The 272,072-nt window shown below is 48.2% G+C and overlaps 27 protein-coding genes and 1 pseudogene across 33 annotated transcripts; 16 read left to right on the top strand and 12 right to left on the bottom strand.

Moving 5' to 3' along the window:
• The first annotated feature begins 8,246 nt into the window (after positions 1 to 8,246).
• On the top strand, positions 8,247 to 11,470 carry LOC131269006 (uncharacterized). Its single transcript, XM_058271315.1, has 4 exons — positions 8,247 to 8,258; positions 8,792 to 9,155; positions 9,259 to 9,699; positions 11,409 to 11,470. The coding sequence occupies exons 1-4, from the start codon at positions 8,247 to 8,249 to the stop codon at positions 11,468 to 11,470; spliced, it is 879 nt and encodes a 292-aa protein (XP_058127298.1).
• Positions 11,471 to 12,420: 950 nt separating this feature from the next.
• Positions 12,421 to 20,218, bottom strand: LOC131269005 (uncharacterized). Its single transcript, XM_058271314.1, has 5 exons — positions 20,209 to 20,218; positions 19,990 to 20,144; positions 14,776 to 15,026; positions 12,628 to 12,862; positions 12,421 to 12,555 (listed from the first exon to the last, which is right to left on the bottom strand). Exons 1-5 carry the CDS (start codon positions 20,216 to 20,218, stop codon positions 12,421 to 12,423), a joined length of 786 nt encoding a protein of 261 aa, XP_058127297.1.
• Positions 20,219 to 20,393: 175 nt separating this feature from the next.
• On the top strand, positions 20,394 to 21,559 carry LOC131269155 (peptidoglycan recognition protein-like). Its single transcript, XM_058271483.1, has 3 exons — positions 20,394 to 20,511; positions 20,574 to 20,814; positions 20,885 to 21,559. Exons 1-3 carry the CDS (start codon positions 20,445 to 20,447, stop codon positions 21,183 to 21,185), a joined length of 609 nt encoding a protein of 202 aa, XP_058127466.1. The 5' UTR covers positions 20,394 to 20,444; the 3' UTR covers positions 21,186 to 21,559.
• Positions 21,560 to 23,151: 1,592 nt separating this feature from the next.
• Positions 23,152 to 33,905, top strand: LOC131269262 (transcription factor mef2A-like). The gene is made up of 7 exons (XM_058271610.1): positions 23,152 to 24,523; positions 25,396 to 25,666; positions 25,772 to 25,867; positions 32,819 to 32,990; positions 33,060 to 33,227; positions 33,294 to 33,642; positions 33,718 to 33,905. Exons 1-7 carry the CDS (start codon positions 23,152 to 23,154, stop codon positions 33,903 to 33,905), a joined length of 2,616 nt encoding a protein of 871 aa, XP_058127593.1.
• Positions 33,906 to 35,062: 1,157 nt separating this feature from the next.
• On the top strand, positions 35,063 to 39,584 carry LOC131269004 (nose resistant to fluoxetine protein 6-like). Its single transcript, XM_058271313.1, has 6 exons — positions 35,063 to 35,083; positions 35,843 to 35,981; positions 36,404 to 36,770; positions 37,391 to 37,679; positions 38,297 to 39,404; positions 39,487 to 39,584. Exons 1-6 carry the CDS (start codon positions 35,063 to 35,065, stop codon positions 39,582 to 39,584), a joined length of 2,022 nt encoding a protein of 673 aa, XP_058127296.1.
• Positions 39,585 to 42,626: 3,042 nt separating this feature from the next.
• LOC131269003 (histone-lysine N-methyltransferase 2D-like) lies at positions 42,627 to 69,162 on the bottom strand. Its single transcript, XM_058271312.1, has 8 exons — positions 69,051 to 69,162; positions 68,719 to 69,015; positions 54,457 to 54,832; positions 48,767 to 49,590; positions 48,485 to 48,690; positions 47,038 to 47,500; positions 43,590 to 45,827; positions 42,627 to 43,517 (listed from the first exon to the last, which is right to left on the bottom strand). Exons 2-8 carry the CDS (start codon positions 68,984 to 68,986, stop codon positions 43,513 to 43,515), a joined length of 4,380 nt encoding a protein of 1,459 aa, XP_058127295.1. The 5' UTR covers positions 68,987 to 69,015; positions 69,051 to 69,162; the 3' UTR covers positions 42,627 to 43,512.
• A 6,542-nt stretch (positions 69,163 to 75,704) lies between these two features.
• LOC131269580 (uncharacterized) lies at positions 75,705 to 123,013 on the top strand. Its single transcript, XM_058272026.1, has 8 exons — positions 75,705 to 75,954; positions 113,406 to 114,649; positions 115,402 to 116,230; positions 116,328 to 117,045; positions 117,740 to 118,439; positions 118,622 to 119,253; positions 119,373 to 120,075; positions 121,614 to 123,013. Exons 1-8 carry the CDS (start codon positions 75,847 to 75,849, stop codon positions 122,200 to 122,202), a joined length of 5,523 nt encoding a protein of 1,840 aa, XP_058128009.1. The 5' UTR covers positions 75,705 to 75,846; the 3' UTR covers positions 122,203 to 123,013.
• Positions 123,014 to 123,956: 943 nt separating this feature from the next.
• Positions 123,957 to 126,461, top strand: LOC131269002 (large ribosomal subunit protein uL30-like; annotated as a pseudogene).
• Positions 126,462 to 126,536: 75 nt separating this feature from the next.
• LOC131269590 (RNA-binding protein NOB1-like) lies at positions 126,537 to 128,263 on the bottom strand. Its single transcript, XM_058272040.1, has 2 exons — positions 128,121 to 128,263; positions 126,537 to 128,050 (listed from the first exon to the last, which is right to left on the bottom strand). Exons 1-2 carry the CDS (start codon positions 128,208 to 128,210, stop codon positions 126,854 to 126,856), a joined length of 1,287 nt encoding a protein of 428 aa, XP_058128023.1. The 5' UTR covers positions 128,211 to 128,263; the 3' UTR covers positions 126,537 to 126,853.
• A 174-nt stretch (positions 128,264 to 128,437) lies between these two features.
• LOC131269598 (MICOS complex subunit Mic10-like) lies at positions 128,438 to 129,047 on the top strand. The gene is made up of 2 exons (XM_058272050.1): positions 128,438 to 128,645; positions 128,793 to 129,047. Exons 1-2 carry the CDS (start codon positions 128,570 to 128,572, stop codon positions 128,927 to 128,929), a joined length of 213 nt encoding a protein of 70 aa, XP_058128033.1. The 5' UTR covers positions 128,438 to 128,569; the 3' UTR covers positions 128,930 to 129,047.
• Positions 129,048 to 129,275: 228 nt separating this feature from the next.
• Positions 129,276 to 133,871, bottom strand: LOC131269585 (dnaJ homolog subfamily C member 16). The gene is made up of 6 exons (XM_058272032.1): positions 133,486 to 133,871; positions 131,963 to 133,328; positions 131,648 to 131,879; positions 131,386 to 131,560; positions 131,056 to 131,260; positions 129,276 to 130,974 (listed from the first exon to the last, which is right to left on the bottom strand). The coding sequence occupies exons 1-6, from the start codon at positions 133,731 to 133,733 to the stop codon at positions 130,741 to 130,743; spliced, it is 2,460 nt and encodes an 819-aa protein (XP_058128015.1). The 5' UTR covers positions 133,734 to 133,871; the 3' UTR covers positions 129,276 to 130,740.
• Positions 133,872 to 134,365: 494 nt separating this feature from the next.
• LOC131269596 (dehydrodolichyl diphosphate synthase complex subunit nus1) lies at positions 134,366 to 135,451 on the top strand. Of its 2 annotated transcripts, XM_058272046.1 has the most exons (3): positions 134,366 to 134,433; positions 134,499 to 134,854; positions 134,926 to 135,451. In XM_058272046.1, coding segments are annotated over exons 1-3 (843 nt in total). In that variant the 5' UTR covers positions 134,366 to 134,431; the 3' UTR covers positions 135,411 to 135,451. The 2 variants fall into 2 exon arrangements, with proteins under 2 accessions (XP_058128029.1, XP_058128030.1); XM_058272047.1 differs by having other exon boundaries at positions 134,370 to 134,854.
• Positions 135,452 to 135,863: 412 nt separating this feature from the next.
• On the top strand, positions 135,864 to 136,719 carry LOC131269001 (carbonic anhydrase 6-like). Its single transcript, XM_058271311.1, has 2 exons — positions 135,864 to 136,013; positions 136,081 to 136,719. Exons 1-2 carry the CDS (start codon positions 135,864 to 135,866, stop codon positions 136,717 to 136,719), a joined length of 789 nt encoding a protein of 262 aa, XP_058127294.1.
• A 3,207-nt stretch (positions 136,720 to 139,926) lies between these two features.
• On the bottom strand, positions 139,927 to 143,298 carry LOC131269586 (IWS1-like protein). 3 transcript variants are annotated; one of them, XM_058272034.1, is made up of 7 exons: positions 143,220 to 143,298; positions 142,905 to 142,977; positions 141,647 to 142,809; positions 141,029 to 141,389; positions 140,681 to 140,970; positions 140,466 to 140,580; positions 139,927 to 140,387 (listed from the first exon to the last, which is right to left on the bottom strand). In XM_058272034.1, exons 2-7 carry the CDS (start codon positions 142,968 to 142,970, stop codon positions 140,265 to 140,267), a joined length of 2,118 nt encoding a protein of 705 aa, XP_058128017.1. In that variant the 5' UTR covers positions 142,971 to 142,977; positions 143,220 to 143,298; the 3' UTR covers positions 139,927 to 140,264. The 3 variants fall into 3 exon arrangements, with proteins under 3 accessions (XP_058128017.1, XP_058128018.1, XP_058128016.1); XM_058272035.1 differs by having other exon boundaries at positions 142,905 to 142,974; positions 143,220 to 143,277; XM_058272033.1 differs by having other exon boundaries at positions 143,141 to 143,254.
• A 1,311-nt stretch (positions 143,299 to 144,609) lies between these two features.
• LOC131269595 (RNA-binding protein squid) lies at positions 144,610 to 157,211 on the top strand. 2 transcript variants are annotated; one of them, XM_058272044.1, is made up of 7 exons: positions 144,610 to 145,013; positions 148,564 to 148,604; positions 149,079 to 149,353; positions 149,613 to 149,886; positions 150,085 to 150,159; positions 155,575 to 155,652; positions 156,309 to 157,211. In XM_058272044.1, exons 1-7 carry the CDS (start codon positions 144,844 to 144,846, stop codon positions 156,386 to 156,388), a joined length of 993 nt encoding a protein of 330 aa, XP_058128027.1. In that variant the 5' UTR covers positions 144,610 to 144,843; the 3' UTR covers positions 156,389 to 157,211. The 2 variants fall into 2 exon arrangements, with proteins under 2 accessions (XP_058128027.1, XP_058128028.1); XM_058272045.1 differs by lacking the exon at positions 155,575 to 155,652.
• Positions 157,212 to 159,175: 1,964 nt separating this feature from the next.
• LOC131269589 (ubiquitin carboxyl-terminal hydrolase MINDY-3 homolog) lies at positions 159,176 to 163,372 on the top strand. Its single transcript, XM_058272039.1, has 5 exons — positions 159,176 to 159,939; positions 160,157 to 160,290; positions 160,390 to 161,053; positions 161,655 to 161,952; positions 162,031 to 163,372. Exons 1-5 carry the CDS (start codon positions 159,705 to 159,707, stop codon positions 162,335 to 162,337), a joined length of 1,638 nt encoding a protein of 545 aa, XP_058128022.1. The 5' UTR covers positions 159,176 to 159,704; the 3' UTR covers positions 162,338 to 163,372.
• Positions 163,373 to 165,011: 1,639 nt separating this feature from the next.
• On the bottom strand, positions 165,012 to 169,620 carry LOC131269581 (uncharacterized). Its single transcript, XM_058272027.1, has 6 exons — positions 169,324 to 169,620; positions 169,112 to 169,263; positions 167,480 to 168,527; positions 167,253 to 167,404; positions 166,967 to 167,183; positions 165,012 to 166,886 (listed from the first exon to the last, which is right to left on the bottom strand). The coding sequence occupies exons 1-6, from the start codon at positions 169,618 to 169,620 to the stop codon at positions 165,012 to 165,014; spliced, it is 3,741 nt and encodes a 1,246-aa protein (XP_058128010.1).
• Positions 169,621 to 172,078: 2,458 nt separating this feature from the next.
• LOC131269591 (nuclear transcription factor Y subunit gamma-like) lies at positions 172,079 to 176,835 on the bottom strand. Its single transcript, XM_058272041.1, has 3 exons — positions 174,847 to 176,835; positions 174,640 to 174,777; positions 172,079 to 173,103 (listed from the first exon to the last, which is right to left on the bottom strand). Exons 1-3 carry the CDS (start codon positions 175,714 to 175,716, stop codon positions 172,840 to 172,842), a joined length of 1,272 nt encoding a protein of 423 aa, XP_058128024.1. The 5' UTR covers positions 175,717 to 176,835; the 3' UTR covers positions 172,079 to 172,839.
• Positions 176,836 to 179,189: 2,354 nt separating this feature from the next.
• On the bottom strand, positions 179,190 to 201,776 carry LOC131268999 (uncharacterized). The gene is made up of 28 exons (XM_058271308.1): positions 201,020 to 201,776; positions 200,066 to 200,708; positions 199,931 to 199,998; positions 199,070 to 199,859; positions 198,710 to 199,024; positions 198,308 to 198,408; positions 198,018 to 198,239; positions 197,727 to 197,928; positions 197,171 to 197,640; positions 195,082 to 195,235; positions 194,884 to 195,007; positions 193,589 to 194,804; positions 193,308 to 193,510; positions 192,706 to 193,230; positions 192,299 to 192,648; positions 192,236 to 192,240; positions 191,596 to 191,823; positions 189,859 to 189,974; positions 189,411 to 189,644; positions 187,682 to 188,479; positions 185,976 to 186,340; positions 185,452 to 185,795; positions 184,904 to 185,363; positions 184,273 to 184,685; positions 184,040 to 184,116; positions 182,589 to 182,689; positions 182,273 to 182,507; positions 179,190 to 181,265 (listed from the first exon to the last, which is right to left on the bottom strand). The coding sequence occupies exons 1-28, from the start codon at positions 201,774 to 201,776 to the stop codon at positions 181,074 to 181,076; spliced, it is 9,708 nt and encodes a 3,235-aa protein (XP_058127291.1). The 3' UTR covers positions 179,190 to 181,073.
• Positions 201,777 to 204,606: 2,830 nt separating this feature from the next.
• Positions 204,607 to 206,166, bottom strand: LOC131269593 (probable cytosolic iron-sulfur protein assembly protein Ciao1). Its single transcript, XM_058272043.1, has 2 exons — positions 205,845 to 206,166; positions 204,607 to 205,767 (listed from the first exon to the last, which is right to left on the bottom strand). Exons 1-2 carry the CDS (start codon positions 206,116 to 206,118, stop codon positions 205,016 to 205,018), a joined length of 1,026 nt encoding a protein of 341 aa, XP_058128026.1. The 5' UTR covers positions 206,119 to 206,166; the 3' UTR covers positions 204,607 to 205,015.
• A 965-nt stretch (positions 206,167 to 207,131) lies between these two features.
• LOC131268998 (adenosine receptor A2b) lies at positions 207,132 to 208,471 on the bottom strand. The gene is made up of 3 exons (XM_058271307.1): positions 208,027 to 208,471; positions 207,743 to 207,951; positions 207,132 to 207,665 (listed from the first exon to the last, which is right to left on the bottom strand). Exons 1-3 carry the CDS (start codon positions 208,469 to 208,471, stop codon positions 207,132 to 207,134), a joined length of 1,188 nt encoding a protein of 395 aa, XP_058127290.1.
• Positions 208,472 to 212,364: 3,893 nt separating this feature from the next.
• LOC131268995 (uncharacterized) lies at positions 212,365 to 214,960 on the top strand. The gene is made up of 2 exons (XM_058271305.1): positions 212,365 to 212,422; positions 212,556 to 214,960. The coding sequence occupies exons 1-2, from the start codon at positions 212,365 to 212,367 to the stop codon at positions 214,958 to 214,960; spliced, it is 2,463 nt and encodes an 820-aa protein (XP_058127288.1).
• A 3,519-nt stretch (positions 214,961 to 218,479) lies between these two features.
• Positions 218,480 to 221,086, top strand: LOC131269588 (uncharacterized protein F54F2.9). The gene is made up of 3 exons (XM_058272038.1): positions 218,480 to 219,097; positions 219,155 to 219,381; positions 219,459 to 221,086. The coding sequence occupies exons 1-3, from the start codon at positions 218,615 to 218,617 to the stop codon at positions 220,405 to 220,407; spliced, it is 1,659 nt and encodes a 552-aa protein (XP_058128021.1). The 5' UTR covers positions 218,480 to 218,614; the 3' UTR covers positions 220,408 to 221,086.
• Positions 221,087 to 225,693: 4,607 nt separating this feature from the next.
• Positions 225,694 to 231,455, top strand: LOC131268994 (uncharacterized). Its single transcript, XM_058271304.1, has 5 exons — positions 225,694 to 227,447; positions 227,532 to 228,546; positions 230,831 to 231,064; positions 231,144 to 231,209; positions 231,282 to 231,455. The coding sequence occupies exons 1-5, from the start codon at positions 225,694 to 225,696 to the stop codon at positions 231,453 to 231,455; spliced, it is 3,243 nt and encodes a 1,080-aa protein (XP_058127287.1).
• A 3,884-nt stretch (positions 231,456 to 235,339) lies between these two features.
• LOC131269583 (uncharacterized) lies at positions 235,340 to 254,300 on the top strand. Of its 3 annotated transcripts, none has more exons than XM_058272031.1 (9): positions 235,340 to 235,819; positions 237,164 to 238,495; positions 244,677 to 245,097; positions 247,663 to 247,775; positions 248,702 to 248,850; positions 248,919 to 249,198; positions 249,264 to 249,613; positions 249,690 to 249,846; positions 252,554 to 254,300. In XM_058272031.1, exons 3-9 carry the CDS (start codon positions 245,028 to 245,030, stop codon positions 254,210 to 254,212), a joined length of 2,778 nt encoding a protein of 925 aa, XP_058128014.1. In that variant the 5' UTR covers positions 235,340 to 235,819; positions 237,164 to 238,495; positions 244,677 to 245,027; the 3' UTR covers positions 254,213 to 254,300. The 3 variants fall into 3 exon arrangements, with proteins under 3 accessions (XP_058128014.1, XP_058128013.1, XP_058128012.1); XM_058272030.1 differs by lacking the exon at positions 244,677 to 245,097 and having other exon boundaries at positions 235,341 to 235,819; positions 237,164 to 237,276; positions 237,741 to 238,495; XM_058272029.1 differs by lacking the exon at positions 244,677 to 245,097 and having other exon boundaries at positions 235,341 to 235,819.
• A 2,185-nt stretch (positions 254,301 to 256,485) lies between these two features.
• On the bottom strand, positions 256,486 to 257,848 carry LOC131269597 (uncharacterized). The gene is made up of 4 exons (XM_058272049.1): positions 257,296 to 257,848; positions 257,070 to 257,220; positions 256,855 to 256,971; positions 256,486 to 256,613 (listed from the first exon to the last, which is right to left on the bottom strand). Exons 1-4 carry the CDS (start codon positions 257,834 to 257,836, stop codon positions 256,496 to 256,498), a joined length of 927 nt encoding a protein of 308 aa, XP_058128032.1. The 5' UTR covers positions 257,837 to 257,848; the 3' UTR covers positions 256,486 to 256,495.
• Positions 256,558 to 259,949, top strand: LOC131269592 (uncharacterized). Its single transcript, XM_058272042.1, has 3 exons — positions 256,558 to 256,659; positions 258,029 to 258,172; positions 258,254 to 259,949. Exons 2-3 carry the CDS (start codon positions 258,064 to 258,066, stop codon positions 259,297 to 259,299), a joined length of 1,155 nt encoding a protein of 384 aa, XP_058128025.1. The 5' UTR covers positions 256,558 to 256,659; positions 258,029 to 258,063; the 3' UTR covers positions 259,300 to 259,949.
• Positions 259,950 to 265,239: 5,290 nt separating this feature from the next.
• LOC131268993 (uncharacterized) lies at positions 265,240 to 266,401 on the bottom strand. Its single transcript, XM_058271303.1, has 2 exons — positions 266,275 to 266,401; positions 265,240 to 266,021 (listed from the first exon to the last, which is right to left on the bottom strand). The coding sequence occupies exons 1-2, from the start codon at positions 266,306 to 266,308 to the stop codon at positions 265,240 to 265,242; spliced, it is 816 nt and encodes a 271-aa protein (XP_058127286.1). The 5' UTR covers positions 266,309 to 266,401.
• Positions 266,402 to 272,072: the final 5,671 nt, after the last annotated feature.

Here is a 272,072-nt window from a genome sequence, read left to right as displayed (position 1 = left end):
TATTTTTAACACCCAAAATTTAGTGCATTAACATATATTTTGTTTTCATAAATTATTATTCTAAAATTTAAACCTTACATGAATTTAATTTGTTCGGTAACCGGTGGCAGATTATCATTTTCACATTTTTCTATTCTACATTTACTTTTATTCGGAAGTAATTCCAAAAACTCATCACGCATTTGATAAAACTAGCTTTTTTTTTGGGAAAAATAATAAAAATAATTGAAATAATAAAAAAATTGAAAAATATAATCAAAAAGTTCGTAGCAACCAATGTTTTTTGGCAAAATAGTATAAATGATTCAATTATGGACAAAAAGTGCGTTGAGCGTGGAAAGCTCGAGGCCCCAAACAGCTGCTTAGTTTGCCTCTGTCGGTAACGCCTTGCCTTTGGTGTATGGCGAATCAAAACTCATTTTTCATGTTTTAAGTAAAAAAAGAATTACTAGATGAATTATCATGTTGGTTGTACTATCTGATTTATATTTTTGAAGCAAGTTTCATTCTGTTGAAATGTTTCCAGATGCATTTGTTTCCCTGTAGATACTTTTACTTTCATTTTAGAAGCGTCATCTCCTCGTCATCTACTTATTCATTTGCAAGACTATAATTTTTATCTAGTTATTACTTAGTTTGAGTTTCGTTTCCACATAGATCTACTTCCATGTGCTTGCGAAATGTATTGCTCCATTTTAACTCGGGACTTTGATGTGCTCAACTATAAAGCAGAAGAAGTAGTACTCTACGAATCCCTTTTCTAAGCCTTTGCCCTGTTTAACAACGGCGTTAGCCTGAAATGAGATAACAAACAAATAAACGTTTTCTTGTGTCGTTTCATCGACATCGATGCGGCTGAAGGGAACCTCAATCAAGCTTACACGAACCCGTAAATGTCACAGTGTAATTGGGAACCGATCATCCTGCGTTATCCAAGCAATCATCGACATGGCAAATCATCCTCCTAAACTACAACCCCAACCGCTGGTTACGTGGAGAGAAACTTTTGGCATGCCATGGTTTCCAACCTTCAGTCGCCGGCGGTTTTCTATTCCGTACCGGTCCGACGAAATTCGCAATCTTGAGCGGGGGGAATATGTTGCGACAGCCAGCTCGACTAAATGTGTAGAAACCCCAGCCATATGCAACCAAACCAAAGGCCTCTCACACGCGTGCTGTGTTTGATAAAAATTGATAAACATTTAATAATCAAAATCGTTTGAATTTCGTGGGGGTTAACTGTTTCGGATCTCGGAAGCAGAAAAGGAAGAAGCACCGACACACTGCCGAAGGGGTTCGAGTTTTTGTAGGCAAGCAGGAAGCAACCGGATGGAAACCGTATGGATTTCATAGACCGGAAACCAAACGACCGGCGGGGTGTTTGAAGCGCGCGCGCGCGGCAAAGCTATTTGAGCGCGAAATAGTTTCTCCCGCGGGGCAAACCCCCTTCGGAGTTGGCCGTTTATGTTTGCTAGAGATCGGCTCCGTGCGGTGGAGCCAGAGATATTATTTGGAAAGCCGCGATGCGATGATAAAATCGAAGATGTCGTCGACGTTTGAAGAGGTTCCCTGAAATCGAGCGCAAAAGCGAAAGTGTCGTTAACGATGGATGAGGGTGTTTTGCGCCCGCAAGCCGCGCATGATGAGGTCGATGTATGTCAATTTCAACCGCGACGGGCACAAGGGCAGCCAGCCGTCGGGGTCGGGTCGGATACTCGCTTCGTTCCTTGCGCTTGTCCGGCCCGGTGTGTGCTCTTCTGCTACGTAATGGAGTTTTTTTTTGGGTCCAGAGGTGCAGGGTCATCGCCGGCGATGGAGCTGGCGTGTGACCTTTCGCAGCCGTCTTCGAAGACTGTCAGCTTTTCATCATCGTCATCAGCAGCATCATCTTCCTCGTCATCAGCGTGGTGCCGGATCGTAAACGATGGCGCACGGATGGTTATAACCTATAGGAGAGAACGATTTTCCACGGTACCATGCCCCCCCTGGTGCCGGTTAGATAATGGCTGGGTGTCGTTCAAACAGGGCCCCCGGGAAGGGGTCTGGAATGCGTCTCATCAGGAGGAAAAGAACAACAGGCACTCACTTTGATGAGGCACATTACGGTGCACTCGAGGCTGGTTTAAGGTGTCCGGCGTACAAGTTTTACAGCGTGAAGAGTTTCCACGCTTCGAGCACGTGTGTGTGTGTGTTTGTGTGTGGTGTGGGGTCCCATGATGGCAATTCTCTCGCCCCGGCTCGGCAGGACTTGGCCGAATCGCATTACTCCGCTTGGCAAAACCCTGAACTCGAACTCAATGCTATAACATAGGTGCGAACATCGCAGAGAGTCGAGTCCCCGCCCCACGAGTATCATTGATAAACATCGCGTCCTCAGTTTTGTGCAAGCCTTTGAGCGCCCGTGAGGGACTTTTCCATGGAAGCAATTAACCAGCGATTGCATAAGTCCTCCAGAGGAAGAGAGGTCCAAATATGTCTGCCACTCCAGCCGGCCAAAGAAGAGACGATGTAGACACCAACATCCAACTCCGGTGGACCTCCGAGGGCGGCTTAACCATCACGGGAACCACACACACACACACACCTCTGCCGATGCTGTCGGTATCCAAGTGATTTCTTTTCATTTTCTTTTCAACGATCATGACGCTCCGGCGAAGTATGTTCTTCAAGTGGGTGAGCGCACTTGGACTCAGGCATTTCTCCAATTTCTCGTCCATTGCCAGCTATCGTCGCATGCTGCATAAGCATCGGTTAGCTAAGTTTACACCACGCGCAACGTTTGTCTTCCTTCTTTTCTTCTGGCTATATGATGCTATCATGCCGTTTATGATACCCAAGTGGCAGAGATTTTCAACTCTTACGCCTATGCGATGCCAGATTAGTGAAATATATTGCCAGATTTACACAGGCAATCATTTTTAATGCATTTTGGATCAAAAATTGAGATACTAAAATAAATGTGCGGTTTATTACAAATCGTTTTATATTAAGCATTGAATGTTTGAATGAATATTATTGTTTTACAATTTTTGCTTTTAAAAGAAGTGGTTTAGCTAGTACCAACATAAATTTACAATTTACAATAAACAATTTACAATAAAAGTTCGGATTCAAAACCGTTTTATACTTTTATGTCCAAGCCATTTTAACTTTCATTCATCGTCAACTTTCATTCGTATTCATTTCAGTAGACTGACAGTTGCTGAATTCAGTATATGCAGATACGATTCACCAAAAATTAACGTTAACTGTCAACCGACATTGTTAGGTGGATAAACAAACTATGCAGAAATAAGCTAAATTAATTTATCTGTACAACTAATAATGATATACATTTGAGTTGAGTTGAGTTTCATGTGAGTGAACGCAAATCGTTTGTGTTAAGTTGGGTTTCACATGAGTGAAATGAGCGTTTGACAGTTGGTGTTAAGTGCAATTTGCAATCGTTACTTAGTGTTTTAATATTTGCACATGTACAGGGTAGTTCCTTTGTAAATTTAATATAACATTATAGATTCTTACGCCGATTCTCCGATTTCCTTCCTTATGCAGTCATTGAACGACATATCTACCAATCAAACTATCGTGTTGTGGTCAGGCGTAAAGTAGCCTTAAAGTTTGGAGCCACTCTCCCGTTCCGGTAGGACACACAGGTTGAGAAACACTGCGTCGAGGAATTTTGTCGTGTTTGGTTTTCCTCTTCATTTCTCTTCTGCACCAGAAACACATCTTCGTAAGCAGATTACGGGCCCCATGGAGTCGTAAACGAAACCTGCCTCCAATCCTCGATATCGCAGTGGTTATGACGTTAACCAGGTCGGCGTTACATGCGTTACATCGGCATGCAATTGGGCACCCTCGATTTCTAACCAAGGTTGTTACGGCAGAACGCACACGTCAGTGGCATCCGACAAACCTGTTCGTCCTTGCCACATTGATAGCTCCAAAATTGAGGTTGCAAGCCGCAGCTGGCTAAGTTGACTTTCCAACCGGCGGAATGGATAGCTCTTGACATTTTGGCCCCCCTCGAAACTCCACAAAGTGTGAAGCGAAGTCCTGAAGAGGCTGTGGGTCTATTGGTTTATGCTCAATCATCAGTTTGGCTGCAGCCGATGCCTGGCCGGCTTGCCTTACGATGACACAAGGTAATCGAGGGGGAGTACCTACTCCCAGCCTTTTTCGGCGAGGCGATTATCTATTGCACGGGTCCAGGTAATTTATCCAGGCGATACCAACCTTTGATATCTTTATTACCGGTCGCCTATAAAATCAATCAAGCAGCCGTGCGGTTACGAGATGCGGCGACAGATTGTGGGTGAAAAATTCCTCCACCGGGAAATCAGGAAGCCGGACAGCGAACAACAGCCGGACAAACTTTCGATAAAAATAAAATTCGATAAAAGCCCCGATAGCGAGAGAAGTATGACGAAAAACGCAGCGATGAAAGTGAAAATGTAAACGAAACACACGAAATCGAAGGAGGAGGAAGAAAAAACCGAAGAAATAAACAAACAGCGCCGACGCCAAATGACGATGATGGTGAATTTGTTTGACATTTAAGCTATTGGCGAAAAAATGGGTAGAAATTCAAATCAAATACAACGCAGAAACACCAGAAAACAAAACGACAGGAAAAAAACCTGTATCGTTTGGGTCAGACACAGACGCACCCACGAGGTGAAATGAGTGAAGCCAGGAGTTTTCTAATAAGAGAAACAAAGCTTAGGCACGCTCGTTGTCACCTACATTCCAGACCGATCTACCGCAGCGCAATTGAAGCGGCCGGCCAAGTACGGTGGAAAACTGATCGATAGTGTCGGCGCCCGGGAAGCGTACCACTTCCGGGGAGCAGATCAAGGCGGTGTCCATAGAGACACCGGACACCTAATGCTAATGGCATCACTATCGAAAAATTCGAATAAAGAAATGGAAAGTGTTACGGTTACTACTCTTCATCCCCTACGATATGTCTCGCGACTGAGAAAGATATAGAGAGGGAGGGAGAGAGAGAGAGAGAGAGAGAGAAAACGATACGATGTCAGACAAACAAACAGTCAGAGACTCTCGGCGGACGCAGGAGGAAGAGTCGGCTACGAAAGGGGTTATCAAAGGCATAGGAAACAATCGATGAAGGCATCACAAAATCCGACCCATCCGGGACGGAGCAGGTCCTCTCGGGACCGCACTGAATCCGTTATCCAACCGGAGCTCGTTATGTCTGAGGGGATCTTGCCTTTGGGGACGCGAGGGGCCACGGGAACGGGTTTCGCAAGGAAAAGGGACGGTGCGGAAGGAGTGGAAAATTTAAACCTGACATTCGAGAAGAGTCCAACCCGGCCCTCGGCTCGGGAGGGACCGCTAGGGTTGTAAAAGTTGTGTTTAGGAAGCGGAGTGGACAAACAGACAGAATAGGATGTACCAGTTTCCCGCACGTACACATGAATGAAGGAAACATACACAGGGAAGTGTTGAAATAAAAAAAGTAACAACAATAACATCAAACTACGAGATACACAACGAGTAGGAAGGGAAAGAAGAAAGTGCGAAGCGTAAACCAATCAATTACAACGGAGTGTGCGCGCAGCATCTCACGCAGGAACAAGAAGCAGACAACGGGTGGCGAAAACACTACCGAGATCGAAGATAGAAGAAGAAGAAGAAGAAGATCTATAGGAAAATCAGGACACAAACACGGGGCACACGCAACATGCGGGGCGAAGAAAAGTGAAAAGAAAACAAACTGAAACAGATGATGATAAAGAAAATGCAAATTTGTCAAACAATTCAAAACGGTCGTCGCACGTCGAAAGCAGACCTGTTTAACTATCCGACGTGAGGATGCGATTTACCACGAGGGGGGAGGGTTGCTGGGGAATATTTGGATGCTTCAGTATGGATGCTGTGTCGCGTCAGTGTGTGTGTGTGTGTATTTGTGTGGCTAATGGTTGCTGGTGATGGACGTAATGGCTCGGCCGTCCGTCGGAGGCGTCGGTTAGAAGCGAAAATGTCACCATCCGGCAAATGTTGGCCGCCTAGGAGGGGACGGATGGAGAGGGTTGGGACCCGGTCGCAAGGGAAATGAAGCGAAAGTGGCCGGTTCAGTCGACAGATCGGCCGAAAGGATGGTCCAATGAGCAGGTAAGGTATTAAACCTTGCGTCGGCATCATCATTATGCTGATAATTTGATCAACGCTTCGGGAGCTTTAAAATCCCAATCGTGAAGCGGGCGAAAAAGGCATGATGGGATGAGAATGCGGGGGGGAGGGAGGGGGATATCGCCAACACGGCTATTAGTACGGCGCTCCACAGGAGCATTTGATTACATTAGGTCTCTTGAAAACCCTGACGAAGTAAGTATACTTCTTGTATACTGCATGTATTGTATAAGCCTTGTATACTTCTGTAAAATGCTCCACAATAAACTAAATGTCTTCCAACTTACCCAATGTTTATCAATGTGCTCCTACCACATCTGACGTCTGAAGTCTAATTGACAGCCGGAATGGAACCAGGCACTTTAGATCGAATCTGCAAATTCATTGGTGGATAACCATAAAAAGAATAAATGAAACGATCCGTCGCACTTCTCCTCGTTGCTTGCCGATACTATCTCCGCTCCGAGGCCTCACTGTGTCTGTATTTCCAACAAAACATTGCGTTCCAGGCAATCGGTCATTCGCTTTAATCCTGAACCCCGCACTCCTGAACAGGTGCAAACCACAACCAAATCAATCTAGGCACAAATACTTTGTTCTTGTTTCACTCAGAAGTTGGACATCGGTTCCTGGTCTGCCAAGGGTTTTCGGCTCCAAATAAAGAAGCGGCCTCGGTTAGTATCGACCCCGCATTGACCCTAGCTTAAAGAATCATTTTACTATCCTGCCATCAGACATTGATAAGGGAGGTGTGCTGGAACTGAAATATAAATTAGGAGATCCCTCTGGAGCGATGCTTGATGAACATCCTTCTCCCACTGATGTATCTAAAAATAGAATGCTCTGATCGTTGTTGGATCGCAAACAAACGGTTCACGCATCGGATTCGTCGATGCTAGAACGCGGCAAATGCACCTGAGTAGACAAAGCGTGACGCGGTGCGCTCGTTTGAGTTCAGTTCATTTATCTTACGAAAATTCCTGGTTGGGTTGCTTAGGAGCACACGTACGGGGATGCTGTAGACCGGCCCGATCCGATCTCGATCTCCATTCGAAACCTCCAAAAGCTCGATCAGTTCGGACACCCGAACGGCCAGTGCGACGTTGGGGATAGGCCGCCGGGTGCATGGCACGCGACGCGGGGCCAACAATGGACCAAACGAGAGGACCCACAAATGTTGATTCACCTGATGGGCAGACCAGGAAGGCGGCCCGGAGGGGGGCCGGAGTGAGGGTTCATCTTTTTTTTGTGTTGTTTGTCTCACAGCACACACATTCGTATCGCATCTTCATATCGCGTGGACGCAGGTCCCGAAACTCTCACTCTCTTTAGCTGCGTCCGCCCATCTCCGTCGCTCCGTCCTTCGCGGCGTAAGCCATTCGGCCAACACCTACTTCCATCCACTTTCCCCGAACTGGCTGATGGCTGTGGATGACGCTTCCCGCTCTGTCCTACGCTTTCGCCGAGGCCTCCGAAACTTTCTCACCCTTTCCAGCCTCACCAGCTGTCAACATGGGAGTTGGGTAGAGCAAGAAAGAAAGACCCGAAATCCCGCCGAAGCCGCGACGGCACGGTCATCTCCCGGGGCCCGGTTTCGCGGTCATCTCCACACCATCCCAGCCACCGAGGCATCCAGGTTCGAACGTCACCACCATCACCACCACCACCACCCTTGGCGTGGTGCGTGGAATATGGCCAATCAGGCGGGCGCTCGGGCCGCGTGGGCCAGGGAGACCCAGAGACCTTTTGTCTGCTCGTGGGACCGCCGGGCAGCGGTAGCCGGCGGAGCGGTTGCGACGGGGTCGAGGAAGCGAAGCCTCCTCCGCCGGCGCGCCGGTGGTGGGGGAAGATGACTATATTTAAGCCGGCTTCGCACAATGTCCAATCATCACAGACAATCGAGCAGCAGCCGGCTCACACAGCAGCAAACAGCCGAAGCCAGTCCGAGCGTCCGTAGCGTCCTCCAGGCAATCCTTGTTGCCGCGTGTGCAATCCTGATCCGTTGTGGAGTGTTAACACTGTGTGCCCGTGCCGACTGCAGTCGTCGACCATCTTCAACCTCACCAGCAGCGCCGTTTCGTCCAGCAACCATGAAAGTTCTAGTGGTAAGTGTTGTGTGCGGTGCGTTCTATCCAATAAGCCGTGCTCTACAATTGTGCGACACACACGCAGACAAAACCAGTGTCCGGACGCGGTTTCGGCAGGTGCAATGTGACTGATCGTGAACGTGCATTGACGCTAGTGAACCGTCTGTTTGGTCGAAGTTTTAAGTGGTGAGGAAGAGTACAGTACAGCCAGATCGGGTCATTAGATCGTCATTGAAAGATTCATTCAGAGCGCGAGCTCGCTCTGATCCTCGACGGAGGGGTTCACTTCTTCAATCAATTCCAACTCGGCTGCCAGAAGTACGGCACAACTACGCTCGGAGCACTCGGAGTATACAGCCGCAGAATCTCTCGCAATGCGTGTGCAATAGTGGCCTAGTGTTCCTTGAGTTATGGCCATTAGGTCCCGCTGTCCCACCGCTCTTGCTATACTAGAACTAAAGCGTACTAAGGACAGGCTCAGAATCGCAGGTCGTTATCGTAATGGTTCGTTTTGTTTCTCTCCCTCCCATATTTTCCCCGGCCTAAAGGTATTTGCGGCATGCGTGGCTATCGTCGCGGCCCGTCCGGAGCCGCCAGTAGGAGGCTATAGCCATGGTCATCACGGTGGCCACCACGGTGGTGGTGGACACGGTGGCCACAGTGGCTACAACTATGCCCAGCCCCAGCAAACCTACGTCGCCCCGGTGGGCGCTGTGTCGCAGTTCTCGGGCACGGCTTCGTCGGCCACGGCCTCGGCTGGAGCTAGCGCTTTCGATACCCTGAGCTTCGGTGGTGGTGGTGCCGCCGCCGGTTCCAACGCCTTCGCCGGATCGAACGCCTTTGGTGGATCGAACGCCTTCTCCGGTGCCCAGTCCTTCAGCAGCGGCCAGGCTCAGTCCGTCGGCTTCGTCGGTGGTAAGTACGGGCCGAATGATGGTGGATTTGGGATGGCCAAATTCGATCCAGAGATACTGACAGCCGTTCTCTCTCCCTCTCATTCTCCCTCCCGCTCCAGCTCCCCAGCAGCAGATTGTCCAGAAGCACATCTACGTGCACGTGCCGCCACCAGAGCCGGAGCAGTCGTTCCAGCAGCAGATCGTCGCCCCGGGCCTGCGCCAGAAGCACTACAAGATCATCTTCATCAAGACGCCGTCGGTGCAGCCGTCCGCCGCCCAGCTCGCCCTGCAGCAGTCGCAGACCGAGGAGAAGACGATCGTCTACGTGCTGGTGAAGAAACCGGAGGCGCTCGGCGACATCAGCCTGCCCGCCCCGTCCGTCAGCAAGCCAAGCAAGCCGGAGGTCTACTTCATCAAGTACAAGACCAACTCCGAGCAGGTCCCGCTGGCCGTCGGCAGCAGCTCCGGTGCGGTCGCCCAGGCTGACGCCGGACTCGGACTGCTCTCCTCCAGTGGTACCGCATCGGCCACCGCCGGAGCCCACGCCTCGTCCGCTTCACGTAAGTACCTACCTGCTGCTGGAACGCCTCCCCGACTAGAACCTGAGAGAGTTCACTGAACTACCAACACTGTGAACACGGAGTTGGAAAATTCCTGCTTCCCACCCTTCTAGCGCACGCCGAGGTTCAGAGGACAGAAGAGAAACGTGTAAAAGTTTCGAAAACATTCTTCCACCCGTTGTACCGTTGTAGTCAAGGGTCGTAAAACTGTCCAGACTTTGGATGCACCTCCCGGCGTTCGGGCTGGAGTTCGCTACTCTGGAGCTATGAGATGAGGGTTTTTACACCATCTGGCCGGTCGTCAAAAGAACATGTTATAATTTTATAACCCTTAACGGGGCAAACTCTCCACACACTCAGTCCCACCCGGTCGATCTGAGCTGAGGTCTAACGGCATGCACCTTATAACCTACGGTGCATGATGCAGCCGTTTTTCCGTTCCCAAAAACCGGTTGCCATGCTGACCCCTCGGAGTCGCACGGAGGCATTCTTTCCACCATTCTCTTTCAAACAGCATCCCCTCGTGGAGTTGCTTCGCTAGATGAACACTACTATGAGGCAAGTCTGAGACCTAAGTCGACACTTCTAGCGGCAGATATTTCCCAGATCTCCTGGATTCGTCGAGCCTTCGTTGCTTCTGCGTCTACCGACGTCGGATTATTGCCCCATTATCCCTCGCCCTTTCCTCCCCTCTCCACCCTCATACTCACTGACCCACACTTTCTCTCCCCCTTACCGAACGCGACGTGGTTCGAGGGATAGGAGCGTCGGCTTAGGAGATTTCGTTAAAAAATTCGAAAACAAAGGAAATCCCAAAATCCCGCCGACTACGACACGGAAACTGCCGAAATGACAATGAATATTCGAGCACGCGGTGAAAAACTTTCACTAAATGCATAACTTATGCGGTGACGTTATTACGGCAGGTTTTGTTCCCCGCCCCCCCCCCCCATCGGGAGGATCCCCGAATCCTTATGCCGGGCGGAGTCTGTTTGTTTCCTTTGAATGATTTCTTGATTTCTCCGAAAAGATCAATAGCGTCGTACCACTTTCCCTCTCTGTTTCGTTTTTCCTCCCTTCCTCCCTCCTTCCCACCCTTTCGTACCCGCCCTTCGTACGATGATCGATCACGGGCACCGGGTGGAATGCCTTTTCGAGCTTGCCGTGGGAATGCAGGAGAGTTTGGAGAGAGGGGAGAAGCCACCCTAAGGGAAGGAAGCGAGCGCTTGCACTTTCGTTCAACGCTGGAAGGGTTCTGCCGCTCCCTCCTTTCAAGACGGTCAAAACATCTTGCCGCTTGACTCTGCTATCTCCTCCCTCTGTTTCCCTGTTTTCGTAAAACGATGGCATTTCCAAACCGCTCCGGTGTGTTTTATTAAACTCACTCATTAGCTGCCCGCTTTCCTGTCATGGCAGGCAGAGAGCGCTTATACCGTTTAGCGTTTCGATGAATTATTAATGAACTCACCAATGGTCGGTTTTTGCTTTGACACTCGATTGCTTTCGGGGTTTTGGTTTGAATTCGGATGAACATTTGCATCGCCCTACGAACAGCCTCCGGTGAACTCCAAACCTCCAAACTCGTTTGGTGACAGGAACCGGCTGATATGACAGCCAAGGGAGGTTGTTGCAGCTTGCTTGAACCACAATCACTTACACACTGCAGTGGTTGATTTAATTTTGTGAATTTTCTTCCATTTCTTCTTCAGACCTCCCGGCTCAGGCGTACGGCGCCCCTGGTGGACACCATCACGGACACGGATACGCCTAAAAAGGCACACCATGATGACCGACCCGAGCGGTCGGGCCCGATGATAAAGGGCTCGCCCCCGCAGGCAGCAGAATCCCCTCCCCCTGAAATCCCCCCGAATTCCCAGGCGTTTGCTTTAACGCAAAGCGAACGCACTTTAATGTTTAGCTAGCACAATTTTTGCGACGATGAAGCTGATGAAGCAGAAAATTATCAAGAAAACCGCAGAAAAAAAAATAACAAAAAGTACGGAAAAAATAGTATAACGGTGACAAATTTTAGTAACTTAAGAAGTACAACGCAACAGACGTAAACCACACACAAACACAAACAAGCGAATGCAAAGGCGGCGCTCGGCTACCCCGGAGGTCACGACAATGGAAGGCACTAACGCGCCAACCCGAGTCGTATAAACCGTCCCTCCAGTGGTAGCCAAAGCAGTAGTAGCCATTAGAAATCTCGGTTAAATTATTTCTTTCCCCTTTTCTTTCTCGTGCTTGAGCTGTTCGGGGGTGTGCAGTAGTTGGTTCCTTCCCCTGCGAACGCGGAACAAAACATACACTGCCAATTTTAGCAAGGAATTTTCTTTCACTCGACCCCGGCCCAAAACCCGGGCAGCTCGACACGATCGCTTCTCTGTTTCTGTAACTGTACTATTTTGTTTGTTTACTTTTTCCATCTTTTCCTCACTTTTGTTTTGTAATATTTAAGGAGTATCAAATAAAAGTCACGCTCGTTTCCGAGCGATAAAGAGAGACGAAATGCGGTTACGATTTGCTGTTCCGGGACTTCATCTGAACATCCGAAAAGCAGGTGATAATAGGAGCTCATCCTCCGGTTAGTCCGCCTCTGGCAGCGGACTCTCCTCCTCCTCCTCCTCCTCGTCGTTGTCGTCCTCGTCCTGCGCTGGTTCCTCGGGTAGGCTGTATAGCCGCAAGAGCTTGTGGTAAAGGTACTCGCTGAGAATGTACCTATAGCGGTACGCCGTAGCTGTTGCTGGGGCTTTGACTCGGTAGCGGCGGTGCACCGTACTCGGTCGGGGGCGTTGGGACGCCACTCTCCGGATATGGTCCACCGCCATTACTCCCCTGCTCGCCGGACGCGCGCTAGGCAAGTGAAAGACAGAATAGCCCAGATAGAGATGCGGGAGAGGTCGCCCGAAGTTGCTGTTTGCTCACCTGTGTTTTGTAGCGGATGAAGTAGACCTCCGGCTTCGAGGGTGGCGTCGGTGCCGCCGTCGGTATGACGATCTCTTCCGGCTCGTCCTGCTTCTTCACCAGCACGTACACGAGCGTCTTCTCCTCGTTCTGCTGGACCGGCGGCAGGACGGGCGGGGCGGCCGTGGCCGGCGACGGTGCCTTGATGAAGACGATCTTGTAGTGCTTCTGGGGCGGTGGCACCACGATCGGTTTCCTGCAACCAATCGCCAAGGCGAGGAGTAGTTGCACGAAAGTAGGACAGGTACGGCACACGCGCAGGGTGGGAGCGATGGAGGGGGGGGGGGGGAGGAAAGAAAGTGAAGAAAGTCCGGGGTAAAATAACAGGAAATAAGCGACCAACGGAAGGGAGGGGAGGGGGGGGGGGAGTGGAGGGTTGAGTGGGTAGGAGGGAAAAGTGAAAACGCAAACGAAAAATCGAAAGATGAATTATGACGCCCCTTTGGGACGGCTGAATGCCAAAACCGCGATTTCGCGCGGAAACATGGGACAATATTGAGCGACAGCTTTGGTTCACCCGGTCCCCACACCTGGTTTTTATGGCACAATAGTGGTTCCGCCTGCCCTGCACCACGCCCTGCTCCTCCGGCCGCCGCCGCTCGAGCACGCTCAAAGAGGAAAGCGCCCCCGAGAGCGCAACACACCACACGGAACCGGTTCACAAAAACCCATCCAACCGACCCATCTCCATGAAGCGACAGGCCGTTGCGGCTGGGATGCGCCGAGTGCCTGCGGCCATCGAACCCATTACGCAACGTGCCAATGCCATCTCGGGGCCGGGCCATGTCGATTAGCGAAGCGGTGCCGGTGGAGGACCGGCGATGGAGGAGCAGGAGCAGGAGTAGGAGGAGCACGAACAACGAAATTAATTCGAGTGTCCGGTGTCATCAGTTGCTTTGGGATGCCGGCGTATACCGGACCAGTTCAGCCCTTACGCGCCCAAAGCGACACAAGGATGGAAAGCGATATCGATCGGTGGCGATGGTGGTGTTGGTGGTTACGACACAACCATCGGTGCGCGGGCCGTGTGAATTTGACATTTCGGCTCAGCTCGGCCACTGAGCCGATTCCTGCAACAGCCTGCAAGAGGTCACAATGGGTCGGAGGTCGAAGTGGCGTCACTTATCAACAACCAACTGCAGAGGTCCTGGGAGTTCCCCTGGTTGCGGTTTCGCTATACCATTGCATGCGATAACTCTCTCGACTTGATCCTCGGTTATTGCATATGCCAAGCGGTGAATAACCTACGATCTTCTTATTTCGTACGACTTGTAAACTAATGATGTAAGCAAGAGTGGGAGGGTAGAATCTTACTATTCTATTGATTGACTTAAATCCTCATCGGTAGTTTTTGTAACTCAATTCTTAGCAGAGATTCGAATCCCGATAGAGTTAACGAGTAACTAAGAAAGTCGTCACACCGACTCTAAGCTCTAATAAAGGATATCAATCCGAAGTAGGAACTCGAATCCCAGGAGTGAGTAAAAGAGTTACTAGTCGCCACAGAGATTTGAGTCCTTACAAGAAATCAAATCCCAATTAGGGATTCAAACCCCAATCGAGGATTCGTCTTTCAATAAGGGATTAGAATCTGAAACAGGGACTCTTATCCCATAAAACTGTTTTAATCATCTGGTTGGGATTCCAATCCCTATTCGGGATTCGATTTCTCGTTACAGATTCAAATCTCTGTGGCGACTAGTAGCTCTTGGGATTTGAATTTCTACTTGGGAGGTCTCCTAGGAACATCTAAAAAGAGTTATTATTCTCATCACTATTGTAAACGTACCACCATAAACATCTCCAACCGGAAGACTTCTCGCAAGGAATTGTTGATGCTGTCTATCTTCGACAGTTCTCAAAATGGAGACAATCTGAAAAGTGTTACGACCACCTACCGACTCCTTTTAGACGCTTCCATAGGTCTCCTCAGAGGATTAAGTAATAATAGGCATCCTACTATATCCCTACTCATAGTGAGCGTCACACTTGGAATTGTTTATACTGCCTATCCTCCTCATCAGACCTCCTAACTGGGGTAAACTGAAACGAGCATCTACCGACTTCTTTTCGAACTCTCAATTGGGGTTTCCAGGGTTCAGATCCTACCTGGTCGTTTGGTACTCCGGCTCCGGTGGTGGCACATGCACGTACACGTGCTTGTGTATGACCGGGGCTTGCGTCGGTGGCCCATACTCGGACGTGGCCGACCCGTAGCTGTTGACTGAGATCGAGGGTGACGGTGGCGGTGGTCCGTAGCTGTAACCGAGACTCCCGGACGGTCCTCCACTAGAACTGCTAGGTCCGATCGACCCGGAAGAAGGTCCTATAACTGGAGGCTCTGGACGACCCGCAACCAGCTGATCACAGGGAAAAAACGAAAAAGTGAGAGAGAGAGGGAGAGAGAGAGAGAGAGAGAGAGAGAGAGAGAGAGAGAGAGAGAGAGAGAGAGAAAGAGTCACTTCAGAGGCATTACAGGCGGTGGTTTGGTCTAGCAAATTTCTGAGGAGCTTAAACTTCCTGGTTCACTTCCCACCCGAGATTTGTTTCATTGCTTGATTGATAGCTGATCTTCGAATTACTAGAAACTGTTTCTATATTGCTTATGGACACTTGAGAGAACACATGGCATAATGTCATCAGAAGAGGGTGCCTTCTTGGGGAAAGAATAGGTCAAGCACCTATTGATTGCTGATTGTTGTCAGTTTTTCGTTTTGGTTGGTTCTCCTCGCAGACAGTTTGATTGAATCAACCGCAAGAACTCACCGCTGCTAGCGCCGAACACACAAGAATCACTCGTCGATGGTGTGACATGATGGCGATGGCCCAGTTACCGGGTCAAAATACACACACGCACATGTACACTGGCACACAGCTAGAAGTCGTTGCTGGGTTTTTGGATATAAGGTGCACAAACATTGACCTCAGAATTCGGCCCGCGTCCGTTCTAGGTGTATCTAACAGCTATGACTACTATATAGAGACGTTCAGGCCGTGCTGGTACAGCGGGATTACTCTGGCTTTGTTTGCCTCTACCCTCCGATGCGCCCTGTCAGAACGCTAACAATCCACTAAGCTGCGCTGGCACGTAATAGTTGCATTTTATAGCGGCCGAATGCAGCCAAAGGCCTAAAACAAACATCATCGCCCGAATATCTGAAGGTGCACCGATTTTGCAAACCATCGGAGCAGATCGGGGCACTCCATCACCGAGTGCCAGGCATTACCTCCTCCCTCAAACCCGCCGTCGAGGTATCAAAGCGAGTGCGCCAAAGATTTCAAACCGCCAATTTTCCCCAATGGTGCCCACCCGACCCACCCCCTTCACGCCTATGCGGCGAGAAAAGCGTCGGCACACGGGATCGGCGTGCGACATCGGGAAAAATGGTGCATACATGAGACCGATTTGCAAACGTCCATGCAGACGAGCAGCCAGCGCAGCGAAAGGGAGGTGTTCGGTTTCGGATCGGGTGTAAATTCGATCAACGGCGGGGTGGGAGGGCTGCAGGATGAGCCGGTGTTTGCATTAGGCATCACCGCATCCCATATACCCGCTACCCCTTGCACAAAAAAAAAAACCGACGTTACTTGGCACGTTACTTCGCGCGTTCGCCTTTTGTTTTCATCATTCAACCGATTACTTTATTTTTATTTCTTTCGTTTTCTTTTTTTCTGTGGAGCTCGGTTTCCAGGTTTTAGACTCTTTTCCAGTGCACCCTGAGAGAGGGAGAGAGTGCCATCGCACTGCATCGCAGCATCGTGCGGCGAATGCAGTTTTGCAATCGAACCGACTACAGTCGAACCCCTCCAAGCGAGCCACTTTTCTCACCTGTTAGTGAGAAGATTTTATTCGTAGCAATTGTCTTGTTAGTATCTGCCGAGCCAGTTTCATATGCTACTACAATATCGATTTTAACGAGGGACTTTTAGTTAACGGTAGTTTGGAAAATAGGGGTAGATTTTCAATTCCTACTCTTCTATTTTATTTCCAGTATCAAAAAATACAAACTCATAATCAAGTGAGATGAAATCGGATATTTATAAAGGGCACGCAGAAGCGTTTTCCTACAATCATAGGGTATGAAAGCCAAAATTAATATTGACAGATTGAGCAGCGGAATCACACGACTTTATTAACTATTACGCTTCGTTTTCCCGTTTCTTCGCTGGCAAAGAAGTCAAAAACATCAACAAAGATGCTCAACGTCCAACTACACCAAAAGCAATAAGTTATATTTAATCCTTCGCTCTCTGTAAAACGTCCAAAAGTTTTCTAGCAACTATTTTGCTTTTATCTAAAGTTATAACGAATGTGAAACTAGAGTTAGTTGACCAAAAAGTTATAATTTAAAGACAATAATTGTGTCACTGCTATTTGCAAAACAGATTCTTTCGTTCTGTTCCGTCCCGTTTCACTTTCGTCAGAATTAAATAACATTCATATTTAGGTTTTTTTAAATATAAAATCTAATTCATTCCAAACAGACTTTGTGTAACCCTTTTTTTAATGTTCAGGGGATTATTTGAACATGGTTAACATCCTTTTCGTTTGTCGTTGGTGGTGGACAAAGTTAATTTCTAAATTTTCCTCTAAATATATTCATTAAAATAAACCAGTAAGAGCTTTCGACCTATGAAAAATTCATAAATTGATTGAATAAAACAGAATTTTATTCACTTTCAATCTAGTGAAGATCGCAAAGCCAACCGAGCAAAGGTTCTACGTTATGCAGGTTCGACTGTACTGGCGGTAACGAATCGGAGACTTGGCGCACGAACCTCCGCAATGAGGTGCTACTGCCAAGATAGTCGATTAGGTGTCTGGGCCCTACTATCACCTACACCCACCCGCCTTCCACACCCCTTAGCACAGGCGAAGGAGGGGGGGACATCAGAAACAATGGACTGTGCGAAGGGGGGCGGTGTTTTGTCCGAGGCGCTGCTCTGTATGCTAATGACTGTTTTGACGCCAACCACCAACATGCACTTTGGTTGGACTTTGCGAACGAACCGAACTGTCGCGGGCGAAGGCATCTCATCACTGTTCTTGCGAACGAAATGTTTCCGCAAGTTTGCACGGGAAAGTGAATCCAACAACTGCCCTTGCGAGAGGGTCCACTGTGCGATGGAAAGTCAATCATTAGCATTAACCGAGGTCGGGGTGGATAAGAGTCGGGAGATCGGGAGGAAGCCGCCAATGTTTCGGCTACTGCCTACCGGTATCCATTACTACCCTATTAAACACCGATGACGACAATGCGATGGACGACAAACCCGGGGGAGAAGGAGGCGTTGAATCAACGAGTTGGAACGTTAAACGAATAAACCAAACGCGAACAGCTCCCAGAATTCACCCACACCTCGCATGCCGAGTTAGGCAAGAAGTTTGCAGAGCAACATGCAGCAGATGCACTGGATCACCTCCATCGCCATTTGCACGCAAGTTCGTGAGTCCCGGCGGGCGGCTTCACTAGCGCAACCATTGTCGCATGAGAACGCAGCTGAAAAATAGCGGTATCAGCACCAGAAACCACCACCTCGCAGCCCAGGCTAATCGGTTTCATCTCCAACCCCTTACTAGACAACCTTTCCAAGCGGGTTGTGGCTTGGGATGCTCCAAGCGATACGTTTGATCTCTGCATCCCACGAGATCTGGTAGAGCATTCCCAGATTGCGGCGAGCTGCAAGATCGAATCAATTTGTTCTCCCATCACCCACTGCACGGTACGCTTCACAGGATCGGAAAAAGTGCATGCATTGCATTGCTGAAGAGTACTCCCCGGGGGCCTCCATCGTGCTGGTACGAATTATGCAACTGCCACACATCTGTCGGTGTACGCGGAAGGCATTAATCTGTATGCAGGGAGGGCAGCCATTTGTGTTGGCTGAGGTGTTAACGACCAACTAATAACTTCATCCACAGAAATGCTTTGCTCAAGAATTTGAAGTAGACAATACACTGTATTCAATCTATGTAGAGTTGTTCCTACGTTGCTACAATTTGTATGATTCAATTATTTAAACCAAGGAGAACATTAAGAGTATAGAGATGTTTGTCATTGGACAATTTTAATATATCTGTTCTTTGTTTATCTTCAATGCTGAATTCATTAACTATTAAAAACGAAAAACTAAAAACAAACAAAGTGAAAGCATTGATTTATCTTGATGACATTTTCTTACATTACTAAGTGAGCCTATAGCGACTGACTGCAGTATTCTCTCCGAGAACGTTTAACGTATACGGTTTTAATACTATTAAATATTACTTAATATACGAAAATTTGATTGATTACATTAACGTGAATTATAGACATCAATGTAAAGATTTTATCAAAGGCGAGAAATATTCTCAGACTAGTTTAAGGATAATGAACATGTATCATCAAAAGAAATACCCAGCACATTTTCAAATATCGTAAGTTTGCATTAAAAAAATTATTTTAACTGTTTTCGTTTGTCAAACATTTCAGATTATCAATCTAAAATCGTGTTAAAAAATATTCAATAAAAAAGTACCTTAAATTACTTGTCAATCAGGTTCATCGAAAATGTTATGCGTGGAAAATTATTCTCTGGCAAACTTTTTGTTGGTTTTTCAACAAAACAAAACATTTCAATGAAATAACAAAAAGGAAAATGGAAGTTTAATTCAGATTTAATTCCTTATTAAAAGTGTGTGGTTTAATGATATTTGAACTTTTATAAATTTTGAAACGAAATATAGAATGGTGAATGTATTGCATGTGCTTGGAGCCTTCAACTTATAGCTGCTTGGGGCCTCTAGAACGCTCAGTCCGCATCTACTACTACACAGGTTTCAACAACAGGAAGCAAGTTTTATAATATCGTAATAATATCGATTGGAACGGAGTTTTATACATCAATTACTTTAGTGAAGAGTAGAAATAAGTAGTAAAACAAAAATCTTATGTTGCGTGATAAATAATACTCGTTTTGTTAGCGTTCCTGTGTTCCGGCTGTTAGATGAGACGTAAATAAACCGAAACGAGCAAATATGTATAAACAAGTGATTATTAACACATTTCGAGCAAAAAAGCGAATATTAAAACCAGCAAATTAAGTTCTTCTACTGCTTCTTCTTCCTAGCATAACGAGAATTAGAGCAAGAAAATATTTCAATAAACAATAAGTAACAACATTACTATCAACATCTGTACCTAGTAGCGAACAAAAATGCAAAAAACAGATAGCACTTTTGCACAGCTTCTTAAAAAGAGATCTTCTTAGTCGCGAGGTTTTTAGTTAAAACGCCATTAGACAGAGTCTGCATTACGTCAAGCTTGACTCATCGTTTCGTACATCGTCCATGAACGGTCGATTAGCTTTCTGCTCCGACGACAGGGGATTCCACCAAACGGCGCCTGTCTGTGTTTTGGTTCTTTTTCTTCCGCCACTTCTTGACTTTGGCCGCGAACTGGTTCCGATGACCCCGAGCGGGGGAACCCAGACGAGTGCTAAAACAAACGCAAAGAATACCAGTTTAACAGCGTGCACAATCGTTCTACCAATCTGACTTACACACACACATACTTGTGGGATGCAAACAGAAAAATCCCCTACGTTCTGTGATCTTGCCTCGATGCGTGATGACAATTACAGATTCCGCCTGCAGTGCGGTCGATTCTGCTGGTTGTGTTGGTGTTTGTGGCTCAGGTTTGGCATTCTGTCTGCTGAAACGCAGTCTGACACGAGCCGCACTCCTGATAAGACCGATCGCTAGACGGGATTGAGGTTCAGTTTCGGTTCCGAAGGAGATGGTGACTTTTGGTGATGTAACGTCCGTCGTCTTGCTGTGTGGCGTTCTCGTTTCGCTTCAGCACGGTAAGCATTGCCTAGGATCGCTAAGGGTGCGAATCGTGACTGGTTTGTTGTTGCCGTCGCAGGAGTCGTGGTGGCGCAGGATGCGGCTCCGGAGTCGGCCTGCATGGCGGGTGTGGTGAAGCGGTCGGCGTGGGGGGCCGCCAAGTCCACGAACGTCACCTACCAGCTGAAACCGGTCCCGACTGTCATCGTCCACCATACGACCGGTGACCGGTGTATGTCGGCTCCGGGCTGCCGGGAGTTGGTGCGCAACATACAGACCTACCATCAGACGCAGAACGGCTGGAGCGATATTGGTTACAAGTGAGACGCCACCATTCGGCTTCTAGCCCCCGCTGAAACTGATGTTGATCCGGTTGATTTTCGCTTGCAGCTTCCTGATCGGGAGTAGCTTCGTGTACGAAGGCATCGGATGGCATCGAGCAGGGGCGCACCTTCGAGGGCGCAACGACAAATCCATCGGCGTTGCATTCATCGGCAACTACGATCTGGAGCGGCCGACCGCACGCCAGCTGCAGCTGCTGAACACTCTGCTCCAGTGCGGGGTGGAGCTTGGCGAGCTGTCCGACGAGTACCGGCTGTACGGGGCGATGCAACTGCAGAGTACCAACAGCCCCGGCAAGTTCCTGCACGCCAAGCTGCAGGAGCACGACCATTGGCGGGAGGATATCTAACACCAATCCTCAGCGATCCATTCGATTGGAAATCACTAGAAGTAAATGATGAGCCAGATGTAATCTTCACCTTGCGTCGTAGTTTAAGACAAACCTTGGCCTAGAACACCACACCAACAAACGCTGACAGCACCGAAAAGGAATCCGAACTCGTGTCTGCTGCTTCGATTGATTTTTGCAACTGAACACCTAGGGGCAGATTGGGTAAGCATTCTCCCCCAGCAAAATCAAGTTTGTAAGACTTCCGAGAAGCAACGATAGGAGGTACCAGAGCGCCGGCAGGAGGAGAGCTTAGAACATGTTGTGTGTGTGTGTATATTATATACGTGTGTGTGTTTGAGTAAAAATAAAATATAGGAAAAATGGAAAACCCTTTCCACCTGCAAGGTTTTGCTTTAGTTTTATGTTCTGTTCTTTCTGCTGGATGCCATTCGCCCACCTTTACACCCACCGCTCTCCTCTCCCCTCTGTGCCTCCTAGAAAGGAACAGGAGGAGGGAGAGGGGGGGGAAGCGTGCAACAAAACGATAGCGATTTTCCACCATCCGAAATAAACAAAAACGACCAGCAAAGAAGCGAACAAAACGCTAAACGATGGGGAAAAACTACCAGTCGACTACTGGTCGAAGAAAACTGTTACTTCAGTCCCTGTCAGGGCCGTGTAGGGTCGGTGGAGGTGGAGGTGGCTCAGCGATTGGGGGAAGGAATGGCAGAAGATTGGGGTCATGTCCTGAGGGTCGCGCGAAGCCCCCGGGGTAAGGGTTCGGGTTTCCCTGTTCGTTCGCTCGTGCGCGACCGATGATCAGTTCGAAGGCGCGTATACCGAGGCGCACACCGTCACGGTTCACCGAGTCGCACCGGGGGCATGATGTATATATCGGTTCGGTGACGGGTCCACGGGGTCCTCGCTGGTTTCTCGCTCGGTCAGGACGAAAACCGAACGGAAAGGATTGGAACGAGACGGCTAACGAGCCACGTTGCTGCTGCTGCTGGTGTCTGAGTACTGGAGACGTACCACTGGTGCCACGGCGCGGGCCGGAAAAGGATAGGAACACACATCCTGAGCTGCCCACAGCCTCAGCAAGTGGCGTGCGCTTGCGTTTCCCACAGTATCCTTCGAGTCCACGAAGGGGACGGACGCGCCAACGGTTGGTCGCAGCTTCAAGCACACTGTAGGTCTCTGATCGCAGATTTCGACAGGCAGGCACAGCAGGCGTACTCAAAGCCGTCGTTCGCCAACTCCAGCGAGTCCTGCGAGAATCGATTTTCTAAGTACATGCCGGACGACTCCGGTGGCAGCAATCAGTGTCGTGTGGAGCGCACTCTTGGCATCTCTGTGGTTCGGTGATAGTTCAGGTTCCAATATCAACGATATTACGCCACCGTTTGGACGCGTACATGGACCAACAATTATGCTGTCGACTATCCCGGCGATGAGCTGTGGCGACAAGCTAGTGCATGATTCCAGCCTAAAGAACGGCGCATCCTCCAACTGGACCTGCTGAATCCCAAATGGACTCACTCTCCGAGAGCGGAGCCATCTTGAAAGCCATCCGAGGGTTGGAGCACAACGCGGCAGAACAATAGGGCAAAAATCAGCGACAAGAAAAAGAGAGAAAGCGAACAAAACAGAACGAAGGCGAAAGAAAGAGCGGGTGAGCAATAATGGGAAGAGAAACAGGTGCGAGTGAGAAGGAGTGAGTGAAAACTCTGCTGACGTGCACAGGTGCCAGCAAAATAGTGGTCAGCAGCAGGACTGCAGAAGCATACTAGAATCGGCTACTGCCAGGAAGTAAGGACATACCAGAGTTCTAAGCAGTCGTCAGGAGTAATTTCATTCGTGTGCAATCATAAGCCTTGCTGCAAACGGTGCAGTTCGTGCTAAGTTCTCGTTAGTTAACTGCGTCATAGGCGTCAGAGGACCTCTCCCAGTGGTAGTTTGGGCGAACATTGGATTGGAGGGCACGATGCAGCGCTCCAGTCCACTGTACGGTGGACCTTCGGTGACCGCGCCACCGTTGTTGGCTCCTCTTAGCAATGCCGAGCAGCAGCAGCAGCAGCAGCATCAGCACTACGAGACAATGACACACCAGCAGAATCAGCTCGGCAGTCCTCCGCATGGCCGAGGTACACTAAAGCGGAAGCTGCCAATCGTGGAGCTGGACAGTGCGCGCTACTCGGCCCCCTATTCACCCGTCACGGATGCCACCGGTGGCGGTAGTGGTAATGGTGGGCCACTTCTGAAGACCAAACCACGCAAGGAGTCCGCCTCGACGTCGGGCGGATGCAGCAGCGGCGTGGAGCTTCACGAGTTCCCGGCGTTCGGGCAAGCCTTTCAGGGTGTTTCGGGCATTGGCCAGTTTTACGTGATCGGCCCGAACGACACGAACAACAACGCGGCGAACGCCCTGACGCTCGCCGGCGACGGTCAGCAGCATCTGCACGCGCACGGCCAGGACCATCCGGACCATCACCATCAGCTAGCGACGTACATCTACGACGTCCCGACGGTCACCGAGCAGCATGTGGACGATGCGACGCAGGTGATACCGATTACCGAGCACCATCTCGTCTCAACCGTGCCGGTCTCGGACGTGGTGCATCACACCAACGGTATCGTGCTGACCGACATCAGCTCCTCAACCTGGACCAGCACGGCCGAGCTGCTCGATCTCGACCGCAAATCGACTGCACCGACCCTACCGACCAACGTCCACCAGCATCGCTACTCCATCATCAGTACCGAGCACCAGCACCATCACCATCATCAGCAGCAGCAGCAGCAGCAGCATTCACAACATCAACAGAGCCACCATCAAAACCATCAGTCACATCACCAACACCAGCACCACGGTCATCAGCATCATCAGCAGCAGCAGTGTCTCGTTACCACGCATCACCAACAGCACCACCAGCACCATCATCACCAACAACAACATCACCATACGAGCCATCAATCGTCCGTGCAGCAACTCCACATGCACCATCAACCGACTCCACAACAGCAGCAGCAACAGCAGTCGCCATCTTGTCCGTCTTCGCCACGGCTACCGGCCACACCGACAACCGTCTCCTCCCCGTCGCACAATGTCCCCACGTCACAACACCACAGCAACAATCAACCACCGGTGGGTCACCAGTACGTACCGCAGCAGTACGCTGCCGGCGACGCTGGCAGTCCCTACGGTAGCACCGGCAACAATCAGAGCAACACACCGGGCGGTGCCAGCTGGCCGAACCCGACGGCACAAACCGACGCAACCACGGAGGTCGCCAGCAGCCCTCGGATGGAGCCGGCCTCAGGAGGAGCACCAGTCACCAATGGTAAGGTCACTCTCGGCTAGCCCGGAGATAGGCGAGACAGTCAACCTCTTGGGGTATCTAAGGTTTTGCTACCGATGCGTTCTGACAGTTGCCAGGACCATCTGATGCGTGTGGGGCATGTTACAGTATTTGCATCTGCTCGAACTGCGTCGGATAGGTCCGAGTTCCAAGTGGTTGGGAATGTGAAACTAACACAAAAACAGTTATTCGTCAGACCCTCTCGTCGTCAGAGCCTATGGATGACGAGCGGTTCTAGCAAATCGGGGGAAAGGCACATCACGGCCTGTCACTGTCACCGAGCTGCTGACACCCGCCAGATCTAAGCAAATCGTACAAGTACGAGTTCCCAGACCAGCTGGCGCAAGGTACAGATATATTCTGGGCTCGCACAGACCCCCCCCCCTGAGATCGAAACACCGGAAGTTGTTGCAATTGATGAAAATTGAGTGCAAACATGGTCACGGATACGAGGGTTTCGTTCGCTGTCGTCTCTCGAGGATCTGACCCACGTCCCCTCCGCCCGGTTCCGGTGTTTACCCCGCAGCCCGTGATGAAATACACGATCCGTTCCGGGCATTTATACGCTGTTCACGCTCCGTTGCCGCCCTCCCCCCCACGGAGTCAGTGGTGTGTGAAAATATACCATTTAACTGGGCACATGTTCGATGCGGAATTAGGAACCCTTCATTCTCGCATGCACAGGGGAAATGGTACGCAACAGCGTTACCGGAACCGTGTCAAGTACCGGAAGCACGGCATTTTTTTTTTTCTTCTACCCATCCGTATCTTTCCTCGCGCAGGCTAATCGTTTGTCCTTGGTATTATTTCTTTCTGTTTTTATTGTATTTGCCACCGCCCTCCGCCCAACCCCGCGATCCGCGATGAAGCGTCCCAAACGCCGGACACGCCCGAGGACTGCAAGAACCTGTCGTGGCTGCTGAACTTCAAGCTGGACGACATACCGAACCTTTCGCCGCGCTCGAACAGAAAGCAGCGCTCGAAATCGAATGCTGCCGGAGGCGGCCAGAGCCAGAGTGCGGCTGATGGGTCCACTGGCGGCAACGGGAGCCTCGGGAGCGACCACGGCGCCGTCGCCATCGAGGAAGGTGATCTGAACGTCGGCGAGAATGTGACCATTGAGAGCAGTACCGGCAAATCGTACGTATGCCAACCTTATGCCCCCAATCCGCCAGGAAACCAACCGAGCCATTTGCTCCAACTCGCGCTTTCTTGTTCAATCTCTTCCGAATCCCGCACACCCAGACCCAAGAAACCGCCCTTCACCTACACCGAACTGATTGAGTACGCGCTGGAAGAGCAGGGGGACCTCACCGTAGCCGCCATCTACCAGTGGATTTCGTAAGTATTCCGCGGCCGTTGTTAGTAGTAGTCGGACGACACTTCCGGAACATGCAGGTATCTTCCATTCGGATAAACACCTTCGCCAGACTGTGAGACTTACCCACCCCAAACCCCATGCAAACAATCAACAAGCGTTTCGGGGCAAACAATCGTGCCAATCAGTTCTAGTCCTGGGCTGCAGGACTCCAGGGCAGGTTCTCCCACGGGCGTTTTCAGGGGGCGCATCCGGACAAGCCCCGGGACCCTCCAGGAGTCCGGAGCTCTTCAAACAACAAACACCGAGCGCTAATCGCTTCCCGACAACGCCTTGCCAGCGGCGGACCGCAAAGCGGCACAATATTTACAAACAATAAACAGTGTGCGTTCCGGCAGGCAGGTTGTGGGGATGGCCTCTCGCTGGCGAAACGGCGGCATTGCACGAGCTGCAAGTCAGGGTTTCCACTTCAGTTGAACGCAACTCGTGCTCACACGCTGAAGTCTGTGGGCAATTATACATCCGCCCATTTTTGCGACACATATTGTCTTAGTGCCTAGTTCCCGAGTTTCTAGTTCTGAGGCTTGTTGTGGTCTTCAGAGCCACCGCGACGGTCCGCGTATCGAAAGGAGGAACGAAATTCTCGGGCGAACCTGCTATCGAAAACAAAATGGCAGCCTTGGAAGGTGCTGCCGAACCTGCAGGTAGTGAGTAGTTGTGTGAGTGTTTGGGTACAGTTTTATCACCGTATCGTCCAACCGAAAGGAGGAACACCTAACGGTACACAACAGTGTTTGCCATTGGACCACTCGCACGATTGGTCAATCGCTCCGTACCGCTCACTCTCTCTCCCCTCAGTTGTGGTCAGTCGAAATGGACATTTTGCTATCCACAAAAACAGGAAGGTGCTTGACCGCAGACCGCAGAACGGACCACCTCCCTCTCGATAACAGAGTTCCAGTGCGCAGGTCCTTAGTATGCGGTACTCTCATCCCATCTGCTCGGCTGCCAGAGCGGGAAGGCCCGATTGGGGTGACCAGACCCCTTTCCTCCACCTCCACCCCCGAAAGAGTGCCACGGCGCATGAAAACCATTTTGTAGCCTTTGCGTAGGATGGAACAGGGGTTGCCTGCTCTAACCGCAATCCTATGCGGGTTCTTGCAATCCACCCCCGAGCCTGGGAGTTGGAGGCCATTTTCAATTTTCCACACGGACTGTCACCGATGTAATTGGCTAATGCGCATCCAACAATCGATGGATGGAAAGGACGCGTTTCAAGTAAAGTAAAGAGGTTATGTTAGAAGCTGCATGAGTTCCGAAATTCGGAAGAGAAAAGATATTTCTCTCTCGTCTAAATGCAGAATTGTTCAATTATACTCAAATATTACAATGCAATCAATTCATCAGTAAGGATTTTCAGGTTCTAAATAAAACAAAAACCTCTAATCCTCTAATGCCACAGATCTAGGTGACGAAAACAGGTTGCACACTCAGGCTTTAAACAAAAATTAGCTTATTTTTGAATATGTAACCCCACCTTTGGATAACACAAAACCAGTTTTGCAAATATATTAACTACATTTCTACCTTTTAAAGATTTATTCCTGGCAGTAGATTTAAAATTGCCACAAAATCCTTGAAACGCGATAAGGCTTTCAAATTATTAGGTAGTGAGGAATCATTAATTTATCGCAGTGCTTCACAGAAAAATCAACCAAAATTTCACAGATTGACTTAATACTCTCTCCTCTATTACGAAGAAATGACAAAAGGACATTTAAATTCTAGATTGTTGTACAAACGAAGATTTTCAGTAGCACTCTTTTCCGTGCGTAATGTTGTTGTTGTTGAATTTACCCAAAATCTTTGATTTAAAGAAAATCATCATTGCTATCGGAGCTATTTTCACATTCTTTTTGTCACTTTCATCGACATATCAGTTCTCTTAAGTTAACTTTCAAGAAAAGTATCGAGTTCAATTTCATCTAGCTTTTGATTGGATTTATTACCAACTGTGTGAAAATCTATTTTGAAATTGTTTTGTAAATTTCGCTGAGCTTTCAACTTGTTTAGTAAATATTGCAACTTCTTAAGTTGCTAAATAAAAAATAGACGCATGCGATCTTTCATTGCAATAAAATGAAATATTACACTTCTGCTGAAACTGACATGTTTCGAAACAATCAATAGAGACGGAAAAGGACTCGAAAAACAGGCGCTCACACATGAACCGAAACCGGATGACCCACTCTTACGAGGAAACCGAATCTTCCGGACCCGATAAGACTCTATTCTCGAGCTTGGTCAAAGATACGGCGAAGAAGCGCTTCCGTATGCGGTTGAAAAACAAACAGTAGCATTCCAGGCCAATTGTAGCAATCCACACAAACCGTTTTTACGATTTTCCCCGCAAAGTAAATTACAACAAACACACACACACACACATCCCTGATGTGACAAACAAGTGGTGTGTGCGTGCCGAGCAGTCCTACTACGTGGTTGCGTCAAACTAATCTTCATATTATGACAGTTTTATATACTGTCTACCGCTGCCCCGACCCCCTTCTCCCCAAGGGGCTTGGAAATTGATTTGGAAAATAGCATTGCGTCGGTGGATTCGGGCGGTCGGCGCGGGGTGGAACGCACGCGAAAATGGCAGATATTAATGGCGCCCTCCCCCCCCCCCTTTCCTCGAGGCACCCTTGCCCAGTGTGTGTGTGTGTGTAGTATGTTCACTGCCGTGGACGCGGCATGTGACAACATTGTAGACAGGGAGAGGATTTATGCAGCCAGTACGACAAGCAGTAGGGTGGATGGAGTGGTGTGGGAGGGTGGGGCACTTTAGGCGAATGAGGGAGTGGCCCCCGTTTGCCCGTCAGGCACGAGACAACGCGAGCGTGGCGTAGTAGCCCACCGTTTTTTCCCATTTCCCGGTGGTTGAGTTTTCTTTCTTCCCCCTCCCCTTGTTCGTCATTGAGCCGAATGGGCGGGTGGGTAAGAGTGGGAGGAGGCATCCCGGCACCTGGGTACGCAGGACGCAATTCTACTCTACGCTGGGCGCAACTGTCACGGCATTAAACATATACAACTAGAGACCACTGTTTACGACATCGGCGTGAAGTTGCACTTTGGTTCATGTGTAATTTCCATGCCAAGCCCCGGGGAGGGGGGGATGGTGTGCGGCCGGGGGTCGTGATAACACATCGCGTCGACTTAACAATGGCCGCGCTGTCGTCCAAGATGGCGGAACCCCAAAGTCGGCCGTAAAGTTTTCGCGGTTTTAGATGGTTGGAGGAAGAGGAACACAAGGACGCCGATCATGATGTGCATGACAATGATGATGGCAATATGCTTGTGTGCGTGTATGTGTCCCCGGGTGAATGATTAAACGATAAGACAGCTATAAACTGCTATATAGATATCAGAACCTAAGTGAATCCCCTACAATCAGGTTGCTTCTTCGATAATGATAACTTGATTTCCTCTTGGAAAAAGCCTTCCACCTCACGGGAAACTCCAACCATTCGTTGGAAGCATTAGGGAAATGGCAGTGTGCTACACCTCAACCTCCCTACTCACTCGCCGGGCATCCCCTTCGGATATCGCAAATGTCGCACCGAGGTCTGGTCCGGGGACTGGTTCCTCCAAAAAGCTCGGGTGAAGGTGCATGTGCACGGGTCGACGAACATCGATCGATCATAAATCGAACCGAACCTTGCCCGTCTTGCACCTGTGCGCTAGTCGGTGAAAACACCCGGAAGGTACATTTACCTCGTCGACCCCTACCCCCCTACTTCCGGTTGTGCCTCAGAGAAAGACAAAAACGAAAGGCACCCTCGAAGAAATGGAATGACAATCATCAGAACAGAGTGTTTGTGTGTAGCAGAAAACAGAGGGCAGGTGCAGGTGGTACTGGTGCGCCACCCTGCTCAGGTCATCAGGTTCGGTGCGCGTGCAGTATCGGTTTTATTGAATGGTCCCCCAATTTAACGGATGAGTGGACATGAGTGTGAGAGCTACTGCCAAGGGTCCTCCGATGCCAGCTGCTTGTGCATGGTGCAAGTTGGCAGGGTCCGCCGATGTGCCTACCATTGGAGGTCAACGTGTAATCGATGCGTTCCGGATGATTGACTTCACAGGACCCGCGACGCAACACGCGGAAGTACTTGGTACCAACATTGTATAGCCCGGTGGACTACCGCAGGAATGGAAGACGTCCAGGCACATCTAGCGAAACTTTCCGGCATCGACAACATCGCCTGAAACCCATTCGGTGGGCAATCTTTCGGCGAATAGCCTCCCATCAGCAATGCAGCAGCAACTGCATCACATTGTCCGTCAGGCGAAATACACCACTTTCCCTGTGGTGTTCCCCGAGGTGTAGCCAGGTGTAACGCTGTCGGTGAGGGGCACACATCCACCCGAAAAAAAAAACACCCGGAACAACCTGTGAAACGTCAATCGGGTATTTGATTTATACCGTTGGCGTACCATAGCGTACCCAAACAGCCCCCTTCCCGTGAGTTCGCGTACAGCTCGAGCTATGAGCTTCATATAAAGAGACCTCTATCCTCTCTACAGCCTTGCCATAAGGTAGCACGAAATTGTTCCACTCCTACCGGAAGGGACTGAGCAGTAGCTACATTGCCACCAGAAAATAGTACACCATATGGAGGCGCCGTCATCGTCGTCGTCGTCGTCGTCCGTGTCCGTGTGGATGAGGTCTTATGTAACGGTCCGGTTCGGGTAGCAGGAGCTGAGGAGTTCCGGGTTTGCTGTTCGGGGCACCCGGTAGTGCATGATTTATCCAATGATTTATGACAGCCGCTTTCCGAGGGGTGCCGAGGTGACGTCTTGGCTGGGCGGGCGGACGGATGGGGGGGCAAGATTTATAGACCTACCCTGCACTATCTGCAGGATGACCGTGCCGTGTAATCCCGGGTCGTTGCCAATCGTGGGGAGTGGAACGTTTGGCAAATCCTGGACTGATTCGTGGATGATGGATGGGTGGCTTGGATCGAGGACTACACGACCATCGGGTGGTTATAACTATCAGGCATCGGGAAATTCCTCAGTCAGGGATGATCTATGGATGAACGGGAGCTCCTGGGTAGTGTCCCAACAGGGGAGTGATAAATCCAAGGCGCAACTCTATATAATAGCTTTTCCTTTGAAAGCTCTCCGGACTAAGAAATGATTTGAAGATTTGCCAACTTTGATGGGTGTTTTCGACAAACTCAGCCAAACACATACACACACACACACACACCTTAATATGCACCAAGTGGTGCGGCAGAGAAAAATCGATGTCAACTGCTACGTTCTACGTCGGAGACCTTGAGCGGTTTATTATAGGCCGCTCGTCACCAACTCTTCTTCTGCAGTTGAAATGTAAATTGAATAACAACACCTTGCTGATGGCTTTACTTAAAAGAGATCCGTCAATTAGCTAACAATTCGGTGTGCAATAAGTATGGCGTTCTTTACTGATTCTCTGGTATGAATCCAAATGGTTTCGTGACAGTTCATATCGTCCGAAACTACGATCAACCCGCTCAAAAATCAATCGATGTGTTATAAAGAGATGTGCTAATAAACCGTTCTAGTGTGGCTGGCACTGGTAAGAACTGGGCGAACGACGACATTCTCCGGCGTGAAAACCCCGGGTTGTAGAGTTTGTTCGCCAACCGAGTCGAAAGTAAACGCACTCCGCATCGCCAGCGCCAGGCGGTTTGGTGGTTGAGGCAAAAAACAGGCTGGCTGGAGAAGGAGGGAAACAGGCACGAGCTGGTATCCAAAACTCTCCCCTCCATTATGTATGCTTCTAATGCCACCATTTTCCACCGGGTTTTTCTCCACTGCGCCATTCCACCGTTTCTCCCTGATTCCCGAGCGCAGTGACATTCGCCAGCCCCCGGGGGGGGGTGGAGAGAGAAACGGTGCGAGTGGTGGGGGGGAGTGGAGGGTTCGGAGCGGAGAAAATTGGGCCGACGAACCCCCACCCTTCCCCGTGAATCGAAAAAAAAGCAAGTGATTGAGGTGAAGGAAACGAACGGCAAAGGCACAGAAGCTAAACTTGAGCAAAGAACTTGGACCCTCGGGTGTTGGTTCCATTCCTTCTTAGTAAAAAGAAAAAAGCATACTAGTAGCACGAGCGAAGATGGTGCACCCGTTCTCTCCGCTGGCGCTATGTGTGTGTGTGTATGTGTGTGGGTGTGTCTGTTTTCTTTTTCTTTTCCTACAACCGGAACCATCCGGACGGTGGAAATCGCGGCGCAAATGTCAAACGCCCGCAGCCCACGGACAATGACAAGGCGCGGTGCACAGGAAAAGCAAAGAAAAAGGAGGGAGGGAGAGGGGGGGTAAGGGCAGCGATAGAAGCAAAACAAAGAAAAAACGCGGACGCGGTAAAAAAAACAACCCACGAAACCCCGTTAAAAAGTTGGAAAAGCGCCCGAAAAGTTACAACTTTAACCAGTCGGCCATTATTGGACCCGTACACGGCGGAGAGGAAAGGCAACCACGGGCTGGGGGTTTGTGACAGGAGGAAAGTTAGGCGGTTTGGGAGGCGGATGGGAAGGCAAGGAAGTTGTCGAGGGAAATATTCGCTGGAGCCAATGGAGGGAAGCCACTAGCGCTTACCGTCTCCTTGTTGGAAGTATTCCTTTGGTGTCAAAGCAGTCTATACCAGATGAGCATACCTAAACGCAGGATATGACCGTGTAAATAGACAAAGAGAGAAACTTATCTTTTAAAATTCTTGTTTTGATTTGAACCCTTAACAAGGATTGGAATCGCAAAAGGTTGGATGAGTAAGTAAAGGAGTTACTAGTCATTACAGAGATCTGAATTCCTGATTGGGATGAAAATGAAAGCGTCAAACGTCAAGAGTAGCAGATACTACTAAAAAAATGGACGAATATATCGCTACAATGTTGCACCTTCCTAACAGTAGTCAATCCTATCCGATACAGGGATCACTTTCCGTACTACAAATCTCACGACGACCGTTGGAAAAACTCCGTTCGGCACAACCTGTCGATCAACCCGCACTTCCGCAAGGGTCGCAAGTCGTCGCACGGTTCCGGGCACCTCTGGACAATCTCGAGCCGCAACTCGGAGGACAACTTCCTCGCTTGGGAGCACGTAAGTAATGACCTCCTGACTCGCGATTCATGTCTCGACTGACTGATATCGGTGTTCGTCCCTGTGCAGAAAAAGCAACGCTTCGAGTGGTTCTTCAAGATGGAGGCGAACGCGCGCGTCCGAGAGCTGGGTACGACCGACTCGATGACGGACGACGAGGTGGCTGCTGCCACGGCTAGCCTGGCACAGTACGCCCCGAAGTCCCCTACGGCAGGACCCGGTAGTCCGGTGTGTCAGGTAGGAGCGGGTTCGACCGGGCGAGTGCCGGCTGCAGATACTCACCTTTCTCTACCGCCATTGCAGACCCTTGAAGCCATAAATCCCGCTGCTTCCGAACCAAATCATCACCTTCCAGTGCAGACCACGCTACAACAGCAGCAGCAACAGCAGCAGCACCACCACCATCATCAGCACCACCATCAGCAACAGCAGCACGCACATCAACAGGGCCCGCAGCAGATCGCGACCACGTATCAGCATACGCAGACACTGTACGCCGACATCATCACCAGCGCGCAGTTCGAGGTAACTGCGACGTCGGAAGAAATCAAACACGCTGAAGAGGACACACTCAACGGGTTCCGGCGAGGGACGGAGATACAGATCGTGCGCCCCACGCAAACCATACAGACGTACGAAATGTTGGATACAGGTAGGTACCCGAGAACCCTCCCCCGAAAGTAGCCCCAGAGCTGCACTCTAACAGTCGATTTCACCAAACCCGCAGAGTATAGCATTGCCGACTACCTGAACCCGGTGCCGAAGGAGGAAATCGTGCAGGAGTGCGGCCTGCGCTCGGTGGCGCTCGATCCGGCCGAGCTTGGCATCAACATTCCGTCGGCCACCGGCCAGGACGAGGACATCCTGTTCGACGACTTCAATCTGAACTACTTCGGCAATAACATCATGACCTGACGTCGTGCTGTCCCCTTGCATCAGCAGGAGGCGGAGGAGCAGGACCAACACCAGCCGTCCGAACCGACTATCCTGACCGTCACGCCAGTGCTCGAACCGTCAACGTCCTGTCTGTCGCTGCCGATCGACGGCACCGTCCACCAGATCGTCGCAATGATCCCAGCCACGGTGACCGGACCTGGGACTCCGTCGATCGTGCACCTGCACCAAGGCAGCGGTATCCACTAGCCTCTGGCGTTTTAGTCCTAGAATCGACATTAGGCGCCCTTACGTAGGCAGGCGTTAACTTCAACTTATCATTTCAAGACTTTCCCAAAACCCAAAACAACCACGACGCTTCAGCTACTACTACTCCAACAGTGCGCTGGATGTGTGTATCCAGGGGTTCTCTTGTTTTGCTTTCGTTTCTTTATCCACCGAGGTCGAGCCTCAGAACCGTGAGTGTGTACATTTGTGAGCATTGCACGCTGGTGCTGCAAACGGTTGTTAAATACCTACATGTACTAGTCGATAATCAAAGATGGCGCCCCAGTTGCAGCGCGCCGCAATAGGACTAACTGTCGGTGACGGTAGAATAGTCCGTCTCATTTATGCGATGCTAGTCAAAACATCCCTTACCAAGTCCAAAGCAGACGGCCGACGAACTAGTCCAGCTAATATTGTATAAGAACTTACCGACTACAGCCTCCGACACAGGTCGCTCAGTGCACTCAGCAAATCCAACCAGCATCTCTACGATTTAAGCCCATTCGTGCCATTTTGCAACTCCGTGACGGTGAACCAATTCCAAGAGTCAAGAACTCCAGTCGTGTTTGTGTGGACGTGTGTGTGCGTGTGTGTGTGTGTGTGTGTGCGTGTATGCCACCGGTACACGGAAGTAGAGCAGGTCCGGCGGTCACCGTAGTACCGAGGCTGGTTCCCCCTAAAATGTTATCGGTTTGTACTCCGGGCACCTTACCGCGATGCAAAATCACCTACAGTACCACAAATCTCTAGCGAAGTAAGGATTTTCTTCTGTTCCCATCTATCTAGTCATCAGTTTGTGTTTATAAATCGATAAACCACCCTATCAAACAAACTAAATAATGTGTATCATCGTAGTTTGATTGTTGTTTTCTTTTACGAAACGTCCTCAAATAATAATGAAATCTAAGGCAATGACGTACGGCAGTCTCTGGGTAAAGATGTTCCTGCTTCAATAATGATCTGATGACACTCCCTCAACACAAGCAGATAAACATAACCGTAAGATCCAAAGACTTCGTTTAACGCTTGGAATTGTTTGGTATTTACTGGACTACTTTCACATAGTATAAGAGCATATAGGTCCTGTATAGGTCCAACTGACTTCCTAAATGATTTTCACTACAAACCATCCCAACAACAAAGGCGGAGTTTAGCTACGACTGTGGAGCAGAATCATAGTGCACAATGGAAGATAGAAGCGGGTCAATGAAATCCATGACGCCAGCCTTAGAGCTACAGCTGCCAGGCTAAATGCTATAAACGCGTGAACGGCATCGGTATCGGGCGCATGCAAACCCGGCAATATATTGGAATACTACACAATCGAGATAAAGCGGCGATTGCGAGATGGCTGTTGGGTTTACCGGCTGGGAAAAGCAGCTATTCGACTTCGAAGGCCGTTATCTGCGCTACACTTGACCATTGAGGCTCGAGACATCGAGTTGGCGTACCGGGGCGGGAGTTTCAGAATGAGAACGAACCTCAAGCACCGCACAAGTATATAAAACTCCCGTCGCTTCACTCGAACCAGATCAGTAGGTGCTTAGGTAGTGATACCGGGTGGGTGCTTCTGGTATTTTTCGAGCAAGACGCAAACCGAACGCACCATGCGTCACCAAAGGCTGCCCCGGTTGGTGGCGCTGTTCGCTGCGATCGCAGTCGTTTCATCGCTGGACCTCCCCCCTCCACAGTTAGCCACATTCGCCGGAATTCCGGCGGAAATTCTTCAATCAGCCAACACGAGTCTTTTGAGCGACGGGACGCACTGTGAGCACCAGTTCCGGGCGCTAGTGATGGGACTAAAAGCGAAAGAGTTTTGGTCAATCGAATGTAAGTAGGGGTTCGTTCGGTTCAGTAGACCTTCAGTGTGTGTGTGTGTTAAAAGACTTTGCATACCGATGGTGTTCGAGAGCTTTCGCTTCAAGATCGGATTTCCTCCAAGTGAGCAAGTGAGCCCAGGTGAACCAGAAGGCTGCGCCTAAATCCAAAGTAAACTGCCAAGAAGTTGACGAGTGTCGTCGGCATGCTGAAGTTGGGACCATTTAGTGCACAAGTGCCTGCTTCAAGTGGTTCAAGCACGTTAATCCAAAGCAAGTGTCGCTATTTTTACAACCGCACATATAGGCCACTAGAGACTTAGAGCGGATTTCAGCCCACTTGAGTGAAATACCATCGCACTTATCGTACACCTTGTCGACACTACCGTTCAGCGACATCTCTCACCATCATTATCTCTTCCGTTTTGTTCCCAGTGGTCGACTCGTGGGGCAAATGGCCAGCGGGTATCTTCGCCGGCAACCTGTACGAGCTGGGACACTACGACCAGTGTGTCGACCTGTGGCACAATGCCGGCGGCCTTGCCGGCGCGATCCAGGGGCGCTACTGCTTTCTCACCGTGCCACTGAAGGGCCTGCTGCCCGCGTCGGTCCACCAGCCACGTATCATGCCCGGCACGTCCGGAGACCTCTGGGCTGCCCGGCTCGGTGCGTGCATACCGGCTGCCTGCACCGCTGACCACTTCCTGCAGCTACTCAACCGAACCGTCCCGAACCTGCCTGACGTCCGGCTGAGTTGCAATCAAATACCCGAACCGCTAGGTGGCTCCCAGGCCGCAGCTATGTAAGACATCCTCACTTCAGCTGTGCGACTAACATTTAGATCCGTAGATACGAATCTCCTTAACCTTTTGTGATTTATGAACCTCCATCAACAATAATGACTCATAAATCATCGATAATTTTATGACACACTGACCAGTCATGAATCTCCAATGAACCATGATTCACGAATGATTCTTGAATCGCCCAAAATTAATGTACATAAATGATCTTCAGTAAATTTAGCACCTATCGATTTGACTAATTATCTAGATAACCTGAGCTTAATGAAGCAACGTTTTTTGTACGCAAATAGTCTTAAGATTCCTGAGAAAATGTTTCCGAATTCATTAGTATTTCGACAAGAGACACATAAATAAGATAATCTTTCACACGTCGGAGCATCATGATTCGTTACAGATTCACGAATCGTCGGTGATTCATGAATCTTGAAAGATTCAAGATTTGCTTGTGATTCGCAAATCGCGGATGACAAATTCGTGATTTGCCAAAGGATTCCAAAACTCATTCAATCTGAATGAATCTTCCATAAACGATTCCTATAGATGAATCTGATCGATGGATCCATAAGGAACATCTCTAAGTCCTCACACCACCATGGGTGTTTTTTTTTCTTTGCAGTGCGTTCTTCGCCACGATACTCCTGCTGGCGCTTGCCAGCACGCTGTACGACGTAGTGGCCCGCTGCCGGCGGCGTAAGGCCCATCCGAATCTGGTCATGTTTTCGCTCGTCACCAACGGCCGGAAGCTGCTGGCGACCGTCGACCGCAGCCGGCCGGACGCCGGGAAGTCCAGCACGATCGATTGCATCAACGGAATACGCGTGATTTCGATGGTTTGGGTCGTGTTCAGCCACAACTACACCCGTATCGGGATGGTGCCGCTCATCAACTCGAAAGTCATCGGAACGGTAAGTTTCCCAGAATCGTCCATTCAAACACAACGCAACAAACATACTCTCAACAAAGGTTTGTGACTGCCAAGATTTGTTGACTTTTGCTACATTATCTGAAACAGTCTAACGTCACAAATACCTCGAGAGAAGCTACACAATTCAAACAAAACTTAGTGTTACAGCGCTTTGCAAATCATAAAACGTATCAAATCGTTGAACATATGTAAAATGTTTAAACAGTCTGTTTGTGGTACAATAATAATACCAACATTTTTGATAAACAGCTTAGGACGACCTCGTCTTACAACAAAGTATAAGCAAAGGATGAGCCATTCATTCAAAGATCACTCGAATCCAACACTTTACTTTGGTTTTAAAGATACCTAAATATGTTTAAAAAAAAAGATGTAAAACTTATGTCAATATCCTAATAGTGTTTAGGTACATTTGGGAGGCCGTCCGATAATGTTATACTCGATGAAAGAATTGGAAAAGTTCACTTCAATTGAAAGATACACACGATTGCATTGGTGTGATGTAGACAGTAGTACTAACATAATGTGAATGTAGTTTGATTACTTCAATACTATGCTTCATGGTTGTTGACGCGTGTTGTTCATTCCTCATTGCAGTGGCTGAAGTCGTACCACAGCGTGCTGGTCGTCGCCTCGACGGTGTCGGTGGATTCGTTCTTCGTCATCAGCGGGGTGCTCACCTGCTGGAGCTTGCTGAACGCGCTGGACAAGAGTGGCAGGCTCAACCTGCCGCTGATGTACGTGCACCGCTACCTGCGACTCACGCCGGCCCTCGGTGCCCTCGTGCTCTACTCGGCGACGCTGATGCGCCACAACGGCTCGGGCCCGTTCTGGGACAGCGCGATGACGCTGACGTCGGGCCACTGCCGCTCCTACTGGTGGTCGACGCTGCTGTACGTGCAGAACTACGTGAACCCGCGCGAGCTCTGCCTCGGCCACACCTGGTACCTGTCGGTCGACATGCAGCTGTACCTGCTGGCCCCGCTGCTCATCTATCCGCTGTGGCGCTGGGGCCGCCGGGCGCTGCTGCTGGTCGTCGCCCTCGCCCTCGCCTCGATGGTGACAGTGCTCGTGCTGTTTCTCGTGTACGACCTGCGGCTCTCGTTTCTGGCCGTGGACGACAACCGCATCCGGCACGTGCACACCTACTATCCGACGCACACGCGCGCCGGCGCCTGGCTGGTCGGCGTGGGAGTCGGCTACGTGCTCCAGCGCACCCGCAAGCACTACGTCCCGCTCGCCCGGTGGGCCGTCGCACTCGGCTGGACGCTGGCGGCCGCCACCATGCTGACCATCCTGTTCGCCGACCATCCGCTGCAGCAGCCCGATTACGCCACCAACCCGCTCGTGGCCGACGCGCTCTACGAGGCGCTCAACCGGGTCGCCTGGGCCGGCGCCGTCGGCTGGATCGTGTTTGCCTGCGTCAACGGGTACGGCGGTCCGGTCAATCGGTTCCTCGGCGCCACCATCTGGCAACCGCTCGGGCGCCTCTCGTACTCCATCTATCTGCTGCACCTGCCCATCCAGCTCATGATGGCCGGCAGCGCCCGGCTGCCGTACTACTTCACCGACCTGCACGCCGTGTACCAGTTCTGGGGCGACATCGGCTTCACGCTCACCCTTGCCCTTGCCTGGGCGCTGCTCTTCGAGTCCCCAATCATCGGCCTGGAGCGGATGCTGTTCGGAAGAGGCAAAAACACGACCGGTAAGTAGATGCCCAACAGTCCCTTCACTACTTTAAGCTTACCTATTGCTGATGCGGTGTCCTAAAATCCATGCCTTTCCAGAATCCCGCACCAAGGAGGAGGAAAGCAATCCGACGCCGGACAAGCAGGACGTCCTACCGAAGACACTTTCGCTAACACTACAAACGGCGCGCCTCTAACAACAACAAGCACGCAAAGCAAACAAACGAACAAAAACCGAATCCAAGACTGCCGCGTTTTCATTGTCTTCACACATCTAGTGTAGGGAAAAATTAAACTTTATTCTGACGCTATAACAGTAATATAATATAGTAATGATAATAATAATGTTTTGATTTGCTTTTGTTTATGTATATGTATATATATATCTATTACGACTAATGACACACAGCATTAAGGTTCTTACGTCTTTCGTTTCTTAGTCCTTCTATTGTATTTGCCTCATATTTCCTCCGGCGGCTTTTCCCTTACTGTACTAACTACATCACGCTTAACCCTCTCGCTCGATTCCCTGAAAATACCTCCAACGCTTCCATCTCGGTTCCTACACTCACACCGCTAAGTGCTATCATAAGAATTTTCTGACAAATTACGCACAAAAATAATAATAACAAAAACGGAGAGTTGGCACACACGAGCTGCATTCCTCACGGTTACAACTGCGGCTTGCATTTAATTATGCACCCGTACGCTTCGGCGTTTGGCCGATCTCTGACTCGCAGGCTTTCGCATTCGCCGTACCCCGTGTGATCCGTTCCGACGGCAAACGGGTTTCATTTTTTCTTTGTGTTTGCTTTTTTTTTTCTTGTTTTACGAGTGATGATTGTACGCCTCTAAACCCGTTCTAAGCTAGTGGACACTGGCAGTCCGAAGCCAGGCGCACCGGGGACGGTATTACGGTATGGATTGTATTCAGTTTGTGCTTTTCTGTTTCACTGCGGTTGTAATTGGTTCATGGGGGCAAAACACCGTTCGGTTCCACTATTCTTGCCTGCCTACTGCTACATACACCGCCGTTCTGGTTCAGCTTAACGCTCTAAAGTTTACAAAACTAATTAATACAGCCCTAAAGTATGCAACTAATAAATACTGCCTCACTAAATATTCGGCGCATAGCACAGAAGTCCACGGCGTACAGTATGTTGAACCTATGATTGAGATAAACAGATGCTACTAGCTGATAGAATATTTTATGAAATAAATAAAGCAACTCCAGAGCTAACCTAACCGATCCGGTGGTGCGATTCGTTTCGCTCGAGACGTTGCTGCCCTCCCATTAACCTAACCGAGTTTGCCGGGTTGGGTTTAATCAATCGTACCGGGTCGTCGATTACCGAAACCTCGATGTATTTTAACTCATTACATTACCCTCCAACATTAACCTAGCGTGGAAACCTGCCGGCAACCATTGCAACCATTGGTTTGATTTTTCCCTGCTCTCTGTTTTCCACGCGCCTGCAACGTGCAAGATATCACCTGTTCGTAAGGCTCACGGGCTGTTAATTTGTTACTGCTATCAATCAATGCAAGATGTCGTCCTCTGCCTTCGCAAGAAACTGCGGTCTTCTCTCGTTTCCATATCGTTTGAAATATATCTCTGCCATCAACAAACGAGGACTTTCTTTTAGATCTTTTCGATATCCAACGTTCGTCCAATCTCGGCCGATGGATTACGCATTACATTGTGCCACACGCTCCTAACACGTTGATCAACAGCTCTGTTTGTAAATAACATATGCATTTAAATTCAAATTGTGATTTTCATAGCATTTCATTTCCACGTCCTGCGTCGTCCTAACTAACACTAAGGTTAAAATATGGCAGTCTGCGGTGTTATAATGTTTAGACCTTCGGGTTCGACACACGGAACACTCAAATGCGACCAACAACGGTGACGACGCTGAGATTAGTCTAAGGGGCGTACAACGAGACACTGTTTTCGATCACGATGCGCATCTTTGTTCGTCGATGTATGGCAATTTATTTTATTTTTATTAATTTATCTATTATTTGTGTTAATATTTAGTTTTTGAAACAGCAGTGAAAGTGTAGATAATGTGAAAAATGTGGTGCTGCAGATGTTTGTTCGCGTTCCCTTACGTGCATTTTGATTTTCGATGTTGAAAAAAGACAAGCATAGAATTGGAGAGTTTCATTCATTACATGTAGGATTTGGTTTCACCATTTCTTCGTTTAAACGTATTTTGCACTCACGACGTTCGTCCGCGCGGGAAGCGAATTAGTCTTAGGCTTTGGCAATGAACATTTGTTTTCATTCCAAACGATGCATATCCACTCCACTTATCTAGGTTTTTATTGAATAGTACGATACCTAACCAGGTCAACGATTTGCACATTTCTGTTTGCACGCATACTCAAAGTATACAGGAGAAATAAAAATTATAAACATCATTTACGAAGAACTATGAAACGCATTTAGCATTAACGAAAAAAGCAAACAAAAAACAAAAACTAAATACTTGGAATCACCTTGCTAATAGCAAACGAATAAATGACTTAAACTATTCGGTTCTGTTCTTTGTCTAGGGCGAGATTTTTATGATGCCGAACGAAAACCGCACTCAGCGCAGTAAGCAGGCACCCTGTAAAACGTAATGGTGTATTTGAAACCCTACAGTTTTTGGTAGTTCGCTTTCTGATGAAGAAAAGAAACTCGCTTTCGATCAACTTTGCATACGTAAGCTTATAGAAAAGTATAAATTGCAATAAAAAAGAATTCAATTGCCCCTTCCTTGCGATTGTAAATATTACTATAATAGGCATTTGTTGGGTGTCTCTTATTCAAAGAAATCTTAGCATTGAAAATGAAATTTAACTGCATGTCTAAGATGAGGAGAAGAATTTCTAATTATTACACGGAAAAGCTCCGTTTCGAGCAACTGAAAACGTTAACTTTAGTGTAACTCTATATAGCAGGGATTGGCACACGTTTTTCGAAAAGGGCCAGAAGATTAAAGAGAAACCGAAGGCGCGGGCCGGATACTTTAAACGATGCTTCAATGTTTTCAAAGTAATACCCTTTGTAATGGAGAGTGGAACTTTCTAAAACGCAAAGTTGCATAAAAAGTGGTAAAAACTAAAACATTTAAAATGTTATCGATAAACATATAACAGGAACACCTCGTTAAACAATTATCATCAAACACTTTTTAGGAAGAAAATAAACCTGACATCGTGAACAAATCCTATAAAAATTGGAATGGGTTTTTAGTATGAAGCACCTAAATATTCTTACGGGCCGGATAAAATCATTTGGCGGGCTGGATTTGGCCCGCAGGCCGCACTTTGCCGACCCCTGCTATATAGTGATGACTCCGACACTACCATATTGCTATGATATTCGCGCCGAATACCCTTTGATAATTGATACTTTAATGGTTGTCCAGAATGATAAAAGCGCGCGAAAACTTAAGCAAGTAATAAGTGAATGCACGATGCATTCTGCGTATTCGGTTTAATTATGCTTATACTTCGTTTACATGAAGCGCAAAGCAAACTTTGCGCACTTGGTATTGAGTGCGAGCGAACGGAACATGATGATGTATGATATTTGTTGATAAGATTTCAGTGAACCTTTCGCCTCGCTGTATTTTTTCCCCTGTTAAACACTGATTGCACTTTCATTTGCTTACGAATAGTAACGCCTACACGAAATAGAAAAGGGAAAGAAAAACTAACATTCACGCGGGTATTTGTAGTCTTTTACGCTTCATGTAAACTAAGCATTATTGTAAAAGTCAAATTGTTCTTATTTTCTATCGAATGACACGTATCGTTCCGGATGTCAGAATACATATAAAAAGTGTGAAAATGTCCTACGACCCTTACTGTAGTTCGCTTTGCGTTCAAAAGACAATATTGACAACCAGATTCGAATTACTTATCACCACCGCATTTCGTGGGTTTGTTTTTGGTAAATTGTAGTTACTTTCTCAGAAAGGAATAAGGTTAATAAATTATGATATCTTGCCTCTGCCTGGCGCACCCCTGCCCTATCATCACGAATTTGTCATCTGCGGTGCTTGCTCCGATAATGCTGTACGTAGTTCTTCTCTAAGAAACCGGAACCATTCCGAACGGGGAAGTTTAGACTGCAATGACAGACGGAGGAAATTATTGATTTAGCCGAAAGAGCCCTCGATCGTGGAGCTTGAAAGACTTACCCGAATCGAACGCGTTCGGGCAGATGTAGTTCATCAGCTCCGTTTCGGTCATCGACGTCAGCTCGGGCGGAAGGGCACGCGATTCGTCAACCAATGACTCTTCGACGGTGTCGCCACCGACCGTGGCCGGCATTACCACCATCGGGATGGGTGCGCTCATCGGCAAGGGTGCGGACGTGTCCATCGGCTGCTGCACCGGTTGCTGTGCCGGGTCAGAAGCGACGCCTAATGCGCCACCACCCGCCCCGACCGCTAGCCCTCCGATCATGATGGCACCAATCTCCATGTTCTCCGGCGGCGGTTGGACTCCGCTGGCCCCAACTAGGAGCGATTGGGAAACCTGCTGCTGCGCCTGAGCGTGTGCCACTGCTTGCTGCTGCTGCTGTTGTTGCTGTTCTTGCTGCTGGCGGAGCTGCTGTTGCACCTGCTGGTGCTGATGTTGCAGCAGTGCCATATTAGAGGCCTGATGATGCATGCCTTTTAGAAGGGAATTAAACAACTCTTGCTCCTGTCGCCCGAGTTGCTCTTGCTGCTGCTGCTGCTGCTGCTGCTGCTGTTGTTGTTGTTGCTGCTGCTGCTGCTGCTGCTGCTGCTGCTCTTGCTGCTGTAGTTGCTGTTGCAGCTGTTGCTGGTGCTCCTGCTGTTGTTTCTGCTGCTGCTGTTGGTTATGTTCTTGTTGCAGCTGATGCTGCAGCTGCTGCTGTTGTTGATGATGTTGCTGCTGCTGCTGCTGCTGCTGCAGATGTTGTTGATGCTCCTGCTGTAGTTGTTGTTGGTGTTCTTGCTGCTGTTCGAGTGACGCCACAAAATGGGTCTGCTGCAGTGCAGGAGGAGAGCAGTTAGCGACGACCAGCATCTCGGGTGAGCGCATCGAGATGAGCGTGTTGATGGTTTTCTGCGTCGCCAGCGAGGGCTCCGGAGCACCGGTCAGAATTTCGGCGGCCGCGTTCAGTATGATGTCCTGCACGGCCTTCTTCGTTTCCTCGCTGTGCGTCAGCATGGCGGTAGCGGTTGCCTGTTTTTCGGCCACGGTTTGTGCAGCGGATGACGGCATGAGCTGGACGGCGGCCGCGATAGCTGCCGCCTCGTGAGCAGGCCCGCCCGGTATCAACGCACCGGGAAGGATGGAGGCCGCGACGCCGCTCGTGGGGGAAGTCGGCAAGAGAATGTCCTGCTGCTGGTGCATCATCGTTTCGATGGCGGCCGCCGTCTCACCAGACACGGCCAAGCTGGGCAGATCGATCGTTTGCGGCTGCTGAAGCTGTTGCTGTTCGAGCTCCTGCTGCTGCTGTTGTTGCTGTTGTTGTTGCTCCTGTTGCTGTTGCTGCTGCTGTTGCTGTTGCTGTTGTTGTTGCTGCTGATGCTGCTGATCTTGTTGCAGTATACGTTCCGCTTCAATATGAGCGCTCAGCTGTTGCTGTTGTTGTTGTTGCTGTTGCTGGTATGATACTATCGAATCGAGAGCATTCGTCGCCGCAATGAAACGTTCCAGTTGTTCAACACGGGCGGATTCGGCCTGGGTGAGCTGCTGAGTTTGCGACTGCTGCTGTTGCTGCTGCTGCTCCTCTTGCTGGCGTTTCTGCTGCTGCTGCTGCTGCTGCTGCTCAGACTTTATGCACAGGCTGATGGCAGTCAGTTCACAGCCAAGCATGGAATGGGGTGATGCAATAGAGGTGCCGTGCTGGGGCTGCTGCTGTTGGCCACTCATGTCGTTCGTTTCCATCAGCGTACCAAGCGGAACGCTGTGCATCACTGTGTCGAGATGAGCAGCGAACGACAGCGAACCGCTACCACCCGGCGGACCCATCATCGACATGTTCGAGCAGCTGTCCTCCGTGATGTCCATGCTCGGCAACCGGACGCTGCGTCGCTGGTACATCATCTGGCTGGCGCGTGTCGCCTGCCCGAACGTAATGCCGTCCAGTGAGTTGTCGGTCGAGCCCGGGAAGCGATCGAGCGAGTCGTCCTCGACTGAACTACGGCTACACTCCGACTCGACCAGCTCCGGCTTGAAGGTGGTGTCCGGCGTTGGGGAAGTAACCGAGAACTGCTGCTCACCGCCGTCGCCCACCAGCACCACCGTCGGACGCCGCAAGCTCCCCATGCCGACCGCATTGACCGGCGGCGGCATCAGACCGCTGGACACAACGTTGTGCTGAAGCGACATTCCGCCGCCTCCGTCGCCTCCGCCTCGCATAAACACCGAGTTCCGGGTGGTCGCTTCGTCATACGCAGCATCTGAGTTGAAGGGAACATAACTTATCAAATCAAACTTACATCCAACAGTATATCGCATTTATAGCACACTACTGTGCAACTACCACCTAACATTTGCAAAAATCAACAAACGAATCCAACCACAATCGAAGCTCTCAAACGGAGGATGGATCAGATCATAAGACATTTAAACAAATAGCAGGAAAAAAACTGCCCATTGCGGCAACAAAACACGCCATAACTGAGATAGGAAAATCATATCCAAGAGCTACTAAAGAAAATTCGCTTTAGCTACACTACTACATCTAACACCAGCCAGTGGAAAATAGCAAATCCTACCGACCGGACGAGACTAAAAAAAAACAGATAACAAACAAAGGCCGTACTAGATGAAACGTGCTATAGAATTGCCGAACCATCCACTACAACTCCGTGGCTATGAAAGATTCTACGGAGGAAATGAAGCAAAAAGAAAATGATTGCAACCATGCATGCGTTCGTTTGTTCGTTTAAACGTCACGAAATAGAAAAAACTGAAGCGCCAAAAACCTATCGTACTCGATGTAAATGAAAACGGTAACAATCCGCCAGTTTGTCACTTGTAGCTTGTGGGATCAAATTATACCTTTTTCTTATACCACCGCAAGCAGGGGGACGGACAATATCGTTTCTACCTCGGCTCTGGTGTAAATCAAGATGATAAAAACAAAAACAGCTACTAGAACTAGTTACGACAAATGTGTGTAGTTGACATACTCTCGCTAGTACAGGGGTACAGAGTTCACGCCGGGACGAAGGACAGCTATATCAAGCCAACTCAAAATGACTACCGTGTATAACCAGCATTCCAAACGGTTGAATATATGAAAGAGGGCAAACGATCTAAACGAAACGCAAGCAAATCATTGTGAGACATAATGAAACATCTGTCGTACGTCGTTACCTTCGCCGATTGTGACGCGGCAGCCTACGACTTTGCTTCATTTGGATACGGTCAGCTTGAGGGATGACCCTTGCTTGCTATGTATGCATAACACGTTTCGCAGGTTTTGAACGTAAAACTAAGCAACGGCGATCGAAATTACCGTCCGATAACTGGGACTCGGACCCGGTGAAGCGCAAAGGTGGCAAAACAATACCGTACGCGAGGTGGAGAACTGTCGGCGGAAAACATCAGCGCCACCTTGGAATGCCCTACTCGTCGGTCTGCACTTCGGCAGCCAGGTTATACCTTCGTTACGGCTGCCGTTAGCGGCGAAGCATGCAGTGTGGCCGGTGTTCGGCCCCGGACCGAACATCGAGGCCGCCATGGTGGCTGCAGCGGACTTGACACTGCCGAGAGCGACCGTGTTCGACGCCAAATCGCTTCGGGTCTCTCCACCAGCTGCAACATTCCCGTTGACGAACGCTCGGAAATAGTTTTGCTGCTGCTGCTGTTGCTGCTGTTGCTGCTGTTGTTCCTGCTGGCGTTGGTTTTGTGTGTCCTCCTGCCGCTGGTACAGCATGGAGATGAAGCGTTCCATGGGCAGCGACCAGTCGTACATACAGCAGAGCGAATCATGCTGCCCTTTCGGTATGTAGCAAAAGTTGTGCGGCTCACTTCGCTTCCCGCCCGACATGATGTAGATCTTGATCGGCTCCGGTTCCGTAATGTTCTGCCGGTCGTACGGCGGTACCACGCACGCGAGACGCGTCTGTTGAGGATACAACGGTAAAATTGAATTAATTTTGATTGCTCTGAAGTGACCTTATGCTAGAAACTAAGAGAAGTGACAGTATGCCGAGCGTCATAACATCTTCTGAACAGTAATAACCTAACAAATTGCTATTTTCATACTAAACAAACAATCCAGGAACGTTAATAACTGTAAGCCACGAATTATTATACATTACAAATACAAAACATCACAGAAGATATTATAATCGATTCAGTTAAAAATCCAGAAAAACAAATGGGAATATCGGTAATTATATCTTTGACGGAGCTTAAAAATGAGATTCGGTGTCTCATTAATTTCGACCGCTAGGTTAAAGAACCTAATATTGCAGGTCAGGTAATCGCTTTTTTAAACAGTCAAAATAAATGGTTCCTATGGAAAACAAACTAAAGAATCCCTTCATGCAAGCAATTAAGAGAGTTTAAGAATTTCGTCTTAAACCATGCTATCGAAACAAGTATACGCAGATAACCATCCACGATACTAGCGAAGTCATAATTAAATTACCGTAAACAACAAACGGTGGTAAGAAAAAAAGATTATGAAATATGGCTTATCAAAAACATCCCTTTAGGTATCAATTTAATTACAGGAGTAAACTGCAAACAAATCAATTTGTCCGTATTGTCGATGGTTAAATACTGCAAATTTTGCTACCGTACCAATTTACCATATTACTATAGAATAATAGTTTCCCTAAAATCATTAAAAAACTTATGAAACTGGCTATACATTTGAAGTGCCATCCAAGGGATGTTAACAAATAAATTTCAGCAAATATTTATCTCGAAAGAGACACTCAAATACGCTTTAAAATTGGCCGTTCATGTATACGCGAAATGCAATACTATCGAAATTTGGCACGGAGTAGGACAGAATGATCACTGACACTTTTTGATGTGCAATCGAAAATTATGACGGTCCAGCAACAACTTCTCTTCTCACTTGGGTGATGCTAACGTTTTGCAGCTGGTCCCGGTCCGGCACGACCGATTGCTCCCAAGCGACCGAGCCGTAAAGGCGGGTGAACGGCGCCTTGCGTCGCACGAAAACGACGCGCGTATCCTTGAGGAAATTTTTGCCGAAGATCATCAGCGTCAACCCGCCGGTAACCGGGCAGGCGTGGTGCGACTTCATGCTGATTTCCGGCATGCCCGGTGGCTGGGCTAGAGGGAGAAAGGGTGGAATGAAATGCGGTTAGTTAGTTAGGGAAGTTCGTGGGAGTCGGTGGGTGGCACTTACTGCAAACGATCTGCTGGGAGCACACCTGCAGCACCTCGGTGACGCCGTCGTCGCCGGTGACGAACGTGCGGAACACCATCCGGCAGCGGGTCGACTTGTTCTTGGTGAGCGTCGCCGTCTGCTCCGGGAACCGGTGCTCGACATCGACGTTGCGCTCCTTCAGGATGCCCACGCAGTCGCACGTCGCCGTCATCGCCGCATCCGGCTTCAGCTGCATCTCGATCACGGTCGTGCCGTCCAGCTTGCGCTCGGTGCACGGCGTCGAGTTCTTGCCGCTCACCCGGCACGCCTGGTAGAAGATGTGCGGCGTCGGTTGACCCTCGTCCGTGCCGATGAACACCTGCAGCACGGTCGGCTTGTTGTAGCCGACCAGCCGCACGACCGGGAACCCGTTGCCGCTGCGGTCCTTCACGGCCCCCCGGGAGCCCTCGGTCTGGTAGCGGGCCCGGTGCTGCTGCTCCGGCTGGGTCATGATCAGCAGCTGCACCTTGCCGTTGCGGTTCGACGAGCTTCCGAGCGCCGTCGCCCATCCGGGGGCCGCCGGAGATCCCGCACCGCTACTGCTGCCATCGCTTCCGCCGGACGCAAACTCGAACCCGCCCGCCTGCAGCGAGGAGGCCGGACTGCCGCTACTCGTGCCGGCACTCGGTGTACTGCTTGAGCCAGTTTCCGTGGCCGCACCACCACCTGCCAGCATGGTGGCCGTCGGCGATAGTGATGCCACCGATGACCCGGACGACGACGACGACGACACGGTCGATGAGGAAACGGAAGGATGGAGGCCCGACGGCGCCGGCGAACTCGACGTCGACGACGCGACCATTCTGTGGAGAAACACCAACGAAACAGATCAGAACAAAATGCATGACGTTACGATTTTATCAAATGCGGCGCACGGGGAAAACAAACGCAAAACGAAAGTCATTCCTCATGCTTCCCTCGCTCTCCTTCACTCTATCTCTCCCTCTCTCTCTCTCTCCCTCGCTGTTGTTCCATTCACTACCGAGTGGACGACTGTAAACGCATCGGAGAATGTAAACCCGCTTACACAACAGGCCGCACGCCTACACACACTTGTTTGATTATTCATCGCCGCGCCGGCCATTAGCGCCCATAGCCGATGTTACAGTTTTGCTCTCGCGTAATGTGAACCAAACAAGCACGCTGAATCCGATCAAACCGCGTTCAACAACGCCACTGTGCAGTTAGAATGAGTAAAACGGCGTGTTTGTTTTTGTATGTGCGTGCGTTTTTCCAGCCGGAGGAATCGATGGATAACGAGGTCCCATTCACGGGGGAACTCTTGAATTCTGAAGCCACAAAATGTCTTAACCCGGTGGCATTCGTCACGAGAAGCGCCAAGGTAGACTACGCTTCTTGAACCTTATTTGTGTGGCTTAACAGGAGTTTTCCTTTCCCGATCTGTTGAAATTGTTCAGCTTTATTCCGTGTTTAGCATCATTTCGACTAATCATTACAGTTGACAGCCTTTTTGACTAGAGTAGTTACTTTCAGTAACGAAACGGTAATCAGTTCAGTGCCAAACTACTGACGGGCTAGACGATGACTATTTACTTACGAGGTCCAGTACTTTACATCGCCAAAGCTCGGCGGAGAAACGACATAACCTTTCATGGTGAAAATTGGAAACTTCTCACTTACAAAGATTAAGATTCGTTCAAAGGATTAGGCATTACGTGTCGCTCACTAAAAAGAAGACTTACAACTAGTCATCTAGTAGGATGAAGTGGTTAGTTCGAAACTCTACAGAAAAAGGATATTTTATAATAATTTCTCTAGAAAAATATCATAACAAATGTCCACCAAAGCATTTTTGTATTAGAAGTTTTGAGGTTTGACGGACAAACAAATATACTAAAAAGCAGTCGTTCATAGATTAGGAAAATCTTCAAAACTAGAGTAGTTATAGCGTCTTAAAAAGAGCGATCAAAATGGCCGCTAAAAACGCCCGGGAAAGATTCCAAAGCACTGTTAAAGAACCTTCAGCAACTCAAGAACTTCCCGATCTAAATAGCAATCAGCAGTGTCACCAGCGTCTTTCCAAATATTTTTTGGGGATAAGTGTTTGGATTCCTTCAGAACTTCACACATACTATATTTTACAACCTATATACATATAACAACCTAAGCTCGTAGCTCCAGATGGAAGGTTTGCTCCGGGAGTTCAATATCCACAAGAAAATATAGCAAGACATGTTGGTAAGTCTATTACAAGCTCCATTGGTTCGTTTTCAATAACAACCAACGATGGAGTCGCCATGGTCCTGCTGCATGGAAGCTCTAAGAGTAGTTTCACGCCTGATTGAATGTCCCAAAGCTTTCCTTTTTCTCTACCATCTCCGTCTCAGGTTGCGGACAACAACATGTCCTGACGCGAAACGATGGGCCTCACGTATGGGACGGCTCCGTGTTGTGCGTACGTAAGGCAGCTTTTAGCGCTGTCAAACAGATTTAGTACACCGAAAAACTAGACCCTCGCCCACCTGTCACTGCTCGAAGGTTGAAAGCCGGAAGAGGATAAAGCAGACTGAGGAGGAACGGCCTCAAAGTCGGTGGGCTCAGCGACGCAGCGAAAGGGAGTCAGATTCAGTGTCAGTAGTCTTTTAATTTTGCCCCAACAGCGACGGAAGGGGAGTGACAGGTAAAGCTACCTACGCGGTGGAGGGAATGCGGCGATCCGTCGCAACCGATTATCTTACTTGCCCTTTCGGTCGCTGATGGCGTGCGACGATTTCGATACGTCCGTAGACGGGGTTGTTGTTGTTCCAGCACCACCAGCGTTTGTTGATTGGCGCGCGGATGATGTTGTGGGACGCTGCGATGTTCCAGATACGGGTTTATTTTTAACCTACCGAGACAACGTGCGCAATGAAAAACGAAAACCGCCACCCTTTAGACTCCCTCCCGCTTTCTCCTTTACACACTTCACCCACATGGACACACACACGTACACACCACCTAGACACAGGTGCACATATTACGAAGTCCTTATCTCGTAGGCGACTTCCGGAATCGAGAGCCGGCGGCGAAAAGGAGCTGAACTCCGTGTGTGTCGAGTGCAGAACAGTTTGTAAACGACTGGCTACGTCGGGCGGGCGCATTACTACTCGATGCCGATGCACTAATCCAAACCCTCCTCCCCCACCAGAGTTGTGCACTTGCCGAGTCACGGTTATTCCCAAGCCGGTTCACAACGGAGTCGGTGGAATCCGCGACGCGACGGAGCAAACACGCACCCGACAGTATCAGTAACATGTAGCATAGTGCATCATAAGGCCGATCTGATGGGTAGCCTTTGCACCCTACCCTCCCCCAAAGCCGTCCCCATTCCTCCACCACCCCAAGCCCCGCTCGCAAAGCAGCACTAATCATCGCCGATCGCTGGTAGCCGACTGTAGTAGTCGTAGTCCGGGGCGCGTGAGAGTAAGCGTGGCTAAAGCTAGGGGCCCCAGACACATTTCATCTTGATTGCGCTATTAACCCTTGCGTGCTTTGGATTGCGCCTTTTTTTTCTCCCTCTCGCCGGTGGACGCACGGTGGGAAAAACCGTTTGCTAGCAGAATTTGAAGAAATATCCAGGTGAACCACTTCCGAAGCTTCTGGCCCACGGGAAGCTCCAGAAAAGTCATCAGATGTTATCAGATAAACTCTTTTAAGACATTAGATCTAGACTAAACAATCATCACGATTATGCAAATCTTTTAGTTATTCTTTTGATGAGTTATTAGTCACCATAGAGATTTAAATCCTCAACAGAGATTCGATTCCCAAAAGACTGAATGAGTGAGTAAGGAGGGCTATTCCAATTGAATCGCGTTGGCGACTAGCTAGTTGGAATAGAATCCCTGCTAAGGATTCAGATCAAAATGGAGTTACAAAAAATATCCGTGAGGTTTTTATTAAACAAATGGAATTTAAAATTCTACTCACTCATTAATTATTAATCAGAACGTACATCCCTTAGATCGTAATGAACGGTGGGTTTAACGGTATCTAAATAAGGCGATGTTGAGCCACTTACCACAATAGCACTTTCTATTGTAGGAAAGTATGAAGAGAAAAAACCTAGTCTGACTGTCGATGACAAAAATGGAGATTTTCAACAAGGTAGTTCACCCACTGACACTGTCCACTGTGCGACGATTGTTTTGCAATGCAAGGATTATACTTGACTAGACAACCATCCATTTCTAGAAGGGTTAGTTAGCCCCCTCCGTAGTGCATGGGACGCCGAGCGCACAGGAGCGAGTCACAACTCGTTTGCTAGGCTTGCCTAGTCATGCCTGGATTCCTCGTCACGAGACGGCGCTTGTTTGTCGCACATGCATATGGGGAGCCGATTCTGAGAACGCACTGAGCTGAGAGTACGATGAGCTTTCGCATCGCACCCCAAAAAACCCAACTAGAGTACCGGATGTGTTTGCATCGGTCTGATCTCGTGTCCGGTAGTATTCCACTCCTGGTGGGAATACATTAATGCGTTAAATGTTACCATTAGTATCTCCCGGGGGGGGGGAGGTCGCCGACGAATTCGGACCGGCTTTGGAATTGACGTCACGAGATGGGAGACCCGTGAGGGCTAGCAAACCACAGAACGGATACGTTTCGCGGAATCTGGTGAGGTATTAATCACCAAGCCATATTGAGAGCTCGCTATCTCTGACACTAGGATTGGGTAGGAATTTCCACCCGAGATATATACGCTACAATATTCGGGATAATGTCGATCCAAGATCCAGGTGCTCGACACCCGACTCCTCTATGACGCGTCTTCTCCAGGCTGGGTTTTACCTATCAGAACATTACAAAATACAGCCGTTGCCTCTAAACTATATTCCGAAAGCAGGTCCGATTCATGGTATCTAAGGCACCAAGGGGTCCGCGGGGTCCGCGACAGCCGAACGGTAGCGCCGGTTAGAAAATCGTCCCATGAGCGCCGGGGCTCACCACCTCGACGGCGTGGGTTCGAATCCCAACCGAGACCGGACCCTCCCCTGTACGAGAGGACTGACTATCCACGTACAACAGGGAAACAAGTCTCGTAACCCTTTAACGAGCAGGCATGACCAAGAGGTCGTTACGACAAGAAGAAGAAGAAGGCACCAAGTTTGAAATAGCTCATCAGATTTAGTCTCTAATGCATCCGAGTTTGTCTGTAACTCATCAGTTATAATTTGATAATAATTTTGCCTCATTTCCTTCTTGTAGTCAACGTTACGAAATCATTTTAAGTAGATACAATAATTTTCATGTTTAGATTCATTCTAAATAACACAGTTTTTAGACAGGGACTAAATTAAAATCTTGGGGGGTGCCCATGGCGCAGCGGTAGCGCGAGGAAACACCACACCACAGGTGTGGGATCGAATCTCGAGTCTGGCACCCTCCGGTATTACGAACGGCTGACCACCGATCTATAATATACCGTCTTTCGGTCACACAAACTCTCTTCGGAGAGAGGCCTTGTCCCACTAGGGGATGTCGTGCCACATAAAAAAAAAAAAAAAAAAAAATTAAAATCTGGTGACAAATCCAGAAAACCACGAGACAAAATCTAATGAGATGTTAGAGATAGGAGCTGATGCACTATTTCAATCAAGGAAGCCGAGATAGATGACAACGATTTCGACAAGGATCTCAAGGACTGGGATGTGTCAATGTGTACTCACCGCCCACCGTTCATCGGTTGCAAGCTGCCACCTAAAGACTGCGACTGTTGAGGCTGGGACCCGCCGAGCACGTAGGAACCGGGAACCAGCGCGTTGATGCTGTTGGCGCCGACTCCTTGCTGGTGCTGATGCCGGCCTAGCCCACCCGAGATACCCAATCGCTGGGAGCTGCCACCAGTGCTGCTTCCGCCTGTTGCCGGTAGCGATTTCCGGGCGAGCTGCGTGTGGTTGGCCACCCGCTTGCCCGAGACGACCTCCAGCTTTCCCGGCAGCGCCTTGCCCGAGTAGCGCTTGGCCCCCGCACGCAGCGTCTTCCGCTGCACCTTCGACGACGACGACGACAACGAGGTGGATGAGGTGGGCGACCCCGAATGCGCTGGAACGAACGGGAGGTGAGAAAAACAGAATTAAAACCAATTAGAACTGACCACTACTTGCGCTTGAAGTCGAAACCAGCAACCATTAACCAAACGAAGATCCGATGTTGGACGACAACGATGATCAACAGCCCAAGAGTTTGGGGACGCATCTAAAATTAACCCTGCTAACTGGACCTGCACACACCACGCGATCCAAAATTAGCCGCCGCCATAATTGCCAAAGCAAGCAAGGCACAGGTCTTCCGTCCACAGTCCGGGAATTGGACTGCGGTGGCCTGTTCGTTCAATTAGCGTTCCCCAAACCAGCGCGTTTGGTGGCAAACTACCGATGCCTTCCGTTGTGAGCGATCCTTTCGGAACCTTTTCGGTGAGTGGAGCTGATCAGCTCATACCAGAGCTCCTCTGGAACAAGAGCAGCTTTTACTAAGCCTGCTTGAGTGCTTTGACGCAGAGATGCATCAACCCTTTGTACTCGAGTGGTTACTCATTTACTTGTATTCCAGCTTGTTCCCGTTAACTGTATCATATCGAGGAAACACACACTGTACTGTACTAAGGTCTTGGCATGTACCTAGAAAAATACTTCACCAAGTAATAATCACATTTTGTAATGACAAGAAATAATTATGATATCAATAATGTTAAATAATGACAAGACTCATATCATAACAAATTAATTAACGAATCGTGAATTAATTATAATAAAGTGAGAAGCTCGCGTATCGAGCCACACTTCGATTATCTCGAAGACGCGACAAAGTAATAATAAAAAAATCGCATTTCCAGTATCGTACGGGGCCATAAAGTTTTATGATTTCATTTTACTAATGCTCATAAACATAAACACCTTCTGATCACAATTTAAAACTGTAAAAATCCACCTGACGCACATAAAAAAGACGTTTCATGTAGAATAATAGATGATGAAACGTGAGTAATTGTGCCATCGGCTAAAGTGGTGTTTTATCTTCATCAGACAGTGTTAGGACAAATATCCATAGATGAAGCAGAAATAAAACTTTATAACCGGTGAGTTACTCTCTTGTTCGAATGAAGGGCAATATTGAATTCCAAAACGTCCCATCGAAATCGGAAATACAAATTCCGCCTTAATACAAAACTAAACTGATGTGTTATAAATGTTCTGTATTAAATTTATCATGTCGTATTACTCACTCTGCGGGTTGTCTGGGGTAATTTCCGGCTTTTTTACTGTCGCATTCTCGCTTCTTGAGAAAATGATTCACAAAACAAAATGATATAATATGAAAAGATGCTGCCTGTTCAAATATATTGTACAACTCTATACGGGTCATAACACTCTTTTAGTTTTAAGTCCATATGTTTTTACTTATTTGGAAAAGGTGAATACTTCTTCAATGAACTATATTATCCGATTTTAGTTAAACTAATGCTGTTTAGACAGACACTGTTTGAAGTGTTTGATGATTTAAGCTGCTTTCTAGATCGTGATACATTTTTCCTGAGAAACAAATAAGGCAAGTGATCTCTTAGTGAGTGGCGTTAGTAGTGTCCAAAATCCATATTTTCCATACAGAATGCATGCAGGATGCCTTAATTTATAAGGAATGTCATGATTTCCTTGCGGCTAAAAATCACTGCAAAATTATAAAATCCATATCATTTAACTGCCTACATCCACCAAATTAATTGATTAACGCGAATTTAGTGAAAGAGTTTCTGCTGCACAAATTGAAAACATTCCTCGATTCCTAAGTATTCCATAGTAACAATCGTGTCCTTTTCGTCCTTTTCGAAATACAATCCTTTAAATATATAATTTTTGTGACCAAGTATTATTATTATTATTATTATTATTATTATTATTATTATGTGGTACAACATCGATGTTAGGGGATCCCCTAGTGGGAAAAGGCCTCTCTCTTCGAAGAGAGTGTTTCAGTGACCGAAACACGGTATAGGGATATCAGCTGTTCGTAATACCGGTAGGGAGCCAGACTCGAAATTCGAACCCACACCTGTGGTGTGGTGTTTCCTTATTAGATATCTTTAAGTTTACTAAGATATAATAAACTGCACGTACGGCTCAAGAGATAGATATGTACGTTCGAGCTCATCACCAACGGTAGAAACGGGTGGTGGTAAACTTACCCATCGAAGACGAGGCTAAAGTTCTGGCGATTCGCAACCCATTGCTAACCGAGTTGTACTTCCCAAAAGTGGCACAGGAAGAGTCGCCGGGCCTTTGAGGGTACATTGAATCGGAGAACTTGTTCGGTGGCGAGTACCCGGCACCACGGGTTGGGGGTACCGCTCTGCTTTGACTCGTCCAGCCGTATGCAGGGTAGAGATTGGCAGGTCTTTGGACCCCGTTGATGCCGTTTGCAGGTGCAGCCGGTTGTTGTTGCTGGTGGTACGGGGCGTACGGGGCTGTTGCGGGAGGATATCGCACCGGTAGCCTGGTGTCGGTCGTCATCCCGACCGATCCGGCGTGCGTGTACCCGGCCCGGGCGACGTTCTGCGCTTTGGGAAGGCGCAGCTGAACTTGCGCCCTTTCCGCGCTGCCATCTTTGCCGCCGTCGAAAGGCAATGGCGGTGCGCCACCGACTCCATGGTTCTGCCCAGGATGCTGAGGGTGGCGCTGCCCAGGCGGCACCTCACGCCTGCCGTTGCAATCCCACCGGGACATGGGCTCGGTTCGTTTCATAGTACGCCGGAGGGCAGTGTCGCAGGTCTTACCAACGATTCACCAGCACCAGCGCTTGCGTCACTTCCGGCAGCTCCCAAACACTGGCGTGCACGACTGGGTTTCTCCGTGCCGCTACTTTCAACTGCTGCTACCGAACAGTATAGTACACTCCTCCTCACCGCTACCGATCTTCTTCTATTGCGCTTGTATTTCCGAATCACGACCGAGGCGCTCAAGGTCATTGTACGCTGCAACGATAGCACCCGCGTGTATATGCGTAATCAGCTCAAGATCTCTCGACCTCTTCTCGACTCGTGGCTCAGCAGCTCCCTTGTGGCCTAAGCTGTTGGGAGCGATTTCTTAGACCGCTTGGACAACAGCAGCAGTTGATTGTGTTGCGCGGTGTTCGGAAGCAGTGCTTATCTGCTGCGTACCATCTTGAACAAGGTTGATAGGAAGCCAACACCACCGGTTTGGTTCTATTGGGACAGTCCGCTGTCCGGAGACGTTCAAGACAGGATATACGCGCGCTCAGCGATAGGAGCCGTCACCTGAAGAGTCTTTGTTGTTCGATCTAGCTTCCTTTACTCACAATTACACAAAGTATATTGACTTGGGATCAGAGGGAAGAACCACTGCGTTGTTCGTTCGACCGCTTCATACGCACGGAAGCCATGTTTACTTGATGCGTCTAGATTAGCGCCAACCAGATGCAGAGGCTGGTAAAGGTGCGTTTGGACACACCATGCCACCTTTCCCAGACGCAGTACGGCTCTGCACCATCGGGTGATGGACGTTGGTGCGCAGATGATCAGCAAGCAACAGCACCAACTCCACAGGCCGCCAGACGATAGCTCACTGCGGCAGATGGTTCTATCGCTCTTGACTGGCCACGACCGCACGCAGGAAGATGGTGATAACTCCTCACGGCCCAGCAAGCGGGATCACGGCAGTGGCCGTGTGCGTCTTGTTGTGATTACTCGCTTCGCTTCTTTGCTTCCTTGCTTTTCCGACGTCGTCCGTTATCTCCGGCCGAAAAACAGTCGAAAAACAAACACCGCCTGCACCTCGCCGAGCGCGCGCGCCTACAGACGGAGCGTGGATGGGGTACGACCGTCTGAGTCGAAGAACAACCGTGAACACGTTAGCGCACGCGGTAGCCTGCGTGCTAATCAGTTGGCAACACCTTATCCAACATAAAAACCCAATCCTCCAATCGGAGTACCGAAACGCTTCCGGTATTCCTCGCACGGCTTCCCAGTGGTTGAGGTTGGATCGAGATTCTTGGTCTTGGCGAACTTGGTTGGTAGATTCCCGAGGGATATTTCGATAGGTTACACTTTACACTCCTGTCGGTTCAACTGAAACAGGCACAGATCTGACTGAACGCCGAAACCTAGGGCTGACCATCGGCAAATGGGAGATGCCAGCCACCTTATCACCGCCTATTGGGAACGCTTAAACCATACTGACGGCACAGGTACCTTGTGCCGCCGACTGACTGACGAAATACCTCCCTCTTCTACCTCCCTCTTCTACCTCATACGCACACACACACGCACCCTATCGTCTATCTTAGTCCGACTGTCATTCATCCCGTGCCGTCTCTTTTCGCACCGCTGCCAAAGACTAGAATGTTGACAGTAGACATCGCTGATGATAATTGTCCGGCAAACGCAGCCACGCATCGACTGGGTCTGCCTGTGCGTGTGTGTGAGCGAGTTTGTATGGCGGTGTTGAGAAGAAGCAAGTGTATCACCTCACTGTGACACCATAGAACAGTGATGTCAAACTCGTTTCACCTTGCGGGCCGCATTTCCTCCCAAAATAGGTTCGCGGGCCGCATTTTCTCCCAAAATAGGCTCGCGGGCCAAACCATATAATTGATTGGAGTGATGAAAATATGTTCTTATCAATGTGGTTTTATCTTAACAGTCAATCATGTTTTACATTTTCACATTTTTTCATATTATATTACTTCTTATAAAATTTATAAATTTTGAGTAAAAGAGAGGGTTTGTTGCTCAATCATTTTCCAAATTTTAACGAATTCAAATCAAGTTTATTGAAATATATGTTACAGTTCAACACTATTGTGTATTTTGTTAATGATTTTAGAAAAGTAAAGGTATTGTAATTACAATAGCTAACTTATTGCTCCGCATTTGTTATTTTGTTTGGAATGGTCTTGTAGTATAGAAACGTTTGTTTTCTATAAACACTATTCATCCACTTGTCTAGAAAAATCTGTGTAAAACCTTTGCTGCAAAGTTGCATATCACTTTCTTATTGAAATAGTTTAAATTGACATTCGTTCAGTTCTCTTGCAATTCGCAGTTCGTGAAAAAATTTACATTAAATATTTTGGTAATTGCTATAAGCCAATACTCAAGGATCCAAACTTTCGATGTAATGTTTCAAAGGGGTCGCGGGCCGCACCCAATGGTCTTGCGGGCCGCATGTGGCCCGCGGGCCGCATGTTTGACATCCCTGCCATAGAAGAAGGCCCGCTCTGCATAGAGGTTTGTTTGCACTGCACAGAACGCCCCACAGTGAAAGAGAAATTTAGTACATCCCGCTGTTGGATGATTGAGCTAAAAAAGGTGCATTAGCAATGGAAGCTCACTAGATCAGGTGCCAAAACAGCGGAACGGAGCTGGAATGGCCAGTTACCCAACATGACGGCGGTACAGCACAGCGCAACAACCGGTTGAACTCGTCCAAATCTTGCATTCTCCAAAAACCGGTAGCTTCGGGATTCGTGCTAGGTACAGCGATATAGAGCCTATATGTAACGTAATGGGCATGGACAGGTCCCGTGCGCCCAAAATGGTTCCCATTAGGTGCCACGCATTGAAATTGAGCGACCCATCTTCGCCGCTACGTCCACGGCAGTCCTTCACGACCGATTCACGATATCTGCTCTCACGCTCTCGCATAACAGCAATCAACAAATCCATCGCCCTCCTTATGAGCGCCAGACGCCAGCCCTCCCCCTGCTACTCTGACGGCTGGGAGTTGGTGCCAAACAACACAGCAAATAATCTGTACCCAAGTGTAAATAATTGTTCGCCCGCCACAGCGATTGTCAGCTGTTCGGCACAATGCATCTCCGGCCCCACAGCTACAAACGCAACGCACACACGCACACAACGGCAAGAGATAACCACTGTCGGATGACGCACTGCAGAAAAGGCGAGAAAAGCTGGATGTTTGATTTTCCCCCGAATCCCGCGAATATCTTAAAGTCACAATCGTGGGCGCGCGCTCGCCTTCATCCATGTTCGAAAAGTGTTGTTACACCGCTCGACATTTATTCGGCGACAGCTACAATACGCCGGTTAGCTCTTGAGGGAAGAGAGGGGTAGGGGAGGAATAATGCGAACATTTTTAAACAATTTGGAAGAATTTATTAAAAGTGACATATTTCAGATGCAAGTTTATTTGTTTATGTGAACTGAAACCATGGCAAAAATATGCCCCATATGTTAAAACGTTTGAGAAGTAAACACTCAACGAGACATGGCATGCAATTCATCAGTTAAAAGATTACTAATCAAAACCATTCTAGGGGGCGTAGCGGTAGCGCGAGGAAACGCCACGCCACAGGTGTGGGATCTGAGAAGAATACTGAGAATGAAAAGATCCACGAAAAGAAGCTATATGCTTAACCAAATATTGTACCGGAATCTTCCAGACAGAAGACTCTTCTTCTTCATCGCAGAATTGCCCCAATCCGGTTTTAGAATCCAGCTTCCTGGGCTTTCTTAAGCTGACCAGGAGACATATAGACCTCCTGATTTTCTATGATTATTCTGATTTTCTGTGTGAGTCACAGTTTTCTGCGACCCTACCCTACTTCTTGCTAGCCTGTTTCAGGACAACCATGCACTGCTAACCGCACTGGTGTTGAATTCCGTTGAGAGACTGCATAAAATAGCAGGGTTTATCTTTAAAATAGGATTGACTAAAAATAACATTGAAAACCTTAGCCTCCAAATGTGAAAAGCGTTAGTTCGACCAATAATGAATTGTCCATCACTTTTTTGATCAAATTACACCGATTCACGCCTGAAAAAGCTTTAATGGATTCAAAATAATGTTTGAAGGCTATTCCAAGAGTTCCTCCTGTAGTTGGATCCAAAGATTTGCCCCCTTATTCGTTAAATTAAGGCAGCCAAGAGCATGCTGCGGGGGGTCCGCGACAGCCGAGCGGTAGCGCCGGTTAGAAAATCGGCCCATGAGCGCCGGGGCCGCCCACCACCTCGACGGCGTGGGTTCGAATCCCAACCGAGACCGGACCCTCCCCTGTACGAGAGGACTGACTATCCACGTACAACAGGGAAAACAAGTCTCGTAAGCCCTTATCGGGCAGGCATGACCAAGAGGTCGTTACGCCAAGAAGAAGAAGAAGAAGAAGAAGAGCATGCTGGCAAAACAAATCACCCTTGTTTGAAAACGTACGGCAATCAATTTTAGAAAACTTTTTTCTGACAGACTTCAGGTTCTGCTTCATGTTGTCACATAGAGTGAATTTGTTTAAATTACGCCAACAAAGATTGCTGAGCAACGTTGATAGTATTACATTAAGTAAAAGCAACTGTTTTTAACTCTTGAAATATTAGCCTTTTGTTCAGCTGCACCGCTGTATGTCTCTGTACAGCGAACACCAAGATAGCTCGTTTCGCTTTCGCAGAACAACACAAGCCATTGCATTTTGTGCGTGTGATTTCCGAACATTACCTCCATTATATTGTGAACCAGTAACACAAACACAGGGATTTGCGAAACATGGGTTCTTGAGGATATCGATTCTGCATGGCGATGCACCTTGCAGATGGTTCTTTTGGGTATTTTCCACCATGCGCCAAATGCACATCCCGGTTCGAAGCCCGACTCCATCGAATACGCATTTGTTTTTGTTTCCTGTACGTTATCCGTCCATAACGTCGTCCACAGCGTCAGACAAACTGTTCCGATAGCTCAAGTCGATGGTTCAGCTTAGACTAAAATACATTTATTGATGTAATCTTACAAGTTATCTTAACGCTAGATCTTATCTCACAAACACTTATTACTTAGCTATCACTAACATATCTACTACTGGTAACATAATTATCTTATGCAAAGGACTGTGCTACTGGGGCATCCTTTGCCTACTTTACGGCGCTAACATCCCGACCACCATAAAAATTCAAATTTTTATAAACTAATTAAACTATTTACACTGTTGAACCTTTTCTCCTTCCTTTCTGTTGCCCTCAAATGGAAGTACGCATAACTTGGCAACTGGCCTTTTCACTTTATCCGACTGAGCTGTGCGCAAAGTAACTACCCTGACTATACCGTCCTTCCCTGGGTGCACTTCTATCACTCGTGCCAATGGCCATTTGTTTGGTGGCATATTGTCATCACGAATGATAACCATTATTCCAGGTTCTATAGCCGTCGCAGGCATACTCCACTTATTCCTAACGTGCAGCTGATGCAGATACTCGGATCGCCATCGAGCCCAAAAGTGCTGAAATCGCTGTTGAATCACCCGCCAATGATTCAACCTGCCTTCCGGAATATCCCGCAGATCAATATCCGGGACCTGCTGCATATTTGAACCCGTGATAAAGTGGCCCGGTGTAAGTGCTTCCAAATCTGCAGGGTCATCCGACATCGGAGTGATAGGTCGCGAATTCAGGCAACATTCTACCTGCGCCAACAGCGTGACCATATCTTCATACGTGGTAGCTGCGTCTCCCAATACACGATGTAGATGACGCTTCATCGACTTAACCGCTGCCTCCCAAAGTCCTCCGAAGTGGGGAGCTCCGGGCGGAATGAAACTCCATTTCAAACCTCGTTCGCTGCTCCAAGTTGTTACCTCTGCCTGAAATTGAGAGGAACTAAGCAGATCATAGAGTTTACGCAGTTCGTTGGCGGCTCCCTTGAAGTTGGTGCCATTGTCGGAGTGCAGTTCAGCCACTAATCCTCGCTTCGACACGAATCTTCGGAGTGCCGCTATGAAGGCTGCCGTGGACAGAGAGGAAACCAACTCCAGATGCACTGCCCGCGTAACGAAGCACACAAACACTGCGATGTATGCCTTTGTGGGTGCTGCCTTCCTATGACCGCCCTTGATGTACACTGGGCCGCAGTAATCCACACCCGATATGGCAAACGGTCTCGCTTCCGCTACTCTTGCTGCAGGTAACTCTCCCATTGGTTGCACCACCAGCTTCGGCTTATTCTTGAAGCAGCTGACACACTGCCGCTGCACTTGCCGAACCACTGACCTCACTCCCATGATCCAAAATCGTTGTCGTAATGAGGTCAACATCAACTGTGGCCCAGCATGAAGCAAGTTGACATGGTAATGTAACGCCAACAACCTCGCCAACGGATGCCCTTTGGGAATTATTATGGGATGCTTTGCTGCCTCACTCATATGCGCGTTCTGAAGCCGTCCCTTGACACGAATCAATCCGTCTTCGCCCAGAAATGGATCGCAGAACCTCAAGTCCGAAGCACTCGGCAAACTCCTTCCTTTCTTCAACGTGTCCAGCTCTGCCGCCAATTGCTCCCTCTGTGCCAAGCGGCAAAGCGTTGACTCCGCCTTCCTTAAATCCTCCGTGGTCAACGGTGCCATTTCCTCTGACGTTGGTTTTGCATGCGACCTTAGAGCGTGGAGATATCGCTGACAATATCCCACAACTCTGCGCAGCTTCGTGTATGTGGAGCACAGGGAGTAGAGTCGGTCACTAAAGTTCTCTTCGTCAAGCGAAGAGGCTAGTACCGCTGTTGCTCGTTCTTCTCCTGTAGGTTCCAATGCCTTTGCATTGTTTGGCAATGCTGGCCACGATTCTTCCTCCAAGGAGAGCCATGTTGGCCCCGACCACCATTGCTTGGTGTCGATAAGTGCCTCCGGATCCACACCTCTAGACACCAGATCCGCCGGGTTCTCGACTCCCGGCACGTGTCTCCATTGAGCTCCTTCCGCGTTCCGCTGGATCTTTGATGTGCGATTCGCTACGAATGTCTTCCAATTTCCATGAGGAGAATTCACCCAATGCCACACAGTCATGGAATCCGTCCATAAAAAGGCAGGCGCTCCTTCCGGCAGGACCTTCTTCACTAACCGATATATGTTGCTGCCCAAGAGCGCTGCACATAACTCCAATCTAGCAATCGTTATCTTTTGCTTCAACGATACCAACTTCGATTTCGATATAAAGAAGTTCACTGTCGCCTTTTCGCCAACTTTCTGACAACGGATGTAACAACAAGCTCCATACCCCCTTTCCGATGCGTCGCAGAATATATGCACTTGTTTTTCCATACTGCTATCCGTTACCACTGGTCTTGGAACTTCTATCTTTGATAGTGCCGTAAGTTGGGGAAAGAACGCCATCCATTCTGCAAACAAGCCTTCTGGTAACACATCGTCCCAGTCCCAGCGTTTTCCCTTGGCATCCTTCAAAGTTACTATACGTTGCAAAAGCAGCTTTGCCTTCATCTTAACAGGATCGAGGAATCCTAATGGATCATATACTTTCGCGAGGCATCCCGATACCTGCCGTTTCGTGCGTAGGGTTTCGATCTGTGGCGGTAGCCTAACTTGAACACTCAAGACGGCCGACGATGTGTTCCACGACAAGCCCAATGTGGACACCGTACCTGTAGGCTCCGTCCCAAACTCATAATTTCCTGCCTTCGCGATGTGCTCTGGTGTGATTGCTGCAAGTGCTTCTGGCTCATTGGAAGCCCACTTGCGGAGGCCAAACCCTCCCATGCTGAGCAACTCACTGAGCTCCTTTACCATGTTTCCCGCTTCCTCTATGGTCGCTGCGCCGGACAAGATGTCGTCAACATAGAAATCATTTGCGCAGCGTGACGCCATGGGAAACTGATGCCCTTCATCTTCGAAAATCTTAAATAATGTCCTGATTGCTAGGAAGGGTGCACACGCGGTCCCATACGTTACCGTATTCAGAACGTAGACCCCAACTGGATCATTGGCGGTTTCTCTCCATAATATTCGTTGTAGATTTTTATCTTCTTCCGCCACCAAGACCTGCCGATACATTTTTTCTACATCAGCCACAAAGGCCACAGGCCTCATCCTGAATCTGAGAAGAATGACTTCTATGTCGTCTTGTAATCGCGGTCCAGTCAACAAAATGTCGTTTAAGCTTAGCCCGGTACCACAACGGCATGATGCATCGAACACCACTCGACACTTTTTCGTCAATCCATCAGTCTTCCAAACTGCCTGGTGCGGTAGGTAAAACCGTGGCGTGCCCTCTGCCATCTTATCTTCTACATAAGTTGACACCTTTGCCATATGCCCTAGTCTGATGTATTCGGACATAAATTCCTTGTACGCGGCACCCAGGTTCGGCTCCTTGATCATACGCCTTTCAATGGCCGCTAACCTTTTCAATGCTGGTTGAAGTGAGTCTCCCAACCTTTCTTCGAAGTTGGCTACCTTGGGCAACTTAACGACATACCTTCCCGACTCGGTGCGCCTCGTTGTGTTTAGATAAAGGTTTTCACATTCCTCATCTTGCTCGGACCGTACACGTTCTTCCGGTATCGCTTCCAGGCTAACCAGCTTCTCAAATATTGCCCCAAGATCGTTGTCAGCCAAACAGGAACAGACGACCTCAGCTGCATCTTCAGAGACTCGTTCTTCCCTGCCGCATACAATCCAACCAAGGCTGGACTCCAGGAGCTTTGGCAAGTGAGGTGCTAACTTTAATTGACCTTGTTGGAGCAACTCGCCAAATAACTCTGCACCAATCAGAAGGTCTATCCGCTCACTCCGGAAGAATGCTGGATCTGCCAATATCAGTGCTTGGGGAATGTTCCAAGACTCCGTGTTCCGAGTTTGCGCTGGAAAGTTGGCTGTTATGTTTCGCAGCACCAACCAATTCACTCGAGACACAAAGGTTGACGCTCGTGATTTCATGGTAGCTACCACCATCGTCTCTGCCTTTAGCGAAACTGCTCCGATGCCGGACAAAGGTTTATTTAGTCGCCTTTTCTTCAGCTTCAACTGCTGTACCAACCGTTCGCTCATGAAGTTGGATTGCGACCCCTGGTCCAGCAACGCTCTAGCTGGAAATTCTCTACCTTCATCATTGCAAATCAACACCTGAGCCGTTGACAACCAAATCATTTTCTCTTGTGGAGGCTGCGAATCAACTGGAGCTTGTATGTACGTGGTGGCGCTTATGCTGCTCTCTGTTCTCGGGGTAATCGGATTGGTTTTGTTGCATACTAAGGTGTGATGTCGTTTCTGACAGTTTCCGCATCTTGACTGGGCCTTACAGAATCTTGCTTGATGCTCCTTTCCCAAGCAGTTGAAGCACAAAGACTCAACCTTCGCAATCTGTTGGCGCTCTGACAACGACATCTTTGCAAATCTCTCACATCTTGCGATATGATGATCGGCCTTACACAACACACACCCTCTGAGCATGTTGCCTGTCTGAGCTGCACAGGACATTGAAGCTGGATACGGTCTTTGTGTAGGCTTTCGAGTACTTTGATGATCATGATTTGTTCCCCTGGTTGCCGGCCTCGTATCGATCCTGTTTTGCGTGTGGACGACCGAGTTTGTCAAAATCTTGATGCGCCGCTCACAAAACTCCATCAATGCCTTAAAGGTATCCGTCTTCTGCTCGGCTGCAATAAGTTCGAAAGCCATTAGTGTTTGCTCGTCGAACTTGTATCTTACCAGACTTGACAATGGGGTATCCCAGGAAGATACAGGCTCCTGCAATCTGTCCATCCCAAGCACTAAGCGCTTCGATTCGTTGACGATACGAGTCAATTCCTCCGCCGTTGCGGCAGCCATCGGTTGCAGATCCACCAACGCCTTGAAGTAGTTCCGTTTCAGCATCTTCGCATCATCAAACCGATCCAACAACGCTTGCCACGTACTGTTGTAGTTTCCTTCTACAAGCTTTACGTGGTCGAATAACCTGGCAGCATCTCCTTTTAGCGAAGCCAACAAATATTGCAGCTTCATTATGTCCGACAACTCTGCATCGTGAACCATTGCAGTGAAGCGATCCTTGAAGCTCATCCATTTTGTTTTGTCACCATCGAACGCCGGTAAATCGATTTTGGGAAGCCTCACTTGCGAATTTGTAAAACTTGCATTCGCCATTGTACTATTTGCAGCCGGCCTATGGCCGTCCGCCCCATCTTGCTTCTCCAACAGAAAGCCCTTCACCCGATGGAACTTCCCGTAGAAGGCTTGTTTTTCGGTCAAAAGTTCCACCGTATCACATTCTTCGTGTTCCGTTAGTAACTTTTCTCTCGCACTTTCGAAGTTACTCTTAGCCTCTTCCAACGAAATGAGGAGGCTGCTTATCTGGCACTGCTGGTTTTCGGTATAATTTTCGACGAACTCATAAAAAAAATCAACTCCCGCTAACTTGTCGTTGTATACGCGTTTCAACTGACGCACCATTTTGTCCGAAACGGGCATTTTCCTTATTATTTTTGTCCCGAGAAACGCTAATCCTTATACGCCAACCGCCAACTTTTTGTGCCACACTGTAGCGTCGACTCAAATTCGCGCGCGCTTTGCTGGATTTGGTTGCCGCTTGACACGGTCGTTCACGTACAGGTCCAATGGTCACAATTTCACCACGGCAACCACCACGAACTAGTGAATCTAACTACCATCCACTGAACTCAAACTCTTTCCGCGAATCAACTCTCTAACGCGGTTTACTCCGGATGAATGTTACAAGAATCCAAATTCTATCCGGTTCGAAGGACCAATGTTCCGATAGCTCAAGTCGATGGTTCAGCTTAGACTAAAATACATTTATTGATGTAATCTTACAAGTTATCTTAACGCTAGATCTTATCTCACAAACACTTATTACTTAGCTATCACTAACATATCTACTACTGGTAACATAATTATCTTATGCAAAGGACTGTGCTACTGGGGCATCCTTTGCCTACTTTACGGCGCTAACACAAACAAAAAACGATACAGTTTGTTCGCTTGAGGGCTTCTCCTAACCAAGTTTTACCATGGAGGTAGTCTGCTCGAAGTCGTTCAGCATCCTTACCCTTCACCCTCCCTCCACAAAGGACGTTACTTGTGCTTTAACTAGTTTACCGATCCTGAAATGTGTTGTGAAAGCATACAAAAATAAAAAAAAACGGAATGCGCTGCATGTGCACACTTACCGATTGGGGTAACATCCCGCTGCAGCGACCGACGTCTACCGGCCCCATTGGCCGCACCGCCAGCTGCTCTCAAACGGGCTGCTGCTGCAACGGCAACAATTCCTCCCGCCGCCTTTCCACCTGCACCATTCGGGGGGATGGTCGCGATGCTGGCCGGAGCCTTGCCGATGGTAGAAGCACCCGAGAACGCTGACATACCGTTGCTCTCCGGCAGATTCCCAACCGTGGCCGTCGCGCACCGAACCCGTGGGTTACATCTCTCCAGCATCACCCAACGCAACGCCAGCGGTTCACGAGCTCGTGCACAACCGGAACGATTTGCACCAGCGAACGCCTGTTTCTTTCGCCTTTTGGTTGATTGCGAGCGGGTTTAGAGGATTTAGGTTCCTTTTTTTCCCCCGGTTGACAATTTACTGCACCGGTATGTTGTTGATCGAGGATGTTGAGGTTGACGATTATTGGTCGTTTGCCGCACTTTAGCATCCGGTTGTGCTCATTTGGGTACGGACACAGATCTATTTCCTATGCGCAAGAGAATATGAGAGATATAAAAACAAAAAACAAATAAGTAGTTTGAAAGCTCATGAAATGTCTGAAAGTCTTTAAGTTCCATATAATGAGCGTTAAGGTAAATGGGATCAGGAAAATAAATCAAGAACACAGATAAAACATGAAAACTGTCACAATTGAAAACATAAACCATCGTTCGACACGATTAGCTTCTGCCGAGATTGCGTAAATTGTAATAGAAAGCGAGTGTCAACTGTCCATCCCGCTTCCTCTAGCACCTCCTCGAGCATGATTTTATCGTTCCTGTGTTCCTTTCCCTTGTCCCGGGGTGCTAATCGTGGGCATAATTTAAGCGACAGCAGCACCGTTGCGATAAGATAACGGCGGTCGCAATCCGTCTGTTTTTTCGTGCTGTGCGTTTGATGTTATTTTCCCGTTTCGCGATTGACTTCTCTAATTCGATTTGCCGGTTGAAGGTTGATCCAGGGCAAATACATGAATTTGAGAAAGGCGAAACAACATGCTTGCTGGGTGAAGTTATAAACCAACCCCCGCCGTTTAAATAGCATGTAAATGGAGAACGTGTGTGCCTTGTGTTTGTCGTAATGGAAGAGACAATTTTCCACGCATTACTCTGCTTTGGCGTACCCTTATTACAGTTATTTATTAGGAGTTGTTTGGAAAACATAGGACGAGTGGTTAAAATCATATCAATGTTTGGTGGAGCATAATTGATCACACTTTCTCCACCTTTGCAACCGTTTGTCATGTTTTATGTGTTCGACTATGAACTTTCCCTATGGCTTTCTGATACATGTCATTGAATTACTCGGATGCGGAACTGATGTTTTGAAATTTCATAAAATCAAATTTTAAAATCTCTCCGCCTCATGAAGTACGATCCCGTCTCATGAATTGGATGGATACACAAATTTGATGACGTTTGATTTTGATAGATGAACAATTTCATTCTACACAACCGATATTTCAACATCGTGCCATTCGGTTCTTGATACACAAGAGAACTCACAATGAATCGATTCAATGATTCACAGAATTTGTTCCCCCGTCTTGTTTGATACACACATTTGTTAACGTTTGCGTTTTGTTCCGTTTGAAAACGTCGTATGTTTGCAGGCAATGCTGAAGATCGGTGCTGATGTAGCTGGCTGTGCTCCCGGGTTAAGCTATGCAAAACAAAACCCCTTCGCCCCATGCTGGCTCAGCCGTAATGACATATGGAAACGGTCTTTCTCCTTCCTCTGCCATCCTCGCATGGCTTCTCGATAACAGAAATGCTCGCAACTCTGCCATCATCAGATGATCGTCGCAGCAATCGCAGCATTCAATTCAATGTCGTATCTGGTCGATGTAAACCAGGAGGTGCGTGAGGGAGAGTAAAGGGGGAAAGAACGAACGAAGAATAAGAATGCAAGAGGTTGATGCAGAGATAGAGGACGCACGAAAAGTTCAAACCGCACTCCAATGGCACGGCGGCCGGTATCCAATTAAAAGGGAAGTTTTCCATCCTGGACAAACGAAGATGGGCCAAAGCACACGGAACTAGCAAATGCATGCAGACTCAACCGATCCTTTCGAACGCTTCAAACGATCGAACGAGTATGATTGAACTTTCCAGGACTTTTGGCAGCAATTACAGCGAGTTATGGTTAACAAAGGGCGTATTTGGAGATACTTAGTTGATGGGCGAGAATTGAGCGGCTGCCTCCTGCAGAAAAAACTACCGGCAAGAAGAGGATTTGCCTATCCTAGACGAATACGTACTTTGGATTCCGCTGCGAAGACGAAAAAAGTATGGCACAAATAAGCGAGCGGGCGACGTCGTTTCAGGTATCGGACGGTGCACAATCAAACAAACACGCGGCACATGCACACATACACACACGCACACACAAACTTTCGCTTCACGGTACACTTCGTAACATGCAGTCCGGAGGAGATCACTTATCGCGTATATTGTTGTCGTTCGACGTTTGTGCTCAAGAAATAAGTCGGCCAGTTCGCGTGATTAGTTTAGTAACGAAATTAAAAAAAAAAAAAGAAAGAAAACCTCCAACATCCAGAGCCTCCGTGCAACTCTGTGCACCGTATTGCGCTTCTTACGTTCTGGAGATCCTCTAGCTGACTGCTGCCTCTGGGACTAAAGTCGCGTTTCGGAGCCGGAGAGAAACGGTGCTCTCGCACGGGGTCGACTAGCTCTGCCACAGCTCGGACGGAACACACCTCACAGCCCCCGGGGACGATGTGCTTGCAATGTCAATTCGTTCTCTCCTATGGGGTGGAAAAACGGGGCCGCGCGTTCTTTCGAAGCTCTCGACCATTTGCCGTCTCGCTCAACGCTTCTCGGTGCCGCACGAGGAGTGAGCAGAAAGCAAACGCGCAGCAAGAGTCTGTACTCCAGAGCGCGAGAGAGAAAGAGATGGGGAGAGGGTGTGAGAGAGGGAGATCCTTGAAAATCGTTGCCTTCCGACCGTGCAACAGTTGGTTGATGCACTTCGGATAATCGTAAAACACACAGAAACGCCAGAAAAAGCTCCTCTGCTCAACGGACAACATCTTCACCCCGCGCCACGGACATTTGCAATTCCTTCACGATATCAACACATCACAGTTAACAGGACGAACGTGTCCTTATTGCAGAAAAGAAAAAACCGCACGAAACGATTGTGAAATTTTTTGTTTGTGTACATTCTGTCACTAGAGCGATCGAGAGATTTGACAGCTGAGACAGGGGTGCTTCAGTTCGAAAATGACCTTCTTGTTCGAAAACTGGTCGGGGGATTTTTTTACCAAAAACTAACGGAGAGTGAATAAATACTATTGAACTGGCTAAATGAATTCTTTCAGCACTCCATAAACACATTTGTATGGACATTTTGGATATAAACAATTCACAAAGCGTTTCGAACGTGAAACCATTCGAAAGTGATCTAAACCCGTGTGAGCTTTGGAAGCGTTGCACGTGAGAGGAAAGCTTCTCACCGGTTACGGTTAAAAAAACCGTTGCAAAGCAACCATTCGAAATATCGTCCATCCCTTTTTTTTAAGTATTGTGCCTCCTCACGCCCAATGTTTACTCGCGCTCGTCGTCTGCATTTGTACGATCAGTCGAGCGAATCGAGCGGAGGAAGAAGAAAAAACAGCTTTTACGGTAGTTAGACCCACCGGACACGGGATGGCGTTGGACGCGGCGACTCTCGCATACGCACAAACACTATATGATTGCTTCAGCGTGTCCGTAAGCGCTCAGTTCGTAACCGGCAGCCGTACCGAGCGGTCGTCTGCCAGCAGGTAGCAGCCGTACGACGGCATCATAGCGAGCGAGAGAGAAAGAGTGTGTGGTTCAAGTTTTGCAACCCCGTGCGCGCTGTGTGTAGTGTGCTTTACGCTAAAGTACGCGTTCGTTTGTTCACTAACTAGGAAAAAAAGGTATGCGTCACGCGCGCCGTGCTGTCGGTGCGTTTCAGCGTTCACGGTCTCCTGTTGCTCAATATCCAACGGCATCCGTGCGCGCTTCCAGTAGGCACTTTTTCGAACCCCGACCCAACCGAGTGCTGTTGGTGTGTGTGCTTGTGGTGTGACTCGATCGAATGTGCAATTAAACGTGGACGCGGCCGTTTCTTTCTGCGCTTGTTGTTTCTTTTGCTGCGCTGGCTCGAGGACATCGCGCTCGATCAGAAACGCTCTGCCTGCCCACATCTACCACAACCTCCCCTCGTCCTCGATGTCTAGTTTCCTTAACGGCCAACGGCAGCGGCTCCGCACACGCGTGTGCGTGTCTCGAGAGCTTTTGCCTAAAACGTGTGTGCGCTCGCGCGCCTCGCAATGTTTGGTCCTCCGGATGTGTAGCCAGCATACAGCAAGGGAAGCAAAAAAAAAAGCAACACACAGCTCGTTCAGGTGATGATCCGTTCCGAGAAAAGAAGCTCCGTCATAAGACGCCGGTCAGCGTATTTGATGTGTGTTTTTCAGTCACACACATTCCCGCCGGAGCGAATGATAAAGTAGAGGGGCAGAGGTAAGGGTAGGAAAAGGCCCCGGTCTGGCCGGACAAACTCCTTCTGGTTCCTTCCTGGGTCACCAGCGTTGGACCGTGGGGGCAGGCGTATTTAATCGTGAGGCATTTTTCGGCAAGCCGTGTGTGTGCTACCTTTCCTTCCCTCCTTTCGGTGGGCTTCATTATAATTTCGTTGCCTTGCCCGCCTGCCTGCCTGCCTGCCGCAGCTCACTCGCTCGCTCGTTCTGGTGTGTGAGTGCGCGCGTGGAAAATTATAGTCGCCACCTTTCGTGCCGCCGCTCGCCGCGAGAGCGTCATTCGAAGCGCCTGTAGAATTACCTGTATGGCGGCGCCGCAACACACGGGAACACACGGGCACGGCCCTTACACGGGAAAAAAAGGAAAAAGCGGAGACCGCCGCCACCGCGAAAGCCACACACGCTTTTCGGGATCACGTCAACAGAGAAAGAGAAAGAGAAAGGGAGAGAAGGCAAAGAGGAGGGAGTCTGTCGCAACGCAAAACGATACGGCAAAAACTACCACCACGAGCTTAGCTTACCCCGGGAGTCCCTACGATCGTGTGTGCGCGCACGCTTACGTGTGTGTGTTAGTGCGCATACACCCGGACCACAGGAACCGGAATCAGGTTCCTTTCTACAACATTTTTTCCCCCAACAATACACAACGGCGGCGGTACGGCGCAGGGTGAAGCGAATCGAATGCCATCATGTGGTGCACCTCGACATCAACACATACACATGCGCTCCTACCTTCCCAACATAGCGCAGGATATATGTTCAGGGGCGATCCTTTGCTCGATCGCTTTCCACACTCACCGTGTGCACCTTCGTTCCCCGCTCCATAACATTAACGTCCTTTTTCGAAGCGCCCGGTAGACGCCTTCCCCTCATGCACCGACTTGAACGGTTTTATTGTGGACCCTTGAGCAGTTCAACCATTTCTTCCCAACATCGACAACAAGAAAAACACCTTCCCTCTACCTGTCCTGGCAGCACAAGCGAATGAAGGATGAAAATCGAAGCATGGACAACTGAGAAATGCAGGTGCTCTGTTGTGTTTTACCTTTTATTCCCTGTTTGTCTGTACACCGATTCTACTCGATTCGATTTCCCCGAAGGTGGGGGAAGGAAAGGAACAGATCCTTCGGAAAGTAACGGAACACTGTGGCACTAACTCTATTCCCCTTAGATCAGTTTTGGTAATGGATTGTTTTTCTAGAAACGGTATGCAATGAATGACGTAAAAAGTTGTTGCGATTTATAGCTGTTTAATGTAACTGCTACTTCCGGTGGTGAAAGGCATACTTGCAAACCATATCCAACCAACCCACGGACGATGGGTGGCACGTTTGATACTCCCCCGGATAAGAAACAAGGCATGTTCTCAATCAACCCTGCAGCTGTGTGCGCGTTAGTGTCACATCTTCACGATCAACCGAGCCTACAACCAGCCATCACCAACAATCAATCCGACCCAAAACAGCTCGGGCCTGGTGGTGCTTTAGAACTTTTCCCCACCGAATCGTGTCCATGTGTGTGTTTGGTATGTAAGCGAAAAAGGAAAAACAGTCTCGGAAGCGCTCGTCCTATGCCGTATTGCGTCGTCGTCATGGTGATGGGAAACCTGTTAGGCATCCAAAACAAACACAGCCACCCACACACAAACACACACCACACACACTCGGTGGAAAAATCGAGGTTCGACGTCGGATCTGGTCCGATTTTTCCTGAGCAGTTTTTCGCTATGTTTTCGTTGCCTTTGTTTTTCGTTCGAAAAGCTTAATTCACCTTTTAACCCCCCATCCCAGCAGAGAGAGAGGCGTCGCACGTTTTCGATTGTGTTTTCCCTTTTTGTTTTGGTGTGTGCCGCGTGTTGACGGAGGAAGAAGTCCCCCAAAATTGTGTCCCTTTTACGGGGAGTGTGTGTGTATCGTGATTAAAGGAAAATAAAATCAGATTCCCGCCCGAAAGTGTGAAAAATTAGGTGCCATTTAGCGGAGTGTTTCGTTTATATCGTACACACACTCACATCTATCGAGAGGGGTGAGGAACGGGGCAGAAACGCCTGCCGTCCGCCGGAATCGAACGAATGGTCGGTACATCCGGGCAGGTGGCGACGGTGGCGGTGGTGGTGTTCGTTGTTGGCGATGTCCTGTCACAAGTATGACAGGTGGATGCACTTCCGGTTGGTCAATTTTTTCACGGCGTGAAAAGTACAGGGTCCAGCACAGTAGGAAGGAAGAAGGGGAACGGCACTAGTGCCTCCCCCATACACCCCTCCATCCCCGTTCCCTTTTTGCAAGGAGTAGAAACACAGATTCGGTGCATTTTCCCCTCGACATTGGGAAAAATAAGCAAGAACAATTCGCCACACATCGCTTACCTCGAAAGAGTGTGTCTTTGTAACTGGTAACGGTCGGAACTTAGGTCGGCGTAAAACGGGCGGGAAAAGCTCTGCTCGGTGAGAGAGCCACGCCAAGAACTGTGGAACGATAGAGACAGCGAGCGAAGCGGAAAACAATTAGAACACCCTCGATCAACAACAACTTCCGCTTCCGTGTTCCCGATCGGTCATCAGTCATGAAAGTGACAGTGTGCTTCGGAGAGGCACGGTTCGTCGTGCCGTGCCCACCGGGCACCACCGTGCTGAAGCTGGAACAGGAGGCCGTCCTTCGCTACAAACGCAAGGTAAGTGTAGCTTCACCCACTCGTTTTATTCAAAAGCTATGTTTCTCACTTTTCCATGCCACTGAAAGAGGGAACAAGGTGTTCCCTCCATCGGCCAGGGTGCGGGTTTTGATTATTACTCCCCAAAATAGACCGGATTTTGTTGCATTCCCCTTTCCTCCACGTACGCAGACCTGGTTACAAATAGATTCGTTAAATGTAAGGAAAGATGAGAAATTGTGCAGCACTGAAGCGGAAAATATAATATTTTGATGCAACATTGCACCGAAGGATCTGCATATAACGTAATATGGAGTGTTGGGTACCCTAAAGAAGCTAAATTAATTAAGAGTAACGTTCGTGGTGTTGCAGAAGATGGTGCATCGACGCACAGCATATCAATCAGCTTCGAGATATGAGGAGCAAACATTGAGGCATATTCTAATAGTAGGATCAAGCATCACTTAACTCGATAGACCCACTTTCTTCTTCCAAGACTAAGGCGGTTGTGATAAACTCTGTCGAGTATGGTTGTCTTGCGATGCCAAGATAAGATGATTGAAATAACAAATTAACAATTGTTTCTCATTTGTCGCAGCCTACAATGTGACAATGAAACTGCCAAACAATACTTTTCAGCAATCCCTTAGCAAAAAGTATACGGATAGTTGATAACAAGCTACTAATTACAGTTCTCCACTAGAGAAAGTTCTTGCAAGAACTGGAAAGTGTAAAGAAACAAAGCGCAAAAGGTAGAAGCGATTATCTAAGACTTTATTTTTATCAACAGTCAACATGCTTTTCGTTCGTCGAGTCAAAATAGCTTCTGCAAATCAATTCGTTAACCTGGTTTTGTTTGTGTTTAGTGTTTATTTGTTGTGTTTGTGAGTTTCATGGCAGATAACACTGTTTAGCTTGTATTTCATGCGGCTAAATAAAGCGGTTTAGTGAGCCAATTTTTCAGTCGGTGGAGTTGGTTTTTGCATCGAATAGCTTACTTTCCGATCAAAATAATGCAATAAGGGCATGCACAACATTGCCCCACGCCTTTCCTACGCAAGGACGAATGGCGTTCCATCGAAATAGCGTTCGCGGTGGAAAACGCGTTTGAGAGACGTTCGAGAAGAGAAAATGAAAAAAAAACACACACCACCATGGTGCGTGAAAGTCCTGGATGTTGGTTGAGGCTTGCTTTCGCTAAAGGAGGGGTGGAAAAAAGGAAATTGAAAAATATAAATTTTCAACGAACCAGCGTCAACGATTGTTGAGCGATTTGTGTTCGCTTTTTCTTCATCCCCGCTTTTGTTTTTTACCCCATTTTGCTTCGATTTCTGCGTGGGAGCATGGGAAAATTGTGTACGGACTTCAACGCACGCTTAAGCTACGAACCGCTCGGGTAATTTTTGTTTTATTGTTTTTTTTTTTACTTTTTATTTTAAAATATTTTCCCTCTCCCTTGCGCTCGGGCCGCTTGGTGTTGGTGTTGTTCCGGTGCAACAACGTTGTTGCAGTTCTTTTTTGTCTGAATCGAAAGCGAATCGAAAGAAAAACCGCGTAAGATTGCGCGAGAGACGGATGAGATTGGAATTGTGAGTTGTGGAAAAGAAGAACGAAACACAACCGGCATGGCGCAGGTTCTCCGCCTCCGAAGGCTGTTTGTTTTCTTCTTCTTCTCTTCTTTAGTTTTCTGTGGCTGTGTTCGTTGGTGCGTTCTTTTCGCGTGCAGCGCATTACAAAATTGCGTTCTGTGTGTGTTTTTTTTAATACACTCTTCTGTTTGCTGCAACCGCCTCGCAACACCGATCGAATAATGATCGGCTTCCGGTCAAGCGTGTGCGTCATCATGATCATCAACATCATCATCATCATCCGGCGACAATATTACGCCGACGGTGGAACAACGCGTCCGTCGCAGGATGACCTGTTGCTATTTTTATTACATCGGTGTGTGTTCGTCGTTCAGGAAAAGGGGGAGAGTTTGTCGAAAACACCTCAGATCGCTTCATCAGCAAACTCAACGACTGGAGGGAGCGGCTTTCCTTCCCAATCCGGTGAAAAGGGACACAATGTTGTCACTCTGAAGCGCCGGGGGAAGCACTGGAACGGGGGTTTGGGGGGAAACCATGCGAGCGGAAATCCTGTCTGAAGATGGTTATTGTGTTGTGCGTTTGGAAACAGGACACGATCTCTCCTCCATTCTATCGCACGCAATTATATCGTTTCGAGGTTTCACTTCCCCCTTTTTTTTGTGTTGTAAACTTTATTTCGATTGCCCTTTTTTCCGTCGTGTTTGTCCCGACGCGAGGAGTTGTTTGCATTTCCGGCATAAGGAAGAAACGCTTCATCCGCGACTGTTGGAATAAACAACACCAATAAAAGATAACAGAATATGAACACAGATTGAGGATTGTTTATAGATGCTCTTCCCTTCGGAAAGCGAGAAAACGCTTCGTTCCCGTTCGTGCCGAAACTGCCTTCCAAGACACTTCCACCTCGATTTTTCCTATCCGTCACCGCATATGTTTGCTCTCCTCCCCAACAACATCACGTTTTGCGATCCATCCGAACAACGGACTGTTTTGACTCATTGCTGGAAAACGTGGTACTTTTTTGGACACCTCGTTTGGGTGGAGGGAGACTGCGATAAGCAGGAAGCTAGGTTATGGAGGAAGCGATGAATATCTTCTTGTTGCGTGAAAGAAGCTCCAAACAGATGCGATGCTAAACGAAAATCTGCATCCGTTTGTTTTTTTCTCCCTTCTTGGGGGGTATTTTCCTTTTCCTAGTTTGCTCTCCAACATGTCTGTGTGAGTGTGTGTGTGGGCACCGGACACCAGGGCATACAAAACGGTCGCACTTGGTCTTTCTATAATTGAAACCGTAGCTGCTGCAGAGGATCCAGGCCAGGAAAAACGGGTTGCTAATGTGCTGGGAAAAAAATGCAAGAATGCACTGGAAATTCGATCGGAGATTCCGCGTTTCGAGCATATTAACGAAAGGCATCAATTTCTTGCGCCTGTTGCACAAAACATACACCACCAGCTACTTTGTTTTAAACCATTTGAAACCATCTCTGGAAGTGTCTCTTGGGTTTGTTTTCCTCTTTCCTCACACTTTGGGAGGGGGAGGGTTGTGAAGAGGGTTAAAAGAATTCTGCAGCAACCGCAGAACTCGGGTTACTGGAGCCCAAACAACAGAGCTCCAAGCAAACGAACGCAAAACTCCTTCTTCCGCTCAAACTAGACGGAGTTTTTAAACTGCACGATGACGTTATTTCTTCTTTTGCGAGATATGATGCGGACTTCATTCCGCATATAGTCAGGTATACAACTCCAAAGAAGATTATTTCCTGCTTAAAAGCATTCTTAAGAACAAGGGGAAGGATCGTTTGGGAGACAACACTGACACATATTGCGCACAATGTCGACGCGCGACTTTGTCTCTTACTTCCCGATATTAGTTCGACACAGGTGGGATCAGTCCAGAGAGGTTTTTCTTTCAATGTTTAACCCTCGCCATGAGCTTACTTACTTACTTACGTGGCGCTCATCATGAACAACTTAATACACAAAACTGAGGCTCTTATATCTTATAACTCTGACTGGATGCGAGCTATTTCCCAATCGTCGGTGCGAATACGGAGGCCAGATGCTCGATAGGAATAGGTTTCTCATAGTCAAGGACTCCCTAGGAGGAAGATTCCAGACATTGATACATTTCGAATTCAAAAGAGACCGAAAATTGGCATCAGACTTTGCTCAGACAGTTCTGTGACGTAAGGTGACACAGTGAAAGCGATGGTATGTTGATGAGACCAAACTTTCTTCCTCTCATCCTTAGTATAACCCAGACATGGCCCTCTGCCGATATGGTATGAATTTCCAATTGCAAAATGTGGTAGATCAGAATGCAATATACTCTGACAAATCACATTTCATCGACTTGAATGAGGTTGTGAACTTTATTCGCAGTACTAGAGGTTCAAAGCTAATTCCAACCCTGTCTATAGTAGCGTCCCACATGTCCAGACCAGCCGGATGTCACAGCATTCTTGCAGACTATGAACTCGAGCTGAACGAGCTCATTTTAGGGTTGAGAGCAAAGGACAGAGTTCTTAAAAGAGTGGTGTTAACCTAATATCTCATCAAGTGACACTTCATTCTATTCTGCAAGGGATTGACGATGGCTGAAGACTTTAATACTGTAGTAGGAAAAAGGCAAAGAGCTTCAGAAGGACAGAATACAACATCTTACGATAGTGTTACGTACGATGTTGAGTAATTTTAACCTAATATAAGTCAGTGCTGTTGTTAGTCAAATTTTAACTTTCTTTTTCGAATTGAAATTTAGAAATTGGTACAAACAGATAACATAAAGTGGTGTTATGTGAAGGTTTTATGTTCGATTGTCACTTTTTTTCAGATGTTCTTTAATTTGTTTTAGCTTCTTTTCGGCATTTACGATCAGATATGCCACTTAGTTTATACCTTTTTTGTTTTGTACCGATTACCAACATTTTGTAACTCAGAAAAATGAAGTGAAAAGGCGGTAAAAAAATACCAACAAATCGTTTATTTCCCTTTTTAGTTGATTGCTAACGCGAAGAAGATGAAGTGTGACGATGAGTTTAACAACTTATGCCTCTTCAACACTTCAACACCTCTTGTATCAAGTTTCGTCAAAATCGACCAAAGAATGTGCCTCTTCAGTAGGTTCTTCAAATTGACCCGAAGGTGCATCCGAAGGGTGCGTGCGTGTGTGTGTGTGTGTCAACTGGTGCATTTCCGAACCAATTTGTAAAGTTCAGCACTTTCGTTTCGGGCTGGTGGGAAAATGGGATGGGATGGCTTCGAAAGGAAAGTGCCCAGGGAAAAGGGGTTTTCCACTTTGGCAGATGGTTTTGCGTGAGCGCCCCACCTCCCCTCTCATCCTCTTCAGCTTGAAGGACCTAATAGTGGAGAAATATTCCCCGCCGTCAATCACTTTGCTCTTTCTTTGCGACTGCAACTCCCAGAATTCGCCCATTATTGGCGCTAATTTTCATTCCACCGGCAGCTTTTCCTCCCGTGCGTGCGTGCGTGCGTGTTGGAGGGAAAAACGTCAACAATTAGCGCCCGCGGCGGCGGCGTTTTTATTTTCCCCGTAAGCCCGCGCGTTCGTGCATCGTTCACGAGAAAACGTTCGCGCAACAAAACACCCAAGTGTGTGTATGTGTGTGCAAAATTTGCAAATCTTCCTTCGGTATGCAGAAATGTGAGAGGCAGCTGAAAAAGGGAACAACAAGACCAAACAGAAAGGAAATGAAGATGCTTTTTACCTCTGCAGTTTTGCAGTTTTCCGTTCTTTCCACCGTAGACTCCAAAGTCAAGGTTTCTGTTAATCCTCTCTCCTCCTCGCTCTCTCTCTTCCAAATCACGCTTGCATGATGCGGTAAAAGGTTACCTTACGTGCCGCTCACTTTCTTCTTCGGGCAACCGATTTTCCGGCGGCAGAGAAAATTGGCACAAAGAATTCATCTTCCAAAGAGGAGGAGGAGGAGGAGGAGGAGGAGGAGAAGGTAGGGGTGTGCAAAAGGGATGGGGGAAAAACTCGTGGGAATTTGCACGCGCGCGCGCGTCAGAGAGATGCGCGCTTTTTCCGCGAAAGGAAGGAAAATCGCTTCACCGCGCGCGCGATCCTCCTCTCGTGGTTGCGCTTTTGCGACCCGTTCGAATTTTCACCCCCTTATATGTGTGTGTGTGTGTGTGTGAGAATGTGCATGTTTTTCTGCGCGCTTGATTGGTGAAGGTGAAGATGCACGCCTTCGTTCGAGTGCCCAGCGAGGAGAAGAAAGGTCAAAGAAAGGCCACCCGCGCGCACGCCCGGGATGCTCATTCGGAAAAACGTAAGAAAACGGGACAGCCCAACGTGCAGGGGTCGACAAACACGCTTTTTACGAGTCGCAACTGTTCATTAATGGTGATATTTAAATCAGCTAGATAGAGTAAACTTATTTACGGAAGCCAAAGAGAGAAAAACAGACATGTTCATCAGTGTCTTAACAGATCAAACGACATAAAAATGAGTTTTTATCTATTGAATGTCTTATTTTATATACACATTTCCGATACGATACGTTGTATTCTACTCAAAATGTATTTTAGGTTATTTTTACTTGTTACTATTTGTTTTATTATTTTACCGAATATAAAACAAATAATGAATGAGTGAGTAGAATTATTATTGCATTTGTTGATTTTAATCTTCAATCTAATCTTCTTTTGTGACTCTTAGTGATTTAAATCTCAATCAAGAATCCGAATCTTAAACAGGAATTTCGAACTAAAACAGGGTTTCGAATTCAATCAGAATCATTGAAAGAGTAAATAAAGAAGAGAGACAATGTGTTAGTATTTTTTTTTTCACAAAGAAAAAGTATAGTAATGAACATCAATTTATAACGCATGAATTTTCCGTCGATGCTCATTTTTTTAGGAATACCTGATAAAGTTTCCAATTTAGGATTGCAATCCTTATTTGGGTTTGATACTTTGTTACAGTTTCAATTATCCGCGGTGACTAATAACTTATTTTTCTCGTATTAAAAAACAAAAGAGAAATTAAAAATTTCGAATCATCGTGATGATTATTCAATCTGGTTCAAATCGCTAAAAGGATTGTTATTCTCATCACTTATTTTGATGTTTTCACTTTGTACAGTAAAGACGTAATCAACGGCTGAAATACCGCTATTTTATAAAAACATAAAAATTGGTTAACAGTTTTCGTTGCAGCTTATGTAAACGTAAAGTTTTAGCAATACAAATTGTTTGAAAATGGATAGGGAAATCAAACTGATGGAAGATTCAAAGTAGGACGCATTGGATATCTTTTGTACCAACCCCTGGAATTGGAATTGCCAACCCCTGGCGAACCCTAGCATCGTTTGCTCTTTCTTTCTTTTCTGTGACCTTTCCAAAGTATTTCATTCGTTCGTTGGACGGGACAGATGGCTAATTGGTGGTCCGTTCGCTCGTTTTCTCAACGACCGAGCGCTCCATCTGTCGTGTGTGTGTGTTTATGTTGTTCTGCTTCTTGTTGTGGTGCTGTTTGCTCTTCCGGTGCCGTTTAAAAACGGGACGCCCGGTGGCGAAGGATTCCGAGGATCGATCCGTTGTAAAAGAGATGCACTTGGGTTGTACAATCCTCCGGATCCGGCAGCAAGCGAAGGCGGCGCCCTCTTCGGCCCGATCACATATTTATGGCCGACGCTTGCCTTCTTCTTCCTGTGGCTCTCTGGAGAAGCTGCGCAGACGAAGGAATAGAATCGTTGGGATGTCCACATCCTTCCACTTTGAATTGTTCCTTTTTGCTCCTCCGAACCTTCTCTGGTTGATTTTTACATGAATCTTGTCCGGTAAGGGTGTGTGTGTCGTCTGCCTGTTTTCGGATGAGGTCAAGAGTCACTTATGCTTAAGAAAATATGTGTGATGTGGTTGTTTTTAGAAGGTACAAATCGTAAATTAAACGATTACGCAGGAAGATAAGTACCATATAAACGAATTTTGTTATTGAAAATTGCCCGTTTAATTTTTAAAACCAACAAGGGAACCAGTTTCCACTAAGGCAACAGTTTTAACGGTAAGGACATGAAGAAATAACGTCGATTGAGCAAAACAATTCCCAAAAAGATCGTATTTGCTGCATGTTGTCATCTTCTTTACAGTCAACTTATTTTGTACACTTTTTGTGATGCGCGTTATAAAAGATCTCAAAGAAAACTTTACAAATAATATGCAATAAAGTGGCCTAACACGAGAATTGATTTCCAAAAGCAGATCCTCTGTCGATGGAGATTTTAATTTATTATATTTTTTTTCGCTCTCTCTTCACTTGCAAAACGCTTTTTTCAATTCTCTCAACGGAATAATGTTCAAATATTCATTTGATACATTTGCGTGATTGATTAAATACTTTTAAAACCTGTAACCCAAACTGTTTAGCATATCAGTATAAATGTGCAACACTGTGTTACTTTATTTTTCAATTCTGAATAATGTAGAGAAAGCTGCATGTTTTAGTTATAGTTTGAAAAAACTCGTTGTTTAAAAATATTTGTAACAAAATTAAATCATATGATATGTCGAGATTGTATTTAAAAAAACATGATCATGTGTATTCGATAGAAAAAAAACAATGCGCTTTTTATTCGATCATTAAGCTATCTACAGTTACTAATTAAATTTGTTGTATCCTTTGTATTGTTAAAGAGAACAGGTCATTCATTAAGACGAAGGTAATTGTTTATTTGTATTTTTTAACTATCTTCCTTGTTGCTGACATGACATTCAACAATTGATCGTAAACATTTAGAGAAACCATAGGAGAAAATGGCGCTATTCAGCTGTCGCGTGCGTGCTTCTGCTACATTCAAACTAAGACTAAACTGTAAGCCAAAGAAGCAAATAGACTAACTATTTTCCAGTGGCTCACAAAGAAAACTAAACAAAAAACCCAAGACATCGTGTAGAAAAATCTCAAATTTCCACCATAGACGAAGGGATCAGCCACCTTTCCTCGGTACTGGTGGAAAACTTCCCCGATCTTGCTGGGGCTCGGTTGGTCACGCACGGGCGGAACGCACACTCCTCCTTCGCTTTGCTCCGGTGTGTCTCAGCAACTTAACGTATTCGTGTGCTGTATCCTTGGCTTGGAACCGCTGGAACACGAGATGAACGAGGGCGCATTTTCATCATACCCGGCGCGCTCGGCAAACGGTCGGTGGTAACGGTCTGATAGCTGCCGCCACCCAGAAACACAGTTGTTCGTTGCGCTTATCAGGCGCTGGCGTGTCCGGATGGAACGCAGGGTTTTTTAAATGTAGGTAACCTCAGTCTAGCCGACAGTCCGGCAACCTCATCGCAATGGATATAGAGATGTCGAACTCAGTGCACATGATAATTTAACTTTTCACTATCGGAAAGAGCATATTCTGCACATTATTCCTTGGTCAGTGGTTCTCAAACCTCATGGACGACACATTTCATAACCAAAGAAATGGGTTCTGACATTATAAATATACTGGTCAAATCGTTATAGCTCCAACAATCCCTTTCCTTTAAAATACACCAAAGTGTCATTAGAATTTGTCATTTATTAGGAAAACGTAATTTTCATACATTTTATTTAAAATGAAACCCAATAGTGTCAAATAAAACGTTTATTTCACAAACCAATTTCCAATGTGCTGCATAAAACATAGACTAAGCGTTAAGTTCAGATTCTTTCCTTCTCCTTCCATTATTCTAAATCTTTTTTTTGCAGAAAAAAGCCATAATTTAATAATAAATATTCAGAAATCTATTAGTTTGCTCCACGAATTTAACAGATTTAGTCTTTCAAAGCAGAGCCAAATGAATAAAGCGTTATTTTTTGTTTCACTTTTATTGTGTTTTTGTAACATTTACACACATTTTTACAAGCTAGTTTTATAAAAAAAATTTTAAGAAAATAAATCAATAACAACAACAAAATGTTTTCTGTGCAAAGTTGTTGCATAGTCTGGTACTTATTTTAAAAATGGAATGGAAGTACTGGAAAAGTTGGGCTGAGAAAGTGGCTTGACATAAGCTTGCGATCTTCGGAGTGTCGAAAGTTTTATTACAAATTTAATAAGTTTGGTTATGTGTTAACCTTTTGCACCAGAGTGACCACTCGAGTAAATAAATAAATGAATCGAAAACTGAACGACAATTTTCACTACAGAACAGAAGCGCTTTTCCCGTTCAGTGAAAGAGTCCTCTTCTTGATCTTTGTTTTGCTTTTACACTCAAGTTTTTTTTCCCAACGATTCAAAGGTGTTTTTTGGGGTGTGAGATGTTTTTTTTTGTTCTTTTCGTGACATTGGGCGTATTTAACGACGAGCTTGAGAATCCCTGGAAACTCTTTTGACACTAGTTCGACAAAGGTCTTTTCAAGCTGAAGGGCGAAGGTGTTCAATTTCTCTAATTGCTAGCCATTTGTTTGTTTGTATGGTGATGGATTCGATTTTGTAGAGATGGTATATATTACTTACTGTAGTGTGCTTGACACGATTTACTTGTTTTCCTACCCCATCATGGATATGTTTGTTGTGTATATCTCTGCGGCGGTGCGAGCATATGCTTCGGAAGTTCAACCGTTTACTCCGAAGCCCACGAGCTCCCACGAGTCGCGTTAACGATTCATTTCCCTTTCTTATCCTCCGTGCTTGCTTCCAAGCACCTGCCTTTCCCCTCGGAGGATCACACATACCGCAACACATCTGGTTCGGGGTGTCTCTCGTATCGCCACGGTCACGACGAGAAGGGGCATTGTTTTTCTATTCCCATTTTATAGCTTTTCCTTTCGTTATGGAAAACTAAACTCGCGGTACGTTTGGTGGTAAGACAAGGAGCTGGGTAGGGTAGGGTGGAAGATTAACGATCTCATCCTGGTCACGCCCGGCTTTGGGTGGGCCGAAACAAAGAAAAAAAAATCGAGCGTGTGTGTGAGGTGAAGGAATTGTCGATCATATTTACAACTCAATCGTGGAACCTGCCTCTGGAGAAGGAAAATTTCGGGTTGGAAAACCCCGTTACAATCGTGCCACCACCAAGGCGGAAGGTAACGAGCACGCACCGAGATCCCGTTTCCGGTGTGATTTTGCTTCGTGTGTTGTGTGTGTGTGTCTCTTTCATTATTCTTCAATTCTGTCGACTTGGAATTGAATCGAACCGCGTCTTCGTCGTCTGGTCCTGGTGCGTGCGCAATGTGTTTTGTTTCCCCCCACCCGGTTGGAAAATTACGTTTCGGCGCCCGTTTTTCACGCCTCTGCCCCCCCCCCCCCCCTTCCCCTCGCTCTTTGGGCTTTTCTTAAACGCTCGATTATCCGTCCCGCGCACGATCATTATCACGCTTTCCTCGCCCCCCACGGTTGACAAGTGGGAGGAAAAAGGGTGGGACCGCTGTTGAACAGTGCTGTCATTTAGTGTGAGTTTTCCTCCCGCCCATCGGCATTTACCCACCCTCCCGGGCGATCGTCTAATTTTTCATTCACCTTTTTTTTTGCTCCTTCTTTGATCTTCCCGCAGGTTTTTCCACATGATAAAGGTGATGAATGTACACACCGCCTCTCCCTCCCCCTTGCCCGTCGCTCGTGAATACTTACTTCATTTTCCCGCCCGTGAAAGGCTCGAAGAAGAAGGGTATTTGTCGCACAGTGTGGTTACAGTGTTTTCTCCCATCCGATCTTCTTTCCGTCGTAAATCGATCCAAACTGCATTCCACCACCCAACGATGTGTGTGTGTGTCCGTATCGGCTTTCGGATTTGCTAGTTGCGTACCATGCCTCGGAGTTTTCCACGTGGGGGTTTCCATTCTACCGAATAAAATCGCGAACCGTATCGTATCGAAGCATTTGGTGCGAAAGAAAGCAGCAATCCGGCGTGGTCTATTAGGTGAGGTTGTGTGTTGTGGCTGTGTGTGGGGGGGACTAACAAAGGATTAACACACACACATGCACACACACTTTGCATCCTGGGCGCAGAATCAGAGGAACATTAAAAGTCGCACTTCGCACATATTTGGCTTCCCTTTCGGTGGAGATTTGTCAGACGCGGGGTGGGAAAAGGTGCTCGGGAGGATCACGGTGGGATAACGCTGAACAAACCGGTGGACGTTTGAATTCACTGCAAATTCGAACAAAATGAGTACAAATCCAGAAGGATTTCTCTCGTATTCCATTAAAAACTACTTTGAAGTTAAGCCAAACTTTTCAATCAAGCCAGCACAATTTACTACAAAAGAGTTCAATATTGCAATTGTGTTCTCTGCCACTTGAAGTATAAATATTTATTCGAATTCGAATCGAAATTAAACATAAAATATAAATCTGACTGTAACAGTTTTATTTTGTTTTATTTCCGAATTGCTTTCTTTTTGTATATTTGCGGGTATTACTATTTAAAAGATTCTTTTTGGGGGAACGAAGGGAAAAAAGTTGACTTGGATTTATAAAAAAAACTCTCCTTGAAGAATTGATATTAATATTCTACTAACCTTACCCTATCTGACTAAAAACAAGCGATAATATGTTCCAAAAACTAAGCCTAACTAAGTATAATAATTAAAATTAAATTCTCAATGGGCAAATGTTTGAATCACTCTTTTCGTTTAAGAAGAAATATAGAGGTTTGACCATTTTTCGTGTTTGATACAAAGCTTATAGATGTGGTTTCCGGAGAACAATATCTTTATTAAAACTAGTTTGCGAGAATTAGTATATCTGGAGGTAAGAATATCGCCGGTTCCGGTCTGGATCCTTGTTTGTAAGCTGACAGTAATTTTTACATTATCGCACATATTTGTTGATATTTGTTATAACTCCTGTATGGGTTTTAGCTAGGAAAACATCTAACTAAGTATGTGCTTAACTTGCTTCAATATTAGGCTGATGTTCTCCGTGTTTTGGAATGCCCTTTAATATTATTTAGTTTTGTTAGAGTGATGCATCAGTTCGGTGGAAAATAATTAAATTAAAATTCGTCAGTTTAGATAATCCTTTACAGTCGGATCGTCAAATAAAACACTACTGTGAATAGCTTTGCTTTACTTTGTTTCTAAACGTCCACCCGGCATTCTTCCACCGTCGAGAAGGTGGAGGAGGAGGAGGTTTTCAACACACACACACACCCACTTTCGGTCCGCGTCTCCTTCGGTTGTGTTCCTTGTGCAAATCGAAGTAAAACTCCTCGGCTAAGGAGGGTGACTAATGAATTTAGCTTCCTCCAAACACCGAGAGAAGGTAAGGAATGCTTAGGGAGGAAGGGCGCACAGTAAAGTTCTCAAGATCATTTGTTTTCGTGCGTGAGTGGGTTTGTTAAATATTCTCGGCGCGGAATCAGAAGGAAGTACAGGCATAAAAAAAGACCTATGGCGCTTTGGAATGTGGTGTGCTTTGTGTGCGCGCGCGCAAGCTTTGCTCTTCGTTTACATACCAGTTCCCTTACCTTTTTTTATTTACCGAAGGCCATTGGATGAGGAGCGGGGGGAGGGGATAGAGTAAACGGGCACTCAGACGTCTTACTTACGTACGAGGAGGTGAGCTCTAAATGTTGGATAAAAAATCCGCGATCCCCATCCAATATATCTCTGTCTTAATGGTCGCTCCTTTCGCTCTCCGTTAGAGTACTCAGATGTTAGCAATCATGTCAGTGTGTGTTTGGTATTTAATTCCACGCTTTCCCGCGAGTTCAGGACCTCGGAAAATCTCACAAAGGTCAAAGCGTTCGCTTTCCTCCGAAATTCTTGCTATTTCTAAAGCTGACGTTTGTGTGGAACATTATATTCCCGGTCCCGAATTGTGGAGAGAGACTATGTCATCGGCAGAAAGCCTGGAATTCAGTCAAGTTTCCGCTTACAACAAAGTTTGAGACGAAGATTGAGAACCAAATCCAATTCTTGGTCTTGCCGATTCAACGCGGGCTGTTACGCTCTACTAAGTCCCTTCCGAAGCGCTGGCTCTGGTTGTGTGTTGACCATGCTCACGGGTTGTAGAGCCCACCTCCTGCTGCTTGGCTCCTAGCACACAGTATACCGGGAGCTGTAAAGTCACCCGACCAAGAAGGTAAGCAGGAACCGGACTCCAGACATAGGCGGGTATGAGAGAAACAGTACGAACAGAGAGGGCTGGTCCAGTGGTCCACAATTGGAACTGGGTTGGAATGTGCGCTTGCTGCTCGCCCACCCACACCCAGAAGTCATCAATTGTTGCTTTGCCAAAGTCTGTCCCAAGTGTGGCTGTGCAGATACCGGTTGGATGAATCGATTCCACTGTACTGTTGCAAACGCCACCGCTTCTACTTCCAAAGTCTGGACGAGGCGCTAGGGCGACACACGGAATGTGCAAAAGTTCAGTGTGAGGCAGAGTAGTCACTGCAAGCGAGGAGTAAATGAAATCACGTAATTTCGTCCCACCCTTTCCCGCCTCGCCCCCTCTCCGGTGCTCAGGCGCGCATGCAAAATCCGCCAAAAGAGCTGATGAAATACAGAGGAGATTTTAGCGTTCGACCAGGCCGACGACGCCTTTGGTCCGGCAGATCGGGAATTGCCTCAGTGGTGGCGGGGTCCACTCGGGTGAAATTTAAAGCCCCGAGACAGTGCCGCTTCCTTACCTCTTTCTCGCTCCCCCACACTCCTGCCGTAGTGGAGGAATGCCGACGCCTGAACTCCCCCTTCCCCAAAGTCTAGGGACCAACGTTTTTTTACTGTTGTTGCCGGCTCCAACCTAGAGCTCGCGCGCGCTTTTTCGTCGTCATCTCGTCATCGTCGACGTTATGCAATGAGTCACGAATATCTTCGCGCAACGATCAGAGCAAAAGGGAACGCAGGAAATGAGAGATCGAGAGAGAGAGAGTATAAGTCCCAGCGTTTTAAATAAAACGCCTTGCGGGCATTTCATGCGGACAGAGCAAGTCTTCTGCCAGCAGACATCAATATCCAACTCAAGGCGAAAAAACATCACAACATGCGCATCGCAACGTGTACCTGGACGTGCTCTGCCTCTCAGGTTAGGTTCTCCAATTTTGGGAAAATCCCTGAAAATCATTCCTGGACGCCTAACGTGTCCAAAAAAGCGGGACTGCCCGGAATTACCATGAGTCACCTTGGTCTGGCGGCTTTAAACCGCCAGGAATAAAAGTCCTAGCCTCTCCGCCCGTCCGCTCCCTACCAAGTTCTCCGCGTGGGAACTTCCCAACTACAGAAAAAGCCCTCTGTTTCAGGTCTTCCAAAAAAAACAAAAAAAAGCGGGACTGAGTTTCGCAACGAACGGTGCCGTTAATCGGCAGCTAAGATCATTTCCTCCCAAAGACATACTGGAAAGCGAGCGTTTCCATAAAAGGGAATATGGGGCAATATACAATGAAAATAAAATACTAAAAATTTTAATAGTTTATTTCTTTTGAGATCTCATACAAACAAAATTAAACATAATCAATACATGAAACAAAAACAAAACGTGAACGTAAAACTAAGTGTTTATGCCCCCTCTAAATCAATTTGGTTACAGTCTAATGAATTTGGGATGAATTGAAGCTTTTTTGGAAGAATTTGGGATAGATGAAGCTTATAAATCCTTGAATGGATCAGATTGAATCTGTTGAAGCACGTAAAAATTCTAATTCAGGGCGCGCTGGTGATGTGTTTTGCCCCAAGCTCCCCTATTGGGAACGGTGCTTGCATGCTGCAGTCATTCGGTTGATGTGGCGGCGGAATGTTGTTGCAAAAAAAACCGAAAAAAGGTCAAAGAGTCAGCGCGCTCAGCGCAACCCCTTTTCGGTTCGCTGTTCGGCATGAGCGTTGCAAAACACCCAGTTCGATCTTATAGACGGTGGCGCGGCGCACGTGACTTTTGAGCAAATTTCTTCCTCCCTGGGGGGGAAGGGAGCTGGTACTTTGCGCTCGAACTGGAGAGCCTCAATCCCCCGCTGTCCTGGGTGTTAGTTTGTTGTTAGCCATATTTTGTTTCTTATTGCATGATATTTTACTCTGGTCAAGTAACGCACAATGCACCAACTCTACGCACCGAGGAGGGAGAGAGAGGGAGAAAAGCCCACTGCTGGTGGATGTTACTGAAGGCAATATTGAAATGCCCTCCCAGTTCCCCCTCTCCCCTTCCACTCGACGGAGTCTAAAGGAAAAACTGGAACCGCCCTTAGGGCAACACAACAGCACTTACCTTCAGCGAGCGCTTTGAACTCCGACGCGACGTCTTGACGTCGGGTTTGCTTCCCTATTCGGGCCTAAGCGACACCAGCACCTTCCCTCCTTCGTGCGGTTAGCGGGGGATTACCGCCTCTTGGTGGTAGCTTTGGAGGCTTTCGTGGAATTGACATTACATTACATTGCTGCCTCTGACTAACTGACCGACCTCTGTGTGCATATTTGAGGTGGTGTTCGTGCTCTGGTTGTGGGTGTATGGATGATCATCTCCCCCCCCTTTCCGGAGACCGTTATGGTGGCTATCATGAGTCACACCCCGAACGGCACCAGACACACGTTGTTTTGGAACGAGTTCTCGAATAACCGTGTCGCCTTCGACTTCGGGGGGAGTTATTATTTGCCCGCAAACGAGATAAGTCCCCCCCGGTCATGTGTGCGTGGGGGGCTGGGGGGTGGGAGATATGACACAGGAGGCAGAAAAGGGAGCTATTGGATCGCGGGACTCTATTACTGCCCAGCTGGCGAGAAAGCTTATCACACAGCGGGGCAATCCGAGTGGTGTCATCGTCGGGTGATAAGCGGCCAACACACATTATACATAGCCCAGTGAGAGTACAACGAGGTAGAGAGTAGGAAAGGGTTTGGCTGAAGGTTGACTAGTGAGGATAAACAATCCACAACAAAGCTCTCTTGCACTGCGCGAGCTCCTTCCATCCTGCATGCGCGGCCAAAATAAACTAACGCCAGGTGACAGTTCGCGCCATTTTACTGTCGCTTGTCACCATTGTTTACCTCCAACCCACCCCATGGTTGGAATAGCAGGTAAAAAACAAGTCCCTAGCGCATCTGTGTTTGCCTCTAACTCATCAGTTATCTGGTTTTGTCTCCCGGTTTCAATGTTCTCGCTACCTAAAGCTTGTGTTACTTAGTATGAATGTCACAAAGAAGATTATTGCTTACATAAGGAAGAATATGATAAAGTGGTCCAAAAAACGAAAATTGATGCTGAATTATTAACAAAGAAAAGTTTGTTTCTAACGGAAATTTGACAAATATACGGTAGCGATTGTAAACCAAACAAAACAATTGACGTTTGACAGGTATGAAAAAAAGTTTATATCCCTGATTTCACCGCTTCTTTGCGGATTGCGGAATGCGCAAACAAAAATGTAAAAATGGGTGGTAAAAATAGCATATGGTATTAGGCACAAGATTGTTTTAAAGCAGAAATGTATGTGTGTTAGTTATTGTAAAAGAGTTATTAGCTAGTGTTACCACAATAATCCTTTTCGCTCTCTTGTTTTCGGCTAGAAACAAAGATGTGTTAGAGACAAAAGCTGATGAGCAATTTAAAACAATGTACTGAAGAGTAATCTATCACATATTTTTGGTGTTTTAAATGTATGGAGTTTTGTGTGCACTGAAAACTCGACCAATACTGAACCGTCGCTTGTGAAACTTTCCACACATTAAGTTTAAGCACTGCTCATGTTGTTAAAGATTAGTTTGATCACTATGTTTTAACAAAATCATCTAAATTTTACAATTTAAACTCGGTTTTATTGGCACAAACAAAAAAAGCATGTAAACAAATGGTAAGGTGTATCCATAGTTTCAACAAGGTTTATACATCACTATTAAAGCTATTAAATTAAAATATATCTCTCAAGTATTAGTTAAAACCATAACTTTTTTCTCAATCCCTTCTTCATCGAGCATCTGCAGGGCGTCAATCTAGTATCACCTACATTCGGGACAAAGTTTAGTGGCATCGATGTGTGATTCGTTCGGATTTTGACGGCTCAATACGCCTCGAAAGATAGCTGCCCCGAGGGGTCTGCTTTCCGGAAGTTGTTCGAGCGTGCGAAAGATCAACGTGAGCACAACACACATACACGGGGAAGATTCTGGCGCCGCTACTGCGTCATTCGCTTATCGTAATCCATCGTCAGCAACGGGAAGACAAACCTCCGAGCCCTCTCTCTCTCTCTCTCTCTGTAGATGGGTTTATGATCGGCTGTAAATTCTACGAGGTACATTTAACAATCCAGCATCAGCAGCAGCCCGGTGCTTCCGTGTTGCAGCATCAACGCCACGGGCTTGTGTAGGCTTTCAGCCAGCGTAAAAATCCCCCCACGAGAAGCTTTTTGCGTGCGTCACAAGTCCGCGTTTTCGTTGTTAACTAGATATAGAATGAGTTACGCAATTTTAGTGAGTGCGATGCAACTTAGGCTCTGACGGAAAGGGCTTCAATTATCACACTGATTTCAAAATTAAATGCGCAGTAACCTTCTTCATAGTATTAAAATCGATTTGTTCTACTTAAAAGTATGTTCTACTCAAAGTAATTTAGAGGCGATAGTGAGTTCCAGAGTGGTTTGATCTCTCGCGCTGAGTTGCTTCTAGAGATCAATTTCATTTCATTCTAGAAACATCCCATCCAGAGTTTGGAAATTCAATTTCCGGTTCATGGATCTGACTGAGTCTTTCCATTGAGTTATTACATTTGATTTTTTCACGATTCGTGATGGATCCTCCTTTTTGTCGCCACGTCTGGAGATTTGTGACTCATCCGCGAATCATATGGATTCATAAAATTTTAGAGATTTATGTTTCGAGATCGACTTAAATGAAACTCGAATTAGTTATGTTTTTAACTCTCTTACTTAAGAGTCATGTTTTTACACTTCTTCTAAAGTTATACCTTGACCTCTTTCGACAAAACTTAATTTGAAACACTTGGAGGAAGTACTTCATGATATTTAATTGTTTTGAGAGGTCTAATTCAATAGTTACAATTATGGCATATTTTGCATGGTTGATATTTCATCATTCCTGTACTGTGTAAACCCTGCTATATAACTTTGGATGCATACTCCTTGAAACTTTTCGCCATAATTGGATTACAGTAGTGGCCAGGCTGCAACATACGGGTTTAGGGTTATTTTTATTGAATCTGATCCTTTTGGATTAGGAACTACGGCTTTTCATAGGAGTTAATTCCTTCAACCTACAAGTAGCTCCCCACTCGATCTGGGCTTTTAACATCCGATTGCCCCAAGGGTTAAAGTTTCTTCTAACGGAAGCAAAGGCCAACGACGCGGTACTCTTCCGCCTCTCACTTACCTTTGCGAGTTATCATTGCCGCCATTTGCCAACTCCATTTTCACTTTCTTTTCCAACGACCGGAAGGGGTTCGTTTGGCGCGCGCCGTTTAGCAGCAACCCACGTTTTTTTTTTTTCGTGGCCGAAGAAAGGTGAACGCCGCACGAGGCTTGTTAGAGGGGTGCGTGCGTCGAATTTTGCGTTGTGTTTGTTAATGGGCCGCCGACGCGTGCAGCTTCATCGCCTCCGTAGGTGTGTGCTGTTGAGGTTGAGGTTAGGTAGACGAGCGCGCGAGCGCGTGGATGGCATTGACATTGAAAAGAAGCCCGCCGTCGAGAGTAGAGCGTTTACACTCTGTTGTATGCTGCACTTGATGGAGCAACCACCACCAACCTCGCAAACCCCTTCTGCGCCGTCTGCGGGTGGAGGGTGCATTTTTGCATTTAATGACCCGGATTGTGTTGTTTTGAGGAGGGTTTTATCGGGTGGACCTACCTGTTGCCGGCTCTATCGCTCCCCCCGCTCGTCAGCTCTCAGGTGTGATTTTCATTCACAATGTTGCCTTCCTCCCCCTCCCCTTACGCCATGTCGTCAGGTCTTTGCTATTTTTCCCACGAAACGGTGTGCCTGTCTTTGTGGACGATGATCACTTTCGTTCGATACGGACGTCGCGTGAAACGGATGATGTCGTCACGCGGTGCGTCGTTGTTGTGACCTCAAATACTGTCGAGGACGACCACCCCGCGATCACCCGAGTGCGCCTGCCGTGTCGTTCTCGGTCGTCGAAGCAACTTGTCGCGACATAAAGTGAGTCAGTTAGGCAAAGCAAAAGCACGAATACTTTGACTTGCAGAGAACGTTGAAACGTGTGTGACGTTCGGTGTGCTCCTCCACATCTTCTTCGAAGATCTAAAGTTTCAGATTTCTGTCTACGTGCTCTCGAAACGGGTGGAATTTGTCACAAATTAGCAAGGGATGCCTCCACGATGACACAAAAGTAATTCATCACAGCTCCCGAAACAGCAAGAACTTCCAAGTGTCAAGTAATAATGAACTCAGATCTTCGATAAGATCTAAAAGAGTAGCTTAAGAACTATTGTATATTTCGCTGGCAAGAAGATTAATTGTCTCATTTCTATTTTGACCCTGTCCGGAATAGAAAGCTTTAGAGCTAGGTGGCGGTAGGTCAGTTATGGACAGACATCTCCAGTATCCTACAGTATTCTGGTATTAGAACCTTACATCTCATGAAAATAGTCCTAGCCCACGCCCCGAATATTCCAGAATACTGAGAATAGACTTTACAAAGTATTCTGGTATTATAACCTTACTGAATCCATTTGTGTTTCCTAGAAAAACAGTGTTAGCTTAGTTTGGATATGAATCGGGCACTCCTCTAATTGTCCAAAATACTGAGAATAGACTTTAAAAATCTAGAACCTCACACGTTGATGTGTCGTTGGAGGTTGTAGGTCGTCCTCTATGGGCGATCTTATCGACAGCTGCAACAGCACTTCACTTACTTTAGTTTACTTCTTAGCTAACTACTTTGAACCGTTGCTTTGCGCGGGTTTCACGGCGAAGATGAGTAAGCCAACCTGCAATAAATGCGTGGCCGTTGTTCTGTGGCAGTGGTCCGTGCACTACACGCAGTTTCTTTAGCAGGCCAAGGTTTTTGCGTGGTGTGTGTGTGTCTATGTGTGCGGTGCGTCTCGCCACTTTGGCGCGCGCAAACACATTCATTTGAGCCTTAGAAAGAAAGAGTGTTGAGGTTTGCAATCGATCATGGGCATACCCAGAATCGGACCACTCTCTAGTTCACGTTGTATGGGAGGACCGGTAAGGTGGGTGACGGTCCATGAGCCGTTCGGAGGACAACAAGTTCCTGATGGCGGTTTTTTAACGACATTTATACGATCAATTTAAATACTGCGGCAAACGGCCGGGGGAAAAGCTGCTCCCAGAGCGGGAAAGACGCTTTAATTTATTTATTTTTATTAGCAAGAGGAGGTGGATTAATAATCCTGCATATGTGTGCGGCCGCTTACGGTCGTTAATATCCGCTGCCGATAGGGTAGATTAAGCAAATGAAGCAATCCTTCAGCGGGGAGAACTAAATAAAAGAAAATAATCACATTACAGCTAGTATCGTAAACAATTTCCTCGTTCGCTTGATCGGGAAACGTCGGTGTGTGTCCTTATTTTACGTACCTCAATTCTCGCGTAAAATTTTTATTGCAATTGAGATTGAGATGTACCTCCATTCCGTGCGGATTAAAAATATCATTTCCGCGACGAGCCCCTTTTTTTTGCCTTCTGCAGCAATGGCTTTGCATGGAATGCGATAAATACGAGCCTTGGAAATAAAAGTTCGATTGGAAGCGGATTATATGGGCTTTGAGTAGCGGTCCGTGCATGTACCCTCTTTTAATTGTCATCCTCAATGGGTCATTTCCCTCCACATTTCCCAAGCGCTTTTGCTGATGTCAGTTCGATAATCTTATAAAATTAATTTATGCCTCATAGGCTCAACATGCACTTATAATAATATGACATAAATTAAACATTCACAAGGTTAGACGACTTCGAATTAAAACCACACCCTTAACCATAGGTAGATGGTGATTTCTTCTTCGAAAAGAAGGTTCATTTGCATCAAACGATCAAACGAAATTTCATCTCGCTTAGAAATGTACGCTCTAACTGCAAAATTGAAAGGTTAACAACAATTACGAACTAACAACAAGCAGTTTCCAAAATAAATAATTTCTCTGCAAAGAAAATACAAGCAAAGCAACATCATTTAAACACATAAAACATCATACAAACACACTTGAATTTCAAGCCTTCGTTCGTAAATCTTAGAATAGATCTTACATTTCATTTTATTTTCTAATTTCCAATTTTCGTGAACAAAAATGAAGAAATGTAGAAGCTTTTGCAGCTTTCTGATTTCCGTAAGCTTTTTGTTGGGAAAAAATCGCACGCAATGTATTTTTGCATGGTGCCAGTATTCACTTTCCCTTTAGCGAATACCGGGCAAAGCATAGACAATAGATTGAAAGCGAGAACCGTTTGAATGAGGATAAAGTAAGATAGGGTAAAGTGGGGCCATATGGATCTGGTGGAATAAAATGCATTACAGCTTGATTTGTCAAGTGAACATGTACGTTAATACACACGACTTTTGTTTACTAATTGGGATGTAAAAGTATAGGTAACGAGAATACAATGTTTGGTCTCTGACACCTTACAAGATTCTTTTGCAAGTGATCTTTTAAGGCATTTATTGTGAAATGTAGCTTTTTGTGAGACGTATTGCACCTGTCATTGTGGAGCAAACCATTTTAAAGTGAAAACAAATACACCATTAATCCGAAATAATTTTACTTATCATTGCAGAGAAATTGATATTCATTTTGTTCTATAAAGAAGGAGAAGATAAATTCGATAATCAAACATTTCCCTCCTCGCCTTGCTCACTCCACACGAGTTGTTGATATTAAAGTTGGGTAATGCAGATCCATGAATATTTCCAAAGGTTCATCAATATTTTTGGATTCGAATCCTCAACAAATCCCCCAAAACAAGTTCGTATAAGTTTTGCCCCAGAAGATGGTTGTAATAGCTGGCTGTTTTCCGTAAACGCAGCTTTAGAAATGCAATTAAATTCACTCTTAACTTGCAAGCCGTTTTCGCAGAACGCCCAAAGTATCGTCAGGAAAGCTTACATAGTTTCTAGCATAATACGAATAAAGTGTTTTATCTGGTAAATGTTATTGTAAAGCTGTAAAATTCACATCGAATGTATTCGACATACTCTATTACTCAATTTTGTTTTAAAGGGCTTAATTCAGGCTAAAAACTTACCGGTACATCTTGCCACATTTTCCCGTAGTTTGTTTAGTTTTTGTTTTTCATTTCAGAATGATCGGGCAGGTGTTTTTTTCTGTTCAGTACCGAACTTTCGGTTTCACAAGTTTTTTCGCGTAGGTTTCTTCTGCTTTTAATTTGTGTTAGGATTTTCAAAAAACTATACACATGAATAATTGAAGTGTTGCATTCGGTGCCTATATAGCCAAGGGGCTATTTAGCCCCAATATTAACTACTCAACCCTACTAAGGTGATCATGAAAACGTAGGCTCCATATCGCCCCACTTTCCCCTAAATAAAAAAATGTGATATTTTGTGTTGCGCAGTGCTTTACGACTCATTGCAAAAAGAGGGACTACACGGTCTCACACTCTAGAAGCAAGCTGAAGTCCTTTCGTCCTTAAATGCAGTCAATATGAGATCTTTAGCATGGTATGGTGCTTTAGGACAGAGGGTACAAGAAAAGGGCCCCCGGTGGAACCATCGTATAGAACACACACACACCACACATATAATACGAAGGCCGGGATGAGGAGAACGATTGGTTGTGGGGGGGATGTTTGCTGCGCGGGACTTGGGCGAGGGGGAAGAAGGGGCAAGCAAGACTCGATCGAGTCAGGAAAAGAAACACGGCGGTCGTGTCTTGGTGCTTTCTCGGTGCTGCTAAGACCTCTTGGATCGCGTCGACGGCCGATCTCCTGAGGTGGTGGGGGAGGGGAGAGGAGGGGGGGAAGGGGGAGGAAGGACGCGGAGGAAAAGAACAAAAAACTGGTTTTACAAGTTTTCGCTCTCGTGTCGCTGCCGCCGCAACCACTACCCCCCCCTTCCCCGCCTACCCCCCATTCCCACCACGACTTCCTGCGATCCTTCCTCCGTCAGTTCTGTACCGGTTCCTCCTCTCCACTTCTACCCACCCCCCCTTCCCCCCTTCCCGCTCATGGGGTGTGTTTTGTTCTCTGTTCACCTGTCGCTTCTTTCTGTGTGTATCTCTGTGTGCGTGGTGTTTGTGTATGTATGTGTTTTCATGCAAGCGGGCGCATCCAAGTGTGCTCCTTCCTCCCCCCCCCCCCCCCTCCTCTCTTTGTCGTCACCGTTACTATTGTGCCTCCCATTTTCCCCTTGAGAGGATCGCCGCAACCGTAAGAAAGCAAAGAAGACGATCGATTCGTTTTCATACACAATGGAAGATGGGATGCATTGCGCCAAAGCCTAGAACAACTCGTTTTGTTTTTTTTTTTTAATTTTTATTTTCCCTTTTCACTATTTTGTCGTTTCTCGTTGTGGTTGTTCGTTGGTTGGTTGGTTGGTGTTGGTAGTGGCGGGGACAAATGCTGAAAGCTCTCTTGTTGGAGTTGTGCTTTGCCGAGGATCCGGCAATTTGATCCTTGATTTTCGTAAATACATCGAAGCCTCGATGATGAAATTCCTTCCCAAAACCTGATCATGTTAGCGCATTTTCCCGTTCCCTCCCCACCATTCCCTCGATGCAAATACACGAACCTTTCTGTAACCAGTGTGTGTGTGTGTGTGTGTCGTGTGTGCTTTTTTTACAATTTTAGACTGCTTGTGTTTTTTTTTCTCCTCGCTGCTGTTGCGTGTTAGTTTTTTGCTCATCCAACATACCCGCGGTTTATGTTGCGTTGTTGTGTACGTACGGGGGAAGGGAGAGGTGCTTGAAAGCACAAACAATCTCCCTCCCCCACCCCCTGTTCCCGCCTCCCCTCAACCCTGTGTGTCGAAGAAACGCGTGTTCCGTTCGGTTGCGTTCGGCATTTTCCCCCTCCACCCTTCCTCCTCTCATCACACCGTTGAGTGTTGGTGTGTGTGTGTGTATGGCAAGGAACATTCGCGCCATCTAGCGGCGGTTTAGATTTAGATCACATTGTACAGTTTATCCGGGCGCCACCTGGTGGCGAGCATGAAAACTGCTTTAGTTCGCATTGGGGAAAAGCTTTCAAAACCGATCGGATTCTTTCTAATTTAAAATAACGGTTTTCAGTTGGAAGGTAGTGGTTTGCAATAATCGTATGGTCGTTTTACGGTAACTTTTTATATTTCTTGCAACGGATTATTGGAATCGATAGCAATAAACTAAAATTCATAAAATAGAAACAACTTTAACGGCTATCCCATAAATAAACGGAAGCGCATAAACCGATTCATTTATTAATCAGGTTTTTCCCGCCAACCGTTCGCAATATCGTATTAAATGCATCCGGGTGGGGAGATGCATTAAAAAATAAAACATAACTAAAATAACACCAAATCCTTCCACCCCATTTTAACGATGATGATGGTAATAAAATACGACAACCTTTGCGACAACTGCATTGCGCTGTAAGGCTGCATTATTTGCATCTGGCCAAAGGCGCCCCCCGCTTTTACGAGCCCAAAGTTGCGTTAGAGAGATGTAGGAGCCGTTTTCTTTACGATTCCACCAAGATCCCCGGTTTTTAATCGGTGGAATAAAGCGAACCGATCGGATTAAATCGGACTCTATAAATCGAGGAAAAATACGTAACCTCCCCAACCCCCATGTTGGGGTTTTTTTACGCTCCGAGAAAACTCAATGGCGAGTAGTTATAGTTCGGTACGGCGTTCTTAATAAATAAACCCGTACACCGTAAATTTGCAATCACGCATGGCGCACTTAAAATAAAATCTAGCGGAGGCATTAAAACATATCACAACCGAACTCTCCCATTTCCAGTCTCTCGGTACGCCGTAAAAAATAAAAACAAGTCTTTAAAAGTACAATCCATTAGTACAGGTATTGGCAATAAATGTAAAGCCAATGACCGACAGTGTTGTGTAGTATTTCATTTATCGCAATTTTATGCGTCCACTCGTTGGATTTTTTTTAATTTTTAATGTGGGCTATCACATCACGAGAAGGTTAGCTGGTACATTATTCGTTTTTTTAATTAAATTGCAAGCTTATTTCTCCATTACACATGTATGGAAGATGGTGTATTATGCAACTTCACCCTCGGGGTGCGTTTCACTGCTTTCCGATAACGGGGTTATAAAAAAAAAGGCCGCCAATAGAATGTGAAAGCATTCGTGCAAATGTTATGACAAAACCCACAAAAAATAACTATCAATATTTTTTTTGTTTTGACGTTACATAAAAAAACTATTTCGTTTTCCATTTTTTGTTTTGTCTTTTCGACCGGTTGCGAACAATCAATCCACCGGAGAAAGCACCACACACTCAGACGCAACAGTGGTGGACGATATATAGATCGCTTCCAAACACCCGAAGATAAATAAAGAATTACGGTGGAACTGCTGCTGCTGCTGCTGCTGCTCGAGTGGAAAAGGAAAAACCGTGACACTCTAGCACGGAGGAAGCCCTATTTGGGCTTTGAGGGTGTGTCCATCAGCCTTCTGCCCATTAATAATGCGCCTCTGCCTCTCAAGATCACCCTGCGAAGCGCAAAGCGTCTAGCTAATCGTCCGTAGCGAATCGATCACTATTTGTTTAGCTGCTCGCGAAGGGAAAATTGCACTTGCCTCTTTCGCCGCTCGAATGCACAGAACCCCCCCCCCCCCCCCCCCCCTCCCCTCTAAAGGGAAACTTTTCTCCTGCCTTCGCTTTGCTTTCTTCCAGCTTGTGTTAACCACGTAAACCTGTGTGTGTGTGTGAAGGAGCAAGAGGCAAGAAAATGAGGGAAAAACTCAATCACCATCACGCGGGGTTGTGTTTCCATCGTAAGGAGAGGGGCGGGAAGGTGGTGGGCGGGCTCGCCCTAATGGTGAAAATTAACGGTCAGTTTATAATAACATCAGCACAGTTCGACCGAATGCTCTCTCGATTAGTTGGAGGAGGAGGTGGGGGGGGGGGGGAGGGGAGTGCACTGTCCACGCCTGGCAAAATGGGAGGGGGAGGGTGGTGGAGGGGAAGGCCAAAATCTGCCGCTGCCTGGTGTATATGGAACCTGATGGATGAACATGCGGGCTGCAATTTGGAACAGGAAAATCTGCGTTCCAAATTGCTATATTTATATATTGCTAGCTCTGGGTGGGGTTTTGGGAGGTGCGGGAGGGACATCGCAGATCGCGTGTGAAACCGTTGATGGTGTGGTCAATCCATCAAAGCAACGAACAAAAAAACAAAAAATTGCCCGAGGAGAGGTGAGCGTGTAAAACACTTCTGGAAAACTTAAACGCTAAAACTAAATGAGTTTCAGTAAAATGTCTAAAACACTCAACCATCACTGCTTGTGGGAGCCTATTTTCCTTTTAAGCAGAAATGTACGCTCGCCCCGCCTCTTTGCACGTGCACGTGCATACCGATAAGCTGGTCGTCCAACAGCGAAAAAATAATCAAATGCCGTTCGTACGTGTGTGCGCAAGAATTTCACCTTCGTGTTTTGCCCCCCGAGGAGGAAAAATGCGCTTTTTTCCACCGCATAGTGTTGTGTTGGTACCCTGTTTCCGGCCCAGCCATATCTTCTCGGTTTCCTCCTGCGGAAGGATGTATGTTTTTCCTTCCTTATGGCGACCTCTCGCGTAAGTGAATCACTTCCAGGGTGGTGATAAGAATGCTTGAAATTTCTATTGCTTTTACCTGCCTGCATTGGAATGTGGAAGGCACATGTTTGCGGAAACCAACGTGCCGACGGGGTTAGTTTTTTCGTTACGTACGCCCGTGTTTTATTTTAAACATGTTTTATTAATTTCTTCAAAATTAAAGTTAATCGTAAAAATTGAGAAAATGTTAGATACAATTTTGATGAACCTTTTTTTTTGGTGGAAAAAATAACGACAAGTTCAAATAGACCGCTCAAACGTTGAAAAATTCGACTTTTTAAACAAAAGACTTACGCGAGTTTGGCAGGCGACGAACCCTTCCTTTTTCGAGCATCGGTTTTCGTTGTGCACTTCCGGGCTCCGAACTCCGAGAGTAGTCTTGTTTTGGAACCTTTTTGCGATTTCCATCGTCTACCCGCTACCCCTGCTCCCCCAACCCGCGAAGAAAGGGTCGGCTTTTGTGTCGACGTGGTTAAACATTTGTCTGGCGACACCATTATGTGTGTGGGTGTGTGTATGTTTTTGTATTTCGGTTGACTTAGGCACACCTATGCTAACTTGTTGGAAGATGCGGGAAGATACGTTCTTTTTCCCGAAACATATTTTTATCACACTTTCTCTTCTCCTGACTTGATTAGAACGTTTCTTATTGTGATCTCAAACTGTCGCTCTCTCCCTCCCTCTCTCTCTCTCTCTGTCTCTCGCTCCCTTTATTACGAAATATTTTCTTTTAAGATTTTGGAAAAAAGGGTAAGATTCTCCTTGCTTTATGTTGCTCTCCGCATTCTTCGGTTTCTCTCCTCTCTTTCGTCTGGTGTGTTTTCATTAACCCATTATCTCTTTTATTTGGAAAGGGTTGTAGGACAAGACGGGGTAGTATGAACCACTCGCTTGAGAAAAATGTTTTTACTTTTTTTAACCACAAATTTCTCAGAGTGTTTTCGATCATACTATTTTATTACAATGATGTATTGCTAAGCCCTTCCCCAAACATGCATCTGTAACCATTAAGGACAAAAACATGCCTCAGTAATGGAACAGGCCATTGGTGTTTCGAACTATCAATTAAAGTTGGTTGATCAAGAGCAATTTAATTTATATTAAAATATCTCCTTTGAGAGTTTGTTGTAGAATTGTGTGTCTTGTTAGTTGGACAACCTCCCTTTTTTAGAAATTTCCCTAAAAAAAACATGCAACTGTTTGGCGAATCTTTTTATTGAACATTGTAAAAATACATTAATCTTAATTCTTTGTTTACATTGCTTTTAAATTTTGCTTATCTTCCAAACTCAGCTTCACCCGTTTCCGAACAAAATTCTGCTATGCCCTATTCAAGCAAGTCATCTTTTATGTTTTGATATAATGACACAAAACTGTACAGGGGATTTTGCTGTACAGGGGATGATATAACATTCAGTTATTGATTCTAAAGGCCATCATGCTTTCAAACAAAGTGTTTCGTCGCATGTTTTTTTTAAATATTCGTTTAGAAGAAACATTGAAGCAATCCCCTCCCCCCCCTTCCTAAAGCAAAAGTAAAAAGATTGTCCATATTTTAAGCAGATGACTTTGATTGCCTGTCATCGTGTATGGAAACAAAATACAAATGATATAACTTCAAACTGGCCAACTAGGTGGAGTTTAAAATATAGAGCGCTCGTAGGGCATTTTGCCCTGTTTCGCCCTACATTACTGTATCACTCTCCCCCTCCCTCTACTATAAACGATTCTCTCAAAGTGACAGAGGGACAACGTGCGAGAGGTTCCGATCTTCTTACTCCGTTCGCGAAACTGCGAGAAGATTTCCGCGCAAAATAAAGAGAGCAACACGTCGTTGTTCGAGGGAGGAGGAGGAGGATGAAGGTCCAAAAAACACAAATTTCGATCCGTATACTGTTTGCTATGTTCACTGACAACTTGTAGTGCTATAAACTATTAAGTAGCTTTATTTTGTTTGGTTGGAAAAAGTTACTTAAAGTCGATTTGTCATGGAAGTTTTCATGGATCATCTTACATGTCATGAATGGAAAGTGCGGTCCGAGAGCGCCACAGGTATTTGAGTCACATTTGAGTTAGCCACTACCATCACCAACCCTCTGTCCTGTCCTTCCTCCTCCTCTTCGCCTTCCTTGAGTAAGGTATTCTCTCCGTCATCAGACGCGATATATGTAATTGTGGGTGATGTCAGGGAGAGCTGGTTTCTCTCACTCTCTCTATCGACTCGACTCCCCCCCCCCCCCCCCCCCCCTCCAGAAGCCCCTCCATTTCTCACCTTCCTCTGTGCGAGCAGCTTAAGCCTCTGCCATGTTGGGAGTTGGTTCCGCTCAGCGGCCACCAGTTGCTCATCAGCCGTCGTGGCAATGGGACGTTGATCGGGATTTTCCTCCATCGGGCCTCAAACTAACGCGAGTGAACGTGTGCGCGCGCGCGTGTATGTGTTGTTGGTCGGGTGGGAAAATCACACCACCCCCCAATTTCCGTCCGGAGTTCAAGGGTTGGCCTTTTTCGATTTTGATTTTCATGGCCACCGGAAAGAAAAAGCCTTACGAGAGCCCCCAAAGACATTCGTTTGCATCGTGTTTTGTCTGTGTGTGTGTGTGTGTGTGTGCTGACAGTAGTTTGTAGGAAACATTTTCGGAAGTCGCGCACGAGGGTGTGGAACATACAAAGTCGGAAAAATCGTTCCAAAACGACGGCTGGAAAGCGTCACGTAGTTGCACAGAGAGTCAACCAACCTCCCCCCAGATGCACCCACTCAACCTCCCAACCACCACCACCCATCGCAACCGGGTGGGCAGCGCAGAAACTTTCCAAAGTCAAAGCACTTGTGGCAAAAGTGCATCAACACCAACGCCAACCTCGGGTTATCAACACCTACCTCGCGGATTGAAAGGGAGGGGGAGGGAAATATACCACAGGGAGGAGGCTCATCATTAAACTTTAAGAAATGAACGATTGCCTCCAGATTCAAGGGTGTTTTTTTTTTTGGCGAACCACGAACATTTATGATTGTTTAGAGATTCATCATTAATGTTTTGAAGTTTAGCGGATTCATGAAGCAATGAACAAAGGGTTCATGAGATTCCTTATGATCAAATCAAATCAAACGCCCTTCGGAGTTTTGACCCCTTTGGTTAGTGTGAGAAATCGGCTTGGGAGGAGGAACCGGAGGAGGCTGGATGGCTTTTCACTCGCCTTTTTTCCAAAATGCTGCTGCCAGCACGGCACACGACCTCGCCTCTCGGGAATTTGGTGCACAGCTTTCGCAACCAACACAACACAACCCAAACCCTCCGGTGACTCCCCTCTTCACCTGTGTGTTTTCCCGATTTTCACCCTTTCACCACCCTCTCCAAAAACAGCCAACTATTAGCTGTTGTTTGTGTGGCTCTTTTCTATTGTTTACACAACTTCGAGAAGACGGGGGAGAGTTTTCCGATACGGTTTTCTTTGCCCTTTTCGCGGACCCACTGGCCCCTGGCTACGGTGTGTAATGTGTGTGTGTGCGTGTGTCCCAGGCCAGAGGTCGACACGTTTCAGGTCGATCTCCTTCGAACCTGGGCCCCCGAAAATTGTATCATCTCATGGTTAAATCGTGAGCCAACTAAGGAAAGAAAACCATCCCCTCCATTCTCCTTTCGTGGGGGAGGTGAGGGAAAACTTTGGAAAACTTCTCCTCCTGTTTTTTTCGTTTGTTTTTGACTAACCTTCGCATCAATATAAACGGTTTATAAGAATTTCCAGCGATATATGAAAGTTTCCGCAAAGGATTTTTTAGTGTTTGCGAACGCGAAAAGCAGACTTTCCACGTTTATGCAGGTGGAAAAAGAGGAAGTGTTCCGCTCGAGGCCTAGGAGAGGGGACCGCGAAATTGTGTGCGATTGCCACGAACACCACCACCACCACCACCATCGCTGTGCGAACAACAATCAAAAAGCCACCAACAGCAACCACACCAGCAACAACAACAACAACAACAGACACACACACACACGCACGTACACGAACACAGGTCCGTTCGTCCATCAACCTCTCCGTGGGTCAGTGCAACGTCATGTGATTCCGTGAAGCAAAACAATAAATAAATGAGCCTAAACACACACACACATCCTTCAGATTTCTACTCACACTTCACGACATTGTGTAGGGTCTCAAAAGCACCCTCCTCCACCCTCCAACCCAGCATCGGAGCTTCGTGGGAAAAGGTGTGTTATCCCCATCGTGATTACCCTCTTTCTGCAGATGCCGAACCGAAGAGCTGCATTTTACCTTTTCCTGCGCTTTCGAGATGCGATTAATCGCGGGGAGGGAGAGGGGGGGGGGGATAGGTGGTATGCAAGCAAGATTCCCCCCCCCACCCCCCCCCCCCCCCCCCTTTCTGCTGCAGCTCTCTGTTTCTGTCGTTCCACGTGAGGTTTTAAAACACCACCATCGCCGCCATCAGGCAGATGAATGCAAATCATTCATGTGTCAATCACATCTGTGCGGAACGATAGATACACTCCCCCTTCAAGTACCACCCCTCCACCCCTTTAGTTTCGCGAAGTTTTCCACCCCATGGTTTGCCCCACTCAAAGAGAGAGAGAGAGAGAAGGAGAAAAAGAGCCCTCTTCGATGGATGGAATGCTGTGTCTGGGCGAAGAATGATGATGGAGCAATTCTATCGGAGCTGCGCAATAATGGCCCCTCCTGTGTGTCTTGCTGTACGGTTTGTTTACGCAGAAAAGCGAAAAAGAAAAAAGGTCTTCCAACCCAACACACAACACCGCGTTGGAGGGCGCAGCAGTGGTGTGCCCTTATTTTAAAATTCACCGTTCACCAGACGCGACGGACCGCAAAGTCCAGCAAAAACAGCCTCTTATCTGGTCGGGAGGATCTTGATCTAGAGGCTTCAGCTCGCCGGTCGATCGCTTCACCTAAATTCGAAGAACCTCTCAGAGACATTCTTGCGCTCATATCCAATTTGTTTTCGTTTCGTGGAAGCGACGATATCTCCATTCTGCTAATCAATGTTTTACTGTCGATACTGACTATTGATGTAAGGTTTAGACAACAGAATTCAATGCACAGTCCTCTAGTATAAGAGATTAGATTCCGCGGCCTTATGATTCAAAAATGTTCCAAAATCTTTGGGCAAGGCCCATGCCTCCATAGCATCAAGTGTGAGTTCACAAAGTTCCAAAATCTTTGGGCAAGGTCCATGCCTCCATAGCATCAAGTGTGAGTTCACAAAGTTCCAAAATCTTTGGGCAAGGTCCATGCCTCCATAGCATCAAGCGTGAGTTCACAACCCACAATGTGCAGATTAGTTTCTAGAAGACTTGGCGAAGCTGAATACGAATTCTTGAGATCAGTCCATGCCTGAGAATGGGAGTTCTGGTACTACTTACAAAGTCCATTTCGAACCTCTCCTATCTAGTCCAGTTTCAAAAATTCCAAAGTTGGTTAACAGCTTCTAAGCAATCTATTTATGTCGATACTGACTGTTGATACTAGTGTTGGGCAGTTTCAATCCCATGAATAATGGATCTTTGCTCGAAAACATGGTCGCCAAGTGGAGTACGAATTCTTCGGAAAAGTCCCCTGTCTAGGAGGGGGTTAAGTTCTGTTCTGGTTTAAGTTCTGTTACTACTTGCGTATGCGTAGTCCATTGTTTTTAGTCTAATTATTTCGACCTGGGGTAGGCGTCGATACTGAAGTTCCGATTTCATCTGCCTCAAATGCTTGCCGACCTTACGTGTGCGTCTAACATCTTTTTGGTATTTGGATCATACATTTTCGAGCTTTTGGATCACTTGGGTAAACCTGGGTACTGACGGATGAGTCTGTATGCCTCAGGTACGCCTTCAAATGTTCAAACAACGTAATGGCTAGGAAGTTAGGTCGCACATATTCTGTTTGCCAAAATCCTGGTTATTTAAGATCTCGCGGTCTTAAATTGAGATAGACTAGATTTCTAACTAGTTGACTGTTTTCAAAACTTATACCCCTTGCTTGGCTCCATACACCGACCCTAGTCCTAGTGAAGGCTCAGCAAACAGCTTGCCATGGAAAAACCTTCGCTCGCTGAGTCAATTACCGCCGGCAAGCCGATTCGTTGCTGTTCTTTCCCCCTTTTCCGAAAGGGGAGGTGTACTGCACTTGTTTTATTTTTGCTGCGTCTGGTGCGACACACTCCATTCTATGTATATTCAGAGGGTTGGGCAGGTTTTGTGTGTATAATGAGCTCAACGAATCAATACCGATATGAGCTGCAGTCTCCCGCTCGTAGTTCTCGTACAGCCTATTTGCGTGTATAGCTATGCAATGTAGAACTAACACGTACACTGTTGGAAAAAAGGGGTGATAGAACACTACACCCCACTGCAGACCAACCACACACCTTGACTTCCACAGTGGATGCTCCATTCTAGGGTGTGTACTCTCCTCGACACACCTGATCGATCCAGTTCCGGTGCACGTGCGGTATCTATTGGTCGACTGAAGGCAACAGTCCGCGACCCCACTGGGGGCAATTGGTGGGAGTGTGAGCTTCTCTGTGGACAAGCACCAGGCTGAATGGCTGGGAAAAGTAGAAAAGAGATTGTGTGGCTTTCCGCCATTGGTTGCCGAATTCTCAGCCACAAATTCCTGCTTGGCCACAGGAAAGAGAATGTAATGTGATCGTCAACACACACCCCAGACGGGTCGACACTGGCCTGGACCGAGTGTTTTCACCTTAAACCGATTCCACTCTGCAACAACGGCGATAGAGCGCAATTCGCAACAGTGGTCCGCGTTCCGTTTGAAAATTCGTTTCATAACGGAGTGAAGAAAACCCCTCGCTGTCGAGAGTCGAGAGTCCACCGCCGCATGATAATTAGCAATTTTTTCCCTACCTCACCCACCCCCTCTTATGGTTCGCGTTTTTCATATGCCCTTCGGGTTTTCCTTCAGCCCCATCGAACCGGGGGATATCCGATCCGGTTGCAAACTCCTCGTTTGAAGGTAAAACAAGCCAAAACAAAAACCCCCGATCGCAGGCGAGCTCTTGCGAGATATCTTCCCGTTTAGCAGAAGAGAAGACCCTCTGCCGCGAATGTATGTCGCGCGGGGTGCGGAATGATGATTCTGCATGATATCCGGCTCCATCCGGCAGAAAATAGAGGGCAGCAGGAGGGATATTCCGTTCTGTTTCACACACTTTCCGCGGTTGGTGGTTGGTGCCCTCGTTTTTTTTTTTTTCGCGTCGAGGAAAGCGAACCTCGAAGTAGGTGCGAGCAAACGGGGAAGGAGGTGTATGTATAGACTCACTCGTCAGCAATAATATGTAAGTGAAGCGAAAGACTTTTGGGGCCTCGTCGACAAAGCCAAAGAAGAGAACCGTGTGTTGCCTTTACAGCGTGCTTTATGTCTTATGTTTGCTTAATGTTGCCACAGGGGAAAGGCCCTTGTAAAGTAGTGTACGATCGATAGTATATCCCAGTGTCGTGTGTGTTTGTGTGTGTGTGCGCTTTTAGTCTTCGTTTAACACACGGGGTTGTGGCTAGTGAACAACGAAAAGCGAAAAGAAATTGCTCCTCTACCGTGTGTTCGAGTTCAGTACAGTGAAATGGCCAGCGTGCGATGACTCGCCAGCCAAACACCCAGCCGGTGCGCGAATATGTGCGATAGAAAGCGGATAGATCTGCAAACGCGTGCTGGTTTCCGTGGGCGCTCGCTAAGCACACCCGGTGGCGTCTCACCGTCGTCATGAAGAAGAAGGGCACGAACATGTTCGAGCTGCCACCGAAGTGCCCGGCGCTGGCGGACAAGATCACCGGCATATTCGGCTGGCGGCACACCTATCAGGTGCACCAGCGGCAGAAGGGCATCGCGCACGGCAACCAATACCTGTACAAGAGCTACTCGCTCAACCTGCCACGGAGGGGGGCCGGTGGCGGCGCCTCGATGGCTTCGTCCACCGGCAGTCTGACGGCCGGCGGAAGCGCATCGTCGTCGTCGTCGACGTCCGCCCGCGAGCGGCTGTACCACCATCATCACCCTCACCATCTGCACCAGGTTGCAGGAAGCAGTTGCTGCGCCACCGAACCCGGCACGCCGAACTGTGAAGTAGTAAGCGCCTCGCCGTTGTTTACCCTTAGATACTCGTTAGGTATTAGCGTTTGAACTTCGACCTGAAGCGGTGGTGAAGCGAGCAGAAGCGTACCGTAGTGTCGAAATGGTCATGGGTACGAATCCACCCGCAGCATTTTCAGATTAAGAGCGAAGTGAATAGTTGACTCTTTAGCGGTGAGAGTAGAGCTACTAAGAGAGATATAAAAGATGAGAATCTATCAACTCTCTGGTACTTATGACGTAGATCCGGTAGAGTCAGCTGACTCCGAATGGCGAGAGAAAGGAGGCAATGAATATTATTCCCTCTCTACAACTTCCGCTATCCTGAGGTTTGTTTTCAATAACATCAAATCTCGGCTTGTGCAACACACCACAATTGGAAAGCCGACAAACAATCTCCGCAGTAGAACAATTTTGCTTTACGGCTCTTAAGCGCTGGCAATAAAACGAGAAGAGATACTTGTTGGAGTAGTTGTTTGCTCATGTCCGTCGCCGTACCCTCTCTCACAATGTCGTGACTCATATCTTATCAGTCGGTATCGTGTGTCCGCGATTGTCTCCGCTATTTGCCTCACACCAACAACTTCCTCTGTTGTTCTTTTTTCAACAAAACAACAACAAAAAGAGAGTGGTAATCAGCCAAACACAGAGAAGGTAACCAAAACTTCCCCCCCTTCCCTCTGCTCGTGCGTACCAAGGAAGCCGGTAGAGTGTTAAGCTGATTACGTACTCCCTTACCCTCCGTCCTGAATCTCATCGCTCGATCAGAGGAAGGAGTAATTCACGACGCTGCAATCACGGTCTCGATTGCGCTTCCGATAAGCGGCTCTGCGTATATCCGACACCCCTAAGGTGGGGACTTTCGTTTGACGTCTCGTGTGAAGTGGAGTGTTCTTCTTTGTGTTAGCCCTGGCCGTTGTTAGCACCCAAGTGGTGCTGTGTGGCGATAATTGCTCGTGTCGCAAACTTCTGGACCTTGGCGTTGAGCGTATCGTCGGATAGGCACGCCAGTTTCGTAGCACCCCGACCTGAGGCCCGGAGGTTTGTTGTTGTTCTGTTTTTACTGTGGGACTTCGCTGAGTTCAGGGCACGTTTGGCACTTTTTGTACGCTCAAACCCCCCGTTTCACACCCGGTGTCCTCTTCAGGCAACCGAAACGAATCCTGCATGCGGTGATAATGCACGCACGCACCAGCTAACGCTGTACGCAACCTTGAGCTATAACTTGTACTTGAGTAGCTTAAGCTGGAGGAAAAAAAGGCTTTGCACACTCAATTGCAACAATTTCGATTCGCCTCACTTTGGTTCAGGTGCACCGAAACGTGACGTTTGCGTTACAGGAATCAGAGGATTGTTATTATTTATTTTTTATGAAATAAAAGAAGTATATACGCGAGGATCGAGAGCTCGATTGCGGACTGTCTAAGGCTGTGAGGCTTTCTAACAGACATTAACTATCGATCCGGGATTTCTATCCCAAATCCAAAGCAAACACTTGGGTGTTTACATTTTGTTAGGTTTATTGGAGTTATTAAATTCATCTCATGAATATTTCTTGACACTTGTTGTCTATTTTGTATCGAGCAAACTTTCATTCGAATTCATCAGTTTTAGCACCATTCCAAAGAGAACTTCGAATAACTAATATGAAGAGTAATCAGCGACTCTCCCCTTCGGTTCGAGGCTTAAAAATTCGATATGATATAATACTAATAAAGTTTTAAGTTGTGTAGTCCTCAATGGTACTAAAATACTCCGTTGGGATGTCCACTGAATTGTGCAATCCGGTGAAGGAGTCTTATCTCTCCTCGTAACGACGAAATCTTTAAAAGATTTCCTTTAATTTGGCATAACTACATTTCCTTCAACAGTTTCGGGCTTTAGTTAACCTAATTTATCCTTCTCCTCTGTAAGAACTTACGTGCTTATGTTATTTACGAGTTAGGAAGTTACAGGAGTTAGTTATAGTTGCATCTGTGACGTCCACTATAATCTCGTGTCGCATATATTATATTAGTACTTCAGAACGTCGGATCATGGTCTCTTCTGCCTTACGCATCGGGACCCTTCAACCTTCATCCACAAATTGGAAGAGATCTTTGTTTATTTATCGCTTGCATCCCTTTTTGTACCGTTCCAGAATCCCGACTCGTGGGTCGTGGTGCACCATTTGCAGTCACAGTCGGGCATCCTTGACCCGGAGGATCACATCAGCGACGTGGCGGACGACCGGGAGGAGATCATTGCCAGCTACGAGGACGCGGGTGTCGGACCGGATCCGGGCGTGCAGCAGGGCGGCGGCGACGGTGCGAGCGGCAGCTCGGTCGGCACCGGCAGCCCGGACATCTTTCAGGTCGGCGGCCCAAAGGGCGCGCCGGGCGTGGTCGGTGTAGGAGGAGGCGCAGGGGGTGGCAGCGCTGGAGAGCCTCCGCCGGACGACGATGTCGGGGTGGCGATGGCAGCCGCGGATGGAGGTGACCCGTCGGCGACGGTGGTGGCGGCGGCGGCGGCCGCAGGAGGGACGGTAATGGTGACCACTAGTGGCGGGGGAAGTGCCAACGGCGGAGAAGGTTCGTCCTGCATCGAGGTGTCGGCGAACGAGCCGGGCCCGCTCGGGCTGGGGCTGCAGGTGCGCCGTGGCAGCGAGCCGTCGCTGCATCAGATCGGCGTGACGGACCAGCGCAGCCCGCTGTACAACGTCAACCCGAACGGGCACCACCAGGAGACGAGCAAGCGCTGGTCAGCGGCTCCCGTGTGCCGCAGCGACAGCGATCCACCGCCCGACAAGCAAAACGGCGGAGCAGGAGGAGCCATTGGCGGTGGTTCGTCGGCGGCTGGCTATCACAACCACCTGCACCATCACCACCATCACCTGCTCTCGCCGGAGTGGAACGTCCCCGAGGAGGACTCGCAACTGCAGCTGCAGCAACAACAGCAGCCACAGCATGGCCAGCAACCGCAACAACAACAGCAGCAGCAGCAGCAGCAGCAGCACGACAGCCTATTGCCGCAAGCCTTCAACCGATCCGGCCGGCTGTCGATGCAGTTTCTCGGTGCCGAGGCCACCTCCGGCTACCGGTGGATGGACGCGGCAGAGAAGGCGGCCGCCGCCGCCTTGCACAACCAGTCGTCGCCGGCCGTCTACCAGCCCTACATGCAGTACGTGCAGCAGCAGCAGCAGAACCAGCAGCTCAACCACTCGTTCCACCATTCCGGTGTGCGAGGGGTCGATGGCGGTGGCCGTGGGAGCGGCCGGGGCATCGCGGGCCTCAACCACACTGGCAGCAGCTTCAGCTCCAAGTCGCTGCCACGTGAATCGACGCGCAAGGAACCCCTCGGCCAGGCCAAAGCGTCCGTGTACGACTCACTGCGGGAGAAAGATAGGTACGGCATAGGTGTCAGTGTCAACAACATGTACAGAATTTTCTACGAAGATGATAAATCGTCGGCTCAATCGAACATTTTGCACTGACTTGTAAGAATAGAAAGGAAAGTTGTTCCATCTTACACGAGCGAAAACAGCTCTAGCAATTCATTTCAACTTTCTTTGAGCGTTTTTGAGGTGTTATTCTTTAAGAAGTAAACACTTCATTTAAGACTTGCTTACCTCGGTGAAGAATTGATTTAGCGAAATCATTCCGATCCGCACGTTGAAGGTAAACACGTCTACTCTATCCTAGGGACGTTCTACGTTTGAACGAAAAACTACAAATTGGACATGACGAGGAATTACACGATTAATTAAACTTCCACAAGAGCCCGAAGCGTGTTTTTGACGTTCTCTGTCTTGCAATTATTTATTTGTTAAAATACATACACCTCCATGGGCATTATATTAAAATTAAACACAAGTTCCGCAACCCTCACGTCGTTAGCGGATACAATATGAGTCACTGTGGAAGTTCGTCTTAGACAAAACATACATGTTGAAAAAAAATAGACATAATGTAACGCGATCCGTGGCTGTTTAGACTGAACTCTTTCGATTGACTGTATTTATCCACAATCAATACCATCGACCGTTGAAGATTAAAATAACAACGGTATAACAAACCGAGCCGAAATGCACTAGGCTCAGTTACGTACTTCTTAATTCGTTGCATGCTAATTTGTTTTGTTCATCTTTTTCGCTTCAGTGAAATGCTGCTGGTAGTGAACGAAACCGGTGGCCCGCTGGGACTCACGGCCATTCCGGACAAGGACCGGGGTGGGCTGCTGGTGCAGAGCGTCGAACCGGGCAGCCGGGCGGAGCGGGGCCGGCTGCGCCGGGGCGATCGCATACTCGAGATCAACAACATCAAGCTCGTCGGACTCTCGGAAAGTTCCGTGCAGGAACATCTTAAGAAGAGCCTCGCATCGACCGAGCTAAGACTGAGGGTGGTACGCGGTGGCAGCGGCCCCAAGGGAAGCACCAAGGCTGGCGGAGGACCGGAGCAGCAGCAGCAGCAACAGCAGCAGTTTGCCGCCGCTGGTCGGCTAGTGACGGGTGGCAGCGGATCGCGCTACCGGCGGGACAACCGCGTCGGCCAGATGATGATCGAGGCGGAGGAGAAGCCGACGTCGGCGGCAAAGGTTGCGACGGTGTCGCCGACACGCAAGATGCCGGGCGGACCGTCGACCGCCAGCAGCCTGCAGGTGGCGAACACGCGCAAGCTCGGCAAGCGCATCGAAATCACACTCACCAAGGGCGACCACGGGCTCGGCTTCTCGGTGACGACGCGCGACAATCCGGCCGGCGGCCACTGTCCAATCTACATCAAGAACATCCTGCCGAAGGGCGCGGCCGTGGAGGACGGCCGACTGAAGCCGGGCGACCGGCTGCTGGAGGTCGAAGGCATCCCGATGACGGGCAAGTCGCAGACGGAGGTCGTCTCGATACTGCGCGGTACGCCGCACGGTGCCACGCTGAAGATCGTCGTCTCCCGCCAGCAGGAGCTGGCCGAAAACGTGAAGGAGCGCGAAATCGTGAGTCGGAGCAACAAGCATAACTTTACTCGAAAAGAGGAAATCAACCTAGAGCAGCATGTCTTATCACTCATTTCATTTCTCCTCTTCCCCGTAGGGCTTTGGCGTCGAAAGTGAACCAAAGAACACAACAGTGCCGAAACCGCCGCCTCCGGTAATGCCCAAATCATCGCTCAAGCAATCGAACAGCAGCAACAGCCTCGCCGGTGGCCATCACCATATGCAAGCGGACGATGAAAATGGCACCCGTGGTGGCGTCAGCGGTAGTCGCTCGATGGGAAAGCTGTCCTCCATTTCCTCGCCGAAAACGCCGACGGTGCAGAAGAAGCCACTGGCGTCGATCCTGAAGTCGGCCTCCACCAATCAGGTCGCGGACCTGCTGCTGCTGCAGGACCCACCCGTCAACGGAACGGACGGAGGTAGTGGTGTTGGTGGTGGTAGCATGACGTACACCAACGGAACCGGAGGAGGAGGAGGCGCTGGTTCACTGTCAGGTGCGGCCTGGAAGAACCGCGAGATACTGACGCTGCACATTCCGGTGCACGACACGGAAAAGGCAGGGCTGGGCGTCAGCGTCAAGGGCAAGACGGGCTCGGGCAACAGCAGCAGCAGCGGGGGCAGTAGCAGCAACGCCAGCCGCACCGACGGGGATCTCGGGATTTTCGTGAAGAGCGTGCTGCATGGGGGAGCCGCTAGTCGTGACGGCCGGCTCAAGATGAACGATCAGCTGCTGAGCGTCAATGGCGTGTCGTTGCTCGGCCAGTCAAACGCGGAAGCGATGGAAACGCTCCGCCGAGCGATGCTGCAGCAATCCGGTAGGTTTTGTTCCGTTAGCCAAGAAAATCCATAGTCATTAGTTTGCTTTAGCTTGTGCAAGTTCCTGTCAATGGCTTTGGGTTTTGACCGATTGTCTCGGCATTCAGCGTGCCGAAATTATGTGTAATTCTTTATAAAGTAACAAACTTTTCGATCTGAGTTCTTCCGAAATCATTCGTTTAATAATGATGTCAAGTCAATTTGAGATATTTGACTTATAAACAATCTTGTTTCAACTAGTTTCTGCGACAGATTTGGAATGAGCGTTTAATGAAGCAAAATTTACAGAAACTCGTAAACTCTCTTTTAAATCTAATGTCAATCAAAATGGTTTGTTATCATATTCATGGATTATGTAACTATTTGATTATTATCTAACTATTTGAAGTTTAAATTGCTTGATTGAAAAATTCTATTACTTCATACATTAGATTGAACATAGAATCATTGTGCCAATCAGAATATATCTGTTTTTACCGTAAATCTCTCACCTGTTTCACCAATCTTGAACATACCTTCGGCTTAAGTGTGTTTTGAAGAAACATTATAATGTTTTGCCATTGAATTTTACTGAATTACAAAAAAGGGCAAAACGGTGTGTGCACACCACAATCAATGCTAGCGATGGTAGTAGACCGAGTCTTCAATCGTTTACCGAGTCGTTTAATCAAAACTTATGTCTACTTATTTTAGGCGGAAGCTATCCCGGTAAAATCATTCTCACTGTGGCGCGGCGCATCGGACGACCGGTAAGCACCGGTGAGCTGCTTGAAACCATGGATCCACGGCCGACGGCTTCCTCCTCCACCGCTGCCACGACAACAAACCCGGAAAACGACGGTGGTAGTGGTGGTGGTAACCCTGTTAGCTCTGGCACGACTGTCATCTACCTCAGTGCCGACAAGCAGCAGCAACAGCAACCACACCGTCCGCAAGATAACGGCGAGCCGAAGCTGCAGCAAAGCAAACGCTACAGCAACCCGGTACTCGATCGGTTGACCGGAGGCAATGGCACGGGAGGCAACAACTCTGCGGGCGGCATGATGATGTCCGGCAGCAACGAGGCACTCTCGTCCGGCGGTGGTCATTACGCGCAGATCGGTAACAGCAATAGCAGCAGCACCAACAGCATCGCGAACACTCATCATCTCCAGCAGCAACAGCATCATCATGGACACAACCAAAGAGCGTCGGCACTGCGGACGACCGGCGGCGGTGGTGGCGGTTCCCGCGGGCCATCGTCAGCGGTCCAGCAGACGCCGCCAACGCATGGACTGCGCAACGAGAGCTACTACATGGCCACCGGCGAGCACTGGAATACGACCTCTTCGGCCACCAGCCTGAACGGTAGCAATGCGGTGCTGATCGAGGAGGATCCCGAACCGACCTCACCGTAAGTATGGGTGATAAACTTACGTGCACTTCGTTGATTGAGGATCTTTTTTTAACGTTTAATTTCAAACATGATGACACATTAGAAAACACATAAACTATTAAACTGTTGGGAAAGCATAACTTGAAAAATGTTCATTTAAATTCCATTCCGTTCTTCTCTTGTTCATTTCATTCATTTAGTACCTTCCACCTGGCACGTCCGGCGGACGTCGGGGGTGTGGCGATGGGCAATGGTGCCACCTCGACTCCGAACGGGGCGGACACGACGTACGCCAGCCAGCTGTCACTCGAGACCAACCCACCGCCGTCGGATGCGTTCAGCCGGGATGCGATCGGGCGCCGCTCGATGTCGGAAAAGCACCACGCAGCGATGGACGCGCGCGAAACCGGCACCTACCAGCGCAACAAAAAGCTGCGCGAAGAGCGCGAACGAGACAGCAAGCTCCTGCTGCTCGGCGGCAACGGCACCAGTATGACCGCGTCCGGCGGCTCGATGGAGTCGATCAGCCACCAGATGGCGCGAATCGACAGCTTGCGCCATGGTGGACGTGGGGGTGGTGGTGCCGGCAGACAGCAGCCAACGGCCGCCCTCGCCGCTCATCTGCTGCGCGACGAGGCGCAGGACCAGCTGGGCGACCTCGGGCCATCGCTGGGCATGAAGAAATCGTCCAGCCTCGAGTCGCTGCAGACGATGGTGCAGGAGATCCAGATGGCGGACGAGCCGCGCGGGCCGAATGCGCTGCGCACGCCGCGCGGTCGTGGGCGGGACGAGATACTGCGGGCTCTAGTCGAGCAGCCACCCGAAGCAACACGTAAGCAATTCATTTTCCCTCTTAACTGCTGTAGCTTTTCGTGTAAAACATTCTTTAGAAGAAAGCTATCTATCTAGATGTAAAGTTTACAAATTTAAATTTGTTTCTCTTAATTTCAGAAGCCAAAAAACACTGGCTGCTAGAAGATGCGCCCCCTTCTGCGGCGGGTGGACGAGGGGCAGAAACGGCCGGTGGCGCGTCCGGTACCGAGCTGCCGGACGGTGGTTTCGTGTCCCGCAACAGTCCCTTCCAGTCGTCGTTGAACGATGGCAAAGGAGCGAAGCTGCGCGTGAAGAAGAGCGGTGGCCTGCTGCGCGGCATCGGCCACATGTTCCGCTTCGGTAAGCACCGCAAGGACGGAATAGCGTCGATGGAGACTGCCATTACTTCGCGCAGCATGATGCCATGTCCGCCGGAGCCGGTCGGTGGCGGCGGGCCATCACCACACAGCAGCAACGCGTGGGCCTGGGTTGCTGAAACGAGTGGCAACAGCAGCAATGGAGGAGGAGGAGGAGTTGGCGGTGGTAGTCAGAAGTACGGTGGCACATCGGCGTCCACCAAGACCGCAGCCTCGAGCGGCAACAGCAACAACAACAACTCGACATCCGCTGCGTCGCGATACATCGTGTTCGAGCAAAACTCCGTCGAACGGTCCGCATCGTCCGGGGTCGTGTACGGTCACCAGCAGCCGCCTCACTACCAACCACCTCCTCCGCCACCCGGCGCAGGTTCCAGCGGACCCACGTCCATTCACCACACGGACGTGTTCAACCATCGCTACTCACACTACGTCAACTACGAGGAGCTGCAGCAGCAAATCAGGTAGGACGGACAGGACAGGAGGGTGGGAGCAGGCGTAGAAAACACGGTGTGCTAGCTTTCCCGAAGCTACCGGCTCATCGGAAGCATTTAACAAAGCCTCCAACTTCTGGTGATGTACATACAAAGAATAAGGCACATTGACAAACATGGTCGTATGGCAGAATCGACTGCCGGGTTTTGTGGTTATCGGGTTTTCCTTTGATTTTGTTTTATCCATCATCATTTTATTACGTTTTTACTTCCACGCTTTCCACCGCCAAAAACGACACGCTACGATTCTCTCACACAGCTTTCACATAAACAAAATATTAGCTTCTCTCAACTTCTAAATCCAGCGTACGAAGGTTAGGATCGAGGGGGTAACTTTTCCTACGTAGTGTGGTGTGTTGCCTTTTTTCCCATGCTGGTCCGGGTTTTGTATTTATCGTACTCGATAGTGGAGAGATAGTGTCGCATGATGTCCCATTGTGTGAGTATGGCTTCAGCGTTACGTTATAGTTCATGGTATGATTTTGCTTGCAAGAAGCCGTCGTCTCTTAGCCAATAACAAAACGTCCCTGCTTTTTTCCCTCAAATATTTAAATAATCATAAATAGTTTACGCTGCAGATTGTCAAATATAACAACACTTAACACATTCACACATTTTTCCTACAAGCTGGAAGCAAACGAAAGTGTAATTAAATGCTTGTTTTTTTTAGCGTAATCGTTGTCCTATTGATGTTGTGTTGCCCTTTAACGCTTTAAAGGAAAATAAGTATACTGTTTTAACGTACCTGAAATGCTTATGGATTGGATTAGTGATATGTACCGTATATTTTACGCGCATAATCGGACACCACCTTTGGATAAGAATATGGTTTTCGGTTTTACTAAACCATTTTAATATTTACTGTTCAGATGCTTTTACACTATTTATTAGCTTTATAAATATGTGTTGAATCTCGTATTCTTAACTAGTTGCACAATAGATATGTTCGCTATTGTTGAACCCATCAGTACTCCATTCTTCAATTAATGATAACATTAAATAAATGTATTATACACAACCAGTTTCAGAATATGTCAAATCTAACTCTGCTATTTTTGGCAATTTTGTCGTGCCTCATTTGTTGCTGAATATAAATAAAATTTAATGTTTGTTCATTAATCATACTCACTTAAACACACACACAATCCCCTTACGAACAAACAACTACTGATGGGAAAATAGAATTCGGTACAAAAAACTTCTTTTAATTCATATGTCCGTGTACGAACGCTATTCTTTCACTTTGAAGCAATAATTATTGATTAAAAATGTATTTTTATACACCCGAAAATACAGTCTATTTTTATATTTTAACAGATAATTAACTTATTTAATGTAATAAATTTAAGCAACTGAATTGTTAATGAAACCAAGTAGGAAAACTAATAGTGTAATGTTACTCTAGAGCTACCCTAGGCCCCGATGTCGTATTACTACATTATGAAAGGATTGCTATGTTTGTGCTATAAATTCTAATGCGCTGTTCTTTTTCTTCCCTGTGACTGCAGTCGACGACATCATCACTACCATTCGCAACGTTCGGCCCGCAACACGCCGCCGGTTGGAGACATCGGTCTGCTGGGCAGCGGGTCCGTGAGCCAGCAACACCAGCCACCATCGCACCACCATCACAGCATCGCACTGCACAACCCGAGCCACTCGCAGCAACAGCAGCAGCAGCAGCAGAAGTATAAGAGCGCCCGGCCAACCTCATGCTACTACGATAATGCTGGCGGTGGCTACGAAACGATCTCCTCCATCGGTCCACCGCTCTCCGGCGGGGGCAGCATTTCTTCCACGCACCGCAAAACATCGGGCAGCGGCGGTGGCGCCGCTAGCAACAACAACAACAACAACTCGAGCGCCACCAGCCAGCACACGCTGCTGACCGTCTCGTCGTCGTCCGCCAACAGCAACGGCAACAGCGTGCTGCCGGAGGACATCAATGGGAGTGTCTCGAACAACAACTGGCATCAGCCGCATCATCATCTCGGTGCGAACGGTGGTGCCAGCATCTCGACCGGCTCCGGATCGATGCGCAATACCCGCGGTCCGTTCGTGACGCAGGTGAAAATCCAGAATCAAATGTACCAGTAGGGAAGCAACCAGAATTGGATTGGATCCAGAAGAGGGCCAAGATGAGGCATATACATTGCCTACCTATAACACAGCCGACCACGTTGTTGGGATGAAAAAGAGATGTCCTCGTACCATCTCGCTCATGTAGCTTTTTAACTCATTCCACTCATATAACGATATATAATGCCTATATAAAACGATCTGCTACTGATCTACTTATTTGGAACAGGAAGGACCAACCCTATCCACTTTGGCCAAGCCAATTTGAAAGGCGAACTACGGAGAAGGGGAGTGTTTGCGGAGTAGCAAAAGTCATAAGTATCATGTTATCACGCCAGAGACAGCTTCGCACAGGAACACCATTATCTACCATTAGCTACTCCATTGCCTGATCTCGCGCTTTTCTCATGGGCATCGAGAGTTCTTTTGGTGTAGAAATTAAATTGATCAACCCTCTTCATGCAAACCATGTGTGTGTGTTCCACATGGATTAGTGCATCTGTCACCTACCCATTGCCCCTTCCTTTGCCCCTGTATAATTTCCTCTGATGTTACCTTTTGAACTACGATGAGACATATGTTTTAATTTAACGATAGCGCACGGCGGGGTGTAAAAACATTTATATCAAACACACACACGGGCGGTGCTGCGTTTTGCACAAACAATAACGTTCGTATGGTCGCCTGTATGCTGCTACCATGCGTTATTCCGTGCTGTGCTATTTACATTTTACTCCTTACTTATTGGAAATATTGTGAATTCACTCATTGCCCCTTCAATGTGCCCCCGGTGCTGGTTTTTTTTTTCTGGCGCCGATTATTTATGGCAAGGTCGAAACTGTTACGATACGGAATGGAAACGATTACTAACTAAACGATACTATGTCAACCAACGTTCGTTATGTTTTCTGTACTCTTTGCCACGGATTGTGGTATGTGATGCTGTCTCGCACGAGCCAAACGCCCCCCCACAGTCGGACAGTATGAGCCACCGGAAAATAATCTCTCGTACGAATATGCTGCTAGTAAATAGGAATCCACGCGCTGAAATGTATTATATTATTAATTACACGTGTAATAAAACATGCATCGTCATCTGTTCGATATTTAAAGGAAGTGCATAATGCGAAGCAGCCAAACAAGCATGCTGCGAAAAAAAGGTAGCTACTAATTAGTGTCACGGTTGAAGCATAATTGCGCCAATCGATCGAATTATTCCATATGAACTGTATAAGCCCCCACATGCGACCCAGAGAGATAGAGAGTAAACATGGAACCACGTAATAAAACATAGATAGAAATCGTTTGATTGTGGCGTAAACATGTAAATATATTGAAAATTAGCGAAACCTTGTTACAGTACACTATGATTTTGTGTTGTTGTTTTTTTTTGTAAAAAGTCCCGGAAAAAAGAGTTTAAAACAGCTAATTACACGAGCTGGTGACTATGGTGATTCGGTCAGAAACGGAAAATTGCTCGATTCATTTCAAATAGAGTAGAGCGACAATAGAGTTGTTGGGTATTGCAATATCTGAATTACATCAACCCGGGGTATCACAGAAAAATTAAAAAAAGACCCTTTTCTCGGTGGCTTGATTCATGTCCATCAAAGAGTTATGTTTTAAAATAAAATCTCTTTCAGGTCATGTGGGTCGTATGTAAACCGCAGTCACAGAACTCACAAAGCGGGGGTGACAGCATGTCAACAGTACATGTGTCCTGTGCAGGCCAGTACAGTTTTCGCCGGCTCAAATTCTACATACGGGGAAACATGGAACAGTATCGCATTCCGAACAAGCTTCCCTCCGAGGACGTTAACATTCTCGCACAGCGCAAGGGTCGGCTGAAGCTGGCAGCGCAGCATACGCGGCCAGTACCACGGACCCCGGTGTACAAAAACTTGTATGCAATCACTGAACGCCATACATTAGAATTACTGAACGCCATATGCTTGAATTACTGAACGCCAAGCAATAGGAGTCTTTTTGATATATGGCGTTCAGTAATTCGAAAAATGAGAGGAAAGAACTCACTCTCCTTCTTTTATGGGTTACCCCTCCTCGTTTCTCCCTTCCCACATTTTTCCCCATACCCTCCGGGTCTACCAATGCCCACGAGGGAAATGTCATCCGAAAATGTAAACAACAACTATTTTATTTACCTTTAGGTTATGTTACCGTTTTATTAATTTAATTTCTCTTTTTACACTTCACTGGCACTACTCCTAGGTCTACTTCTGGCAAAACCTGCAAAAGAAGAAAGACTATATCACTTATTATGTACAATTATGCACAATATAAAGATGGAATACTTATCTTCTTTCCATTGCCAGCATCAAGTGGAAGAGCGTTGACAATACTGAAGCACGATCGATTTTCATCTGCTTTACATGTTTAAATGAAAGCAAACACTTTATTAACCAATCTTATCTATTAACGAGCTTGGTTAGATTGAAAACACAACTATTTTTCACACTTATATTTTTACTGCACACGACGCACTCCAAGTGCTGCTGGCAGCTATCAACACTGAACTAGAGTTGGAACGTTGGAGCTGGATCGTATGTATTCATTTGCTCCATATAAGAAATTTTTCATTCCAACCGTAAATTAAGTTTTATTGGCTCCTCATATTGCATTATGAAGATTCATTGTGCTTAAAGATTGACCCACTCGTTGGTAAGTGGCAAATGACTGGCATGCAGACAATTTGACGAAAGCTGTTCGCTCCGGAGCAATCATTTACCGGTAACAAATTGTTTGAAAGCTTGTAATTACATAAGCTGTGAAATCATATAGCCACCTGAATACCAGCTCCTTGCTCACACGGGACAGGTAGACTAGCATTAACCACTTGCCAATTTCAGGCTTTACTGCGTACTTGCCTGAGCAATCAAGTTATCTTTTCGACGCACGAGTCAACTATAAAAAGCAGTATTTGATCGAGCAGCGAATATAATTCTAATATTCGTTTTGTCCGTGACTTAATCAGTAGCATAAAATAATGAATAAATGAATAAAGATTATGGTGTTATAATACCATTTTTTTTTATCTACGAAAGGACTCGCTCCTTTGCTGGATCGGATGCGAAGATGTCGTTCTTTTCTGGAGCTATCCCATCACTACACTGATTTGTCTTTAGACAGCAGGAATGCTGACGGCTACTATGGAAAAATACGATGGTCAAAAATAAATCTAATTGGTGAGCAAAAAACGTGTTTGCGAAGAAATAAACCATAAAAAAATATGTTTGATTGGATACTATTTATTTGTAAGTGCGTCCGGTTGTATATATTAATCAATCGCACTAAAAATCGGCTGTAACATTGTAGAAAAATATCCGGAATAAAACTTTGACCAGATGTAAATCAAACCTTCCTACTGTGGCAAATGTAGTTAGGTTTCGAGGAGAGTGAGAGATATTTGAACCATGGACCCCATAGGGGGTGAAGCAGGAAGGCGGTGGGTGAAGTGTAGCTAGCGGTTGTGTGCAATCAGCAGTTTTTAGGGTAGGGTGGGTAAAACAGTCAGTGAAACGGGTGGAAATTGTGTGCAAGCACTCATTTTGTACCGCGGGGGAAGCAAAGACATCACAGCTTCGCGAAAATCGACAGTGGTCGTGGAAACTTTCTTCTTTCACTTTCACTATGCGAGTCGGGGTATATCCTCCTACGTTAAGTCGAACGTTTGTTCCCTTACTCGTATTCAGAGGCATACCGACTCTGTCACGAGCTCCTATGCAGAGGCTCGTGCTGTAGGACCGACTGTGACAGCCATATGTCCAGGTCGTGGAAACGCATCAAACGTAACTTCCTCAAAACGGGCTTGCGGCTGAACAATACCATAGGAGGGTCGGCTGATCTTAATCTTCCGGCACCGTGGTTCCCGCATCTGCAACAATCCCGTAGACAGAGCGCTGCATCGGCTCAATGTAGGGTTTTTAAAGAGCGCTTCGTTGCAGTGCCTTACGCCGGAAGTGCACACTCTGCTGAAACTGGTCGAACCGTACGTGATCTGGGACTACCCGATTGGTGGTCCGGGAACTGATCTACAAGTACAAACCGGTGCCGGAGCTGGGGGCAAGAAAGTGGTTCCACTGGCGACGAACAAGATAGTGGAGCAAATCTTCGGCTACTGCGGCATCATCTGCGTGGACAATCTGTTACACGAGATCATGACGATAGGGGAGGGCTTCCACTTCGTGCATCGGCACTTCCGGAGCTTCAAGCTGCGCAATCCGAAGGACATCGTCCCCACTTCACCTTCCCGGGGTTAGTTGTTCATCCACCGTCAATTGTCGCGTTTCGTTTTTGGGGTTGTAATAATAAATTATCAATACAAAACATTCTATTAAATGTGTTAGCCGTCGGCTTTTCTGTTGTGTTTATTTGTAGAAGATCAATGTAGCAAAGAAGTGGGTAGTTTTGTACGAAAACATACTTTAAATGCTATAAAATATACACAATCATTATGATCCCCTCTTCCGCAATCGAAGGAAACACCGAGAGCACTGTAGAAAACCAATCAACATCCGCTGCCCCTCTCCCTTCTCGGCTTTGTGGAGGGCTTTGAACTTAATAATGCACAATTCAAAGGAAATACACAATCAAGGAATCACACTAAGAGTGTGTGTTTTTAAATTGCAAAGTAAACACCACGCAGAAGCGATCACTTTTTGTAGCCGCGCCGTTTGTTGTCGTATTCGAAATTTCTCATCCGCTGCTTGAGGTTGGTGGAACCGCGCAGCACCGCCGAGCGTGAGTCTACGTCGCGCATCACGAACGGTGAATACCCGGCGGTATAGTCTTCTGCCAGCGCGTTCGTCTTGCTGCGTGCTTTGGCCGAGATACGCTGCTGCGGCAGCGGCTGGTCCTCATACAGCAGCGGATTGGTGGCGTACTTGCCGCCATCGAACTTGGCCACCGGCCGATTCTTGTACTTTGCCGTCAGCGGACGGCGGCTGTTGATGTGTATGACCTGCTGGCCGTTCGCGTCCAGGCTGACGGCGACCTTCTTCAACGTCTGGTTGCCGCAACGCGGGCAGAACACCTTCGTGGCGTCCGGTGTCGTCTTGAAGCACGCGTAGCAGCGCAGAATGTAGGTGCGCGTCTGGGTGATGACACGGCCGTCCATCGTTGCCAGCTGTAACCCGAGCTGTTTCAGCACGTTCTGTATGGCGTAGTCGGTCGTTATACAGGCAACAGACGACGGCACCTCCTCCAGGTAGTTCATACCGTAGCCACGCTTTACCTGCGCGATGTTGGCTGGCGTTACCCAGCCTTCGTCGTCATCGTCGACGTTGTCATCGCCATCATAGTCCTCTTCATCAGATGAATCCCCTCCGAGTTCCTCTCCGTGTTCCTCCTCTTCATGCTCATCTCCATGCTCCTCTCCATTTTCCTCGTGGTGACCATCGCTTTTGGGAACCTTTACAGCAGAAACATAATCGGCAGCGCTATCATCGTGTCGCGGTTCCTCAACTTGTGACTCTTCGTTGTCGGGTTGGTCCGGGTCCGCCGCCTGCTTCGGTTTGTAGAATCCCGCAATGTCTGCGGTGCCCAGCTCGTCAGGCGATTCGTTCGGGTTGGTCAACGTGACAGCCGGCTTTGGTTCCGTTCGCAGATGTCCCTCCCCGACGTATCTCGCCTCGAGCTCGTACGTCAGCGCGATCACTTCCAGATCGACGAGCGAAAGCGACGCAAAGTCTCCGGTTTTCTTCGCGAACGCGATAACTTTCGCCAGCGCGTCCGGATCGGGCAGCAGCACCTTTAGGTTGTAGGGTAGCACCGCCAGTGCCTTCATCTGCCTGTCATGCTTGATTTCTCGTATCACGCCTCGTACGGTGTAGCAGTTTTCGGCGATGTTCTGCAACAACAGGATGAACGACATGCGCTTTCGTAAAGGAATCGTGCCGACATGGTGGACATTTACGTACCTGCAGCTGGACATTCTTGATGAAAACCGATGTGTCCACAACCAAATGCTCAAACTTTGTTCTCTTCCCGGATTCGGTTATTTCGCCCATCTTGGATCTTTTTACGCTTTGCGCTCCCCACTGTTTATCATCGAAACCATGTGCGCTGCTGGCAAGCGAATTAAACGTACTTTGACAGCCCTGCTACGAAGTGACAGTAGCTGGTAATACAAAGCTCCTGCCTACCGTATACCCAAGGTGTATATATCTATATTTATACACCTTGCCATATACCCTGTTTTGTGACGGGAGGCCATTGTCAAACCCGGTGTATGACTGCAGAGCCGTTCGCCAGTTGTTGACATTTCCATCGATCTGTTTTGTTATGTGAATAGGCGATTTGTGTCGCCTCTTTTTCCGAAACCAACTCCACAAGGCACACGAGCAGCTAGGCTGTGCGTACACTAAAAATGGCTCAAACATTCGCTGAGGATCAGTACGGCCGCAAAATCGACCGATGCCTGACCGACACCCTGCTCAAGTTTGGTAAGTTTCCGCGACCGGGAGACGCTGGTGCCGATGACACCCAGCATGGATGGTTTTTTCAATCTCATTTTTGCAGCAAAATTATATAAGTTCCAGCATTGCAGCAAGTGGTTGATTTCAGCTAACATTTGTACGGTTTGTTTGCAGGTGGCGGTCTGGCCCTAGGAGGTGTTTTCTCACTGCTGTTCTTCAAACGTCGCGCTTGGCCTATCATCATGGGTTCCGGATTCGGCATCGGGGTTGCCTACAATAATTGCGAACGCTCGTTAAACGCGTCCAAGTAGACAGACAGGCAACCAAGTCACTGCCTCGAAACTGAGTTTGTGCGAAATATGGCTTAGAAGGCGAACAATAAACATCTTTATCCGTCATAAAACTTAAAAAAATCTCCTAGGAGTACTATAATATAATAGTGTCCGAATCGGAAAAAATGATTCTATCACCAGGAGCGCACGGCAAAACTTCAATTATTGATTTATTTGTAAGCCTGGTTCATATAAATGCAATCCTTTAACGACTTACGGTACTTGCTAACGAAAATTTCGCAATACACTTTCAGTGATCGTTTTGCGTTAGGGCAAGAAAAGAAACATTGTTTGTTAAGTATTGAAATACGTTTCATTCGCTAAGTTTAATTCTTTTATTTTGCGTTTCTTTGTGTTCTGTGTATTTGGTTTCGTGGTATTTATGCTAGTGATCTGAATAATTTACTAGATTTTTCCCCGCTCATCCCCCTCCGGTCTTCTACTTTTGCCATGTATGTTTGGCTAGCTTTTTGGGGGATTTTATGTCGCAAATTTGTTTTAATCGTTTTAAAGACATTCAAATCGTCCCGCAACAGCTTTTTGCAGGAGTTTACGCGCCTCCCAGCTTAGTTGGAAAATTAAATTTAAATTAACTATACAAAATGAGGAAGATGGGTAAAGGTTTTTTTCTTGTTTGTAGTTGTTTGGTTTATGAAATAGGATTACTTCTAAATCTATATATTTACGAAGCGTATTGGTTTTAAAAATGCGTGAAACAACTAATAGGACAAAGGTATTGCACTTATGTCGCGTTGCTCGTATCAAGTTGTGTTCAATTTCCGGCCGGAGAGTGGTTTTGGTTCTAAAGCAGAAGAGAAAAGATTAGATCATGTTACCAACAAGCCTTCTCAATATCGTCCTCTGTTTCGATCTCATCTTCGATCAAGCTGATTTCGTTTCCGCCTACAAACTGTACGTGTGGTGTAAAAAACTCCCAAGCTTACGGCTGCAAACTAGCGTTTCTTACTGGTTAATGGATTGAATTATCTTCTAAGGTATAATCCACAAGCGTAGAGAGAAAGCCCCGAACATGCAAGTGGGTTCACAAAGTTGCCTTCTGTAAGTCGTTAACTTTCAGCGTTAAATGCGTCTTTCGTTTGGTCTTTTTCTGCATGGCATAGCACACCCTCCACTAGCTGCTATCGGTGAAACATTTGTTTTACCCTACCCAGTCGTCTAATCATGATCCCTCCCGGCAGAGTAGGTGTTGTTCCACCTGTTGCCATACTGTTTCCTTAATTGTTTGGTGTGGGCATGTAGGCATCGATTTCAATCTAGATCGTAGTCTTAAACGTTGTGTGATTCACCTACTTTGGTTGTGTTTGCTCCGTTGTTTTTAGAATACCAGCCGGCCGACAGTAATGCTGCTGATAATGCTGTTGTTTTTGCCGAACCGAACCTGTGACCGACCACAGTGACGCTTTCTGGCTGTACGATTGCATGTTTTGTTTTTAGCACTCAGGGTCCGTTTTGCGTTTTGCGAACCGCTCTTTCCGAGACCCTTCGAGGCTTCATCGTTCTGTTTCTGTTCTGTATTCACCAAACGAAGTCGATTGTTATTACTAAACATGACTAGAAATGTTTGACGAAATTGACGAGCGCCTTTTCATCATTTAACGTAACTAAATCTGCACTGGCAGTGGACACCAATCGCCACCCTTCCCCGCTCTGATCTAAGAAAAGGAGCGCTCATACCGATAATGGGTAAAAGGTAGCAGGATGAAGGTGATATACATAATTCTATAGAATTTAACGGGCATTGGAGAGCATTGGCATTAGCATCGACCCACTCATTTGGAGGTGAAGTCTGGCCAGTAGTTGATGTAATACCGGTGTGTAGTTCCCTCAAACAGACGGTCGAGCCAGTTCGGCAGTCCGTCGAGCAGGTTCTCCTCCAACAGGATCTTTGGCTCGGAGATGTCCGACATCGACGTCTCGGAGTCGGAGCTGTCCATGCCGAGGAATGCGCCCGCCTCTGGATCGGAAGGCATCGAGCTGAGATGGCGCGTCATTTTGATCATGCGCTGGGAAAGGAAAAACAAACCAAATTTACAATCACGTTAGTCACCGTATTAACAGTCGCACGAGCACACTCCTTCTTCTACCTTAGCTCCCCGATTGGACTCTGGATGCTTCGCGTGGTACATGCAGAAGTACTTCCGATGCCCGTTCAGTGCAATTACCGTGCCGATGCAGTTGCGCGGATTGATTTTCATCTCGCGCGACTCGGACAGGGACAGGCGCAACAACTCCGCGTACCAGCCGATGCCTTTCTCGATCAGCATGTGTGCAAACATGAGTGTTTTGTTTCTACATGGGATGTACAAGATTTGATATCATTAATAACTAATGTAAAAAGCGGACGGCATAAAAACGGTGTACGACCACTTAATCATGAAAATATTTGGATTTGAATATCTGATTTGGAAACATACTTTCTGTACGGCCACACAGCCTTATGGAAGGCGGGTATCAGCTTTTGCCGTGATTGCATATCGGTGAGCAGCACGATCGTGCGACAGCCGGGCTTCAGCAACCGCACCAGACCGTTATACTTTTCGGCCCGCAGTTCGTGCAATCGCAGCTCCGGCACGTAGTTGGTGGATTTACCTAGAATTGCCCGTGGCATGAAAGAGCAATGAAACAAACAAATTACAGGTTGGTGCTTATCGTGAAACAACTTGCCGTTTAACCTACCGTTTGCACTGTCAACGTTTTTACTTTGCTTCAGCTGTATATCTTCCTCCTCGAGGCGTAACAGATAGGACATCAGGTAGCCAACGATCAAGATGAACGCTATCGTGCCGATCACAGAGATGGCCGGCAGAATGTGCTCCTGTCCGAGATTGTCCGTCATGTATTCCACGGCCAGCAGGACGCGGTTCAGGATACGCACCATCAAACTTTGGGCGTGCTCATCCAGCAGATCCTGTAGCAGGAAAGGAAATGTAAAGCGCCAGCGTTACGATAAGTAGCATATTAATAAAAAAAGAATAGGAAAAAAGATGTTACCTTCACTTCCGTTTCGTAGCTAAGCGCTTCGGATGAGCGCAACAGCCGCTGGATAGTGCCGTCAATCTTCTGCTTTGTGTTGTTAAAGTACTGATCCTGTGTTTCGTTTTCGGCCGCCTTGTCCATCTGCAGCACAACCTCGCGAACCCACTCGTAGCGGATATGCTTGGTATCACGCCGCCAGAAGATGACCAGCTGCAGCAGCGTTTCGGGCGCCTGCTCGTGCTTGGACAGGGCACCGATGAAGTCATTCTGCTTCTCCTTGTAGATGTAGGCGAAACGTACCCGCTCCCGACTGAACAGCGATTCCAGCGCGATCTTCCGCATCAGCTGGCGCGGTCCATCGTGCATGCTCGTGTTCTCCGTCACCAGCACCACGCACAGACGCTTGCGGGGTCGGTTCCATTCGGCGGGGCACACGCTCTCGAGCATCTCCTGGGACGACAGTCGCGGCAGCACGAGATACTGGTTCAACGAGATGATGTTGTTGAGCGTGGTAGTCGGAATATCCGACATGGTGATCGTGGCGATCGGATGGGCGGGAAACTCGTTGAAGATCAGCAGCGTGTCGAGGGTGGCGTGCGCCTTGTAGGTCGTCTGGATGTGCTTGGTATTCTTGGCGTTCAGCTGCACGAAACCGAACGCCACGCGGTCGCGGAAGTAGAACGCCGTGATCAGATACCGCAGTCTCGGCTGGGCCCGCGGCTCCAGGATTAGCGCACGTACGCGATTGTCCGCCCAGCCACCGAGGAACGCGTCGAGCGTATCGTCCGTGACCGGTGCGAGCAGCTTATAGGGGAGCTTTTGGCGGATGAAGTCGACCACGTGCTGCGCATTGAACACACTCTCCTTGTATACGTAGCTGTGGCCGTCCAGCACCATGATGACGCACGGCAGCGAGTGAACGCCAACCTTGCGCACCAGCTGCTCCTCGTGCCCGGCGTTGACGGTGGCAAACACGACGCCGTACGGTTCCAGCGTGTCGATCAGCTTCTTGAAGGAGTTGGCCGCCTTCATGCAGGCGAAGCACCAGTCGGCGTAGAACATCAGTATCTGCGGCGTCTGACGGCTCTTGGGCACGATGTTCGTCTCGTAATACTTGGACGTGATGGACAGCCGGTGGTACAGGCTGATATCCTGATCGTGAAAGTTGAAGTTATGCGCGCCGTAGAAATGCTCGAACGGATCCTGAAAGCGTCCGTAGTTGCTGTAGTCCGGTCGGTCGCGGTTCAACACGGCGTCCTCGTTCGTTATGCCGAACTGGTCGTATGCCAGCCGGCGGTCCGAGTCCGACAGCAGCTCGTACGCCTGCTTGATTTCCACAAACCGCGTTTCCGCCTCCGGATGCTTCGATTTGTCCGGGTGCCTGTGGAGAATCAATCAATGAAAGACCATTCGAAATCTTCACCAGTGCAGTGTTTCGGCCGTCTTCTCCTGGTTTCCGATGCACCGCTACGCAGGGAAACACAGGCGCATCGCTCCCGATGGACCCGATCGATCGATCGGCAGCGGGCTTTCCTTACCATTCCTTCGCTAACTGCTTGTACGCGCGGCGAATCTCCTGCAGTGTGGCCCGCTTCTGCACGCCCAAGATACTGTACGGATCCTTCGAGGCACTTTGTACGGAGCAAATTACCGTCAGCAGTATTGCAAAACAAACCCAGTACGCGAGTAGCGCAGGTTGCTCCTGGTGGCTCCTCCTCGTCATTGTTTTTCTACCCGAGCTTTTCTCGAACGAGCTGCTGCTGGTACGCCCGGAAACCGACCCCATCCCGTCGCTATGACTGCAAACTGGCCGACCTTTGTCGTTCTACACCAGGTCACATTTAACCTTTCGCTAAAAAATACGTTACTTTGTACGGTCGAACTTCTTCGGGGCAAAAAACAAAAGCTACACAGCGCGCTTTGAAATTTTTCCTTCACTCCTTGCTGCGCTCGCACCAACCTGACAGAAATAAACCTTTTCTCGGTTGCATGTGAATGACAGCTCCGAGCTTGAAAACAGGAAAAAGCAATAGAAAAAAATACGCACACACACAAATATTAGACATTCCCATACCCGTTATAGCATTTTCTGTAGCACTTGTGATATAAAAACCTTACAAATGTAAAATAACATTGTACAATACATATTAATATTTGCGCATAAAGAGTTTGTTAAAATAAGCCTTATCCAAAATGTAAACACGGTTGCTCCGCTTTTAGTATTCTTTTATAAAACACCGCACTTTCCAATGAAATTGTTGGGAGTTATTGAAGAACAGTTATTGAAAACACAACACATTACCAAAAATTGGAGTAAGGTTGTTTGCATCATTGGAAAAGCGTACGGACCTTACTGTAACAGCAGTTTTTGTGTGTTTATTAAATTTGACATCCATTGCAGAGTAGTGACGTCGGTTTCCAACATTTGTTCGTTGACACGTGCAGAAAAACAAGTCCGAGGCCCGCTTTCGTCCCAGCTGTGTCATGTGTGTTTTTGTAAAAAGGTGTAGCTACCAGTGGCAAGTTCAGGGAGCTTTTCGTATGTTTTTAGGATGAACCCGCTCGAGTGGGACGAACCGGTCCCAGCAAACGTACTGGTCAGTGCATTGTGGTCCCTGCTCCATACACTCTACTCATGGATCGAGTATTTGTCGCTCATGGTGCGATGGTGTCACAAAGTAATGCTGCAGTGGTCGCTGGGCGGGTGGTTGGTGACGGCGAGGGAAAAGCATCGCCTGAAACAATCGCAGTTGGCCATTAAATTGCAGCTGCAGAACGTGGATAAGGTTCCAAAGCACCTGGTGGTTGTGTTAGGGCCGGAGGAGCCAAATTATACGATGCTGTCGAATTATATTCTCTGGGCTTACGCAGCCAACATCGAGTACGTTAGTTTTTACGATCATAACGGTAAGCAGAGCCGGTTCGTGCCCTAGCCACTATCGTGTATCGCATTGCATCGTATCTTTCTATCATTCCAGGACTAGTCAAACGTAACCACGAGCAGATTATGCGCTACGTGTGGGACGTCCGGCTGGACGATACCAGCGACAAGCTGGAATGGTCACGACAACAAGCGGTACCCTCGAGTGTGGAATGTTTCGAGGCATGGCCACGCAGCGGCCGGAGGACGGTGGTTGCATTCTTCTCTCCGGAAGACGGCAAGCCGGGACTGGTGAACCTCAGCCGATCGATTGGCGTGTCTGTGCGTAAGCGAGACCTTGCGCTGTCGGAGGTGAACATTGACTATCTCGACCGACAACTGCAGGCGGCCCACAACCACATTCCCGACCCGGACCTGGCCATCTACTTCGGCAACATTTGCTCCACGTACGGGCTGCTGCCGTGGCAAATTCGTTTGACCGAGTTTCTACCGCTCGAAAGGCGGTTAAGGGATAGCAACGAGCAGCATTTCGTGAACTGCCTGCTGAAGTACGGAAAATGTGAACAGCGTATCGGGACGTAGTGCAGCACTGAATCGAATAAAATTTGACTATTTTTTCTAGATGTAACGGCGGTATGCCCGAATTCGTTTATTCAAAGGAACGGAAGCAAGATCAAGCCGAAAAACTTGCGAATACGTTTCGTATCTTTATAATACCGTTTTTTTTTTAAATAGTTTTAAAAGAAATTCTAACAACTGCACCTTCAGCGAAGCTAATTGCGATTTGAAATAGTTTGTTACTACTATTTAATCAAGAATCTAGCAGCTGTCTCATCGATCTCATACATTTGCAAATTAATTATTATTGCAGCGATGCATCTATTTTGCATGCATGAGTCTCCCCATGCGTTTATCAACGGTTCCAATCGATACATGTTATTGATTTACCATACTTTCGCTTCGGACAGTCGGATAGTTTAGGTCCTTGTCTTAGTTTACCGTTGATGGCCAAACAGTTTGGTTGAAAAGTAAGCCATGGTGCCCAACGCCGTCCAGAGTCCCGTTTGCCTGTCGAAAAGTTTGGCACGGATGGTGGATGATGCCGTTCCATTGCGGTTCGCTGGTTATTTCCACGACCTTCGCGGTGGCAAAGCAAAACTGACCAATGATGGCCAGACGGTGGTGGTAGGACTTTCCGACACACCACTGACGAGTCGGGTAATTGTTTCATAATTATTTTATATCCATCCAGCTCACGCTCGACCGGCAACCCGCGCTGCAGCCATGCATCGCCGGGGGTCCACTGAAGGGCGTGTACTTGTTTGAACAGCTACATTTCCACTGGGGGCCCAACGATAGCCATGGCAGCGAGCACCTGATCGAGGGGGTTGCACACGCCATGGAAATACATCTCGTGCACTACAACGCCAAGTACGGCTCGTTCCGCAAAGCGATGGACCGAAGCGATGGGCTCGCGGTGGTGGCATTTCTTGTGCACGCGCGGGGCATCGTGGACTGTGAGGACTTTCGGCGAATCACCCGCGAGCTGCCGCACATTGTGATCCCCGGCAGTACCAGACACGCCGCGGGCGATTGTATGCGCTGGCTGACGGCTCAGGACTTGGACAGACACTACTTTTCGTACCGGGGCACCATGACAACCGCACCGTTCTTTGCTAGCGTCACCTGGATCGTATACGCTGCACCGGTTTACGTTTCGCACAATCAAACGGCTGCTTTCAGAAAGCTCCGTACCTTCGCCGGCCACTGTGCGACCGAACCGACATCGGCTACCAAGCGGATCGAGAGTAACTTTCGACCGGTGCAACTGTCGAAACCCGCTGTAACGTTTGCTAGAAACACACGCCGGCGAATGCGAGCTAAGCTTTGAACGTAAAATCGAGCAGCATAGTCACAAGGAAACGGAAAAACTACAAAATTAGACGGCCAGCATTGGGCCAAAATTATGTTTTATTAATCGGGATTCAATGGCACATAGAAATTAAGGAGTTCAAGGAAAACAAATTCATAGTCGGCTTTTAGCTGAAGATAGAGCTGCAGTAGCTAGAGAAAAATAAAAGCCACTTGGAACGAGATCTGATTCATCCACCGGAGACATATGCAATGAAAAAAATTAATACATTGATAAAACTAAAGGCATCTGACCCAACACTAGCGTTAAATAATTGTTGATTTGTAATTCGAATTAATATAGATGAAGGAACTAAAACCCTATGTTTGTTTAACAAAAAACTATGACGAAGGAACATAATTCATATTTGTAATTCACAACCGTTTCAAATGCGCTTTGTCCATAGGACGGTAAAATATATGGCACACGCGATGGAATTCACGTGAAGAAATCGTCATACGATAAAATGGAGAGTGCATTTAGAGCATTTTGGTGTTTCCGCGGATGGAAAGATTTCCTGGGGAAAGGGGTTTGTTCTGCTGTTTGATATTCACTAAATTTTTATAGATCCGCTCACGGCTGCTCAACGGTCGCCTTTTCTTTATCTTAGAGAACTTAAGTACCTGCGAAAACGTTTACCAAGGGAAAATACCGTCGTGATAGAAAACCATTTCTAATTAGAAAGTGGCACATGCTAACTTACGATACTGTTATCCGCATCAATGTTTGGTGCTGGTTGCACGATGTATTCTTTGTAGAAAGGCTTGCGAACCTTTTTAGCGGGACCACTTGCACCCCTTAAAGAAAATGTGAAAAATTAATTTGAATGTGTCAATTCAAACCCGATTGTTTTTAAAATGGTATCTTGAGCTAGAACAGCTTCACTTACCGGTTGCCCTCGACAAACGGAAAGTTTTCTTCATGCGCCGACGTGCTTGACTTGGGCGTACTTTCCTTCAAGCTGGTGCTTAGATTCCAAGCGGCGATGAGCCGGTCAGCCCGGGCACGATTCGCATTCGATTCCTTCGGATGCTGATGCAAGCACATTACAGCTTGCCCGATCCCGGACTTTTCTACTAATTCTTTATCCATCGCCGGAAACTGGGGAATCAGAAAAAAAAATTAGTTAACGACATGTACGAAAAGACACAATTCAAAAAACGAACATCATTCAACAAGTTCAAGATATTTTCCCGAATCTGCAGGCACGGAAGTAGCATTTTGCGCAGCGGAGTCAACCAATCGGTCAGCACGTTTAGGACACTGTGCTCTAGGAACGCCAGCTGCAAATCCTTCTTGGTTAACAGCGACATCGAGTGTCGAAGGATGGCAAGCTTCTTTGTGGCTGGTTTGCATTCCACATCCAACTGCCGGTCCTCCTCCGCAGCGTCCTGCATCTTTTGCAGCAATTCCACAACCACATTTTCTTTGTCGTTGACTAAATCCATGTCGGTGCACTGCGCCGTTATGCTACTTTCTTGCGCACTCATTTGATGTCGAACTTGAAGGATGGCAAGCTCCTTTGATGCTGGTTTGCATTCCGTATTTAACTGCCGGTCCTCCTCCGCAGCATCCTGCATCTTTTGCTGCAATTCCACAACCACATTTTCTTTGTCGTTGACTAAATCCATGTCGGTGCACTGCGCCGTTATGCTAGTTTCTTGCGCACTCATTTGATGTCGAACTTGAAGGATGGCAAGCTCCTTTGCGGCTGGTTTGCATTCCGTATTTAACTGCCGGTTCTCCTCCGCAGCATCCAGCATGATTTGCTGCATTGTTTTTTCTTTGTCGTTAATCAAATCCATGTCCATGCACTGCGCCGTTTTGCTACCTTCCTGCGCGCTCATTTGAAGTCGTTTCGGAGATGCACTACTCCGCTGAAACACGTATAAAAGACTGCTCACAATAGCGGCAGCCTCAACGCCTGCTCGTAAACGCCTACTATGATTTACGAAAACTGTAAATTTGAATCGTTGCAAATGAAATGTCAGATTCGAAGCACAGTTGCGCAAATAGTACATGGGACACAGACACAAAAAATTATTAAGCTTTGCCCGAATTTGAAAGAATAGTTTAGAATTGATAACATTGATTTGTGTTATTTAAATCTTTGTTGTGTTTTGTTTGTATTTTGTTCTTAAAAGTATTTGTAAAATCAAAACCTATATAACGGTCACCAAGCGGCGAAGTGATCATTGATGATTGAAAGCCATTCACGCCGAATGATGTGATGACTGGCCAAGTGTATCCATTTTAAATTTCTAGCTGCCTAGCGGGTTGGTGGCCCGATGTAGCATGGTAGTCCTTTTTCTAAAGGGATAATGTACCACACACTTGCGTATGATTCCGTTTTCATTTCCCTTTTGTTCTTTATAGCCAGGACATGTTTGAACGTGCACTGCTCACTCAACGTCGATGATTTACGGATACATATTCCAAAATCTTTCATGTTTCTTTTTTTTTTGGATTTGGTTTGACCAGAAGGGTTTATTCATGATGAGATAAATTTAAAATTAAAGAAAATCGAAGGAAAAACATTCACTTGAGATATCCGATCCAACATTATGGATTGACTTTCTGGTTGCTATGCGAATGGAGATGCTAAATTACAACTTGCGAACGTCGATGGCTACTGTGTTTTTTACATTGATTTTCTGCAATACTACAGCGAATGAGGAAACTATATTTGTTACATGGGTTGTTATAAAGTTATGACATTTAACAAAACAAGAACAAATTTCGAAAACACATTGTGTCGGCATTGTAACCGAAAATAAAACATTTGAATTGTAGCACAAAATAATTAGTTCTCTGTGCCGCTTCGCACGTACCTTCTCTTTATTGCATTAAATATACTTTATAAATTAAAATGATACATTTCACTCAATAGCTGAAGACGAAATTCATTAATGCCTCTATTTTTGCTTAGGATAAGCACAACTAGCATTAAATTTTTAACAAGAAATCAAACGACGTGCCCGGAGGAAAACGAAAAAATACAAGTCTAGGAGTTTGTTCGGGAAAGTATCTTGCCCAATATTATGTATTCATCATCGGTGTAAAGATGAACTTAGAATTAAACTAGCTAGAAGAAAAAAAAAATGAGTGACAGCATTTGGCCAAATTTTATGCATTCAGTCGGTACGTGAATATGCATGTAGAATTGAAGTAAATAAAAAAATCTCATCTGAAGCATGTGGCGTAACATTTTGTATTGAAAATTATTGAGTCATCTGATCGAGTATTATGTGTAAATAATAAATTTCCAGTTGAAATAAAAATCAAAGAATCCGAAGGAAAAAAAACATTGTGACAATAGGTTAAAATTGAAGTAAGAATTAACGTAGGTGAAGGAAAGAAGTGGTGAACCGACATGACTAAACATATCGTACAGAGTGTGTTTTTTTTTTTTTTGTAATTATCGACTGTTGCAAATGCGATTATATAATATGTACGAAGAATATTTGCAACACGCGATGCAACTCAAGCGATGAAAAGTTATAGAATAAAAAGGAGGATTGCGCTTAGAGTGCCATTTTGCGCCCTTCGATAGAAATTTCCACAGCGCGACGGCTTGAGTTCAGTCTCTTCTTGTCGATAAATTTCTTCAGGTGCTTTTCGTAACGGTTCAACTTCTTCTTCGTTACCTGTGAAATGTTTAACAAGAGAAAAATACGTCATGATAGAAAATAATTTCCAATTAGAAGGTGGCACATGCTACTTACAATACTCATATCCGTATCAATGTTTGATTTCGGTCGTACGATGTACTCTTTGTCGGAAGGCATGGGCACACGGGCCCGCTGCACCCAGCCCTTTTCACCTGGACGAATTGCACCCCTGAAAGAAAACATTGAAAATTGAATTCGAATGTGTAAATTCAACAACGAAACTTTTTCCGCTGTCAAATGAGATCTTGAACTTGAACAGTTTCATTTACTTTTCGTCCTCGGCGAAGGGTAACCCTTTGTGGTTGTTGTGCGAAGAAGTGGTTGGCTCGGGGGAGTGCTTGCGCTTCCGAGGCATCTGCAGCAAGTCGCGCTGTTGCCGCTCTTCGCGCGTCATCGCCTTGAAGTCGGTGCTGAGATTAAAGATCGGGCGTGCCCACTCGGAGATCAGCCGACCAGCTCGATCACGGTTTGCTTTCGTTTCGTTTGGATGTTTGTACAAGTACATGACAGCCTTGCCGATACCCGACTGCTTCAAGTACGATTTATCTATCGCCGGAAACTGGAGAACGAAAAAATAGGTGAAGGTTTTACACCAAAAGAGAATTCGAAAAACCTACATCAGCCAACAACTTCAGAATATTCTCCCGAATCTGCAAGCATGGGAGTGCTTTGTTGGGTAGTGGGGCCAACCAATCGGTCAGCACGTTTAGCACATTGTGCTCTAGGAACGCTAGCTGCAAATCCTTTTTGATTAGTTGCGACATCACGTGTTTAAGGATGGCAATCTTCTTTGTGGCTGGTTTGCATTCCGTATTTAACTGTCGGTCCTCCTCCGCAGCGTGCTGCATCTTTTGCAGTAACTGCGCGATTAAATCGTCGTTGTCGTTGATCAAATCGATATCGTTGCGCTTCCGGCGGCGCGATTTTTCTTCCTTTTTGCGCGCTAACATGATGTCGAAGTCGGACATGAATTGGCCGCTGCGGAAAATTTGATATAACACATTTCAATTATTATTATTATCACTAGCAGAATATCAAAACCTTTCATTCATTATTCTTTTCATATAGATGTTGGATGAACACATCCAAATATGCAGGCTGGGATACGTTACATGACTTGCTCATTTGCACATAACAATTGCAGCAAAACTTCGCCGCAGCAACCCATTTGTTTCCAATGACAATGGCTAACAAAAATGGCAGAGAACAGAAAATAAGCAACACCGTAAACTTACCCTTCATTACCGTCCTCCTTAATACCGTCATCATCAGAATCAGTGATTTTGTTGTTCGTGCCAGATTCCTTCTCATCAATCTGCGGTACCGTTTGGTCATCTTGTGCCAGCTCTCCCTCCTCGCCATCGCCTTGATTGTCAGGTTCGTCATCGGAATCAACGATTTTCTTCGGTTTTGCATGTTTGCTAGTGCTCGGGCCGGCTCCATCCTCTGGACCACTCTCTTCCCCAGCTGCCATCGAAGGGGACTTGCTACGGCTGCGGCTGCGGCTTCGACTGCGTGAAACCGACACGGACCGACTCTGGCGGCTGCCACTGCGGCTCTTGCTACGACTGCGGCTACGACTTGGGCTTCGACTTTTCGACTTGGAGGACGACCGCGAGCGAGAAGTCGAGGCCGAGCCGGAACGCGAACGCGACCGAGATCGGGATCCACGCGATCCGGACGGTGAGCGTGATCGCGACCCAGATCGGGATCGGGATCGAGAACGGGAACGGGAGCCCGACCGGGAACGAGACCGGGACCGGGATCGCGATCGGGAACGCGACCGGGAACGCGACCGGGAACGAGATCGGGAGCCTGACCGGGACCGGGAGCGCGAGTGGGAGCGTGACCGAGAACGCGAACGTGATCCGGATTGCGAGCGAGACCGCGAACGGCTTCCGCTGCGATTTGAATTGCGGGATCCGGAGCGGCTGCGACTCTGATTGGAAGATGCTGATCGACGACTTTGACGCGAAGCACTGCGACTTTTTCGCGAGCCAGTTTCACTGGCGGCAACGGATGCTGCCGAACCGCTGCGACTTCTAACGCGACTGACCGCTTCACGGCTGCGCTGTGATGTATTGCTACTGGCTCGTGACGCACTACGGCGACTAGCAGGTGATTTGCTATTGCTACGGCTACGGCCAGGCTCGGAGTGCAAAGTTACCTGCGGGGCATTTCCGTCCCCGACCGAATGTGATATTTCTGCTAATTCTGGAGCTGCTGGTGGTGCTGCTGCTGTTGTTGCTGCTACTGCTAGTAAGTCAACAGCGGTAGCAGCATCATTTTCATTATTTACGGTGTATACTGTTGAATCTGGCATATCTCCTTCGCCATTTGCATTCTCTACTTTCGGCTCGTTCTCCATCGCGTTGTGTGCGACCACGCCCGTGGGTTCCTGGAGGATAATGACGAAAAGGAACAAGAAAAAAGTCCAACCCAAGAAACCATGTTTAATCTGGGTGCCATGGAAAGTTCCAATATTAACCTTACCGAAGTGGATCCGTTTACTAACTGTTCATCGGATGTTGTACTGTCGCAAATGGCATCCTCTTCCATGGTACTGCTGTAGAAAAAATCATTCAAAACACATTCAAATAGTCATCGAGCTACAAATTTGGTAAGAATTCAACCAATAACAATCGAAAGCCTCCATATTGCTTATTGTAAATTATTGCCCGACTTCATGTACGCCAAACTTTCCTTAGGAAATGCAAAAAATATCTTACCAATCGCTGAATTCAACCTATACCCAGACCAATCACTGCAAAACGAAAATGGTTGTGGATCGGATGCCCCAAAACTAACCTTTATTAGGAACTGCGTTTTTTCCACAAAGTGACTAAACCAAACTGAAGGACGAAGAAATTGCAAAGCAGCTACCGCTGGTTCGTAGTAGGCGTTTGTGATAGAATATAACAAACTTGACATGTGGCAGTGTTGCCATATCGAACAAAATTTCCAGATTGATATTTAGAAATTATAGCAAGTCACCGACAATTTTTATTTTTATTTAATTTTTAATAAAACTTATGCTTATTAAATACAGTTGGTCCCCGCAGTACGCGAATGTTTGGGACCGAACGCAATAGCGTATATCGAATTTTCGCATATTGCGGATTTCCTCTGCCATATCGTTTATACCTCATATTGAAGAGTTGACACTGAGAGGGAAGCTCTTATTTAACATATCTTTTATCCAAATCACTAGTAAGTGTTCCATTTCTTACATTGCATAATTATATCTCTGTTAAATAGTGCATTTTAAAAACTGCATTCTACCAAAACAAAGTAAAATTGACTAGTCAGAACTCAAGCAACGCTATGAGCTGTCAGTTTTAAAAAATCGCGTATTGCGAATTCGCGTATATCGAGAATCGCGTACTGCGGGGACCAACTGTATTACATGGTTTGTGGTAGAACATTTCATAAATCTGATTCCAGATTCATTAACAGATGACTTATCTGTTAGTCTGTGAAATTGCTTCATAATCTTGAATAATAATAATAATAATAATAATGAATTCATGAACTGTTTTTGGAGCAATTTGGAGTTCAAATAAGTTTTCGGTGAAGCGTAATAATCGAAGTTCTACTTTATATTTTAAAAACTTATGACTAGAGCTTTAAAAATCTTTGCCCGCTTCTCCAACACGAAAAGTGAATGATGTTGAATAAATGAATCAATCGATTTACAGAATTTCTGTTGTTCCATGATCACTTAAAAAAAAATCCCGAAGAATGAAATAGTTTCGACATCGATTTGATGGTAATAATCGTGAATTATACGGATTCTTAAAATATTACCGCAGGTCTACACGGCGCTGCGACTTTCCTGCGACCGGGGTTTCTGCGACCACGGAAGTGTCAAAGTAATCAAAAAATAGCCTAGGTCGGCCATCTGGTATGTCAAAAGTGTCGCAGAAACTCCCGGTCGCAGGATTGTCGCAGCGCCGTGTGGACCTGCGGTTAGCTAATCAAACCGAAGTGCTGCCAACTAGAAAAGCAGCACTGGTGCTATAAAATGTGACAGATTTGACAGCAAGAACGCGTTTTGTCATTTGCTAGCTTGAGTCACGAAATGGTAGTGAAAATTTGCTACCCAAGCGGATACAGAAGGATTACGTAAGCTGGATAGCTTTGGTTGATGTATGTGTGTTCACTGCGGCTTCTCGACTTGCTACGTTCACGAGCGGCGTTCTTTCACTTCCTGACCATTCGTGAAGAAGGTTGAATTTCAGTCTCGCTGAACGTCCATTTTGTTGGAACAAAGGTGAACAATTTTCGGATAATTGAAGTACAATTTACATTGTAAAGTGTAGTTTAAAGTTGTACCTTACTTGACTCAGTGCTAACGAACAAAACCAGTGCTTGTTTATTGCGCTTCGTTTCGTGTTAAGTCCGTTCAAAGTAAAGACAGATAAAATCCAAAATGGCAGACATGCAAGATACGGAGATGAACGGAGGTGCCACCCAAGAAACCCAAGAAAATGGAAACAATCAGCCTCAAACGGATCAACCGAATACCAACAGCAGCAGTGAACCGACGAATTCTAACGGTGGTTCCACCGAAACCAATCACACCGTGCGGGATGACGATAGGTAAGTGTTCCGCTTTCTTTTTCACGTGATGAAGCCCGACCAATTTGTGGGGTTAGAAAAAGCATGTGTTAGCATTTTGTCCGGGTAGCGGTTTTCGTCAAATTCGCTAGCGTAAAAATAAGTTAAAGGTTCAATTCCAATTCAATGATTCGTTTATCGCGTGGTTTACTTGTGCCGTGCCGCTCGTAATGTTTAGATAACGATATTCGATATTTATCTTCATTCTATTTTTTTGAAGCACAAGTCACCGACGTTCTGCAACATCATAACCTATGCGCTCAAAATGGCGGGTATTAAAATTTCCAAAGTAGGCAAGGGAAGACTGAAATTGTTCGGTCAGTCGTTTCCAAAACGAAGTTTTTATGAAATTTGGTAACAAGAATCGATTTTTATTGTAGAGCAAGAGAAGATAATCTCAGCATTATCCAGTGTTTTAAGCTAATTGCCTTCATGTTTATGAGAGTTGCTAATTGAACTAGCCTTTCATGGTGCATATACTGCAATCATCGGTTTGTGGATCTATCGTAAACAAGCGCGTTAGAGTTACATGCCTTTGCTGTACTTTCAGTTGTAACGAATGATGAGGCGAAGCATTCGATCGATGCAGATAACATTTTAAGAGTAAACGCTGAATCCGGATCGCCCATTTCCTTAAAATAACGCTGCTACATCAACCCTCTGTCAAGTGTGAAACGCGATCCAAATGTCTTCCTTCGGTTCCATGTTGTCAAATAGCAGTAATGATGGTGCTCATCACCAATGCATCCACGACGAGAGGAAACAGCAATCGCATCGAATCTTCAATCCAGCTGTTGCAAACAAAATTTATTATCTTTCCCAGTCTTACTTGTTACTGATTTTGCTCATAAATATCATTCCCAATATTACAATCGATTCGAGCTATTGTTTTACCTATAGCAGTGCACGCACTTTTTTCTTATTTCATTAATACGGCTCAATTATTCTCGAACATTTCGTTATCGAGAAAAATATACTTTTTCGCTTTACTTTGCCTACACATGTGGTTTCTCTTTTTTTTATGTCGCGTGGGGCTGGTGTGACGAACATGATGATAACCCATTTACCAGTTCTGCTTATGAAAGCTATGATTAGAACATAAATAAAATCTAAGCACAATAATCTTCTGACGTTTCGTTCGCCGCCCCCGTTGCTAAATAGATTCCACGTACAGTAGGGTGTATCTTTGAGTATCGTTAAATTTTCTTACCTTTGATATCGATCTAAATATTGGTAAATAGACATTTTGCTATTGCTGAATTGACGCACCAGTAAGACGTCCTTATAAAGGCTCCTTCCGAAGTTTGGGCACATTCGATTCTATCGTTTGAGGTTATCTCTTTGTGCCCATCTTAAGTGATTTTTGATGCCGCACGCCGTTAAGAAAACTTTTGCTGTTCTACGATTCTGTGCGGCGGATTGAAAAAAGTGTTGTAGCCAAAATCGACCCGGCACATGTCAGGGAAACATAACCTCAACCAGGTTGGTTCCGAGGTCTGAAAAATTAATTCAAATTTAACTGTTCGAGTTTTATCAATTCGGAATGAATGCTCTCTTAAAAATACAGTCTTCTAAAAATTTGATTTGAAACATATTGAAATTTGCTCCACTAGCAAAATACCCGTTCCATTCATAGCGAGGCATGGTTATTGGTGTTTTTTTTTACTCCAACCTTACATTAAATTTACAATAATTGTGTTTCTGTGAGAGAATTAAGTGTTGTTCCGGCTAGATCATAATCGAAGTGTTCTATTAACAGTTATTGCCCTTAATTGCGGTCACATATCCCGGTTCTTGTTCCTTCTCATCTAGATTTACCTAGTGGCTGTGTGCGAACTTACAGCATTTTCCTCCATATAATTCCAAGATGGGGCTGTGAAGAACGGTAATATGTTACCTTGCCATAAGTGGTGTGTTGTTGCCATTATAGAGTGCGACTTGTTAGCAGAAATATGGTGCTTGTTACTTGCCGCAGTCTTGGAATTGTACGGTAGAAAATGCTGTAAAAGAATTCGTCAAAATTGCGGAAAACTGTCGTCCATGCGTTGAGCGTTTACATCAACAGCCGCAAAGTTTTTCTTTGAAAGTAGGAAGCAAAAAATGTACAACCCAAAACAAATGAACATGAAAAAACACTTTCCTGTTCTTAGAGCGAACGACTAACACTGTTCCTCTCCGACAGGTGATTGAGCAAGTGAGCAAAAAGCCTGAACTCTGAGGACACCTGAGGGAGAAAGAGAGAAAGAGTATGTTGGGGAGTCTGCACCAGGATGTGCACGTGAAGAGATGGTATTTATGCTAACATAAATGAGATAAGAACAATACAATAATCATAAAACTCCTCCCAACCGTGATCAGCGTCTTAAAAAAAACATACAAATCGAAAAGCCCACAAAATGGCAAACCCGTTTAATTTTATTATAACGTCCTACTTTTATTTTGTTTTCGAATGTTGAACACATTCCTTCTTCAGTCATCTTAAATATCAAATAAATATACCAAAGAATAAAATTTACCTCTTGCGGATACACACATGTCACAACCACAGCTCATATGCACAATTTGCATACATCAAAATTCCTCGCACTTTAAAATTTGCGCCTAATGATAAATAAAAGTAAAATTCTCACTTCCTTTCTCAATTCATTGGTTTCGCCTAGATGAAAACTTCAATATGCGCTTGCGCGCGGCGCTCCCTCACAAAACATTACGCTATATTCAAACATACAAACACGCACATACACATCCTCTACAAAAACACATCTTCCTTTTTTTTATAAGTTGAGCATATTTTGATTTATGTTTGATATCCTGACTTCTCATCCCCCCCACCTTTCGTCCATAAAGCAAATTGTATAAAGAAGAAACGAGAATCGCCTATGATGTATCGTATATCAAAACAATATCATGTTGTTCCATTCCATTGTCTGTCACTGTTCATGTGCAAAATTGAAATTTAGCAAACTTCCAAAACGCATTTGTCTGTTGAACTTGATATATTGCATTGAAATTTGCCTCATTTTCGTTGTTGAATGTAATCAAAGTTTACCTACAAGCCAGCGTTACCTGTACTGTACAAATTAATCTACTGCTGCTGAAAGAGGTCCCTATGAACCTAAAGGCTTAACCAGATCACTCACGCGAATGTGTTGTTTGCCTTCCTTGCTGCGGATTCGTAATCGATTAAAGATAACTTAAATGCAACTGTACCAAACGAATATCCTCTAGCCTTCAACGCTTAGCTGTTCCAAATATACAAATATTTATATACTTATGCGTACTTGTATTTATTCTTAAGACAGTTGATGATGAAATTTGAAAATTGTTGTCAATTATGGGAAATGTAACAATAAAATCTAAGTTCAAAAGGTTCACGCAGTTTTATTACACCCGCCAAAAGGTTCTCATTACTATTCTTACTATTGATCTATTTTAGATTCCTTATTGATAAATTTAAGTTAAATTTCCATTTCTATGCAATTATACCAAAGATTAAATGTTCTAATTCGTAAATTTTCATCCACTTTTCCAGAAAATTATTCGTTGGTGGACTTAGTTGGGAAACAACAGACAGTAATATACATTTTTCTTTTTTAAATTCAATATTTTCTTAAAGTATACCAAAGTATTCGTATATTACATTTATCTAAATAACGCTGTTACCACATCCTGTTTCGTTTGATCCGATCCGATTACCGTAATACTGCCATTGTATCAAATCAATTAACGTTTCTCGCTATCCCGTTACTAACACCACCAGAATCACCTACCACCACCACACCCCTAGTCCTTCTGTCGGTCCTTGTTTGTTTCCTTCCTCCTCCATCCTTCCCGCCGATTCCTTTTATCATCCCGTTTATTAGATATCCGTCTCGACCGATTATCGAGCTAACTTCCTTCAACTTTTCATCTTCATCACCCCTTCATTCATTTATCGTTCCGATCAAACTCAAGAACGCATGTTGTGGAAGGCGACACACGAGAACACGACTAATTGTGTTTTTTTTCGTTGTTTTACCCACCCGTCGTTGTTTCTGTCCATCGCAGAGGAACTGAAGGAACACTTTAGCCAGTATGGGGATATCGAAAGTATCAATGTCAAGACTGACCCGAACACAGGGCGCTCGCGTGGATTCGCCTTTATCGTGTACAAAAGTGCCGAGTCCATCGAGAAGGTGTGCGCGGTCAGCGACCACACGATCAACAACAAGAAGGTGGACCCTAAGAAGGCCAAGGCTCGCCATGGCAAGATCTTCGTTGGCGGTTTGACGTCGGAGATCAGCGATGAGGAGATCAAGACGTTCTTCGGCCAATTCGGAAATGTAAGCAACTTTTGTTTTCTGTTTTGCTGTTCTCTATTGTGCACGCGGCGTATGGGCGGATGAACAAATTATGATGATAACCCTTTTTTACCAGTTCTGCTTATGAAGGCCGTGATTAGAACATAAATCAAATCTAAGCACAAATATCCACTGATGATTTGTACGCCGCCGCAAAGTGCAAAGTGATCAGCATCCCTTTCTCGTATCATCCACTGTTGCAATGCTTAACCGTTCAATTTCCTTCATTCCCTTCACGCAGATTGTAGAGGTCGAGATGCCATTCGACAAGCAGAAGAATCAGCGCAAAGGATTCTGTTTTATAACCTTCGACTCGGAGCAGGTGGTGACCGAACTGCTGAAGACTCCCAAGCAGACGATCTCTGGCAAGGAGGTGGATGTTAAGAAAGCCACACCGAAGCCGGACAACATGGGCCCGATGGGGCCGATGGGTGGCCGAATGAATATGCGTGGTGGTCCTGGACTCCCCCGCGGAGGTATGCGTGGTGGACGTGGTGGACCTGGTGGACCGAAAGGTAAGCGTGCGAATGCCACACTTCTTCACCGACGTAAAGCTTTCAATTTAAATATTGTGTAATATCAGGAAGGATCCTGTGTTGTGTCTTGAAGGTGGCGTAGAATAGTAAATCGTTTATAATTGTGTTCTTTTGTTTTTTTTCCCCTTGTTCTTCCGGTGCTGCGTTCGCGGTTGGGCACACTTTATACTATTTTAGGCGGCTATGGACAGGGCTGGGGAGGACAAGGATACGGCGGCTACGGATATGGACAAGGCTACGGCGGAGGATACGGTGATTATGGTTACGATTACTATGGAAAGTGGTATGGAGGAGGAGGAGGTTACGGTAATGGCGGTTTCGATTTTTCCGGACACAGCGCCGGTAAATACAACAACCGTGCGCAACCAAAGAAACATCAGTAGAAAATCGATGCACGCGCGCGCGCCCATCGGTAGTACATTGTGTAAAATTTCCCTCTATAGCATTCGTCTTCTCTAGAAATTTATCTTAGCTACCCACTTTGTTCCCCAAATAGCGTTAATAAGCACACACTTCATCTGCAAAATTGCGGTCTACGGGCCATTTTTTGTTTTATGTTTTTCAATGTTTAATGTCTGTGTGTGTGTTTGTTTTTTAGGTTTGACATTTCAATCACGTCAAACGGCAAAACACCTACTTGTTGGTATGTGCGAGAGAAGTTTGCGGTCGTGCAAACCTGCCATGGTGGGGACTTGGTTTTTCAATCAAACCAGTTTTCTATCAAGAGTGAAGTTGATTGTGGCGAAGACATATCCGCTATCGTCGGGGAGTTTATTTCTGTTTAATTCTCTGCTTTGAGAACTAATGACGCCTATGTCATAAGTGTATAGAATATCATATTTTCATAAAACAGCTAAAAGAAGCAATATAACGCATGTGTGGCTAAAGGGTACGATAAACTAAACGAAGCGTGATCGTGAATTGCCTTTTCGCTTATCGATGATACATCGATATTTGGTATAAGCGAAATCTGTGCTTTATTTATATTTTGCATCATTTGTGGCCGATGGTTTTTTTGAAACCAAAATTTGGTTACAATTTAAGCATTTTTCGAAGCTGCGGCCAATATTTTGTTGTTTATTGTCTGTTCATACGAAAAATTCGCTAAATAACCACAGAATTTCAATTAACACGAATGAACTGAACTACTTTAGGTTTCTTTTGTTAACGATTTTAACCCGGGATTTACAGCTAAAATTGTTTTGGATAGATTGAGTAGTTCACGATTTTTTTCTCGGCGTAACGACTGCTTGCCCTTTAAGGGTTTACTAGATTTGTCCCTTTTTGTCTACGTGGATAGTCTGTCCTTTCGTACAGAGGGGAGGATCCGATTTCGGTTGGGATTCGCGATACCCTCGGGGAATTTACGATTATACTAACGATTACGCTTCGTTTACCGTACTTTTAATGCTGTTGTTATTCCTTGTTGGACGGTAGCAGTGCTGATCGATAAAGTAACAGATTTTGTTGCTCAATAACGGCACCTACTCTGTTGCTATTTTTAAACTTTCAGTTTACTCTATGATGATAAGAAGTTTGTCGTTTGAATGACATGCTTATGATTACGTTTGCCTTATGACGTTTATCTTTTGCTGCTATATTTTTCATTATACACATGCATACCCCGATAAAGTTGCATGTTTTAGAGGATGGCAAGTAAATGGTAGCAAACAGGAGCTTTTTCATAGGATATATGGTACGGATGTTACTTTATAACATGCAAGTTAAATGTTGTGCTAAATAATGTTGAAACTTATCGATTGGCACATTGGTTTGATCACCTACCATTTTGTAATATTTTACACTTACGCTTTTTGTCATTTTTGCTTCAGTACACTTCCTTCTCACTTTTCCACGTCTTTCAACATTTTGGTGCCTCGTGCGCTCATCGTCCGTACAGAAGTGGACTTTGAGCATTTTTTTTATGTAAAGTAGAAACTGTTAGGCTTTTTGTTGTATAAAGCAGGTGAACTTGTAGAAGTCGGAATTTGGACACACACACATACACAACACACAACACACACATACACAAACACACTGCTGGCATGCGAAACTGGGTAGACTACTGTACTAAACTACTGTACTGTTTAGATGCTATATTCTGCCGCCGGTTGTTGCATTTACCGATTTCAGTTTTCTCTGCAATATATCGTTTAAAATGTTGTCAATCCAAGCTATTATGAGAACCGCATAGAAGGACAAGCAAAAAAGTAAACGATGTGTACTGTTATCGGTTCGGTTTGATCGTGAACCGTATTTCGTTTCGTGCTTCAAGTGTATTGGATTGGATTGTGTGGTTGTTCAATTCAGATGCTTAAAGTAGTATTTATGTTAGCTGCGGAAGATTGCATAGATAGTATGGAGCTGATAGGAAAATAGCGCATGAAAAGAATCGAGCGGAACAATAAGCGTCAGGAGCAAGATCCCAAGAGAGGAACGGACGAGAGAGACAGTACTGCAAAAAAAAAAAATTTACGCGAATACGCCAAGGTCAGCACAGAATCATTCTCTCACACAAACACACACACACAAACACACATACGAAAACATACTCATTGAAATTATTTTTTAATTAACGAAAGCAAATTTTTTTTTAGATGATGCGCTTGTTGATACGTGGGAGGCAAATAAATTGCATCTCATCTAGTTTCTGCTTTTCAATCCAATCCTACGTGATTAGGAACTGTAGTATTGACTCTTTACCCTACGAGAGTGGAGTGGGTAGTGCAGTTTAAAGTTGTATCCCTTTTTGAGCAAGAAATAGTTAAAGCTTATGCGCGCTGCAGTACGTACAGTGTATGGATGGTGGGATAGAATCGTGTGAACTATGTTGGCAGCTGTAGTGCTAACAGACGAATTAAAAGGACGGAGATGAGAAATACCTCCTGTTCCGTTGACGACGGCAAATGGCTTATGGTATATACGCTCATCCGACGAAATCAATCAATATCTAGTATTTTGATTATTGGATGCGACTGATAATAATTGTGATAATAGATTATATCAGAGCTAGATCATGTTGTTATGCCGGGGGATGGTTTCGTTAGTGTGTCACCACAAGGAGAGTGCAAAGCGAGATGGGGAGGGGAGAAGGAGATATGCGTTTGTCTTAAGATGTTGTGCGAACACATGCGTGCTTGGTGCGGTGTGATACTCACTGTAGACATCTTTTCTGTATAGTATATGATATATACATTTATACATAAGTATAATTTTTATATTATATTTAACAAAGATGCAAAAGATGTATACAATCACAATCGTGTCCTACCAAAACAACACCGATAGGTTGCAATTGCATCTCCCACACAGGTTCTGTAAGGGCATTAGACTTGTACTAACTCTGAATGTCGAGTGTTTATTGCCGTTGCACACTCACTCATTCCCGAGCCGTTAGAATGCAATATGGTTGCAAGGAGTGGTCTTCCAATGATGATGGTGTGCTGTTTCGGTAGCGTTCCGATCTCAGCCATCGTTTCCGTTTCGTTTTGTTTTTTTTTTATAACACCTCGCAATCGTCGTGGGTGTTTTTGTTTAAAGTTCGTAGTAAAGTTTAGTTTGTCATCGAGTTTGAATGCCTTTTTAAATTTTTAAAGTAACAAGATTGTAAGCAATTGAAATTTTTCTATTTCATTTTTGGTATCTCTAATTTCCATGCAGATATTTATAAAAGATTGGTGACACCTTGGCAAAAACGAAAACAATTTATTTTGGTTTTTAATATAATACAATGCAAATTTATTTTGCTTTGTTGAAAAGACGGTGACATATTGGCAACAACAAAATTCATTGAGAGAATCCACTATTGCAAATGAGACGAAATTATTTCAATCATTTTTTACATATAACAATTGAACGCACCTAAACTAATCGGCAATGTATTACTAGCACAGCCTGTAATACCATATCTTCCCATGTTGTTATTTCATTGCTGACGCCCAAGTTAAAGATTCTTGAACACATCTATTCACTGCCCACTTTAATTACGTCTTGCGCTTATTATGTTTGTATGTTTGATTCTGAGAAGGGCAGGTTTTAGTCACATCAGCGTTTTCTTCCACCTTTCCTTTCGGGCGAGTGCATCGCGTTTGTTCTCAACTTTGTTCAATTTGCACTCAATAATATATACATATATATATATATTGCTGTTTGTTTGTGGCGAGTGCTTTCCAATTAATTTTATTAGTTTAACTTTTTCTTATCATTATCAAGCATTTGAGCTATATTCCGTATTCTTTTGCACTCAGGAAATTGTCAAAAAACCACAACAACTAAAAATGTGAGAAGTGAAAGCGAAAGAGAAAAAGCAAACAAATTACGCTATTACAGCAAAAATAACAAAGGGAAAATAAGGTAGATGATAACAGAAATACATTGTGGACACAATCATTTGTCTTTGTATTTTTTGTACATACAGTTTAAGAACGATGAAACCGTGAATTTAAATAAAATAATTATATCATCAAAAAATTTATATAACCACGCTATTCAGCTGTATATCTTTCTCGACAATGTGTTTCTAAGGTATCTCGGTCTTATTTTTTCGCCCTTTGTGTCCCTCACACTTGCTTGCAAGTAGAAGGAAGGAGAGGGGGGGACTACGCTGACAATGACAAAGAAAATCTGCTTCTTCTCGCTGATCCGGTACACAGTTAGGGAAAATCATTTACTAAGTAGGAGGAGAGAATAGGAAAAGTTTTTATACAGCCTAGAGAAACAACAAAAGGAGAAATTCGTATCTTAGAGCGCAATAGTTGCAAATCATACGACTTCAATAGCTTGTTTATGTTGGTTTTATCTTATCCTACATATTTGTCGCATGCAGTTTTCATTGCAACTGTTAAGAATTCGTTTTCACCTTTTCAAGCTTGAAGTAATTTTTTGTGTAGATGAGCTAGTTTCATTTTTGTACGGTTTACAATATTTTCTAATAGTTTCGTAGACCTTTTACCTTTAAGTACTGCTGCAGTTAGTGTATCGCAAGAATTTAATTTTCTCTGTGGTTTTCTTCTTAATTATGCACTTGGTAAGCCTCAATTTGGCAGTTTGTTCAGCTACTCTTTTTTCCATCCAAAGGCTTTTAAGGTTTCTTTACCCTCTTACTTCCTAGAGTTAATGCGTTAGCGTTTAGTTGTCACGATTAGTTGGTACTGCGACGAAGAGAAGAACTGGAAAACGATTGTAGGGTGCTAAAGCACTTCAATCGTGTTCCCCCCTGCTGCGTACACTGTGTATCCGAAAATCGAACTGCCAGAATAAGTATGTTTGCGCGTGACTTACCCACCGCGCCAACTTATCTGTAGCCTCCTACCGTCCAGCGTGCCCGTCTGCATCACACATCGTATCGTTGCTGTGGAGTTGTGGGAGAATCATTATCGAGATAGTATCGGTCGCGTCCACTAGCGAAGTGCAAAAACAGACCAGTAGGCTCTTAAAAGGACTGCGTAATGCATTTATCAGCTGCCACTACTGGGGATCGTTGATGATTCGTTCCGCTACTACTCTGCCCGGCATCGGTGGTGTGTGGTGTGCCCTGTTTGTTGTGCCCCTGTTTTGTTTAAAACGAACCAATCTAGCGTATAGACCAACTCCCCGCCCTCTCCCTTCCCTTTGCTGTGCTATGTGTGTGCCCCTCTTTTATAACTTATCTGTGTATTTCCGTTTTAGATGACTACGGTTACGGAGGTTACGATGGTGGCTACATGAATGGAGGCCGTCCGGGAGGTCCTCGCGGAGGGGGCAAAGGTAGCTTTTTTTCTAATTGATGGATTGTTTGTTTTTTCCTTCTGGTTTTCTGGTACTTTTTAAATCCTAACTGCTCATCATCGGCCCGATTTCCGATCGCATTCGTGTTGTTGAGCCATTTCCCATTAAAATCACTCTTAGAACACACGCTTTTATCTCTCCCATTGGTTTTTGCGTAAGTCAACAGTTTAGTAACGAACCTGAGAGTCGATTATGCTGAAGATTTCTTACAAAATAAACAATGGGCAACTCTAGAGTTGAAATAGAAAATGAGGTTTCTTTGTCGTTCTGTCGTGGTCTGGTCTCCACGTGACGGTTCCGATGAATTGCCACCGTGTGCGTGCTGCGTTTTTGTGTTAGTGCGCATGGGTGTGCGGATGCAGAATAGCATAAGCTTTTTCTGTGGATCGCCAGCTGGAAATTTGTGGTCGATCCGGAATGTAAACTTTTTCCTCACTCTGGTGTATAGTTGGTAGTAATTTTATCTTAACCTATACCATGTGTTGAAAGAAGATTTGTTTTGCTTTTTTTTTTGTGAACATTCGAAGGGGGGTACCATTACATCTTACCCCTAAGCCCACTCCCACCTATTACAATGTCTTCCATTCTACGCCACATTTTAAAACATTCTTTCAACTCTATTTGTGTTCTCGCAGGCGGAGCTGGTGCGTTTGGTGGCGGCAAGCAGCGCGGCGGCGGTGGTGGCGGTCGTCAGCCCCGCCATGCGCCATACTAAGTAACTCGTCATACAGATCGGTGTTGTACGTACAAAACTACAAAGCCCACACATGAGCAGAAACTGCACGTACTCATTTCACTTCAGTTTACTGTAATTTTTTTAATACAACAACATCAGAGAGACAGCGAAAGAGAACTTGGAAATTGGAGAATTGAGGAAACTATAGATAGGTAAACAGAAACAACTAGGTGCAGTTCAAGAACACGATGGAGCCGCCCACTCTATTGTTCAAGCTTTCATTACATTCTACTTTGCTAACGCGCTAGGGAGCTGCATTTCATGGAATTTATGCTTTTTCAGTTCAAGTATTGCGCGCTCAGAAATTATATACAGACATCGAGGCCACAGTAGTAAATAGCCGAAGAAATGCCGGGCTGCGCTTCTAGGCTAACGAGATACACACTCACGACTCATTACTAAGTTTTTATTTTGCACGTTACAAATGTGCATATGAACTTGACTGCTCATTTTCAGCTTTTTCAACTAACCAACGTTTGCGAAATAAACCTTTTAATTTTTTTTTTTCCTTGTTAGTTTGTCTAGCTCTGGGCGCGTCTCTAGTGTTTGTTTTAGGACTATACAACAGATTCAAAAAGAGTGGATTGTTCGCAACCAAATACAAAAATTAACATGTTAAGCGCTAAGTTAGTTCCCGTATGCTGGCGTCAATTCGCTCAGACTAGCGGTGAAAAATGAGCGTAGCGCGTAAAGAATTAGTAAGGACTTCAAAACGGAAAGGTCAAGCAAGGAATTTGTTTGGGCATTGACAATACGGTTCCATCCGTAACACTATTAATAAAAAGGAGCATTGTTTGCATCTAAGAGATATATCTCTTCTTTGGCGTAGCGATCGTCTTCGGTCAAGCCTACCCATTTCAAGGCTTACTACACTTTTTTTTCCTTTGCGTACGTTAATTATCAGCCGCCACGTACAGAGGAGGGTCCAGTTTCCGTTGGGATTTGGACTCACTGCGCCAAGGGAGTGTTTCTGCACTCGCGGTGCGACTTTCTAAACAGCGTTAACCCACACGGCTGTCACAGACCATTTAACAGGAGATATATAAGCAATACTAAAAAAAGAACCATAAGAAAGGGTTTAAAGAACGAGTTATTACCCGGTGTCCAGAAAAATGTGTAGACTTATTTTAGGGCTCCTTCTATATCTTCTGTTTGTTCTCAGGAACTGATAGTGTTGCACATAACTTTCAAACCGAACATACTAGGATAAGCTAGATTAGGAAACCTGTGACAGTGTTGTAGGATGAATGGCAGCATACTCTTTATCAAGAAACAGCTAGAGAGGTAATCTTGCCACGCTTGATTTCTTGTGCAAAGAAAGAGAAAGAGAAGTAGTAGTGAACCTAGCAATCGGTTAACTTTGTAAAATATTGCGTATCTTATATAATATTACTCGAGTTGGGTGTAAGGCCCCACTCACACATCTCCCTTACGAAAACCAATCCACTCCCAAACATATCCACCTAACACTTCCTTCATCATCCCTTTCCCATTCATCCACCATAAACCCGTCCTTCTAACTAATTAAGATTAATTGAGCGAACTTCGGCCGCCAAAAGTCCAAGCGTTCATTTCCGTTTCATTCCGTTCGTTTTTCGCTCCTAAATTAATACCCCATAGTCAGTCGTATAGACCATAATGCAGCAGGAAGGAACACAAATGAACGGCTGGACGCCCGCGGTGCGGTTGGAGGACACATTGTAGACGGTGTGTGGTTCTCGAGAGGATTGAATTTTACGACATCTAGAGGAAAGGATGCCAGTGGGCGACCGGGTGTAGGTAGGTGTAAAAATCAACACCCATAAGTGCACCTTTGCCAACAAAGCAAAACAAAGGTTAATTTTTTTCGTCTACCTTACTTTCATTCCTATTTGTAGGTTTTTTTTTATTAGAAATATTCTGGGAATATAATTTTTGAAATCAAGAATTATATGTATAATGTGATGTACATTCTCCCTTAGGCACATTTAGAGCGGGGAGAAATATACAAGTTCTTTGTATTTTTGAGATTTTCCTGGACTTAAACAATAAATGGATAAACTACAGAAACTGTGTGAAGATGCAGAGTTAATGCTAAATTTCAAATATTTAATTGGTACTAGACGCGGTACGGTTGATGGTTTTCCGTTCAGTAGGATTTTGAAAGAAAGTTTTTGAAGATTAACTTCCACCTTCTCTCAACGCTTCTCTTGGGCTGGTATCATCACCGGGGTATCTCTCATGAGTGAACTATAAATCGATTCGTATTCAATACGTTAGCATTTTTCGGTTTGGTAAGAGGTATTTTAAGCTTAACGAACAAAATGCTTCTGGAAAGGAATATGCTTTTTTAAATTTTCCCAATATGACAGCGACGCATGTCATACGATGTTAATTTTTCACATTTTGTCAGCGATACCCGTCATCGACGCCATTGCCATTGGGATCATGTAACCAGTGCTTAAATGTTTAAAAAAATTTTTTTTTTAAATCTTGCCATATTCGTATCTTGCGCAATTTATACTGGATAAATTAATCTTAACCTGTGGATGTTTCTTTTCTCATGACACTGCTAAAATGTATATAACAGTACTTTTGGTTTCGACTACCATGATTCAACCATTCGTGGTACAAGAATTGAATCAAATATTTTTTGGATGAGCAAAGACATACGTCCTAGCGCTGCGTTGGATCGCTCAATCCGAGCCCGTGTAAACACCCGTGTAAACAAACTAATTTCACTCGGAAATACAAGCGTTTCCATAGAGGAGTGAGATCAGTCAGAAATAAAGGCAACCAAGTAGCCGTAGCTTTTGCCATATTGCACGAAGGGGGTACGATATAGTAAGGGTGTTTGGTTCCGTTGCAAGTCGTGTATTGGATGCTGGCGAGTACACTTTTGGCACAATTGTATTCGCTTTCGAAAAAAGCAACACAGCTGCTGCTGCAGCAGCTGCAGTTTTCGTGCGAACACACGTATCACAGTGTGCGGTGAGTGTAGGTGTCCATAGTTGACGTTTTTTTTTGTCTGTAGATGGTGAGTAAGTGCATCTTTTCCGTGTCCATTGCTTGGTGCATCTCGTCGAACTTGCATCAGCAATGTCCGTTGTCTGCTGAGCGCAGCAAAAGCGTTTTTCCTGTGTGCGTTCCGTTGTGTAACGAGCGTAGTAAAATAGCGCACTCTGGCGCGGCATCCAAGTGAGTCAGTGGCAAATCTTCACAAGGTCTCCATAGCGACCAGGCGACGAGGGAAAGAAAGATCGTAGAAAACCCATCAGTCCCACACAATCAGTCTCGCCAATCAACTGCATAGCGAATGGGGGAGCACCTGGCATCGCAGAGTATGGTCGTGCCGCCAACGACAGGAATAGAACAGACTGCTGGTCCCGGTTCGTCCGGTATGACAGGCGACAACAGTGCAGGCAGCAGCAGCAGCGGCAGCAACAGCAGCACCAGTGGAGCTGGAGGCAACAGAATGGTGTCGAAAGAGTTTTTCACCCTCCTCTGGGGCAGCAAGATCAAGCAGGATGTCTTTCGCCGATGGTTGCAAGGTACGGAAATATACGTGCTTAATCGTTGAATATTTTGGTTTCCTTTTTGCGAAACAAGACTTTGGCAGCAGAAATATGTGTGACACATTGCCGTATCGCCGCAGCTCGGGGAACGAGGTGACGCGGAAGTGGCGATTGAAAGAACATCCTTTTGCTGCGTTCTGCTGTGAAGCTGACCGACTTTCCTTTGCAATAATCGTTTGTTTCCTTCTGGCAGGATTTTCCTTCAGCGAACATGAACCATCCGCTCTGGTGCAGCGCGACGGTGGACCTTGTTGTGTAATAGCTCCGGTTCAGGCGTACCTGCTGAAGATCTTGCTCATGGAGACTCCGGGGCACACTTTGGGCGATGTAAGTCCCCCTTAACCTCTCTTCAGTGTTCACTCACCCGGCCAAAGCCACTCGAGCTTTCATTGACTAGGGTGTTTTGATTGCATTCACCTTTTGCAGCTCACCGCGGATAAATGCAAAACGCTTCTTATACAAGCTGTGTGCCAGATTTTGACGAAGTGCAAAACGGATGCCTACCGTATAGTAACCCTGGAGAGTGCCAGCGCCGCCAGCGCAAGTAGCAGTAGCAGCAGCAGTTCCAAAGAACACACCACATCCGAGGTGGCTGGCGAGAACCAATCTGCTGACGCCATTGCTAGCAACGCTGGCCTAGGGCAGGATGTGGCGAACGCTGAATGCGTCGGGTACGATGTACCCGATGCGGCCATGGTAAGACCGGCGGAGGAGGCAGCGGCGGCAAGTAGTTCTAGTAGTTCCGGCGCTGGCGGTGGCGGCGGTGCCGGTCGCTCCCACGACTGCCGCCTGACCCCGGAAGAGTTTCATTGTCGCATCGGGTTCCGAGAGTTTAACTCGGTTGACGATGTGCAGCAGTTCTACATGCAGAACTTCCATATACTCACCGACGAGTGCGGCGTACTACTCCTGTTGTACACCGTGCTCCAGACCAAAGGACTAGAGGCGATCCTGTCGGAAATGTCCGATCCATCTGAGTCGCTCATACACGACACCTACGGGTGCGGCAGCCAGGCATTGATCAATCTCATGCTGACCGGGCGTGCGGTACCGCACGTTTGGGATAACGAACAAGACGTTGGTGGAATGAGTAAGTTTTCTTTTCATTTAAGTTCAACATTTCATGCTACGGTTGGTCTAGCATTAAAAACAAACTACACTAACCCTTCAACATGATGAACAGCTTGATGATAAGCTCCTGAAGAGGTATCTAGGCATATATAGTTAACTGTTCTCGTTTGGTACTAGGATAAGGATATCTAGACCGTTATTTTGAATCTCGGAGGCATCGGATATATGAAACAAGCATTTGAAATCGTTCACATGCATTTTTCCGCTTCTTTCTAATAGTTTATTATTCCTTTTAAACTCTCGGTGTAGTTTACGGTGCAAAACATAGGAAAAATTTCTCAATATGGTCACAAACCGATAAGTCATATTCCAATTTTTTCCATTATAACATTATTTTAAAAATATTTAAAGAACTTAGAAACGATGGAAATACGATGACAGAAATGAACACATATTTTGCACGGGACTATAAAAAATGATTTAAATTTAAGTAAAAAAAAAGATAGAATCAACATTTGAAAACATATCGTTGAAACCAAACTGTACGGATATCGAATGCTGCTGAATGACTTCTACTAACTTCCTCCATATGTTTACTCTATTTTTGGGTTTTCAAACAGAGCTGAAAGGCATCAACCAGCAGTCGGATATAGGCTTCATCACGGTGATGGAGCAGCTGCAGTACTGCACCGTCGGTTTCTTTTACAAAAATCCAAAGAATCCCGTCTGGGTGATGGGCTCCGACACGCATCTGACCGTGCTGTTCAGTAACGAGAAGCGTCTGGTGTCGCCGGAGACGCCCAGCGAGGTGGCCAGGCGCGTATTTCGGCAGTTCGATGCCGATGGCAGCAACTTCATTCCTAGCCCGATGCTGCAGGACGTCCTGTGTGCGCTAGATTTAGTCAGCGAGCCCGAGTAGTAAGTAGCCGTAGCCGCCCGGCATCATTCGCGGCACCTGTTCTAATTGCTTTGCCGGCTGCCTTTCGTTATCCTCAGTGTCGATCTCATGCGGAGCCGGCTCGACCCGGAGAACCTAGGCATCATACTGCTGAACGCATTCATGAACGAGTTCTTCCCGAACGAGAAGAAATCCACCCCGGATACGTTCGACCTGCTGCACTACAACGGCATTCCGCACTCGAACCTGCACAACCGGGTCCTATACAATAGAGGGCACGCGGTGCTGCTCGAGAGCGACATGCGGATGTACAACTCCTCCGATCCGATGCTCACCTGCCTGCAGACCAAGTGGCACAACATCGAGGTCAACTGGAACGGCGACCGCACGCCGTCGCTAAATTGATCCCGATCCCGGTGCGTCCCGGTTGGGCGTTGGTGCCTGTTTGGCACACTTACACTCCCTTCAATTTCATTCACACACTCTTGTTTTTCACCTTCGAACGCCGTTAAGTCCATGACCCGCAAACAGATATCGCATCGCAAAGACCTAGGCTGAGACAATTGGAACTCGCAATCCTTTCCGTTCCGAGAAATGACGTTCCTGACATTTCTTAGTGGAAACATTGACCACCATGGATTGGAAAACCCCAAGGCAAGACGTTGATCTTACTTAGACGATAGTATACCAGGCGTGTATGTAATCTACTTAAAAAGGGTTGAGAAAGCGGACATCCTACGAGCTGCTTTGTTCCGATAGATCGCATTGTAAATTTCTTTCTTATGGTTAAATTTAAGTCCTTACCTTTGTTGATGTTTGTGCAGAGATGGGTCTAGAGCCACGGCCAGTGACACAATTTGCCAAGAGTTTCCTTAATCAGAGTATTAATCTTTGCGGACAGGGTGACATTTGGTTTCTTTTTCATTATATCTTAATCGAAATTATCGTAACATGTCGGGCTGTCAATGCCTGTTGAAATGCCACACAACAAAGATCCGTGTTCCAGCATTTAGGTTTTTCGACATTGAAGAAACGCGAGATTCAGTTTGAAGATCAATTATTCGCGAAAATTGATTTGCAGCGCAAAGAATCTGCTTTAAAAAAAAGGCGCCTGAGATGAATTTGATGTGATGCTGTGAGATATGAGGCGACTGTAATGTGGTAGGGCATAGCTTCAAACAAAAGTCAAATGCAAAGAGGAAAAACATCAGGCAGGTTTTGGCAGTAAAATGTCTCGACCATGTGAGGGAAAGCACACAGAGTTGCGTCAACAATTTTACTATCGCGGATGTAGAACTGAAGGATGAAAATCCAATGCAGGCTGCTTTAGGTCACTGAAAACAGATTTAGGCAGAGATGACGCAGATGGAGCAGCTTTACGGGATTACAAATTTAAATTTTTCAAATAAATATCAATGCGAAACGACGCTTTTCAAGTAACACATTGCCATTCAGAACAAATGTACCTAAGCCGATTGTGACTAGCGTGCTGGGCGCATTTGTGTTTTCGCCAAACTGGGTTTGAAAAACATCGAAATCGCTAACTGCGTACTTTTCGTGGTTTTTAGTACATTTTCGTCAAGTCAATGTGTTACTTAAAAACTGTTTCCCCTTTTCGAAACGGGTTTGCTCCCACAGAGGGCCGAAAGGGACACGTGGAAGGTGAAAGGTGAGAGTAGCCACACTTCGAACCCCCTCTTTCCTCTCCCTCCACGCCCTCCCCCGTTGTAATGTTTCTTAAAAGAAAAGAACATTCCGACGATCCTGGTGTCCAGCCGAATTTATACATGTTCGCCTTCCGAGAGGTCGATAATAACCTGCTCCGACAGCAACTGCATGTGAGCGCGCGTGTATGTGTGTATGTGTGTGTGTGTTTGTGATTGTGTGTATGAATGTGTGCGGAATCCTTTGAAAAGCTTAATCAAAACCAACAATGAACGACAAATGGAAGTCCACAAAGAGCCTTTAAACATAAAATATGAAATCCCCATCTTCTGAAGTCTGTTGAAAATAAATTATAACTGTAATTATAGAACTAGTTTGCGGATGTTTTAATTGCTTTTTTTACAGGATGGTCGATTGTTACGGGATGATGGAATTTATTACCATTTCGTTCAGTTTAAGTTGCTTAACTTACAGCTCACTTCGGGCTTCACTTCAGCTCTCTGTTTTCTCTGCTGTATAATTCTAAAACGCAAAATCTGTACTAAATCTGCTTTATAAAGGGCTTCTATTAAGCTTCGGAAAATTAAGCGTTTTACAAGTAAATGCACTGGCTTGAGAAATTATAGGTTCTTTATTTATACTAAGTGTTCGTGAGATTTTAGATGAGATAGTTGGACAAGTGTTTGTGCGATTTGTGAAAAAATCTTGATAAAGCTAATTGACGTAAATTTTATTGGTTGGTTAATTCATATATCGGGTGATTTTCTTTGCACATCAATCGACGATTGAAGGTTTCAATTCTGGAATAACACACGTTTTATGCTTCGACGTGCCAGATAAGCAATAGGTGAATTTGCCTAGTCTCCTTGCTGCTCACTCAATCGATTCGCGATCATCACCTTGATTTCCGGCACAAGTAAGGCGTAACATCGCCAGGATCCCTCGCTTTGGAACTTTTCAACTTTTCCTACAGGTTTACTTTATAGTTGGGAGAGTGCTGTAACATTTCTAGTCGAGATACAATCCCCCGCGATACCCAGGAGCGTCAATTCGATTCATTTACCGTCGAATAGCGTCGGTTTGGGGCAATGGCCTGCGGTGAATGAAAGCCTCCAATGTTAGCGTTGGTAAAGTGTGGCAGACGAGTAGAACAGTCTTGCGTTCCCACTACTACATTTCCACGGGACTGCCATTTGTTCAGATACTTTTTTCCCACATACGGTGTATTAGCTTCCGTTCAACTTTGCTGTTCCATTCGCTGGTAAAATTTAAAGTGAACGGGACATTAGGTCGACAGAAAAACGTTTTAAAGGAAAGCTTACACTACTGTGCTTCTGGTGGAAATGGTCAAAAGAGGCAACGATTGAGGTGAAGGCCCCTAAAAAGGCACCGAGAAGCCTCCGAAGGTCGTGTCCTACTCTTCGGTCGTGTCCTGATCGAGCAGCCGGTTGATGTTCATGATGTTCTTGGTGCTCCACGGTTCGAGCGGATCCGGCGGCGAGCCCGTGCCGGTTTCGCCTCTCGCCCCACCGTGACGCACCGCGGCGCTCGATCCACCGGCACCTCCGCCACCACCGCCCAGTATCGGTGCCGACTTCATGCGCTTGTCCGGCTTGCCGCCGCCGCTGCCGCCCCCGATGCTCTCGTTGGAGTTGTCGGGAGATATTTTGTTGTGCTTGCCGCGCCCGTGCGCCGGCTTCCGCGCCTTGCCGTGCTTGCCGCTGCTTTCGCTCGAGTTGACGTCCCGCTCGCGGACGGAGGACGCACGGCTGCGCTGGTGAAACTGCTCCATGCGCCGGTGCAGCTCCTCCACCGTGACGGCGTCGTTGTCCGGTTCGTCCCGTTGGAGGGCGGCGTCGCCAGCGGCTGTGCCATCGCCCGTCTCGCATGTGTGCGCGGACGGATGCGCTTGCTGGTGGTGGTGCAAGCCGTCGTCGGTGTAGGGCAGCATGCTCGGCATCAGATCCGCCGGCCCGCCGAGCGTACCCTTGTCCTCCCAGGCGATCATGAACAGCGGGTGCTGGTCGGTTTTGCGCTTGCGTGACGTGCTGCGGGAGACGGCCGACTTTGCCCGCCGGATGAGCGATATCTTGCCGAGGACCGGTTTCTCGCCCGCCTCGCTGTCCGTGTCCTCGAGCGCCTCGAGCGTCTTGAGGAACTCGCGCTCCCGGACCGGGTCGACGATGTCCTTCGGGTTCTGGAAGAGTGTCAGCTGGCCCTGTAGCTGGTTCGGCTGTTGCTGCTGCTGTTGCTGTTGTTGCTGCTGCAGCTGCTGCTGTTGCATTGGCTGAGCCGGTCCTTGCTGCTGGAGCGGGTACTGACTCTGGCCGGGTGGACGCTGCATCGACGAAATGTCAATCTCGTGCACATGATCCAGCGTCGACGCGTCGATGGCGAGCGTTTTGACGTTCTGCGCGTAGTTTTCGTCCACCGAGGTGGACTCGGAGATCATCACCAGCTCGCGCAGTGGATCGCGGTAGTCGGCCTTCGTCTCCGCCCCGAGACCCATGGCCGCTGGTGCGCTGGCTGTCGAGTGGCGTCTCGGTGGTGCGCCACCGGTTCCCGTCGCAGCCGGCGCGATCGGTGCGGAACGGGGTGCCGACGCTGCTCCGGCGTGCGGTGCAAACATCGCCGTAGACGTAGCCGTTGGAGGAACGGTGGGAGCGGGCCGACTCCCAGGGGTGGTGGTGGGAGCGACTGGCGCCATCGGGACGACCACCGTCTCCGTGCTCACCATGACGATGTCCTGCGTGAACGACATCACGTCGATGGCGGCCGTGATGGCGAACGGATCGCTCAGGTCATCCTCGCCCGGTCGCTTCTTCTTCGCGATCTTCGCCGGCGACGTGATGGACGAGCGGCCCCACATGATGCGCCGCAGCTCCTCGCCCGTCATGTCACGCTTCTTCAGCTCGTTGAGGGTGACGCGCAGCACGCTCTTCCAGTTGCTGACTGCGCCCTTCCGCTGGCGGGCGCGCGTCTTGCTCTTGCTCTTGATCACCATGACGCCGCGCGTCTCGTACCGCGGATCGTCCGACGGTCCGAGCCCGATCGAGTACTCCTCCAGGTAGCGCTTCGCATCGTCCTGCGTCACCGCCCGCTCGAGATTGACGACGATCTTGGCCCACTGCTTCATGCCCTCCTTTTCCGCCTGCTCGATCACGTACGCGTACGTGTTGCCCATCATGGCGATCAACATGTTGAGCAGCAGAATCGGCACGAAGATCATGAAGATGACGAACACCGTCTTGGCCAGGTTCGGGTACGTGGTGAGGTTGAGATCGGCGTACTGGAAGACCCGACGAAAGGGAACGCATCATTACCAAAGACCCCAACATCCCAATGCCCATCGTTCCCATTCGTACGTACGTCGTAGTCGCCCAGTGTGGTCTGGAACAGTGCCATCCAGGTGCCGAAGTAGCTGCCAAAGGGGGAGTCCTCCGCGTTCGGGTGGCCCTTGTAGAGAAAGAAGAACGCCTGCGAGAACCCGAACAGCACGATCATGTAGATGATGCCGAAGGTAAACATGTCGCCGGTGATCATGGAGAAAATCATCGTCACGAAAGGTCCCGTCAGTCCGATCGCACTGCAACGATGTAGAGGGAGAGAGAGATAGAAAGTAAACTTCAGCCATCCCGGTCCCGGATCTTCATACCCGGCGAAAAACATCAGCAGAAACCAACTCCCGGGGACGGCGAACAGCAGAATCGCTTCCTCCGTTTCGGTGTCGCCCATGATGCGCAGCGGAATGCAGGCCAGGATCAGGATGTTGGAGATGAGAAATATAGCCTTCGCCGGCGCTTGGCCCTGGGGATTGGAGAACGTGCAAAAACAATAACGACATCACGGATCACAGGGACCGAAGGGTGGCACCGAGCTTACCAGCGACTTTAGGAAGGAGAAGAATCCCTGATTCTTGATCTCGTCGCCCTGCTGCAGCACGACGTAGCTCAGCACACCCATCACGGTGGCCACCTCGAACCCGTACCGCACCCAGGTGCTCAAATCGATCGGATCTGCGTCGCCACCATCACCACCGCGGTCCTCCTCCTCACCGCTGTTTCCACCGCTGTCGCCGTCCGCGCCGGCGTCATCGGAGCCGCCGTCATCGTCGTCGAAGATGCGCACCGGCCGCAGGTACACCGAGCACGACAGGCAAAACAGGTGAATGGCGAGGATGAGCAGGCGCTTCAGGAACTGGTTGCGCGCGAACGTCTTCCACTTCTCGTCCAGCAGCCGCTCGACGATACCGCCGTCGAGCATGTTCAGGTGCTCCTCCTTCGTGCCGTTCAGGATGATGAACAGCGCCGAGTTCCAGTTGGTGCTGCCGTCCGGCATCAGTGTGTCGAGCGCGTTCAGCGGGTAGCCGGAGCAGGTGATGTTACTGTAGCGCCAGAACTCACGCGCCGACAGCTCCAACATCTCGCGGAACACCTCGTCCCGGCCCAGCCGGCAAGCGAGCGTCAGCGGTGTCAGGCCGGCCGCGTTCACGATGCCGTTCTTGCACGGCAGCTTCGGATGGCGCAGCGCGTACCCGAACATGTCCAGCTTGTCGCACACCACCACCATGTGCAGGATCATGTTGCCGAAGCTGTCCTGCGCGTTCGGATCGGCACCGCACTCCAGCAGCAGGTTGTACACGGACTCGTTGGCGCAGCAGGCGGCCCAGGCCAGCGGGTACTCGCCAAGGTACGCCAGCCCCTCGTAGTCGGTGGTCTTGACCGGGCGCAGGCCCTGCTGGTCGCGCGGCAGAAAGAAGCGACCCGTCGCGCGCTGCGACACGTCCGCACCGGCGTCGATGAGGTCGCCAACCAGCTCGTTGTTGCTGTACGCAATCGCTAGGTGCAACGCGCTAGCGCCCAGGTACTCCTCGCCTTCCATCACGTCGATCGCTTGCTCGGGGAAAACTCGCAGCAAGATTCGGGCAAGCCTTCAACAGAGTTTGGAGAAGAAGACGTCGCTATAACAACACTTACTTAGAGCGAAAAGCTGCCGCTTTCTAAACGCTTGTCTACGCCATCCTTGCATCTTCGTGAAGGCCTACCACACCTCTGAGAGGTGTCTTTGGCCGTGCCATACGGTTGGTACCGCATAGACACCAAAGCTTTATGAGTCTTGTCAGGGTCAGGTGAGTGTCAGGTTTGGACAAACTCTATGAACCGGACACGGTTCTGAGTACAGAGAGTGCCAGTTTTGTGCCCTGAGAATTTCTAGACTGGGTTGACTACCAGATAGGTAACGATAAGCGAAAGGACGTCTTCAAAATCGGGTTATTACCCGTCTCTACGTTACATAAGTTAACGAGCTATATAGGAGGGCCTTCTACCGAAAACGTCATTACCATCAGCGTTTACCATGGAGCTGGATGGGCTTCTCGAAGATAGTTCCCGAATTGTTTTTGAGCACCAACGAGATTTCGAATGGCCTTAGGACTAGACATATCTTCCCCCTGACTATCCGATGTAGCATGGGGTTAGAGCAGGACCATTCTTCAACAGGGCGCTTTGTACCTACTTGGTGTGCACCTTCGTGTCGCAAATGATCAGCACGTGCAGCAGGCTTTCCCCCAGCAGACCGCGGTACTGCATCTGCCAGCATGCCTTATGGTCGACCCATTTGCTGAGCGGATCGTGCGGCGACAGCGACGCCTCGATGGGAATGATCACCTAGGGAAGCGAGTCAATCAACATTAGCGGTAGTTGTATGACGCTGGATCCCGTACTCACCTCATGGTTGTCCATGTACTTCCAGCGCAGATACTCGGCTCGGTTGATGATTTGCCCGCGGCCCTTGTTGTACATAAACACGCCGAACTGCTCGCGGATCAGCTGCTCCACCGCCTTCTGGCCGCCGATCTGGAACGCGTCGATCAGGTCACCGCCGCGCTTGTAGTTCGCCATCTTGTACAGCAGACACTGGTTGGAGGCGGACGCCGACTGCGAGATGACCTGGTCCAGTATCGCACCGCCTTGCGGTATCTTCCGCTTCTTGCGGCACAGCCGCAACGGATCGAGATGGACCATCGTGGGGCCACCGCTCTTGCTTCCTGGATGCTGATGCTGGATAGGCTTGGATCGAACGGGTGTAGCCAAACAAACGTCCCTCTATCGAACGCCGTCCACCGACATCTACTGCCCGAACAGGCAAACGATGCCAACGTTTGCATCCGCATAGCGAAGGAAAATATCGATCAAACACATCCTCCTTCTCCGGGGGAGCTAAATAAGGTTTGTTGACGCCGCAACCAGCACAGCGCGATGGCAACACGGGGAGGGCCGTCACGACTCAGGCCCAAAGCTCCTCTTCCCGAGCGTGCGAACGGAATTGCTTCCTATATTCAAGGACGCTTTCTTGTATCGATCGATTCAGTTGCACTCAATGCCCTTCCGAGGCACATCTCATATGCAGATAAAGTTAACACATACAACCCGTTCTGATATGACCCCGATCCACAAGTTCACCTTAATATGGGTGAATGTATATACCGTGTCAAACGTTAAGGTAAAATAGTTTGGCATCTTTCTTTTGAAAAGTTTTGTTCCACAAAGATGTTGTAGGCGACAAGGCTTTGCTGTCTCCAGAGATTAAATTGCCAAAAACCACCATTTGGACTTACTTGTTTAACATGAGCTTGCCATCCCTTATGCATGTTTCCAGTAGTGTCATGACGTTTTTTTTACTATCAAAAGTAATAAATTCTATAAAGTATTCTGTTATTTTTCCCAACTCTGTTCCTTATAGGGAATATTAATTGATTTACATTCGGTTAAAACAATTCCCCAACTATCGGAATCTTGTTGTTCATTATGGCCTCCAAATCCTAAGCCGAGGTTATTGTCAATAGAGAATGATTTATATAAAGAGCGAGTAGCAAACATTGAACTTTTCGGTGGCAAAAGTCTTGGAATACATCAACATGGCAATATCATGAACCCCGTGGTTTAATCAAGCTTAACACACGGATAATTCATAAGGATCACGAAACACGGTGGGAAACATAGCTGATGCTTCTTTCTTTAATAATTAAGGACATTAATGACGTTTTTGTCATCCAAAAATTATTTGACGGGTTGGACTCCTAAAAATGATTGGCAACATTGGCAGCAAGTAGTTCGTACAAAACAATTTTTATTTCACTAATGGTGTTGTTAGAATGTACAAGTACCCAGCGTAGCTCTCGGTGTGTTTTACTTCGATAAAGAAAAATGCACATAGAAAAAACGCATTCACACAGTTAATCTCTCAACCAAACGCATTTTTAACTGTACATATGTTTGACGGTGTTACGATCCCGAGTCGGACATCAATTCCCTTTTGCAAACAGAGCTCGGTATGGCTCAATCTTAGAAAATAAAATACCACTAAAAGTGTGTCAAGGTAATTCAGGTAGTAACTAAATACTTGGGGCATTTGTAGTTTTGGGCGACTCGGTGGTCACCTTTTGGTTTGTTTGCGCGAAGGGGGTTGCAGGCAGGAAATTTTCTCGCGTCGAGATTCGACCATCGCGCTCCCCAAGCCGGAAGCTCCGGGAGTTTTCGAAAACACACCGGAAAACTTTACTCAACACTTTACTGTTGTCTGTTCGTTTCGACTAAGGTTTGGTCAGTGCCACGCGGTTTGAAGTATTTGCCAACTGAACGGTGCACCGTTTTTGCCACGGGCTTTAGTACTAGTATATATATGTACACGATAACATGTCTAAAGATAAAACACTTTACGAACCCATCATCTTTACGAACCCATCATTCGGGTGAACTTTTGTTTAAACAACAATGAAGGATTTTGTTTGAATTCAAAACTGATTCGATTCGAATTTCTGAATAAATGCTCACCATTACACTCAAAGCTCCAGGCAACTAATAACTTATTTGACATGTTTCAAATCAAAAAGAATTACCCTAAGCTTTTCCTTTTTGTTTTAAAGTTCATTCAAGTCCCCAAAATATAGTTATAATACCAACTGTACACAAATTTAGCCAATACTGACGACACTTGACCGCGTTCTGGAAACGTTGAGGAAAGGTTCTGAAATTCGAATGTTGCGGTGTCGATTTGTCAAGAATTTTGGATTCAATCGTGGATGCTTCTTAACAGTAGAATCCGAACAACGGTCATTTCAACCGTAACGCAACGCAACGACTGAATGTTAGAAAAGATGATGATTTAGATGTCATTTTGACCGCTCTTTTCAACATGCTTTAACTTTGGAGCTATTTTTGAAAATTTTTCCTCCTGTAAACGGCTACATTTTTATATATTTGTTGTGACTATCTTTTTGCGTTTTTTTTTAAATTTTCTATGCATTCCGCTAGTTCGGTGTAAAGCGAAAAAGATGGAAATTGAGTTTTTTGTTTTAAACTGTACGATATAAACCCAGAAAAAAGTGTGCACAGAAAAGTTCATTCATTAAGCAACATTTAAAAAATAAAATCATATTTGTAGGATTGTAATGAAATGAAATGAAATAAAAAGGATTGTAATTTACACCATAAATTGACCTCGAAGAACAAAAGTAACGTCCATCTCCATAGTAACGCATCCCGCATCGACACGATTGCGAATGAATAATGGAGCAAAGCCTATGGAAAATTTAAAAATCCACAACGAGGTCATTGTGGATTTTTATTTAACTAATTTAATTTAATTATTTTTTTTATGTTGCTTAATGCGATCTGCGTTCTAGCACACACGTTTTTTGGAATTTACACTTTACATTTCGAAAAGCATAAAGGTTAAAAAGGAGTCGATCTTTGTTTTTGCTTTTCACCGTACCGTTTTAGTCTACAAATATACTAAAAAGCTGTAGCTGTTTAAGGATAAGAAAAAGCATAAAAAATTAGAAGTTATAGCGTCCAACAAAGAGCGGTCAAAAATATCGCTAAAAAAACATTCAGCATTCCAAACAAACAAGATTTCAAAGCAATAGGGATGTTTAAAGAACCCTACGGTGCTAAAACGGGTGTTTTCGATAGTTGATAAAATGTCTAAATTAATTCATATGATTCCCTCAAGACTTCACACATGCTGTGCCAGCGTAACCCTAATGTTCCGAAATCTGTGTGTGTGTGTGTTCTACTCTATATAATACCTCCTCGCAAAGGTACTTGCCTATCTCACACTCCCTAGTCCAGTCGAGGAAAGGGCCTCAAAAAAAAGAAGATATTTACATTTTAAAACGCTCGGCACGGCCGTTTCAGTTATACTAGCGCTTCGCAGTTTGGCGTGTTCAACAACGGACGCGCTCAGTCCCGTTGCTGCTGTACAGATTGTGTTTGTTGCTGTTGTTGTTGCTGCTGCTGCTGCTGCTGCTGCTGTTGTTGCTGCTGCTGTAGCTGATGCAGTTGACTCGCGCTAAGAAAGACGCCGGCCGGCGTGGTGTGAATGATGGTGGGACCCGCTCCCATCGGGGCTGCCTGGATGAAAAACGGCTGAGCCGAACCGCCGGCCGTCCCCGCCGCCCCTCCCGCCGCCCGCAGAAAGTTCAGTGGGCTTTGTGGAATCGAAATCTGTTGGCAAGAAGAAGAAAAAAGTCATCGATGAGTTCAATGCATTTCATCTGACGGTTCGGCCGTTTACTCCGAACTGTCCAAATATTACATATTAAACAACTAGCGGTTTTGTTAGTTATTTTTTGGTTTTCGAGACAATAAATCACACACACACATGACACATGAGCTTCAAATAAATTGAGTAAAATGTGAATGTACGTTTTGACTCGTTTTTGGAGAGTCAACAGTGATTGGAAACAAGGGCGGATCATAGGGTCCTATCCTTTCTATTGGGCCATTGTTTTTTTTTATTTCAATCTTGAAATTATTTTATTATTTCGCAAAAAGGGTTGCTTGTTTTATTAAATGCGTGATGAGGTTTTGGTTTTTAAAATATGAGATTGATTAAGTATAACGGACATGGATTGGCAAAAGTAATGTCCTGTTCATTTATTTTTATTAACTATAGTTATTTTGCTTCCCATTATTTCTCCTTTTTCTTTTTCAAACATTTCACGATTCTCAATTTTAAATCACCTTAAAAAATATTAAATCTTAAAAAAAGTAACAAAATAAATTACTTGGCAATTTGGTTCGTAGAAAATACAAAGATAAATATTATCGCTTTATTCCAATCAAGTAATGTAGAAAATAAATCAAGGCCCTTACATGATTTTAACTTTCTTGTTCAGAGTACGACTCAATAATGAAGCAAAAGGCAAAATAGTTTGCCTTCATTCGCACACACATTTACTAATCTCGGCAGGAAGGTTTATCGGTAAATATTTCCGTATGTAAATTTATAAGATTTAATAAGAAGAATCAAAAGATGAATCATAAATTAGTCCAAATTGCATGTCTTAATTGTACAAATAAGCCCTTTTTCAAATGCCTCTTTTAAGGGCTTGCAAAAGTCGACAATTGGTACAAGACCATGAGTAAAAAATATCAGTTGTTTGCCAGCAGTTACTGGACGTATCAAGGGTTAGCCATTTAATATCAACCTTTTTTTATTAAATAAAAATGCACTACAACTATTTTTCAAGTTTTCATAAATTTTCTTCTTCTAAAATCACACCCTTGGGAGCTGTAATGCCTTGTAACGTTTTGGATAACATAACGATATCATTGTGCATATAATTAGCATTTTGAAGGCTCTCAAAACACTTTTTTTCGTCGTAAAGAATTGCTTTTAAATAAAAATGACAGGCTTGAAAAAATCGTCGCAAGTTGAAAATATCCTAAAACATTTTGAAAGTATAGAATCTTTACTTTAGCTTAGTTGGTCGTGAGTGGCCAGAGCTATAGTAAATATAACTACTATGATCGATGCAGATAAAAGCCTTCTCAATGTTCAAAATAGCAAACATTAAGCAGGGTTTATTCATTGAAAACAAAAGTAATCAATAATTTCTAAGCCATTTTAGAAACTTTAGATCGTTTGCTAAAAACCAAAGATTTGTCCCGGGATAATTGTGCCCCATTTGCCTTACTTTCTAGTCCTGGGCCAATCATGGGGTTTAAATGAGGAGAATTGTGCGCAATGCTGCTTACCGGAATTTGTGTGATTTCGCCAGATTGTGTGAGGACGTGTTGGAACAACTGCACGGGCATCGGATTGCCGCTCGCTCCGGTGGCGACCGAATTCGAGAAGATGATGTTGTTCGGCGCCGAGCCGCCTTGTATCGTGCCCTGTGGAGAGGGGGTGACGGGAATGTGAAACGTGCTTGCCGGGCGTGCGCTCGGTTGTTCGATTCTTACCGGACCGGTTGGTGATTGCGCGCTGGTCGCTTGAGACTCGTTGTTGCTGGCACCCGGTGGAGGTTCCGTAGCGTTGGTCGTCGGAGTGGCGAGTTCCAAGACTGCAGCACCACCACCACCGCCACCGCCGTTCACCGCCACCGGTGTGGCCGTGGTGAGCTTCGTACCCGTCGTCGCTTGCTGCAGCGCCTGGTGATGCGTTTGCGCCAGCTGCAGGTAGTACTGCACTTCACTCTCGCCCGCCCCACTGGCCGTGCTGCCCGGTGTCGCCGGGCCGCCGCTGGTGACCGCCTTCACCTCGTACTCCTTCTTGTACACCTTGATCTCCTCGCGCGGCACGATGTCGATGAGAAAGTCGAACTGGTCGTACTTGGTGATGGCCATCGCGATGTCGCTCCGCTGCAGCGTGCGCCGCTTGTTGTGCTCGGTATGCAGCCAGGCCCGGAGCGTCAGCTCGTGGATGAATATTTCGATCGCTTTGGCGAAGAGCAGCGGCGCATCCGACGAGATCATCTTCACGTCCTCGTCCAGCTTCATGATTTTCTTGATGCGCGCCAGCGGCAGCACCTGGTTGCCCGGCTCGACGTGCGTGATCTCCTGCATCTCGCTCATCACGGCGGGCCAGAACATCTGGATGCATCGCTGCGACTCGCTGAGGCGCTCCTTGCCCCCCGAACCGAACTCCACGCCGCCACTCGTCGCTGCTGCTGCTGCTGCTGCTGTTGCCGTTGCTCCGTTCGAGCCAGATGATGACGTCAGCATCGGGGTGGTCGTGCGCGATCCCGTGACCGTCGGCGTACCAGCCGTTCCGGCCGTCGCGCCCGAGCCCGGGTTCGAGTGCGTCTCCATTGCCTTCAATATCGATACCATGGGCTGCGGCCGGTTCCCTATGTATCACCGTATCATAAGCACATCCTGCTCAGCCAGTGCAGGGGTTCGCAGGCAGTCGCCCTATGTACGGTCGCTTCCCTTTTACGGGCCAGCAGCTCATTGGGGCTCAAATGCATCCACAGCTGGAGCAGCTGGAGCTGGAGTGGGGTAGCAATCTCACTCTCTTTCTCCCTCCCTCCCTCTCCCTCTCTCTCTCTGTCTTATGCTCTCGTTCCCTCTTCTTGCCCAAGTTTTCACCTTCTTATTGTGTCGTTTTCTTCTTCTTCTTTCTCTTAGTTTGTTTCGGTTTCGCTTTTGCTTGACAGGTTTCCTGCAGTAACACCAACAACGCAAGCTCGCCACAGGAAGAAGCCGGAGCAATCTTCGCCCGGATTCGCTACTATTCTTATCCAATCGGTTGTCTATCCGCTCCGCGAATAGGAAACGGGACCGACTGACGTTTGGTGCGCCCTACCGTACGTGCGTTCGTGCGTGTGTGTGTGCGCGCTCGCGCCAACAGGCAGGATTGGTGGAGCAGGGTTGCACTGCACTTGCTGCTGCTGCTGCTTTGGGGGAGCTTTTGCTCCAAACGCAAGGCAAGAGGCGCCAAACCTTCGGCCAGATGTTGATTGGTCTGCTTGATTGATTGGTTTCCGCTGACTGAGGTTGAGGTTGCACTATTTTTTCACACACTCGCACAACAACAGCAACAACGCGCACCGAATGTCACTAGGCACAAAGAGGCACGCTCGCCTCGAAGCAAAACGGTTCGACGGTAGACGACGGAGGAAACGGCTAACAACAATAATAACACACGCTATCGCAACGGGACGGCGAGGTATCGGGGTTGTGCGAATGTTGCAGGTAGCACAGTTTCCACCATCATCAGCGACACCATTGGCATCCCGCTGACGCTGCTAATAACACCACCCGTGCACTGCTATTGGGTATAAACACGGCGCGGTAAAAATTGCGTCGGCTTCAAAAAGCTTCACCGCCACTACCAGCATCGCCAACCGCCGGCCGAATGGCACATTTTCACTGTTTACAACCAGCTCGGCCAATGGGACACCGGAATTAGTGCCAATAGAAACCGTAGCTCGTAATGATTGGCCGACCAGCAACCACCAATTGATTTTGACGACCAACCAGCTTCAGCTGGCCCTGCTGGCGTCAGGGTCCGGTGGGCGCGTTTACCACCGCCGGTTGTGGTGCTCACTACCTGCGTCCGCAGCCCTTCGCGCACCGTAACGCTCGGGTACAAGGGCGCAACGGGTGTTTTTCGATGGCAATAAATGTTTTTATGATCCTGTAATTTTATCGCCGTCGTGCCGCGGCCAGTACCGAGAGAGAACGACGTTGCTGCGAACTCAACTCTTCGAGCGGTACACTGTGAACGCACACGCTGCAGGTAGCTTCACGATCTGTCGTCCATGCGCGGGCGCACCTAGGTTTGAAGTAGCGTTTACAAAATCTTTTCGCAACACCATAAAACTAAATTTGCCAACAATGGTGAGTCGAGAATATAACAATTCGCACGATGATGAAGCCCTTTCTTTTAGCAATACAGTACGGCGAATCTTGTCTCATGAACAAATCTTAAATTGGAATCAAAACACGCACACGCACGAACATGAGCTTTATTTTAACCCTTATGTCTAGAGAGAAAAACAGATGCTGGTGGTAAAAAAATTTCAACGAATAGGTTTTAATATTTGAACTCTTGGTTTAATTAGTGCATATTACTTTGATCGTTGAAAATAAAAAAAAACAGAATGCAACATAGCTAGAAAATAATAAAACGATTATACCTTTAAATAAATATATTTCCTCTAGGTCTCTCTTTTTACGCCGATTTTGTCTGAGGCCTAATTTCCACTATATTGTTCTTGTGTTAATTGAGATATTAGAAATAAGCAAGTTTTCATCAACTACCGAAGTATGTTATCAAACGAATACCGCAAAGCATTGGATTCCAAATTCGTTCATATTTGTTGTGGAGACGAAAACATCTTTATTGAGGATTTTCATGTGAGGCATAAAACCTAAGTTTCTCAAGCATAATGCTAATGGAACTATAAATTAACTCAAGGCCGATAGGAAACGTAAACACAATAAAAGAAATGAAAACACGTGCCGGAGTCGAGGAGAACATTTCAATGGATTTGCGTTCGAAATGCTTTTATGTTTTTTTTTTTGTTTTTATTATAGATAGATTTCTAAGAACATATATATGGTCATAATTAACAGCTTTTTTTGTCTCTGCCTGTCGTTAAGTTCACATTATTCATTGCCACGAACTTACTTAGAAAAGTGCACATATTGGTAATCTTTAAGTTAGTAAACAATTAGCCTTAAAGTAAGTAGTTGCGGTGGAATTGTAATAAGATTTTTTTTAACAGTTAATGTTTTATTGTATTTCATTCGCGGACGGGGGCCGTCGGCGTCCCATTTTGTTGCTACCACACCATCCCCAATATGCTGGGAATGATATCGGCTTTTTGGTTTTACTTAGTCTATGATGATTTGCTTTTTTTTTATATTTAACCTTTAAAACATCTATACCAGCTTTATGAAATACATTGCTTGTAAAATGATTTTCTCTTTAGTATCGTGAACCCCGATACGCGTCTTCACCGTTTCCCGTTGTTCATAGTTGCTTTTGCTTTATTGCTATTAGTTTGGAAAACGAACAGTTATAGATGGCAGAGTGCTATATAAAAATAGTATTTCACTTTCCTTTTTTTCCATTTTAGAGTTTTAAGTAGCAAAACAAAATGAAAATGAAAAAAAAAAACGGAGAGGGAATAAATAAATATTCCGGAAAGGGAGAAACGGATTGCGAATCGGTTAAACTCGGTCCCCTCGGAAGGAGGTAAATGCGCGACGTTACTTTCAAATCGATCGATGCGGTAGGATTGCGTTGTTACATTTCAAACCAACGATTGACAAGGGTGAGAACACATCAAAACGAGTCAAACGAGGGATCGGAAACAGAAGAAAAAAACAAATCTGAAACATACACGGGTACAATCAATAACGTTCTACCCTTCGTTTTTTGTTTTGGTTTACCTACGCCGCGGTACATTTCTTATCACAGAAGGCATGTTTTTGTTTTCCTACTTTTTTGGGCTTTATTATGATTAATACATCTCCTTGTTTTGGTCCTAGTTAAATCTCTGTAGACGTAGGTGCAGTAGTAGATCGTATAGTCTCGCTTTATCGTAGGCTTGAAAATCGTCAAACAAACCACATACCACCTAACGGAATCATTAGTTATGCTACTATACTAGCGGTGTCGACAACCTAGGGGCGTACAAGTGCAAAGAAATAAAAGAGTATCGAGGTTTTATTTCCGAGTGTGTGCAGGAAAGCGTGTATGCATGACTGCGTGTCTTTGTTTAGTGTGCATGGGCGTGTGCACTAGTATGTTTGTGTACGAGGGTGTGTGTGTGTGGAAGGCAAATATGGAATTGGGATTTGTTGATCTCGCTGAACCCGTATCCTTCAGTTTCCCAATAGGCTTAAAGCTACATCTGTGTGTATGATTCCTTTTTTTTTTTTTTGGTTGCAGTTCTTGATTTTGTAACTCCAAACCCAAACGGTGTGCCGATTCCTGCGTGACTGTGTGTAATGCCGCCCCGTTTTTTTTTCTTTTTTTTTAGTTCGTTCGCAAAATGATGGCAAAGAATCAACACGCATTCGAAGAAATATACAATATCTACGTGGTAACGATACAATGGGAGCTATACGAACGATTGAGACCTTAAAGTACATTAAAATAGCATCCTTGCGTGGTGTGTTTGCGTATGTCCGTGTGTGTTTGTGTGTGAATGTTTCCCTTCTCGGGGGGTTTTGATTTCTTTCCCCCAACTTTTGTTTCGATTTAACTACTGTGATCAAGCAACATTGACCATAATGAGCATGTGCGTGTATGGATTATTTATGAAATCTTGTACTTGTACATAAGTGTCGAGAAAAGTGTTGCATCTTTTGTTTTTGCGTTTTGAATTTTTTTTTCTTGCATCACCTTCTTCCTCCTCTTCATTTTTATTTTCCTAGTTGCTAACCTCGCGAACTGCGAACAATGACGAGCGATTGGTGTGTGTGTGTGTGGGGGTGTGTGTTTGTGTGGAGGAGGAAGTAGTTCAATGTAGGGTTAGGTTTTTTTTGTTTTGCGTAACGCACGTCGTGATCCGTCGCACACGCCGTGATACCGTCGTTATCCCACACACAACAAAATAATCATACTCTACGCGAGGGATTTCTCTTTACATATCTTGCTCTTTTACATTTTTTTTTTGGTTATGTTTCACTTATGTTAGAAAATCAGTCTCTGCTCGGGTGATGTATCAATTGTCCACATTGTTATCCTTTACTATATATATATTTTTTATATACGTATGTATCTGTGTATGTGTGTGTGTATGTGTGGGAGTACGTGGTGTACAAGTGGTACGTAGATGGGCGTGTGTATGGTTATATCTATGCTGATCGTAAGGATGACCGTTTAAAAAAGTGTAGAGTGCTCGTGAGAGTGAAATTGCTACTTTTTCGATTCTAACGTTATTTATATGTTTGTTTGTTTGTTTGTTTGTTTGTTTGTTGGTTTGTTTTTCTTTTCATCATCGTTTTTGCTTGTAATAATAATACTTTACATCTTCACAACATACGCAATATGCAACTCGGTAAAAACGATTAGATCAACTGAACACATATAAACATTTGCAAACTTTTTTTTTTGCCATTAGTTAGCGCGCATTTCAATTCGATAGATGTTTATTTAAACGGGGGAGGGACCGTACAATCCTAGTATAGTACCGATTAAAAAGGTTGGGGGAAAAAATCCGAGCTATAATGCACTCGGTTCGGGGTTTGTTTTGCTTTGTTTTTATGTTTATTTTGTTGCCGTTGATGGTTGTTTTTTTTTTTACTCCGGCACGAATCCTCCACTTTCACTGTTCTCTTGTATATTTGCGTGTAGTGTACTAAGGGTATTGCCATTGCGTTGTCCCGTACGGGTGTTCTACCAGGACGCACTGTGCGTGGAGGGGTTATTTGAGTATTTCTGCTTCGCTCCGGATACGTTACGGTTAATGAGCACCTAAGTCGCTCCTTCGGAATGACACGTTGTGGATTTGATGATCTAAATGTTCTAACAATCTTACTCGCAGCTTAGCGAATGCTCCATTCCGTGTGGGTGTGTGTGTGTGTGTGTGTGTGTGTTCTTTTTGTTAGCAACATTAATACACGTCCCGAGCTTTGCCACCGTCGGAGTCGAAAGGGGGTGGGTGCCGGAAAATGGACGCAATCTGGAGGGAAGCGGAGGAGGCACCGGATTTGTCGGGTTTGCCGCTTCAGTCGCTGTTCACCTCCCCGCCGAGCAGCTTGCACTCCGCTTCGGCCGCCCAAGGCTTCGTCCCGTAGCAATCGTGGCTGAGCACGCGCCGCTGGCGTGAGATTTTCCCGTGCTGCCGTGAGTTGGCTCCCAAAGCGGCCGTGTTCGAATCGCACGGCGGAAGTAGTCGCTGGTGCTGCTGCTGTTGTTGCTGCAAACAGCGAGATGGGGGAGAGGAGAGGAGGAAGAGCACAAGCTGGTTAGTGATGAAGACCAGAGTCAGGTGGTCAAACAACTCGATAAGTACGATAAAATAAATTTGTCCCCTTTCCTCCAAGTTCTTGGTCACTCTTTTACAAAGTACTAGGCGCCTCCATTGTGCGCTTATTTTTGAGTCTTCTTTGAGTGTCGTCTAAACGGACGAAAACTATGCGATTGACAACATATTGGTCGCAACATTAGCATCGAAATGCAATCCGGTGGTGGGAAACTACGTATCGTTACTGAAACTTGACAAGCCGTGCTTGTTCAGCATCCATAGCCACCAGGCGCCTCCATCACCTACTGCCTAACACCTTGTCGTCCGGGCGATTCGAAATGTTGACATCGTTCTGCTGCCGCACATTTTGTTCTGTCACTTCACGTGCTGTAGCCTGTTTTTTCATGTTGACTGTGTTTTTTTACAATGTCTATAGAGTTTTCATCATTCCAACACGGTGTGATAAGCTTATTTGATTGATTGATTCATAAAATATGTTTCTTCATTTCTTTGTCAAGTGTCGATAAGACAATGACAAGAAAACGGGAAGATCAGAGTGTAAGAGAAAGCAAGACAGTCTCTTAAAGCCTTTTCCCATCAGGTGTAAATTGGTTCCTGAATAAAGAACACCAAATTTTCAACACGAAAATCATTTTCAACCGAACGAACTTTGTTGCCAACGAATTAAAGTATCTCGATAATAAATTGCAATAAAGGAATGATCACTTTTTAATTATGAAGTTAAACACTTCGAAAAGCTGGTGATGTGCTCTTTTCAGTGCTCAAACGTTGAGCTACTTTACTCAGGTTAGGTCAGGTGAGAGAGAATCACGTACCGCAGCAATGTTTTGGTAGGTGAGCTAGCGGAGCTATTCGAGCGAGTGAGTTCGCTGAGCTACCTCTTTAAGTGAGCTAACTTTCCACCCGCGCCAGAACTAGATCGTTTCAACTGTTCTTACCTTACTGAGTGTGGTGGCAAAGTACGTGCTCTTGCTATCCTCATCGCCCTCCTCCGATTCGTCTTCCTCGTCGATCTGCGACTGCTTGAACTTGATCAGCGGCGAGGAGGACATCTTCGGAGATTCCTTGACGCCGCCACCAGCACTCCCGCTAACACCCTGCGATTCCTCCTCGGGTTGCGGCGCCGATGGTTGCTCCTTCTTGTGGATGGATCGTTCGAGCCGGCGCAAGAACCTGATGGCGAAACGGACGGGGCCCGGTGTAAGAGGGCGGCTCGAGATCGCTGTTGGCGGTGAACAGGCGTCAACCCCTTACCTGATCTGATTGCCTATCGCCTTCAGCCGTCGAATTTTGTGCGACGGCTTTCGTACCTCCTCCGGGACGGGCGCCTTCGGTAGTATCTGGCTAGATATTTCCTGCTTGCGTGCAACGAGAGCAGATTAAAAGAACGGAAAGGTACCGTTAAATCTCGATCTGCGAACGCACACAACCACCGACGTTTGGCAATGGGTGGCCATTAGATAATTTATGCTATGTACGTATGATTTAGACAGGTTTCGCAAACAGTGGACAAATGCTGTAGTAACTAGAAGGCACTACCATTACGCGCAAAATGAACGCTACTCTCACGTACGGCAGGAGCTCCGCATGAACTATACAAAATTGGTAAATTACGCCAGACATATTAACACACACACAAAAAAAAAGGATTTATGCTGCTCTACTGCGTCGTAGTGGGTGCGAACGGGGAAAAAAAGGGAAGGAAGACAAAAAAAAAAAACGGAAACAAATGAAAACCCAAACAGGACAACGAAACAAACGAGTCAATATTGAAGCGACCAGCGTTGCCAGTAACCGTTCGCAACAAGATGCAGGCACTGTAAAGATTAGTTTTTTTTGTTTCTTTTCGACTATTGAAACCATACCAGAGACTACGGTAGTAAAACGGAAATGTTCTATATACACGAAAGTAATGCGATTCGGTTAACGCAAACGGAAGATATCGTACGATACACGAAGAAAGTATAATCGAAAGCGTTAGAGTTATAAACCATACAGAGAAAACGAAGGCTGTCATATGTAACTAGGTTGAAACAAAATGTCACTAGCGAATAAGAGTGGCAACTCGCAACCAACACATCCACGTAAGAACAAGGTATTTTGTACAGGTAACAAATGTATACTCTAGATGAACAGAGATGGCAGCTGCATGAATGGTGGTATGAAAGGTGTGATGCTTGATGCCGTGGGCGACTGTTAACATTAACTACGCAATTATCGTTTCTTGTTTGTTTGTTTGTTAGTTTGCTTCTGTTTGCTTCGTTCAACTATGCTATTCTCCTCGGTCTGTCCGTGTCTGTCCCTTGTGCTAGGCTCGTTCTAATGCATCGGGAAAAAGTGGGAACAAAAGAGGTACGTCGCAGCCTTGGGTGGTCCCGCCGAGCGTTTTCTGAAATGGTAGTCAACGTTTTTCAGACGACGTTGTTGACCTCTGGAGGATACGTGCAATAGCACCAACTACTAGCACTCTGGCTCGTACTGCAAGCGCGACTGAGCTGTTTGACCTAGAGGTGGGCAATACTGTGAATAACCCGATTCGCTGGAAGACTAGCCAGACACACTCATACACATACACACACACACACACACACGCACACACGCGGTGCTACGCTGGCATGTGAGTGCTTTACGCTGACGGAGTTGGAGGTAAATTACGGTTCTCTGCCCCGGTTGCTACATTTGGCGCTTGACATCGCTCTACCTACCTCACCTGTATCGTCACCATAGTCGCACACATCTGCTGATACTTTCGAGGTCGACAGATGTGCCACTCCGCACGGATCTGCAATGAGAAAGAGATAAAAGGGAAAGAGAGAGGGAGGGAGAGAGACAGAGAGAGAGAGAGAATAAAGTGCAGTCAGCGCAGGATGGCCAAATGGGCGGGAAGGCACACGGTTGTGCACGGGAGTTGGGGGAGGGGGGTGTCGCCTCAGCTCACCTCGGCCGGAATAGTGGTGGATACCTTTGATCGCTCGCGTTGCATTCTCGCGCATGGACGTCAACGACTCGGTGGAGGACGAGCTGCTGGCCAGCGGTTGCCGGTGGACACGACGCTTGGGGCTTTTGCGCGCCGTCGGTGCGGTGCTGGGGAACTTGGCCGCCCCGGGCAGCTCCAGCAGCGGCGACGTTGCCTTGGAGGGCGATTGCAGCGAGACGGTCGAGCGGGCGACACGCCGTTCCTTCCTGCGTCCGGCGCTCTTGCGGTGCGAGCTGGTGCCGACACCACCGCCAGCACCCTTGCCGTCCGAGGAGGGAAAGTCGTACAGGCCGTCGGAGTCGGTGAACGGCAGGTGCTGGTCCTTTTTGCCATAGAACATGGACGAGAAGCGCTCCAGGCTGGCGTTGCGCTCACTGCATGAGGGAGAAAGAAGATGGCGTGTGGATTGTTAGAAATTCTACGCTTTTGCACAGAGGTGATGCGTGCCAAGAGCGAAGCACAGCAAAGCACTCTCAGAGAGTGAGAGAGAGAGCGAGTAGCGAACGGAAGAGAGGAGAGAGCGACTCTTCTCTAAGAGCCAGCTCATGTGCTAGCTGCTCGCTCGAGCCGCACACCACTCTAGTCGCCGTACCTCAGCGGACTGTCCGAGCGTGACGAAACGGGTGACAGCTTGTCGCACCCTGCGTCGGATTGGATGACGATGGAGGGTAGCTGCAGCTGGGACATGGCGAGATTCTCCTGGCTGAGGATGTCCTGCCCGCTCTGGATGAGCTCCTTGCCGAGGTAGAGCTCGAGCTCCTTGGCGCTGCGTATTTCGCCCTCCTCGATCTTCTCGTCCAGATGGTCGGTGCCGATCCCCTCGTCGTTCGACTCGAGCAGCGGCTCGTCGGACAGCGTCTCCGAGTCGGAGCGCAGCCGGAAGGAGTGATGATGGTGGCCGAAGCCGGTCGCGGGCCCGGCGGTGGTACCGCCGCCACCCCCGCCACCGGTGGCGCCACTGTCGGCCGATTTTTTCCTCACATTCGAGGATGATTGTCGTCGGTTGTTGATGAGCGAGTGAAAGCCCGAGTAGCCGGGGCCGCCAGCCGGACCTTGGGGGGGGGGGGGATGGGGAATGGGTAACCGATCAGGCGTCGATGTCGTCGATGTTAGTGGACCGAGAGGTGGGACTCTGCTTACCTGACCCCGGTTCGTCGGACTCGTGCGGAAAGAGCGGGTTACTGGAGCCGCACCGACTCGGACCGGGACTCGCCATGCTGGAGTAGCCGGACGAGCTGAGGTTGCTCTCGGACGGAGCGCGATCGCCGCGGATGCACATCGAGAACGGGCTCAGGTAGCACATGCCGGCCGCCCCGCCGCTACCCGGTGGCCCGAGCCCCGCCTGCTTCGGGTGGCCCATCGGATGGGCCGGCGAGGGTATGTCGGCGTCCGACACCACCTCGTTGCTGTTGGAGGTGATCGTTATCATCGGCGGATCGAAGGGCAGATCGAGCGAGGTCGGCTTCTCCCACTGCTTGAGGAATCTATCCCGCGAAGCGTAAGCAGGCGCCGGGGGCGGCAAGAGGGAAAAGTCGTGAACGGAAGAAGAAGATTCATTTTGACCGACCGCTGTGCATGGGAGGTTGGATGAATTTTGATAGCTCGCTATGGCTGCGTGAGGTCGCTCGTCGTGCGCGAATAGCCCTCCGACAGAACCGGCTCACCTTTTCTGGTGGTACTGTTGCTTGCCGCTGCCGGCGTCCGTCCCGTACGGCGACGGCAGGCCGGTATCGAACGGGTGCTGGTTCGCCCGCTGCGGCGGCGGCGACCCGGGCGGAAAGATCACCACCATCGTGCGCTCGCGAGTCGGACTCGGCTGCTGGATGATCAGCTCCGGTATGATCAGATCGCGCGGCCGCTCCGGGCTGCGGTGCTCCGGCGTCGGCGGATGGATGTCGATCGAGACGGTCGGACCGGTCGGCGCACCGTCGACCGTGGTGTCGCTCTGCGACGACGACGAGTAGTCGCACCGACCGGCGTCGTCCGGCGGCGACGGTGGCCTTATTTCGATCGACAGCTGGTGGGGCTTCTGCGTTAGAATGAGGGTTAGGATCAATGCTAGTAGTGTGTTGACGTTTGCTTTACGGGAGCGTGGTACGAGGTGATTCGGTTAGGAGTTGGGCGGGGACAGCTCAAACGGACCGGGCAAGAAGTGTCGGATCTCGATAAGTATGGAGGTGTTGAGAGGAATTTCGATAGACGATTAGACAGTTAGATAAACAGATATTGCAGTCAAGTTTAAAATCATCCTATTCGGGGTTGGGGAATCAAAGAGCATAGGGGCAGGGGGGGGGCAGTGCACCGAACTCGACACGGATGTAGCCAACCAACGGAAGGCTCAATTTCCGTCTCAGTCCAGAAGAGTCGGTATAGAGTATGCGTTCGGAGTATGATGCGATCGGCTCCCAAACACAACCCAACTCACTAGACCGCACTGAGTATATTTGAAGGGCGTGGTAGAAGATGAAGTGCAAACTGAGTCAGAGTGAGTGAGTAAGTCAATTCATTGCACTGAGTGGCACTCACCAAGATGATTTATTCTGGCACTTGACTCAGTAAGAACAATTTTGCCAACTCCGAATGATTTTACGCAGTGAGAATAATTCTATTCAGTGAGAATGAGTTGGCAGAATGCAGAATGATTTAAATCACTCGCAGGGAGTCATGCTGAGTGTGCCAAATCTTTTGAGATTTGTTTGCGATATTACATATATCTTTAGAAGAAGGTACGATGAAACTATTTCACGAGTTGTTAAATTCTTATACCGTTATTAGACTTTCTCTTCTTCTTCTTTTGATCGTTCTAAACGACACTCACTTCGTACGGTTACAGCGTCTGGTCCAAAATTTGGTCGCGCAATTCACGTTTGCGCTTCATCCACCACGGACAAGTGGCATATCACTTAGCACGGACTACTGAGTTGGACGTAGGTAGCTCTTTGAAACGAGTGCAACTCATGCTCCGCCCTCACATCACTACCGGTGCACACTATGCTGGCTAGCGGCCGTAAAACAGGTCGCTTTCTACTAGGCAAGGGACCGCTAGGTTGGAAACAAACAAAGTATGAAATCAAACTTGCACATAGCTTGCAAACCTGATACTAGTAAGGTTCGGTAGCGTTAGACCGGGAAGAACTAAATCCAAGAGGGGAGTGTACTGGTGTAAGATATAGTAGAAGTGCTAGAGAAGTAGTAGCACAAGAAGTAGTAGTGTGATTAGAAATAGAGTAGAAAGAGCGAGCGGGGTTAAAGGTACAGCTATAAAAGAAGAAGAAGCAAATAAAAAAGAAAGAAGAGCAAACAGAAAAAAAAGGAAAAGCCAGAACTCGCCGGAAGTAAACCAGTGTTGGGGCGGCTGTTGCACACTTACGTGGTACTCGTCAAAGCTAGCGTTGAACGTGACGGACATGGACTCGTCGTGCAGGGCCTGCGGCGAGCGGATGGACCGCTGCGGGCGCGGCATGATCGGGGTCAGCGCCGGCGACGGAATCGGCGTCGGCATTTCGCGGATCGGCGACAGACACTTGTTGTTGATGCCATTGCTCGGAATCTCGAGCAGTATGGTCGGCGGATGGAGCTGGCCGGAGCCGCCCGATGAGCTACCGCTGCTGCCGCCGCCGCCGCCACCGCCACCACCACCACCACCACCACTGCCGCCCCCACCGCCGGCCATGGCCGTCGGGGTAGACTTGTGGGCGCTGAGCGCATCCAGCACCGGCACCTCGATCGTGCTCTGCCGGTAGAAGACGGGCGAGTCGGACGCACCGCCGCCGCTCGAGTAGCTGACGGGCGTGTTTTGGTTGGAAGAGGTGGACGAGTCGTCGTCGCCCGGCACGTCGTCCTGCGGGCTGGAGGCGGTCGGCGTGGACGACGGCGAGATGACGATCGACGAGGGCAGCGTGTTGAGCGCGCTGCTGGAAGCGGCGAAGTTCTTGAACATCGCCAGGATGGAGTCGGCGCTGGACACCTTCGGGCGCTGCCGCCGCGCGCTGCTGCGCAGCCCGAAGTCGTGCAGGGCCAGCTCGGAGCTGGACAGCGAGTCGCTGCCCTGGTTCGACGACGTGCTGTGCGGCGACCGGATTTCGTTTGTGCACGGTGACGGCGGCACGGAGTTGGCGCGTGCCGGCACCTCGTTCGGAAGACTTAGCGCACTAGAATGCTTCGCTCCCTGCCGGCAGCGACGGGCGTGGGCGTGGGCGTGAGAAATAAACAGGCTTTCAGTGGATAGCATGGCTGCGCGCCTTGCTGGTGTAGGTGCCGCGGCGGCCATTTTTTTTTTTTTTCTTTTTGTAGGATTTGGCTATTTGCTTTGCTATAGTTAGGGGATGCACACATACACATACACGCACACACACACACACACACACACACACACACACACACACACACAAGCGCATACGATCGAGCTGGGGCGCGTGGACCACACCACGAAACACTACCCAATGCATTTTGGGGAATATAGGCACGAACGGCTCTAGAGCTCTAATCATCGTTGGCAGGTATAGGAACAACCACGACATCAGGAGCACGGCAAGACACACAGGAAAGTGCAACAATGATTCACCACACCACATTCCCGCACATACGCGCGCACACATACACACATACACACGCACACATAACCAATGCTTGTTTTTTTTTTGTATTAGCTATCAATATAGGTACGTATAAATCTCTATGCCGGCATAGACATACATATATACACCGACGTGTATATACACACACACACACACACACACACATTTGAGCAGATTTTCCATATGCTGAATAATAATTGGTAGTACATGTTAACGTCTCGATTGAAACCAATAGATGGATGTCGACGTAATAGAGGATGTGTAGAGTTATGGTAGGTAGGTAGGTAGTTAGGTACGTACGTAGATTACAGAATAAAGCCTAATTTTTACGCTCAACAGCTTGACGTTTGAAGCGGATGATGTACAAAACATAGTTCAAATGTTCAAACTTCGAAAGCAACCAAATGAAAACGTTTCAACCAAAACATGGGAACAGTAATACACGCAGTAGACTATTGAACAGAGTGGTGTGGTATTATCGGTACTGCTCGAGGGGTGAGCTGGTTGCGTGCAGCTACTCACATTTGCCAGGTCTTCCGAGCCGGAGCTCATCTCGGCGGACACCTTACTTAGCAGCCGGGCGAAGGTGACCTTCTTCTCCAGCTTCGGATCGGAGATCTGCCGCACCATCGACGTGACCGACAGCGAGTTCTCCGAGAACGTCGTCTCCTTGAGGCCGGCGGCCTCGGCATCGGCGTAGCTCTGCGCCTTCAGCCGCGTCTCGGACAGCTGTATCAGCTCGCCAAGGCTTACTTGCTACGGTACGGCCCAAAGAAAAGAAGAAGAGAAAGACAAAGGGAGAAAGGAAGGGACGAGAAAACAAAACAGAGAGAGAGAGAGAGACACGTGATGAATCGAATCGGGGCAACGCTCGGTGGATAAAAATTGCGGCTCGAAGTCGACATTCGATAGTCGGCGCGACATTCGACATTCGCGAGAAAAACCAAAACGTTGGCATTCCGAAACTGACTTTGGTGGCTGCGTTCTGGGCGGGCGATACCAGCTGCTGCAGGATCTGCTTCTTCTCGTTGACGTTCTTCTTCGTCGGCGTGGAATTGTTTCGCTTCTTCCGCGGTGACGGAGTGCCTGCAATGGCGCACGCACGGGAGAAGTGGGGGGAAAGGGCGGAGAAAATAAAAGAAACGGTCAGTGCATCAGGGTCCAAGGAAGCTTAGTAGCTTAGTTTTTTGCAAATTTGTATCGACTGTGTGAAGAAGGGAGTAACGGAACAAACTACTGAGAGGTTACTGGCGACTCATGCGTTTGTGGTATGTAGTTGATACAGCTTAAAGTTGCAAAACTACCGGAGGTTGAGAATAAGAAACAATGGAAGAGGACCGTTTCATACAATCACTAGAGAAGGAAAAACAAAACCAGTGAAACTTTACGTTATTAGAACCAGTTCCAATTGATGTAGGAGGAAAAGCGGTACGGCCTTCTAGCAAGCTCTTACGCGAAGGTTCAGCGCGCCATTTCGGCAAGGACCGGCCTGGTCACCATTGCGGCCCCATTGGAAAGGTAACATTTTGTATGAAATTTGGATTCAGCCGATTGGACAACAACAGTGTCGAGCGCTTGCGTGATGGCTTGCGTGTACGCCTACCGACATCTACTGCTGAAACATTCATTCGTGTACAAGCGAAGATACAACCGGGTCCCGTTTTATGTCTAACGTGGAGCAGGTGCGCCAACACAGTGCTTGCCGCTATCACATCAATCTCTACAACGCAAGCTCTCGATAAGGTTCAATTGGATCGCTTTTGCGGTCGGAGGAAGTTGACCAATTCAATAACTGAGCAGATAGAAGGGCCTACAGGTACAGTAAAAGGCACTACGGTGCGAAATGCGTTACGTGGCACCCATTTTAAACTGGGCTTTGTTTGGCAAGCGCACTTCTCTATGGTACAGAACAATACAGCAGTGCAAGGGGCGAACATATAGGGGAAACCGTTCCAATTAGAAAAGGATAATAGTACTCAGCCAGCATCTGTTGACTGTTGAACAGTTTGGCCACAGAGTGTACGTGTGCCATTTTGTCTCTGCACTTGGAAGCGGAAGACCTTAAACAAGTACTACCAATCGGACGTTCTGCAACAGCTGTCTGATAGGATCGTATTCTGGTGTTTAGGCTTTAGGCATTTTGAGCAAGGGGTACACATTGGAACACTTTCCGCTATATCCAGTCTATCGCATATTGGTATTCCTTGTTAAGGGTCCCCAAGGCATACACGGTAGAGGAAGGAATTACTTGGTTTTGCTGAAAAGGGAGCAAGGGGAATACTGTGTAGCAAATACTGGTGACATCGGTCTATCACTGTTTCAGAATTACGTTGCGTGTTGGTGAAGAAAATTTTGTAAAACGATTCCACCGAAATCAAAGAAAAACTGTACAGCGTTAGAGATGAAAGACAGACAGACAGACAGATAGAGAAAGAGAGATAAATATATATATTCATATGTATATTTATATGTATATAAAGGGATGGCGAGATAGGTGAAAAGTGATACAGTGAAACAGAGCGTAAAGCGGAACGAAATGAGCAAGATTCAAAACTGTGAGCAAGGCACTAACAGACACAGCTCGAAAGGTTAGAGATATAGTTTAGCTGTTTTTGGTAGTAGTTTATCACAAGGGTAGGTAGTTTGGTTTTTTTTGTTTGGTGCTATGTTTCGATTTAGTAATTTATCATATGTTTGTCTGTCTTACGTCGAGGAGGGGGCCGTAAGAGATCATCTAAAGAAAATGTTCTAGCGGTAGCCCCTCCAACTTGCTGTGGGCTGCTGAGACTCAATATGGATGGTTTTCTTATACCCAATCGTCCAAAGATCGTCCGGTGCGAGGCGGGCGTGGTGGCATTCGACGAGGGCACGGTTCCGGCGGAAGCTTGCAACTGCTCCCGCAAGGCCGTGTTTAGATGGTGCGGTGGGAACGTGCCTGTGGGGAGAATAAGGGTATCGAGGTTATCCCGGGTGTTGGTGTCAACGACGCTTGAGTATAGGCAAATCAACGACCGTAAGCAACGATCCTTTGGTGACCTTCCTCTCTCTCTCTCTCTCTCTGTCGCTAACGAGATACGCAATTTTCGTGGTGTTAGCAACGCTTTAAATCCCTAACGCCAGTTGTCAGCTTTAGATCAGCTGGTTGATCGCCGGGATTGCACGATCGATGACCCCTGAGGTCGATGGTCGAATGTACTGATAGAGCACAAACAAAGAGATTACAGTGTAGGTTCGCTCGAACAAGCGTTCCTACTAATTCCTTTGAGAACTCGTTAGGACGAAGCCGAACTAGGATGTTGGATTTGTCAAACAATGTCATTTGTTTGGACGTGCAAACGTTTTGAAACGCTTGCTGAGTGAGAGAGAGAGAGAGAGAGAACGAGTGAAAGAGCGCGAGAAAGAGTTAGAGCTACTTAGAGGTAGTACTTCGGTTGATCTGTGTCTCGTCGGCGAGCAGCTTCTCGATCTTCTCCGGGAAGTGGCGCTTGGCACACCAGACCAGCCCGATGACGGCGAGCACGACGAACACCGTGATCAGTCCGAGCCAGAACGGTTCCTGCAGCATCCGCTCCGACAGTGGCTTGTACGGGATGTGCATCATGCGCTTTTCGCAGCGCGGCCCTTCCCACCAGGCGTGGCAGCGGCAGAAGAAGCCACCGTTCTTCTCGAAGCACTCGCCCCGGCTCTCGCAAGGATTGTCGGCGCACGGCTTCTGCCGCTGGTCGCACCGCTGCCCGACGAAGCCCGGCTGGCAGTTGCACTGTCAAGTGAAGATTTACGTTAGAGCGACGCCCCCCGGCTAGCCTGCTCTACCTACCTTGAAGCTGTTGGGCGTGAGCTCGCACTTGCCGAAAAAGCAGGGCTCCAGCTCGCAGATGTTCAGGCCACAGAAGCGCCCGGTGAAGTGGCCGTAGCACTGGCAGAGGCCCCGCTTGTGGCTGGTGATGCACTTGCCGCCGTACTGGCACGGGTTGGGCTTGCAGCTCTCGACCCACTCGTCGGCGTTCGAGATCAGCTTCATCTTGTAGCCGGCGTCCTCCTGCAGGCGCACGGTGGCGTTCAGCCGGATGCCGGTGCCGTTGACGTTGCGCTGCCGGATGTGGATGGTGTTCAGGTAGGAGGTGATGTAGATCGGGGCCGGTTTCGTCAGAGCCGGGTGGCTGCTGCCGCCCGCTTCGCGCAACGCTGCCGCACCGTGACCCAACGGATGGTAGTGTCCGTCCGCGTTCTCCGCCCGTCCACCATCTTCCAGGTCGTCCGGAGAGCTTCCGGCCTTTCCCGCTGCGTGATGCTCACACAAGTGCCACAGCGTACCATTGCTGTCGGTATAGTTGTCATAGATCTACGGCGGCGAAACCAGAGCCCCATGTTAGTCCGTACGGTCTTGACCACCTCACCGCAGGCTTCAGTTATTCTCACCTCAATGAATCCGGTCTGATGGCAACCATGCTGGCTGAAGCCGACTCCGTACAACTCCAACAGGATTACCTCACCAAGAGGCGCGATCAGATGCTGCGTGTAGTCGATCCCGTACGGCATTGTTTGCGGATAGTTGAGCGAGTACAGCATGCCGGTCGTCTTGTTCGACAGCATTAAATACCGCTGCTCGTTTACATGGGCCACTAGGTGTGGAATGAACAACAAATCGACGATGAAATAGCTCCGAGCTGAAACCTCTATTTGCGACTACAATAACTTACGTGTCTTGAAGACCGCTTGAAATCCTTTGCCCCGTGGCATTGCGCCCGTTTTCAACCGTACCACCAGCCGCTCGCCGTTGCTCACGAACACACCGTCGTTGACATGCGACTCGTCCGCGAACGGCTCGAACGGACCGTCGGCGATGTCGACCTGCAGGGTCGCTTCGTGCGCCAGATCGGTGACCAAAAACTCCAGCCAGACGCGGCGCCCGTACGGAGCCTGTATGACGTAGGTGCAGTCGAGGTTGTTCAGCAGAAAGTACGGATAGTTCGGGCTGCGTATCGAACCCTCCTTGGAGGTGATCGTCTGCAGCGGGCAGCCGGAAATGTCGACCGTGCTCCAGGTGGCCGAAAAGCCCGCTCCGCTGATGGAAAAGTCCGAGTGGAAGCGCACGATCGCCTCGTTGCCCGTCGAGATGAAGTTGAACCGTGCCATGTTGACGTCGTGCGAACCGCACCAGCGAACATACGGCAGAAACGACGGGTGCAGCTCGTTGTGGTTCACGTTCGAGCTTGCCAGCAGCGTCGGTGCCATACCGTTCGCCTTCTCCCGCGTCGCACCGTCCGGATCGCTGATACCGTACTCCGCTCCGGAGCTGCTGACGTACCGGATCCTCCGTCGGGGTCCACGGATCTGACGCCCGGTCGAGATGGGCGTCTCCGTTGGCCGTGCGTTGCTCGTCGAAGGAAACGTCTCGAAGTTGGTCTGCTTCTTGTTCACTGGCGTCGCGCCACTGCTACCATTCGCAGCTCCGTGGTACACCTCCGCCACCGGCGCCACGCCGCTCGCTTCGTTCCCCCCAAAGAACGCCGCCGGTGAGCTGGGTACAATCGGGTAGTTCTGAATGCTGATATAGTCGTACAGACACTCATCCTGGTGCTCGAGGTCAAGATTCTGAAACTGAATGATGATGCGGTTGTGCTCCGGGGCGACGATCCGTATCCAGAAGTCCGTCTGCGCTGGGTAGGGGTTCGGATAGCCGGGAGAGAGGATGTGGCCTTCGGTGCCGGTAAGCGTTTGGTTCTTCACCATCGTTTCGTCCAGCTTGGGACGCGGCTTCTTGCAAACGTAGCCGCCAATCATCGAGCACTTCTGGGCCGTCCAGTGCAACCCGGAGGAGATCATCGGCGTCGGTGAGACCTTCCACTGGAGACCCAGGCAGGACGACAGCTTGAGCGTGTCGGACGGCTCTGGCCGTTGCCCGGGAAGCCAGCCCTATCAGTGCGCGAAATAACCATAACACAGTTCGTTTTAAGGGACCGATCCTCCTCCGAAAGCGCCATCGGCGACTTACCTCAAATAACAGCTTCACACCATCTACCCACTCCAGGTTCCCGTTGGTGGTGATTTCTCCTCCAACCCAATACAGTGACCGGGGCGTGTAGTCGATGCTGTTGCGAATGTTCGAGGTGATGAACCTAGAGAACGCGAGAAAAGTGAGGTACCACCTCAATGAGTTGTGTATTGGAGTTGGGGTAGGTTGCCCACTCACCGCTGCTCGTCGGTTGTCGATATGGAAGCCAGCTGGGCACCGATGCCGCGACAAATCTGCTGGGCGGTGGTCCAGTCCACGTCCGGGTACGAGATGATCAGGTAGCAGGAGTTGTTGTACGCCTTGAAGCGCTCATCGTGACACTCCGACGTGACTGGTAGGAGGGTCGGCATTGTGGCAGGCAAGTAAATTCGACAAAAAACACACACACACTATCATCGGCATCGTAGCGAACGCAATTTGGCGCACGGTCAACAATGGTCTGTTACGGAAGCAGTTTGTAGTTTTCTTTTTAGTGTTATGATCTTGTAATCGATGGGATGGAACAATGATCGAATGGCTGTGTGTGTATGTGTGTGTTGACATAGTAAATGAAGTAACTCGAAGCATTTCCAAACACTACTACAGGAAACGGAACGTGTAAGGCAAGGTCGCAAACAGAAGAAAATGGCGCTGAGTTATGGCAACAGCAAAGGTATTTGTTTGATTTTGTGTTGGTTTTGTTTTTGCAATGCATTAAATTCGGTACGCTTAGTCGACATGCAGTAATTATCGCTCTTAGTAGCCATTCCTTGTGCGCTTCAGCAGTGAACACGAAATAAACGAGACAAATCAAGAGCAGTAGATTATAGGTAGTACATCGGTTTGAAAGGGTAACAACGGGAGCAATACACATTAGCAGCATGTTTATACACAAAAAAGTATTTGTTTAAGATCACCTCTGCATCTTATCGAGAACTTAACTCCCGCTGATCAGACGCATCCTACAGCATCCTACATCATACACGAACAGACAGATAATCTTTTACAAATCGCTGCTAAAGTAAGGTGTGAAGGAAACAATGTAAAACCTGCTTCAGGAAGGAACCGCTAACAGCACTAGCACAACGAAATGAAACTCGTCTTCGTTCGCATGCGCAACCCATAAACTAAGAAAAAGAAAAACAAAACGGGGAAGGGGGTCCACAAGAGTTTCAGCTTTTTGGTGGTGTCCTTCAGATGGAAATCTCATTTGTTTTGTTGTTGCTTGTTTGTTTGTTTGTTTGTTTGTTTGTTCGTTCGTTCGTATGTTTGCTTGTTCGTATTATCGGAAAATGTGTTACGACGGAACTGCATTGACGCGTTCCGCAATCCCCTACTGTGTGTCGTCTTCCTTTGTTGCATCTTAAGCGAGGTTCGGTCGCCGCGGATGGTTATGCTTGCGAGACGCGTTTGGTTGTCGGCTTAATCGGGAATCACAGAGCAAAGTTGCGCAAACTAATGAAAATAAGGCAAGCAATCGTAAGAGATATAAGGTATATATATATATATATTGGCTGATGTAATGAACTGATATCAATTTAATTCAGGTAACTAGAGAGCTGAGGTAGTTTTCAGGCAGAGAACTTTGATTGTTTGTTTTGGTTTTTGGTTTGTTTGGTTGAACAGATTGCACTTACCATGTGCCCACGGCCTTCCTATGCATTTGAATATAGGTATTTATATGTATGTATCGTACTATACTTTTGTATATTGTATACGCTTTTGCAGCGCTTACTTCATGGTAGAAAGTTGGGGGGAGGTTCTCAGAAACATATAATGCCTTATCCCTAGCTAGACTAACTGAAACGCGCTTTCTTCTTCGGCCCTATACTGTCCAGTAGATGGCCCTAATATATGGTCCCGCTATTCGCAAAAGCGACAGTGTGTGTGTGGAGGGTTAGGCAGACAGAGAGAGAGAGAGAGAAACACAGAGAGAGCGAGGGAGATAGAGATATAGACAGAGAGATAGTTAAGTGGAGAAAGGATAACATTCTTCTGCTAGGTGCCTTTGCCGCTAAATTCAATCAAAATGGAACTAAGTTGACCTACATAGTACAGTACGCATTAGTGGTTGAGTAGAGAGAACGAGTTTTTGCTTTGCTTCGTACAAATCATACAGTAACGTAGGATGCAGCGGTTGGAGGTGGACTGTCGAGAAGTAACGTAGAGTATTTACTATCGCATGAAGAGAACAGAAGGTTGGTAGGATTTCGGAGCGGGCATAAACATCTTCCGAGAAATGTAACAGTGGTCCCTAGCCCTGGTCGTTCCGGATTCGTAAACTTACCGTTTTCCATCGAGATTTTGGCCTTATAGCCACCGTAGCTGTTGGAGTAGTCGGACACGAAGCGGAGCCCGAGCGTTGGACCGCTGGTCACATAGCGGAGCAGCTTCAGCTTGGTGCTCCAGTCGCCGCAGATTTTCCGCGGAACACTGCCCAGGCTCAGCTCGGGTAGCGGTAGGCTGCTGGTGTAGCGCGAATCGTTCGGCTGCAGCACGATGCTCGGTACGTTGAAGTTGATGTCGCTGCGACGGTCCGGGTGGCTCGCAGCATCACCATTGCTGCCACTTCCGGCGGTAGGGAGGGCCGTGGTTCCACCTTGCTTGGAGTTTTTCCGCCGATGCTGCACGCTGTTTCGGCCGCTGTGGCGTGAGTTGCGAAACCGAAACTGCACCGTGTTGGAGCTGGACACCTTTGGCGACACGTACGGGCCGTCACCGTCGGGCTCTACCAGTTGCAAGTAGTCATAATAGCATCTGCAATCATGAAAAGCGTTACGGTAAGCTGGACCATGCAATAGGGGTTTCGGTGTGCTGCGAGTCTAGCAGTTTCAGGTACGTACAGAGGTTCATTCTCCAGCACCATCTCCTCGAAGTCCAGCACTACCCTGTAGCCGGGCGGGGCCAGAATGAGGGTGTAACAGTCGACACTGTCCGGGTACATCTGAGGGAATCCAGGGCTCCAGATGGTGGTCTTCGACCGTTCGGAGCTCAGCGATACCGTCACGTTGCATTCCGCCTCGTTCCACAGGCGTTCCGGTAGCTCTGTGAGTTACCAATTTAGGAACCAAAGTTCAGAACATCGAAAGTTTCGCCCAAGTTTAGCCAACGTCACCAACAACGCACGAGCTTACCTTCATCCATCATTCGCTCGCAGATGAAATAGTTCCGTGCGTCACAGTTGCGGTCGTTCCACATGTAGGACATCGTCAGCGGGCTCATGGTGGGAGTGGTTTGTCCGCTGCTGGACGCGATCTGAAAGTGGCGACGAATCTCGACGCAATCCTGCCCGCTCAGCCCATCATCGTTTGGCTGGCGGTTGTAATGCTCCTGGTGTACCCATCCTTGAAACCAATCTGACAACGGGACGGAAGGGCCCATTAACCGAGGAATAAACCCCACGCAGCTCTTACAGAGTACTCACTTGTGTAGGAAAATGAAAACTTGTCGTTCCACCTAAAGTCGCCCTCCACTACCAAATCGGACGCTCCGATCCAGTAGGCATTGTCATCCTTGTAGCCCGGGCTGGAGACATGGGTGAAAAGAGCGGGATTGAGTTTGTTATATCGAGAAACTAGTACTCAGGGATAACTCAGGGATAACTTAGGAATCATGCATAATCTTCTGATAAGATGCCATCGTAGCAGTCTTCAATGGTGGTGGGTTGTAATTCTTGACATCAACGAAGCTGTGGACATTCGCAACAGTCTTGCACAGTCTGGGATTCATGCAATTTTGAGCAGTTCCCCTCAAAAGAATCACGACGGAGACAATCACCGTAAATCTCAACTTTATCAATCTGCCTATGTCTAAGGAGTTCACGCACCTATTGAACAGCAGCTGATCGATGAGCTGCTGGTCTTCGCTGGACCGTATGGATACAAGGTGACCACCGAGTTGGTTGCATTCCAGCTCCGCCTCTTGCCACGGAAGTCGCCGCTCGATGGAAGAGATACAGAACTGTGCGGTTGCTATCCAACCAAAGGCACAACGTGAAGTAATGGGTTCGATCGGGTGCGCCCTGTACTCGAACAGAAGAGATGGAGACGACGGCCCGCTGCCAAGCTGTTCGACTGAAGGAGCTGTAGATGTGGGCGAAGATGAGGATGACGATGACGATGACGATGAAGCTGAGTCCGCTCTCCAACTGCCACCACGGTTAATGTCGGCAGGGGTGTCCCATGGCGTCGTCCCAAGCAGGGGCAATTTGGTCACTTTAATGACTAGATTGTTGCTACTCGACAGAAGCGAGTAGCGGGCGGGTTTTGTGCTGCCGTTGATGCAGGACGTCCAGCGTCGGAGACTGTCCTCGTACAGCTCGATCAGCATGCCACCGGTGGAGGAGCAGCGTACCGGTTCTGCCAGCTGCTGTCCCGCGAGCACGGTCTCGAGTGCGATAAGCTCGATGGGTTCGTACCGGGCACCGGAGCCCGAACCGTTGTGTGCTGCCTCCAGCTGCCAGTCGTTCGTCCACAGCTGCAGGGCGATCCGGTAGCCGTACGGTACGTGTATCTTGAAGTAGCAATCTAGCGACGACCGGCTCGGCCCCAGCCGCACCGTGCCGTTCTGATCCTGGAGCGTCATGTTGTAGCAAAAGTCTACGAGTCTATACTGAAGGCTGAACAGTGGCTGGTTGTGCAGGTGCAGTGTTGTATTGCGGTGTGGTTGAAAGTGAAATGCGCGCTCGCTGGCCGGTAGCTCCTCCAGCTTGCCGCACAGTGATATGATTTGATGGGCGTTGTTGCTTGACGTTGTTCGCTCGTCGACGCCGCGCTGACTCGGGTCCGGTACGAACCGAAGGAAGCCCCCGGCACGGCATGGGGTGTTCAGCCGCGTCAATTGCACCAGCAGACCGGGCAGCTCTTCCGGCTGGTCCGCCCGCTGGGACGGGAACGTGACGCTGCAGTCCTGGAAGCCGCTCGGTAGCTGGTGCGATGCGATCGTACCTTGGCCATGCTTCAGAAATAAACTACATTCTATCGAAAGGGAGAAAGACAAGCTGTTAGTACTTCAACCTGTAACGCCTCCGTTACCCTCATCCACCAACCTTCTAAAAGCACCATTGTGTAGATCAATTCGTAAACCACATAGCTAGTCATTGTACGATATAGTATTCTGCAGATGGGAAGACAAAAACAAACCATTGGGAAACCAGAACTTTCCACGCAGCTGTCGAGCTTACCTAAAATAAAGGGTTCTGCTCTGCCGCTGCTGAACCTCCTCGTTGGAACTACTTCTGTTAAACGTGTCACCAAAGCCGACCGTGCTCTGGTAAGCGCTTGTCTTCGGCGGCACGGACCACCTGATAGTCGAGCGCTCATCGAACATAAACTCCTCCTGCCACACATTCCCGGGGCATGCGCGTGCCCTAGCGGCCGAAGTTCGCCGCCGGGAGTCGTCTACCTCGTCGAACTCGATCGAGTTTTGCTCCTCCTCGTCCTCCTCGGTGTCGCGCTCTCGGTTGCTGCGGAGCGACGGTTCGTAGTAGGCCGGAAAGGGCTCACCGAACACAACCCGCTGACCCACCGCCTCCGGTACCGGTTGCTGTTGGTGTCGCTGTTGCTGCCGCGTGGCGAACGTATGATGCAACCAGTCCTTCTCCATATCGTCGATCCAGGTGTTGCGCGGTATGCTGCCTGTGTCGGTCGGTGGCTGCTGGTAGCCGCCGGTGTTTATTTGTCGGCTAGCGAACTCGCTGTAGTCCGTCGCAAACTTTCCGAACGGTAGTGCGTCCGGAGGTGTAGAACCGTGCTGCGGGAACTCCCCGATCAGTGACTCGATGTAGAAGTCACGAATTTCTGTACTCGGCGATCGTCTTACTTCCACTGCGAAGAGGGAGAGAGCAAGAACAAAGAAGAGTAGCTGTGAGTATATCGATTGCGGAACATAGGAGTATCGAAGCGACATAGAATCTTAGCTAGTTCCGACAGGATCTCACAGAGCTCTATCGGTGCTGCCAAGCGGTCATGAAGTCTTGCGTAAGAGATCCACGAGCGCGATACTAGCTTGCATTATTGTGTGAGGTTATGAGATCTGAGAATGTAATGGATAAAGCAGGTCTCTAAAGGTCCTCATATACACTAGCTCGCTAGCCTAGACCCACGCTCTATCTTAATTCTTCATCTAGTAAACCTACCTTTGTAGTCAATTCCTGGTACAATCCCGGTGTAAGTTTCAAGCGCATCGTGGCTCACGTCGATGTAGAAGTTGGAGTCCTCCTCCTCAGGGCTGCGCCTCACCGGGACCACGTGCTCGGACGATTTCAGGTACTCGAGAATGGCGGAATCGCACGGATTGCGTTGCTGCAGCTCCGCTGCCATCTTCGAACCGATTCCATGGCCTTGCGCTGCCGGGTGCGAGTAGAACGAGAAGCGGCTCTCGTCACTGTCTACCAGTGTCTTGTCCCGCGATCCGGCCGGCTCGCCATCTGCTTCATCCTCTTCTTCTTCTTCTTCCTCTCCTTCTCGATCCCGGCCAAGGTCATCTTCCTCTTCCACCTCCTCTTCTTCCACCTCTTCCACCTCCTCCACGCCTCGACTAGCTCGCTCGATCTCTTCTACGTTGTCCACCTCGTCCTCTTCCTCGGTGTCGGTGGTGCGCTGATGCGCGTACCCCCCAAGCTGCCCTCTCGGCATCAGCAGGCTCCCCAGGCTCAGCGGGTTCGGCTTCGACTCAGCTGGCTCCGTACTATCCTTCGGCAAGACCAGCAGCGGTCGGAGCCTCTCCTCAGCCGGTCCGTCCTCGTGGACCGAGTCGGCGAGCAGTGGTGTGCCGAGCCCGGTACCGCCCGGGCTGGACATTTCCGACAGCATGGCCGCACCGGCCAGCGTGCAGTCGCGCACGGTCACCAGCACGACGGCGGCGGCCACCACCAATAGGCCCACACTCTTCATGTTGCCCGCGAACTACTCTATCACTCTATTGGCACTACCAGTTACACCACCGTTGCACATACTTCCCGCTCTCTGCTACACGACTCCGGGTAGCGACACGGACACGTATATGCGAGGGGGCGGTTCGGGATGGAGGGTGGAGTTGGGAATGGAACACGGATAAACCGAAACCGAGAAAAAGCTCTACGATACGCGCCGCAAGGAACCGATGGAGATGGTGTTGACAACGACGATGTTGATGATGATGATGACTGTGATGATGTTGAGCGAACTAAGGAACGGAAAAGAACACACTACAGCTTGATCTCGCCTGGCGGGTCACATGCAGGTCGCTGCTAGACTTGATGGCTAGTTAAACACACTGTTTCTGTTTCTCCCTCTCTCTTATCTCTCTTTCTCTCTTTCGCTTTCTCTCTCTCTCTCTCTCTTTCTATCACTCGTGCTCTATATTTCACTGCTGGCAGGACGTCGGGTGCACTTCAGTGCCGGGCTCTGCAAGAAGGAACATAGAGCACTTCATGTGTGTGTTTCTCGTTTTTGGCTGCATCTGCAAAAACTTTACACAGCCCAACCCGCCACCCAAGTGTAAACGCGGGCTGCCGTTCGGCCATTAAAGGGTTTTGCTTGAAGGTAGCCCGGGAAAATAAACACAGCTATAGGCAACAAAGGCAGCGAAGGTTCCAAGACCCAAGCACTGTTTGCCCCTTTGGCATGTCCTTTAAAGTACATCACGGCGAGGATGAGGGATGGGGCTGAAGGGGGGGTGGTTTACAGTCTACTTAGAGGTTTTATGTCGTCGGTCTTTTACTAGCCACCAGGAAGCCCGGTTCTTCCCGCACATTCTGCTTCAGGGCGCACGTTTGCACTCTATCGATTTTATCACACACGGAACCAGCACCAAGGGCTCATATTGTAATGAGTGCTACTGTTACAGTTTTTGTCGAATAGCTGAGTGTTGCTGCATTATATCATAGGCAGAGGTACTGCCACGCTTGGGAGCAGACGATGGGGGTGAAGGGGGATGGTTGCATGGAGTTGGAAAAACGGAACGGAATGGTCGATGATCCATTCGCCTTTCGGGTACGTAACAACACGACTATAAACACCGAAACACACCGTGCTGCTGTGCTTCTCCTTTAATCAATAGACGTCGAACACCGTTCGCCCCGTTGTACAGAGTGGTTCCTGCCACAGTGACTCTGTTTAACGCTGTGCCTCTTCCGGTCGTGCGCTTTGCATTACGGTTACACACACGCACGTAAGCACGCACGCACGCACGCACGCACGCACGCACTCACTGGGTACAACAGAAAAAAAAGCGGACCTCAATGATTAATACACAGAAGCAATTACATGTGAGGCAAAAATTACAAAGTAACTACCATGGACATGCGTTACCCCCAACCTTCGCTTCAGGTCCGTGGCGTTACGACGTCCTCGGGATGTCGAATTAAAATTGCATCGCACGAGAATGTTCGCACAAAGGAAGCGGTTGAATGTGTGTTTGGGGCTCGCCGTGCGCTTGTCACGCTTTCTCCGTGTCGCCACGGGCAGCCTTGTTTTGCAATCCGTGCGCTTTCGCCAAGCGTGCGAAATATTTACGAAAACCACAACCCGAAATCCCGTTCGTCTCGCATTTGTGTGTGCGCGCGCGCCCGTGTGTGTGTGTGTAGGGGTTTTGGGAGCACCACGGGAGGGGTTGGAAATCAACACCATTAGCCACTAAACACACTGCACTTGGAGTAGCATCCGCTTTCGGTGCTACTTAGTCTGTCCCACTACGAGCCAGCTCGAAACTAGAGGATTGAGGTTTGCTTCCGATCCTGGCGTATCGGCACACATGTAGGTATCTATCGACATACACAACCGTCCTTCCGTGTTATCTGTCATATCTCCAATGAAGCTGTTCTGTTTGAAAATCGATAGTCAATTAACATGCCCCCCCCCCGGTTTCCCCTATTCGGGCGGGATAAAATTTCGCTGAGTAGCACTAAGCTAGTGCAGTGCTCCGTAAAACTTTCGCTCTTTCCCCTTTCTCTCTCTCTCTCTCTCTCTCTCTCTCTCTCACGGTTGTAAAAGAAGTTACATTTTCTTCTATTTTCTTCGCCTTCGCCGTTCGACTTCGACTACACTCCGCGCCTTCCACAACTTCCGCTCGTGGTCCCCTGTTTTCACACTGGCGTGCCTCTAGGATGCTCGGTCGCATCCGTTGGAACCATTTTCCTGCGCCCTTCCTGAAGGGTATCGGGACATCGTCACTGCACGGCGGATACTCTCAGACTGCGGGAGATCCGCGCGTGTTGGTCCAGCCAGGAGTGGTCGTGATATCCTTGCGAACGGGGCGAACGGGCCGCACATGATAACTTGCGAGCGAGCGAGCGACGCACACGTCAAATGTCAAGTGCTTATAATTTACGTAACGTTCGAGCGCGAGATGGCACGCGAGAGACTCCCTCCGGCTGGAGGGAAATGGCACGCCACGCCAATACCGATGCAAGCGTGCGTACAGCAGATCACGGGCGAAAAGGGAATGGAAAACCCCGTTTTGGGAAAAACGGAGCTCCTGCCCAGGAGTACAGCATACCGCTCGTTTCCAGGGCCATTCTAAGTGTTCGTACCCGAACGGGGACGGGAAACTGCGTTGGGAAATGCAAATGCACGCGTGCTCTCATTTCGACTCGTGAATTCAACAGTTACGAAACACATCGGTAACGTACTTTTCAATTCTAATTGATGTTTTGACAACGTATCTTTTTCAAACATCCGTTGATACCAACCAAGCTAACTATTGTTTCCTTCTTACTAACTACTCACATTAGGGGTTGTTGAATATTTGGTTTATTTAACAACTTGGTACCGTTTAACAATTGCAAAGATATTCATAAAAACATTCCTATTGGTCAAGTGTTTCAGGCAGTATTCAGACTGTTTTCTTTCGCTCTTTTATATCTACCTAGACTAACTTTGCAACTGAAATAAACTGATAACATAACTGTTTATTAGAGTACTATGATTATATTAGAAAAATCAAGCTAGATAATGAAAAACACAAATATGTTGAATCCACAACCAGGCAAAAAAGGCTAGTCTCATTTCCAGTGGTGCTGCACGAATGTCGAGCCTTTTTAAATGCTCTTACCTCATTTATTAATGAATTCACCTGTATCCGTTGGCTACTGCATGGGTAGAAGCTCAACCCCCTTATCTACCCTTCCCTCCCGCTCGAAATGTATCAGCACCTAATCACTTTCATCCCACTGCCACAGTTTAATTTCGCCATCGTCGCTGGCCGACAGCAGCATGCCGGGGCAGACCGGGTTCCAAACCACCTTGTTCGCATCCTGTGTGTGACCGGCGGTCGTCGCGAGCAGCTCGAAGGTGGGCTCGTTCGGGTTCGAGTCGGCCGCCTCCTTGAATATTCGCACCAGATTGTCGGCGCAGGCCGTCGCGAGCAGCCCGGTCTGCTTGCACCAATCGATGTCGTATATGCTGCGCGTGTGGAAACCGGCCAGCGTGCAAACACACTTCCACACCGGCTGGTTGTCGGGGCAGGGTATGCCGAGCGCGTTATCCGGCTCGTACAGCTGCCATATCTTGGCCGTTCGATCCTCGCTGCCGGATGCTAGCCGCTTGCCGGACGCGTCGAACGATATGCTCCACACGGTCGAGCTGTGCGATTCGAGCAGCGCGCACGGACCCCACTCGTTGTCCATCGTGTCTTGTTTGTAGAGGCGGATCGAGTTGTCGTAGCTGGCGGACGCTAGGATGTCCTCGTGCGGATGCCAGCATACCTTTTTCACGTCCTGTGTGTGCACATTCAGCACCGCCACGCACTCGAACTCGTCCTCCTGGTCGTCGTGATGGTGTATTTCCCAAATCCACACCGACTTGTCGCGACTGCAAGTGGCTAGCAGATTCCCCGACCGGGACCAGGTTACACTTTTCACCTCGTTGTCGTGCCCCTCCAGCGTAGCGTTGCATTCAAATTCACCTGAAACGAACCAACCGACCGTGGGAGTTAGCGCCTGACCGGCTCTCCTTACCAGAAAACATCTGCAACATCCTTACCGGATTTCTTATCCCAGATTGCCACCGTGGTGTCGAAGCTGGCCGACGCCAGATACTGGCCACAGTACGACCAGCTGACGTCCCGGATCGTTCGAGAATGACCATCGGCTAGCACCGTCTGCGCGGTCCACCGTTCGCCGTCCGCCTTCGTCCAGATGCGTATCGTTTTGTCCTCGCCGCACGAGGCAAAGATTTTACCGCCCGGATGCCAGGCCGCACTCCACACGCGCCCAGCATGCCCAGTCAGTGATTGCAGAAACACCAGCTTGCCCATTGCTGTGGAAAAACACAAACGGCCTACGGATGGTTGCTTTGCTGCATTCGATGCAGCCTCTTTGTTTGCGATTTCGTTTGACATGTAAACAATGTGACCATGTTTGACAGCTCGCAGTGTGGAAGCGGTGCGAACGTCAACATCGTATATAATGAACTTGGCGGCAATTTCGTTTTGAAACTGGTATAAAACTGACACCACGTGGGTAGGACGGCTAGCATTCGAAAGCGTTGTTCTATTTTGTACCGGTGCTAGTCTACAAATAAAAAAAAACATGACAATGCAGCACAATAAGAAAATGTAAGTGAGGCGTTTGTTGCCCAATAGTTTATTTCCTGTCACCAACTAATCTTGCAGGGTGGCATTTCAGGCAGAAATATGGCCTGCATACATGAATCTTGTTATCAACGTTCTTTGCAAGTTGATTCATTGATATTCCGAAGGGAGTACGTGTTCTCGATGTTCTGTTGATGAAGGATACTCGGAAATGTTGGTGGTAGGAGGGTAAAAACTATGAAAGAGTGTAACTACGCAAAATAGTGTATGCATTTTGGTTTGCTTAAGATAATTTTAATTTACTTTTGTTCCATATTTAAGGCACAGACCGGTGTATGGTCTCGTAGACATAAGGTTTGAAGAGAATATCGGTATTTTTCCAAATCAAAACAGTATAGTACATGTTACTCAAAATATAGTAGTAGTTTATTTATTTGGCAAACACTGCTCTCAGCAATAGGAAGGTTCGTTACATCTCAATTTACTCTACTTGTTGCATGTATATGACGATATGTATTAAAGTTTTAGAAAAAAGCTCTCGTACGTCCTGTGCGGCAAAGCGGTAGTAAAGTTACTGGTGAACATTGACTGATGCTCAGATTTCATCACATAATCTTCTGTCTGCTACAGATTCGAAAGCGGTTCGCGTCCAGAGGTAGGTGTACAGTGGTTACGGCACGATTAGAAAGCGTTCATTGGGGCACGCTCAAAGCACCCGCGCAAAGCGTGTGGTTGTGTTACTTGACATGGTACACCTGCAGGTGTTGCGGCTGCTGCTGTTGGTGCGCTAGCGCCGATATGCAGTTCACGCAATCAGGCTGCTGCTGCAGAGTGCTGTCCGCCGGCGCTAGACCAAACATGGCCAGGATCAGGCGCTTCAGCGCCGCACGGAAATCTTTCAGATGGTACGCGTACAGCAGCGGGTTGATCGCCGAGTTCAGGTGCGACAGGGTGATGACGAACAGCATCACCGGGGCGTGGATGTGGCACTGCGGGCAGAAGGCGACGATGCAGTTGATCGTGTGCAGCGGCAGCCAGCAGATCATGAAGAACAGCACGATAATGGACAGGTTCTGGGTGGCCTTCACCTCCCGGTTCTGGGCAGCTCGCAGCATCCGCAGCATGGGTTGCCCATTGCAGTTATCCTTCTTCTTGCTTCTGGTCGTGGATCCGGAATGTAGGTCCGACGGGCTCTTGCTCACTTCCAGACTAGCCCGCGGGCTTGCGGAGAAGCGACTATCGACCGAGTTCACCGAAAGAATCTGCTGACGCTGTAGAGAACAACAAGGGAGCGTGAGTGTGCGAAATGGCCCTGATGCCCCGAACCAAGACTTGCGACCTGCCTTACCTGCCGGACAATCACGCGGTAGATGTGGATGTAGAACGCCAGCAGCAACACCGCCGGTATGATGATAGTGACAAGGTACAGAAAGACGAGATAGTCGTAGTTCATCACCTTGACGAAGAGGCACGCGTCCTCGTCCGGATTCTCGTGCCAACCGAAGAGGGGAAGGAACCCGATAACTGATCCTACAAGCCAGCACACGCTGATGATATCTAGGGATAGACAAGGTTGCAGTATTTGCCCATGTAGCAGAAGCCTCGGAGTCGGTAGTCGCTAGAGTCACTTACAGAGCGTCGTTTTGGTGCGCATGTTGCGGGAGTAGGCTAGAGGGTGCAGTATCGCCCAGTAGCGGTCGATCGAGACGGCCACCAGGCAGAAGATGGAGATGGTACACAGCACCACCAGCAGCGATATGGTGAACAGGCAGGCGTGCAGATTCCGAGGTAGCCCGATCGAGGCCAGCACGGCGAACGGGATGCCGAGGGTGCCGACCAGCAGGTCTGCAGAGGCGAGCGACACGATATAGAAGTTGGTACGGCGTCGGAGCCGTCGCTCGCGCTTGAACGCTACGATCACGAGCACGTTACCGAAGATGGCCATCAGTGCCACCAGGCTCTCCAGCATCGCGTACGGTACATTGAGCCCGACCTCGACCACCGGGGCGGCAACGGTTGGCAGGCACGACCCGTTGCTACTCCAGCCGTCCGTTTCGTTCGACATGAGCTGGCTCATAGCATTTTCCGGTAACTGGCGGTGTGGTTTACGACGACGACGACGACGACTGCGAGTTGATAGTTGCTCACCTTAGCGCTCATGACTACTGCTCTAGAGGGCGCGCGTGCGAACTACACTTGTCCTTAGTTTAAATTTCAACCGTCTTCAGAGGTGCCCGGGGGCTTGAAATGGCGCCTAACACCGGACGTTTTTATTGCACATCAGGCATCCCGACCTACGGTGCCGAATATGGGAGATAGTCTATTATTTTAATAAGCTCACCTACACGATATCTTTATTGATAAGCGATATCGCTACGCAAACGGGAAGGGTGTCCTAGCACCTGCCGCCGCTCCTCAGCTTGGGAAAGCGCGACCTACACGCATAAGGTTAGGTATAGGCCGGATAGACACACTCCCTGGTCCGCTATCATCCACACGCGCACAACCGTCGCTTCGAAGCGTCCACCAAACCACCGAACCGAACTGTAGCTCCCTGGCCCTCCAGATACGCTCCTGCCTGTATTTTGGGGGGAGATTTGGATATGGAGATTTCGGGGCCCAGCACACCTGTGCGTTCTGTCGCCTGCCCGAGACAATCCGCGAATGCGCATACGCTCCGGAAAATCGCTCGCTTTTGAGGCGAACGCTTCTGCCAGCGACGTCCGCAGAACGGTGATTATGTGTGTTTACCGACGACCGGAATGAGGTAAGTAACTTCCTGCTGGCGAGTGCTTTATCATGGTGAAGTAATTAAGGAAAACACCGCGGCACTGGACGTGGCCGCCGGACCTCCCTTCGGAAAGGTGTTAGGCGCATTATTTACAATTGATCCATTAAGGGAAATTCCCAACTCGCTAATCGCTCGCGGCGAAAGGGACCTTTCGTCCTTCACCGCGTAGCGTGCCCCCATCCAGAGACCGTGACAGCCCGCTTGCCCCGTGAGGTTGTATGGAGGGTGGGGGAGGGGGTTGCCAGTCAGCCGAAGATGAATACATTTTCCGAATGGTGTTTATTTCCCCCAATGGAGGAAAATTGACATCGCGCATGTCTTCGCCTCCCTCGGCACGGTCCTTGCGTTTTTCACAAGGGATCGCCTATAACCACACTGCCTGCGTGGTTATGGAGGGTATGGTAGGTGCAACGTCGCGAAATACGTCTCCACGTATACTCTCGGCGGACCATTCTCTCCCTCTCTCTCTCTCTGTCTCTCGCTTTCCCTTGGCTTCAACCTCACCGAGCTCTTGGTCTCTCTGGATTTGGCCATTAAAAACGCGCAACGTCCAAGTTCGAAGGTGACAGGCTGAAGACATTGGCCGCACCATAACCTCACCATCCTGCCGACGCGGTGTACTCCGCTAGGACTACGACTCCCAGAAGTAGTACATCGATTGCGAGTTGGAAAACGTCCGTTCTTCGGCGCACTTTCCCGCTCCCAACCATCTCATTTTCTCGCAGGTTTTCTCACACTCTCTCTCTCTGGCCCCTCAGCTACCCTCTGTTTCTTCCCCATTCATTGACAGGGTGGGGGAACAGGAAGGTCGCACTGTAATGGCCCCTTAAACTGTTGCCAGTTTATTACGGGTAACGGTTCGAAGGATAGCGCTTCGGCATCCTTTGTCGGTGCTCGCACTGCCTGCCTGACATTCTGTAAACCCCGGTGGAGCAACAAGGAGCATCGTCAGCGAATAGGACAAAGCTAAGCGACCCCAAATGGAAAGAAAATAACATGCCATTTGAAGTCACTCGTGGGCTGGGGGAGCAGGGTGGGGAACCCCGGTTGGTGGTGTTGGTCCTTTCTCAGAACAGTAGTGGTGGTGGTTCGGCGCTACAACTATAGGCTAACCCGACAGGCTCGCTGGCTGTTGGGCAAAGTAGTAGGCAAACCTAATACTAGCGTGCTCTGGTGGGATGTGAGGCGAACCACTGCTGCTCGCGCAACGTCGGTGAAGTCCTGCTCGGGGTTGCGTCGCCTGTGCGTCCGCAGCAGAAGCAGTATGTAACCCTGTAGTCAACTTCTGCGTTGTAAAAACAAGAAACGCACTCGGTAGCCCCGAAACGGAAGTGGTCCGCCATTAAATCCACCTCAAGAGTACCCGTTCGATGTGCAGTTCGGACTACAACGATTGGAATCGAAATGTGATGTGGAGTGCGGAGTGAAACTAGTGCAAAAATCGAAATCCTGCCTCAGCACCATATACGTGCACGTCTGGCTACATGTTTTTGTGAGTGTATGTGGGTGTGTGTGTGTGCACGCGCGCGCATGTATGTATGAGCAATTGTTAGTGTCGCGCTGTTCGCAGGTCCAGAGGCGTTACTGCGTGCACGGTTGAAGCTGTGGTTGAGGGTTGAAAAATCCTTACGCTACGGAAATCGGTAACGCTACCCGATCCTAGTCCTAGAGATACAACCGGATTTAATTACTTGTATGCACGTTTGACCAATCGCCAAGTAAATGAGATGTGACGTTCAGCAGAAACATGCCAGTGTTTGTGTGTATGTGTGTGTGTGTATTCATTTAGTGGACATTGAGAGTTATAGATCCTGAAACTAGTATCATTTTCGGCCGCAGCCAACGAACCGTTTCCAGTCTCTGGTAGTAAGAACCTCACGTCGTGTACAAATTTACTCCCAGTGCGTGTGTGCGTGTTCGGTTGTGATGGACGGAAAATAACTAGATAGAAGTGTTCATCCAGAGTGTTTCCGTGCCGTGGCAGATCCGTACGAATTTCCGTGCAAGGCACACACAACACACAATCAAACGCAGACGCATATCATTTTTTCTCCTGCACAATCAATAAGTAAAAGCATCGCCATCGTCGTCGGCTCTCGAGCTGCGTCGCGATCCAGAGTAATCGGGAGCGAGTAGTGGATCCCGCCAGGCCAGGACACCAACATCCTGCAAAGTCCTCCTCGGTGCAACCGCGCACCCGATACCCCTCGTCCGATTAGATAAACGTCCAGAGACGGGACCGTAACCGTCGCAGCATCCGAAAACTTCCGCTCGGCCGAGGGCGTGAGGATAGCAGCAGCAAAATCGTGCAGCCAAAAACGCGAACAATATCTTGCTGTGTGTCGCGGGGGAGAATCGTAAGTAACGCTGAGTGAACGGTTCGATATGCGGACACATGCACGCTGGATACATTTGTGTGGTTTCCCTTTTTCGAAGAACCTCGAAGCGTACCTTTAAGAGTGCGCAATATCCCGTGGAAAGAAGTCGGTTCCATACGTAGAAGCATATTGTTGCCCAGACGGTTCGCTCTGCTGCCAATTTGCCATTCATTTTGGCCGTAAATTGATACGGTGTAACGTTTCTACGTGTAACCTCTCGATAGTTGCACTAAAAACAAGTAAATAAGTATGCAACATAAATATCTCAACTACACGTCGAAATTCGGGATGTATTTAAAGATTGATGTAGAATATGTCCTGCTGACTATTGCAAACAAATGGAGTAACAAAATCATGTCGAATTTGTGAACGGCATATACGGCAGTCAACGTTTTGGCAAACAAATTTCCTTTGACGCTCGCAGAAGCAAGAAACGTATTCGTTTGATCCTCAGCTCGGCTACCGCGACCAGTAATGTAATATTTTGTTGTTTTCCCGTTTCTTCCACAGATGTCTTTTATTTCCACTGTGATTCATTGTTCATTGTGTTGTGCTTCAGGCAAATAGTTTGTTGAATGTTCATGTTAGTTTGAAGCGCTCGGATAAAGAGCGATATCGAGAGGTGTCGACAGACACGGGACTAAAGAGAGTGAGAAAAAGAGCGATAGTGAAGGAATTCATAACCCTGCAGGGCAGGGTACTCTAACCACCGGTAGATTGTAACAGTCTACTAGTAAAAGACAAGGAGTACCGCTTTAGGGGACAGCAGAAGAAAACAAGTTGTCGAAAGGTGACTATGACATGCGTCTGCATCAGCACCGTAAGTGGCCACTAAAGATGATACAGTTTTACTGCACAGGTAAGACCAAGTAGTGTTTCCAGAGATTAAAAAATTCCACCACCAGCCGGGAATGTGGTTGGTAGGGGTGGTTTAATAGTTGAATCTGTTGGCTCACCACTCGTTCCACTCGATGTTCTGCGTCTCTTTACAGTGCTTCTGCTACTACTCTCGACGGTGCTATGTGCAGACTGGAGTGCCAGCTGCCCGACCAACTGCAGCTGCAAGTGGTCGAACGGGAAGAAGTCGGCCATTTGCAACGGGGTGGGCCTGACGGCGGTCCCGTCGAACCTGTCCACCGAGATCCAGGTGCTGGTGCTGAACGACAACAACATACCGCACCTCAACCGGGAAGAGTTCACCTCGCTCGGCCTGGTCAACCTGCAAAAGATCCACCTGAAGCACTCGCACGTACGCTATCTGCACCAGGAGGCGTTCAAGAACCTGAAGATTCTGATCGAGGTCGACCTGAGCGAGAACGAGATCGAAACGCTCGACAAGCAGACGTTCGCCGGCAACAACCGGCTGCGCATCATCAACCTGTACGATAATCCGATCAAAATGCTGGTGGCGGAGCAGTTCCCGGTACTGCCGTACCTACGCAACATCGACCTGCACGGCTGCCAGCTGCGGTACGTGGCGGAGACGGCGTTCTCCAACCTTGACCTGCTGGAGTTCCTCGATCTGTCGCGCAACCGGCTGGAGATGCTACCCCACCATGTATTCAACCACATGAAGAACCTGAAAACACTGATACTGGAGGAGAACTGGTGGCACTGCGACTGCCACCTGCGCGACTTCCGCAACTGGTACTTGAACAGCTCGCTGAACCGGCGAAGTCTGGTCTGCCAGCGGCCGTACGCGCTCAAGGGCCTCTCGTGGGAGTACCTGGAGACGGACCAGTTCGGCTGCCTGCCGACGGTGGAGATCTTCCGCGACGAGTACGAGATCGAGGACCTCGGTACCAACATCACCTACAAGTGCATGGTAGCGGGCGACCCGGAGCCGACGGTCCGCTGGGACGTGAACGGGAAGGACGTCGACGCGGACAACGCCATCATCGAGACGGAGCGGCACGTGGCGTTCGACGGCACGCTGACGATCTGGAGCAACCTCACCATCCTGAACGTGACGAACAACGACTCGGGCTTCTACACCTGCACGGCGGCCAACCGCATCGGGCTGGCGAGCAAGAACTTCAGCCTAGTCCTGCCGGAGGTCGTCGAGCGGGTGATCATCAAGACGCCGGAGACGTTCTGGTACTTCGGGCTGATACTCGGCATCTTCGGCACCATCTTCGGGCTGCTGGCCCTCTCGGTGGTGGTGTGCCTGGTGAAGCGCAAGCTGCGAATGCGCCGCCGCCGGAAGACGATCAAGAACAGCGTCAGCTTTAACGACCAGGAGAAGAAGCTGCTCGACCTCAGCATCACCACCAACGAGCGGCAGGAGTTTAGCGCGAGCGACGTCGTCACACCCTCGACCAAAACGGACTCCACCATCGCGATGGAGCCGGTGCAGATCACGATCGAGTCGATCGCCACGTCCAAGCGCGAGGAGTACCCCCTGAACGTGGGCGTCTTTCCCCCGCCGCCCGAGTTTTGCTCGCAGATGATCGGCAACCCGACGATCAGCAACATCTACATCTCGGTGTCGGTGACGCAGGACCCGCTCGAGAGCGCCGAGGTCAACATGTACCCGGACCTGCTCAACATCCCCAACCGGCACCAGAAGGGACCGCCGAAGATCTCGCCCATCAGCGTCGCATCGTACGCCACTCTGCCCCGGAAGTCGCTCCGGGAGTGCTCCATCACCTCCGGCCACAGCTCCGGCTCCAGCTCGGGCAGCTCCGGGCCGCAGGTGATTCCGGTAGGCGCCGTCCCCGGGCTGACCATTGCCAAGGGGGCCGTGGTTCCCGTCGGAGTGTCCACGCAGCCAACCGAAATACCGCTGACCGAGGGCATTGTCAATTACGCGACCGTCGGCTCCCTGCGCGACGACTCCGGGAGCGAGCTGTCCGGGTCGCCGGTGCCGAGCAGTATGTGTGCCGAGTGCAGCAAGGTCATGAAAACATCCACGTCCACGTTCGGCGGCGGAGGCTCGAGCGCCCTGTACGCCGCCCGCACGCATGCGGCCGACTCGCTCACGGCGGCCATGACACTGGCCGGCAGTGCGTTCAAGTGCGAGAAGACGCTGGCCTGCCTGAAGTACGACAATATGGGTCGGCGGTACACGGCCAGCGGCAACTCGACGCTGTCCCTGCCGGACGAGGGCAAGCCGGCGACCGGCGCTGGCAAGCAGCTGCAGGATATCAACACCATCGTCGAGCAGGACGACCCGACGCCGACGGAGCCGCCGAACGGTGGCATCACGAGCCACACCACTACCGCAACCACTACTACCGCCACCACCACGATGATGCTGGACGAAGTCAGCCGGCTCGAGGTGCAGATGGAGGTGCCAACGGTGGCCACGGTGGCGTCCAGTGTCGACGCACACGACAAATCGGCCGCCGCCCAGCGCGGTCTCTTCGTCGTCGGCAACGATTTCGTTTCGCTGTAGTCGTCCCACCCGTCAACTGTTGGTGCGCCGAGGCTGCGGCGGGCGGTGGAACGGGAGCAAAACCAGGCCGTCGAACTTAAATTGTACAAATTCAATACCCTCGCCCCTCACCATCTGCTCACCCGTCACTAGCTCATCCTTGTCGAACCACTCAGATTAGGACAATCTGGCCAACACTTACCTACACACAAACCAACACACACACACACGCACACACTAGCACCCATACACAAAGCCAACTTTCCACAAATCAACAAAATACACAGCATCAGTAGCGTACAAGGGCGTCAGCCAACCTAACCTAGAACCTTAACCCAAAATCCAGCTTTGCTCCTGACTCCACCATCGGAAACGTACGTGTGCACCCTCGAAGTCGCACCGTCTCCGAGCCCTTCTTAGTCCGCAATCCTTTGCTAATCGGATCGCTCCAGCTCAGTTGTTAGCTATTCGTTTAGCTCCTTCCATATATGCAGAAACTCCGGCCGATATAACTAGGATGCAGCCTTTGCCACCACAGTTGACCTCTCGCTTTCCCCTTTTCCGTTGTGTTTGAGATCGTTCCACGCATAGACACTGTACATAGACCTCGAGGCGTAGGCGTAGGAGGGTTCCACACTGGTTCTGGTGGTTAAGTATCCTTCACTTCCGGTTGGACGGATTGCGCAGCGTATCCGCTCGATATATCCACGCTTCCATTTCATATCACTCATCGCAATGACGCAACACTATTAGTACTTTAAAAAAAAACTACTACCACCACAGAAAAGAAAAACAAACCACTCAACAATTACGACTACCAGGTCCGAGTGGATCCTCGGTCTGTATGATGTTTGAGTTTCCCTTTACACCACTACTTCCCTCTTCGCAAGAAACGGAGCAGCAATGATCCAAGCCAAAGTGATATCTTCCAGCAGCAAGGACGATACTGTTGCTCGAACTGAACTGCAAGTTTCTTCCGATTCCACTCAGTATTACCTTACAGCGTCCTACCGGACCACTGACCGACGTGTAGATTGACTTCCTCAATACATTTTTCTTCTCACTATCGTATTTTAGCACGGTGGAATATTCGTAGCGGAGTGGAAACAGACAGGCACCAACAGAAAAAAAACACAAAACCATGTAAAACAGGACAACGTTGGTAAAGTTACTCTATGAAATTCTAGTGAAAGCCCCCAAAACAAAACTGTGTAACAAATCATGAAATCCGAAGAATCAAAGGGTTAAACGAAAATGGGGCAAACTATGTAATATAAAATCGGTTCGGTTCAGTCAGACATTCCAGCATCTTTCTCGAAGCGTTTCTTTTTATCAGTTAGAGGGGAAAGTAAAACAAACACTAAACTATGATTAAGATGTGTTAAATGTGCAAAATGTGAAACATTTCGCAACGGAAACGGCATAAAGAAAACGAGGCAAAAAAAAGGAACACTATTTAACAAGAGAACCGATATAGTTAAGCTAGTGGCGACTTTGAGTTGGGAAAGCAATTGTGTTATTTATGACTATATATTTAGTAGAACAAGGTAACGTTTAGGTCACGCAGCAATCGATGATCCTTCAGAATATAAATGAAAAAGAAACCAATCAAACCTAGTTAGTGAACAAATGAAACAATTTTAGCGTACAATTAAAAGTAGTATATGCATAATGAGGAATAGCGACAAAAAAACAACAAAAAAAAATGAAACAAACAGCGACAAACCTACGTTGCATTGCACGTGCATTCTTTCAGCTCAATCAAAATGTATAATTTCTACGTGTATAGGGTATACTATGGACAAACACTGAGCCACTCGAGCTGTTGGATTAGTAAAATTCATGCAAAATCAAATGTTACTTCATTGGTTCACCGTCTGTCCAACTTTACACGCACCACCACTGCAATCGCAGCGAGAACCGCGTACTCGAGAAATATACAATTTGTTTTCCACTAGGTTCAGATACTCGCGTCAGTGCATCAAGTAATTTGATCCTAACTTCCACGCTGTAGGTTCACACTAGGTCCCAGTTGGATACTGCTTTCCAAATGTTTATACAAGCAGCGGTAGAGAAGCATAATCACAACAAACAATAACTATTCTTGCCATTTTTGAAACGAACGAAATCGAACACAAACTGTTCATTTGATTATGTGATGTAAGGTTGTAAATACGCGTTGATTTGGAGTTCCATTACAGGTTGTTCCAGTGAACAGGTTATTGATAGTTGAACATTGTTTCTTTTTAACAAACAAAACAACATCAACTAAACACACACCCACACAACTCAGTTGAAAAGGCAGTGGACAATCAGCGATCGCTTCCTGGCGCTTGCTGTCTATTGCTTGTTGACGAATTAGCTCCCCACACTTAAAGTGCAAGTAACTGACGCTCTCCCCGAACAATCGCGTCCCATGGACGTGTGTTGATCCTAACACAACCGTAATCGGAGCATGATACTGCACCGTGTGTGTGGGTGGCTCCTGCCCCCCTATGCGTTTTGTTTGTGGCCGGTGTGACTCATGCGATATCATGATACGCGAAATATCATTAGCAGGTACTGACGACCTCGCAGAGCACCGGGTTTTGGGGCGGAGCTGATGGGGTAGGTAGCAAACAGAAACTAAGTAAGTTGCTATTGTCATGCTTGACTCCCATATGTAAACACCTATAAATCAATACTAGTCAATCCATCGTTTCAAAACCAACATACATACCATTTAGTATTCTTTCCTGCTCATGCGACCGGAATACTTTTTAATAAATAAAACAGAGAACCATTGAGAACCAATTTCTGTTAAGCTAAACTTTTGCCGGTGTTTCACGTGCGCGTAAACAAATCTTGCTAGCGAAATGAAAGAAACATTTTAAAACATACCACTTCTCTACCAGCGGTCAAAACAACAGCGAGACGGTAGATGGTGGTAAACTAACTGGCAGTCCACGTTTCGTTATTCCACATCATTCGTTAAAATAAAAAAGAAATTTTAAAATTCCAAAACATCACAAATGCGAAGATTGCGATCAACACTGTGCATAATTGCTCGGCCTCAGCACTAACGTCGATCAATTCTAGGTGTCAATTTTTGTACATATTATCACTCCAAAGATTCCGTTCCTTCGGATGGATTCGATCAAAGTACGTGCTGAAGCTAAATATATTTCGAGATATACTGCATCGCATATCCCGTTTTGAATAGCTAATGAGAATTTGTGTTTAACCTCATTCAAATCGACCAAAGTTGACAAAAAATCGCTCCCTAATAGAATTGTTACAAGTAAAAGCAAAATCCAGAATGTCTCGGTTTGAATTTTTTCCCTTGCGTAACACGTGCATTATCACTGCGACTGATCTCTTCAACGGTCAAATTGAACAGAATTTTTGCTTTTATGGCACTTTTTCTTCTACCGAAAGTCAGCTGGCGAATGTATAGGAAAAACTGGTATAAAGATGTCGAATGTCAAAGCGACCGCGATATCCCTCGAGGAACGTGACTTCAGCTGTCAACAGTGTATCTGTGTCGTAGGCAAAAGTGACGTATAAACAATTCACTGCAATCACCCGAAACCGAGCAGGAACCGATTGCGGAGCCTAGCTCGACGGTCGTAAAAATCCGGCCCTAAACCGTTCAATGCACTACCGTCCCGGTCCGTTCAGGTAAACGAAGGCGCGATGGGAGGCAGTGTCTGGCGCACCTGTCTGGTGCTGTCGGTGGCCGCCATCTGCTGGACCACGCCAGCGACGGCGCACGGCTGGGGCTCGGAAGACATGGAGCTGTTCGATCTGGTCGAGGAAGTGAACGAAAACTTCTACCAGCTGATGAACATCAGCCAAACGGCTACGTTGGCCGAAATCAAGCGCGCCTTCCGGACGCTCTCGGTCGTACTACACCCGGACAAGAACGATGCGGAGGACGCGAACATCAAGTTCCGCAACCTGGTCTCGGTGTACGAGACCTTGCGCGACCCGACCAAGCGCGAAAAGTACGACAAGGTGCTGAAGGAGGGCATGCCGAACTGGAAGTCGGCTATATACTACTACCGACACGTGCGTAAGATGGGCATGGTCGAAAGTGCCACGATCCTGTTCGTCGTGATCACCGTGATGCAGTACTTCGTGGCATGGGCTGCGTATGTCGAGAAGAAATATACGGCGGTAAGAATGAAAGATTTTCTACACGAAACGGGATGTTCATTTTCTTCTCCGTTTCAGGAACAAATTGTTGGCAGCAAGCTGAAAAAGTTAAACAAAAGGAAGCAAACCAACGTGCAGCTAGAAGAGTTGATCAACGAAATACCATTGCCGAGCATTAAAAATACACTTCCATTTCAAATCCCTTGGTGGGTGTGGAGTACGATCACCGGCACGCCCGGAGCCATTCGCGGGATGTTTGAGCTGTATAATCAGCAAAAGAAGCTGAAGGAAGAGGAACTGCAGCGGTACTTATAACCCGCTCTGTCAGCTGTACACAGGAAATCTCTAATCTCTAGTGTTTTTGGTTTGTTACGATTTTCAGCGAGCAGGAGGAAATCGAATTGCAGGCCTCGCTGGAGGAGCAGCGAGCGAAGGATAAGGAAAACCGAACACTTCGCAAGCGCACAAAGAAGATGCTGGTGCCGGAGAAAACCGACGAAGAGCTGGCCGCGTACAGTCAGAGTATTCTCAAGCCCGGGCAGGACACGAAGGAAACGACCGCACCGCCGCCCCAGTCGGGCGGACTCTGGACGGAGGACGACCTCACCGAACTGGTGCGGTTGGTGAAGAAGTACCCCGGCGGCACGGCGAACCGCTGGGAGCTGATCGCTGACCTGATGCAGCGCAGCGTCGAAGAAATCACCTACATGGCCGCCAAGATGAAAGAGTGTGGCTACCGGTTACCGCATCAGGCCGAAACGAGTGTGGCCGAGTCACTCGCGGCCGGCCAGGTGCCGGCAAAGGTGAAAACAAAAACGCGTGACAACGCCGACGCAGCGGCCAACACCAGCACCTGGTCGCAGCAGCAGCAGCAAGCCCTCGAGGTCGCTATCCAGAAGTATCCCAAATCGGCCAACTACGACCGCTGGCAGAAGATCGCCAGCAGCGTGCCGGGCAAGTCGAAGGAGGAGTGCATCGCCCGGTACAAGTATCTGGTGGAGCTGGTGAAAAAACAAAAGACGACAGCTGTCGCAGCCGACAATGACGAAGATTCGAAAGCGTCCATCAGTCGCGAGCCACCACAACCGGAGCCGGTTAGTCAACCCGTCGGAGAAAGTGTCCCGTCAGCCATCGATGGGACAGGGAGGAACGGCGAGGAGGAGGACGAGGAGGAGACGACAGGTGGGGCCGCACAGGGTGGCCACAGCGAAAGCGTCCGACCGGGTGGCAAAAGTAGCTCCAAAAGCAGACGACGGGAGCGAAAAAAGGCAAATGCGTACTACAGCTACTCGGACGATTCGGACATGTCAAATGATCCAGGGGAAATATAAAGTGTGTTCGATGTACTTCGCGATACAATAGACTCCTGTTTATCCGTTGTAAAGATTGACACGGCATCCGCGAATAATCTACAAAATGTTCAAGAAACCCAACTAAACGGTTCATATTAACGTATACCGAAGAAGTTTATTTCATTTAATACCTTGTAGACGGAAGAACGGACATGTCCATCTTGACGCGTGTGTGACGTTTCTAATATTAACGTAAGCGACAATTAGCAATTTGCTGGCCTTCTAATGGTTGATTTGTTGCTTGTTGCACAACGTTGTATATTGTTCATGAAAACATTATTCACCTTTTCTTCACAAATGTCCGACAGGAAAACAGACATTGTATTGTGAGTTACAGTTGCCCACACATTCGGCAGACACCGGACCAGTTTTCTGGGAGCTGACAGTACCGCAAGCAGTAAATTTTATAAAACACATTACGAAAAGTAAAACTTTCTTCCTAAACAAGCGTGTAACAGAAAAAAAGTAAAAAAAAACCTGGACCGGCTGCGGATAACCGGGAGTCTACTGTACTTCCCCCATCGGAACCACCTCCCATGATTTGCCGACGGTATCTTGCACACCCGGTGGTCAGCCGGTCAAAGACCATCCGGCGGATGCCAAATACCTTTTTGCGATGTGAGATAAGCTAAAGAATAAATCAATTTAAAACTACATTAAATAGAAACCGATGGGCCGTGTGTTTTGTCAACAATCGAAAGTGGCTTGGTTGTTTACATTGTCATTGGTCATTGGCTCCATCTTTCTCGCTCTTGAATGAAATTTAGGAATTTGCAGCAGGAAGGAAGCTTATCCATTTTTTACCCAAAAAAAAGCAGGCCGGAAGGATGCTCCCGACGATACCTTCCGGCGGAATTTTCCTCCCAAACACCCCGAGTAAGCGATTAAATGGCGGCGAAAAGACAACAAAGAAAAGCAAAAGACTTCAATGGACAGTTTGAGCGAAAAGCAACGAACCCCGCGACGACAACGGCGATCGCGAGCATCGCTCCATCAACGGGGCGCGATATCACCATCAAATGTATTGATGAAAAACGAATTATGAGACGAAGCAGGGTGTGTGTGTGTGTGTGTGTGTGTGTGTGTGTGTGTGTGTGTGTGTGCTCGCGCGCAAATCGTGAGGTGAAAAACGTACGCATTCGTATCAATGGCTCCCCCTGGAAGAGCTCGCGCTCCACCGGGCGCTTTCTTTTTCTTTTCACCAATATCCTCCAAACCCCATCCGTCCCGCTTTCGTTAGCACCATCTCTCCGCCACATGGCTTACCCCTTCCCCTTGCCCCACCGCATACCTTTCTCGCTGCATTTCACTGCTTGAACATTCACACCGTGGCGCGTCTTTTGACATCGCAGCGTATTTCGATCAAGTACGTGCCGATTGCTGGCAGAAATCGGCTCGGGCTGTGACTTGACTGCGGACTGCGTGGTAGTGGTGCTGGTGGTGATGGTGGTTGCCTTCCCTCCTGCTCCACCAGTGTTCCGTTCGTTGCTCTTTGGCCCCCAGCCGTAGCTCTGGTTGGCCGCGTTCCATTTCGGTGCCGTATGTGCCGCGCGGTTGAAACTGGACCCCTGCTCTTCGCCTGCTCTCTTGCTCGCTCACTCTCTCCCACCGTCCGCTCGCCCCGCACGCGTTCCTGCTGGCCAGGTGCAAGAGGTTGCCCCCAAGAGGCATCGACGTTCCGGCAGTTCATTTCTCGCACTGTGCAATTGTTGGAGCACCGGAGCACAGGTGCCTACTTACACCACACGCGGTTTCGCGCGGTGTGCTACCGTTTCCTGTTGTTTTTCCTTCCCATTGGACGTGGACGTGTCGCCCGGTCGCGAGCGCGCGCGTGTATGTGCGTGTGTGTGTGTGTGTGTGTGTGTGCTTTGAATCCGAGCACCCGTCTTCCAGAAATCCGGATTCGAACCTAGGCGGTACTAAGTGCTCCGTTCCCGTGGCCGTAGACAGGTATTGAAACCGGTACCCGCAAGCCGATCGTGTGTGGAAGTTGTTGGGAAAAGTGGATTCTGTGACAGGTGAACGACGACGACAGGTGGCCTGGGGAAGATGGCTCTCGCGAGGTGCTCTTAGCGCATCTGACACGGTTCCTTTTCGTGCTAGAAGCAGCAGGCTGAAGAATGTACGCAGCAGTGTGTGGTACATCGCACGAGAACTACGCAGATAATGCCGATTTTCTACCTTTCCGGTGGCATCTCGCGCACCGATCCGGGGCTCGATGAAGTCGGTGAATGGAAAGCGGGGCAACGGCTACCAGCGCTTTTTCCCAATGAATCAGCATAACTCCCGATCAAACCAAAACGTCCACTCAAACGGCTGTTCTGGCCCACCACATCGCCTTGTCACACGCCAGATGTCCAGAGTGTTCTTGCGCGTCTGTTCCCGTTCCCGAGCCGGAAGACTATTACTTCCGCACTTCCGGTGCGGAACGACTTCTTCCCGCAACCGCATCTCCGGTCCCCTTTGTTTGCGTCGTGCTTTTCTTCCTCCGGGAACCGCGCCGTTACCGTCTTCCCGGCGCTCGTATGCGGGGGGTTTCCCCCAGCTTCACGGGGTAGCATACTTTCTCCTCTACTTGATTGTACCCCGTGTACCGCCCCACCCGACCCCCGCTCGGTGCGGCTTCCGTCCTTTTCCTTCCCTGGTAGCCATCTTCGCCATCCGCCACACTCGCACTCGGTGATCTGAACGCATTCAAACACGCACTCCCAAATACTGCCAACACTGCCGCGAAGCCCTTGTGCCTGCTCCGAATAATCATTCGCCACATGAAACTGCGCGTTCGCTCACCCTTTCTGGATCTTTCTCTTTGCCTGCCTGTCCTTTTGATCCCTTTCTTCGAGGGGGGTTTTTCTGGAAATCGCCGCGGGATCATAGGAGAAAGAAAGGCCCGCGAGGAAAGGTAGCAAGAAAGAGAGCGCGAAACAGCGATCGTCACAAGCTAAGCTCAGAGATTCTCAACCATGAGATCATGATAAATTTTCAATGAATATCGAAGCTTACGCGAACAGCAAATTTATCAAGGATTGTCGGAAGGGCGATACAACCTTTTCAGCCAATACCAACCAATTTCTTCCTTTATCAAAATTAAAAGATAATTTTATAAATTTAAAAAAAGCGATCACACGATTGATTGTTTACAAACTATTTTGCAAAGATCAGTACGATCCCAAAAATTAAGCCTTCAAATCATGCTTTCGGTTTTGCTTACACCTGTTGTTAGAGGATATAGCTTAAGGTCGACGGGTATAAATACCGTCGTGTGAACTGTTTAAAATTAGACGAAGTTTTAAATGGATCATGTTAACGTAATGCCAATATGGTTATATTGGAGGATCTAGGCGATACTTCTTGATGCATTTATTGCATGAGTTTATGGCTCCAATAATGAAGCACGATCAATACCGTGCCTGACCTAATTCCACTAAAACATATTTGGGCTTCAATTCTGACATTCCTGTTAATTTAACCTTTTTATAGTTTGTGTCATTTGCAGAAAAATTGTGTACTGTACTGAAAAAAAGTGTACTGTTAGGGCATCTGATAAGAAAACCGATCAGGTGGATTCACGGAGAGCTCTAAAAATGGCCTCTATCTTCTTTTTTATCCTATTTTCAAGGTTTATAAAACCCATAAAGATGAATACGGTTGTTGCTTTTTTAAAATGGTGATCAATTCAATCCGGTTGTCCAATAGGAGATTTGATGTCTACCATGTTGGTTCCCTACCCGTTGTCAAATATTGTTTTGAAAAACCCGGCGTCGATCATTTAATTAATGGTGTGTGCAACCAGAGTCAGGCATACGAAATAATGTTCTGTTCTGTTGTATTGAATCATGTGTTATATGGCTTAAACTTAATGTAATTAAACCTGTTGTATGTAATACAAGGCTCTTGCAAGTTGAGTGTGCAAAGCCAGTTCTAAAAATAAACAATAGTAACTGGACTGTCGAATGTCTTAAAATTTTCTTTTGACAATTTGTCAAAATGTTCTGTACGGGATGGTCAGAGTATTACCATTGACTATGGTTAAAAGTATAAGTTAACTCGTATCCGGAATGTGAAACGCAAAAAAAACGCTTATGTTATGATCAAGTTTTGTTTGTGTTGGTGTATATTCGCGGACGATTGAGAATCTCTGGCTCAGCTGGTAACTTGGCACGGTGGTTCAGCAAACAGTGTAACATGGACGGCTATGTATGTCTTCAAAATGTTATACTTGTTTAGTATCGAGAGATTAGTTTCACGATTCCACGTTATTGATATATTTAACAACAACATGAATTTTTCTATAACGCAAAGAAATGACTATAAAACAATAATAAGTGAATTCTTGACAGACTATCGTAGAATATACCACTGTTGTAATATGTTGCTGATGTTCCATTGGAATGTCACGGCCTACCCAACTGTGCAGCGGGTTGAACGTTTGGCGTTCAAACACACCAGATTTTATACATATTTTTTCTTCTCTCTTCTTTTGCCACAGGTGGTTAAACTTCCAAACCCCACCAATACAGCCAATTGGCACATCATACCAAACCTCCCCCCCCCCACCTCCCCCCCTCCACCTCCACGCTGCGCCCTTTTCCACCACCATCACCCCATCGAATCTTTTCTCCCCAACCCTTCGCCGTTGCTCGCGGGGCGAATCGACCATACACCCGATCGCCCGAAGAGTGAAAGGAAAGAAAGCAAGCGGCAAATCGGGCGAAGCAGCCTCGCTGAGGCGAAAAACCAAAAACAACAAAAAAAAAAAATTCAACGCCCGAACCAAGCAAATTGCGCGAAGCAGCAAGCAAGGCAACGAAAATAAAAATAAATAGCGATCTTAGCTCGCCGCGGTGGGAAAGCAGAACGAAAAAGGAAAAGAGAGGATCGACCGCCGCTGTGGGGCAAATGGACGCGGCCGGGAGTGCAACGGCTATAGCGCAGCAGCAGCAGCAGCACCAGCCGGAGTTGCCTTTTCTCGCCAACACAACGGTATACGCGATCGGCGGTGGCGACGGTGGGGAGCTGGATCCCTCCACCAGCGGCTGCTGCAAGAGCAATGCTAATGATACGACGACGACGACGACGACGACGCCGCTGGGGTGCGATAGTGCGGGGGGGAGGTCGGTGCTGCTGCTCCTGCAACGATCAAACGCAACCCCATCTACGGCGGTGGCAGAAGAAGCTCCAGCGGCAGCGCCACCGATGGAAGCAAGAACTACTATCGCGGGCCGGGGGGAGGAGGGGGAGGAGGAAGACGAGGATGGTGAGGTGATGGTGGTCGGTGGATCGAGTGAAGATTCCCATTTCGATTCAAGCTTGAGCGGCGCGCAACCCCAGCTCCACCAACAACCACAGTTCACCGACTTCAGCAGCAGCAGCAATGGTAGCGAGGGAGCGGAAGGGGTTGGGGAAGGGGCGCCAGCGCCAGGTGGCGATGTGAAAGACCAGATAGCGGAGCGGCTAGTGGCGGAGGTGAAGCGCGAAAACGGTGAAGGAACCCAACCCAATCCGGAGCCGAGCGACGGAGAGCGGGAGGAGCAGGTGGCAGTGGTGCCGGGTGGTGCCGAGCGGTTGATGTTTATAACGGCACTTGCATCTGGTGGAGCAGCGGCAGCAGCAGCAGCAGCCCAGGCAGTAGAAGCAGCAACGTTGGGAACGTCGACGGCGACGACGACGACGACGACGACGACAACGGCGAAGAAGTGCCCGCTCGAGTTCGACGAGGTAGCAGAAAACCATAACACTTTGGCCACGGTCGCCGGCGATCACGGAGCGGCAACAGCAGCAACAGCGATCAGCGACGGTGCATCAGCGGCAGTCGGCAGCGTCGAGCCACCACAGCAAGTCGTGTACGTACGCTCCGGATGCGACACGGACGCATGCCCAAAGAAGGCAGCGAAGGTGACGCCACTGGTGCGGTGCAGCGCCGATCCAGCCAACAGTAACGTCGTGCGGATACAGATCATCCCGGAGGGCGAACCGCCCGCCCCTGAAGACCCGCTGCAGAACAAAGACGGCAACGTACGTGGCACCGTTCCGGGTGGCTGGAGTTCGGCCGGTTCTGGTCTCGCGACGTCGTCGAGTGTTAGTGGCGTCAGTGTGTCAAGTGCGAGCGCGCCCGGTGCTGCGTCTCCCAAGTGTCCCAGTTCGAAGGTCGTGACGGTCGTCTCCTTCGGCAGTGACGGTAGTGGTTCCTGTCGCGAGCTTGGTAGTGTTGTGGTAGGCGACCGGCAGGAGTCGCGCGGAAGTCCAGAACGGACTTTCGATCTCGCGGAAGTGGTGTTTACCACCGACATCGGCGGCGGAGTAGACCTCCAGAGTAGCGCAGCAGCTCGGGAGCTCGGTTCGTTCGCCACGACCGTGTGCTGCACGAGTGGAGTGTTGAGTGGTGTAGTAATTGATGTTGGTGACGCTCGAACTTCCCTGGTTGCAAGCCCGAGCGGAGAAGTTTGGCCACCCGGGTTCCCAGGTCAGGAGTCGGAGCCGCCGCTGATCGACGACCACGATATGGTGCAGAAGAAATCGATGACGCTGGCGACGGTGGCGGGCGGTGGTATGACCTCCGATCTGGACAGTCCGTCCCCGTACGTCTACTATCTGGGCCCGCGGCCAACTTCTGGGACCGGCGGCGGGCGCACCAGCACCAGCAGCAGCAGCGGCCGGAGCAGCAGCGGCCAGTGCTCACCGAGCGACATGCTCGACAGTGGCACCTGCAGCGATATCGAGCTGACGCCACCGCCGCTGCCGAAAAAGATGTCGCAACGCGGCTCCAAATCGTCGTCGGTGACGGTGACAGCGCCTTCTTCGACAACGGCGGCACTCAGCGCGCTGCCGATAAAGCAAAGTGGCGGTCCTGGAGCGCTGGGCGATAAGACAACAGCGACAGCGACAACGACGGCAGATGCCGTTATCAATCAACAGGCGCTGGAAACAACACCCGAGTTCCAACACCATCACCTTGAGTTTCATCGACTTAACCACAATCAGACCCATCCGCACCTGAAGCAGCCTCAGCAGCAGCAGCAGCACCTTCTACACAATGGCAATGACGACGACGACGACGACAACGACGACGACCAACACCACCAACGTGACGAAGAACAAGACAGACAGGACGGAAAACATCAAACACACGTTGATTTGACGCAAAACTGTTTTGCCGCTCGGCAGCAACAGCAGCAACAGCAGCCAGCCGGAAGCGTTATTGTGAGCGATAGTGACGGATCGGAGTCGTGTCTGAGCTGTGATTCACTGAACTTTGAGCACCTGTCGGGTTTGCAGCAGCCAGCGCCGCCGACGGAACACACCAGGGTCGTCGCCGCATCGCCACCGCCGCCGCCACCACCGCAACAGCCTATCGACACGGGAGACGGGGACATTGGCAACGGCACGCTGACCCTCGGCGGCGAGTTCGAGCAGCCCGGCAAGCAGCAGGAGAGGCGCGCCGCCCCGTTTCGGGCGGGTAATGTGTGCGGTCTGCCCGATTCGCTTCTGGCAGCAATCCGCGAGAGTCGCCCCAAGGTGTACTGCAACACCGACGAGGACCAGCAGCAGCAGCAGCAGCAGCAGCAGCAGGATCAGAAGCCATTTGAGCCGGTGACAAACCGGAGCAATGGAGCGTCGATGGTAGAACAGCTCGAGCTGCTTATGCCGACGACCACCACGCGCTCTATCCTGATGGACAAAATCAACAGCCTCGAGCAGTCGATGCAGGGCCGCTACGCTGTCGGCGATCAACCGGACGCATCAAGCAACCACCAACAACATCACAACCACCACCTGCAGCACCACGCCATCAACAGTGACGCCGGGGGGCGCGCCCAGAGCAGCTGCTCCACGGCCGGCTCCGTCACCACGGAGAGTGTCCGCAGCAATCACTTCGAGAGCGATCGGTTCTACAAGTTCCACATCCACGAGCATGTGCTGGACGTCGCACCGGGCGGGACCAGCTCGCCGGAGACGACGCCGTCCGTGGTGGACGACGACGAGAGCTTCGCCGGCCTGAAGGACCTCAGCAACGGCACCTCCACCATCCGCAGCAACAAGGGTACGGTGCGCGGGGTGAAGAACCGCGTCCGCAATGGCATCGCCACCTTCCTGCAGATGCAGCAGACAGGCATGAAGGTAAGGCATCCGACACCTCAGCGTTACTCGGCGGATTTTGGGACCCAGCTTTGGGAATATAGCAGGCACGGTTAAGCTGGCGTTCGGTGTCAACATGTAACCTAGGAACTTATCACTAGATAAAATCACCAAACTTGCCTAGCTTTTGCACGCTTTTGCTGCGTGCCTCGTGACAACACCCTTTGGTAGCGCATAGTTCAGGTCGAAACCCATCGTAGGAATTTAACTCTAGATAATATCCCCAAACCACTATCCATCATACACACTTAGCGCTGAGGTTGACTAATAAGTTTTAATACAATTTCTAATCTTATCGCGGCGACCTAACACCGAGCACCTCCCCCCGTATCTTTCCACTCCCACGGTTGGATAGCAGCACCCGTGGCCCATCAGCTATCATCTCCGGATCGCCTTCTGGAGCCTTCCGTTTTGAAGAGGGCCCCCCTTTTGTCTGCTACCGGGAATGCGTTTCTCACTGCGGTTTGGTGCTTCCTGCTCGTTAGGCTTTTGGGAAAAACAAGCTGAAGCCGCAAACGCCTTATAATTGCCGACAATGGTGCGGGATGGATTTGGACGCGCCGATTGGTTCTCACATCCCGAAAATCTTGCACCGAGGTGCCCATATCAATTGCACAATTGCACTTTTGCGGGGTGGCAAACACAAGATGGCAAACGGGAAAGGCGCAAATCTGCGATGGTGATTGAAGGCGTGAAAAGCTGTACAACTAAAGCAAGAGGGGTATGCAGGGGGGGTAGGGGTGGCGAGGGTGTGCGGTGAAATGAGTGAGTTGCGCGATTACGCAATTACGCTAATGTGAAATCTCACACGTTACCCGCATGTGAGCGCGGGTGCGAGCAGCTGAAAGTAGGTGGTCGATGGGAGTCTGTGGCTAAAAATTAACATCGGGTACTTATCCGAAAGGCACGTACCAAAAGCAACGCGCCAGCTGATAATTTCAGCCCACACCTCCCGCGCAGCCTTCTTTTAATGAGCGCCATTGATTGGGAAACGGCACCCAACATCACCACCGAGTTGCGGGAGTTGGAAAAGCTGGCCCAAACAATGTTAATCCGACAAATCGCAGTCGCTTCCCCTTTCACCTGCCAGCTGTCAGGTGGTTATAGCATCCAGTGACACCTTCACCGGTTACAGCGGAATTTTTGGCAAAATAGACATGTGTCGCACCCTCGTCGATGTTGGCCTCGATTTGGAACGCTCCGCTGCGGGGGCGGTGTGTGGCGTGGTTCGGTGAACAAATAAGTCACCGGTTACAGCAAGCGGCGACCGCCTTACGTACGGCCGCATATGTATGTTAATCGATGGAGCATCTTACGCGCGTTGCACAACTCCCCAGCAGACGGGGCGTTACTGCGCGAGCTTCCATCGGTCCGGCCATTTCTGCTGTCATTTATCAAAACATTTATGTCACGAAAAACAACAAACAACAAACGCGCGTGAAAGGCGGCCGGCCCGCGAGTCGCCAATTGTCGGCCAGTGTGCAGATGTTAGGGAGCATCCTGTTCGAGAGTGGCTTGGTGCGCTTTGTAACGCAAAACTGTAACGCTTCAGCCCAATCGGGGCCGCGCGGATTTCAGGATCGGCAAAAAGTAAACCGTGCCTAGTTTTCTTGCTGCAACTTTCTTGCTCGCTAGAATAGTAGGCCACCTGGGCGCCCGGGCTGCCGTGCTGCCAGGCGTAACGGTACTCTGCTGTGCCCGCACGCCCCGGAGCACGGTTAACCCGAACCGGTTCGCCCAGTTGACAACGCTTTGCCAGGGCCCAGGGATCGTTCCAGACCGTTCTCCGCCGGGCACCGTAGGTCATTAAAAAACCGGATCAGGTTGTCTTCCTCCTCCTCCGGTGGCCTACCTTTTTTTTCCCATCTCCACCTTGGCCTCACCGAAGGCGACTAAGGCCGTCGATGGAGGTCGGCGCTTGCTCTGACCTAAATCGCGCCGAATAGCTCCCCTGGACAGCGGGCTAGCATTAATCGGAAACGATATTAGGCTTGCACGATTGATTGGATTGCCAATTCGTTCCTCCCGTTTACTCGCCGAAGACCTGATCGAGGGGGTTAGGGAAGTCCGGGAGCGGGAGAGGTAGAGAGAGAGAGAGAGCGTGAGGGAGAGAAAACCTGCCCTCCGATTAGGGCATGAAAAGCGGTGCAGCAACACACTGTAAAATAACTGTTCGTTTGTGCACGCAAACTCATACGGTTCGTTCTTCTTTTTTTCGTTTTTTCGTTGGCTTCACGTTCCGTTTCCGGGATCCGGGCACGCGCAGAACTACAAGGACAAAGAGGCCGGCAAGGTGGTCGTATACAGCACCAGCATGGGCATCGTGCGCGAAACGTACACCAAGTGCATGAACGTCAAGCAGATCCTGCGCACGCTGCTGATCAAGTTCGAGGAGAAGGACATCTTCATGAGCAACGAGTACCAGCAGGAGATCCGGGAGCGCATGCAGACGGACACCATCAGCGTGCCGCAGGTGTTCGTCGACGGCCAGCACATCGGAGTAAGTCGCCAACCTTTTCCCCCAAAACGACCAACTCTCTAACGCTCGCTTCCGGTTTTTTTTCTCTCCATCACACCAGGATGCCGAATGTATCGAAAGGCTGAACGAAAGCGGCGAGCTGCGGAAGATGCTTAAACCATACAAAGTACGTCCCAGTCCCGGTATTAGCTCTCGTTTTTACTGAACTCGAACTTTTCTCTTCCACCATCCCTTCCAGTGCCTGGAATCGCCCTACATGTGCAAGGTGTGCGGTGGCTACCGGCTGCTGCCCTGTCCGTCCTGCGGCGGCTCGAAGAAGTCCATCCATCGCAACCATTTCACCGCCGAATTCATCGCCCTCAAGTGCATGAACTGTGACGAGGTGGGACTGGTCAAGTGTCACAACTGCTGAGCCCGGTGACCGGTGACGCGGTACCATTTGGTTGCCGGGATCCGGACGCCAGAGCCTATGGCTGCGGTTAGGCTGCGGGGAAGCCCCAAATTCTTACATTTTTGTTTAGTTGTTTGTTTCCTTCCTTGCGTTCGGTTTGGAGCCACCTTATTCTAATCAGTAATGTTTTCTAGTGTTTCGTGTGCACCCGCGGTGTACCGCTGTTGGTTAGACTATATCTAAATATATGTTGCATATATACACTCTTATTGCATTCCGCTCACCTTAGGGACCACTTTATCTGGCATCCGCTTAGGGACCACTTAGTGTCGTTCGCATTATTCGTCTATTTACCGTAGGGTTTTAGGGATCATTCCTCAGGCTTGGTTTGGCCAAAACAAGCACACACATACACACACAATCGTCATGTAGCTCAAACAATACTAATATGTACATAGGAGGATACTGCATTCTTCCAAAACAAGCATTGCTCAATGTCATCGAATCCATTATCGCTTGCAGTGGACCAATATTTCCCTACTCACGCTCGATATATATATAAATATGTATATCATCAACCCACACCGCAAGGGTGACTGGGCGGGATTCGACCGAACAGATGATATCTCCCGTTGTCCTCCAGGTTAGGGCCGTAAGATAAAAGAGATGGTAACGATTCGCGCAAGGACGTAGAGCTGTACAAGTGAGGAGCGAGGGATACGGTACGGATTCTCGAAAGGCAATAAAAACAACGTACTATTCAACCGATAAATTCGCTGTCATTCGGATTAATCTCGCGTGAGCGTGTGTGATTTGTTTCCTCGGGTGTGTTTTTCCCCCCTTTTTCTGCGTGGTGATATCCGGGTAAAAGCTGCGCAACCATTCGAAAAAGCCCCAACCTAAACGTGGAAAGTGGTGCAGCTAACGGGAAAATAGTGTCCGTTCGGTGTAGGGTGCAACCTCCCCCCTTCCTTCCTCATGTTGCCCGTTAGATTAACTTGTCAGTTTATGTTTGTTTTCTTTCCTTTTTTTCCCCCCCGTGCCCTTCCGGTTCCTGCGTTGTCGCATGTGAACGATGTATTTTGCAAGGCCAAGCGCAGCGCGGGGTACCGTGGCATGTTTCGTTGTTTTTATCGTTAATCAAATTGCGATAAATTTCGACACACACACACAACCGGCAGCGATAAGATACAGATTTTTCTCAAGTATCTCGTTTGGCAACGGGACGCGCACGTGAGCCAGTGTGTGCGCTTGCGATCGATTTCGCTTCGGCTGACCAATGTCCAACTGTGTTCGAAAGTCGCACCAAAGTAATAACCCATAATCAGCATCAAAAGGGCAGAAAGATAATGGCAATTAAACGCGCGCTGGAAACGTTCGACTTTTTTGAGGACATTTCTACCTTTTTTTTTTTGGTTAACGGGTTTCCGAAAGTGTTTTTTTGGGGCGGAGGTCCGTTCCCCGTTCCCACACTTCCTTGCCCGACCGTGCGAAGGGGGATGGGGGGAAATGAAAAACTCACGGAAGCCATATAAGGCTTTCCAAACAGCATCAGGAACACGATATTCTGGTTGGCACCGTCCGGTTTTGTACGTTGGGATGACGGATACAATGACGAGTGTTATTCGATACAAGCTTCAAGCATCGCTTAAAACGCTGAGGGTTTAATTTTGAACATGTTTTAGGCACGTGTATCACGGGCAGAAAAAAAGCACATATACAGTGACGCAAACAAACGCTGTTCATCGTCACGGTGGAGCATACAATTGTGATCTTCACCGATTTGTTTTGCCAGCTCCGGTCGAAACATGGCGCTGTGTCGCATCTGGCAAGATCATCACGGATGATGAGAAGTCAGGCGTCTACATCGGCCTAACACACGCAGCTAGCCTGTTTGTGTAGAAGCGCTGCAGAACATACTTTTCCGCGGGTTCAGAACCACTGGCCGCCAACTCTCTACGTAAACGGCGGGCACGGTTGCGTGCGCGGCTCGGGCAGCATCGCCGAGGGCCTCGGCCGTTCAACATGACTAAATTGGTGCATTCATCGCGCATTTCGCGCAGCGGGTAGTAGTGGTGCGCCGTGGAATTAGTACACAACCGTGCCGGACGACGAAAACAGATGGGGAGCAGAAGGAGCAGCGGAAAAAAAAGAGCCAAAGTCATCGAACTGAGTCGTTGCGCTATGCTGTGTGTGGTGGCCAAGAAGAAGGTCCGCGCGGCAAGACACGTCGACTAGAGTGGCGCTCCAATGGAGGCACCGTGCCTACGCAAGACTTGGGCAAGGAAGGCAGCGACGACGCAGCAGGGATAAGAAGCGCGCGTACGAGTGAGCGAGAGCGGCCGGCGCACGGCGAAGCGAGAGAAAGTATCCTAGAGAGCGAAAGTATATGCGAACGCACGTACTCCAGGTGATCGCATAAGACGCTCGTGACATACGCAAGCGAGAGAAAGAGTGAGAGTAGTAAACAACCGCCCGGGCGGTGTTGGACCATTCCACTCGTTGGACCTTGCCGCACTATAGACCTGGGGCCGGAGTAAATGTCTCAAAGCTTACTTTGTAACCGAGCAAAATAAAACATTTTTGCTTTTCAATCTTCGATACGATCTTAACAAATGGCTCAAGTTGAAAGAAACATTGCTCACAAATGACCAAATTTTGGCCAATTTACCAAAGATCACCAAAGATTTGTATCCAATGCATTTAATTTTAAAGTATTTTTTATGTATGTCTTTCAATGCCTTCAAAGCACAGGAGTGAATTCATGTTGATTGGAGATCTATGATGGTTAAAGAAGTTTGACATAATTTAAAGAGATAATTTTTATAAAGCGATCCATTTTACTATCGTTGAATATCGGTTTCAGCTTATTTTCTTTTTTACTGGACATACAAATCTTGCTCCAGGAGGAGGGTTGGATTTTTTCATGTTACAGGCTGCCTTAGTTGACTTCAAAATTATTGGACTGTATCCTGCGTTTGAGATTCTGTAATTTGTTTTATTTTCTAGAAATTGAGAGACTACTTTAAACCATGTTCAGAATTTTTCTTCTGCTTCTCGGCGTAACGGCCTAGTTGGTCATGCCTGCATAAGAAAATTGCTAGGGTTCTTGATTTTTGTGAATCGGTGAAATCAGTTCATTTTTATCGCTGACGCATATAATTAAAAAAAAACAGATTTTTCTATATATTATTTAACTTTAAAAGGATTTAAAACAAAAATAATCCTATACTTGATTATATGACTATCAACAAACTTAGTACAAACATTTATTCAATGACTACTTACTTATTTATTTATTTATTTTATAATTTATCTCAATAGGGGTAAAGTGCATACATAAATTTGATTGAACTAAGCAATATTTTACATTGTCTTTTACCCCATTAGTTTGTCGCAAGCTGGCCAATGTGCCTAAAACGTGCGGGGTGCGGCTCGACGCGAGAGATGAAGCAAAATAAGGAGAGGAAAAGCTTGGAAAGCGCGAGAGAACGAGCTAAATCAACGAAAGCAACGAATTCACCTGAACTGAGATCGTGCGGCGCCCGCATCTAGACCCTCCGGGTGTCTATTCGGTGTTAGTTTTATGATTTTAAGAAACGATCAAACATTTTCCATTTTGATATCCCGCTTAGTGCGGTACGCTTTTCGTTGGAATGTCGCTTGCGGGCGCGTTTGGAAAATAGTTTTTAACTTTGTACACATTCCTCGCAGTTTGTTGGGGACGCGAGATCACGAGAGCGAAGAACCGACGATCAAGTGCGCGTGGTGGTGTCGATGTGTGAGAGAGAGAAAGAGAGAGAGAGAGAGGGAGCGAACGAACGGCAGCGATCGTCTATCGCAAAAGCTATGGAAAAGCCCCCCAACAGTCTCAGGCTGGCGTTTCCAAAAAGCGCCAAGAAGTAGCGCACCCAGCACCGTGGTCTCGCCGCACAGCGTGAATTGACAGACTGGAAACTGCAGGCGCTCCGTAGGGAGCTGTCAAAGCTGTGTGTGCATTTTGGTGTTTGGTCCGTGTTGTGTTCGAGGGCGCGATCGGTGTGGGGGTGTGTAGTCGCGCGCAGTGTACGTTTATTGTGCATACAGTGTGCCAATCCAGCCAAAGGACCAACAGCATCAACCGCAAGTACCGCTCAACCCCAAAAAAAAGCTTCGCCGGAAACCGTCGCCCTTGCCCCGGGGCAGCCCTACTTAAAAGCCCTTCATGGGCACTTTATCCTGCGCTATCGTGCGGTTGTGGTCGTGAGAGAGAGAGAGAGGGAGAGCGCGTGAGAACGGATGCAGATCGCAAGTGTGCGCACACGGTTCTAGTCGGGTTCACTTGTGCCTCTCGGTCTGCGCGGTCAGTATAGTAAGCAGTTGTCGTCTGCGCGTGATCGAATGCTGTGAGTACAAGCACCTTCGCAAATTCCCCATTTTTAAAAACGGCCAGCAGCGCGGAAGCGTACGCAGCACGGCGCCAGTGCCACGAAATAGGTAGTCACGTCGATACAAACCGCTTCCAACCCAGCCACCCGACCGTGCCAGTGCATTCCTCGGCATCAATGAACCAATTCATGTGCGAAACAAAAAGGGAACGAGCAAATCAAATATGCAGAAACTAGTGCTGGATTCCTGCAGCGTTTGTAGCGATTAAGGTTGAGAAAGAATGGTAGGCAGGTAGAGAGAGAGAAAGAGAGAGTGTGTGTGTGAGAAAGAGAAGAGAGAGAGAGAAAAGGAAAAAAGCTAATGGCACAACGTGAGATGGCGAAAGAAAGAGTGTGTAAGAGTGAGAGTGAGAGAGAGAGAGAGCAAGTAACCAAAGGGTAAGGGAACGCAACAAAGCGAGAAAGCGAATGGATCAAGCGGAATATGGAGATTTAAACGAGTGCAGCACAAGGGAAGGTGTAGAGCCTTCGTCCGATAGATGATAGGTGCCGGATCAGGTTGTATTTTTCTCTTGCATTGTAGCTATCAAATTCGGTAGCCCCCCCGCTTCCCTTTTCCGCCATTCCGCACCCGGACACCCCGTGCCGGTGTGGTGGAAAGAAAGGAGAAAGCCCCGGCGGGTGAATTTTCGGAAGCAATGAACTGCATCTTGCACGGCGCGTGAAAGGTGACGGACCGGATTGCCAGCGCGCTCCACCGCTTGGTGGAGGAGGGGAAAATGCCAGGGAGAAGGAAAATGCAATATTGTTGGCAAATGGTCGCCGTGTCGCGTCCGTCCGTCTAGCTTGGCGGCTTGGGATCGTTCGATAAAGCGAATTTATAACATCCAAAAACCGAAAGTAAGAAAAGCGCAAGCGTAGCGACGTGATCGAAGTACCACTACGAACGATTTGCAGCTGATGGGGCCGAGATCGGGCCCGGTCCGTGGCTGCCTGTCATCGATGTCGGCATCTGCCCTTGTCGTGGTATAGGTGGAACGGATGACCTTTCCACCGGACGAACGGCGGCCATATCGGACTCGCTTGCGAAGAGATCTTTACAGCCACCGTGTCGCCACACCACGACAGCGACACCACGTACCGTCACCGTCTCACCCCGCCCCTCGGCACACTGTTCGCTTTCACCTGCGCCATCATCCGTAGACGCGTCGTGGCACGCCGCTGTTTTGGGGGTGCCCATGTCGTCTGTCCATCCGTCGCTGCTGGCCGTTTCCCAACCGTAGCGTCGCGTTTCGTTCGTTCGCTCGCTACTATCAATGCCCTATCATCGATATTTCTTCATCCATCTATCAAATCACACAGCCAACCAGCGGAGCCAGCACCGATCCGGCCTGCGGGAGAAACCAGCGCACAGCGGCGGACAAATTGACGAATCATGATTACTTCATCTCAAGGCCGGTGCCGGAGCTGCTGAAGTAAGCCGCGCACACTGCTTCCGTGGCGTGACCACCAAACCCCGCGTGGGCCGACATTTGCGAAGCTGAACGGGGCAGCGCTTCGACGTGTGTGTGCTCCTTGTTGTTGTTGTTTTTTTTTCCCTCAATACTTTGTGCAAAGTTTCTTCCCCCACCGCGAGCGGCCCCTGGACGGCCACTTCGCCGTTGTCCGTCAATGAGCGATTCGCAGTAATCAGCGTGTTGTGGTCGGGGGGAAAACACAGTGTCGTACATGCACGGAAGATCAGGCAAAAACAAGGACCCCGCTTGTAGCCCACAGAAGAGCTCAATCAGCGCGCAGCAGAGGGCTAAGACCCCGAGCGACACTACACTAGACGCCTCAATCGGAACTATTTCGCTACATTAGTTCACGTATGTTTTAACCACCCTTTTCCTCCCTCATTTTTTTTTTGTTTGTTTTGTTCGTGTGTGAATCCGTTCAGTTCGCGTCCCGGAATGGTGTTGTTTCGTTTTCGCTAAGTTTGTTTTTAGACCATTTTTTTTACAAAAAAAAAACCGAAATTCCCGATTGACAAAAGACGTCTACCACGCACGTCCTAGATAAACGTTTTTTTACCGTGCGGTATGTTTTAAACGCGTATTTAAATTGAACCGATCGAGAAAAATCCGATAGTTATCGCAACGGAACATTTTTAGTTAGGAAAAAAAAGAAACAGTTTGTAAGCAAAAGCAGCAAAAAGAAAAGCTGGCGAGATAGAGGGAGAGGTGCACAAGTGTCGTTTCTTTTTGTAAAAAAAAAAAATCCTCTAGTTTCAAGCGCGTTTTCTAGTCTCCCCCCAAAACGGACCGTCCCTGGTCAACGTTGTCGTTTGTCGGTGTCCACGCCGGGCAAGTCGGAGAGACCGCTCGGTTCGCAAAACAACAACAACGGGCAAGGGGGTTTAAAAAAGCGAAAGGTGTTTTCGCGCCCGCGATACGCGAAAACACGTCGGAAGAAAACGGGAAAAACAAAAACACCGCCAGCCCAAGAGTCCACCCAATCCGCCCGCCCGGGGAAACCCCCTGAGCCTGCCCCCGAAAACTGCACCTCAGATCAACAAATGACAGTCGGTTGGACCCGGCCCCCGAACACCACCACCACCACCATCAGCCCGCCCCAACATGTCATCGAACAGCGACCTCACCTTCGAATGGTCGCTGCTCACGAAGAAGGACTGCCGCAAGTGGAACACTCAAGGTAAGTTGACGAAGCAAAGGAAGTGAAGGAAGCTGCTCCTTGTTTTCCGCCAAGCCAAGCCCGGGAAAAGTGCGTGTACATGTGTATGTATGTATGTGCGTGTGTGGATGTCCTTCGCCATCTGCGCGGTCTCGTTGGGATCTTCACCGGAGGGCTGTGCGTTTCCCTTCACTCGAACGTGGATGTACTTCCGAAATGGGCCCCGACACTCGCTGAGGTCATGGATACGGTTTTACGGCGGGAAATTACGGGGACGGGGACAGATCACAAAACAAGCGACAAGCCTGTTTGACATTGGTGTAACATTTCAGTAGCCTCCACTGGAACGGACGCATCAACCTTGTCGCGAGCGTTATGATATCATTTAAATAGAGCTAAAAACATACCACCCCACTGCAGGGGGAGGTTTACATTGAGCGCGAAACCTAGACACGTTACATGTAACGCTTCTAGCTGTCAAAATGATCTTTTCCAAAGTCCACTCCAAACATTCTCCTGATTATGATAGTTGATTGCAATTATATTCGATATTCAACGAAAAAATGCGATAGAATAAAATGTAGAAGAAATTGCTGAATGTCAACAACAAATATGTGTTGTTGTCGCACACCCTGAATGCGAATGTGACGTAATACTAATTCGAATGCGATGTCTACGTAAATAAAACTCACTGTTCGCACGGGCGATTTTACATTTTTTGACGCGTTTGCGCCCCGTTTGGAGCGCAGTTTGTATGCGCTTTGACGAGCGGCGGAAAGGAACCTTGATTTACACGGTTCACTGCTGCACGTGTTGCACGAGCCCGTTGCGAGTTGAAAAATGATGGAGACGAGCACTTCCGAGTCGCACGGGCATGGACACCGAACCAGTGCGTGTCATAAGCCTACATCCGATAAGACGCGCTGCAGCGGGGTTTTAGGTTACCCATTTTCCGGTGCAGGCCCCGTTATCCTTTCCATTGTTACGGAAGCGAACCCAACACCCAGGTGACATTCTCCGTGGGTGGGCACCTGAGAACTACTCGGATACGATCATAACCATCACCGGCGCTCCGGTAGTTGAACATTTTTATCACTGTTTGCCTGTTTCGGAACGAGTTTCCGTCAGGATCTAAAATGCTTACACCTTTTGTCGTTAATATATGACCTTTCCTGCTTTTTGAATGCGTATTTTTGAATCAACTATGTAGCGTACTTATAGACCTAATAAGCAGTGTTAAAGGATGCTTAAACCTTCTCTTATATTTTTTCTATGTTTGTCTTTTCGACGTGCTGTATAAAAAACATAAGAGAATTTAGCGCGTTGACTTGACCGTTTTAGGTATTTTTAGTAAACCCCCGCCCCAAACCATGGCGGTTTTGGAACCATGGAATGGCTCTATGAATATACGGAATATCCTTGGACCTATGAGACCACAACCTGTCAGTTTAAACTACCTGGCACTGCTACAGGACAATTAGCTTTCATTGGAAAAGAAAAACGCACTGCCAGTGGGTAGCGGTAACGTTTTTCCCGCTCATCTCGGGACTATGCCATCTTTTATTACATATTAACAATCAATAACAATAATAAAACGACAATTTTAATGTGTAGTGTAAGCACATTTGAAACTTTAAAAAATGTATAGCAAGTGTATCAACTGTTCACTCTTTTTCCAAGCCATTATTTATGGGTTGCATTATCAAAGAGAACAATGCCTAATTTTGTAGTAATAACAATTCTAGCATTTTTACAAAACATGCATGGAAAAGCAAAAAGGAAATATGTGGAAAACTGTCTCAGATATGATTCAGGGAAGTTTAAAATAAAACTGCTTTAGGAGCAATCCCGGTAAGCGAGTGTTTGGAAAGCGTTCAAGACGCAAAACAAATTTGGACTAGTGTTGTGCCTAATTAATCTTTATTTCATACGAACCTTTCTCCTAAGATTTATTCAGATTGATTCATGAATCTTTTGGGATTCGAACGTTTCTATTTTTTAAACATAAAAGAATATTTGGGGTTCACGAATCTCTCGTTAAAAGTTTCATCAATCGGGAAAACGAAGCAGTTCTGAGTCGGAATTACACAACTCTAGTTTGGACAATACTGTTGAGGCTTGCACGGTCAATTTGCAAAACCACTTTTCACCGCCTAACTCTTCTGCAAAGTTCAAGTCGCCCGTGCGGGGTCGGTGTCACCAACGATAAAAGAACCCGACGCACCTTGGCCGCCTTGGAGGGTGAGTGTTTGCGCACAACAGCAAAGTTCGTTTATGGGAAAAAAAGCATGCAGTGGTAAACATTTGCCCGTAACCGATTGCATAAAGCTAGCTGTGAACCTTCTCTCTGGCGTAGAATGCGGGCGAGCTTATGTCACTGGCGTAGGGTTGTTGGCTGAAATCATCGCTGCCCAAATAAATGCCATCATCGCAAGTGGCCGACGTGTTTGAAATGCAAAATAGGCAAATGTTGTACCCCTGTCCGACAGCAGGCACCGTTCAGCAAGAGTCCGAAGAAGTGGAAAGAAGTGACATCATGTTGGCACCTCTGCGGAGACCAACGGAAACCTATGACGAAGATCGTGGCGAGAGTTTAAAGTTTTTTGGCGGATGTAGCACGATTCCCGGTTTCCCCAAAATTTCTGCTATACGTCTATATCCGTCTGGTATCGCCTGGGAGTTCCGATAATCGGCTGCCGAGACTGTTAATCTGCCACCGTTGACCAGCCCCTCAGAGTACTTCCACTCCCCTTCGCCCAGGAGGGCCCACGTCTCCGATCCAATCAATCAGTGACATCAGGCGCAATATCTTAGCCTCGCTAGGCAACCGAATGGAGTGAGTGTGACCTGCAATCATGGTGCAATTAGCCTGGCGTGGCCCCACAATCTAATCGGATACCCATTATCTCGATCTTGGATGCAAAGGCCGTTCGCGATTAAATTCGCGTTTTTGCACCGGGCGTTGTAGAAGTAGGCGACCACTGCGAGGGTCAAAGGCTGCTGGCGTCGGAGACTGGTAAAGTCCGTACCGGCGCTCGATAAGGGGATATGGAGGTTGCCCTCGTGGCACCCGAGAGCAGGGGAGGCAAGCGAAATCCAAACCCGACGTCACACGGTTATAGCGTCAGCAATACAGCGAGACGACCGCTAACACCTCGTACTCAGTCGAGTATTCTGTATGATTTTTCTTATTCCCATACGGTGCGACATCGATTCCGGGAAGCGAAACGGCGAGTGGCAAAGGCGCAACCGATGTGAGGATTTACCAGAGGGGGTTTTGTAGGCTTTAACTTATTTTCTATGAGTAATCTGACCATACCCTACACAGCTATATTAAATATCTCTTTTTATGAGTTAGAATCACGCATTATTCCTCACTTTTACCGAATTTTGCTTGGTGTCCGTGCTTCATGTAGAGTTTAACAGACATTTCAAGACATGTTTTCTCGAGATCACAGAGATATTTGGATTGAGTACATAAAGTTAACTCTTTATCAGGGGTTGGCACCACATTTCCTAAAAAGAGTCAAATGATGAAAAAGAACCCGAAAGTGCGGCCTGAATTATTTCAACGATGATTTAATATTAAATCTTAAACCCTTCTGAATGGAGTATCAAGTTTCTACATAGCAAAGTCACATAAGAAATTAGTATAAAATATTTGAAATTTCAAACATGTTCATTCTTACTTTAGTAAACGAGTTATTGGCGCTGGCGTAGAATATTTTAAAACGTTTAACAATGTAATTACGATGGAAAAAAAATCTAAAAAGTACACGAGGAAGTACCTGGTATTGAAGGCCTTGTTAAATAATTTCAATCTTCTTGGCGGGCCGGACTTTGCCGACCCCTGCTCTATATGATTATTCATTATTCAAATGGATATATGCTTTTTCGCAGGAAAGACAACAGATTCATCCAGGGGTTTCGTATGGCGCATTAGTTGTACCCCTACAGGGCTATGTAAGACCGAATCCTCCCTTCCTTCCCACTCCTTCCGTTGGACAAACCCTCGTCCTAACCCTCCTGCTTGGAATGGCAGGAGTTTTCCGCCCAAACCGGCGACGCATTTCCCTCCGGTTGCTTTACGTGGGTTTTTGTAACAGAACCTCGCTTTCTCCCTACCTTAGTCGTTCGATTTCCGATGGACACAGGGGTGATTCAATCCCTTAAAAGTTTTCTGTGTTGCTATATAGGCAATATGTCGCCTGGCGATGCGCGGGCTACAGCTGATGCCAACCGGCAACGCTGGTGTGTTGGTGTCGTCGACTTTGGAGAAAGAATCGATGGGCTCTTCCCGGCTCGAGCCATTTTTGGCAGATCATATGACACACGGCGCAGGGCTTTCACCCTTGGTTGTATCGTTTTTATGTTTTTGTTTTTTTTTTTCAATGTGAATGTACGCATCGGCTGCGCACTGGACGGTTAATCACCCCCTTTCCCGCTGGGTATCGAAAATCAGAGGGTTTTGGGATTCGATATCGTCGCCCGGTGAGTCGTGCACAGTGGCTCTGACGGCGGGTTTTTTTGGTTTGAAATTAAAAAAAAACAATCTTTAATATCTCTGTTCCTTATAAAGGTCTATGGTGACATTTTTACCAACATCTACAACATGTACAAATATCTAAAAAAAATTTGAAATATATAGTAATTTCATCGGATGTTGGTAAAAAGAGTAATAAGAAGTTAACTAGTTTAAATACCTAAATAAAGTTGTATCTTCTTGTTCACCTGCAATCGTGTATAAAGTGCTTTGAGTCGACGCCAAGATGTTTTGCTTGTGTGGAAAGGTCCTCAGACTCGAGATTCCGTCCTCAAATAGGGGTCATTTTGACCTCAACGCAGTTTTCGATTTTAATATCTCGAAAACGGCTGAATATTTTTACAAAAAAAGAGGCTTTTCTTAAAATCCAAAGCTACACCTTAAACAAATATGCCACATTGTGTTGTTCTACTAGTTCCGAGAGCCAACTTGACTATCCCTAGAATGCTTTTTAGGAGTCATTTGGACCCAATATTTTTAAAACGCAATAACTTCATTATTTTTGAACATTTTTCAAATCCGTTAACTGTTACTTTTAAGTATATTTGTTGACTAAAGCATTTTGGGCGGGGTTCCAAAGCAATGTATTCTAGTGTTAAGCGTGGTATTTTCTCACGTTACCGCTACGTCGTGCTTTTTTGTTCGATGATGACATTATGAGCTAAAAAGAAAATAGAAAGACAATTGTAAATTAAGGTGCAACAGTGGGCGACTCAAACATGCCTCAAATTTGAATTAGATGTTGTTGCTTCGAAAGGTGTTAGCCTTCTATCTAAATACCAGCGAATACTGTGTGACATAGCAAGAGACGACCCCTCCGGGTGAGCCACCACTGTGCAGTGTGCACTAGTGGGCATGCGTGACCAACGGCCGTACGCCACACAAACCAATAGGCACACGCGTGCGCCACATTCACACACACGCTAGTGTGTCTCGTTTGTTGTTGCCATCGCTGTCAGCCAGTCATCGGTATCGGGTCAGTGCGGCAGAAGCAGCCCTTGGTGCCTCTTCGCTTTTTTAAAAGGCTCTCTCGCCTCTGGTTCGGTTTTATTTTCGGTGTGAAACCGATTGCATCGCTGGTGCATCGCTGGTGCGTGTGTGTGTGTCGTTGTGTGCGTATGTGCGTGGGTGCGTGCGTATGTGTGTGACGAAGTTGAAAGGGCCTTGACACCGGGCCTGGATGCTGCAGTCGGTTCGCCGTTGGAGCCCCAGCGAGTGTTCCGACCGACCGACCGACCGATCCGGCGGCTACCAACCATCAACCCAAGCCTCACCAACCTCTCCCCCAAGCCCCAGTCCCAACTCCCCTAGCGGGTTGCGGTGCACTGACTCCTTCAAGCAACCAGGCGGAAGTCCGCTCCGAATCCTGCCCCGTTCCGCGGGCTACAGGAGGGTGAGAAACACATACGCCTTTAAGCGCCACTGCACATGCTCCTGATAGGCGACCAGCAAAGGCAAAACGAAACGAAAAGACGAAAAACCGATGATTTTTGCTTGATTTCTCCTTCCACCCGGGTTTGACACTTGCTCGCTAACTTTTCAAAAGTCAAAGTGCGGGGGGGAGGACGAGCGGGGTGGGGATAGAAAAATTTCACAAAAAACCGTCGTCCTTATCGGTGTTCGTTTTGCTTACTTCCTCTCGTTCGTGTGTGTCGCCAGGACGACGCAGTGACGCGTGAAGAGAGGGCTCGGTCTGCGAACCCCTGCCCCAACCGGAGCTGGAGGAGTTCGGTGTAGAAGAAGGAGAAGAAGAAGAAGAAGACAGCTCAAGGCCATCCGAAGGATAAGGCAAACGTACGTGTGCGTCAAGCAAAGCGGCTCCAAAACAAAACGAAAACAAAACCACCTCATCGAAACCCCGCACAAGACACACACACACTCCGCAGTTTTGAAGTAAAGCGCCCCCCCCCGCCAGCTGGGCAGCAAAAAAAGGAGGAGGCAAGAAGAAGGAGAAGAAGAGGAAGTAAAAGGTAGCAGGGACTAGCGAAAAAGAAGCGTCTCGCCGTCACAATGAGCGGCGCCACGAGCGACGTCTTCGAGGACCATCTCGTCGACGAAAGCTCCCAGTACATGCTGGACGGTAAGTCTGCCCGCCTGTCTGTGCGTTTGTGTGTGTGTGTGTGTGTTGGTGCATGCTGAGGAAGACGGGGGGGACGGGGAGGCTATGTGTGTATCCTTAGTGTATTAGGCTTCATTAGCATCAGCACCGCCAAACCGATCATTTATCAGCACCCTTTTTAGTTGTTTTTTGTTTAACCCCCGGCGCCGGAAACGTGTCCATCCATATACACACACACACACACACTTACACACACACATACACAACGCACGCTAAACACAGCCAGCGCACACGTACAGGCGTATCGTTTTTTTTTTGTGCTAATTATTTCGCGGGTCACACATCGGGATCGGAGGGTTGCATGCTTGTTAGATGCTCATTTATTTTATCATTTTTAACCCCCCCCCCCCCCCGAACGTTAAAAGAGGGTGCTACTTTTTTCTTCGTCGCCACCTTGCGCATCCGTGTGCTAGAAACGAAACAACAACAACAAAATCGCCATTGCTCTCGTGCGCACAAGCGGCGGGTTGCGCCACCATAAGGTACAGCGGCTCGCGAAAGTGGTCGTACACCGTACGATTCCCAATTCCGCCCGGTGCGAGGTGTCTGAACCGTTCGTTTGCATCCAATACTGCCCTGAAAGAGCGATTTTAGAAACAAAAGATGTACTAGGTTAGCCAATAAGTTTTGACAGCGGAAATGAAAATACAGCTTTCTTTTGGAGGTTATGATTTTTACTGCTCAGTATAGTCTCCCAGAAGAGCAATGGCAGGCCCGCAAAATACTCCTCTAGGACGGCCACAACCTCCTCGTTTGTTGAAAAGTGCTTTAAAAAAAACAAAGGAATTTTTTGAGGTGTGAAAACAGCCAGAAGTCAGTGGGAGCTAAATCAGGCTAATAGGATGGATGTTGCAACAATTCGTAGCCCAATTCACTGATTGTTTTTCACGAACTTTACCATTTAACTGGTCCAGAAGGTTACAATAATATTCAGAGTAGATTGTTTTACCAGTTCGAAGAAAATCCATCAACAAAATCCCCTTTTTAATACCAATAAACTGACGCTAACACCTTCTTCGCTCCGAATACGACGAGCCTGGTTGACACTACATTCCTTGGACTCTTGTTTTCGTTCAGGATCGTGATGATAGATCCAACCCTCATCCATAGTGTTGAATCGGCGCAAAAAACCGCTTTTGTTCTTTCGAAATCGCCCCAAATGTTGCTCAGAAACCCGCATACGAACATGTTTTTGTTGCATTGTCAGTTTTCTGAACCCCAAAACCTCAGCCAACATATGCCAAGTTGGCCCATGTAAGATGTTGTTGTTCCACAGTCGTTCGTCGATCTTCCAAAACTATATCCTGCATTTTTCCAATGTTTTCAATGGAGTTGATGCACTTTTTCAACGTCCTGATCCGTCGGTCGTCTTCTACGCTTGTACGACCACGCTTAAACTTCAAAACCCATCGGTGAATGGTTGGAAATGAAGGAGAAGACTCCTTTAGTACCTGCATTATCTTTTCATGGATCTCATTCGCCAATAAACCTTCCAATCTAAGGAATATCGCTTAAAGTTACAGTGAGTGTATGGTCTACACCGTTCATTTATTGTATTGCCATACATGTTTGGGTGTCCTTAAAAGTCTTCTAAGCCCTTAATGGGCAGGCATGACCAAAGACGGTCGTTAAGCTCTCTTACAGTGTACAGGGTACGGAACTGGGTTCCCTCCTTAAATCGTTTGGGTTGGTTTTACGGATGTCTAGTGTTTTTTTATAATCATTTATTAAAAAAGGCCAAAAAAATGACTACTCAATTTTGACTCGCCAAATCGGCCGAGTTCAAGGTTCAAGGTAATCATGGTTTGCCTTGATTAAGTCTCGCGATCGGTGCCTGTTAAGTGCTGGAAACGGTCGTTTAATCTTGTTGCGACACAGTCCATTACTTCTTCACTTTTTATAGATGAAATCATAATCGAACGAAACATCTTTTGGCATGGTAGCAGTTTCAAACGTCATCCTTGACTACTAACATACGGAAGAAACGGTTTAAACCAATTGTTTTCAGAGGTTGAAAGAACACCGAGAACATGAAACTTTTGGAATAACAACGCACTGATTAACATTGGCTAAGATATTACGCGTCAAACATGTTGTACCAACACTTTCGGAAGTAACTGTGGGTGATAGTCGATGTGTTTGCAGATTACGATTGCACACCAGCTGCGTTATTTTCGATTTCTCATGTCATTGCTTGCATGTTGCATCTCCCTTCGTATGTGTTACTCCTCGGTAGAATGTTTTTGCTTCCGTTTTTGTGGAGTGGTTTTTTTGTTTTGTGGTTGTTCTCCCCAATTTGCATGAGCGTACGCCGGAAAGAAGGGCCTCCAGGGCTAAATCCCGGCAGGATTTAGGATGGCGTGCACGTGCTCGACATCAGACATTCCAACCTAAAGCACGCACCAAGATATCCACGCACTCCTCCTGCACGCTGTAGAACGGTGCTGGCTGCGTGCTGCGCAACGGGAAGTAAGGGCTCGCTCGAGTCGCGGACTAATGTTTCTGGTTGTTTCTTCCGATGCGCAGACCTGCAGCTCGCGGCGGAACTGGGAAAAACGCTCCTGGAGCGCAACAAGGAGCTCGAGGCGAGCCTGAAGCACCACCAGAACGTCATCGACGATCATGTACAGGAGATAGAGGTAAGCAGAGTCGCCTTCGTGTTTGGATATCGACGGGGCAACAATATTATTGCTTTTTTTAAACATTCAAAGTTACGTTTTAAAAACAATCGAGTCATTCTTTCTTCGACCTGTTAATTAAAATTGTAACCATTCAGAGTAAACACCTTTGAAAGGAAGTTAAATTGGGTTTGAAAAAAGAGAAGACCAAACTATGCTCAAATTTCTCGTTGCCAGTGTAGAAAAAAATAGGTTTCCCATGCTTAGAAGATAGAGCTTTTAGCTGTGTTAAAATAGACACTAATGGAGTAATAGGTTAAATTAATATTAAGCGTTTGAGAGCGTTAAAGGCAGGTGAAGATAAACATCACGCCCTCGTAGATAGAAATAGCGCAGCCTGGGAATTAATGTAGGCCATGAACGAATTGAAGGAAGAAGAAAGTGGAGAAAAAAATACGATCTCAAATTGAAGCTTCTGAGCACTAAATAGTTTTGCATCAAATAAAGTTATATCAGGGGATTTTTAAAATTTTTAGTTTAACAAGGTCTATCGTTGATTTATCTAAAATAGATTCACTCAACACGGACTCAAATGAACAAATATTTCGATTAGCTGGAAAAATAAACACCATCATACACTTTTGACGTAATTAGAGTAACAGAAGTAGAGATGTAGATGAGCCAATGTTACGACGAAGGTTTGTTTACTTAATAAACTATTTTCCAAACCACCCTAGCGGGCTATGAAAAGCGGAAAAACTAAAAGTTCGATAGCAAACAAATTGTCTCAAGAAATGTTGACAGGAATTTAATTCCTCGTTTGAGTTAGATGACTGAAAAAAAAATCATAAATGAAACTGAATCAAGATTAAACCAGGTGCCTTTAGGTGACTTTTAACATTGAAGGTGGAAACCAAGATTGATCCCCGTCCCCTTTTCCATTGCAGTACCTCACCAAACAGAATGCCGCCCTGCGCGAGGTGAACGATTCGCGGATGAAAATCTACGAGCAGCTGGAAGTGAGCATCCAGGACCTCGAGCGGGACAAGTACAAGCTAGCGCTCGACTATCAGGCGGAGAAGAAACATGTGAAACAGTAATGTCCGGCGGAAAGAGGCGTGTCTGGCGTGTCGCTAACAGAGTGCGTTTGGGTTTACTTTGCAGGCTGTGTTGTAATATTGAGAGCTTAGAAACCAAAGTAGAGGAACTGAGTCGATCGCTCGAGGATGCCCGGCGCCAGGTGGAGGCGGAACGGCGGAGCAAGCAAACGGAGAGGCTAGCCGGTGCGCAGCCGCCGGTGCCCCAGTTGACCTTCAGCCTGGTCACCCCACCATCGAAGGACGCCAAATGCAGCACCGTTCATGCCAACACCTCCAACACCGCCACCTCCCCGACTCAGGGCGGCCACGGGGATGGGCCGGACAGTAGACAAGCGACCGAATCTGTAATACCGACCGACCGGGAAGTTTCCCCCGCACCGACTACACCGTTTTGTTTGTCCCTTTGCAGTGTCAAAAGCCAAACGTATCCACCCCAAAGTCGAAACCAGCGGCCAACGGACCGGAGGAGGCGCACCATCCGACCGGTGGTGGCGGAAGCGCGGAGGACGCACCGGTGGACGCAGCGGTGGACGAGTATCACATGTGCGAGGAGAGCGAGGAGATGCTGCGCATGGCGCAGGAGCTCCAGCAGACGCAACGGTGTCTGCTGTCCGAGCAGAGCAAGGTGGGCGAGCTGGAGGAGCAGCTGGCGTCGATCGCGCAGGAAAACCAGCTGCTGCAGTCGAAGCTGGTGCACGCGAACACGGCCGAGGACATGAAGTCGGTGCACGACGAGCTGTCGGTGTTGGCCGAATTCCGGTACACTCACTTCACACCCCCACCACTCGGCACACAGACAGAATGCAACTCATTTCTCTTCTCGGTCCAATTGCAGCCAAGGGCAGGTTTGCACTCGCTGCATGCGCGGATTCGACGATCAACCCGACACCGACTCGATCATCACCGGCACGGAGGACGACGACACGAGCCTGCTCGAGCTGATCAACAACACGGAAACGCCGCGGATGTACTGCTCCTCCGTCACTCTCGAGGTACATTACCCGACCTGCCGACAAGCGGGGGGGGATAGGATATACGCTTTGGTACTACGTCCCCTTCACCAACTCGGGGTGCTCGTGCTACTAACCTTTGCCTCTGCCTCTGTTGTATATTGTACCTATAACCTAACCAAAAACTCTTCAACATGTAAGATATAAGTAGCCACACTGTGGCTTGTAAACTTTTCCCTTTGCTGGCACTCTATCCTGTCTCCACCCCCTAATTTTCCACTTAATCTACCGCCCTTTCCCTAACCAACACCATTTATACACGCTGTCCCTGTAAAGTTAGTCGGATAGCGAGCTGGAATGTTGGAACTGTTCTCCTATTGCACCTCGTGTTCGCGCACCTCCACCAAAGTTTGCTTGCCCAAAGCACAAAGACTGAACAGAGAAAGAGGGGTTTGAGGGGACTCCCGGATCCCGGGAAAAGAGGTCCATTTAGGCAGGGAAAATTACGCGTGCTTGTGTTTGTTTGTGCGTGTCTGTGCGTGTGGTTGTACCTTTTTGCCGGAAGAAGGCACGGTTCGTGTTTCGTCTGATTTTCTTCCTTCCGATGCGTGTGCGTGTGCGTGTGTGCGTGTGTGTGTGCCATCTTACACTGTTCTTTCTTTTTTCTTTCTCGTTCTTGGTTTGTTTGTTTTCTTGTTTTTTTGTTTTGTTTCTTATTTTCTCGTTTGTTTCAATTCTAGGCCAAGTCTTGTTCAATATGTGCACACTCGTCCAAATATCTGCATGAACTGCCCGTTAATCTAGTTAGGCTCTTGCTCGAACTGTGGCTGCTCGTGCTGCGCAAGTTCACCATCCTCAAGCGAATACTAAATTTCTTTCACCGGCCCGCGCTTCTCATCCACCAGCTGATAAGCGTCCCGACGTACGAGCAGCTGAACTGCCTGTAAATACGTTTGGGCGAACACTCCTGCTCCGCATGAAATCCTTGGCGGAAAAAAAAGCCCGCTTGCCGGATGTGTATTCCCCCCAGGGGGAAGGGAACGAGTAACTAACACACACCCACACACACACCCTAACGTATATATATAGACACAAACACACACACTCACAAACACACGTTCGGAGCAACTATTTGTGCAAAACTAGGATGGCCATTTACTAATTTATAGTTGTTTGAGTTTTCTTCTCCTTTCGTTCGATTTGCTTAAAACAAACCCATGGCAAACCCGGTAGGAGATAGTAAAAATTGAACGGGAACGCGATGATGTTACAAGCTGGCCCCCCAAGTGTACAATCGATTTGACAAAAAAGAAGAACGCGAGAAAAACAAAACGGAGCCAAATTGTTACACCGACCAGGGCAGGAAGCGCTCGTTAGCGGTAGTTTTTAATATGTTTTATACGTTCCATCCTCGACCTAGTTTGCATTTCAACCCAAAAGAGGGGAGAGGGGGCAGCTGTAACATTCAATCGATGAGCGGAAGGAAACAGATAGTGTCTTTTTTTTTAACAATAAATTGTATTATACTCCAAGAAGCGGAAAGAGAGCACCGTTCTTTTAACTTACACTTAAAACACAAATTAGGGAGCAAACAGGCCTTATTCTGAATTTCACTCAAATCCAATCCAAAACCAATTATGGGTTTGATAAGAAGCCATTACTACACACTCAACCATCTTGGAGAGTCGTTCGATAGCAACTATTGACCTGCTGTTTCGACTCAACTACCGGATCTTACAACAATCTCCATTTAAAATCTTAATTTAAAATGATGCTCGACGTGACAATCGGAATAAGGCCCCTTTTTCGTAGGCTAAGGATAATCCTTTTAACATTCCTGTACGTATCTGTAGATTTGAACATGCGTAATTAATCCACTACCACCACCTCCACCACCTCCCATCCCGTTGCATCCACCCCTGCCCTTAAGTGTACCTTAGTTGTATGATTAATATTATATTCAATGTGTAGTTTGTAGTTGTAATTCTAAGCGTGGAGTGCGTAAATACCCGCAAATAACACCCCCAACGAAACCAACGGATATCGTCCGGCTTGGCTGGCGGACGAGCTGAGCGTTTCTGTATCTATCTAGTTTGTAATAACAACAACTGCAGACGTGGGCAAATGTGTGTAGCAGAACGAAACCCTCAAGGCAATAGATGAAATAGATGCACTGTCTGTTCAACAGGGTTTTTATTTTACTTTCAAACATTTCGTCCTCAACATTTTTAACGCCTTTGTCAAGGCACAAAGTCAAGTGTTAGAGTGTTGCGTCCGGGTATTGTTTGGCAAAATTGTAGATCATGAAAGGGCCTCCCTCAAGTCGTTCGATGTGAGTTTCCAAAAGCGATTTCCATACTTAAAAGAAAGCGATAATTTTAGTAATAGATTGTGAAGATGTTTTTTTTTAATTTAATAATTACCTGAAAGGAGCTAAAAGTTGTTTTGATTTGAATTGTTATAGATACTTTCTCTGTTATAAATACACTCTTCAGGTGTGTTCTCGCTGGTTTTATACTGTTTTGTTTTTATTTGAAACCACTTAAGAAACGATTATGATATCGGATTTAGTTTCTTGCTATAGCTATCAAAAACTAGACTGTTTTAGTTTCTTTTGTTGAACAGACTGACGAAGGAGCGATCGGACGATCGAGTCGGAAAAGAAACGAGTAGGAACGATATGGGTGAATGCGGATAATGTGAAATCTGATCTGTCGTTTTCTCTTTCCACGCCGTCCATGGCTTGTAGATAGCGCCACCGAAACCGGACAGCTTGGATCTGTCGCTGAGTGACTGCGCCGGGCCGACGAACCCGTACCGGGAGCTGGTGGAGAAGTACGAGGCGCTGCTGGAGGTGCACCGGCAGCCGATGATGCGTAAGGCGTCACAGGGCGCGACGATGGCGGTGGTGGCCGGCTCCGGCAACAACACGCCGGTCGACAGCTGCCAACCGCAGCAGCTGCTACCGCCGGTGGTCGAGGGAGGAGCAGCCGGACTGCAGCAGCAGGACGAGCAGCAGCCGCACCAGCCGCGCTACATGATCGAGTTCAACCCGCCGACGGTGGTGTCGCGTGCGGGCGGAGACGGTAGAGCGGGCGGTGCCGATGCGATGGAAGGATCGGACAACCGGACGGGCGGTCAGTCAACGGTGGGCGCGCGGGCCGTGGGCGGCTCGGAGTACTCGGAAGCGGAGACGGCCAGCTCGGGCTACTCGGACGAGGTGAGCAACAAGGCGACGCAGACCGACGAGAGCCCGAAGAACTTCCTGTGCACGATCGCGGACGGCAAGGACTGGCGCTTCAGCATCTACGAGGATCCGAGTGCGATCGACTCGCGGTTCCGCTTCAGCCCGTCGCACCGTGAGCTCTTCCGGGAGATCTTCAGCGTGCTGAAGAAAGCGGCCGAGAACCGGGACGAGGGCGACCAGCTGCCGCTGCTGGACGACGCCAAACCGCTGGTGGGCGCGGGTAAGCCGGCCGCGACGAGCGTACCGCCGGTCACGCCGGCTAACGAGGAACCACCGGGCGGCTTCCCGGACCAGGAGCAGGAGCAGGACGACGACACGGTCAGCTTCATCTCATCGTCCGCCGTGAGCGAGCAATCGCTGGCGATGTCGGAGTGCATCACCAAGTCGGAGCGGCGGCGTATCGCGCGGCAGGCCAAGTGCGCCGCCGCTGCCGCCAGCCGTGGCTACATGGGAGAGGAGGAGAACCGGCCGCCGCTCGAGCAGCAACAGCAGCAGCAACAGCAACATGTCCTTCCGGACGGCCGCGTCCTGATACCGTACAAGCAGCAGCCGCTGGAGTACATCTCGGTGACGGTAGGCAAGCGGAAGTCGCGCCGCCGTAGCCACCGCGAGCCCGGCACGCCGCAGTCCGGAGCCGCCGCGACGCCGCCCAGGCCGCCGTCGTCGAGCGGTCGCAAGCATCGGCCCTCGTTCCGCCCGTGGAACCCGGACACGGACGCGACGACGCCGACGGGCGCCGAATGGAACGGCAACTCGATGACGGTCTACAATCGCAGCCGCGGCTCATCCGGGGCACCGCCCCCCCACACGCCAACGTCAGCGACGCCCGTCGGGGCGAAGGGCGGTCGGACGCGCAGCCGCACCTCGAAATCGCGCGACAAGCAGCAGCGGCACGCGATCGCTGACCTCGCCACGTCCCACAACCGGTACGCCGAGCTCGCCGCTGATGGGGACGCGACGGCCGCGGCGGTCGGCGGCGGAGGCGGAGGCGGTGGCGACGACCTGGTGGTCGAGTTCAAGCCGTCCACCGCCTCGCAGCACCTGCACAAGCTGCAGAAGCTCGACCTGTCCTACGCGGAGGTCCTGCGCCGGGCCGACACCTGTCAGCCATACAACACACGAAGACAGCAGACCCGGCAGCAGCAGCATCACAACTACTAGCAACACTAACTAAGCTCGCGACAGCAATGCAAATAAAATCCCCAAAACCTTCGTTCGTAAAGCATGAATCCTCCAGTGTGCCGATGGTTTTACATTACACACTTCTTTGAGCTTGATGACGCATCATTACAACAACCGACGAAGATGTTAACGCTCTAGCAAAGCCGTCTATTTTGGAACTCGCAAGAACGAAAACCTATGGCGCTGTAACTGACCCGCGCAAGAGTATTGATTTTGAAATACCGTGAAGCACTAATCATCTCCTTTTAACTCGCTCATCCTGCGCGTCCGTAACTGACCTGGATGTACAGTTCCAGTTCGGTAGTGCATCAGAGCGGATGTTAGCAGTGCACAAGTTTTCCTGAAGTGGTTAGCTGAAAAGTAGGGTTAGCTTAGGGCACGACCGCGTGGTCACGCCGAGCTGGAGCTCAGGTCAGACAAATCCTAGCTGCCGCACATCTCGTGCTGTTTGAGTCAATCAAGCGGACCACGAGGTTTTTGTGTCCTGACAACGGAAGGAATTATCCCTCCCGTGGACGGTGGGTGGACATATGGCTATTATAGCTGGTCCTAAAGGACGAGCCTCTTTATAGGAGTTCGGACAGAGTCGGTACGCCTCTGATTACGAGTAAGGGAACAAACGTTCGACTTAGCGTAGGAGGATATACCCCGACTCGCATAGCGAAAGAAGAAGAAGAAGACCTGGAAATACTTATAATTCCGACTTCACATACACTCACCCGTGGGTTGTCAGAAGGTCTTCTCCTCGTTCGCACATTGGAGGCAAATTTTATTCTATTGACAATACTAGACAACAAATTTCATACCTTTTCAATTCGGTTGGTGGCCATATTCCAGTTACCTCTAAATGTGACGCATTAAACTTGTTTGTTTTGTTAAAGATCGCCGTGGTTATTAACTAGGAATAATTTAAAAACATAAAGGTTAGGTATGTCATTCCTTCATAACTTTGAGAACAGGACAGTGTACGTAAAGAAAAAGTTATTTAGTAATTAAAATAGTTTCAAACCAGGTGCAAAATTGGAAATTACTTTCTACAAACTTATTTTTAATGAACATAACGTAGTTCATCTTGATCGTAGTAATTTTTTTTTTGTTTTAGTTCACAGTGTTACAGATGTTTCTTCGGATGTAATTTGAATTGCTCTTCTTTTTTCCTGTATACCGCGCAATCAATCGGAATCTACCTTTCGCCCCAGTTTCCTCTTCTTGATAATGCTTTTATCATAACTGTAGATACGTCGATACGCGAATGGTGAATATTATTACAAACCTTATTACAAAATGACACACTAAACTTGCGAACCTTCATAGGACCATTGTTTTTGTTTATTTTTCCGTTCATCTCTCTTCTCGTGAACTACGTGAAAACTACTTTTGTCGTGTAAAAAAAAATATAGAGCTCAAATCAAATTACCGCTGGCGCACAATTATGCCGCAGGAAGCGAATGCCGATTTTCGGTTGTATTCTTCATCCCTTTCGTCCTTGCAGCCCAAACCCAGTTGTGCGGAAATCCGCAACACCGTCTTTGGGGGTGAAATGGGTGGGGAAGAAAAACAACACCATCGACTGGTCCGCGGTACTGAAGCATGTGCTTGAGGGAGGAGGGGAGGGCAAGAATGTCTAGTCCTTTCTACTTAGCACACAAGGACACGGCTGCATTACGGTAGGAAAGTTTAAAGAGACTGAAGAGACTTTTAATATAGATCAGAAAAAGGGGTAAAGAGAGAAAGACATAGCAGAGAGAGAGAGAGAGAGAGAGAGAGATGGAAAGAAAGAAAAAGGGCAGGAAGAGAGAGAGAGAGAGAGAGAGAGAGAGAGAGAGAGAGAGAGAGAGAGAGAGCAAAGGGCTTCACCGACGGTGAACGTGAACGTGATTCGCTGTCAAAAACTGGAGTACAAAAAAAAAAAAAAACAAAAGCAAGAGGACACTCACAAAACACTGACCCCTTTCCGTCCGTGCCCTGGCTTGGTGCGGTGATGTTTGCCGCATAGAGCCGCATACACACACACACACACACACACACACACATAAACACCCACACACAGGAAGAGGCGCTTTTGCGGCAATACTGCAACAACCTCGTCCTTGCCTTTCCTAGAGTTAGTCCTTCGACTTCGGGGTGTTGCGTTCCTCTCGTTAATACATTGGCGTAAAGGCGACAGACACATTCACACGTACACTCACACACACAGAAACACACACAATACACACACATACACAAGCACACGCAAAGGATACACGCACAGGATGGGAATGCTCAGTAGCAGCGACATCTGTCGGCTGGGCAGGACGACTTGTAGTTGAGACACTGGTCCAGGCAGTACACGTCGGCTCCCTCGCGACCCTGCAGCTCGCCGATCGCTTCGCACGTTTGTCTGGTTCGCCCCGGCAGGTGGATACAAAAACAAACAGCAAACCAAGGTACGTCAAAATAATACCATTACCAGAGAGGGAGAGAGAGAGAGAGAGAGAGAAAGAGAGTGATAAATCAAGAGTGAGTGTGAGGCAGAGGACGGGAAGCCGGAAACGGAGTTCCTTTGTGGTGACGGTGTGAGGACTTGGTCAAAATGGGCCCGGGCAACATCGGGCGGGGAGTTCGGGGCGATTGCTACTTACGGGCAGTGACAGACCGACTCCGGACAGTTCGGTGGATAGCGTAGGCAGTTGTTCTGGCACCATTCCTCCATCCCGATGAAGCTGCGGTAGGTCGCGGTTGGCAGACACACCTGATCGCTGTTGGGGGAACGACCGGAAGACAATAAACACCGGGGACGGTAAGATGGAAGCGAGTGAACCGGTGCGGGTTGTGTGTGTGTGTGTGTGTGGCTTACCGAATAATCAGCGGGTAGACGTTGTCGGGCTTGGGGTCGCGGAAGTCGCGGTAGTACAGCAGGAACGGGTTGTTGTTGCCGACGAACAGTGGCGGTCGGCCACCGCCGGTGTTGGACACGATGCTGATGTCCGCACAGTTGCGGAAGGTTTCTAGGTGGCGAGTGAAGGTGAAGGATGAGCGTACCATAGCACCTTAGGCCTGCACTGCACGGGGTGCCGACTTACCTGGTCTGCCGCAGCCGACCGACTCGGTACCGTTGTCGCACCGTCCCCACATGTTGCCGGTGAAGTACGTCCACTGGAGGACGCACTGGGTGCAGCTCACGTACAGCGGCAGCTGCACCCGGTACCGGAACACGTCCTTCTTCTTCGAGTCGGGCGGAATGAAGAAGCGCACCTCCTTGGTGCCGGACAGGTACAGCGGGTAGCGGTCGAAGCACTCCTGCGTGGCGTCGGCGCGCGGATTGTTGTTCGGGCAGAGGTACAGCTCGAACCGGCCCATATGGTTGGCGGTCAGCTCGATCTCGACGTCCACCTCCTGCCCGGCGACGTAGCGGCGCGACACGATGCCCTTGCCGTACTCGCCGCCCGCCTCGTGCGGCCGGGGTGTACGCAGGTGGTACGCGTCGCCGCACACGCCACAGTTGCCCTGGTTCTGCTCCCACTGCACCGCGTACCCGCCGCAGAACAGCTCGTTGTCGTTGTAGTTGACGGGATTGGGGAAACCGAAGCGCCACATGGCGTTTCGCGCCGGCGGCTCCATCATGCGGCCGTGCCCTCGCACCGGAAGTGGGCCGTAGCACAGCAGAACCAGTGCGGTAAGGAGCGACAGTAAGCTTACTGCCCTGGACCGCAGGTTACACGTCACCTCAGGCATCTGCAACAACGGGGACAACGGATAAGAACTAGCAAGGAAGTAATGGTTCAACAATTCGCGTCTCTCTCTCTGTCTCAACAGGGATCAATCGCTACCTAGCGTAAACCTAGGACGTCATGCCATCGCTGCACGTCCTATTCGGACTGCTGTACCTAAGCAGCCTTTCGCTGCTGAGTGGACTTCACGGAGCGAACAGTGGATCGACCGACGCCAGCATCCCGCATGGTAAGGCTTCCCAGTTCAGGTGTGGCTATCGTGGAGTTCCAATTTGTGACATTTCTTCTGTCCTTTTTCGTTTTCCATCAGCAGTCGGTGAGAACTGTGATCACCACACGACGACCACCAGCCAGTTCGAGGAGTACTTTGACATCGACCAGATTGGCAACAACCGGTCGGAGCAGAATGTGGTCGATCTGACGCTGTTCGTGCAGGTGCACAACATGCAGGAGGAGCTGGCGATTCTGCTGTCGGCGAGCAACCGGTCCCGCCAGCACCCGGACTACGGTCAAACGTACGAGGTGCGGGTGAGCAACGTCTACACCGTCATCTACCGGGAGACGCTGCGCATGTCGGCGCACCACAGCCACAACTTCAACTTCTTCCCGGGCGAGCAGTTCCGGCTGTGCATTCAGATCACGCGCGCCGGTCACATCACCGTCACCGTACCGGGACTCCAGAAGTCGCTGATCCTCGTCGTCGAGGACGAGCGCACGCCGATCGAGGTGGCGTACATCAGTTTCGGTTCGCGCATGAACGCGTATCCGGTGACGATCTACTTCAACTGTGTCAGCTCGGCCGAGGGTCGCGCCCGCCAGCGACGACCGTCGCCGTCCAAGGCCATCACCATCCACGCGGAGGACGAGCAGCAGCGCCATCCGCTGCCGGACGTCGACAACGACCGTCCCGGCGGTGTCGGGCGCAACCATGACCACACCGAGGACTCCAACGACGACGCTGACAACGACGACGACGACGACGATGACAACGACAACGACGACGTTGGACACGGCAACGCCCATCACACCACCGGACACAGCTCCGAGCCCGTCGATGGTGACAGCGGCCGACAGCGACAGACCAACTCCGGAGGGGACGATGGAACACAGGCCGCCCAGGGCACGGCCACCGCCACCTGTCCCGTCTGCCCGCGGCCGGAGAAGTGCGAGGTAGTAGTGAAGGCGTGCTCCGACACCTCCAAGGACCTGCTGATGCAACCAACATCCGGCAGTGACGGCGAGAAGCAGAAGTACTTCTTCTACTTCAACGTCTACCTGAGCCGGAAGGGCGAGAAGGGCAAGGCGACTGCGGGGGACCTGACACCGACGCTCGGCACCGCCAACCAGGTGCTGTGAAGCGATCCCGACCAACCCGATCCACAAACGGCGCATATCTTGACGAACCATATCAGATCGCGCGTAGGATTTTAATTCTTTCTATCTCTGGTAGCTTCAATCGCATCCAATCTTTATACCGCACCCATCTGGTGGGGCTCTCTCTTACTCTCTCTATCTCGCTTTGTATGCACACAAATGCAAAGTAGCCCAAAACGTGGCTCCAGAGCTCACATTCCACAGGTCCGTTTACAGAGTACCTCTTCGCTAGCAGTAATGTAGGAACACTTGACGGTGATTTCGATTCCAGCTATACTTGAGCTTTCCGCTTCATACCAAATGAGCCTAATGAGCTTAGGTAGGTAGAGACCCCTAGATAACGTTCAGATTCCGACTAGATTATAGCGCTAGCTCATGAGTACCTTCGGGGTATATATGTCATTGGTACGTTTGCGGTCTTCAACCACTGGTGGTATTTGCGCTGGAGTTCCGGAAACTGTTCCTCCGCACAGAAGCTACACATTACATTGCATTGGAGCGTTAGGGGTTGACGAGGATACGTACGCTTCTCCGCACTTCACTTTCTCTTACCTTCCACACGTTTGTTTTCATGTCTCTTTTCGAATTCCAATCGATGAGCGAGTTTAGCGAATAAAACCTCGAGCAATACACGAAAACGATGGCGAAAGTGTTGTGTTTTGCTGTGTGTGCAGTTTGATAGATGACTAGATGATCGCTCACCGAGCTGGTTCATTTGCTGATCGAAAGTCAGGCTGATCCTTCCAAAAAACCGAGCACGACACACTCGATTCCTCTCGAGCAGTGAAAAACTGGATGGGAACGCCCCACAAGGAACTGCACCAGTTGGAATGGCCAGCGTTTGATGCGACGCTCGCTGAGGGGGACGCCGTCGCACTCAGGTCAGGTTCGAGGACGAAGCCAAACAAGAACCAACCTAAAACCGAACATGCTCCAGCCGAAAGGGGTTTTCCTTTCCTTTTTTAGGGGCGACCGGCATGCATGGCGTAGCAATCCGGTCCTTCCGAAAGTTCACCATCGACGAGCGAGTACGACGGCGGGGATGGTTTGAAATGGAGTCAAAACAATTGCTGCCTGCAAAGGATCCGGAACAAACCGAACGGGCTGGGAGCGCCCTGGCTGGTTGGCTGGTGCTAAGTTTTGTTACGCAAAAACTGCTCCTAAAACAACACCGAGCGCCCGAGCGGACCGCAGATAACGAAACACACGAAATGGGCAAGAGTGGGTGAGCGCGAGCGCTGCGACGAGACGGAGGACGATCGGGCCGGCGGTGTTGTCCGGGCGAATCGGGAATCAGCAACCAGAAACCGCGCTCCTAAATGCCAAGGACATCCAAGCACCCTCGCCGCGAAAACAGCCGGCTCCCACAGGCAGTCTGTCTCTCACTCGCTCACTCTCTCTCTCTCTCTCACTTTCATTCTTCATCACTCTTTTGCTCTCCCGCGCTCTCGGCCATTGTGTGTTTTCTGTAACCGAAAAGGGCAACCGGGACACCGATCGACACCGCAGCACCAAGCTGGTGTGGAGCTCGGTGACCGGCGCAGAAAGCAGCTGTTGCGCACCTCCACCTTATCGTCGAAGAAGAGAACCGGAAGACACCAGGCCAGCACCAACAGCAGCTGTGTGTGCCCCGTACCGGTGGAATGGCGGAATGGTGGTGGTGGTGGTGGTGGTGGTGGTGGTGCGGATCCAGAACCAGATTGTGTGCCGATATGTTTGCGGCGATGTTGATGGGCCACCACTGTGGCGAAAACCACTGATGAAACCTCCATTCCAGGACGCGCTGGGCCAGCAATTAGCAGCGTTTGCAGCGAACGATGTCCGCAGTCCTTTGTCTTTTTTTTGTTTGTTCTTTGTTTTTTTTTTTGTTGGGGCAACAGGACAGGACAGGAAAAACGGGATGTGAGCGAGCGCGTCAACGCGTCCTCACGGGCGCCATTCCTTTTGCTTCCAGGAACGCGCACGTCACGCAGCTCACGGCGGTGAGAGTGAGAAGGAACACAAGTGAAACTAGAATACGAGCCGTATTGTCGACGGGGCCGGCCGCCTGGGAGAGATTATCCTTTCAACAGCGTGGCGGAAGATGGCTTTATGTTTATTGCTTTCCGTGCCTCCCCCCCCCCCCCCCCCCCTCTCCACCCTCCGCCAGCCGCTAAGAATACCAGGTCCATGGAGGAAAGTAATAAAACTGCCCGCCCGCACTTTGGATGTGTTAATTCACTCGAGATGTTTGTACAAACCGGACGCCACCGCGGTGGGGATGGGGCTAAAGCTATCGATCGGGGCGGGCACCGGGAGACGCCACCGAGTGAAGGACTCCCGGGGAAGTGGCCAAGCGCGCTTCTGTGACCAGAAGTGGTACCGGTAGGTTTGACATTTGCGACTGTAAAAGGCCCTCCCGGCGGCCCGGTTGGGTGCGGGTAGTTGCGTAGGGGTGCATGGGAAGGGCTTATGGGTCTGTTCCCCATAACCCCCCCCCACGCCTCCGGCGCCGTACACGCGAGGACGCGCACGGTGGCTCGCCCCGAGGCGTTAGGTGGACGTTGATTGTTTACTCGCGAATTGCAGGCAATTCAAGCCATAATAATCATTGCGGTAAAATAAAAATAAAAATATAAAAACAAGAAATTACAAAGTAAAAGCCGAGCAATTTTGTGCGTTTGAGCGTTTTCGCTACATATTTCCGATGCCTTAACAGTGGGCGGAATGTGGTCTGTCAAGCAAGTCAATTTAGGAGAGGCGATGGCATGTGCACCCTTTTAGCGAAGAACATTGGCTTCCCGCAGTCCATTAACGTAATAAACCCTTCAAAAATGTTCAACAGTTTGATTTACGCATACTCTTACCAACAAATGCCAACGACCCTTCTGCACAACGTTTACGCTTGCTGTTGTTTTGATTATTGTTAATTCCAAAACACACTTGGACCAGCTCAACATTATTAAAGTTTGTTTTCAATACTGAATTAAACAACGCACTTTTGTTTCAGCACATCTGTACAAATGACAGATATCGGAAATACACAATTCGTAAATAGTGAATGTGCACGATCTTGAGTTAGGATTTTTTGCTTCACATTTACAAAAATACAACAATTTAATTTCAAACGGCCCGTACTCCGTACTTTACTTACATGACGATATCTTAAAGTAAAGCACAACAAAGCTGCTTGAAGCTCCTCGAAATGGGAACAAATGGCATCACATATGTCATTTTTACGACCTTTAAATGCAAGCGATGTTGTCGAAGAATGTCGATTCAGCCAAGAGTTTGCATTTGCAAATCAATATTCCTCTGCTATAAACTTCCAATAAATTTCGATGGCAATAACTTTACAGTGTGGGCATTAAAGGGCACAATATTTTGAAAATGTCGCAAATGCCATACTGCTGTTTATCCATAGCAAACAGTTTGCTGTTATATCGCCTCAACGAAATGTCATTCCAGAAGTGCACCGTGCGCGAACCACTGTGCGATGGGGATGGGTGAGGAAAAAAAAAGCGTACGTAGGGAGATTATCGAAGATGACCGATGCGCATCACACATCCCTAGTCCTATTTTACCCTTCCGCTTCCTTCCTTCCTTCTGCCGGGCCGCGGGTGGCCGCGGGTCCATTACTTCATTGTCGCGCCACGCCAAGGGCGCTGAAACGGGGTTTTCTTTCGGTGCTCGGACCACCACCAACACCACCCTCCCCCTTGGGGAACTTGTCAAACTGACCTTTTCTTCGCCGGCGCGCCAATCCCGAAAGGTTAACGTTGCCTCCGTTTTCTTTCCGCTTTGTTCTTCCTTTTTTTCGCCCCCTTTCTTTCTTTATTTTCTGCAGATTGCTGTGAAGATTCTACTGGTCGCCGTGCCCTTTACACCGTGGCGACGAGCACCACACACCAAACGCCACCGCCGTCCGCTTCCTGAACCCGCCGGCGTAATCTTTTGTTTTGTCGCGGCTGACCCCAGCAGATAACAGCAGCGGGCAGAAAATACGGCACAACAACAAAACGGGAGGAAGAGAGAACAAAAAGACCAAACGATCGCGAAGAGGACGCAGTACATGCATCCTCGACATTAACACCGTGTTAAATAATATCACTCAGACCGAGACCGAGCCCGGGTTGACGGTAGTGCGGCTGGTGGGAAAGGCTTGTTGCAGATTTGTCTCAATGAAACCGGCAGAACCCTGCTCCGGTGGTGGTAGCCCAAACTCAAACTGCTTCCTTCACCTGTAGCCACGCAGGGAAGTGGCCAAAAAAACAGTGGAACCGCCGACTCTCGGGAGAGGTCGCCAAAACGCCAACGGATTACATCCGAATTCGATATCATGCAATCATGGAAGGCCGTTCGGACGCTTTGGGGTCTGCGTTTATTTTCCCCCACACACGTACAGTTGCTCCCGAAAGTAATCGTACGGCGTCATCCTCGTATTTGCTACAGACACAAAAAACAATCGCATAAGCGCAGTAAATAAGCCAGCTGTTTTGGGACATTTAATGTTTTAGTTTAGGAACTATCAACTTAAAAAACGACATTCTTCGTTCCAGGTTCGCGATAATACCAAGCTGAACTGTCACGATGCTATGATTTTTTCACTACCCATTGCTCAATTTTAACAGTAAAAGTTGTGAAAATCTACTGTATATAAGCAAGCTCATTTTCATTCATGACAGCTTGACCTTATCTTTCCCAATTAACGATGATTCAGTTTGTGCGTTTTTGTCATTATTATGACTTTACTATGTTCTAAACCACAAATTACGGCGTTCTGAAGCTGATAATCATTTGCGTTCCAGTCAACATTGATTTGTTCATATTTGCAGATTATGACTCTCTTTCTGAACAAATGTTTGACTGAGACTCTTTCTGAACAAATTTTTAATTATTTCAGCGCATCCAATCATATCATTCAGTTGTTTTTGCTCCCGACTTTTAAAACAAATTATATTTGTTGTTGATTAGTCCAGAATAACAAGTGCAATAGCATTGGTTTTCCAATGAAAACGACGGATATTTTATGATTTCCCTGAGGCCCGTTAGTTTCAGAAACAAACGAGTCGTTATTGTGCAAGTGTACCTTTGCAAATGCCAGTGAGTACCTGTTTGAAGGGTTTTATTTTTCCCTGACCAAGATATTTTGTGTCAAATGCAAACATTGTCTCTGTACCTGCACTTTTGCGAGTAACTGTATGAATGAAGTATCCCATAACAGGCTTGCGAGAACCATAGTGGGCCATCCCTCTGACCAGACACGTCCATAAATAATCGTTCGCTACTGCCCTTCCCCTACCCACTCGGGGTGAGGGATGGATATTATTTCTTTTAACCCCTTTTTTTTGTCTTCCCTGCTATTGAACTTCAACTTCACGTCCCTTAAAAAAGGGTAAGAGGTATGAAGATGTTCCGATGTGGTGCACGCATGCAATTTAGCGTACGCACGTGCAGATAAGGTAAGGATGGGCCAGTTGATGGGTGAGTCAGTCGGTGTGGTCAGAGAGCCGGCACTTAACGGTTTGACATTTCGTGCTGCTGCTGCTGTTGCTGCTGCTGATGATGATGAGTGGTGAGTGTTGAACTTTGGTTTTATTTTCGGTCGACAGATAAGACGGGGAGCGTACATATCCTAATTGCCTTGTCGAGTGGGTTCCCCTTCGATGGTTCGACCTGATCTCCGTAGGTCAGCAAACTGAACTGAACTTTACTGAGTCATTGCGATTGCTGAGTGCCCCGTACAATGTAGCTTCGATTCCGCATGCCGTATGTTTATTGAAGCACTTTGAAGTATCGTGAAGACCTGGAGCTCTAGCACTCTGCTCCTGCTGCATAAGGTTGGTCATGATAACTTTGCTTCGCGTGTCTATGGAGTGCGTTGTCTCTACTGCAGATATTCGACCTAAGGCGCAGGAGTCAGGAGTTCGTTGGAGGATCGGCTTACGGCTTGGCTTTCCGACCGGAACTCGGCTCGATCGCCTGCTTGGTCTTGTTCTTCTGGAGGAGAAGGTTGAAGTAGAAGTAGTACCGCTGTTCCTGCTCGTCCCTTGACCGATCGTTTGCGTCCCTGGCGTTGTCTGCGCATGCCCGCACGACCACCTGACACCGCTGCTTGGCGCACTCCGGGCAGGGTGGACAGGCGTTGTTGACACCGACTGGTGGAGTGGACAACTCCGTCGCCTGTGTGGCACTGAACATGTCCGGATCGGCAGTGGTTGCTTCCGGCGTCAGCTCCGGAAGTCCGCAGCCTAGCGAGAACCGAATCGGGTAGGCGTTCATCCGCGAGGCGAAGCTGATGTAGTGCGGTTCCAGCGGCGGCTGGGTGTCCACCACCGCCAGCAGCACCCGCGCCGGATCGTCGTTCGCCAGCACGGTCAGGTTGCCGTCGTGGCCGATCAGAAACCGCAGCCGGAAGCGATCGGCCGGGAACAGTTTGTCCTGAGGGCTGTGGTACGCCCGCAGCTTGAGCGTCTCCCGGTACAGGACGGTGTAGACGTTCGTCAGCCGCATCTCGTACGTGTGGGCAAAGTCCGGATACTGGTGCGACCGGTCCAGGCTCGACAGCAGCACCGCCAGCTCCTCCTGCCGGCTGCGCACCGCGATCTCCACGCTGACGTTCACCAGATGGCGCTCCGACGGTCGGTTGCCGATGTCGGCCAGGGCGTAGTACTGGTCGAACGTGCCGGACGTCACCGTGGTCTCCACCCGGCAGTTCGTTGGCACTTTAATCCACAAATAAGGCGAGAGAAAGAGCATGGGTTTTTTTGGGCATTATTAATATTAATTAGTAGTCGCCGCTGGCTCGCGATTGATTGCGGTCGTTGACAGGCGTGTTTGGTTTACGGGTGCGTTGAGCGACGAGCTGGTGGCGGGGGACATGATTACCTAGTTTGTTCGCTCTTCTGTGCAAAACAGCAAGCGAGCGAGCAAGCAGGCAGAAAAAGCTTAACTCTGTGAGTGGAAATTTCCATTTACCATCGTCCGTGCGGATCGCATCCAGCGACGCCATCTGCCAAATGCCGTTAGCCGAAAGCAGGAGCAGAACCAGCAGCACCTCCCGGCCACCGCACAGGATATTGATTAATTTGGTGAAACATGTCCGACGACGTTCACCCAGCATGGTCCGCTTGTGTATGTTTGTTTTCGGTTCGGTGTTTAATTTCGGGAAAGAGATGCTTTCTTGCTGCCAGAACGGGGAGATAAATTTGGCCGCTCGCGATTTGAATAAATCTTGAATAATTTCATCGACAACCGCACCAACGACACATGGAAGCACACACACACACACACACACACACGCCTTCTTAAGAGCTACACCAAATGTATTTTCACATTATCTCACTGCCTAGAGTGTGTCCGCAGTGTTCCGTCCCGCATGCATAATATAGCCTAGGGAGCCGGGGACGCGGGGATGACCATCCGGATGACTGATTCTTGGCGACTGAAAGGCCGACTCCTCGCGCCTAGGGTGTCTACCCGCTGGCTTTTGTTGGTCCTTTCTTTTCTTCGCTTTAGTTGTTTTGCACATGACCACATGATTACGATATCGCGTGAACGCCTCCACTCCTTGAGGAATCCCACCGGACCCTGGGCCCACGTTCACGACGACGTTCACGATATCGGAGCGAGTTCTCATCTCTTATCGGGACCCTTGTGGAACGGGAAGCGGGCATACGATACCACCGGGAGTGTGCAGCTGCGTCGTCAGGGTCCGGCGCACCGCAAGGCGGGAAGTGATATGCCTTTCATTTCCTTTCCGTATGTTTTCGTTGATTTGTTGTGATTTTTTGCTGCCGCTTGTCGCTTATCTGCCCGCGGTTAAGCTAACTTTGCTGTTCGCTGCCATTTTTTTTTTTTCCTGGTTCCATTCTCGCGAGCCTCACAAGAACCTATGGCGATCGCTCCTTGGAGGGGGCCTCGCGTAGTGACAGGTTGGACGAGGGCCCCTGTCGACGCGAGGTCTTCTTTTTGCACGCGACATTGTGCCCCGGTTGGCGTTGACAGCTGGACCCCGTTCGGTCGGGATAACGGGCAGAGTGGCGTCCGTAAATCATGAGTGCAGCGGCCTCTAAAGTGGAGCAACACGCTCGCCACAAATGGCGAAACCCGCGGGGGACACCCTTCAGATAGGGTGAGACAAAATCCAGCAGCCTCAGGATCCCAATACGTGATCCTCAACGACCTGGCCGTATCCTCCACAAGTCCGGGCCTGCCAGTTAAGAGCCTGATCGAGCTGCTAATTGCTGCCTCTTATCAGCAGACTCTCTTCGCGACTCTGTCATCCGCACGCGGGATTAGAAGGGCGCTGGGTTTCGCCGTCGGTTAGTTAATGGGATCCCGCGCCCCGTTCCCAAATCTGACCACCGTCGACGATAGCCTCCTCCTCGAAGGTTCCCGCCAATTAATCCCAATCAATACCGCGCGCTGGGGAGAGAATGTCAGCGGTGATTGGATTTTGGTTCCACGAGCTGCAAAAGGGCCATTCGCTGCCTTGTCGAAGTTCTTAAGGATGGAGGGGGCATGCGTCCGCAGAAGTGGATGCTCTTTCCAAGGCGTCGCATGACGTTCCAAAAACAGAAATAAAAACGTAAGCATGACACGATTTCTGGATGAAGCAGTCCTTAAGGCCGCAACAATGTTCTTTTCTTTCCCTTGGTTTCCGCCTTGGTTGTTTTAGGCGCACAGGCAACGGGCACACACACACACACAAACGTCGCCCGGGGTGGTCGGTTATTATTGAGTGAATGTCAATATGACAGCATCTGGATTGGGATTGGAAATAATCAGCTCTTAGGTAAATGTTAAGGGTATATTTAATTGCGCTAATTGTGTGCCTATTTTGCCACTCTCCCTTCCACTGCTCGCGCTTCCCACTACCCCCGCCCCCCCCTCCCTCCTCTCCTTCATCGCTTTCTGGTTTGACTGGAGCACTTTATCACCATCCGCAGTCCTTCAGCGGTTGGATCCGATTTCTCGTTAAATCCCGGGAGTGCGACAGAGTGTACAGATTTGATATTTTTTTTTTTACAGCACCCTATCAGCTAAACCAACGCCGGATGAAGCCATGCATGGTATCCATCCATCTTGAAAGACACACAAACACTCCCCGCCACCCCGAACGAGGCTCTCCCGAGATGCATCGCCATACATCAAAGTAGCGAAGAAAACAAACCAAAACCGTTTGCATCGCCCGCACACACACACATGCAGGATATGGACGCATAAGGATTCAAGAGGGCGCCGAGACAAATTCCGCAAAGGTCAATAACCTAAATATCAAGGTCACTTTGTGTATCAATCTTTGGCTAAGCTGGGGACCATGCTCCCGATTGACTCTCGGCGAGATCCACTCGACCCACTGTGGACCGGGTAGCGGGAAAGAGGTTGAAAGAAAAACAAATGAAGAAGAAGAAAAAGTAATGACAATGAAAGAGAAATAGAGAGAGAGAGAGAGAGAGAGAGAGAGAAAGATAGTGTGGAGTATAATTTGAATTATAAAATAAAAAATACTCAATCTCAATCTTTCAGTCGAAAAAAACGCATTTATCTCCCGTTTCGCTTAACTGGCGTATTATTATAATATTAGATTATATGGCCCTCACCGGGACCAAGGCCATAACGAGACCGATCACGATTTATGCTAATTATGTGCTCTTTCACGCACAATCCCCCTCTCACCCGCCCCCCCTCTCGTCCGCCCACTCAAGGTGTGTTTTGATGGCAAATGTGTTTTAATAAATGGTGACAATCGAGTGTAATAAGTCATCTGTCCAAGAGGATTTGGAACGACTCATCAACTCCGGAGTTTCCCCATTCCCCCCCGGAAAAGGGCACCGACAACGGGTAAAACAGCTGGGTGGGTGGAAGGGGGAATTTAAATATTAATTTGTTTACAGCTCTTCACCGTGCGTGTAAAGAATCTGGATTCCCCGATTTATCTTCCGTCCGCCGCCATTAGCCAACCCATCGGTCACTGTCCACCGAGCTGGTCTGGAGCCGCCATTTATCGATTCGTTTCGCTCTAAATGTCTAAATGTCTTCGGCGTAACCTTTATCCTAATTCGCGAGCAGCCCAGCTACCCAAAAGACACCACACACAAAAAAATACAACTGACTCGTCAAATGTCTCCATCCCCTAATCAAGAACCCGGTAGACCCGAGTAGCATTTTGCTTCGGGATCAAGATATGCATCGGACGCGAGGACTCGGAAGCAGTGGCCAAAGGAGGAGGGGGTTAGAAGAATTGAACGTTAAAGGTGTCGGCTAACGCCACGAGCACCTCCACTCGGTGCTGAAGTTCAGCCGTTGTGGAACTGATTGAGGCCTATATCTGAACTACCCGTGGTCGTCAGCCGCACGAAGTCAACGTTCCAATAACGTAGGGATCGATAAAGTGGGCTATAATAATGGCTACTGAAAGCGTTTATGATGTGTCTGTAGAGCGCACAACGACAGAGGGGGTTTGCATTCCTTCCGACAGCGATATTGGAGTCGATAATCCCTGGCGTATCTTCTATAATCCGCGGCAGAATCCCAGGCGGTCCAGACTGACGATCTTCCGCCCCGCCAGAGTTATCGCGGTGGATAAGAATCGGCGAATCCCAAGCCAAACATTCATGTGCGAGTCTAACGCCCGCTTCTGCCAACACCGGACTTCCTCGAGCTCTGGACCAGAGGCCACACTCTCTGGACCTTTCGGCGGCCGTGGGTTTGGCTCGTTATATCTTTCGGGGGTGGGGGATATATCTTTCAAGCTTGATCGCCTTAATTCGCTTTATCTACCGCATGTGTGCGAGAGTGTTCTTGTTTTATGATTTTGTTCTTTTCATCTGACTAAACGACCCCTTGCCTTCTCCTCCTTATCCTACCGGGATGCAGTCGCACTTGCATTTACGAAGGTGCTGCATCCCACCACCTGCGTTCTCGGTAACCACGGAACGGTAAAGGTTACCCGGAGAACAATATAACATTTGGCATTAAGACACACACACACACACACACACTTTTTCTGTGGCCCAGGGCGCGGGTTTTGTTCTGTTGTTCTTCTGGGTTCTGGGACCGGGATTGGTTCTTCCGAATGGCAAACAGCGGTTCTGTACGCATATATTAATGAGGAAATGTGAAGAGAACAAACCCGAACACAAATGCCACTCAACGCTGGATAAGAAAAGCTGAAGCCGGAGTACGGAGGCAGGTGGCGGAAATGGGGTGGAGGAAATGAATGAAGTCGCAACGCCGCCTCCAGTCCGCGCCCCCAAACGCAAGAACTCGGTTCGGAACAAGATCGGAAATCGGACCGGGACGCGTACGGGGTCCAGAACGGACAGATGCCACCGACCCTTGAGAGGAAGAGCAAAGGGGGCAAGAGCGAGAGAGATAGGGCGAGAGGTGGAGAACAAGAGATAGAGTCTTGGCGAGCAGGTTGGTGACATTTGCAAGAAATATCCAAATCGCTGGAAGACCCGAAGGGGAAGGCTGGGCACGGGACGGGAACTGGTTTCAAAATATTGACAACCGCGCATCGGTTTTCAGCATTTTTAATGTGCCCAGTTCTTGGCAAACCCATTCTGGTCCCGCCCTGCTCCCTCCAATGCCTACCCCCCGCCATACCGGCTTTTACTTCGTGGTGCAAACCGATAAGACAGGCTCGTTCGCGGGTGTCAATAGTCCTGGAGCCGGAGCCAAATCTGTGCCAAGCTCTGGAGTTGAGTCCGCCTCTCGGGTATTGACACGCCTCTCGAGTTTTGACGTGACGACCCAATCGTTCGGGGCGGACATCAGAAGCCGTTGGCCGCGGGATAATCGGTAGGTAAACATAATTAAACAAGCGCTTTATCGCAGGTTCGCTTGCTGACAAGCAGACATCAAACACGGATCCTATCGCGATTGCCCGGGACGTTGGACGCTCCTCTAGCTCCAGATTGGATCGTAGAGCAGACGCTCGTTGGGGGGGCCCTGATATAATTAGGAAACCAGATTACCAGATAGTGCCTCTAATGATCTCATGGGTGAGAAGGTCTGCTCCCAGCGAACCACACACACACCGCGCCTGAGTGCGGTCTTGGTTAGGCTCTAATCGATAACGCAAGACCATAAAAATCTAATATCCGACGCAGATGAGCGCCCGTTCGCCGGAAAGGAGGTCGCCAACGCGGGGTGTCAGACGTCTGACTTCTGGCCTATTCTGCGTGCCGAGCGCCAATCATCCGCGCAGATCATCTGACAATGATCTCATCCCGGCGAGAACTTCGGAGCAATAAAATCGCGAGCGCAACGGGAATTTCTCCACCCCGCTCTGCCTAGCCCTCCTTCGTCTTCTCGCTGCGGAAGGTCGGTGGACCATGTTCGCATTATCGCGCGACAAACTTTTATCTCAACATACACCGGGGAGAGGGCGAGGGCAAATAAATTTCACAATTTCGAAACCGTGTGTACGAAAAAGGCACCCCCCCGAAAAGTCCAACCGCCCCCAGGCTGCGAGGCGTGAGAATGGCAACACGGGTGTTTTTGACACACACACACACACACGCGCGCGTGCGCACGGGGGACGAAATGTAGTGCGATCCACTCATTACCATACGAATTAGCCCGTGTTGTTCTTCCTCGCTTCCCGCCGGCGCGAACTCCCTCCCTCCTTATCGATGTTTGCCGGTTGGCGACCCCAGGCCTACTTTATCGTTATAGGTTTTCCGCTCGCGGCTCGGATGGCGGAGCGTCTAAGAAATGCCAGTGCCAGCCAGCTGCGGCGACGGTCTGGAGAAAGCCGATGAAGA

This window comes from Anopheles coustani, chromosome X, assembly GCF_943734705.1.
Source record: "Anopheles coustani chromosome X, idAnoCousDA_361_x.2, whole genome shotgun sequence".
In the NCBI taxonomy this organism is placed as follows: Eukaryota; Metazoa; Arthropoda; class Insecta; order Diptera; family Culicidae; genus Anopheles; species Anopheles coustani.
Note: the sequence above shows the minus strand (reverse complement) of the source record. Positions and strands in the feature narration are given on the sequence as shown.

Excerpts from the sequence above, each read along its gene's own strand:
- LOC131269006 (XM_058271315.1), top strand. Across the intron at positions 9,156-9,258 it reads TCAGTCCGTCGGCTTCGTCG|CTCCCCAGCAGCAGATTGTC; the intron begins GTGGTAAGTACG and ends CTCCCGCTCCAG. Across the intron at positions 9,700-11,408 it reads CCACGCCTCGTCCGCTTCAC|ACCTCCCGGCTCAGGCGTAC; the intron begins GTAAGTACCTAC and ends TTTCTTCTTCAG.
- LOC131269005 (XM_058271314.1), bottom strand. Across the intron at positions 15,027-19,989 it reads ATCGACCGTTCATGGACGAT|CTGGTTGCGGGTCGTCCAGA; the intron begins GTACGAAACGAT and ends CCCTGTGATCAG. Across the intron at positions 12,863-14,775 it reads CCGGAGTACCAAACGACCAG|GAAACCGATCGTGGTGCCAC; the intron begins GTAGGATCTGAA and ends GATTGGTTGCAG.
- LOC131269155 (XM_058271483.1), top strand. The coding sequence starts at position 20,445 with ATGGTGACTTTTGGTGATGTAACGTCCGTCGTCTTGCTGTGTGGCGTT. Across the intron at positions 20,512-20,573 it reads TCTCGTTTCGCTTCAGCACG|GAGTCGTGGTGGCGCAGGAT; the intron begins GTAAGCATTGCC and ends TTGCCGTCGCAG. Across the intron at positions 20,815-20,884 it reads TGGAGCGATATTGGTTACAA|CTTCCTGATCGGGAGTAGCT; the intron begins GTGAGACGCCAC and ends TTTCGCTTGCAG.
- LOC131269262 (XM_058271610.1), top strand. The coding sequence starts at position 23,152 with ATGCAGCGCTCCAGTCCACTGTACGGTGGACCTTCGGTGACCGCGCCA. Across the intron at positions 24,524-25,395 it reads CAATGGTAAGGTCACTCTCG|CGTCCCAAACGCCGGACACG; the intron begins GCTAGCCCGGAG and ends TCCGCGATGAAG. Across the intron at positions 33,228-33,293 it reads CCGGTAGTCCGGTGTGTCAG|ACCCTTGAAGCCATAAATCC; the intron begins GTAGGAGCGGGT and ends CCGCCATTGCAG.
- LOC131269004 (XM_058271313.1), top strand. The coding sequence starts at position 35,063 with ATGACGTACGGCAGTCTCTGG. Across the intron at positions 35,084-35,842 it reads TGACGTACGGCAGTCTCTGG|TTAGCCACATTCGCCGGAAT; the intron begins GTAAAGATGTTC and ends CCCCCTCCACAG. Across the intron at positions 36,771-37,390 it reads GGCTCCCAGGCCGCAGCTAT|TGCGTTCTTCGCCACGATAC; the intron begins GTAAGACATCCT and ends TTTTCTTTGCAG.
- LOC131269003 (XM_058271312.1), bottom strand. The coding sequence starts at position 68,986 with ATGCTGGAGAGATGTAACCCACGGGTTCGGTGCGCGACGGCCACGGTT. Across the intron at positions 48,691-48,766 it reads CTCCCAGCAGATCGTTTGCA|CCCAGCCACCGGGCATGCCG; the intron begins GTAAGTGCCACC and ends TTCTCCCTCTAG. Across the intron at positions 47,501-48,484 it reads ACCGGGACCAGCTGCAAAAC|ACGCGTCTCGCGTGCGTGGT; the intron begins GTTAGCATCACC and ends TATCCTCAACAG.
- LOC131269580 (XM_058272026.1), top strand. The coding sequence starts at position 75,847 with ATGAAAGTGACAGTGTGCTTCGGAGAGGCACGGTTCGTCGTGCCGTGC. Across the intron at positions 75,955-113,405 it reads TCCTTCGCTACAAACGCAAG|AATCCCGACTCGTGGGTCGT; the intron begins GTAAGTGTAGCT and ends GTACCGTTCCAG. Across the intron at positions 118,440-118,621 it reads GATCCCGAACCGACCTCACC|TACCTTCCACCTGGCACGTC; the intron begins GTAAGTATGGGT and ends TCATTCATTTAG.
- LOC131269590 (XM_058272040.1), bottom strand. The coding sequence starts at position 128,210 with ATGGGCGAAATAACCGAATCCGGGAAGAGAACAAAGTTTGAGCATTTG. Across the intron at positions 128,051-128,120 it reads TCAAGAATGTCCAGCTGCAG|AACATCGCCGAAAACTGCTA; the intron begins GTACGTAAATGT and ends CTGTTGTTGCAG.
- LOC131269598 (XM_058272050.1), top strand. The coding sequence starts at position 128,570 with ATGGCTCAAACATTCGCTGAGGATCAGTACGGCCGCAAAATCGACCGA. Across the intron at positions 128,646-128,792 it reads CGACACCCTGCTCAAGTTTG|GTGGCGGTCTGGCCCTAGGA; the intron begins GTAAGTTTCCGC and ends GTTTGTTTGCAG.
- LOC131269585 (XM_058272032.1), bottom strand. The coding sequence starts at position 133,733 with ATGGGGTCGGTTTCCGGGCGTACCAGCAGCAGCTCGTTCGAGAAAAGC. Across the intron at positions 133,329-133,485 it reads AAGCAGTTAGCGAAGGAATG|GCACCCGGACAAATCGAAGC; the intron begins GTAAGGAAAGCC and ends GATTCTCCACAG. Across the intron at positions 131,261-131,385 it reads GCTGTGTGGCCGTACAGAAA|AAACAAAACACTCATGTTTG; the intron begins GTATGTTTCCAA and ends CATCCCATGTAG.
- LOC131269596 (XM_058272046.1), top strand. Across the intron at positions 134,855-134,925 it reads TAGTTTTTACGATCATAACG|GACTAGTCAAACGTAACCAC; the intron begins GTAAGCAGAGCC and ends CTATCATTCCAG.
- LOC131269001 (XM_058271311.1), top strand. The coding sequence starts at position 135,864 with ATGGTGCCCAACGCCGTCCAGAGTCCCGTTTGCCTGTCGAAAAGTTTG. Across the intron at positions 136,014-136,080 it reads ATGATGGCCAGACGGTGGTG|CTCACGCTCGACCGGCAACC; the intron begins GTAGGACTTTCC and ends ATATCCATCCAG.
- LOC131269586 (XM_058272034.1), bottom strand. The coding sequence starts at position 142,970 with ATGGAAGAGGATGCCATTTGCGACAGTACAACATCCGATGAACAGTTA. Across the intron at positions 142,810-142,904 it reads TAGTAAACGGATCCACTTCG|GAACCCACGGGCGTGGTCGC; the intron begins GTAAGGTTAATA and ends ATTATCCTCCAG. Across the intron at positions 140,581-140,680 it reads CCCTTCGCCGAGGACGAAAA|GGGTGCAATTCGTCCAGGTG; the intron begins GTAAATGAAACT and ends GTTTTCTTTCAG.
- LOC131269595 (XM_058272044.1), top strand. The coding sequence starts at position 144,844 with ATGGCAGACATGCAAGATACGGAGATGAACGGAGGTGCCACCCAAGAA. Across the intron at positions 145,014-148,563 it reads ACCGTGCGGGATGACGATAG|AAAATTATTCGTTGGTGGAC; the intron begins GTAAGTGTTCCG and ends CCACTTTTCCAG. Across the intron at positions 155,653-156,308 it reads TCCTCGCGGAGGGGGCAAAG|GCGGAGCTGGTGCGTTTGGT; the intron begins GTAGCTTTTTTT and ends GTGTTCTCGCAG.
- LOC131269589 (XM_058272039.1), top strand. The coding sequence starts at position 159,705 with ATGGGGGAGCACCTGGCATCGCAGAGTATGGTCGTGCCGCCAACGACA. Across the intron at positions 159,940-160,156 it reads CTTTCGCCGATGGTTGCAAG|GATTTTCCTTCAGCGAACAT; the intron begins GTACGGAAATAT and ends TCCTTCTGGCAG. Across the intron at positions 161,054-161,654 it reads ACAAGACGTTGGTGGAATGA|AGCTGAAAGGCATCAACCAG; the intron begins GTAAGTTTTCTT and ends GTTTTCAAACAG.
- LOC131269581 (XM_058272027.1), bottom strand. The coding sequence starts at position 169,620 with ATGGTCCATCTCGATCCGTTGCGGCTGTGCCGCAAGAAGCGGAAGATA. Across the intron at positions 168,528-169,111 it reads GACACGAAGGTGCACACCAA|GCTTGCCCGAATCTTGCTGC; the intron begins GTAGGTACAAAG and ends ACTCTGTTGAAG. Across the intron at positions 166,887-166,966 it reads CCACACTGGGCGACTACGAC|TACGCCGATCTCAACCTCAC; the intron begins GTACGTACGAAT and ends CGGGTCTTCCAG.
- LOC131269591 (XM_058272041.1), bottom strand. The coding sequence starts at position 175,716 with ATGGTATCGATATTGAAGGCAATGGAGACGCACTCGAACCCGGGCTCG. Across the intron at positions 174,778-174,846 it reads CGCAATCACCAACCGGTCCG|GGCACGATACAAGGCGGCTC; the intron begins GTAAGAATCGAA and ends CCCTCTCCACAG. Across the intron at positions 173,104-174,639 it reads GCGAAATCACACAAATTCCG|ATTTCGATTCCACAAAGCCC; the intron begins GTAAGCAGCATT and ends TCTTGCCAACAG.
- LOC131268999 (XM_058271308.1), bottom strand. The coding sequence starts at position 201,776 with ATGAAGAGTGTGGGCCTATTGGTGGTGGCCGCCGCCGTCGTGCTGGTG. Across the intron at positions 189,975-191,595 it reads CTTACGGCCCCCTCCTCGAC|GCACTCCGTCACCGCGGAAG; the intron begins GTAAGACAGACA and ends GCGCCATTGCAG. Across the intron at positions 188,480-189,410 it reads GCTCGGAAGACCTGGCAAAT|GGAGCGAAGCATTCTAGTGC; the intron begins GTGAGTAGCTGC and ends CGCTGCCGGCAG.
- LOC131269593 (XM_058272043.1), bottom strand. The coding sequence starts at position 206,118 with ATGGGCAAGCTGGTGTTTCTGCAATCACTGACTGGGCATGCTGGGCGC. Across the intron at positions 205,768-205,844 it reads AATCTGGGATAAGAAATCCG|GTGAATTTGAATGCAACGCT; the intron begins GTAAGGATGTTG and ends GGTTCGTTTCAG.
- LOC131268998 (XM_058271307.1), bottom strand. The coding sequence starts at position 208,471 with ATGAGCCAGCTCATGTCGAACGAAACGGACGGCTGGAGTAGCAACGGG. Across the intron at positions 207,952-208,026 it reads GCGCACCAAAACGACGCTCT|ATATCATCAGCGTGTGCTGG; the intron begins GTAAGTGACTCT and ends GTCTATCCCTAG. Across the intron at positions 207,666-207,742 it reads ACCGCGTGATTGTCCGGCAG|CGTCAGCAGATTCTTTCGGT; the intron begins GTAAGGCAGGTC and ends TGTTCTCTACAG.
- LOC131268995 (XM_058271305.1), top strand. The coding sequence starts at position 212,365 with ATGCGTCTGCATCAGCACCGTAAGTGGCCACTAAAGATGATACAGTTT. Across the intron at positions 212,423-212,555 it reads GATACAGTTTTACTGCACAG|TGCTTCTGCTACTACTCTCG; the intron begins GTAAGACCAAGT and ends GTCTCTTTACAG.
- LOC131269588 (XM_058272038.1), top strand. The coding sequence starts at position 218,615 with ATGGGAGGCAGTGTCTGGCGCACCTGTCTGGTGCTGTCGGTGGCCGCC. Across the intron at positions 219,098-219,154 it reads TCGAGAAGAAATATACGGCG|GAACAAATTGTTGGCAGCAA; the intron begins GTAAGAATGAAA and ends TCTCCGTTTCAG. Across the intron at positions 219,382-219,458 it reads AAGGAAGAGGAACTGCAGCG|CGAGCAGGAGGAAATCGAAT; the intron begins GTACTTATAACC and ends TACGATTTTCAG.
- LOC131268994 (XM_058271304.1), top strand. The coding sequence starts at position 225,694 with ATGGTGGTCGGTGGATCGAGTGAAGATTCCCATTTCGATTCAAGCTTG. Across the intron at positions 228,547-230,830 it reads TGCAGCAGACAGGCATGAAG|AACTACAAGGACAAAGAGGC; the intron begins GTAAGGCATCCG and ends GGGCACGCGCAG. Across the intron at positions 231,210-231,281 it reads AGATGCTTAAACCATACAAA|TGCCTGGAATCGCCCTACAT; the intron begins GTACGTCCCAGT and ends CATCCCTTCCAG.
- LOC131269583 (XM_058272030.1), top strand. The coding sequence starts at position 238,420 with ATGTCATCGAACAGCGACCTCACCTTCGAATGGTCGCTGCTCACGAAG. Across the intron at positions 249,199-249,263 it reads GTAGACAAGCGACCGAATCT|TGTCAAAAGCCAAACGTATC; the intron begins GTAATACCGACC and ends GTCCCTTTGCAG. Across the intron at positions 249,614-249,689 it reads TCGGTGTTGGCCGAATTCCG|CCAAGGGCAGGTTTGCACTC; the intron begins GTACACTCACTT and ends GTCCAATTGCAG.
- LOC131269597 (XM_058272049.1), bottom strand. The coding sequence starts at position 257,836 with ATGATGGAGCCGCCGGCGCGAAACGCCATGTGGCGCTTCGGTTTCCCC. Across the intron at positions 256,972-257,069 it reads GTCTACCCGCTGATTATTCG|CGATCAGGTGTGTCTGCCAA; the intron begins GTAAGCCACACA and ends TTCCCCCAACAG. Across the intron at positions 256,614-256,854 it reads GAGTCGGTCTGTCACTGCCC|ACAAACGTGCGAAGCGATCG; the intron begins GTAAGTAGCAAT and ends GGGGCGAACCAG.
- LOC131269592 (XM_058272042.1), top strand. The coding sequence starts at position 258,064 with ATGCCATCGCTGCACGTCCTATTCGGACTGCTGTACCTAAGCAGCCTT. Across the intron at positions 258,173-258,253 it reads CGACGCCAGCATCCCGCATG|CAGTCGGTGAGAACTGTGAT; the intron begins GTAAGGCTTCCC and ends GTTTTCCATCAG.
- LOC131268993 (XM_058271303.1), bottom strand. The coding sequence starts at position 266,308 with ATGGCGTCGCTGGATGCGATCCGCACGGACGATG. Across the intron at positions 266,022-266,274 it reads TGCGATCCGCACGGACGATG|TGCCAACGAACTGCCGGGTG; the intron begins GTAAATGGAAAT and ends TGTGGATTAAAG.